This window comes from Crinia signifera, chromosome 2, assembly GCF_055691185.1.
Source record: "Crinia signifera chromosome 2, ASM5569118v1, whole genome shotgun sequence".
Classification (NCBI taxonomy): Eukaryota; Metazoa; Chordata; class Amphibia; order Anura; family Myobatrachidae; genus Crinia; species Crinia signifera.
This window is the reverse complement of record NC_139218.1, coordinates 305,865,358-306,153,715: the sequence shown is the minus strand read 5'-3', so window position 1 is coordinate 306,153,715 and position 288,358 is coordinate 305,865,358. Positions and strand designations below refer to the sequence as shown.

At 41.1% G+C, this 288,358-nt stretch overlaps 1 protein-coding gene across 6 annotated transcripts; it reads left to right on the top strand.

The window, feature by feature from the left end:
- Window positions 1-82,981: 82,981 nt before the first annotated feature.
- Window positions 82,982-248,640, top strand: PCDH17 (protocadherin 17). 6 transcript variants are annotated; one of them, XM_083168902.1, is made up of 6 exons: window positions 82,982-83,422; window positions 84,539-87,077; window positions 143,773-143,831; window positions 143,965-144,134; window positions 170,618-170,680; window positions 246,761-248,640. In XM_083168902.1, exons 2-6 carry the CDS (start codon window positions 84,600-84,602, stop codon window positions 247,441-247,443), a joined length of 3,453 nt encoding a protein of 1,150 aa, XP_083025028.1. In that variant the 5' UTR covers window positions 82,982-83,422; window positions 84,539-84,599; the 3' UTR covers window positions 247,444-248,640. The 6 variants fall into 6 exon arrangements, with proteins under 6 accessions (XP_083025028.1, XP_083025025.1, XP_083025024.1 ...); XM_083168899.1 differs by having other exon boundaries at window positions 143,962-144,134; XM_083168898.1 differs by lacking the exons at window positions 82,982-83,422; window positions 84,539-87,077 and adding exons at window positions 92,273-92,752; window positions 93,419-96,609 and having other exon boundaries at window positions 143,962-144,134.
- The last annotated feature ends 39,718 nt before the right edge of the window (window positions 248,641-288,358 follow it).

Below are 288,358 nucleotides of genomic sequence, written 5' to 3'. Positions count from 1 at the left end.
TTAAACTATAATATATTCGTTTTACTTATTTTGAATAGTCATGAAAGCTGTGTATCACTGAAGATGACTGAACTGTAGTTCTGCAAGTGAGTAACTTACTTCTTTATTCGTTTAGAAAAACACAGTACTTATAAATTAAGGATTTGATAGTGATCTTTACTAAATCATGAGGCTTTGAACAGTGTACTAATATGTGAAAAATGAAAAGTTACGTAAAGCTCACTAAATCCATAAAAAGATGAAAATCCTCCCTGCTACTATATAAGTGGTCTTATCTGCTATATGTAACACGGGAATCATCTTAATTCTGAACTGGATGTGGAGATGCAGCTCTACCAGCCATTTGTTATTCTGAACATGTTCGGTGGTCCCGTTCTCTACACTTACTGCAAAGTTCTCTACATTTATATAGTTACATAATAGTTAAGGCTGAATACAGACTTGCATCCATCGACTTCAACCTATGGTTATAGTGTATGATCTATTTGTTACATGCCTTTATATAAATTGTGTATTCTGATTTAATTTTAGACAGTTATGATTGTTGGTTGTATCCCTGGATGTTTTTATCCATTAAATTCTTATCCAACCTTATTTTAAATACTTTTAACGTGTTTGCCAACACCACCTCTCCAGGTAGAGAATTCCACATTTTAACTGCCCTGACCGTAAAAAAAGGTTTTTCTTTTAAGGGTACGAAATTTTCTTTCATCTAGTCTAAACACATGCCCACAAGTCCAAAAATGTTACCTGACATAAATAGCATAAAAAAATACTGTAATCCCAATTTGTCCAATCTGTCTTCATAGCTTAATTCCTCCAACCCTTTTATAGGCTTTGTTGCACTTACTGCGATGGTGGTAGGTCTGCCACTAATATGTAATAAAGCAAATAGAGAAATTCGTGGGGTTTGTCTAACATTCTAATTTATAGGTCTAAACGTTGAACCACAATATGGCTGCTTAAGTAAATGCAAATTAACAAGCATACCATTGCAGTTTGCACAGAGAACAGAAACCCGTGACAATTCCCATTGCCATATTATATTCAGTAAAACATCTGATGCCAATCATTATGTGAATAAATAGAATACATTAAGGGGGAAATTTACTAAGAATACGAATTTGATATATCGTATTTGTATTCTTAAAACGACTGAATATGACTGCATACGGCTGTTTCAGCCATATGCAAATTCCTGTTCCGGAGGGGAATTTACAAAGCAGTCAAATAGGACTGCTTTGTAAACCTCCGATGGCGTATTGATTCGTATTAGCGGCCATATATACAGCCGCTAATACGAATTTGTATAGGCAGTCTGCATGGATCAATGTGTAAAAATATATAAATAAATTAAAAAAGGGCACGGAGGTCCCCGCACCAGGCTAAAAGAGCCGAATGATACTATTGGCCGCCTGGCGGCCTATCAGGAGCTGGAATTCTCGGCAGGAATATTTTTTTTTTTTTTAAGAAGACCTGGACTAGGTCAGATAGAAGAGGATGTGATCTGCACCGGAGGACCATGGTGAGTAGGATTTTCTTCCACAGGTACCCTATTGTCTTCTTCGGATCCTGGACCATGGAGCCCCAGACCCTGGACCATGGAGCCCCGGACCCAGGAGCCCCGGACCTAGAGACCTACCTACAGTACAGGCTCAAGATAGGTAAGTATCTGTATAAAAGGGCTTTGGATATATTAAAGTTTTATTTTACATCTGTCAGTGTGTGTTATTTAACTATTTATATTACTGTGGAACTACAAGTGCCAGTGGGCCCTTTAATGCCCTGCATGCTGGCACTTGTGGTTCTTCAAGTCCCAGCATGCGGGGGAGGCTTGCTAGGACTCATAGTTCAATAGTTTTAGACAATAGTTTATTCTATCTTTTTACACTTAATCAGCCCGGTGACCATAGCCCACGCTCACCGCGGACAGCACCAGGCTTCAGCCTGGTCAGGGGGGATCCCTTTATTGGGGGGGTCCCCACTCCCCCAGCACCCCTGGCCAGGCTGACTGGTCGGTAGGGTTAATGTTTTGGCCATGGGACCTTATATAATAAGGGACCCCTATTTATTTTGTTCTCCGTATTTAGGGAACCAGCCCCGGCTCTCTCAGACTGGTGCTGGTTACGGCTGTGGGGGGGGGGGGGTTCTTTTTCAATTTTTTTTACACTGAAGCCTGCACGGATCTGACTAATCCGTGCAGGCTTCTGCCAAATGTGACAGGAAAATCAAGTGTATTTTCCTGGTGTATTTGCCTGGCCATTCGCGGCCGTTTTACGCTAATTAGCGGCAGTATTTTCAATATGGCCGCTTAGTAAATCAGGAATCGCCATTCTTTTAAATGGTGATTCCTGTCATATTCTATCGATGGTGTATTCATTCGTATTTGTAAATACGAATATCCCATCAATACGAATACAAAAATTCGTATTTTTGGCATAGTAAATGCCAAAAATACGAATACGCCAAAAAAAATCAAATTCATCTTAGAAAATTTCCCCCTAAATATGAGTATAAACTAATTTAATCCAATGGAAAAAAAAAAAACTATAGACTACTTTATCAGATATACGATACAGATATATTCGCATACACTGTTGCTTAAGTCACACTTAACAGCCCTTTTTGGAGAACTGGGCATCACCAAGCATCTTCATGCTCAAACTGCGTGTCTTATTTGCAGAAATAAAATAAATTGGAGTGAAAAAACTACATTGCTAATGTGCACTGATCAATTTGATGTGCAACATTTGTATTAGGGATGTCCAGGCTTGGTTTCCTAACTTCCAGTTTCTGAGGGAATTCAAGCCCTGTCTCAGGTTTTCCCACCAGGTTTAAAGTCCCTCCTGCAGTGATTCAGGCAGGTCCGGTGCAAGGCACTGGAGCGCCCCAGGTGGGGGGGTGTCGCTCCACTGGGGGGGAGGGGCGCTCCGTTGCTAACCTGCTTCGGGCGCTCCATCACTCCACGAGGTGGGGTGACGGGTGATGCAGTGCAAGCCGCCGCGATGCTCGACAGGAGAGGGTGGGGGAGCGCTGAGTAACTCCACAGGGCTGTGTGTGATGCGGCGGAGGGGGCTGCCGAGTCGCTCCAGGGGGGGGAGATGGGGGGAGAGTTGCCGCTCACCTTCATCCACGGGTACCTGCGCCTAACTGCCACCCTGGATTCAGGCACCATTTTAAACAGGAACTCTGGACAGAGCGCACAAACACTAGACTGTATATTGTGGGATCATCACACTTTCGCCTCTGGGCCTCTGTTATAAACTTATGCCACTGCACCCACCCTTATATTGTATTAACTGGACGTGCACAGTTTAATAAACCAATCATTTCAGTGACAATGTCTGCCATAACTGTGTCTGAAATAATTGAGTTGTTTGGACCCCACAAAAAAAGAGGGGCAAGATGAAATTGTCCTACATAAACAGGATGTGCACAGTTTATCAAACGATTTCAGCAACAGGCTCTGCCACAACTGTGGCTGAAATGATTGGTTCATTTGGACCGCCACCTAAAAAAGAGGTGCAAGATGGAAACACCAGAAAGTAGCATTAAGACTTTAATTAGGAGTGGATTTACTGCAGTAAGTAAGTGCACACAGCTTTGCGGATCTGACTTTGCCTCCATCCTGTGCATTTGAGTATAGGGGAAAGGTGTCTAATTTATTTTTTTCTGTCACATTCACATTTCAGAATACAGAATGGAGGACAAACAATAAAAGATCAGGAAACAATTCCTACTACTAGTGCTGAAGCTACTTGCACAAGTCATATCACCGATGTGCAAGTACGTCAACATTGTTTCCTCAGGCCGGTGCACAATGTCATAGATGGAATGCAACATCCAACAACCTAAACATAATAATATAACCTCATTTTAACTATCTAAAGAGAAACGCTAACCTGGCAACATGTTACTTACAAGACAAACTGGCAAGGAAAGGCCAAGGCCTTGATCTTTGTTCATGACTGGTGGTTCAGCTTCTCATGAAGATGGAATCCCTCCTCCCTCTCTAAAAATAAAAAAAATAAAGCTTGTTAAAGAACAAGCACTAACTGTGCATTCAGATATCACAAATCCCCAAGCAGAGTCCAGGTGTGTCCACAGTTTGCGATGTCTAGACCTGCCCCTACCAATACTCTACGGTAACTACACTTGGCTGGTGGGAAAATAATTTATTCTGTTTTGGAATTGTTGAGTTTGAGGTGGTGAGATGACATACAAGATGAAATGTCAGAAAGGCATTCAGAGACACGCAGCAATGCTGATGGTGACGATTCAGGGGGAGGATAGATAGATTTTGCTCATCTCTGCAGTTGTTGGGAGGAGTAGCGCCAGTCAACATGCTGACATTGAGATTAAGAATGTCACTGTAGAAGAACACCAGGATGAGGAGTATATTGTTGTAGTTGCCACTCGTTAGAATGTTGACATGGAGGATTCTCAGAATGTTGATGAGGATTTTGATGATGTGGATGTAAGTATGTTTTATTTATAGAGCGTATTTTCTCCAACAGGACTCAAGGCACTTTACAGACATGAAAACAATGCACACAATACATAGGATTTGGGTAGTACAGCAATAGGTACAGATGTTGCAGGCTACATCTTTGCAGAGGCTGGTGATTCCATCACCAGCCCCCACCAGCAGCCGGCTACTGCCAGGGGCACGCGCGCACGAGATGCTTGCGCACCCTGTGGCAATGGAGCCTGATGATAACAGAAAACCTTGAGAGTAAGCCAAATGAAGGATTGGTGCAGTGATTTTTAATAATAACTTTCACCAGTTGTGTATTCTCACTAACAAGGTACCAGATGAGGCAGCCATCTTAGGATTACCGTGAGTAGAATAGGTTACCTCTAGAAGAAATTAAACAAGTTAACATTGGGTGATTGCAGTGTAGAGTAAAGTAGAGAGGATGTGGTTTTTCAAATACGGCAACATTGGAAACAGTTGTTGCCCATGGGATGAAAAGGCCCAAAAATCAACCTCTTCTGTCTGGAATTATTTATTTAATTTCTAATAGAAATTTTCTATCCAAATTCAGACTATAACTGTCAAGCCATACAGTATGTAGCCTTTGTAAAGTCACAGTAAGGATGCATACCACCTAGAAACTTAGTAATATCCTCCCTTATACGTCACTTGCAGCACATGCATCAAAAGTCAAAAGTCATTGTCATATTCAGAAACTTTGCCTTATACTGTAATCAGTCCAGCAATACCTAGCTCCCTTTTTTCTGTTGTATTCATGTGTCGGCGATCCACACCACCAAAACCCTCATTGTCAATTGCCTCCTCAATTAGGATCGGAAGTAGTCCTGTAGGCAATGTCATAGGGCTGACTGACTCATAGGGCCTTATTTTGGTTCATTCTTTCTGACAAAATCCTTCTTAGATGGACAAAACCATGTGCACTGCAGGGGGGGCAGATGTAACATGTGCAGAGAGAATTAGATTTGGGTGAGTAATTTTGTTTCTGTGCAGGGAAAATACTGACTGCTTTATTTTTACACTGCAATATAGATCTCACTTTGAAGTAAAACCCCACCCAAATCTAATTCTCTCTGCACAAGTAACACCTGCCCCACCTGCAGTGCACATGGTTTTGCCCATCTAAGAAGGATTTTGTCAGAAAGAATGAACCAAAATAAGGCCCATAGTGACATGGTTTGCAAGGTTGAAAAAGACATCAGTCCATCAAGTTCAACCTATCCTTACAATTATACTATTTAGTTTTACAAGGAACAAAGTAAAAAGGATGACAGCAGTCAACCAGTTGCAATGCAGATTACTGGGGCCATAGTAAAACTATTTTTACTGTAATTAATAATGTAGAATAAATAAAAATCAGATGCAGAATGTCTACGCAACTGTGAATGAGTTTGCAATCACTCTGGTGGCCAAATAAATAACAATTGCAATAGCATTTGCGTACATACAGGAATTAGGCCATATATCCTAATGCTAGATACACACCAGAACGATCATGATTGTTATCCAGTTGAATGGATCTTTACAAATTCTAACTGTAGCAGGTAGGATCTCCAAAGCGACCAAACGACCAGAGTGGATGCGTATTGGATCAGAATCAGATCTTAAACATGCCAAAACATGCCCAATTTACATTTAATCAGTCGAGATTGCATCGAAATCGGGGGAATTCAAATCGTTCTGGTGTGTACCAAGCATAAGTTTTTTTTTAGTTGCCCAATAAATATTTTAGATTTAAAGTACAGAGTGAAAAAATAAACTCAGTTCTGACACCATATTACATGTTTCATGTACTGCTGAACTAGCAGGTACAATGCTATGACGCACAGGGCCCGGTTTAGACTTGCTTGTTTGCCTGCGAGTGTTCAGAGCCAGTTTTTTGTTCTATTAGTTTGTTTGTTTGTTTGTTTATTTTAGTGTGGAGGGTTTGAAATTACTGGTAAACTTAAATGTTTCCTTTACTCCTCCTTTGATACTTATTCAGGGTAGATTTTCATTTGATTTTAGCCAACTGATTGTAGAACAAAAATATTTAAACTTGAGTTGGTGTTCCTTATTTGCAACTCAATTGTAGTTAACAAACATCTGGAGAGCTCTTCATTATTTTAGACATGAATTTCCTTGTTTATTTGCAGCACATCCCACATTATCCAGAATTGATAATTGACTGGTATCAGACAATCTTTTCCTAGGGTTTTGAATTCTGAAATTGAATCTCTCTGAATTTCATATTATGTGTACTAACTATTGCTGCTACCAGGGATAAAGGTCTTTATCATAAACAAAAAAACTTAATTTATTCCTTCTAATTTTGTAGTATACTTGGCATCTATACATGACAGCTTGAAGTATGAGCAATGTGAATGTTTTGGAAATCTTCTATGGGAAAGAGTTATATCCTGGAGAGATACATTAGATATAGTTAAAGTGTCAACCAATCAGCTCCTTACCTTCATTTTTCAAATACAGACTGTAACATGAAATTTAAATCATTGGTACTTTAGGGTCTATGCAATAAGCCTAGGAGAGATATAAAGTGGACAGAGATAAAGTACTTGTCAGTCGGCTCTTGTCATTTTGCAGGTTGTGTTTAAAAAATGTGGTTTAGAGCTGGTTGGTTGGTACTTTGGCCCTTATTCAGATCTGATCTGGTCAGATGTAACAGGTGCAGAGAAAGTTACAGTAGATTTGTTTGAGTTATTTTGGTTCTGTGCAGGGTAAATACTGGCTGCATTTTTTTTACACTGCAATTTAGATTTTAGTTTCAACACACCCCACCCAAATGTAACTCTCTCTGCACATGTTATATCTGCCCCACCTGCAGTGCACATGGTGTTGCCCATTTTGAGAACAAATTTGTACTGCGATCAGATCTGAATAAGGAACTTTATGTATGGCCACTTTATCTCTAAGTCTTATTGTGCCTACACATGTAGCAATATGCATACAGATAGTGGTAGATGCTCATATTAGTTCAGTAAAACTTTTCAGGTGCATGCAAGTGAGGGGTTAATACTTAGTAAGTAACAAGACATTGGTTCCTCCGGCACACTGAATAGTTTCAGCAACCAATCTTGAACACTACATGATAATAGAATTCAGAGATATTGGTTACATATACCTGCGCAGGTGTATGACATGCCCCCAAGCCGCGTCAAGGCTTCTCTGTATATTGGGGGTCCCTAGCACTATATCTAGGTGCAGGGTGTAGCACCCCAAAAACTATCATAAGCTAGGAGGCCCAGCGCGGCATGCCAGTAAGATACTAAGTGTTAATAATTAGTGATAGGAAGCCGAAGCTATACATAAAGAGAGAGATAAATATAATGTAATTAAAATAAGAGAGAGATAGTGTTAGTGAGGGAAAAGTGTTAATAGAATGTAAGGGCATGCCGCACTAAAGCCACCCGGCCCATCCAGTCCAGGAGCACCGCACCCCACACCACCGTTACCCTAAATTGGGCCTACAATTAGTCAGCAAGGAGCCACATGATAATGGCTCCTTACTTGGTGTATCTGAACTAAGAGCTACCTACCTTGGAGCAACCCCAAACTACTCCATGTGGCATATCAGGACCTGCATCTCCGCCTAATACAAGCTCCTCTCTGCCTCTCACAACATACATACAGATAGTGGTAGATGCTCAAATTAGTTCAGTAAGACTTTTCAGGTGCATGCAAGGGAGGGGTTAATACTTAGTAAGTAACAAGACATTGGTTCCACCCGCACACTGAATAGTTTTAGCAACCAATCTAGAACACTACATGATAATAGAATTCAGAGATATTGGTTACATATACCTGCGCAGGTGTATGACATGCCCCCAAGCCGCGTCAAGGTCATGTAGCAATATACAGGCATTTTCAAAGCGATCTCATTAGCAGAAAATTCCCCTAGGGACCATAGTGATAGTGATACTTGGCCCCATGTGTTACTATTGACCTGCGACAAATATCCAGCATGTTGGATATTAATTGGCCTGACAGATCGCTCAGCACACAGCGCTACATGTATTGGACCCTTTAGTACATACCTTAACTCTCTTCACATTGGGCCTTATTTTGGTTCATTCTTTCTGACAAAATCCTTCTTAGATGGGCAAAACCATGTGCACTGCAGGTGGGGCAGATGTTACTTGTGCAGAGAGAATTAGATTTGGGTGGGGTTTTACTTTAAAGTGAGATCTATATTGCAGTGTAAAATAAAGCAGTCAGTATTTTCCCTGCACAGAAACAAAATTACTCACCCAAATCTAATTCTCTCTGCACATGTTACATCTGCCCCCCCTGCAGTGCACATGGTTTTGTCCATCTAAGAAGGATTTTGTCAGAAAGAATGAACCAAAATAAGGCCCTTTAACTCTCTTAAGACTTTGGTAAATATCCCACTAATAGGTAATTTTACTATCATATATCTTCATTTGCGTTTGCATTCTTTGCTGTAAAATGAATCTAAATATCTTACAACCACAAATAGACATGTGAAAAATAGACATGTGAAATATGGTATAACACAAAGAGACCATCGACCAAACTCAGTTGGTTTTGCTCGCAGAATCATAGAACACAATAATTTAATTTGTATTTGTATTTTCAATCATGGCCGTGACTTACACACAATGCTGTGAAAGGAGGAAATTCAAACCCACACACTTAACCATCATGGGGGCATAGGGAGCAAGTTCAGGGCCTTCAGCTAATAAAAGATATTTGACAAATAATAATATAGGTTTCTCACCAAAGATGATGTTTTTTTAAATATCAATACTTATAGAAAAAGTAGTATTAAAAAGGGTTCTACTTTTATTTTTTTATATTTTTTTTTTTTTTGGGGGGGGGGTTGATATTCTTGCATAAGATTTAAATTGAATATATTTACATTCTACATTACTTTTAATACCTTAGTTGGTCTTTTATTGTAATTGTCATGAAAAAAAAAATAAGTTAAACTACTGCCACAGTATCACAAATGATCACATGAATACAAGAGATTCATTTATCTTATATATAGGAGATGAACAGAGAGACCTTGTTCTGTTCTAAATATAGTAATAAACACCTATCTGTACTAAGTTCTGAATTTGCTTCTTGATCATTCTCTTCACTATCCACTTTGTACCTTTGCTTCTAAAGTCTCTACTGACCCTGAATTGCTTGTGGAACCAGATGTTACAATAGAAAAATCATTACTGCTATTATGTATTTCATGACATTAATAATCCTTTGCAAACAGTATTGTTTTTCTATTCATTTTTAAGCTCTAGTTGCCTTTTTTTTTGTATCAGCAACTATATTTTCCTGAAATAAAAGATGGATTATAATTAATTTAAAAAAAGTTTTGTAATCTAACTGTAAATCAATTAAATCCTAATATGTTATATATGCCAGAATCCTGCTGACTCACATTATTTCCACTGACATACAAAGTGTAATTGCATGAGTCATGTTAAAATAAAATTGTTGCTAAAGTACAGACTATGGCATAATGGGTTTCTTTTCTGTAAATTAGATGGATCACAATATACAAATGATTCTAATCTATGTACCATATATACTAGAGTATAAGCCTACTTTTTCAGAACATTTTTTATGCTGAAAAAGCCCCCCTCGGCTTATACTCGAGTGAGGGATTAACCTTTTGATCAAATTGGATGAGTGTCGATAATCTTTTTCGGTACTGTATCTCTATTTATATGGCGATACTATATGTATCTGTTTACCCAACATAACAGGAATTGATTCTAACATCACCTACAAACCTGATTTGCTCCAGAAGAATTGGTGTGACAAAATAAGCAACAGAAAAGACAGTGTATGCACTGTTTGAAATATAACATTTGGATAAATTAGATGCAATTTTGTATAAAGTAACAATAAGACTCCACCAACAACATGCTGCAGTTCCTATTACATGCTCGCAGGCTTCTATTCTTCAATTTCTTGATATTAAAAACACACTGGGGCACTTGTGGGAAGCAGGCAGAAAACCTCCTTTCCCATGAAACTACTTAAGTCCCTTGCCTACCTGTTCCCCACCAGTAGACAAGTAGAAGTGGTACCAACAGTTGTCCTTGTGTTTGGAAGAACAGAACTGTGCAGCTCAAACAAGGCATTTTTTCATCTACACATAAAAGTGGTGTCTTTCTGATTGGATTATAATTCAGTTAGGAGACTTCTGTACAATTCACATCATATGCCTATAACACCAGTGATTGTCTTCTGCCTACATCATATATACCCATTGTTCCCTTAGTGTAATATGTAAACACTGCTACTTAGGATGCCACCAGGTCTTTAACCTCAAACAGTAGACAGGAGATTTCTAGGATATTGCTGGAGCAGAAGGATTTAGGTTACATGGCAAAATTAACTTGAGTACTAATGTAAAGCACTATACTGTATATATGTTCAAGAAACTGGAAATGGTAGTTGCAAGGATATCTCAGTATAATATTGTGCAGACAGTGGATATGGACTTTAATTATGAATGTAGTGCAAATCAAGCACAAAGCAGCACAATTATTAACCACTGATGGTATTCCAATGAGGAGTGAATACACAGATCTGCATCACAGCCACAAATTATAAGAGCAGCAGTAATAATATAGTATGAAACATGTACATCACAGTTAAAGTCCCCAACTGAGAGACATATTACATTTTTACAGAAATTCAATATAGAATTAGAAGTGTCAATTAACCAGGGATTCAGAAAATCACAGGTGGAATTCACAGCCCTAATAAAGGCATAGATCTTACAGCATATAATAGGAACATCAGAGGCAATACTTAGCTGAGAAGTCACTCCAGGAAAACACAGCAAGAATTACAGGACCTGTTACTAGGAACAGGGACCAAGTGACAAATCTTCCATTAGGAAGCTATAACCAGTAAGGCTGTGTGGAGCTGCCTTTTAAATAGGAAACAGCAAATCAGCATCCAAAGATAGCTCAGCCTCCATATGAAGAATCTAATGCAGCCAAGCAACTGTACAAATACATTGCAGGGCCCTGGCTGTTAAGGAACAGCTGGGACCAGAAACTTTCTTGGCCACTTGGGGTACCAGCCAGTACCACAATTCTTAGCATTGGTGTGATGAAGTTTCCCGTTCACCAGCAACTGCCTGGACATGGTACAAAGATGAGCCAGGCGGAAGGCTCATAACAAAGTCTGACTTAAAATGAACCTAGTCATGAGGTCAGACCAAAATATAATATGATTCTCAGTTTCTACCCTTCAAGATGCCCATAGAGTTCACTAGATATCATCCAAAGAGGGGCCAGCTCAACTTTCCATACAGCAGAAATTCTTTTCAAGCCATCATGCCATCATTCTGATTAAAACCTATCTCATTCAAGATGCCATGAGTTTGCAAACTTCTTTGTTGATAAAGTCTGGAATCTACACAGTGTAAGTGTAGCAATCTAGCCAAATGTAACCCATATGTCTTCATGGGCCAGCTTTGATCTAATGGATGTAAAAAGCAATGCTGAAATTACCCAGATGTGTCCTAATAGCTGTGATCTGGACCCTGCCTCAATAAAGATTATATTAGAGTGTATGGACATAACTGGCCCTGTACTTGCACAAACAGTTAAATGGTCTTTGCAAATAGCTATTTTCCTGAATCTTTAAATGAAGCAATTTACAGACCTCTTCATCTGGGATTCTCTGCAGCATTCATATGGACTATACTCATCATGACAAGTGCCACTGCCATGTGGTGTTGCACAAGGTTTTATACCATCACCCTTGCTTTTTGCAATAAACATTCTTACACTGGGCAAAATGATTAGAAGTAATGGCCTGGTCTACCACTGCTATGCATATGATTAATCAACTGTACCTGTCCTTTGCTACAGGTACCCAATACCAACCCTAAAGTGCTGTCTATTTGCATTCCTAGAGTGGATGAGTGCCAATTGGCTGTGCCTGAACTTGATACAACAGAATTTCATATGACAGGTCACAGGTCAAGATTGCAGTATATACAAACCAATTAGACTTACACTTGAGGGTTATATGATAAAACACTGATAATGTGTGAATCTTGCCATTGTCTTGAATGGTGTCTTGGCAATTACATATTAGGTATCATTTACAGTCAAATCATCTTTCTTTCATCTGAGGAACATTGCCAGTATCAAACATTTAATTACATCTGAAGATCTGCAAAATGTCATACAAGCATTTGTGTTATCTTTATTACACTACGGCAATGCCAAAACAATTGCACTGATTGCAGTGGGTACAAAATGCAGCTCCCAGGCTGTTAACCATCCAGCCCTTTCCCAGACACATAACTCCCACTCTCTCTTCCCTCCTTTGGGTCTCTGTAAGATGGAAAATCTATTTCAAGATTGGCTAATTGACTTTCAAAGCCCTTCATACCCAGAGCCTAATTTCCTTGAAGCAGATTCTGCTCCTATAATCTCCCAGAACGTATATGGTAGTTGAGCTCTTAGGCAAGCAGCTCTGAATCTGTGGAACTTGCTTCCCTGCACATCTCAAGAGGTCCACACTCTAGAATCCTTAAATAAATAAAAAAAGATTTAAGACTTTCCTGTTTACTTAGCATGTCTTTAATGGTTATTTTATTAAATGCTTTTGTGTACTTCATTGTTTCTGTACTGGGTGTTAAGTGTATTAAGTCCGATTTGTGTAAAAACATAAATACAGTAAATAAAAGTATTAAAAATTGAAAAATGACAGGTAAGAACTGATTGGCTGGTTGTTTATCACTCTCCACTTAATCACTTTTGAAGCTTGATACATCTGGCCCATAGGAGAAGATAATATTGAAACAGGCCTCCTGTTAATTTCTATGGAGGAAGTCCACGAGTTCAACCATTACTGAAATTGTTGTACACCATTTAAAAAAAATGCAACAGATCATTGCTGAAATTGTTGCACATGCAGTACATTTATTTAGCCACTGTAAGAAGTATTAAAAAATGTATAATTAGTAATAATTGTGTAAGGTCCCTTTTCTAAGCTTAACCAGCCCTATTATTTGTGCCTAGGCTGGCATCAGAATAAGTATATGGGTTTCGGCCTCAGTTTTACAGTGTTTAACCACCATAAATTTACCAACCCTAGCCAGCTAACAGCAGAGCTGGTTCCCCCACAACAGTGGGGCCTGCAAATAAAACAATGGGTGCAGCCATGTTGTTTCCAAATCAGGTGAATGCACCTTCCAACCAGATACTGCTGTTAACTGTTGCTTAATCAGTGGTGTAACTATAGCGCCGCAGACCCCACGGTCACGGGGAGGCACTGAGAAAATATGGGCGCTGGGGGTCTGCGGGTCTCTGGCCGTGTCCGCAGATTTACTTATCTGCGGTCACGGCTCTCCTCCTGGCTCCTGCTATTGAAAACTGACCTTCAAAAAATGGCTGCCCCCATACAGCAGACAGTTTTTGAGGATGCTAGAGGAGGCGGCGGTATCTATGGATATATTTTGGTCAGAATAGCACCCTAGTTTGTTCCTATCTGACTTCAGTCACCCTGCATGATTACCTGTACTTAGCACTTCAGTTTCCAGCCTATGCCAGTGCTGGTGCCGGTAGCTGTCTGCCTTCAGTGCACCTACTGCCAGCATGTGCCAATGGTCCTGCTTACTGCTTGAGTCATGATGCTCCACTGCTCTCTGTACTATTATTGCAAGCAGGTGCCATTACTTCTGATATTAGCTTCATCCAACACTTCTGTTATTGAAGCATTCCAATGCTTATATTAGCATCCTGCAATGTCATTGTGTCTCATAACTTCTAGGTTTGTAATCTCACCTGCTCATTGCAGGTCTCTGATGCTGCTTCAATATTCATACAGTATATCAGAATTCATCATCTCAGCAAGCATACGCTGGAAACTATACCTACCTGTACTTCTGAGATAGACTACAGCCATCAGACCATTTGTGGCAATGATTTGTACTTTTGGTCTATTTCTTGCTTACTGAGGCCCATGTAGTGTTGCTGGTAGTTGATACAGCACTGGATGCTGAGGTGTGGAAGCTGGAGAGTGTCCTTAGATTAGGAACAACTGCTGGGACTATATAGAGACACTTACTGGAGCCAGCAGCTGCTTGATCTATGTACACATTTGTAGTATTGACACAGATCCGGAAAACATCAACTCCTCGAGTAAATATATGGTCACTCAGAATGGCTGCCACAACTGAGATACCGGAGACATGATTGGGGGCAGCTGATACAGCCTCCAAAAGTGTTCTGATGGGCCCTTATTTTCGCCAACCCTGCCTATTACTTCCATCAAAACTGCAGCTTTCTGTCAATCACTTGTGAATGTATCCTCACTGCTAGCATAATTGCTGTACTGTATGTGCACATAGCAGTAAAGCATGCACTGTTTTCTGACCCGAATGTCGACACAGCTGACATGGACACTAATATGTATCACCGCGTGCGCTCGCCATGCTTCGAGTACGCTTGGCACACTATTTTATTCTCCCACCATGCCCTAGTGGATGGTAGAGCATGAAATACTGCCTGTCGGCACTTGTCAGCACAAAAAAAAACAATGAAAAACCCCATTTCGACCTATTGACTGTCGACATTGGCCATGTTGACCTAATGCTTGTGTCGACCTAATGATGTGTCGACCTAGACCCATGTCGACCTAAACCCATGTTTACCTAGACCTAGGCAATCCTGGTATATACCTTTATTATACCCCTTGCACACCAATAATCAAAGTAAAAAAAATATGAAAAACTCAACAACCTTGTTATGTGTATACCTTTTGACCCTGTGTACCTATTGCATGTCGACCATTTGGGGTAGACCTATTGACCTTCTATCTAGACACTGTGTGCGAAATTTACAAAGGCTAATACGCCTAAATAAATTGTATTCGTATAGTAAAATACGATTTTTTTAGCAGTATACGTATTTTCAGGATTTACTAGCCTGAAAATACGTAAATTCGTATTCGTATATATGGCACATTCGTATTTGTATTTACAAACACGAATGTATACGCCATCAAAAAATACAAATAGGAATCACCATTCAAAAGAATGGTGATTCCTAATTTACTAAGTGGCCATATTAAAATACAGTCACTAATTAGCGGTAAATGGCCGTTAATTGCCAGCCAAATACGCCAGGAAAATACACTTACTTTTCCAGGTGTATTTGGCAGAAGCCTGCAAGGATCAGATCCATGCAGGCTTCACTGTGTTTAAAAACAATAAATAAATAAATAATAAAAAAAATCTGCATGGGTCCCCCCTCTCACACAGCCGTAACCAGCACCAGACTCAAAGAGCTGGTCCTGGTTGTAAAAAATCAGGAAACAATTTCACTAGGGTTTCACTGATTATTTACAACCAGCACCAGGGCCAGTCCTGGTTCCCAAAATATGGGAGACAAAAAGTGTAGGGGTCCACCACATTTTGAAAACTAGCCCCATGCCGAACTAGCCAGCAGGGTAATGATACAGCCGGGGGGAGACTATTTATACAAGCCAAAGCATTCATCCATACTGACCAGTCAGTCTGGGTAGGGGTCCTGTGGGACTGGGGACCCCCCCAATGAAGGGGTCGCCCCCTCCAGAACTTACCTGCGCAGGATGAAGCCTGTGCTGTTTCCGGCACCCCTGGGCTGTAGGTAAAATAAAACGTGGCAAAAAAACAAATAGAGAACGCGAACCACCGGACTGAGCGGGAGCCGCACGCTGTCTTTGTTTACATCGTGCTGCTGCGCCCAGAATAGCGCTATTGGCCAGCTTGCGGTGCCTAGCATCCAATCAGGAGCCACTAGGCCGCAAACCGGCCAATAGTGCTATTCAGGGGGTGGAGCCACATGATGTAAACAAAGACAGCATGCAGCTCCTGCTCAGTCCAGTAGACTCCTACTTGTTTTGTCCCAGGACCGGCCCTGGGGCATGGTGCTGGTTGTAAATAATGTATTAAACCCTAGTCAAATTGTTTCCTGATTTTTTACAACCAGGACGGGTCTTTGAACCTGGTGCTGGTTACGGCCACCGTTTTTTTTTAAATGTATTTATTTATTTATTCTTTTTTTTTTTTACACTGAAGCCGATACAAATTCATATTTGAAAATATGAATTTGTATTTAAGAATACGAATTTGTATTTTTTTTTTTTAATTGAGTCTTTATTTAAGTTTTTTGCAATACAAAATAAAACAATTATTAAACCCCAACATTACATCACAAACATATAATACATACATTACACATTGCATTCCATTGCATTTAGTTCTAAATCCAAGAACCATGGGGACCGAGGAGAAGGATCACAGGGACGGGGAGGAGACTAACCGGGTGACCGGGAAGACATCGGGGGGATGTGAGATATGGATCAACCGTCAGGAGGAGTGTATAATTATTCTATGGTCTGGATAGCCACACTTTACCCTGGGGTTTATTTATTATTTTTTTTTATTCTTTTGCCCCTTCAAAAATTACAAAAAATTTAAGCAAATAAATGTGCACCACTCTATTCAGTAATATGAACTCTACGTGAAAAAAAAAATATGTTTTTACCCAGCACCCCCCCCCCCTTATATCTATGTTTATTTATTTATTTAATACTTTTTTTTTTTTTTCCTCCTTTTACCCGCCCCCAATTTAGTGATTACTTCTAGGAATGATAATTTATCCTCCTGTAAATTTATACCATTTTGTTTGGTGCCACTGGTGCCAAATAGTGTGAAATTTAGTTATTTCCCCCCTCGAGGCATAGTAATATTTCTCGTGCTCATATAGTGTGTTTACTAAATTTATCCATTCTATTAATACTGGGCCAGTTTTGGCCATCCAATAACGTGCAATTATCAATTTGGCCGAAGCCGTGAGATTTATTAGAAGAGAGCGCTGCTCTCTAGACAAGTGTTCATCCTGCCAAATCCCTAAAATCATTTTTTTGGCCGTAAGGAAATCCCGTGGAGTCCCCATATCTACCAAGACCTGACGAATCCCCTCCCAAAATTGACCTACTAATTCACATGACCATATCAAATGCCAATAGGTGGCCCCCGACTCCCCACACTTCGGACACCTATCAGAGGCTGCTCCTGCCATTTTCAGTATCCCTACCGGAGTTATATATGTCCTGTGTAGCACATTAAATTGAACCTGTTGAATGCGAAAAGACTTTGTTGCCCACCTTGGCATTGCCAAAGCTTCCTGCCACTGTCTGTCTGTTAAGAATGGAAGGTCGTGAACCCATTTTTGCCTAAGCTGTGGTAGACCCTCATCCTGTTCGTTTAGGAGCAGGAACTTATTGATTTTTGATATCCGTTTTTTTAGGGTCAGATTTTTCAAGAAAAGTTTTACCGGAGTGTCCTGTATCCTTATCTCCCTCCCACTACCCCACTGTATTATGGCATTACGCAGCTGCAAATATCTGTAAAACATTGATCTAGGGAGTAAATACTCGCCTCTTAGTTGATCGAAAGATTTCAAGTTGTTATTTTGGTACAGTTGGCCCAGGGTATTTACCCCATAATGGGACCATAGTTTGCCGCCTTGTTGTTTGTACACTTCCTGAGCTGTCGGCAACAGGAGAAACGAAGTGTCAGGGTCCACCCCTTCAAAATTACCCAATTTTTCAACCATTTTCCATATTTTAATAGCCTGAATTATGATTCCTGGATATTTTTTCCGAACCTTGCCCAGCAGTAGTGTCTGGAGGGGAGTTATATGGGGGTCAATACATTTCAACAGTCTGTATAAATCTGGTGTATAGTCGTCTTTCTGTTTGTATTTTAATTTGTATTTAAAATACGAATGGATATGCCATTGAAAAATAAGAATCAGTCAAATACGACTGATTAGTAAATTTTCCTCCGGAATAGGAATTTGCATACGGCTAAAACAGCCGTATGCATTCGTATCCATTCGTATTAAGAATGCGAATATGATACAGGACAGGGATGCCCTCTTCCCCCCTCTCCTTTTCGCTGTTGCCCTGGAACCATTAGTGATTCGCACATCTCCGATTTACATGGGGATTCAGTTTGGGGGAGTGGAGATTCGAATTGCCTTATTTGCTGACGATATGAAGCTATTCGTCTCTGAACCATCCTCCTCTATCCTGGAACTTCTGAGCCTGACAGTCTCCTTTGGAGCCAAATCAGGCTATCGTGTCAATTTGTCAAAGTCAGAGATTCTGCATTTCCCCAGCATCGAAGCTCACAATAAATCATACCTGTCGTCTTTACCCTTTGCTGTATAACTGTATAATCTAACTACACTCCATCCATTTCTAAAATTGCTACTAAATTTGATAACTGGAAATCCCTTCCTCTGTCCTTACTCAGTAGGGTGGCTGTTGTTCAGAGTATTGTCATTCCTAAAATATTCTACCTCATGCAAATGCTCCCGCTGGGGTTAAGTAAAACCGACATACGTAAATTACATTCGATATTCTCCAAATTTCTTTGGAATGATAAAAAACCTAAAATAGCATTATCCAAATTGTTGATCCCCAAGAAATCCGGTGGTATTGGTTTTCCCGATTTAACTGCCTATGGTTACTCAGTTCTGATTCGAAGTGCTGTTGTTTGGCAATATGACAAGAGCTCATTCACATCCTTTCTCCCCAGGCGCACTCCTACACTCCTAACCCATTATGCATAACCCATTGTTTCGTGATATATATCAGGCATGGCTTGCTGTCCATAGGAAACTCAAACGTGATCATCTCTCCACTATACGTATCCCTTTGTGGGGCAACCAAACCTTTCCCCCCTCCATCACTAATATACAATTTTACAAGTGGCGTGACAAAGGCCTCACAGACTCATGGATTTTTCATGTGAACACCTCCTCCATCTGTGGGAACCTCCCACATCCTCCGATGGTCGCCGACCATCAAATGATGGACCGAGCGGTCAGCCAGCACCGAGTGCTCCAGACCGCTTGGACATTTTTCCATATGAAAGCAGATATATGGGCGGGCAGCTGACATCCGCCTATGTCAGTTGTCCGCCCCCCCCACATGTGCATCACGGCCGCATTACCATACATACGCCCAGCATTTTCATGGGAACGCCCATGAAAAACAGGGCGTACGCATATGGTAATGAGCCAAAACAGCCCTTCACGCCCCATTCCACCTCCTGCTCGGATGGTTCCGACCGATCATTTTCTGCACGGAATTCACACCGTGTTTCTACGTGCGAGGCGTTCATATATGCGCAGAAACGCCTCTGCACATGCGCAAACACCAAACATCGGCTGTCCAAACGCACATGCAGTTGTGCGACTCAATCAGAATAAGGGCCTTAGAGACAAATTTGATCTACCCCAATCAAATTTTTATATGTATCTACAAACTAGACATTACCTTACCTCCATCACCACACGCACTTCCACCATCTCTTCCCTTTCTATTTCATTCTCATGTATTTACTGTCCATGTGCAACAAAATGGTTTATCAACTTAAACACATTTACGTACCGCTAACTAATATTCCATCGGCTATTCACTGGGAGGGCCTTTACAAACAGTGGCTTACAGACTTACCATTATTACCATCATCAGACTCCCTAAGCTGTCATTATGAAAACACCATGAAAATCCTCCACTCCATGTATTTATAAGAAGTTCACATCCGTACCCTTCAAAGGGCATATATATCACCTGCCCAGTATGCCCACTTTAACCCTAACAATTAAGGTTCCTGTCCCAAATGTAACTGTGCCGTACGCTGAGGCATACATGCATTGCTTTTGGGAATGTGGTCATATAAAAAGGTTATGGAACAAACTTATTATGTATATCAACTCTACCCTCTAGGTAAATGTATGACCCATCCCAATTGCATGCATGTTCGCAAACTTTTTTGATTGGGACCTAGGCCCTACCCCCAGACTTCTCATTCCTTTGTAGACAATCATAGTCACAGTGGCACGCAAACTTATCCTATCTCACTGGCTAGCCAAAACTTCCCCCTCTATCATGGAGTTGAAGAGGAAAATATTGCAATTGTTTGATAGGAAGATCGCTACCATCGACATAGAGAAAGGGGTACTTACGTTTTACAAGAAATGGGGGCTTTTCATTAAAACCTTGGAAACTTCTGTGCATACCCAAATTTTTTAAATCTTTGATAATACTGAATGTTTTCTTCATGAGGAATTATTGCCTAATGCTACTGGACCACCTGCCTAGCAACCTTATTACTTATAACACACCTTTGACTATATATAGATTATGATATGCTGTGTTCTTTAGAAACCATACCCCTCCTCCTCTTCCCCCCTGATCCTCCATTTGTCTGTCTTGTCTTATAAAACTAACAGTCATAACATAGTTAATTATAAGTAATTGTTTTTTTGAACAAGCGTTGTATGATTTGCCATCGGAGATCAAGCTTCCTATGACATGAAAGCCGCTATCACTCACAATGCATTTTGTATTCTCCTTTTTTCCTCGAATTGTCGCTGCGCGACATAAATGTATCATTTCCGCTTTGTCATTTACCAACCTACAGTATGAGGAATGTACATTTGTTTGATTTTGTGCTCCTTGATGTACACCTCATGTTTTGGCCTGCCAACACTACACATAGGGCCATATGTACTAAGCTTGAAAAGTGATAAAATAGAGAGTGATATACCAGCAGCCAATCAGCTCCTCACTGCCGGTGTTTGAAAAATGAAAGGTAGGAGCTGATTGGTTGGTGGTTTATCATTCTCCATTTGATCACTTTTAAAGGCTTCGTACATCTCGCCCATAATGATTTGTTTATTGAAAATTGTAAAAACCAATTAAACAGATATTTAAAAGAAAAAGAATATGAATACGATTTTTCGTATTCGTATTCTTAGTAAATTTTGGCCTGTAGATTTCTGAAACGGAACCAACTATTCAGTATCAGAGATGTGACTTTAGCTGTACAGAATTGAATTTTAAACATGTATAATGTCTCAGATGATGAGTTGGTAAGCTGCGAACACCGAGAGAGAGAGCCCGCCCCACCGAAAATCCACCCCCCTCCCACACCCCACCGAGTCCCCTCACTAACATGCGAGGGGATGTGTACTGAAGACACATCCCCGCACATGCTGCCACTGCAGGAGATATCATTCGATGGTCATGGACCATCAAATGTTTTCTCCTGGCCACGCAAATAAAAGTCAGTGGAAACTAACTGTTATTTACCTTTGCTGAGAGGAAGACAGGGCAGGTGGCTGACTTCCTCTGACTTCTGCCCGTCACACACCTGCCTGCTAGCATCGCCATGGGAATGCCCAGCGTTTCCATGGGGATGCCCATGAAATGCTGGGTGTTCCCATAGGGTACATCCATCCACCAGTCCTGCCCCGATCTCTGCCAACTGCTCAGCGACTGTGCAAGTTGCCAAAGCCGATTGCAAAGGAAACCTGCACACGCACATAAGCTATTATGCACATGCGCAGAACAAAAACATCAGCTCTAAGACAGGCTTTTGAGTGAAATATACACTCAGTGCAAATCGAGTTACACAGTGAGAATGGTTGTTTGGCATTACTGCGGCAAGAGTGTATTCGATTACATCGCCAGGTTGTTGCTAAAGAAATGTTTCTATTTGTAATTCTCTTTTCCTTTTGCAAAATCATCTTTATATAATGTATATGTCTAGTGTCTGTGAGTCTCCGAGACACTGCCATCTGCTGGCTGAGAGTGAAACTACATCTCTTTCTCACACCAGCACAAACACAGAAAGTAGCAGACTAGCTTTCAAAGTTCTACACGCATAACCCTCTGAGGCACTTATGTGTTATATAGCTTCCCTTCTGGACTTGTAACTTGGTGGGACTGCTATGCTATTACTGGTGCCTGTCCTTGTGTTTCCCTCCTATATCCCTATAGATTGTAAGCTTGCAGCAGGGCCCTCCTACCTCCAAGTCTGTCTGTTGTTACCCAGATTGTTTTATCACTGTCATTGTAAAGCGCAATGGAATCTGCTGCGCTATATAAGAAACTGTTAATAAATAAATAAATAAATATGGAGTGGCATGAATGTATACATTTGTACACAGTTGCTTAATACTGCCTTTTCATAAAGGTGAAGTTGGTTAATAGCTTTTAAATGATGTGTTACACTGAAAGCTGTATTATTAAAGAATATACCAATTCAATTGATATGAAATAAAAAACCCATTGCTTTTAGATACACTAAAGAGTCTAATATTATACTCTGTATTCCTTATGCCTTAATATTGCATATGAGCTTGTTGCAGGTGACATCTAGTGAAGGAAAATTGTCTTTACAATGTGCATCTCTTTTCAGTAACTATTTGGAATGTGATAGCAATTCTAAAATGTTTTAACAGACTTTCTTTCACTTATATTTGCATTTGTAATGAATAATAATTCAGGGATTCAGGGTTTAAATTTATCAAGAGAGAGAGAGAGATTTTATAGGTATTAAAATATTTCCATTATCCTGCTGTTGTGTAGACTGCATTCCATCTGATTTTTCTCTTTATTATTTTTGCATACCTCCCAAAATCTCAGTTGGGGGGAATCGGGACTGTTGCGTGGCAGAAGTGCACGTGTGTCTGAAGGGGGGCGTGGCTTCTGATTAAGGGAGTATGGTCTCGCAAGGATGCAGTGGCAATGAGCCACGCCCCGATTCCTGTCACTATGGGGGCATGGCCATCGCTCTGTAGCAGGGTATAAAAGCAGACTGCACATGGAGGTCGGACCTCTAAATAGCTCTGCCTGCAGACACTTTCCCTTGGTCTATGGAGTGCCAGTATGTGTCATAGGGTCAAAACAACTAAGGTCAACATGCATTGGGTCGACCACTGAAGGTCGACATGGGCTTAGATCACAATCTCAGAAGGTCGACATGGGCTTAGGTCGACGGGGTAATTAGGTCGACATGGGCAAGGTCAACAGTCAAAAGGTCGACATGGACTTTTCTCATTTTTGTAACGAATGTCGATACTGGACACTTTATTGGTGCACAACTCATTGCACTCGGCATGCTTCGGGCACTTTGCCACGCTACGCTTGGCACACTATTTCATTCTCCCCCCACACCATAGTGGATGGGAGGGCATGAAATACTGCTGTCGGCTCAAAAAAAAAATCTACTGCCACAGCATTGTATTCAGCACTGTAATCTTAACGTGAAGGATTCGCCACTCAGTGGTTAAACTGTGTATTACATGGTGTGGGACAATGGGTACCATAATGTTACAACTTGTGATGTAGGAGCTTAAATAGAGCAATATCAGCAACAATGTATGAGGATACATCTGTAGTATAGAAACTTTGGGTGACATTTAATGAGATGCAAAAATGTGACTTTTCCGATATTTTCGCCAAAAACGTCAGAAATCGCACTTTTTCTCGAATTCGCATATTTAATGAGATGCGAAAAATGGCAAAAACCACTGATTTTGCAGCAAAATCGCACTTTCTGAAAGTGTGATTTTTACTTGTGTCGGAACTCGCATCCAGATGTTATCCCATTGAAAAGTATACCATTCCCATATTTAATGAGATGCGAATTCGGGAAAATGTGTCTAAAAATCGCCAAACATTTAGACCAGGTTCTGATATGGGAATTGGCCAGACCCCTGCACAGATCATTGAGATCTGTGCATTGTCCTGTCTTAAAAAATGTGTTAAAGTAATTTTTGGGGGAAAAAAATGGAGTGGACTTGGTTCCAAAAATACGGAGGACAAAAAGCAGAGCGGTCCCCAATATTTCTGAAACCAGCCCCGGACTCTTGGACCGGTCCTGGTTCCAAAAATACGGGGGACAAAAAATCTGGGGTCCCCCGTAGCGTCATGCCACAGCCAGGGGACACTTTTTATATAAGGTCCCCCGGCCGAAACATGAGCCGTGGCTGGTCAGCCTTGGACGGGGTACCTGGAGGAGTGGTGACCCCCCCAATATTGGTGTAAAAGTGAGGTGTGTGTATGTGTGTAAAAAAGTTATACTTTTCTGTGTGTGTGTCTGTTCATTTAACATTATTTTTACAGGTGGACTACAAGTCCCAGCAGGCCCATTAATGCCCTGCATGCTGAGACGTGTGGTTCTCCAAGTCCCAGCATGCGGGGGGGGGTCTGCTGGGACTTGTAGTTCTCCTGCATAAAGCAATGTTACGTATGTGAAATTTAACACTATCGGGCCGGCGTCCACATTCCACGGACGCCGGTGCCAGCCCCGGGTTTCAGCCCTTGACGGGTGAAGCCTGGGGGGGGACCCCTTTATTGGGGGGTCCCCACTCCTCCAGGTACCCCGTCCAAGGCTGACCAGCCACGGTGCTCATGTTTCGGCCAGGGGACCTTATATAAAAAGTGTCCCCTGGCTGTGGCATGACACCGCGGGCTGTTGGAACCCCGTGCTGGTTTCAAAATACGGGGGACCCCCAGATTATTTGTCACCCGTATTTTTGGAACCAGGACCGGTCCAAGAGTTCGAGGCTGGTTTCAGAAATACAGGGGACCCCTATGCTTTTTGTCCCCCTTATTTTTGGAACCAGGTCCAGCTCAATGAACCCAGGGCTAGTTATGCTCAGGAGGGGGGACCTCACGTGGTTTTTTAAAAAAAACCTTATAAACACAGAATCGCACATTACCTCAAATTCACACAATTTTATGCCTAAAAAAGCCATTATCGCACTTAATTGCATTTTTTTTTCCCGGAATACGCACCTCATTAAATATGCGAATTCACAGCAATTTTTTTTTTAAAGTGCGATAATGGGAGATTTTGAAAGTGCGAAAAATTCGCATTCTATTAAATGTCACCCCTTGTTTCATGCTTTGAAACCATGTTTCATGCAAAAATAAAATATATTTGTGTGTATTTTAGATGTTTAATGTGTTTATACAACATAAATGCAAGATACCTCAAGATACCGCATTCAAATACAAAATAAATATGGAATAATCCATTATCCAAAATGCTTCTGTGTCCGAGCATTTTGGATAAGGGATACTCAACCTGTATTGGGGGGGTTATTCTGGTTGATGCGCAAGGTTGCACATTCGCAGCCTTGCGAGTCTCCCAAAACCCACCTTGCGAATGGTTGGCTGGCACCATCAGTTCGCAAGGGTGACTCGCTTGCAGTGGTTTGAAAATGGATGTTACAAAGTAACATCCATTTGCAGGGCAGGGGGAACCTCCCACATCTTTTGATGGTCGCCAACCATCGAATGATGTGAAAGGTGCACGCATATAAAAGTGACTTTGAAGTCACTTACATATGCATAAATCTGGAAAGGAAATGGGCGGGCAGCTGACACCCGGTGATGTCAGCTGCCCGCAGCCCGCACCCGCATCATTGCCTCATTAGCATGAGAATGCCTAGCGAGAACCACAAGTACCAACATACGGGGCAATAAAGGACCCACTGGGACTTGTAGTCCCACAGTAGTACAAATAGTTAAATAAATACAAACACACACACTTACAATAAAACTTTATTACACATGGAGCCCATTCATCCAATACTCACCTATGTTGCCACAAAGCATCGGTCCCCTTGTCCAGTAGTATGCATGTGGGTACCTGTGGATAGAAAACATACTCACTTGACATCATCAGGGCTTCTTCAGGACCCCTGCACTGCTGAAGTGATGATCCATTGTTGTGTTTACTTTTGTTCCGGCATCGGGATTTCCCGGACCATTATTGGCTGGTGGGTGGGCTATGTAAATGGGCAGTCACTGATTGGCTGAGACCTCTCTTAGCCAATTGGCTGAGAGTGGTCTTAGCCAATCAGTGACTGCCCATGTATTTGTATGGTCTTTTTATTAAGTACTCTGCTCCCTCCCCTGCCCAGTCTTTTCTCCTGCCCAGCTCCCTGCTCCGCCCCCCTGCACCCACTAGCACACAGACAGCAGCAGCTTCCTCCCCTGCCTGGCTCTGTGCGCTGCCCCCCCTGCTGCCTCCGCCCAGCTCTGTGGTAATGGAATCCCCCCCCCTGTGCACTGCCATTCCCTGCACAGCTCCGGGCTGCACCTAAGATTTAGCAACTGTTATGTGCAGCCCATCCAACCTCCCTACTCTGATCGGGTCGGATGGGATTCTACATGTGCAATTTGGGCCAATTTCATGGCCTGATTCATCCGAATCAGATTAAATCATTCCCAAATCGCATAGTGTATGGGGGCAATTAGTCAGCTGCAGTCACTCTCTACACGCCAGCACAAACACAAGAGAGGCTTGCCGCTGGCTAGGCTGAGGAGCATCCAGGGATTGCTAGCTCCCTTCTGCTGACAAGGGGAGTTAGCAGTTTCACTGTTTGCACCCCCATGTTTATATCTGGGCTTGTTGAGGGTAATACAGGGGCTGCTGTGTAAAAAGGCACAGTAAAAGTATGATTTTTGTGTGTTTTTGTTTAAAGCCGTAAATACTGGCCAATACACAAAGGACCTGGTCAACATAGAAAAAATAGAAAAAAATCTAACCATTAGCATGTTGATGCATTTTCTTTCTGAGTTGGTTTATATAAATACACCAGTGTACATGTGGCCGCACTGTCACCGCGTGGTTACACAGGTGCTGTGTGCTCTGGTTCCATGCAGGGTATGAGTGGCGTGCCGCCATGTGTGTTTGTGCCAGGTTAGCTCTCTGACTGAATGCCGGCGTTGCGCAGCTGCGTACAATCCAGGACGGCTGAAATCTGTCGCCATCATGTTGGTTACCTCAACCTCTCCTGTGCGGCTCCGCCTCCCCTGTCATATTGCCTGACCTATCGCTGCACAGTTCACCTGTTAAGTACTGACTGGCCGGGTTAGACTGGCAGTCAGTACAATGATGTCGATCCCTCAGCATCATTGCTTCAGCCTGGCTCTGTAGCTATCCGCTACAATCGTGAGCGTTCTCCCTGTAGATTTCCTGCTGGTCGTTTACTGCTGCAAGTACCAAGGACTCCCCATCGCCAAAGAGGATCCAGCAAGGTCAGCCCTTCCAAGGGGTCTCACCTTGCTTTCATTCCCGACGGTTACTTCCACGGTCACCTCTGTAAGCAGCTACGACCATACTCAGCAAGGACAAGTCTTCATTTATTTCTTCATCCATTTACCTCCAATCTTCATTTGCTCATCCAAGCTTCTACCCAATCATCCAATTCTCAAACCAATCATCCAATTCTCAATCCAATCATCCAATCTTCAATCCAATCATCCAACCCTCAAACCAATCTTCCAATCTTCAACTCGATTATCCAATCTTCAATCCAATCATCCAACCCTCAACCCAATCATCCAATGTTCAACCCAATCATCCAATCTCTAACCCAATCATCCAATCCTCAATCCAACCATCAAATCTTCAATCCAACCATCCTATTGTCAATCCCATCATTCAATCTTTAACATAATCTTCCAATCTGCAACCTAATCGTCAATCTGCAATTATCCAATTCGATCCTTTTCCTTCCACTCTTCAAGCAAGAGTACAATATTCTTTCAAGTACCAAGCATCATCATATTCTGCAATAACATATTGGACTATTGACTTTATATTTTCATATCTGCCATATATCTTTTGTGCCATCAGTATCATTGTCTTGCAATACCGTTATTAAATCAAATTAATTTTTTATTATTTGTTTCACTCCATTCTGTCGTGAATGCAACCCCCATACGTTAAAGCACCCAGCCTACGTTACTCTGCAGCTGGTGCTTCTAAGAACGTGACAGCATATATATGCTTCTAATGGAAAGACTAAAACACAGGAACTCAAACTTGGTCCTCACACAGTGCATGTTCTGCAGGTCTCCTCACAGAATCACAAGTGAAATAATTAGCTCCACATTTGGCTCTTTTAAAATGTGTCGAGTAATGAATTCACCTGTGAACCTGCCGGGTGGTCTTGAAAATGTGAACTATGTGCGGTCCTGAGGACCAAGTTTAAGAACCCGTGGACTAAAATATATTATAATATAATATATTACTAATATATTTTCATGTAAACCAACCATTGTGTTTAAAGGGTTCTTTGTTGCAGATACTGAGTTAAATATATGTATAATTAATGTAACAAACTTTCCATATATGAATGATGAAATATTGCAGCTAGGTAGTTAAAATATTCAATTGATCAAGAGCTAACCTCAGTAAAAAGTATAGCAAAAAATTACAACAAACATAACTTATGGAGTGGCAAAGTGCACTTTTAAATATTAATCAATAAGTTTATCACAAATACTGTGGCTAATGCAGCTAGCATGTTAGCAGTAAAATCCTCCCACAAACAATCCATTAGTACAACATGACAGCGACTGTAAATCACTAAGTACAGACATAAACATATTACATAGTTCTGTATTTGTAACGCTTACTACTGCAAATACGTTTGCCAGGCATCTCCATGGCTCTATTTTGACATGGGTTAGAGCAGTGGTAGCCAACCCTAGCCCTCGAGAGCTACCAACAGTTCACATTTTCAAGACAACCTAGCTGCTGCACAGCTGCACTCATTAATCACTGACACATTTTAAAAGATACAGATGGAGCTAATTAGCTCACTTGTGATTCTGTGAGGAGACCTGCAAAACATGCACTGTTGGTAGCTCTCGAGGACTAGGGTTGGCTACCCCAGGGCTAGAGTAACCTTCTTTGGTATCTTCATATACATAAAGACAATCTTATATACTGTATAGTATTATAATCTCAAACTAATACAATAATGTGATTATAGTAAGTACATTATAGTAAGAAACCCTGCGCTTCAATAGGGTGAAGCTGAACTCCCAAAGGTAGTCAACACCTAATCACAGGGCCGGTGCCACCACTAGGCAGCTTTAAGCATTTGCCTAGGGCGCCGGCCACTGGAGAGCGGTACTGAGCAGCCGAGGAGACTAGGAAGTCAGAAGAAACCTGCAGCAGCTGGCAAGTACGGACATTGGGACACCCTGCAATCCAACCAAGCAGGGAGCAGCCTGCCCCCCCCCAACTCCCGTGGATTATGATCGCGAGTGGCGGTCGCCCCCCCAGCTAGTCAGTGGCAGGTGCCAGCTGCCCCCCCGCCCCGTGCTGGACAGCAGCAATCAGCTCCCCCCCTCACCCCATGGAGGGGGGCGGGCAGGCAGGCTGGTTGCCTGGGGCTCTCCCAGGGCTTGCACCGGCCCGGCATAATCAAAATATGATATACAGCGCACCCATTTGGGATAAATATATTACGAATATAAGACAGAAAACAAATACAATATGTCCAAAGGAAATCCTTTGGAAGAAGCCAAAAGTGTGGACACCTCAAAAACATAAGAAAATGTATAGTGCAAATCAGTGGGTCCTTATTGTCATCAATAATGTTAACTGATGCGAACTGATGTCAACTGATTGCTTGGTTTTCTGTTTAGACAGATGAGGGTTAATGACAGTCTCTTTCCAAAGCGATGTTATTTGGCTGTTTCTAGCACAAATGATATTTCTAATCCGTGCTTGGTGTATTTTAGAAACACTGTGCAAATCACACAGAATATGCTTACTAGCAACCTCACTGTTAGTCATTCAACCATGCATGTGTGCTATAGCAGATAGCAGATTTTGTTAGTCAAATAATGCAGACATAAGAGTGATATACTTATGCTCCGTGGCTGTGGGCTGCTTTTTTTGTTTGTAATCCACTTTGTGGGGAGATTGAATACCCCTGCCTTGAGCGGGTTCCCAGCTGGTCTGTGGCTTTTTTGCAGCTTTATCAGGAACTCCTTCGCTTCGGCTTCCGGGTCTCCCACGCAGTGGTGGCTCCAATGCAAACTAACAGGGACTCTGCTGATGACGCGTTTCCCTGCCTCACACTTTGTCAGCGGCTTCCTCAGAACCCTTTTTTGGCCTCCTCTGGGCCAGATAAAACAGCATCAACTTATGAAGGTATATACTGTGCTACCTCAATAATCTTCTAAAATCATTGTAGAATCACAAATTTCTTCAGTATATCCTCAAAGAGATAGAAGGTTGTTCCTCAGAGCGTAAAACTGCATCATTGATTTCAGTGGTTCCCAAACTCAGTCATCAAGTACCCTCATATTGAGGTTTCAAGTTCAGGGGGAAAAAAAGAGGATGGGGGAGGAAAGAGAGGGTTGTCACTGCAAAGTTAAACAGTTAGTATCTTGGAGATATAGAATATTGTATATTTGAACATAGCCAGGAGTTCTTATAATTTATCTCATCCGGGTTGCTTGTTAAAAATATGTATTATGGCTGTATTCCCATGCTGCCTCCACTTGGAGGGAGCTAGCAAGCTCTAGATGAAAAAGCCAGGATAAGGAGAAGTTTTTACCTGCTGTTTGGCAGTGTGGTAATGCACGGTAGCTCCCAATGGAGGGAACCTTGCAGACTCTATGATGGGAGCTTTAGATAATTCCTTGTGGGTCCCAACTTGGTCGGCAGTGTGGATATAGCCATACATAACCCTTTACCTCCGAACCGGATGTAGCTCCACTGGCTCTGAAGTCGGGCGCACTGTGTTTTAACCTTCTTCACTTTGGACGGATCCACTTGCCGACAGCAGGTACTTCACCACGGGTCTTTTAAAACAGCCGAGTCTTGCCCCAGTAGTTGTTACAGGTGGGTAACAGCCTCAGTTTTCATAGTAGGCATCAGTAAGCAAAAATGGCACTTGCAGACCACAATCTTTGGCGCGTTTCTCCGCTATAATGTAGAGCGTTTTCATCAGAAGATAAGACTTTTGTTTACGAAGACCTGACCAAAGACAGGACGGGCGGGTGACATCTTGTGATGTCAGTTGCCCGCCCATGCAGGCTTTACAATGTCTGCATTCGCATGCGGACACCCAGCGATTTTCTGGGGGCACACACCATTTTTATGGACACACCAAGGAAAAGTGCCCCTCTGTGCGAACGACTCAGTGACTGTGATAGTTGCCAAAGGCGTTCACACAGCAGCCCTGCACATGTGTATAGTCACTGATGCGCATGCGCAGAGCCGCACATCGGTCCTTGCAGAGAAATCACTGTGGACCGAGTGCCGCTGAATCAGGCCCCGAATACTTTAATCTGCTAAAGAGTTATCAACTGTTTGACACATGACATGTATTAAACCACACAGACAAATATTTTATGCATTATTTTTCACAATCTGTTTTTGTTCATAGATAAGATACTAGTTAGTCTACTGTCCATCTCCAATGATTACTCTCCCTAAATTTATCAAAGTCAACATGACAAATAAAGAATTCTGAACTTCTACTCCCATCCCTACTCTAAGAAGATGCTAGAAAATATTTTTATATTTATGCAGCAGTTCTTCAATGTTAAATCTAATTTATAACATAGGGACGAATAAAACCTGAATGCACAGGTCCAAATTTGTCGCTGTCCCCAATGATTTGGGAGTGCGCATGTGCATAGTTGCTCATCTGCGTGTGCACTCCCCCGAGTGAATACTCAGGGCAAGTGGCTGGCATCACATGATGTTAGCACCCGACCCCAATTCCCCAATCTCTGTGCAGGATAAAAGGAAGTAGAGGAAAGGGAGGAAAAATCATTTGATGGTGATCGACCATTGAATGATTTTTCCTCTGTGCGGCCGCATGAGCAGATGTAAAAGTGTACACATCCGCTCGTATCATGTCGCGGGCAATATACACAGCCTAGCGAGCAGGTCTGAATGACCCCAATATATCATTAAGAACCTGAATTCTCTTGGCAAAGATATTTATTATCAATGCGATTACAATGAAATTGTATTTCTGAAATGGAAACAGTTATTGTAATGGGTTGTAGAAATATATAATACATCTGTTCTTGAACATTCCAAAGATGACATTAACTACACTAAACATGTTATGATTTTTCCCATATATTCATATAAAGCATGATTATGTTATATTGATTCCATTTTATGAGACTAGTTTTAGATTTTCACATTTATACTGATGCCTTACTTAAACATTGATTATGGAAAGTATTGCTTTGATGCATTATATAGTATTTCAATGTAAGGATTACACATTGAACTTTGAATAACCTTTTTGTCCTTACTAGCCAGGGTATATAGTATGTGGATTTGGCACAGTTGATTTTCTTTCTGTGATAGCAGAAGTCTCAGAATAAACCAGAAAAAAAAACAGGTAGTTGAAGCATATAGTAAGCTATAGGAACCATTTGTTTGGTAACACACTGTGATTTCCTAGAAACCATTTAATATAATGCAAATTCAGCTTTTAGGAATATTTATAAAATAAAAATATTATTTATTATTATTATTATTATTATTATTATTATTATTATTATTATTATTATTATTATTATTATTATTATTATCATCATTATCATGATTCCTTACCCTTGTAACAAGTGACATTTCATTCAACTTGTTACAAGGGTAACAAAGGGTGTTTCATTCAACACTAACCTGCTTGTAACCATAGTATTGAGCAAGGGAAGAACTTCTGATACCTCAACAAGAAAACAAGTCAGTAAATGTGAAGATAAAAACCAATCACGTGACACAACACCGATGTACTTGCGTAAAAAAACAACAACACAATATTAGAAGACATTAACACGTTAGTAAAGCAAATAAACAACTATATACCACACTCCTTAAGATAGTGTTGTTTTTATATTCAGTATGATAGGTATGAAAATGGGCATTCTTTCCGGCGGGATGCAGTCAATTTACCGACAGATGTTGGAACTACAGGCATTATACCGACACCCATTGACCGACAGTCAAAATACAGAAACGGTCAATATACCAACATTCATTATACTGACATGTTCAATTGACCAACATTGTCAAAATACCGACATTTAACATGCCGAAAGTGAACATGTCGACATGAGTTTTCCAGAAATTTTTTCTCAAAAACAGACATTTTCATACTTTACCATCCAAGTGGACATAGAGGGCGATTATAATAGTACTGTATGCCGAGCACAGTGAGACACTGTGCCCGAAGCATGGCGAGCGCAGCGGTACACTTTGACGGTGTCTATGTCGACCTACATTGACATAGGCACAAAAAACCCATAGAAACACATGTTGACCTGTCCACATGTTAAAAATGTGGTATTTTGACCATGTCGGTCAGTTGAACATGTTGGTATAATGAATGTTAGTACTGTATATAAGGAAAGAAGACAAAAGAGAAGCCCTATGAAAGTGGGTCACTCGGTTCCATTAAATGAACTAAAAATGTATATTCTCTATTAAACATATATATAAAAAATACATAATTAATATAGAATATATGCATTTAAAACCCTTATTTTTATTATACCTGATTCTGATGTATGTGAATACAACTACAATTGCGATTCTTTAGGTTAATGGAAATGCTAATGTTAGTAAATAAAGCAAGCTCAATCACAATTGTACACAATTACAATCACAATTACTGGATACACAATTACAGAGAACAGTCTAAAGGCCCCCATACACTATGCGATTTGGGCACGATTTTGCCCGATTCAGATGAATCAGGCCGTAAAATTGGCCCAAATCGCATATGGAGACATGCCCTCCGACCCGATGCGTGGCCCCGTGCGCATCGGATCGGAGTCGGCAGGTCGGACGGGCTGCACATAAGATTTTCTAAATCTTATGTGCTGCCCGGAGCCGTGTGGGGACTGAAGCTGGCGGGGGGACCTACCAGAGCCGGGCGGAGGGATCAGGGGAGTGGCGCAGGTAGCCCGGCAGAGGAGGAGAAGAAGCTGCCGTCAGCGGGAGCAGTGGGGGCAGCGCAGAGTACCAGGGAGCCGGGCCAGGCAAGAGAGTGGCGCCGGGAGCAGAACACTTAAAAAAAAAAGCCCATACAAATGCATAGGAAGCCATTGATTGGCTGAGACCTCTCTCAGCTAATCGCTAATTGGCTGAGAGAGGTCTCAGCCAATCAATGGCTTCCTATGCGTTTGTATGGGCTTTTTTTTTTTTAAGTGTTTTGCTGCTTCCGAGTCCCGCCGCTGCCCGGCAGCGTCTTCTCCTGCCCGGCCCGGCTCCCTGGTACTCTGCGCTGCCCTCACTGCTCCCGCTGACGGCAGTGGCTTCTTACACGGCTCCCTGCACCCCAGGATCACCGGCGCCCCCCCCCCCTGCCCCTCACCGCCTGCCCCCTGCTCCTCACCGCCCGCAGCTCCACGTTACATGTGGTAAATCGCAAGCGATACGCACGCAGAGGAAGGTTTGCAGGGGGTAACACAGGGAATTAGGATGGTAGGGGTTTCACACACAGATAGGTAGGGGTGATATAGTTTCACACATATGCAAACAAAGGAGTAGGTGTTTACAGGGCTCTCTGGCACTTACCAAAAGCTGCAGCCTTAGTGTCAGTGGACCCTGGCACAGGATGAAGGGGGAGGGCAGCAAAAAAGGAATCCAAGCTGGACACAGAGTGGACCGATGCACTTCAGGATGGCACCGGCGTCACCTGGCGGGAGGCTCAGTGAACTCATCTCTGTGTGGAAGCAGGAGGAAGCACTGCAGGCCTAGCCATAGTTCAGCTTCCCCTGCTCATGGTCAGTGAGGAGGAGGTTTGCGCCGGCTCTGTTGGGCGGGGGAAGAGGATTGCTTCGCCTCATGGTTGGTGCCGACTCTGCTGGACGGGGGTAGTGGAAGGCTTCCCCTCAAGTTTGGTGCAGGGCTGCAGGTGCGGCTGCTGGAGGAGGTCGGCAATGGCTCTGCTGGGCGGGGGAAAGGATTGCTTCACCTCATGGTCGGTGTAAACTCTGCTGGACGGGGGTAGAGGATGGCTTCTCCTCAAGTTTAGTGCAGGGCAGCAGGCGCAGCTGTTGGCAGAGGGCAGTGCCAGCTGTACTGTGTGGGGGGGGGAGAGGCGAGGCGCTGAGGTTCCGAGCTGGCAACCCATAACCTCAGGTTTAGGGAGATGATCATGTCCATTGCTAAGAGGACTGCACAACAGCACTGTGGTGCTGTGGCTGATTGTGGCTGAGGTTCATGCCCTTTTCTGCCTTTCAGTGTAACTGGGTGCAGGGGGAGCTCCGGGCCCTAGTTACAGCTCTGGCCCCGTAGCAGATGCACCCCTTGCACCATCGGTAGTTACGCCACTGTTCACTAGATTCTCTTGTCCAAGTGTGTAAGTAGTACATAGTATGTAGATATTCTTACATTTGACAAGGTAGATGATAATGTAGATTTGTCATTTTTTTATTTTAAATTCTATTTTTAAAAAATAGTAGTCACTCAAGCAATACCCAGGCATTATTAAACTATTAATTAAAATACAATATACTGCACTGGTTTTAATAGGCCATGTTGGAAGGTATGCACAACCTAAAATACCCCTCTTCCCCTGGTTAAGTGCCACAGGCCCTGCCAAGCCTTAATCTGGCCCAGTCCCAGACAGAATTCAGCTCAGCAGGATGCTGCGATCAGTGTTTTGAACGCTAGCATCCTGGCCATCGGTCACGCATTTTTAATCCCTCGCACCACATGTGTTTTATTTATATCTGCAGTCTATTTTTAACATACAGCATTTACATTTACTTTACATAATACATTATTTATCTATAATGACTGATTCATGGTGAAAATCACACAGCTCCATTAACTGTAACTTATTAATATATTAGTGGTATTTAACAGGATTTACCTGTCCTTTAGTGTCACATTCCACTCTCCTGTGTTTCTGGGAGCCTAATGTTTGGGCAATGAGTTCCTGTAACAACAAATGGACATGCATATACACTGACATACTGCTTCAACCAGTAATGTAAGTTCGTCCCAGGCGCAAGATGAATGTTGGTGTCCCCCACTATATATAATGTAATATGCTATGGTGCCACTGACATCAGCATATAGTCATGATTTATAGAGGACACTCAGAGACAATCTGTTATCCAAAATGATTGTGTATTCAGAGCATGTTGTATAATTTTTTTGGGACAGGTCTTTAAGTGTATGGTCCTGAGGACGGGACAGCTCTCCTGAAAGTGTTAGATGACATGCTCTGAATACACGCCACTTTTGCATAAGGAAAATATATTGTAACAACTTCCCTGATGCCCTTTACAGAAATATAAAAAGAAATGGCTGGGGCTGGCCATTTTATTTACTAATATAAATATATTTATTTTTGCAGCCCCTTATTTAGCTGGGTACACATCTATACAATCCCTGTTTTCTTGCGAGCATTCGATCAACCAAACATGCAACCGACCATCCAAACACCTATACAATTTTATTTGCAACGTCTGATCTACTCCCGTCCAAACAATTGCAAGAAAAAGATTTTACCACTGTACACACTCTCTTGATTGTCATTGTCATTGCATTATTGTTAGCACCCCTCCTGCACAGGTACTTGTAGTGCCACGTAAAAAGTTATTAAGTCCGGCAAACCGCTCTGAAGAACGGTGTATCTGGCTGTCTACATGTAGTCAGCCGGTGGGGTGACTAGGGACAGACATACGGCAAATAGTAGGGGTGCGCGTCTACTTGTAGTCAGCTGGCAGGGTGACTAGGGACAGACATACAGCAAATAGCTGGGGTGTGCGTCTACATGTAGTCAGACGTACATCTGTCCCAAGTCACCCTGCTGGCTGACTACATGTAGACGCGCACCCTAGCCATTTGCCGTATGTCTGTCCCTAGTCACCCTGCCGGCTGACTACATGTAGACGCGCACCCCAGCTATTTGCCGTATGTCTGTCCCTGCCGGCTGACTACATTCTGTGCTGTAGGAAAGATCATGCAGCAAGTCAACGCCCACATGGGCGTTCCAGCTTTGGGAGTATAATCACAAGAACGGCCAGCATATCGATCGAACGTGCGTACAAACTGCACTTTTGTTCCGATATGGGCCCGTCCAGTCGGATGAATATTAAACAGCATTAAACCTTCTACCGACCGAGTATGGACGGACAAGACCGTTTTTGGCCGTTTATCGAACGCACAGCAGGAATCGGGACAGCTTACACACCTATACCAGAACAGAAGAACATCCCAACGATTGTATATATATGTGTACCCGGCTTTATATTTTTACTTGATTTTTGTGAGGGCCTTAAGATCTAAAATGAAAACACAAAAAGAAATGCGGACAGTGCGCATCGAATGCGGGCTGCAAAAATGTACACTATAATGCCCATTACACATAATGCCATACACCGTAATGCCAATTACACATAATGCCACACACCGTAATGCCCATTGGAGGAGGCTGATAACTGACTGGAGGCTGGGAGCAGTGAATATCTAATGAGCGGGGAACCGGAGCAGTCCATATTGAATGAGCGGGTCCCTGTCCATGAATATCTAATGAGCAGCGACCGGATCATTCAATTTGCACTGTGACGGGTCCGGCTCATTCGATATGCACTGCGCCAGGTGCCTGCTCATTAGATATGCACGAGCAGAGACCAGCTCACTGCTGCCTGAGAAGGACGCTGCTCATGCATATCTAATGAGCAGGGACCCAGTGCTACATACAATTAGTGATCCAGAACATCGGGGTGGGGGGGGGGCAATGGAGCCAGTACCCCCTGTAAGGCTGGTGCTCGGCGGGAGATGACTCCATTGCCTTCGGGAGTTCCGACACTGGTTGGCTCGCACAATCTCTGTCTAATGGGCAAAAACATGTGCACTGCAGGTGGGGTAGATGTAACATGTGCACAGAGAGTTACATTTGGGTGGGGTGTGTTCAAACTGAAATCTAAATTGCAGTGTAAAAATAAAGCAGCGAGTATTTAGTATTTACAACTCACCGAAATGTAACTCTCTGTGTACATGTTACATCAGCCCCACCTGCAGTACACATGGTTTTGTCCATTAAAGAAGGAATTTGCATTTGCTAAATAATCTGAATCACCCTCTATGTTTGAAAAATTATCTGATTGGTTGATACTGTAGCTCTCTAAGCATTTACATAAATCTCCCTGTGCCGCTTATGCCATCTATTGTTGGTACAGTAATTTCTTCATAAATAATGGTAATTCAACTTACAGCCATTTGCTAAACATTGAATCAATGTCACTACATCTTTTAGAATCAGAGTCTATAATATTATATTTTGCAGAGAAGTGGCAAAAACACACATAAAATGGTTTTAAAAGCTTATTTCGCACATAGGTTAATGATAAATAACAATAATTTCCCTTTTATTAGGAGGATTTAGCGAAAGTTAAATTATGCAGGATGTTGAAACAACTTTTTCTCCATTTGTCAGTGCACAGTGGAAGACCAATTAAGTAAACAAACAACTTTTTAATAGTTTGACAGGAGAAAGTGGAGACAGAGTGGAGCTAAATATGGCACTCTAATAAGCATTGTACAGCCTGTTAAATTACTATTTTTTTTATTAGTGTTATTCATCTTCAGAAAGATAAAACACTCATTCTAATCATAGGGACAGAACATAGTTTAATATTAATATTATTATCTAGGCTGTAAGCATGTTTGTGTCCTCACTTGTTTAGTAAGTATGTATTCAATTAGTTTATGATTCTTCACTCTTTAGGCAAGAAGGAAGAATCAATACTAACCCGATTTACTAGTAGCAATCTTATTATTTCAAGCCTGAAAGCAAATGTTAATTTGATTAAAGATGTATAAATATCTAACCAACTCCCCCTCCTTGCTGCACTGCATACCTATTTAGTAGACTTGAGAAGGTAAGTTTATAATGCAGAGGCTTAAAGTGTGATAGTACCATAAGGCACTTAAGGATATTGAGTATCTAACCAATGAGTCAGGAGCTGGGATTTAACTTCTGATCCTAAAATATCACAAAAAAAAGATTTTTTTCCTTTTATTTATTTAAGAAGTGGGTCAACAACCAAATTAATTACGTTCATTAAGGGGGCAATAAAGCATGTACTTGTTATACACCATGACAAGTACATGTTATAATGCCAATTAATCGATGTACTGTATGTATCATTTTAAGTCATGGTGAGCATGAAATATTATTATTACTACATTTTATTTATAAGGCTCCACAAGTGTTTCGCAGCGCGGTACACAGGGCATACAATAGAATAGTACAGAGAGACAAAACAACATTACAGTAAATAAATAACAAAAATCGAGTACAGGTAATAAAGAACATCAAAACTCAATACACACTACAGCTTAGATGTAAGTATTGAGGGAGTAATCAGCGTACTACTAGGGGCTGGTGGCCACAGATATCGATGAGCCTTTGCCAGCCGGAGAGTATGCGGGCAAAGATGGTCGCTCAGTAGGAGAGAGCTGTGTGTGAAATGTGAGGAGAAGAGGGCTTTGACAACAAGAGGGAAGAAGACCCTGCTCTGAAGAGCTAACAATCTAGTGGGAAGGGTGACAGACAGATGACATGATGTGCAAGCGGGCGGTGGCCTGATAGCAGCATGTAAGCAAAAGCAGAGACTGTCAAGGCATAAACTACTCATTTACTTTTATTTATATAATACAAACATATTATGTAGCACATTACTGAGAATGCTTAGTTATACAGTACATCAGCCTCTGACCCCGTGGAGCTTATACATCTATATTCCCTCCCTTATACACACAAATAGACAATAAAGTTACTTCAGAAGCCAAGTAACTGGTTTTGAATTGTGGAAGGAAACCAAAGTATCCAAAGAAAACTCATGCAAATACTGGAACAAACAAACAGTAGTAAATTTACTACAGCTTCTAAAAATAAAAGAGGTGATGTTGCACATGCAGATTTTTTCCATCATTTTCTAGGTTGCAATAGAGAAATGATAGAATCTCAAAATTCATTCTTCCTGTACCGTATTACATCTAATCTATCTGTTAAGGGCCATGAGTCCTATTGGAGAAAGAGCGCTACATAAATACAATTATTATTATTATTCCAAGGACATGAATACCTTTTCTTTGAATAAAACATTCAAGGCAAAACATCACAAAGATGGCACAAGATAAATGCCTTACAGTACATGCTCTACTAAGCTAATTTACTTACATATCAATAAACAGGGCAGTGTAAAATTCTATGTCACGGTTCCTCCCTTTTATTCAGGTGTACTAATGAAATGAGCATTCATCTGTAAAAGGAAACAAAATGGATATGTTCATGTTTTCTAATCTTGTTACAATGTATTTAAAACTGTATTAATACAAATGTGATTTATTATTTATTTGGAAAAAAACAAACCGTGAAAACATAATGCAGGTTGTCATTTTATCTTGCTAATTTACATTTCTGCAAAACTGAATCCACAGCAAAGTGTACTGTATGTATTTTCCCTGTTCATTACCGAATATGATATTACATATTGGGTGAAAATGCGTACTTATCTCTTCCTCTAAAACAGTGTATCCTGTTTCTAAACATGCCCCGAACAGCCAAATTGATTTTTCCAGGCGTCCTTTTTAACTCACACCAAAATGATATGTGTTCTTGCAATGCTGATCTAATAAGCAGAGGAGGAGTACCATGTTAGCAGCAGAAAATGCAATTTGTCAAGAGAAAACCAATAAATGGCTGTGTAAAGATGATACTTGTATTGACTGTATGATGTTATTAGATGAGAGGCTTCACAAACACTTCAGCCTCTTTTTCATGACAAAAAAAGCCAAACAGGAAAACCCCAGTACCACTCGTGACTATTCAGGCCAACGTGTAGGGAGTGTTGAAGAAATCGGTAAGTAAATCATAATGAGCATACAGTATACAGTATATTGAAGATGTACAAATGAAAATGATGCAAACATTTTTAAAGAAGTTTTCTTCCCTTACGTACCAAAAATAAATAAAATAACGTTACTGATCTGATGTTCTCATAATGAGCTCTGTACAAAAGTAATAAACTAAAAAAACTGTGTCAGTTGTGTGTGTGTGTGTGTGTGAGTGTGTGTGTGTATATGTATATACAGAATAATCATCATGTACACAATTCTGTATTGTGTACACTGTAGGATGAACATAGAGTATGTACAGTTTGTACCATAGGTGTGCGCACATTGAGTGTTAGGGGTGCACAGGCACCACCAAATGCTTTGCACACCCTTATGAACACCTCCCTGCCACTACCTTTTACCAAAGACTTTTGCTTTTTAGAACTGTATTCCATTAAAAGAAGCGCCCATCAATCAATTACGCGTGTTTTGCATTGTTATTTGTACTAGACTATTGTCATATCACTACATACTGTACCTGCATCATCCATATATGTTTTGACTTTATTTGCACGTACTGTTACACAGAGTAATTAGAAGATTAAGTCTGAAATAGGCAGAGGCGGATTTAGGTGTGAGGGCGCCCGTAGGCACAACAATAATGCCCCCCCCCCCCCTGCCTAATTGTATTATTTTTATTGATTATTTCTAAGCCCTCATTTGATAGAATAGAATAAGTAAGTAGGACAGATTACAGGGGCAGTATATGCATTCCCTATCCATGTACACTCTATACAAGATGGAATATGGAACAGTACAGTGGATATTGTGCAGTTACTGGTACATTTCAGGCTGACAGCAGCAACAGAAGCATCCAAGTGCCGCCCCCAAACATGTGCCGCCCCTAGGCACGTGCCTCACGGGAAATTCGGCACTGTAAATAGGCAGGATATAATGGTGTGTCTGAGAGACGTTTTATATTGGAGCGAGTGCCAATAGATGATGGTTCAGTAGACACTCCTGATTGTCAGTGTTAGACACACCCAATAGGTGGTGCTAGGCACACCCCTTTGACAGTGCACCCCCTAATAAAATGTGCTGCGCACACCTATGGTTTGTACCCATATTTGTCATTAGAAGTAGATGTGTAGGTACAGTATGTTTAGATGTTTCGATTTTCCATTATAGAGACTTATAATAACCACAACAGGGCTTCCAAGGTGAGTGTGTGCACATGACTTTGTGTCTACACTCACTTCCTCTCAGAAAAGTGACCAGGAAAAGATTACACATCCCATAAAAAATACACATACAGTATGTAAAATAACCAGTAAGAGACAAAACCAACTTTTCTAAACACACATTCTTCCACCTCATATTAAGTCCCCTGTTCTTCTTCCTGGCAGCTACTCCCTGGTCCCTCCGGTCTCATGCACTGATTGAGCACTCATATCCATTGGATAGGAGAAGCTGCTATAACTGATCATATTACAATCTAGTGCTAGTGTGGTAATGATTTGAGCCATTGACTGGGAGGATGGATGGTTTCCGGGCAAGTATGGTCTATTAATATCCTAGCTTAGATCTTTGGTTCAGACTGAATATACTGTATTTTTAGAGAATGTCTGAAACTTTTTGTCATAAACTACATTTAGCTTCGTTACTCCACAATGTAGCAGGCACTAGCAAGCAGTAATGCATCTTCTATATGTCCTGTGTTTCAAAACTCCAACCTACTATAGCTAAATAATTCTACAGTGATTCATTATAACAGTTTTCCAGTACTAAACACCTGGTAACTAATAACTCTTCCTTTGCAATACCACAAAATAAAATACTTTTGAATTTATATTGTGTTTTAATATATATTTAAACATTTTGCACACCATTTGTCTTGTAGAAGAATTAAGATTGCCCAAATAAAAATCAGAATGCTAGCACCATATTGGGGAACATTTGTAGCCTCCAGGAAGTTCTCTCATGGCATTGTGGGGCAGATGTATTAAGCTTTAACAAGAGATAAATGCCAGGGTGATAAAGAGAGATAAACGTCCAGCCAATCACCTGCTAACTGCCATGTTACAGGATGTGTTTGAAAAAAGTCAGTAAGGAGCTGATTGGCTGGATGTTTATCTCTCCTTAACACCCTTGCATTTATCTCTTGTTAAGGCTTAATACATCTGCCCCAATGTTACCAATTCAGTTTTAAGATCATTCATCGTTAATTTGGATCAACTAAAGATGTATAAAATATTGTTACTTTTTGAAAACTGAATAATTAAAAATATCAGGATTTTTTTAAAGGTATTGTACTGCATTGTACTATATCTTAACCTAAAGAATTTTCAAAAAATGGAGAGATAACTACTAAATAAATAATTAATGAAGAATCGCTCCATATACAGTCAGCGGTGTACTAATTTATTTTAATACATACCCTCTGGAGTCCAGATACAGCGGTAGAGGTGCTGTGGAAATCACAGGAAAACTGCTCGGCCATTTTTCTGGAGATCTGTGATTGTGCAGTAGGGTCTGCGCGCTCTAGTGGTCAGACCCTACTGTGCTCTGCTGCTCCTAGCGGTGAGCCTGTACAAGGAGGTTGCACATGGCCTCCTCTTCTCATAAAATGCCCTTGCATACAGGGGCTTAACTTTTAATTAATATTCATTCAAATTTATTTTCATTTTAAAACTGTATTTTACTTTCAGTATAAGGGGAAACAGTTTATGGGGCAAGAGGGGTAAGAAGTTGTATGGGCATGATAGTAAGAGAGGTAAGATATTGTATAAAACCCAATTGTTTGCATACATATCCAATGACGGGTCACCTGTGCCAGACCTGCTCTATGCATGAGTAGGAACCACACTACTGTACATGTGAGCAGAATGGGCCCTGCCTTGTCACATGCAGTCTGCAGACATTTAGGGGTAGGGTGGAGATGGTGCTTCCTTCAGCTTCACATAATGGTAGCATGTTGTCTGTATGTGTGCCAAGGCCAGGGTCTGTGTCTCCCAACACAGAATTCCTTGCCTGATCTATGAAGCTGTGAGTAACCTCAGGATTACGGACATGGCTGCTGATCTCATAAATGATCTAATGCTGCATTTTAGTATTGTCTTAGAATGGGTTGGGATCATTTGGTCTACAGCATGATGGTCGACAGTCAATAGGTCGACACCATAAGGTCGACATGGGAAAGGGTCGACTTTGGTCTAGGTCCACATGGGAAAAGGTTGACATGTTTCTAGGTGGAAAGGTCATTAGTTTGACAGGTCGTTAATTTGACAGGTCATTAGTTCGACAATGTTTAGGTCGACAGTCAAAAGGTTAACATGGGGTTTTTCATTGTTTTTTTTTACCTGAATGTCAACACAGTCGACATGGACACAGTTTAAAGTGCACCACATCCCCTCGCTGCGCTCGCGATGCGAGGGGACCGTGCCTCGCACATTTTATTCTCCCACCACGCCCTAGTGGATGGTAGGGCACTAAAAAAACCACATGTCGGCTGAAAAAAACAGTGAAAAACCCCATGTCAACCTTTTGACTGTCGACCTAGACAATGTCGAACTAATGACCTGTTGAACTAACAACCTGTCGAACTAATGACCTTTCGACCTAGAACCATGTCGACCTTTTCCTATGTCGACCTAGACACATGTCAACCTTTTCCTGTGTCAACCTAATGGTGTTGACCTAATGAGTGTCAACCATCATGCTGTAGACCATATGACCGCATCCCCTTAGAATATGTGATGCCTGCAGCTGGCATCTTTTTCCCTCAGACTCCTTCTGCATTAGCATCACTGCACTGCACTGTTCTGTCCAAAGTCTGAATCAGGCCTTTATGTCAGTACAATCATGTCAGGAATCAGGCCTTTATGTCAGTACAAGTAACACATGAGACAAATGTAATAGCCCGTATCTTGTGGGCAGTGGTGAGGTTTCAGTATTTTAACCTACTGTATATTCTTATATACTGTATTTACAGCAGCAATTGTCATGAAAGTACAGACCATCTTTATTTCAATCTTAACTTTTCAATGCGGTACCTTTTTGAAAAAACATTTTTTTTATTGAAGCAATGAATGTTCCAATAAGGAACAAATATAAAGCAACAGTTACAGACAGTCAGTTTTCTTTGGAAGCAGTACAGAGCTTCACTAATACCAGAGAAAATCATTTAAGGTACATTTGGGCAGATGTATTACGCTTAAAAAACTAATAAAATAGAGTGTGATAAACAACCAGCCGATCAGCTCCCAACTGTCATGTTACAAGCTGGGTTTGAAAAATGACAGATAGGAGCTGATTGGCTGGTTGCTCATCACTCTGCATTTTATCAGTTTTTGACGCTTGATACATTGGCCCATTGTACAGCACATGTTGAGAATATAGTAATTATGGGGGAAATTTACTAATATGAAAAACCTAGTTTTTCGTATTAGTATTTCCCCTACGACTGCATATGACTATTTCAGTCGTGTGCACAGTCGTGTTCCGGAGGGGAATTTACAAAACAGTCATATACGACGCCTCTCCTTGGAATGATTCCACTGGCCGCCTAGCGGCCAATCAGGAGCCAAGAAAGTCAGCTCCTGATTGGCCGCTAGGTGGCCAATGGAATTATTCCGAGGAGAGGCGCAGAGTATGAAATATCTCTGCATCTCTCCTCAGTGCGATGCGGACAGTGCGGGGACCTGCGACAGCTTGAAGATTACCTGGACTACGTCGGACCAAGACAAGACATCTTCAGCACAGGACCAGGTGAGTAGGATTTCCTTCCACAGCTCCAACATGGATTTCTTCGGACCCGAACACCACCATGGACCAGGAGGACGACACGGACCGCCGACATGGACCTGGAGGACGACACAGGACACCGGACACCAGGACAGAGGGCTACCTACGGGATCAAGATAGGTAAGTATCAGTATGTGTGTAATGGATGTATTAAACTTTTATTTTTTATTGTGTCAGTGTGTGTTTATTGTACTATTTCTATTACTGTGGAACTACAAGTGCCAGCGGGCCCTTTAATGCCCTGCAGGCTGGGACTTGTGGTTCTCCAAGTCCCAGCTTGCGGGGGAGGCTTGCTGGGACTCATAGTTCCAAAGTTTTAAACAATAGGTTTTCATCTATTCTTTTACACAGAATCAGCCCGGTGGCCACAGCACAGGGCCACCGGGGACAGCACCAGGCTTCAGCCTGGTCAGGTAAGTCCTGGAGGGGGGGACCCCTTTATTGGGGGGGTCCCCACTCCCCCAGGGCCCCTGGCCAGGCTGACTGGTCGGTAGGGTTAATGTTTTGGCCGCGGGACCTTATATAATAAGTGTCCCCCGGCTGTGACATTACCCTGCTGGCTGGTTTGGCCTGGGGCTGGTTCTTAAAATACTGGGGACCCCTACTCATTTTGTCCCCCGTATTTTGGGAACCAGCCCCGGACCTGGAGCCTGGGACTGGTTGTTAAAAATCAGGGAACCCCTATTTGTCGGGTTCCCTGATTTTTAATTACCGGCCCCGGCTCTTTCAGCCCGGTGCTGGTTACAGCTGTGGGGGGGACCCCACGCTGTTTTTTTTTTTATTATTTATTTTTCTTTTTTTTTTACACTAAAGCATGCATGGATCTGACTGATCCGTGCAGGCTTAAGCCAAATAAGACAGGATAATCAAGGTGTATTTTCCTGTCATATTTTCGTGCCTTTTTTACACCAATTAGCAGCCGTATTATCAATACGGCTGCATAGTAAATCAGGAACCACCATTCTTTTGAATGGTGATTCCTGTCGTATTCTATCGATGGTGTAGACATTCGTATTTGTAAATACAAATGTCCCATCATTAGGAATACGAATTGCTGTATTTTTGGGATAGTAAATCCCGAAAATACAAATGTGTAAAAAATAGGTGTATTTCTGCCTATGAATACACCTATTTTTTACGAATCCATATTAGTAAATTTCCCCCTATGTGTCATGAGGATGTACTGTATTATTCAAGGTAAAATTTTAATACAAAAATTAAAATGAAAAAGAAACAACTAATAACTAATAATAAGGTGCTTGCCCCCCCCTCCCCAACCAACCTATAATAAAGTCACAGGTCAAATGGGGGATCATTAAACTTATCAACGGAATGGGCACTTTTTTAGGAATTCTCCCACAAGGCATTCACATAACTAAGGGCAGCAGGAGGCTCTTGTTGGTAATGAGTGCATTGGCATTCAATACCAACATATTCACTACCTACTATATTTTGATCCCACCCGGTGGATTGAAGATTATCCCTTCCCAGTGTCATGGAGTTTTTTGTGATGTCCATTGCTCATCGCAATGATGTTGAATTGTACATATACCGCGGGATGGTCGTACAGTGCGCAGTTGCTCAGGCAGCATCGAACACAGGAGTAAATTATTAGCTTTACTTTTTACTTAATGCCAGGATGGGCATTTATTGGAAACTGTGTCCCACCTACTGTCAGTTAATAAATAGCCCTGAAATGAGATGGGGGAGATGATTCAAACCATGGGTAGAGATAAAGAACACATCAATCAACTTCGATATGTCATTTTTCAAACACAGATTGTAAAATTGGTCAGAAGCTGATTGGGTGGTTATCGCCAGAACACCCATGTGCGAGAACTTAAACTGTGGTCTTGTTGTGACCGCAATTTAAGTCACGAAAGGGGACAGCGTCGTGACACCATGGGATTGCAGGGACGGGATGTGGCAGTTCCTGGGAGCATACCAAAAAAGGCAGGCCTGTCCGAGAGGCTTCAGGGGGAGGACCATGGTGGCTGCGTGGCATCACACACAGCCTCTGCGACCTAAAACATGGCTGGCCTGTGTCTGGTTTATCAACTACTGTAGGCTGCGTAGACAGGGAGCTGCCGGTCATGTGCAAGCGCTTTGCTGTGTAGTGAAGACAATAGCGATGTGCAAGCAAAGTTTTGTGGGCACATTACGAGGTGGCCTTGCCCTGTCCCGGGCGCCCCCACAGACTACAGATGGAGGTTGTAGCAGAGCCGGATTAAGGGAGGAGGCCCCGGGGGTACGATACCCAGGGCCCCCTGGTCTCAGCCCCCCCCCTCCATGCCTGCTGTCAGGCTACAGACATTGGTACTTATATGTTAGTTGGGCGCCCACTATAGTTAGTATGCTAATACCCCCACTATCCATGTCGGCATGGAGTTGATTTTATTTAATGTGGCGAGCGCAGCGAGCCACCGAGCCCGAAGCGTGGCAAGCGTATGTGGAAAACTAAGCAAATAGCTTAGTTAGCGCCCAACTTACATATAAGTACCCAGACATTTGCATGCTTTTGTTTTATTTATTTATGGATTGCTGCAGAGATGGACACATCATTGTCTCTGTCTCTGGCTGGAGGAATAGTGGATAACTAGTTACCGACTGTGTGTGGGGGGGGCACAATAGATGTGAGGCGCTTTGCCAAGCTGCAGTGTGAATAGGGGGTAGTCAGCCTCCTTCTAGGTACAAGAAAAAACACAAGGGGGTACAATAGAAATTATTGAAAATATGTGCCAATGGTGGAAATGTATAAAAATTTTAATATTAAAAACATGAATCATAACATGTCAAGATATAAAAGTGGAAAAAAACTAAAAATGGAAAATTGGAACAATAAAAAAGAGGAGTATTGAAAAAAATAGTCCAGTTTATACGGTGCTGTATTTATGTAACCACTGATAGATGACTCCGTTCCTGAATTTGTCTCCTGGTAAGTAGCTAGGTGAAGGAAATGTCCAGTGTGTCCAGAGCTGCCCGCGGTAGGTATTTAGTTGTGGAGTTAGGTCCTGGATGTGCCCTTATTGTAGACCACAACTGGTGTCCAAGATGGTAAATGAAGAAAAGTTTCTGCGCTCCCCTGAACACGGTATTACCCTCTGGGGCCCGGATGAGTTCAGACACAAGCTTATCTATTTGAAGTGCGACTTGGAACTGAGATCTCCTGTAAACTGGCACCAAGCATAACTCTGCATTCGCTAACCTGCGCTAGGACCACCAGCGTACTACTAGCCAGGGCTGACCATCAGCGCAGTGTACTCCCTTGTGTTTTTTCTTGTCTCTGTCTCTGCTCTGGCCGGGGCCACTGTTCAGAGCTGCAGCGGCTCCTCACAGAGCTCAAACAGCAGAGCTCTCTGCATCAGTAAACAGATCAAACATGGAGGGAGCTACTGAGCATTTGCAGCAGCAGCAGCAGTAGATCCTCTTCCCGGCAGTGACTGATCTCCTCCTCTTCTCCTCCTCACTGGTTAGTGTTCCATTTGTAGGTGGTAGTGGTGGTGTTTGTGTGTGTGTGTGTGTGTGTGTGTGTGTGGGGGGGGGGGGGCAGTGTGCTATATGTATGTTTGTAGGCATGCTGCATTTATGTTTGTAGGTATGCTGCATGTGTGTATATGCTGGGTGTGTATGTGTTGTGTAGGCATGCTATTTTTATGTTTGTAGGTATGCTGTATGTATATGTATGCTGTATTTATGTATGTTGTCTGTGTTGTGTGTCTGTGTGTATATGTATGTGTGCATACCACCCAAATGTCCTGATTTTCGTGGGACAGTTCCATTTTTTCTGGAACTTTCCCTAGTCCCACCCAGGACTGGTAGTGTTGCCCAGGCAGCTGGGACTCTTGGGAGTCACCCTGTGCGTGATGCAATAGAGTCCACTACAGAATTCTGATCAAAGTCTGACAATTTTATATAGGGGCAATCATTTATCAGACAAAACCATGCCTTGCAAATGACTGCCACCTTTAAAAAAATGAAACACTATCAATCCGCCTCTGAGTTGCAGTTTTGCTAATTTTTGCAGAACTGCAACCAGCTCTGAATAACCCCAAGGTCTTATACTGTACCATTGTCCATTAGAGGCTTGGTTTTATTTAGCACACAAATATTAGGTAACTTTATTTATAGCTGTAATTAAGGGTGTCAATTTAATAAAATACATTAAATTTACTACATACCCACTGTAGACAATGTCATGCCCACTATCTGTGGCTGCACATCCTTTCCAGCTCTGGTCTCATCACCCTGATAGCAAATCATGTTTGACACTGAAAAAAGATTGTGAAAAGTTTGCACATCCAAAATCAGAGAAGATAGCTGCTTGAGACAAAGAAAAGACAACCCATGTTTCTATTTGACGTTTAGTAAGGCCCTAAATGACAGGGATACATGATTATCAGTATCTGAATGATTATGCATCTATTTTTGGGTGGAGTTGTTAATAAATCACAGTACAAAATAAAAAAGGTAGACACTTGAGGGGAAAGATGGGAGTTCTAATTTGTATGGGATGTTGCTATGGCAACCAATCAGATACTATCTATTATCTTTTAGAAGGTGCTTAATAAATAAGAAGTATATCCTGATTGGTTGCCTATAGCAACATCCCATGTGAAATAGAACTCCCACATCAGTAAATTTCCCCCTAGCAGTTTTCTTTTTAATCACAAAATATGATTATTTGTGTTTTTTTTAAAGAAATATTCTATTTCTATAGCCACTAGCATTGACAAACTTTGCACTTTTTGTTTGTAAGCACTAACATCATAAAAGCAATCAAATGCTATAGTACAAATCAATCAGTTAAAGTGATGTGTGTGTGCTGGTGTTAATTTGTTTAAGTGACTTTTATATTGTTCATTAAATTGGTAACGCTCAATCTATGCTTTTTCTGGAATTGAAATCAATGAATGAAATGATTTTCAGAAAAAAGTGTACGGATAGTGTATTCAACGTTCTGATTTAGTTTTCTATCTACACCACATATTTAAAATATACTCTATAGACTAAAAAAAAAGGATGGTTTTATATGTACATATTCAAATTGTCAGTTGTAATGTTGACACCACAAATTCAACAGTTACTACAGTATGTTGACATTGCCAATAAACATTGTCAATTTACAGCAGTTTTTTATATAAAGGTATGTTTTTTTTTCCATTTGAAACCTTCAGATTATTTTTCTGGGGTCTGAAATTACTGTTTTTAAAACTTTTTTATTGTATTTTTATGGTGGGCTGTGATTTGTACTGTACATTTGCACATACCATTCATGTATTTTATGGATTAAAACTGTATACTTATATTTTTTTGTAGCTGTGTGGCTATTTCCCCATTGTTTGGGGCTATGCCTCAATAAAAACTCCTTTTTAACTTTTAAACTATTGTGATTTACAACTTGCTTGGAAGAGCTTTTAAAAGATACAGAAAAATGGGATCAAAAGATACCTTGATGTGCCTGGTACATTATGTCTGAATTGTGAGTAGGGTACGCATACCATCTTTTTTTTTTGTAAACAGTTTTATTAATTGCAATTCATATCCAATAACAAACATTAGGAGATTTACAATTATGTCAGCACAAACAGTAATAAATACAAAATCTTAAACAATTATGAAACAGTGAAGTAACATCCAAGCATTGTTATTATTGTCCGTCGGTACATATGTATCATTAGGTGTGTGTATTTTCAAAAAGGTGGTACTCCATTTGCTATGGTTTCTAGATCATACCAGGTTGTCGATTGGAAGCTATTCCTTAATGCGTCTTTGGTGGATTGAGGAAGAGTTTTTATATAAGGCAACCATGTGTCTACAAATTTGCCAACCAATTTTTCTTTATTCGTTACAGCTTCCGTCCAGTCCATTTGAAATAGATACTGAAGTCTAGGAAATAATAGTGTGAGAGGAATCGGAGTCCTGTCGATCTATTGGGAAAGAATGGTTTTCTTCCCCGCTGCTGCAAATTTATTAAACAAGAGTCGTGTGTGCTTGGACAGGACTAGTTTATCCTTTCTATGATAAGTGTTCCAGAACACCCAGTCCTTAGACACCTGGAACTGTAGCCCGAGTTGGTTATTAATAACATTTTGTAGTTCTCCCCAAAATTTCCGGACTATAGGGCATTCCCATAGGCAATGTATCATACCCGCATCTGGAGCCTCACATTTAAAGCAATTTGATGTTGGAGAGTTACCTGTCAAAAACCTCAATCTAGGTGTGTAGTATGCCCTATGGAGGATTTTTTGGTGCATCTCCATATAGGTAATGGCCACCAATTGCTTATTCATATTTACATATGAGGATATGAGGATAGCATCTTGTCCACAGTTAAATGGGGGAAGTCACTTAACCACCTGACCAGACCCGTTGAGGATGTTTCTGTATTAAGTGTTTTGCGTAAATGACAATAAATATAAGATGTGGTGAAAGACCCTGTGTTGTTTTTAACTGCATAGTCTAATTTATTCTTTTTATCACAGTCACTCAAACCTACGCATACCATCTTATATCTTCTGGGAAAAGTTAAGAGGTTCATGTGCATCCATTACAAATCCACTATACATCCGAGTCCGATAAAGATACCTTGATGTGCTTGATGCTATATGTTCGAATTGTGAGTAAGGTATGCTTTTTTCACATACTCAGAATAAGCAGAGAAAACCTTATGAGTTTAAATTAACCAACCATGTTTGTGAGTTGGGATACGCCCGGCCATTTCAACATACCAGGAAGATTGAGTTTATATAAATAACAAAGAAACCTTGATGAGTATGAAAACACTTTAGAGAGTGTGATTTCGGGTACGCCCATTAGAGATCTCATTGGTAGGTGTTTGAAAAATCCTAAGAATTTAAAATTGTGTAAACCAAAATGTTTTTGCACATTTTTGTTATCAGTTATGTATTTTTCTCCTATATGGCATATTAAGTGGGACAAGAAACATGAGAAGAGAACACGGAGTTCAGAATCGCACAGTGTTTGATCATTAAAAAAAGGACGTATGGTATACTTCAGAACCTTGCATGCATGTAATCATATTAGCGCCAAAAGTTTTTATTATTGTGTATTTTATGTAGTGTTTCTTGGGAATGTGGTAAGGTTCCCATATAAAATCTCACATTGGGCAGCTGTTTTTGACGCCACCTGCTGGAGATCCACCAAGCAAAAACCAAAAAGCACACAGGAAACTTACAGTTTAATAAAAAGACTTACAGTTGAATACAATAGAGGACAAGTACAGGGTACATAAACAACTGCAAATAAGTATCAAGGAGGTAGAAAACCACAGGAATTGGTGCTATCAATAATGGTTTAACCCCTTACCGACGCAGCCTGTTTTTGCCTTCCTGACAGAGCCCTTTTTTTCAAATCTGACATGTATCACTTAAGTGGGGATAACTTTTTTTTGCTTTTACTTATCCCAGTGATTTTGAGATTGTTTTCTCGTGACACATTGTACTTCAAGTTAGTGGTAAATTTTGGTCGATACAGTCTGTGTTTTTTTGTGAAAAATACCAAAATGTCGTAAAAAAATTGAAAATTTTGCAATTTGCAAAATGTTAAATTTTCTGCTTGTGAGACAAATAATCATACCACTCAAAATAGTTAATAACTAACATAGACCATATGTATACTTTATGTTTCCATCATTATTTCAACCTCCTTTTAATTTTTTTGGACACTAGGAGGCTTAAAATATGAATAGCAAATTCTCCAATTTTTTAAGAAAATTTCAAACACTGATTTTTTTAGGGACCAGTTCAGTTCTGATGTGACTTTGAGGGACTTGTATGTGAAACACCCCCATAAATGATGCCATTTCAAAAACTGCACCCCTCACAGTATTCAAAACAGCATTTTGGAAGTTTGTTAACCCTTTAGGTGTTTCACAGGAATTAAAACAAAGTGTAGGTGAAATTTCAAAATTTCATTTTTTTTAGCAGATTTTCAATTTTAATACATTTTTCTAAGGAACACAGTAGATTTTACTAGAGAAATGTGACTAAAAATTGATTCCCCCAATTCTTTTGTTTTCATAAATATCCTATATGTGGCCCTAGTGTGCACGTTGACCAAACCACAGGCTTCATAATAGAAGGAGCACCTACTTGATTTTGGAGCCTCCTTTTTATGAGATTATTTTTTAGGCACCATGTAGGTTTCTAGGCACCATAAGATGCTAAAAGTTAGGAACCCCCCCACAAGTGACCCCATTTTGCAAACTACACCCCTCAGGGAATTCATCTAGGGGTATAGTGTACATTTCAAACCCCCAGGGGTTTCACCAATTTTGGTACAACTGGGTTGTGAAAATGAAAAATTACATTTTTTTACACAAAAATGCAGTTCTGGCTCAAAATTTTTCATTTTCACAAGGAATGAAGGAGACAAAGCACCCCAAAATCTGTGCCGCAATTTCTCCCGAGTACGGCAATGCCTCATATGTGACCAAAAAATACCATTTGGGTGCATGGCAGGACTCAGAAGGGAAGGAGTGATATTTGGATTTTGCAGCACAGATTCTAGTGGAATGAATGGTGGGTGCTATGTCGCATTAGCAAGACCCCCGAAGCACCAATACAGTGGAACCCCCCCACAAGTGACCCCATTTTGCAAACTACACCCCTCAGGGAATTCATCTAGGGGTATAGTGTACATTTCAAACCCCCAGGGGTTTCACCAATTGTGGTACAACTGGGCTGTGAAAATGAAAAATTACATTTTTTACACAAAAATGCAGTTCTGGCTCAAAATTTTTCATTTTCACAAGGAATGAAGGAGACAAAGCACCCCAAAATCTGTGCCCCAATTTTTCCCGAGTACGGCAATGCCTCATATGTGACCAAAAAATACCATTTGGGTGCATGGCAGGACTCAGAAGGGAAGGAGTGATATTTGGATTTTGCAGCACAGATTCTGGTGGAATGAATGGTGGGTGCTATGTCGCATTAGCAAGACCCCCGAAGCACCAATACAGTGGAACCCCCCACAAGTGACCCCATTTTGCAAACTACACCCCTCAGGGAATTCATCTAGGGGTATAGTGTACATTTCAAACCCCCAGGGGTTTCACCAATTGTGGTACAACTGGGCTGTGAAAATGAAAAATTACATTTTGTACACAAAAATGCAGTTCTGGCTCAACATTTTTCATTTTTACAAGGAATGAAGGAGACAAAGCACCCCAAAATCTGTGCCCCCATTTCTTCCGAGTACGGCAATGCCTCATATGTGACCAAAAAATACCATTTGGGTGCATGGCAGGACTCAGAAGGGAAGGAGTGATATTTGGATTTTGCAGCACACATTCTGGTGGAATGAATGGTGGGTGCTATGTCGCATTAGCAAGACCCCCGAAGCACCAATACAGTGGAACCCCCCCACAAGTGACCCCATTTTGCAAACTACACCCCTCAGGGAATTCATCTAGGGGTATAGTGTACATTTCAAACCCCCAGGGGTTTCACCAATTTTGGTACAACTGGGCTGTGAAAATGAAAAATTACATTTTTTTACACAAAAATGCAGTTCTGGCTCAAAATTTTTCATTTTCACAAGGAATGAAGGAGACAAAGCACCCCAAAATCTGTGCCCCAAATTCTCCCGAGTACGGCAATGCCTCATATGTGACCAAAAAATACCATTTGGGTGCATGGCAGGACTCAGAAGGGAAGGAGTGATATTTGGATTTTGCAGCACACATTCTGGTGGAATGAATGGTGGGTGCTATGTCGCATTAGCAAGACCCCTGAAGCACGGTGAAATGATGAACCTAATAATCCATAGATGTGTGGTATATTTTAAAGCACTCCTTCATACATAGGCCGGGTTTGTCGGGGCAAGTTTCACAGTGGAAAATAGTTTGCTTTCGTATTCCCTTTTTATAGCAAACTTTGCACCTTTTTTGTGTCCTGCCCTTTTTTCCAGTGGAGGGGATTTCGTTAGGAAAATGCTGCCCTGATACAATACGGGGGCCAGTACTAGAAGTACTGGGGCCAGTACTAGAAGTACTGGGGCCCTCTGCCTGCTGGTTCCCAAATATTAGGCCCTTTATGACTTCCTCTTGAAAGTGCATAAATGTCCCCGTCTGGCTGGTAGAACGAAATAGTACGTAAGCGTTATACAGTGCCATCTGGATGATATACACGGCCAGCTTCTTATACCATATTTTTGTTTTCCGCAGGGCACTGTACGGCTTCAGTACCTGATCTGAAAGATCCACTCCGCCCATGTACTTATTGTAATCTAGGATACAAATAGGTTTTGAGGTGTGGGTACTGGTACCTCGTACAGGGACGGAGGTGGTACTGTCTCCGGGAATTGTTGTCAGTATAAGGACATCCCTCTTGTCCTTATATTTGACCAACAACATATTTTCGGTGCATATTCCCCTGCTTTCACCCTTTCTCAGTAATTGGGCAATGTGCGTTTTTGGGAGGCCTCTTTGGTTCTTGCGCACAGTACCGCAAGCTGCTGTACCTCTTGAACCAAGGGCCTTAAACAGGGGGATGCTGGTGTAAAAGTTATCCACATAGAGGTGATAACCCTTATCCAGGAAGGGGTGCACTAAATCCCAGACAATCTTTCCACTAACACCTACGAGGGAGGGGGGGCATTCTGGCGGTTCAATTCTTGTGTCCTTCCCTTCATATACCCTAAACCTGTGGGTGAACCCTGAGGTACTTTCGCACAGCTTATACATTTTTATGCCATACCTTGCCCTCTTATTGGGAAGGTACTGGCGGAATTTAACCCTTCCTTTAAAATGTATAAGTGACTCGTCTACACAAATGAATTTTTGGGGGATGTACATCTCAGCAAATTTGGCGCTGAAATGATCAATGACCGGCCTGACTTTGAATAGCCGGTCAAAGGTGGGATCATCTCTGGGTGGGCACTGTGCATTATCGTTGTATTGCAAAAATTTAAGGATCGTCTCAAAACGAGTCCGGGTCATGGCCATACGATGAAGTGGGGTGCTGTACAGAACATCTGTACTCCAATATTGCCTAATTTCTGGCTTTTTAACTATGCCCATATGTAACACCAGACCCCAAAACGTCATCATCTCTACTGCATCTACAGGGGTCCACCTAGCAAATGATGACGTGGGGTTTTGGGCAATAAACTGCTGGGCATATAAATTACTTTGGTCCACCATTAAATTTATAAAATCATCAGAGAAAAAGACTTTGAAAAAGTCAATTTCTTTGAGGCCTGTAGTATCAAATTGGATTCCTGGGTTGGCCAAAAACTCAGGAACCTGGGGCTCAAAATTGTCTGGTGGTGGGGTCCATACGAGATCAATCATTGGGGGGGGGGGGTCTCAGCTGCTCTACGGGGGCGTCTTTGAGGGGGTCCCTCATCCCTAGAGGAGGAAGAGGAGCTTAAGGCGAATGCAAATTCATCGCTTGCATTACTGGCTGTGTCAGTGTCAGAGGCAATAAGGGCATATGCCTCCTCCGCTGAAAACAGTCTTTGCGATGATTGGGACATTTTTATTATTTTTGTGTAGGCGTATATAGTGTAGGGGGGGGTACAAACTTTATTTCAACACGGGGGGTATGTAGTGTGTATGTAGTGCTTTAACACGTGTAAGTTAAAAGAAAAAAAAAAAGCTCCTGCGCCAAAAATTGAGCACAGATGTTGGTCAGTAACGTCCGTCACTGATCAGCGCTCAGCGGGCACAGGACACCCACAAAAGCACCGTGGGTGTAAAAAAATTTTTTAAAAAAAGACTCCACAGCACCCTCCAAAAAAAAAAAATTAAAAAAAACTTCTGATGACTCAAAGACAACAGGAATTTGATCCAAAAAAAAAAAATTAGATCAAAAATGCTGATCAGTGATGTACGTCACTGATCAGCGCTCAGCGGGCACAGGACACCCACAAAATCACCGTGGGTGTAAAAAAAAAAAAAAAAATAAAAACCCACAGCACCCTCAAAAGAAAAAAAACTGCTGATCAGTGATGCAACACTGATTAGCAGTGAGGGGCAGCAGGCACACAGCTGTGGGTGCAACCTGACAGGGTATATATTAAAAAAAAAAACCTGCACCCCAAAAAAAAATGCTGATCAGTTAGTTTACACTGATCAGCAAAAAGGGGGGCAGCAGGGGGCAGCAGATACAAAATTATATCACACAATTATAAATCTCTGACACAATGACGCTGCTGCAGCAGCAGCAGCAGCACCAACAGCACAAGCACCAGGAAGTCACAGCAGGAGCTGGCAGCACGGATGCCACCAACGCTGATCAGGTCAGTATAGGCACAGATGGGCACGGAGACCGCTCTGCACGCTGTTCCTGACCGGAATGGCAGCTGCAGGGCTGTCTCCGTTATTTCATTTAAGGTGAAATGGCTGTGATTGGTCCGTCGGTCCGACGGACCAATCACAGCCTTTGGGGGCAGGTGGGGTGAGGTGGGGTGACCACCAGTGACACCCTTACACCCGGTGGTGATTGGTGCTGTACTTAACAGCACCAATCACCACCGATCCCTGTGTCACCGGCGAACGTTATTCGCCGGTACACAGAAAACGCTGTAATTGGCTGTTCACATTGAACAGCCAATCACAGCGATCGCCGATGGGTGGAGGCATCGCTGCCCCCCCTGGGCAATGAGGGAAGATGTCTGCTGTCAGGGACAGCAGACATCGTCCCTCTGTCACCGCGTCTATAGACGCGGTGACAGTTTAATGGCATGACGTACATTTATGCCATGTGTCGGGAAGTACATCCCGACCATGACGTAAATGTACGTCAAATGTCGGGAAGGGGTTAAGTAAGAGAAGGAAAAGCATCTAAAGCAAGGCTGGGCTACACCGGCCCTCCAGATGTTGATGAACTACACATCCCAGCATGCCTTGCATCAGTTTCAGCATGGCGACAGAGCAAAACGAATGCAAAGCATCCTGGGATGTGTAGTTCATCAACATCTGGAGGGTCGGTGTTGCTCAGCCCTGATCTAAAGGGAAGAGAGTCCTGCTGGTGAGAGCTTGTATTCAAAATGTAATTGTACAGTAGAGCAGGTGCGACTCCAGAAACAAATGATGGGAAGGGGGGGGGGGTGGACAGACATAAAAAGGGGGGTTCTTTTGGAAAGGTGAGCAAGTCCTCACAACAAGGGGTGGTAGGTGATGACAAATGTCTTGGGTGATGTTGTGGGCAGTAGTAGAGAAAATGTCTTTAGGGGGCTGCCCTTGTCACTCTGGGAGCATTACGCTCCATTCTATTCCAAACACACCTTACCTGTATGGTGATTTCACTGCAGGTGGAACCTCTGAAGAAATGGATCCTGGGTAGACAGCGTCTTCAGTCAGTATTCACTGTTCACGTAGGAGATCACCAGCCCATAAGGTGCCTGCTTGTTTAGGAATATAACCAATGTCATCATCAAACAAATGGTTCAACCAGACTTGCCCTGTGTTCACTCAAGCTTGCAAGCTACCCGGTATACGCATTGCCTGACACGTGCGTCACCTGGGGCTCTCACCACTAAAAAACTGCGTCAGTCGCCACTATCGCTCTACCCATGTGTCTCCCAGCCTCCCTCCCCTGTGTCTGCCAGCCTTTCCTGTCTTCCAGACCCCCTTCATGTCTCTCAGCATTCCCCTCATCTTCTTCCCCTAGCCTCCCAGTGAGTGCACACATACTCACTTACAGCACCTGCGGCTTTTGACCATGGACAGCCGGCCCTTGCCTTCTTTAACTTTGAGTTGAGAAGGATATAAGGAGGGGGATGAGCAGCAGCTTCCAACTTCAGCACACTGTGGACAGGCAGGCTGTTGGCTATTACAAGCTCCTCCCACAAGAGTAACATGGCAGGCTGTATGGAGAGCTTTGCTGGCCCAGGATTCATGGCACTGCCCAGCGTCAGAGTGTAAGCCATGGTGGGTTCTAATGCTCTCTGACTACTGCCCATAAAATTCAACTTAGTGACAGGGCGGGCATGTGCCTGGGTGACTCCCCACTGAATCCGCCACTGCAATAGATAATTTAACAATAAGTATCATAAATGTTCGTACCTCAGCAGAGAATAATGAAAAGGAAGTGTTCTGTGTTTTCCATGTACCACTCTTTGGAGTTCATTAGATTTAAAATGCAAGATTACATTACAGCAGCTGGCTATCATCTGATTATAGATTATATGCTATAAGACTATACTATCAGTAATCTATCCAAAATAAATGTCTGGAGCCATTGTTCTGATTATGTTTTGAAAAAGATATACGAATATGCAACACCTATTTGAGATAAAAATGTGCTTAATAAAAGACAGCCAATTATTTAGTGTGTGACATGTATAATTATAACCTCACAAATTCTGAAAAATTCTTTGTGGTTAATGAGTTGGAATTTGCTAAAGCATTTTGAAGCTTGTAAAAAAAAGTAATAACATTAGATTTGTTTTCAGTGAGCTTTCCAATGTTTTAGCCACTTATAAAGCTAGTCATAGTTTCTTTATTGTTTTACTTTACTTTTCTGAAATTAGTGCATCTTTATTAGTGCTGTATATTAACTAAATATTAATAAAAACCTCTAAACAAATGCATGCATATGCTGACAATGGCATTATAGTAATATACCTAACTAGTAAGCACACTTGAAGCAAATGCTTCGAAATCTAATCTGCTACCTTGTGATTGCCTCTGTGTTTGTGCATGTGTGAGAGAGAAAGAGATGTAGTTTCACTGTCTGCCAACATGATGGTAGTGTTTTGGAGATACACAATCAGACACTAGACATATATCTATAGATGATAAGGGTGCAAAATATTGATCATTAGATTATTAAATAGACACAGTGAATGGCTCTTAGGGGGAAATTTCTGTTGTGCTGCCGGGGCCATTGACCTCCACCTCCCTAGCACACTTCAGGGTGCAGGGAGGTGACATATTTTAAAAGATCCACAGGTGAAGCTAATTATTTCCCTAGCAAGTCTGTGTGGAGACCTGAAAAAGTGAACTTTTGGGGGAACTTTAGGACTGAGAATGAGAGACACTGTTCTAGATGGTGCTAAATAAATAAGAAGTAGAAACTTATGTTTTGCTTTGGGCAACATTCGATCTTCAATAGAACTTCCACAGAAAAGAGAAAAAAAAATCCTTGGTAAGCTATGGAAGGTGTGTAACACAGTGCGATTCTTGCATGTGATTATAACATTTTAGTTCAAATCGCACCTACTTCAAATCGCACCTACTTCAAATGGCACCGTGTTTATTTTGCCTTGCGATGTGATGCGTGTAGTGAATCGCATGCGATATGTACTTTACATATTTAAATGACATGTTGTAGTCTAGTCCAATCTTATGTAGTTCAAATAGCGCAGTGTATAAACTTGAGATCACATAGCACTGAAGTCTTAATTGCATAGCACACAATGCAGAACTCAAATCGCACATACAGTAGCACACATCTCACCGTGTGTGGGCACCATTACACATCCCTTTAAAATGTTTAACTGTACCACTAGGGAGCACCAAACCTCAATAGTAATACTAATAAAAGTATTGTAAATGTGCCTATACACTGAGCCTTTTCCCACGCACATCACATCACACAGCACAAAAAGTAAGTGCAGCCCATACGTTTTGTGCTACATCGCATCACTTCAAGCAAAAAATGCACGCTGCTGCTGCACATCGCATGCTTTTTGTACTAGATGCTATGCAATCTAGTACAAAAACGACAGCGCACATCGCTCCGTCTATGGGCACCTGTAGACACAGATTTGTTTAAAAAGTTATGTAATCTTCTCCATCCAAAAGCTATTGCTCATGCTCCTTCCTCCATTCACTGTACTGGATGTGATTGACACTGTAAAATGGAGTAGGGGCAGAGGGTTAGAATATTTCTCCCTCTCCTTTCCCTCTGCCACTCAAGTTCTAAATTAATGCACTGCTAAAACAGAAATCGCTGGAAGGAAAATAGGTGACCTGTGTCAATTTCTGCAGCCCTCAGGTGAGCTGAGTACCAGCAGTAAGAGGCCAGAAGTTGAGCTGAACATGTCATCTATGCCATTCCCTAGATTGTGCTGTGTTAAATTAGGTTCTCAGCTTCCTTAAAGAGTTAATGGCACGGTCTCCACTTGTGTTTTCTTTCTCTTTATTGGGGTTTATGCACAATCTCCAGGTGACTATTTTTAGTGCTGTCTGTAACCAGCTGATTGTTTATTTGACTAATGGATATTGTGCAGACGAGTTAAACAATGCCAATGTTTTACAGTTACAGCCGTAACATGAGATGAACAGTACATTCATTTGAAAGCAAATACTTTTATAATCAATTGTTCCTTGCTTATTTATAACACATTTACAAATACAAAATGATAAAGACATTTATATTTTCCATGTGGCATAACATAGAAATTAGTGTGTAATATTTGCTACATTTGGTAAATACATTTTTATAAGGAATACATACAGATGACCATTGGCCACGATAACACGAAGACGGTAATCCTGATAAGGATCCGGTATGTATACTTTCCTTACCCCTGCCCCCCCTTAACCCTAATGCTACTAACACCCTAACTCTACCCCTCCCTCCCACAAACTTGACCCTGACCCTCCACACTAGTTCCTAACCCTAGCCCCAACACCCTACTTCCTAAACTTAACCAACCGCAGGCAGCCTAATGCTAACCCCCACTTGTAGGTGCCCCAACCTAACTCCTGGCTCCCCCCAGTCTAAACCTACCCTTCCTAACCCTGCAGCTTAGCCCTAAGCCCCCCCCCCCCCCACTAGTGCCTTAACATAACCCCACCCCATCCTCAGCCACCCACTCCCACATTGTTATGATCAGGATGCCGCTGGGATACTGACCGCATCCCCTTATGATATACATCTCATCAGAACTGAAAACGTGCTGTTATACAGGGCAGTATGTGGGTTCATTCAGCTAGCTACAACCTGGTTGTTCACTTTTTGTTTCACCTAAATGTTTTTGTAATGGACAAGCACAAATAAGAAGAACCATCTGTATTTCCAGATCTGCAATCTGCAGTCTTTTCAGTCTGGAGAGGGAAAATGAGGGCTAGTGACTGTGGACAATTGCTAAGTACAGTAAGGAGGAGGCCTATCTCTTGTGTGTACTAGAAGGCTGCTGTAAACATAGTCAATGGTCATGTAATGACCATCATCAGTCCCACGGAACTGATTGTGACTGGCTCTTTGTGTATTGACCTATATAATTGATAGTGCTAATTAGTGTTGCAGCAATATTACATCTATTCATTGAAATCTATTTGCATTACATCCATTGAGACTGCTATAGGAAATATAATTCACATATAATTTTTAAAATAATAAAGATGCATGGAAGTGTTTGTACTTTATTTATATTTAATAGGATATAGTCTTAGAAATAATGTGAAATCATTCTTATTAGCGTATTTAACACTTTATTCCACTAGTATTATGTTGTGCACAAATGGACAAATATGAATTTAGTATTGACACTGAGTCAGGGTGAGATGTAGTACCAACCAATCAGCTCCTTACTGTCATTTTTCAAGCACCGTCTGCATCTGAGGGAGCACTGCATGCAATGACCTAGGGTCCGTTCTGCACATGTGCTGAACAGATTTTGTGCATATGCGGATTCCTCACTATTGGTTTGTACTTGGTTTGTATGCAAACCACCCTGTTTCTAGATTTTTTATCTCCATCTTTCTCATTATCTGTTAGGTGGAAATATGAGAAGGATGGACATTGGAAAGTGTTGTTTAACAACAACAATCGATGTTGCCAATTCGATGGAAGTACTTTTTCCATTAAACTGCAGGTATTTAAAGCTGTCAGTCATTGGATGCAACTTTCTGATTCCCATCTGATGGATAAGCTTCTATGCAGCTACAGACACCTAATAATTTGGTACAAATACAATGCTTTGGGGTCTGTGTAGGCAAAGTTGCTCACAGCTCCCCGTCAGCTGCAGCATGGTTGGCTTGGTGCAGTGCTATAGAGTGAATGCAGTACCTGGCACAGTTCTTCAAAACAGGAGCATGTTGCCCCTGTTTTGAAGACATGATTTGTCCAGGGGACTTCCTAGACCCTGGTTACTGGATCTTACAGCCAGCCTGAGTGAGCTTCAGCTTCCGCAGGCTTGCATGATGTCCATCATGGGTCCTCACTCATGCAAATAGGGGTTTTCTATCTCTTACAGACTCCCCCCTGCTACATTATAAATTTTAATCCATACAACCATAAATCGAGCTGAAATGAATTAAATCGCTGTGAAGTGCTGGTTCTAAAACTACCAATCAAAATGCAATAACAGGGACTGTTTAACAAAACAGGGTTGCTGACAGGGACTGCTTTACAAAACACTAGCACATTAATCACTGGATGGCTACATCCTGAGGCATGATCATATTTGCATTGTGAACCCTGACAATAAGTGAGTGTTGGCTATGTGATGTCAGCTAAAAGTAATGACATCCCACAGCCATCCAAAAGCGCCTTCTGCCTAATACTTTAGCACAGGATAAACTGGATAACCTGCAGTTGATTTTTGTTTTCCAGTTGGCTCGTTCAATTTCCTTCACACATGATCTATCAATATACATTAATGTCAAAGAACGTCATATGCTTATCATTGAAATACATTTATAGGTACTATGTATGTGTTGATTTACCATACCCTAATTGTTATATGAAAGAATAAAGTTGTTTTTTTTGTAAAAAAATTGAGGGTTATTTTTTTGCTAAATGCTTTACAAATCTGCCAGATTTTGCAGGAATAAGCCCATTATAACGGTGACAACGATAAGCAGCAAAAGCTTACATATTCTGCTGGGAGTAACCAAGCACATCAGGATGCACCCATGTGACTTGTTTTGTACCTGTATACAAAATGACTTTTTTCTTGGACTGTGGGCCTTATTCTGATTGACTCGGACAGGTACACATTCGTTCAGATTGCGTATTCCTGCTGAGTGCGCGTGCGTAAACTATGCAATGCGCATGTGCAACGGTGGCACTCCGCACTTGGAAGAACGATACACACAAAAAATGTCCACCGAACACTCTCGGACAATATGGGCATAATGTGGGCGTGCTGTTTCAAAGTGGGCAAAACTGGGTGTAAATCGGGGTGTAAACATGGGTGTGCTCGATAAGCGGTAGGCGTGCACTCGGACGGCTCACCGAGCGGCCGCCACCTAACACTCCCAAAATCTTCGGACCAAACAAGTAGCTTTCAGGTCTCGGAGGGCAGTGGTTCATGTGCACCACGTTCGGTGGGGCAATTAGTACGCACCTCCCCAAAATTACTTTTAGCTGAACACAATACTAACCTATACAATACTAGTCCTCTGGTCAATTTATTTTAATTACCCCATTCCTCTACTAAGATTTCATGCATTAACCCATTCAGTCATTGCATTCCGTACATGGAGGCCAAACATTTGTTTGAAAAGTTACATTAAATAAAGTAATATCTACGATTCATGCCATGTGTGTTCTTTTGCCCCATTACTACATGTACACCCTTAAAACATCAGTGTTAAATCACATTTAACAGTAGCCGACATGTGTCAACTCTCATACCTGTATGCTAAAATAACCCATATGTCATTATGCATCTATACGATCATGTACTCTAAGCTCACTGATGTGTTAACAAACATGATTGAACCCTGGTTTTGATTCAATTATTTTTGGCCTGTCCTGGCCATTTCTCCATTAACATCCATCAATGCTGTTTAGGGGCATTGATTCAAAATTGTTAAGATGCGTCTTGTACTTCACATGTCATGTTGCTAGGTCACAACAATCACACCCTCTCTACTATCTTATGCTGGGTGCTCAATTAATACCAAGAACACTCAGATTGGTTGCTCATAGCAACCTCACATGTGAAATACAACTCCCATCTTACACAATTTTCCTTAATGCACACATTCCTGAAACAAAAACACTGTAATATGAGTTCATCACAATATGGGTGTGGGGACCCACATTGCACATACATGTAGCTGCTAATCTGCAGATGTATCAATTCACAAACAACACAAAGCTCACTTTTTTTCCTGTTTATTTTCACAGGATAACCATTATGGCAAAGAAAAACATAAGTGAAATAAAAACACAGGCAGGACAAAATATAGCATCAGCAGAATCATCTATCACACAACAGGTGTTTTCCCAAGTGATTCACCACACCAGCACTGAGTGGGCATCAGCCAAATATCCTGGCAGTCAGGGTCAACAGGAAGAAACTAAGAAATAGCATTTCAAGAGAAGGTACCTGCAATTTCCTTACCCTTTGCACGGAATTGGATAGAGTTTGCAAACAAGAAGCTGGGCCACACAACAAAGAACAAAAGTAGGGACAAAATAACGGAGGAGAACAATAGGGATGGCACCACATTATTTTTTCCGGGCACTTTTGGCCTTGGTAGCCCTGTTGCTGTGCCCGCAGCTCTTCGGCCTCATTGGGCTGGGGGGTTTGGGGGGTCAGCTACTGCGGAAGGGGGTGATCTTGTTCCCCTTCTCCCAACATGGAGTGATGCTGGAGGAATAGCGGCAGAAACTGCAGAGAGTAGGGCCCTTGGTGGTGATAAGCTCTGCCACAAGCTCATTGTGGCGGAGGAGGATGTAATTTTGGAGGCTGAGCAGGTCATTTTGCCAGATGGCTTCTTCAGCAATGACCTGCTGACTGGCAGCCATCGCCTTCATGACCTCCTCGCTCCTATCCTGCCTCTCTGCCGCTGCCACTCTCTGCTGTAAAATGGCCTGAAGCAGCTGCCCCCCAAGATTTATTTCAGCCTGCGTGGGACCATGTTGGATACTGGGTGGTTGCGTGGGTGAAGATCCTTCAAGTGATGGAATGGCTGGGGATGGTGGAGGTCCATCTTGGTCTAAAAATATAGGAGAAAAGAACAAATTTTAGACACATGCATAGATTAAAACAATACAACGCCACGTTTAACATTTACATCCTAGTTCAGCAGCAAACACCTCCACCGGGAGCTCGCTGTCCATATTGGCTACTCCTTGGATCTCCTCCATTGTGACACAATCCTGTGCCTGGAGATCCAGGGAGCTCAGCTCCAGATGTTTGGGCATTCTGCCAGTCCCGGTGGCCTGGCTGTGCCTCCACCGTCCTGCCAGCTTTTTCTTGAGGGTACTTTTGAAATCATGCCATCTAAAAAATACAAATGACCACTAATACATAATCTACTAATTGATATCATTTTGACAACATCATTTGCATTCAATGTAAACCATGCACATAGCATGTAACCATTTAATATGGTGTATTCATGGCGTTTACTTATGACATCCGATACAAATACACATAATTGTTGACATGTTTAACCTCAAAAAAGCTATATGTTTCCTCCCATACTTAGAATCAAAGGACATTAAGATGTGATACAGGCCATGGGCTCTTATTTGGTATGATGTAAAATACACTTAACAGGTCCTGTTGGTATGGGCAACCAATCACATCCTGCCTACTATATTGTAGAGGGTGCAACATAAATAAGAAGGTCACTCACATTGCCACTAGCAACATCACATGTGAAGTGTATTTTGCATCTTACTCTATTTGTAACCAGACACATACAGTATAACCAGCATTGACCAACCTATTTGTTGGTGTTTAGTAAAAACAAGGGATGCTTCATTTATCCTGTATAGCTTACTAAACATCCCATATCCAGAATGTTGTGATGGACACTACAATGCTCAGTACTGTAGCAGCATGCATGTGCACCATCACACCCCTCTTTTCTGTGTTGCACACACCTCAACATTTACCTACAGTACTGATTTTTGACACAAAGAAATACATAACTACAAACACACACATGCCTTCGCTTCCCCCAATCCATATCATGATATTGTGGTGCCACCTTATTGATCTCCTCCGTTATTTCTTACCACATTTTTTCCTTCATTGTGGGCGTCAACCTCTTGTTTGTCAACTCTATCCCCTCCCGTGCTCGGGGTACAAAAATTGCAAGTTCCTCCTCTTGAAACGCCTTATTCTTATTTTTCTTTGTTCCTGTTGTCGTCTGACTGCCTGGATTAGTTTCTGATGCACTGGCAGTGCTGGCATGGCTTCTGGCTTGGGAAGGCACCTGCTGCGATCCTGATGATTCTGCTGATGCCATAGATTGTTCTGTGTGTGAGGTGCTGCTTAGGTTTTCATCCGTCCAGCCCTGATTGGGCCTCTGCCAAATGCAGTGTTATTATGTGTATGTATTTGTTAGTGTTGGTGCTATATTTGTGGACTAATTAGAAATTCCATCCAAGATTTTCGTTCAAACAACAGCAGAGCACCTCAAATTACCTAATATCAGGACAAACACAAGTAAGGGGCCTAAATATATATAAGGGATGGCTGCAGCGGCGTAGCTTTGTTTGGGGTGCCCCCCCACTGTTAATGGGGGGCGCCCCCCTCCCCGCCCGTCTGTCCGGCGTCCCCGTGCCCCCGTGCCCCCTCCCCTCATTGCCGCATGCTTACCTGTCCGCGCGTCCCGGCTCCCCTCCTGGCTTCAATAAATTCTATGCAGACGGACCACGATCAAATGGCCCACGACCGCGGGGGCTGTGGTGCTATAGTTACACCACTGGATGGCTGCAATATAGTTATGGGCCAGTGTCTTCAGTGTGTTCTCTTGCAAGGTAAGTTTCGATATGATGTCTGTCTCAAAGTTTCTAATTGTTTCTGCATGCTTCTGTATGTGTTTAAAAGGGGTTTTCAGACAATTCCAACCTCATTCTAACATGTAGGCAGGAGACATGCGCATATGTGTCTGCATCTATTTGCTAAATATGACCATATACATACATGCATAGAGTAAATGATTTGCGACACAATCTCCAAAAATGTCACCACACACTTTGTTATTTGAACTATTATCAATAAAATTAATACCAAATAAAAATGTTTGCAACCAATCAGTGAACAGCATAACTTATATATGTACCTGCAATTATGTGCTGCGCCATTGCCAATATGACTTGTACTAGGGCTGCACCCTTTGCCCCAAGGGAGCTGCTGGTGCTGGTCGAAGTGATGGACCAGCGCCTTGGACATCAGCAATCTGGATAAGCGCATTTATAAAGAGGAATGGAGAGGCCTTCAATCCTCTTTATAAATGTGTGTTGCCATCACATTTGTCAGCTTATTGTTCATGACAATGTTACCCCAATTTGGCTATAAATCAAAACACTCTAAAATTAAAATATTTTCATTCCCAACAGAAACCAATAGCACCGGGAGGCAGTGGCCCAGACCCTACTAGAGCTGCAGATGAATCTGCTGGGCCGGCTCCGCGACCTACTGTCCTAATTGTTTTTTTAATAATTTATTTTATTTTCACATGTTGTTAAGTAAAAGTTTCATAATATTTAAAATGTGTCTGTGTTTTTTTAAATACGTTCAGTCACACCATTTTTGTGGGCAGCTATACATAGGTACACGTGCACATGTCTAATGTTATTTATATATGTTGTTTAAAGTCAAGGGTAAGGAATAAATGTTGTGTGCATGTGTGGGTTTTAGCCTTAAATAGCACATATTGTAAATGCATGAATGTTAGTTATTGGTGTAGTAACACATCACACATATCATGAGGGTAGCGAGACATGTAAATAAATAGGGACATAATAATTCAAACAACATTATTATATGCATGCAGAAAAACACCAAAATAAATGTCACAATAAAACATTGGGGGACACATAGGGCGGTATTCAATGATGATTTTGGCGATGTGCAGCGAATCCTGTTTTTCGCCACTGGTCGCCGCGTTCCGGAGCCTCGCCGGCTCCAGTATTCAACGAGTCAGGGGCTCGCTGCCCCTGACCGGCGAATTTTAACTCCTGCGGCGATGCCGCAGGGAGCCTGAGGACGGCGGCAGGCAGGTAGATGGAAGTCTCCCTGCCTGCCCCAGAACGTTTGTGGGGAGGAGGTGGGCTCCCCGGGTGCCAGGCAGCACAGGCTGCCCCCCGGGGGTGCCAGCAGGGGACCGGGTATATTCACTACACCCGATCATGCATATGTAATGATCGGGTGCAGTGAATATATGAATATCTAATGAGCGGCTCGGCTCCGGCCCCCTGCTGGCTGGTCTGTTTAAAAATAATATATATATAATTTTTATTTAATTAAATATATATTCATGTGCTTACAGCACATGAATAAAAATAGCATGCCCCTCCTCAGAATAAAATTCCTGATTTTTTGCCACCAAATGTAAAAAACAAAACACTTTATTTTAAAAGTTCACATTCCACTTCACCATCAAAAGATAGCGATTGCTACTCTGTGAATCATGGCGAAAAAAACCTTGAAATGTATTCGCCATCTGGTCATTGAATAGGGTGATTCACCGTTTTAGTCAAAAATTTGCCTTACAGCACAAAATCGCCATAAAAACCTGGCGAATCAGCCTCATTGAATACCACCCATAGATTATGAGGAAGTGAGGAAAGTGTCCCATTAGGAACACAAGAAATATACATATCATGAGGGTTAAGTTGTAGTTCAATCAAGAAATTCAATTAAATTTATATAAAGCAATCAAACAATCAAACACTTAAGATAATTGGATAATTAATAGAAGGTAACTTCAAAGCAAATAATTGCTGAACCATATATGTGAAGCACACGCCACCGTCATCCAGCGTAGGCTTTCTCTTTCGATCGGAGAAACACGCTGTTTGTCCTTGGTCGCGGAAAGACCATGTGAAGTTGATGAGTTCCATCCGTACACGGTCGTGTTGATGCAGAACCACCACTCCCTCTTATGTGGTAGTCCGTCCGAACGGATTTGGTGGCCCTGTAGGCGTGTTTTCGCTCGCCATATGGATGTGTGGTGCGTTCGGTCCTATCCGAACGAACGCACATCCGAACGAGTGAACCAGAATAAAGGCCTGGTTCACTAGGTAATTTTGAGCTAACAGTACTGTAACTTACTTTTCCCGTTTTTGAGCTACTTTGAGCTCAAAATCTCTTAATGTGTACGGGTGGGCGATGTTTTATGCGCACTCCCACAACATCACCAGCCGCTGCCAGCCATTGCCTGTTTTACAAGAGTAGTGACCCACTTTCCATAGTCTCCTACTATGGAAAGTGGTTCACCCCTGTGAAAATCTCAACTCCGGGTGAAAATCGCTCAGTGTGTATGCACTGAGAAATTTATCGGCCATCGATTTTCAGAACATTGTTCATAGGCAAAAATGCCCAGCATGTGAGCACCTTTAGAGGAGTGTGTACATTTTTGGTTTCAAGTCTCTTTCATACCATTTTTGGTTAAGTAAAATCACTTAGCACACATCGCTACATGTGTATGGGCTCTTTATGGGCAATCTAGACACCAGGAAATCACCTACCCTAAATAGCTTAGCAAAAATGCTTAGCACACATCTCAACGTGAGTATGCTCCTATAGAATAGGATTAAATGTTAATTTATGTCCATGTTTTCTAGAGCATGTTTGAATGTTTCTGCATGTATTCTGGACCTGTTTACATTGATGAATGGTTCTCTGAAAGCTTTAGGGATCCCTAATTCTAGGAATAAATAACCTAGGAAAAATACAGAATAGCAGACTTCTAGCACAATAAAATGTTTGTGCTATTTATGTTCCTAATAAGGGGATTTAAATCTGCCATCTGATAGAGATGGTATATACTGTCTGACAGAGTTTATGATAACCTGTCTGTATTCAATACTTTCAATATTTTATTACCTTCATATTTATATTGCCAGAATGTGAGTGCCAGAATTTGCAGTGTACAGTACAATCAATATAAATTATATTTAGTACCTGCCAGAATCTGTATGCAACTGTATATTCTGATCATAATAAAGATACAAATTATACTCGGGATCTACATCTACTGTGTCTCTCTCTCCTTCTCTCTCTCTCTCTCTCTCTCTCTCTCTCTCTCTCTGTCTGTCTGTCTGTCTGTATTTAGTTATTGTGCCATTATAGTTTACATCAGTCAGGTCTATTCATTTATTTTAGTCTATGCGTGATGAAGCACAGTGAAATATGATATATTTGTTCCTACCTCCTGACCTCAATCAACAGCAAGCAGTCAGATTTGTATTTTTGAGATTCAGAAATTACAAGTGCTACCTGATTTGAACTGTCTGGAGTGGAAAGATTGGAGAGAGGGAGGGAGTTCAGGGTAAATGAAGGTGATATATATGTGCAAATGATATTCTGTACATGATGAGCATACATGACTACACACTCGAGAGATCAAAGTGTCACTTTTCAGCTTGGGTCTGCTACAGCTGCCAGCATCACCCTGCTGCACATATTGTACATGTCGGCAATTATTTGAAAGGTATGCGCTTTAATACTGTACAGTGGTGGATATAAGCTTGTTGTGGCCTTGTTAAAAATTGCCATGAAGATCAGACATTTGTAATTAAGTCATACACATATAAATAAGAGCTTTACATAGGTTGTTTGAGTGAGCAGTGAAGAAGAATCAGAATCACTTTATTGGCCATGTATACTTTCGTATACTAGGAATTTTTGTGGATACAGTGCAGCTTCAAGCATGGTACAAGAGGGATGACAGGACATTCATACATTGCATCAGTTGCGCATACAAAAGACAATTCACATGTTAGGATTTGCAAGTTTAGACAGAGCAGTTAGGTGTTAGCAGTATCTTAGAGTACATTGTTCAATAGTTGAATAGCTATCGAAGAAGCTTTTTGCGGTTCTTGATGACTTGGCAGGGATGGACCTGAAGCATCTACCTGATCGGAGAGTCCCAATAATCTCCTCTGCTGTCCTCACCACTCTTTGCAGGCTTCATTTGTCAGATTAATTGGCCCTTTCATACCAGATTGTAATAGACTCCCCTTCTTTAGCCCTTTAAGTACCAAGTGAATTTGCCTTCATACAGTAGGTGAGAAAATTGGCAAGCAAACCTTTTTATTCATCATAATAACCTGTAATGTTTGCTTTATATCGGAAATATATATATTTTTTCTGTTACGCAACATTTTTTATTTGAATTTATATAACAAATGTGAGCGACGCCGGCATTTTTAGCATATATTTTACACATCTCTCACCGAGATGGGGCACTCAAAGGGTTAATATGCGTAAATACATACGTTATAGACAATAAACAAAATGCTCATGTTCCATGGGATACAAAATAAACAGGAAAGGGTTAAAAATTCATAGAGCAGCCCAACTGAATAACAAAGGAAATCGTTTAAAGTTACACACACACACAAAAAAAGTAGAGACCACTTTTAAACTTTTAAACTGGGCTTTTTTTTCTTCATATCTTTAGATTATCATCAGCAGGAGAGGAAGGGCCAGCAGGAAGTTCCAGTACGGATAGTTATAAATTCAGCTTCTGGGTTAAGAAGACAATGTGGAAAACATCCTGTTCCTGCTCCTTCTTTTGTTGAGATAGACCTGTGTTTACATTTGACATAAATATCTCCGACGATCTTCACACTTACCACAAATTGCTGTGTTATGCAGTCATCTTCACAAATACATCAAATAAAATTCATCTTTCGCTACAGCACACACAATCATAAGTGTCTTCAAACATCAACACTGCTATCTTAAAACAGCAGGGTTCAAAATAAATATGCCATATGCTGCAATGCCTGTATGGCTTCCATTACACGCAAAGTGGCAACTAAATAAAGAAAATTCAGTATAGCAGAGCCTGACAGCAAAATGGATCCACATTTTTCCTGTCTGCTGTACCTGCTGCAGAAGAAACTCTCCTCTTGCTGTTCAAACTGCAGTAATATACCTGTGTTAATAAATAGAGACTCTACTGGAAATGTACTCATATATAAAAGCTTGAATATCTTAAGGCAATTGAGATAAGACGGCAGAGAAAGTTCACTTTTAACCATGCTATCCTTTAGTCCAGTCCACACATGTTCACAAACATATTTACATAGCTGCTAACATTTCCATGGACCTCAAAACAGGGATAGCGCGTGCTGCATGGGTGTGCCCAAACTAAATTAAACAAAAGTGCATGTTATTCGCTTCACAACACAAAGTAGAACCCCTTAAACATGTTATGCCACACACTAGAGCCCCTCAATCACATTACACCACACAGTTATACCCCTTATACATTATGCGGTACTTGTGTATTATCACGGCGCCCCCGATTTCCATAGCAGGGCATTGTATGATGAAAAATTGCGTTGCATCGCATCGCATGCCATATGATCGCATGCGATGCGATGCGACGCGATTTCACCCGATTTTTAATTGTATATGCACCCAGATGCCTTATTACCATGTTAAATGCCCCCCAGACCCGATTTTTAATTGTATACCCACCTTCATGGGTCATTAGTATGTGAAATGCCCCCCATTGTTAACGCCACACCACTATGAACGCCAACCCGAAGGTGGCGAGCGCAGCGAGCCCGCGAGGGGCGGCGGTACGCGTCCTCCGACCTTTTCATACCCTCACTATCCACGTCGGCGTGGAGTTGATTTTATAAAGTGTGGCGAGCGCAGCGAGCCACCGAGCCCGAAGCGTGGCGAGCGCAACGAGCCCCGCGAGGGGACACGTATACCTGTGAAGTAATGCACGGCCCCTCGCGGGGCTCGCTGCGGAGGACTGTATACTCAGCCCGGAAAAAAGGCTGAAATAGGGTCCATCGCATGCAATCGCATTCCTTAATTAGTGGTATGCGATACGAGGGGCGCCGTGATAATACACAAGTACCCATTATGCTACATACAGTAGTAGTAGTAGTAGTAGTAGTAGTAGTAGTAGTAGTAGTAGTAGTAGCAGTAGTAGAAATAGTAGTACCCCTTAGACATTATGCAAATACTGAGTAACTGAGGCTGTGTAACCCAAGCAGTGAGGAAATTTGACATTCTGCGTGTCTGTGTGCATCTGCGTGTGTGTATGTTGCTTATGTGCCATCTTTAAAAAAAAATCAGCACACCTTATTATGCAAATAAAATTTAAACAGGTTTATTAAACCATGTGTGGTATAGCTCAAAGATAATGCCTAGGTTGACAGTCATCATGTTAAAAGCAGATACTGTAGTTACCACACACAAGGTTAACACAATCAAAAGGTCAACACATAAAAGGGCAACATGATTTTTTCCTTTTTTGTGCCAATGTTGACACCAGTGCACGTGGACCCCCAATTAATGTACTGCGTCCCCTGCGAGGGTAAGTTATTACTGGTTGTGGTTTTATATTGCCAAACATATTTGATCTATTAAAAAACAAAAAAAAAAAACAATGAATACCCAGGAAACTAATCGGTAATGGAGACTTTATCCAAATATACAAAATGAGTAAGCCCATTCGAAGCAAATGCTTCGAAAGCTAGTCTGTCACCTTGTGATTGCCTCTGTGTTTCTGCATGTGTAAGAGAGAAAGAGATGTTGTTTCACTCGCTGCCAACAGATGACAGTGTTTCAGAGACACACAAACAGACACTAGTGGTTACATGTAATAGGATGAGATTTTAAGTATGGTTCTGAAATCGCACAGCATCACATTTTTTGAAACTGCTAATGTTTTGAAAAATCGCAAAAGTAATGTAATGCCAATTGCAGTGTGAAAAAAATGTGATGTCATGCGATTTAGTGTGAATTTTAAAAATGGTGTGGGGTCCCCCGTAGCATAACCAGCCCCGGGCTCAAAGAACCAGGATTTCTAAAACCAGCACCAGGCTCTAGGGCCAGTGTAAAACCAGCACCAGTCTCAAGGACCGGTCCTGGTTCCCAAACTATAGTGTGAGTAGGGTTCCCATGGATTTTGGCAACCAGCACCGGGCCCAAACAGCGAACAGGGTAATGCTAACTCCACAGCCAGGGGAAGCTTTTCATGCAAGTTTCCCCGCCCAAAGCATTCATCTCTGTTGCTGTTCAGCCCAGGCAGGGTCCCTGGAGGAGTGGGGACCCCCTCAAAAAATGTGTTCCGCTTTCCAGAGTTAACTCTGAATAGGCTGAAGCCCAGGGCTTTCCCCAGTGCCCCTGAGTGGTGGGCATTGGGCTGATTGTAGTGTGAAAATAGACATAACTATTCTACATTGTTGTGGAACTACAAGTCCCAGCAAGCATGCACCACATGCAAAAAAACACATACAGGTTGAGTATCCCGTATCCAAAATGCTCGGGACCAGGAGAATTTTGGATAACGGATTATTCCGTATTTCGGAATATTTTAATATTTCAATGATGTATTTTGAAGTATCTTGCATTTATGCTGTATAAACACATAATAAACACACAAATATATTGTATTACCACATAAAATACACACAAACATATTTTAATTGTTCAAAAAACAAGGTTTCAAAACGTGAAACAAAATGTGTGTACTATCTCAGCACTGAATTTGAATGCCAAGCAATCATTGTCTTGCACATATATAGTGCCAGTTACATATCATGTCCCCAGTGATGCTGTTACATATGTCCCCAGTGAGCTTTTAGCAAAAAAAAATTTTTTTTTTTCACTTTCTGGAATGTCCGTATTTCGGAATAATTCGGATAACGGATATTCGGATACGGGATACTCGACCTGTATAAGAAAAGTACAGTTTCATTGCATGCTACAATGACACACATGACATTTTTTTATTTTTTTTATGTTACTTTTAAACATTTTTGTGGACAGAACCATGCACAGTTCTCATTGAGCTTTGCATGGTTCAGTCAAATTCGTAAGTCAGAACCTGGTCTATTTGTTTTGCGATTTTTGGTAACATTTACCAAAAATCGCACCCCTATTACATTTGCAAATTGTATACATTATAATGGGAAAACATCTGGATGCGAAGTGAAGTGTGAGAAAAAATCGACAGGTCAAAATGTGCGATTTTTACCGCAATTAGCATCCTATATACATGTGGAATTTTCTAAAAATGTGCAAATTCTGACGTTTATTGACTAAATATCGCAAGAGTCGAAATATCTCATCCTATTACATGCCACCCTAGATATATATAGATGATAAGAAGCCTTGTTCTATGCGGTTGGTTTAAAACAAAAATGCCCATGTAAAGCAAGCTGGACACAATTTAGAATTGTACGCCAATGCAACTAATGTTAGAAATTGCAGCCACTGTCCAGTTATGAAAAGAGTTGCCCAATGCCCACTGGAGCCATCACAACGAATTCACAACAGGGGTTATACTAAATGAATTGGTCCCCCGCGTTTTCGCCTATGGGTATGAGCCTATGGGAATTCATCCAAGGACGCGGGTGCAGGGGACGGGCAGCTGACATCAGTGGATGTATGTCAGCTGCCTGCCCTGTCCTCGCACAGGTTGCCTGCAGGTCTGAGACACCATAGAGGTGTCTCAGATCTTCGAGCGTTGAAGAAATCATTCGATGGTTGCAGACCATCTAATGATTTCTCCCCCACACCCATAGCTGCGAATGGATGCCTGTGGGGGTTCGAGCTGGGGGGTGGGGCGACCGTGCGTGTGACGGCCAGCATCTGGGGGACTCGCAAGGATGCGAAATCCACAGCCTTGCAAGTCAACCAGAATAAGGACCAATAAGCTTGAACAACATACCATGTACATGTCAGATACATGTCCTGAAAATGACTATGCCTGCATTTTTGTCGCCACTCACATTACTTCCAACAAAAGGTCACTTGTTCCTGTCACATTGGGATTATACCCTCACTGTGAGTGCGATCATAAAGGCACTATGGGCCTGATTCTGATTAGATTGGTCCCTGGAATATTTGCACCTGGAAACAATGTTTGGGTTCTGTGCATGTGTATATTCTCATACGCGCATGTGCAGGGCTGCTGTATGGATGCCTTTGATGTGGCATTTGCAAAGGGGTAGGGGCAGGATGGGAGCAGGCAGAGGGTGTTCGCTGTGGGAACATCCAGCGTTTCCTGTGCTTACCCACCAAAACGGTGGTGGGCTGCTGCCTGCTGGTGGTGGGCTGCTGCAATTACAGGATGTCAGCCGCTGCCTTGTTCTCCGACTCAAACAGGGGAAAAATCATTCAATGGTCGTCGACCCTTGAATGATTTCGCCATTGTACGCTCCCCTTTGAAAAACATCCAAATTTGGATGCTAATAAAGTGTACAGTGCTCATTCTTTATAATATCAGCTTAAAACAAGGAGGACATTCTACAAAGATGGAACACAGCTCAGGGGCTGTGATTATTACTGCAAAAAGTCACAGCAGCCTCTACATCTACTGGTAGTTTATTAGCATCCGCTTTATCACTTTCTCAAGCTTAGTACTTACTTAGTACATTTGACCAACAGTGAAAATGGCAAAAACTTTTAAAATGTCGACATGCATTATACCAACATGGTCAAAATGTCAACACAATCAAAATGTCAACATTTATTTATGTCAACTAGTGACCAGGTTACTTCTTCGTTATTTTTACTTATCCCAGTAAGGCAGCACCTGTTACGTCCACCCTTGGTCTCTGCATCTCTCTGTCCACTGTTTTGCATTCTCTCTCATATACAGCATTCTCTCTCACATACAGCCTGCAGCAGTGTGGCCATGTTTGTCTCTGTGTCACCAGGCCACTTCTTCCGGAGTAACGCATAACCAGCATCGCCAACTCTTCCTGCCATTAGCCAGAATGCTGTATGCAGCCCGATCGCTCCTCTTTGCTGATGTTTCTTCTTTTTTGAGCTGTAAGTCAATGGCCGGTCTGCAGGTCATAGTGTGAGTCCAGAGCAGTGGAGTGGGGACAAAACCTCCCCAGCCCAGCTCCACCTTACAATGCTCGCACCCCTTACAACTTTACGCCAACCCTACCCAATGCTTTCCCCACATTTTGAAAAGATACCGTGCTCATTTTTATTTGACATAAAATAGGGAGTTCTGGGCTTTAAACTCCTTCACCACATCTGTTTACTTTTTAAAAAGGTGCACAAACAGAGTTTGCATACAATCATCTGCATTCTCCAGTGTTTATAAATGTTTTACTATCGAAACAAATAAGGATCCTTTTATATTTTATGCTCTGTAAGTTTTTAACCATAATACAATGTACACATTTTTGTCCTGGAGTCTGGACCCCTGGCATTTACTCTCCATTGGCTACGGATACAAGAGAATACGAGTGCTATTGTCTCCCAGGCATTGTCAAAAAAGATGATAAATGAAACTATGCAGTTGTGCAAGTTATATAGTTGAAGGTTATCTTATTATCTTCTTTATCAGAAATTAATAGGCATAAATAGGTGAAAAATATACATTAGGTACTGTACTTTTCTTTCCCTCTCCCTTCCAACCTTGACACATAAAACTATACATTACTGCATTACTGAAAGCAATTTGTTTAGTAGACATTAACAATATATATATACATATATATATATATATATATATATATATATATTTTACATAGGGGGAGGGGCCCTAAACTGCACACCCTGGACATATGAGGTGCTACCTGCTGAGACTTGTAGTGCAGCAAGCAGGAGGAGGAGTTTGCAGGTGCACACTAAATATATATGCTAGACCTTTTAATATCTTGCTATATTGCAATTGAGGTTATTAGCATAGTAATGGCCATTAGTATGGGCTTGTCCACCGAATCCAGGTTACCTCAATAGGACAAGTCCCTAACACTACTCTGGAACAGGTCCAGGGCACAGGGCTCCCCAGGCCAGCCCAGCAGAACCACCCCATGGCATCACATTAGTGTGAAATTAAAGTGATAGTAAAAGGGATAGGGGAAATTATATGTAATAGGACTTACCTAGGTAAGAAGTAATAATAAATGTGAAGGGTGCTACATATATATTAAACAAACTAAAGGGGTGATTGAAAGTATACGATATGATGCCATGGAGCAGCCCAGCAACAGCAGCTCAAAGAGCCCTGAGCCCCAAACACGGTCCCACAGACTAACACTCAGCATATATGTATAGTAGGACTTACCCTCATCGTGCCAAGCTGAGGTGTGCAGTCTTGAATGTTGGGACTCCAACCTAATTAAAATCAATCTGGGACAGGTGGGTGGGGTGCTAGTTAAGGAGGAAGGCGTCTCTAGTTCCTTCCAGTGTGTATGAATACACAATATATAGTACATAGGGGGAGGGGCCCTACACTGCACACTCTGGACATATGAGGTGCTACCTGCTGAGACTTGTAGTGCAGCAAGCAGGAGGAGGAGTTTGCAGGTGCACACTAAATATATAGGTTATTTTATTATCTTCTTTATCAGAAATGAATAGGCATAAATAGGTGAAAAATATACATTAGGTACTGTACTTTTCTTTCCCTCTCCCTTCCAACCTTGACACATAAAACTATACATTACTGCATTACTGAAAGCAATTTGTTTAGTAGACATTAACAATATATATATATATATATATATATATATATAGAGAGAGAGAGAGAGAGAGAGAGAGAGAGAGAGAGAGAGAGAGAGAGAGAGTCCAGTGGGGGGGGCGGCACTCCAAAGGAAATAATCACGCAGTCAGGCAGTCATAAGTAGAAGAAACGTGTATTCTAGCGCCAAGCGCTTTCGGGGAATCACCCCGTCCTCAGGGCATCAATACACAGGAGAGAAGCACCTCGTCACAATACTCACCCCCCTAAATACCCCATCTCTTACCTCAGGCGTCTCCCCCACGCCGGGCGTCACCGCCTCCATCCACGAGAGTCCCGGGGCACCCACTTCCACGAAACTTCATATGTATATATATATACACGTCTACAGAACTTTGCCTTATTCAGAAATAAATGTCAACAATGCAAGGTATGTCACCTTCAAAGTAGCCCAAACCATGGCTTGCGTAAGCTTTTCCTGAACGGCAACAGTTGATAATGGTCATTTTATTTCTCTTGCAAACAATTACTTACCTCATCCTTGCACTCTGCCCTTACTTATAAGTATGCTTGAAGGTTGCATAGAATAGGGAAAGTCTGCTGACAGTAACAGGCTTTATATGACATTAATATTAATACAGTTTTTATATTATCTATCGATAGATTGCTTGGTCCATCGACCAAGCTATTGATATGCAGACATTATAAAGGAGTGGCGGTCCCTTCTTCTCTTACCAGCACTCTGTCAGAGTCAACTGCACACACATGCACCACACAGGGGCCAAGCGTGTCTCGTTCAGTGGTCACACACAGCGGTGTGGCCAGATCCTGCAGAATAGGATCCAGCCACTGCTGACCAATTTTCAGGGGAAACACAGCCCCACCGTGTGAACACACACATTGTAATGTAAGTGTCCATGCCGCAGTAGGACCCCGCTGCTAATGTGTCGGTGGCCACATTTGTTTTTAAAACAGTCTGTAACTTGAAAGCTAGGAGCTGATTGGCTGCTGCGTTACCACCTTCAACTCTATCACTACATCAGGCTTATTCTTGTAACTCCATGTTGAACTATATGGGGCATGCACACGGAATGATATCCTTTTGATCTTGTTCAGTGACGTCACCCCCACCCCCCCTGCAGAACATGCAGTCATTCAGGATATAGTCAGATTTCACTGCATGTTCAGACGACAGGGGGGTCGTTAACAACGCGTAGGAGCACACATCGTATACGATATAGTACGTTCAAAGTAGACAACATTCACGAAAATGTTGTTAGTGATATTATCGTGCATATTGCATAAAACTATCGGTACTTGTGTATTATAACGGCGCCCATCGCTTCGCATCGCATACCACTAAATAAGGTATGCGATGGTATGCGATGGCATGCGATTTTCTCCTCAAAACGGAAAAATGTACAATTAAATATTGCATCACATCGCATGCCAGCAAATGGCATGCGATGAGATCGCATGCGATTTTTAATTGTACAAGCACCCTGATCGGTGCATACAATGTTAAATGCCCCCAGAATGTTAAATGCCCCCCCCATTGTCAATGCGACCCCCACTATGAACGCTAACCCGAAGTGTGGCGAGTGCAGCGGTACGCGTCCTCCGACCTTTTCATACCCCCACTATCCACGTCGGCGTGGAGTTGATTTTAGATAGTGTTGCGATCGTAGTGAGCCACCGAGCCCGAAGCGTGGCGAGCACAGCGAGCCCTGCGAGGGGACGTGGTATACATGTGAAGTTATCCGCTGAGCTCACCACGCTTCGGGCTCAGTGGCTCGCTGCGCTCGCCACACTATCTAAAATCAACTCCACGCCAACGTGGATAGTGGGGGTATGAAAAGGTCGGAGTGTGCGTACCGCCGCCCCTCGCGGGCTCGCTGCGCTCGCCACGCTTCGGGTTGGCGTTGATAGTGGGGGTGGCGTTGACAATGGGGGTGCGTTTAACATTGAAAGCACTCATCAGGGTGCTTGTACAATGAAAAATTGGATTGCATCGCATCGCATGCATCGCATGCGGTTATATCACATGCGATGCAATGTATGCGATGTACTAAGATGTACATCGTGGGCTCCGTGATAATACACAAGTACCAAACTATCTGATATTTTTAACAAATCTTTAGGAGCAGATATTACGAGTGATATTTTATCATACTGTCAAATGTTATATAGTATTTCAGCTAATCAGCTCAGGTCATGTGTTGATAAATGACAGGAGCTATCATTTATATCATAACAGATATCAAGAATATTATTCACTGTTAAATCTTTTTGCATATTTTTTATGCACTATTCAGCAGCATCCCTACATAGAATGTATTGTATTTAATAATATGTGCTTGTAACTTTGCACCATCAATTTACATAATTAAACTACATGAGAGCTACAGCAGTATATTTGATATATAAAAAGCTATATGACCTTCTGTAAGCCTGCTTCCCATTTATCTCCTGTGTTTATATGTTTATCTGCCTTAACCCATGCTAATCTGAATTTAATTCAGTGCTTAAAAATATGCACTGTATTTGTTCTGTAGAGAAGTTGTTGCATTGATTTTCCTCAAGCTTAAAGTCAGTGCCATGGGGTTGCTACTCCCAGTCAGTCAGTGTGCTACAAGACACACTGTGGAAATGAGAGGCAGCATTTTACAAGCAGCATCCCTTCTCACATTGTTACTGTCTCAGACCTAACTGATCTAATCAATGACACAAAGCATTGACATTCTAAAGACGCCCATCCAGCCATCCCTTCCCCTGCTATTGGAGAAGACAACATATGGGCGGGTGGATGATGCGATCACTGATTGGCTGGCAAGCGAACAGTGTCAATGTTTAAGCATCAGCGTGAGGTGAATAGAGTCAGTCAGTAAGGAGGCACGGGGAGCTGAGCTTGTGTGCCAGGCAATGCAGGATCTAAAGGGTTAAAGCTACTAATCAGCTGTTGCATTGCACAAACTCTACTTTATTTCGGATGGATGTATTGTTACTGTATTGTTCCTGCCTAAGGACTGTCTGGGGAGAGAATCTGCTGTGTTCCCAGCTGCAATGAGCCAGCACAGGAAAAGGCAAAGGCTTGTACCCAGCTTACTCAGATCTCTGCTGCTTTTTTAGTATAAGGATGAACTGGGCACTTTGGAACTGATTGGGAGCTATCCATGGTACATTGGTGCTTTGGGAAATATATTGCATTTGTCTGCTACAATTGCTGGGTGCACAGGCTGTGGATAAAGCAGCAGCAGTGTACAACCCATGTATAGCTGTGTGATTTAGGTCCAGGGACGCTGCTCTCTGAAAGGTTAGTCCAATTTATCATTATTTTTATTTAAAAAACAAAACAAAAACCATTGTGTTTGTCACTGTCAGCATTGCCTAAATCCCAATAGAGAGCCCTGGGACATTTGTGCTGTTTTTCTAATAGTAAGTGTGATTTATTTCACAATCTGACTCATGCAGTTATTAAACATCTGCATTCTGCATGTGTCATTCAGATATTAAGGGACAACAAATCCTTGTATGCATGCAATCTTCTAGCCAATTACTTTCCTTAAAGGGATGACTTGTAATCAGGCTTTAAAAAGAAAAAGAGATCACTAATGCATCAACAAACATAATTGTTGTATATGTTTTAAATCTGTTATGTTCATTTCAGTGGAGTTGATGTCATTTGCATTGCTGTTATCCTGTTCATATTTCAGTTTGCATTTACTGATTCTTTTTTTTACCATCCCTGTGAACGCAGCAACTGCCTCTTCCTATAAAGTGTGTTTTTCCCGTTTTCCATTTGTGCATCCAGCCATGCTTTGCCTGTTGATTTGATCTACTGTAGGGAATGAGAACTGAAAATTAACTGAATACTACTGCTTGTAAGCCAGTGCAGTTACATGAATTCTTGGAAATAAAGCTAGTACTAAGAAAAAGACTGAATGCAAAGGTGAACATAATACATGTGAACTAGATCCCACTGTTGTATATGTGCTTTTAAATAGATACAGTAATTGCCCTGTGCTACGTGATAAATTCGTTTTCCTTCTGGATTCAACATGTTGCTGTCTCCACACTATATAGAGTTGAATCTCAGCTTGCAGTCGCTGAAATGATGTGAGTCTAGAATACATTTTTAAACAAATGATATTTATTGCACGTGAGTTGTGCATTATTACATTACAAAAAGGTTTCAAATGGATTGTGATGATAACTGTGTGATAACATTATGAAAATAAGCATATGTTCCATTCATGCTGTTATTTATTGGGCTATAGGGATTTAGTATTTCACGAGAAATGGATAGCTTAGGTGAGATTGTGAAGAACTGTCTTTCCAGAAAAACACAATCAATGATTTAACCCCGCCAGCCTCTTCTGCCATGGTCCATTTGCTGCTTATCTAACTGTAGGTGTTTTTAAATCAACAGGTTTAAGGAACTGAGAAGAGGAGAGAGAAGCAAAGAAGATCCTTCGCACACACGTTTGGGGATGTACCTTTCAGTTTTATTGTTATTTTTTTTGTGGGCTCCTGCCCTGACTTTAAAAAACTTGAATTTTTCTGTACCAGAGGAGGCAATTGCTGGAACCATTGTTGGTAATCTAGGTAACGATGTAAAGCTTGGCATCGCAGAGAGGGGCAAGAAATCGAACTTCAGAGTACTAGAGAATTCTGCACCAAACTTGATTGATGTAGAACAAGAAAGTGGACTGGTATTTACTAAGCAACGGATTGACCGGGAGACCTTATGCCGGAAAAATTTAAAATGTCAAGTGTCCTTGGAGGTGTTTGCAAACGATAAAGAAATATATATGATAAAAGTGGATATCACAGACATTAATGACAATTCACCATTTTTTCCATCAGAGCAACTTGACATTGATATTTCAGAAAATGCCTTCCCAGGGACAAGATTCCCACTCACCAGTGCCCATGATCCAGATGCCGGGGAGTACAGCTTAAAGACCTATGTTATCAATCATAATAGCTTGTTTTCCTTAGATGTAAAGTCCAGAGGTGATGGAACAAAATTCCCAGAGCTTGTTATAGAAAAACCACTGGACAGAGAAGAACAAAGCCATCATAACTTAATATTGACTGCTTTGGATGGTGGAAACCCTCCCAGGTCTGCCACCGTGCAAATTAATGTTAAAGTTATAGATTCCAATGACAACAGTCCAGTTTTTGAGGCACCTTCATATATGGTGGAGATCCCAGAAAACTCAATACTGGGTAGAGTTGTAATTGATCTCAATGCTACAGATGCAGATGAAGGCTCTAATGGCGAAGTCATTTACTCTTTCAGTGGTTATGCACCAGAAAGAGTTCGGGAACTTTTCTCAATTGACCCCAACACAGGTGTGATCCAAGTTAAGGGTAACCTGGATTATGAGGAAAACAACCTGATTGAAATCGATGTGCAGGCACGTGACCAAGGCCCAAACCCAATCCCTGCGCATTGCAAAGTTACTGTCAAAGTTATTGACAAAAATGACAATGCCCCATCTATTGGCTTTGTGTCGGTTCGCCAGGGAGCAATCAGTGAGGCGGCACTCCCTGGAACTGTCATTGCCTTAGTTAGGGTCACGGATAAGGACTCTGGGAAAAATGGACAGTTGCAGTGCCGGGTTCTGGGCAATGTGCCTTTCAAATTAGAAGAGAACTATGATAATTTCTACACTGTTGTAACAGACAGACCCCTTGACCGTGAGACACAGGATGAATACAATGTGACTATAATTGCCAGAGATAATGGGAACCCATCTTTAAACTCTTCAAAATCGTTCACTGTTAAAATTTTAGATGAAAATGACAATCCACCCACTTTTAATAAAGGAATGCATGTATTGCAAGTATCTGAGAATAACATTCCAGGAGAATATTTAGGTTCTGTTGTAGCACATGACCCAGACCTTGGACACAATGGCACTGTGTCTTATTCAATATTACAATCCTATATTGGGGATGTGTCGATTTACACCTTTGTGTCTGTTAATCCCACTAATGGTGCAGTTTATGCTCTTAGATCCTTCAATTATGAGCAAACTAAATATTTTGAATTTAAGCTCCTTGCAAAGGATTCGGGCTCTCCTCATCTAGAAAGTAATGTTACTGTGAGAGTCACTGTCCTCGATGTTAATGACAATGCACCAGTCATATCTCTACCTATTTTACAAAATGACACTGCAGAAATCCATGTTCCCCGAAACGTAGGCGTGGGGTATGTAGTGAGCACAGTTAGAGCAATGGACAATGATTTTGGAGAAAGTGGACGACTGACTTATGAAATCGCATATGGAAATGAAGATCACCTCTTTGAGATTGATCCTGTGACCGGGGAAATAAAAACCCTCAATCCATATTGGGAAGAAGTGTCACCAATTGTAGAACTTGTGATTAAAGTGACTGATAATGGAAAACCAGCACTTTCAGCTGTTGCTAAAATCATTATCAAATCTTCTACTGGATCTCTTCCAGAGGGGGAACCTAGAGTCAATGGAAAACAACACCAATGGGATATGTCCTTGCCTCTTATTGTTACATTAAGCACAATATCTATAATACTTTTGGCTGCCATGATCACAATCGCTGTCAAGTGTAAAAGGGAGAACAAGGAAATCAGAACTTATAACTGTAGAATTGCAGAGTACAGTCATCCCCAGCTCGGTAAAAGCAAGAAGAAAAAGATAAACAAGAATGACATTATGTTAGTTCAGAGTGAAGTGGAGGAAAGAAACGCTATGAATGTCATGAACGTGGTAAGCAGTCCTTCACTTGCCACATCACCAATGTATTTTGATTACCAGACCAGGCTCCCTCTCAGTTCCCCTCGTTCAGAAGTAATGTACCTCAAGCCTACATCTAACAATCTGACTGTTCCTCAAGGCCATGTTGGCTGCCACAACAGTTTTACTGGACCAGTGAGCAACACAACTGAGACTACGTCTAATCGGATGTCTATAATTCAGGTAGGGTCACCACCCATGTATATCGCCAGGGGAAATAATATGTCATTATTTTCTGTCCTATATACTGCTATTGTTTTGAGTTAATAGCACAATATATGCTTAGTTTATTGTGTGTGTGTTTTTTTTTTTGTGTAACAAGATTTGCTTGTTTGTTTATTCCTTGCAGCCAGTCACTGAAGCCTGGTATCTGGAAACATTTTAGTTTGTTTTTTTGCAGACATTATACAATGAAAGTTTAGTTTGTTGTAAGCATTTTAAGTTACAAGATCGTAACACCGTAAATAAATAACAGCTTTAACAGTATACAGTATACTGTATGTTTTGGATGTTCCAGTTTATAACTGTAGCCTGTTCCAATTTGTTCATGTACATAGTGGTTCCCTCACTGTAACAGGCAGTATGTGCATCGTGATTCTTTAGTACTAAAAATACATGTCTAACAGAAGATGGAATATCTCCTGTATTATTAGCATAATCAGGACTTGGTTGAGCAGTACAGTATCCTGCAGGTTCTTAGAGCATTCAAACATTTACAATACTTCCTACTCAACATATAGAAAATCACAAGGATTATACATAAACATCAACATTTTGTTTATATATATATATATATATATATATATATATATATATATATATGGCCCTTGAGTGTGACTTCCCCTCTGATTAGGTATATACACAAACACACACACACACACACACACACACGTATATTGCTTGAGTGCACCATAGAAAGCTTATATTGAATACTGCGGTGTAGGATAACATGTCAATGTGAGCTACAACATGCATCACAATATTAACCTCTAAATATCTGCTTTAAACTGTAGTGTAATTGAGATTTGGTATACGTGCAAGTAATCATTTAGACTCTTTTGTGTAGTACAGTAGATTTAAGTATGCAACAAGTGCGATTTTTATTTTTTTTGTAGTGACAGGTAATGTATGTTTTGATTTTGTTGCTATGCTAGTTCAATCACAGCATATATCAGCGTACATCTGTATACATAAAATAGTCAACCCGACTACTTGAGAAAAGGTTCTTTCTGTAACAGGTAGCTTTTCCCATAACTTTGCAAAAATCACCCTGAATGTCTTAATTATATATAGAATATGATCCATCTCATACTAGTATTGAGAAAAACATTAAAAAAGGATATATGCTAAATAAATATATGTGTGTAGGTATCCCTTGAGCTAGAACAGAAAATCCATTTTTGCTAGGAAATATAAAAGTGACAGGTTAATTTTGTGGTAGGACACAAACATACAGCAGCATAATGTGTGTGTGTGTGTGTGTGTGTGTGTGTGTGTGTGTCAGATCTCAGAAACATGTCCAGTGCCTTTCAAAATACAGTCAGATTAGGGATCTACCACTAATTATGCTTCTGGTGGCAAATTGTTGGCTATGCATTAATTTGCTTCTAGATATTGGATTTGTGACATATTGCTGGTATTGATCCTAATCTGAAGAGTTACAACTTGGCAATGCACTACTTTGATGTACTTCCCTCTACTCTATGTGTAAACATGGTAACTCAATGTATTTAGCTGTATTCTGTCTCTACCAGACCAAATAGCATTTCAGACCTGGTGGTCATGGTGAATGGTTTTTATATACAGGACTATCCAAAATGGCCATTATTACTGAGGACTTTTTTTTTTGCTTTATTGTGTAGTAAAATCGCTTGGTGATTTGTACATATTTAGACAAAAATGAAAAAAGAAGATACATGATTTGTTTATTTAGCATGAAAAACGATATATATTGTAACAAATACTGTATAGTCATGTCACATTTCCAACTGTATTGTGGTGCTAAACAATGAAACTAATACAACATACTGTATATTTAACACATTTAAAGCAGTAGTGAATGTGATGTAACTAGATCATTTATTTTATGATAGCAAGTTAATTATAAAAATAGGTATAAGTAATATGTTTAGTACAATCTGTATTAAAGGGGAAAACTCACTGCAATAGTCAGCTATTCTAAAGAAGCACCTTTACCTGCTTTAGGATTCAGAACAAAAAGTTTACCTAACAAAAAGTTCTTGTTTCATGCACCAGAGGAGGTTGATATACAGTACTTTGAGTTTGTGGCTGATATGCAGTCTTTCTCCTGACACATGTTGGACCTATCAGTAAATCCAATCCTAATGGATACATTTTTTTTCTAAAAACCACATTTTATGTCATTTTCATTGTAGCTTTACTTTGCTGCATATTACATTTCTCGATTACTACATTTCATCACAAACATGAACATGCTGTTTTTGAATTCTGATATGTTATATTCAAACCATTTATTTATCAACAAAAAATAACGTAGGGTCCAACATGCTCTGTGTCTATATTGATTTGCAATTAAATAAAAGGACTTGTTAAGAGGAAGCATCTTTAAAGCTGCTGTCCAATAACTTTCACAGATTCACAGTCCGGACACAGAATGTATAGAATTTAGTGTTGGTACCTATTATGTTGCAGTTTTTTCTATACTTCTCAGTAATGTATCCTATCACTGAATCTTATAAATTAAACGTCTTCACTAACACTTTGTTTGACTGGCTACAAACATTCATATTAATTCAACAAGTTCTAACAATTGAATACCTTTTTGGCTATTCAAGCTATATATATGTTATATTGCATATTGTATTCTAAATACAGTATGTTCATCTTTCCCAGGTTTTTAGTTTTTTATAGAGTGTTTGTGTTTCTTCTGCTGTTGGTACAATATTTCAGTTGGAGCAACAGTTTTCAGTTTATTGTCATAAAATACACATATTGTCACAATGCACATGCAGATGTGTCAATAACTCGCTATTCTAACATCTATTATTTGCAATTTTCTAATACTGACAAATTTCAAATAAAAAATTCCATATGCAGCAGTCCCGTAACAATAAACTCATTTGTGTAACATTATTTTATGTGCTCTACATATTTTATGTGTCCATACATACACATTAGTAACATTATATCACACACTTATATAAAAATAGCTTAAAAGAAAACTGAGGTCTAGTATGAAGCGACCAATAGGATTTTAGCTGTCATTTTTCTAGTACACTTTAGAACTTAAAAAAAGTTAAACATCTGATTGGCCAATGAGTTTAATGGATAATCTGCTGTTCAGTGAAACTCTGCAGAGTGAGTTTCAACTTTTAACACTATTGCCCCCATCTAGCACAGAAACAGTGCTTTCTTGTCCAAAATGTGAGCACAACATTTATGTAGGTTTGTTACTAATTCTATATTGAACATATGCACAGCTGAGAAATTTAAAAAAAACCACAATAAAAAATATTTAATTTCAACTAATATACTATAACTGCTTTGGTTAATATTTACTAATTATAGCAGTGCTTTATCTTATTCATGTGACATTTGATTATTACAAGTAATGTATAGTGTGATGGGCTATTTGTTTTTCTTTGCTTGTATTACAATATTAAAGAGTCTTGTCATGTTTATTATTGTATACAAAATGCCACTTGGGGCTGGTCAATACCATCATGGGATTTCTGGGGGTTACTTGACTTATTTACAGCACTAGTGTTTATTGTTTTAATGAATTTTGTACAATAGGGGATATGTACTATGTCTTGGAGAGTGAAAAGTTGGGAGAGCTAAAGTAACAGCTAATCAGCTACTAACTGCTGTGTTACAGGCTGTGTTTGAAAAATTACCAGAGCTGATTGGTTGGCAGTTTATCCCTCTCCACTTTATCACTCTCCGAGGCTTAGTACATCTGCCCCTGTCGCAATGTTTTGTACAGTCGCTCCCAATGACTGTTTGGTCTTATAACATCGTGATAATCAGCCACAATTTACAAAGTGGAACTGGATCCATATACTATCAAATATAAAACTAAGTTTATTTTGACGTTCCATACGGTTTGATGGAAATGATGTCTACATCTATGTGTGTGTTATACACATTCAAGAAATTAAGGTATTTGGGATATATAATGTTGATGAGAATAAATTGCTCCATGTATACGTTTCTAAAGATTTTCAAAATGTTGACCAAATATGTCTAAACTCTTCTTGCCCACAAAGTAATACATATATTTTCCAGTAGTATTCCTTAAAATAATTTGTTATTCTCTCTGCAGAAAAATGTCGCTTGTTATAGTTCTATTGAAATAGAAAATTTGTCATTATTATTATATTTCTTTTTTTTTAACATTAATACAATATTCTTGATATTAAATTATACCATAATGAATGTAAAGATATTCTCAATCAACCTGTTATATCCTTCAGCAACTTGTGCTATGAAACAAGAATGCTGTTTAAAACAATCACTGCATCAATAACAGTGGTTAGAACCGGAGTCAGATTTGGTCATGGTACATTAGTCTTTAAGAGGTAAATTAATTGCTTACTCTTATAACCCTAGAATCCCAAACCTTCCAGCATGAAGCTAGGTTTGATTACAAACATATATGAATCTCATTGTCAGATGGGGTTTGTAAAGTATTCATCTGCAGTGCATCACAGCCCCCTTAAGATTTCAAAAGGTTAAACAGTTAATGCACCTTGGAATTGAAATTGATCTAACCCTGCTAAGGGCACATGTGCAATTGCTTTTGATGAAAGACAGATTAAGATCTAAAAGGTAGAATATATTGTAGGCATTTTTTGTTTGTTTGATAAATAAGCATGTGAATAACTTATCATAACAGCATAATGGGTATTTCTCATCAAGAAATGTAAAATATCTAAACATTATTTGGGAGACGAGAGAAACAGATCAACTCTAGTAATTCACACTATTATCCATAGACCAATAAATCATATGCCATGTATCATATTTTTGTCTTGATATTTATTCAGCTTCAGTTGTTTTGAAGCATCGCATTATATTTTATGAGCTTAATTTGCAACGCTGTGTGCTTCCTAGTATTGTGTTTCATTATATTGTGACACAGCATGACTTTCTAGTAATGTTTGCAAGGTACAAGATATATAAGATGATATCACCTAGATACCTAGTTGAAAAAAAAAATCCTTATGGCACAATGAGTACTACTAGCTAACTGTTGAAATATTAAATAAGTGCATTGTTATGGAAAAGTCAGTAGGTGGCAGTAATAAGCTGATTTTTACTCTTAGGATTTCTTTCAAAAATGGAAAAAAAAAAACAGAGAGGGAGAAAGAGAGGGAGACAAGAAAGAGAGAGACGAGAAATTAAGTCAGTCAAAGAGAAGGACTGAGAGTGAAGGTTGGCGTATGGCAAATGGAGGATCAGAGGATTTAAGACACCTCTAAACTGTTGAATTTTAGCAACGTACATTATGTTGCTTAGCTTTTGGTGTATCTCCTTCCAACAAGCCTAATGTATCGTAGTGCAGATTTTTCTGAATGCTGTGAATGAGCGATTGAAGTACCAGCAGAGGCACATACAAAGGCTGCTGCAGATTGCAGAAATAGCAGCGTTCTGTGTAGGATTTAGGGGAAAATAGCAGATGGGGAAAAAATCAACACAAATCCATGCCTTTGGGAAGAATTCTGCTTTTCCTGCTCAAAATCTGATGCATTATTTTACTTACAAGATCAGTGGCATTTGCATGCATAACAGCTGAAGAGAATAATTAATAACGCGGGACTGGTTGGATCACAGTGTTTTTATATTCACTGCATCTCTCTTGCAAGGACGCTGGAGTAAGTAACACAGATTCAAGCTTTTTTCTAGCAAAACAGCAAAAAAATATACATATGCTCTTTAAATCCTTTCCGTTAATGTTTTGTATAGCAAAAAAAGACAGAATCTTAGCTAAGATGTATAAAACTGTGAACTAATTGTATTGAAAGCAAAACATAGTATGTTATTGGAAGCCAATCTGCTAGTTGCATTGTATCTCCACTGCATAGTATCTCCACATTATAACTTATTTGTGATGCTTTTATTATAATAGCATCTATTATTTTTCTGTTGCAAATGAAAGTCTTATTTATGAGACGTTTAATGCTCTTCATCCGGTGTAAGCAGTAGTCACTGCGGCTCTAGACTTAATGTGGAGGCAATTGGGAATTTGCAGCTAGTGGTTGCTAATGTCCTTCATTCAAAATATCAACTGCAGAATATTCCTAAATGTAAAAATTATGATTTTATTTTAATTTGGTTTTTCTAGCTTATTTAATTGTGTGTTGAAGACTGCAGGGAGGAAGCGATGAGACAGCATCCATCAGCAAAAAAAACAAAAGAGGAAGAGTTAAGGACAATCTAGCTATGAATTCAGTAACTGTTCTCTATACAACTGTGATTTTTTTTTTTACCGTCTTATAATCTGTGCATCCAGCCATGCTTTGCCTGTTGATTTGTTCCAGACTGCAGAATGAAAACTGGAATTTAACTGAATACAATTGTCAGTTGTAAGCTGATGTGGCTACTGGCCTTGCAGAACAAAAAAGCCCAAGTGTGAAATGACTGAAACCAAGCTGTGATTGTAATACTTTGCAACTGATGATCAACTTTGATGGGTCCTTGCATTTTGGATTTTATCCAGATAGTCTGCAAATCCCAACGTTATTTAATATTCATGAATTTCTGCTTGCAAATAGAGATAATGTGAAGCATAATAAAAATTGACTTTTTTATATAAAAGGACAGCTGGCAATCAACTGACATTACATTTTTAAGCACATGAGCCGTTCTCGAATAGCAAGTCTTCATTTATCTTTTTTTTTATATTTTGAAACAGCTTTCCAAATCCAAATGTTCAATATTGTTTGCAAGTAACCTATTTGTGTCCAATGCTACAAGACGAGCAATTTTTCCTTCTTAGTACTCACAACGCATCAGAAATGAATGTGTAGATTACATCTGTCTAATCTTCTTTTGTAGTGAGTTATCAGATTGAAACTATCCAAGATAGGAAAACTTGATTTTCTTGGAAATTGAAATCAATCTCCTAATACTGTCATAACTGCCCTGATGTGTCAGCTCACTGGGAGCTTATCTTCTGTATTGGTTTATCATTCAACTGGGACTTTAGTGACAAAACAATTAGTGAACTGATAAACAGCCACTCTTTGGGATGTACCGCTTCGTCTTTTTTTACTTTTTCTATTGGGTTTCTGTTCAGGCTCTAAAAACTTTAAATTATTCAATTTCAGAAGAAGGGGGGTCAAGAAATGCAATTGGCAATATTAATGATGCACAGCTGGAATTGCCAGAAAGAGGGAAAAAAGCGAATTTTAGAGTGTTGGAAAATTCTGCTCCCCACTTGCTCGATGTTGACCAGAATAGTGGACTATTGTACACTAAGCAACGGATTGACCGGGAGACTCTGTGCAAAAACAGTCCTAAATGTGTACTTTCACTTGAAGTCTTTGCAAACGACAAAGAAATATGTATGATCAAGGTAGAAATACTTGACATAAATGACAACTCCCCCAAGTTTCCATCTGAACAGATTGATATTGAAATTTCAGAAAATGCCTACCCGGGAACTAGATTTCCGTTAACAACAGCACAAGATCCTGATTTGGGAAATAATGGCTTGAAAACATATAAGATGAGGGGTGATTATGGCTTGTTTTCCTTGGATATAAAATCCAGAGGTGATGGTACAAAAGTTCCTGAGTTAGTTATCCAGAAAGGTCTGGACAGGGAAGAACAATCCCATCACTCACTCATTTTAACTGCCTTTGATGGAGGTATCCCTCCAAGATCCGCAACTCTGCAAATAAACATTAAAGTTATTGATGCCAATGACAATAGTCCTGTCTTTGAGGCCAAAACGTATACAGTTGAAATAGCTGAGAATTCGCCCATAGGCAAAATGATCATTGATCTCAATGCTACAGATGCAGATGAAGGCTCTAATGCTGATATTTTGTATTCATTCAGTGGCTATGCATCTGATCATGTATGGGAGCTCTTTTCAATTGATTCTAAAACTGGTGTGATACAAGTAAAGGGTAATATTGATTATGAAGAGATTGAAATGCTTGAAATTGATGTGCAAGCAGAAGATCAAGGCCCTAATCCAATACCTGTGCACTGCAAAGTGACAGTTCTAGTTGCGGACATAAATGACAACTTTCCTTCAATTAGCTTTGTGTCAGTAAGGCAAGGAGCAATTAGCGAGGCCTCTCCTCCTGGTACCGTTATTGCCTTAGTTCGAGTTACAGACAAGGACTCTGGAAAAAATGGGCAATTCCAGTGTTGGGTTTTGGGTAATGTTCCATTCAAACTGGAGGATAATTATGACAACTTTTTCACTGTTGTAACAAGTAGACCTCTTGATCGTGAAATACAAGATGAATACAACATAACTATTATTGCTAGAGACAATGGCAACCCATCTCTCGATTCCACAAATTCTTTCTCTGTGAAGATTTTGGATGAAAATGACAATCCTCCAAGCTTCTCCAAGGCCATGTATGCATTGCAAGTATCCGCAAATAATATCCCAGGGGAGTACCTGGGTTCAGTTCTAGCACAAGATCCAGACCTGGGGCAAAATGGCACTGTGTCCTACTCAATCTTCCTAACATATATTGAAGGTGTATCAATCTACACTTATGTCTCCATCAACCCTCGTAATGGAGCAATTTATGCCTTGAGGACTTTCTATTATGAATTGACAAAATATTTTGAATTTAAAGTGATCGCAAAAGATTTAGGCTCTCCACATTTAGAAAGCAACACTACAGTGAGGGTGTCTGTATTGGATGTTAATAATAATGCACCAGTCATTATTTTACCAAGCTTGCAGAATGATACTGCTGAGATCTATGTGCCCAGAAATGTGGTAATGGGATACGTTATAAGTACTGTAAGAGCTATGGACATTGATTTTGGAGAAAGCGGGCGAATGACATATGAAATCATTCAAGAAAGTAAGGAGCACCTTTTTGAAATAGATCCAGTGAATGGAGAAATCAAACTTCTCAATCCACATTGGGAAGATGTTGCTCCAGTAGTAGAACTGATAATTAAAGTAACTGATAATGGAAAACCATCACTTTCAACTGTAGCTAAGCTCATTATAAAGGCAAATGCAGAATGTTTAGGTTGTTATGAAGATGAAGGTAATGTAATTGGAGAACAACGAGACTGGGACATCTATTTACCTGTGCTGGTTGCCCTAAGTGCAATTTCTATAATTCTTTTTGCTGCAATGGTCACAATAGTTGTTAAGTGTAAAAAGGAGAACAAAGAAGTTGGACCGTACAATAACAGGACAGCATACGCCACTCAGTCTAAACTGGGGAAAATGAAAAAGAAGAAACTAAACAAAAATGACATTATGTTGGTTCAGAGTGAATTGGAGGAGAAAAATGCAATGAATGTTGTGAGCTGCCCATTACTAGTCACCTCTCCAATGTATTTTGATTGTCAATCCAGACTTCCTCTCAGTTCTTCTCATTCAGAAGTGTTGTATCTAACTCCCACTTCCAACATTAAGACTGAGCCTCAAGAGAACGTAGGAAGTCAAAGTCAAAATAATGATACAGGACAAGTAAAGACAACAGCTGAGAATACCTCTACTTGGATACCATTAACTAAGGTAATAATAATGGTATTTAACTACCTCTCATTACTAATATGGCCACTAATTTGTCTTTAGGCTCACTTTGTCATCCCAATCAACTAATATGGGTTTGCCATCATTCTTTTGATCTCCTAGAAGGCATGCTCTATCTGTTTTATTTACCTTGTATACACATAGGATGTTAATATGAAATTCCAAAAAGGAGTGAAGTGTAAGCTTTTCTAAATGCAATATTTTGCAGGAGGGTTTTGTTTGTTTTCAGTTAGCCATGTTTTAAATCAAAGGGAAAAATATATTTCACATTTTGAAATTCAGCCTCTTGCTTTGTGTGAATGTATATTATTATATTGCCATATTGTACATACAGATGTACAGTGCCGGTGCAAGGCGCCGGAGCGCCCCAGGCGGGGGGGCGCCCCGGCGCTCACCCGCTCTATGGGTGGGGAGGAATACGGCCACCATGCTGCTCCTGGGGGGGGTGATGCGTGATGCCGCCGGCGGCGCGCTGACCTGGGGGGGAGAGGGATACGGCCGCTGTGCTACTCACCCTTCAGGAGGAGCTCAGGTGATGGTCTAGCTCAGCGGGCGGGAGGGAGAGCTGGAGGTCTGGCTTAGCGGGCAGGAGGGAGGGCTCGCTGCGCTGTGTGCAGTTCAGTCCCGGTGCATGTTAACTGACATTTTCCTCCACCCGCATCGTGTACAGTCGCTCAGCCGGGCAGTGCTGAGCACTTGGCTCACCCTCAGACGCTGCCCGGCTGAGCCGCTGTACGCGGTGCGGGTGGAGGAAAATGTCAGTTAACATGCACCGGGACTGAACACAGTGCAGCAAGCCCTCCTTCCTGCCCGCTATTCCAGACCTCCAGCTCTTCCTCCTGCCCTGCTCCCAACTACCGCCCCCCAGTGGCCGGCGCCCTAGGCAAATGCCTAACACTGCCTAGTGGTGGCGCCGGCCCTGCAAATGTAACTGCGCTTTCCATTGCCGGACTGCCACCGCTCGCTCCAGTTTATCGTGCTATATATGCCCCCGCATTTTGGAATGGCCTCGCTGCAATATTGCGTCTCATTGCATTTCTATGATGCGCAGGAGTGAATAAGATGGACACGCATGGCGACGGGATCATGCCAATTACAATGGGAGTCGCACGTGGCAATTGGCATGAGCGAGGCTTTATCTGTATAGCAATATGTAAAGTTAATTATATTTTTGATGAACATTTTTCTGTGTTTATAAATCACATTATTAAAAATCCAGCAATTTCTAATAAATGCTCAATTCACTTCTTAAAAATATAGTGGCAGTAACCATTTTATTTGTTACTGCATCACCTGTAGTGCATGGCTTTGCATTGCATTCCCAAAAAGTGATTGCTGTCGGAACTATTCCAAAATTAGAGATAAGAGATATGTTTGGGTATTGAAAATACTACTGTATTTGGATTGGGCATGAAATCCCCGCAATCTGGAGAATGACAGCAGGATGCCGATGGCCAGAATCCCGTTAAGTATTTTCTTCATACAGCTAATGCTAATTTTAACCCTAACCAACCCCTTTCTCAGCCTAACCCTAACCTCCCCAGCCATAGCGGCCTAATCTTCTTTCTAGTGTCTAACCCCAACCTCAATACATACCTCCGAGATGTATTGTTGAGATTTTGTCTTTCGGGATCCAGCTGTTGGTCCATTGGATGTTTAAAAAAGTGGTACTTTTTTCTCAATTTTGTACTTTTGTTTCAAGGGAATTTGTATAATGTAGCAAAAAAAAGTAGATCTATGCATGGTGGGGGTTGCACAGTTATCCGTTAGACATTGTGTAGGTCAACAGTCACTAGGTAGACCACTATTGGTCAACATTGATTAGGTTAACACCTAAAAATGGTCAATATGCACTGAGTCGTCATTGACAAAAGGTCAACATAAGCAAAAGGTCTCCAAGGAATGGTCGAAACATGAAAAGGTCGACACAAATTTTTCATGATTTTTTGTACTGACTTCAATGGAAATGGCGACGGGGTTTTAACAGCATGGATGGCTTTTCCTCATGGAAAAAAAGCCATCTAGCTGTCAAACCCCATCGCCGCATTTAATGTTTTAAGGAAATCATCGCAGTGAGAGGACGGCAAGGATTCCCTTAAACATCGAGGTTCCCCGCAAATGCAGTGAGTCCACCGTATTTTGTGGAGAGCTTCCCCGTTTTAACGGCTTCACTCACCATTTCCATCTCACTTCAGGGAACAGGCAAGGGTGGAAGACAGGAGGCGTTGAATACCCTGTCGGCGAGTTATTGGCACTGCTCTCCTTCTTAACTCGCCGTCAAGGGATTGAATACTGCCCTTAGACTGTAATAGTGTGCCGAATGCATCGAGGCACTGTGCCCGAAGCATGGCAAGCACAGGGGTACACTTATATGGTGTCCATGTCAACATAGACAATAAGAACCATAAAAAATTGTGTCCACCATTCCCAGTTTTGACCATTTCCACATTGACCTTTTTTGTGTTGGTCTTTTGTCACTGTGAACCTAGTGCATATAAACCATTTTTATGTGTCAACTTAATCAATGTCAAACATTAGTGGTCGACCTAGTGACTGTCAACCTAGGCATTGTCTACCATTTATCCCAGAACCCTTACACAGACTAAAGTATATACTTGTCTCTCAATTTCCTGGGTGCCATGCTATGGGCATGTTGTGAGATTATCGCATGTCACATAAGTGTGTTGCATGCTAAACACATTCATATGCAAGCTTGCTCACCAGGGTTAGGGCTGATAACTACCATGTGCATAATAGACACGACAAAATTTCAGAAAAGAACTCTAAAGTGGTTGCAGCAGTATGTGACTCAGGCCCATAGTGTACTGGGAGAGATGATCATATGTTTAACGATCATTATTCGTCTGGACCTGCTTTGTTCATTATCGGGGTGGAGCAGGTCCAGAAAACACCTACTATGTTATATTTTGATTTGCCAAAAAGAGAAAGAGTTGATTTACCTGCCCTATGACATTCTCCCTCTTGTAGTGGTAGCCTCTATCAGTGTGGTTGCATATGTTCTGCACATGTGCCGGTCATTTTCCCCTAAGGATGCCTGCTGCGTTACTGATGAAAATTTTTTATTAATAAAAAAATTATTTTCGGAATCGACTAACAGGGACAGTGCTATGCATGCTGCAATGGCAGCTGTCAAAATGTATATCTTCATCTGTCAGCAGTGGTGTCTGGGGGGAAGGGGTACTATTTATCAGGGCCTAGGTCTAAGGAAGGGGCCCTGTGGGGCCCCCATTACCTGGCAGCATCAATTCTTCTCAACAAAACACATGCTGCTGTCTCTTGGGCTGCACTGTAGCCAGGGAGGGGAATAAAGTGCTATTTTTCTGTATTTTATTTTAAGAGTGCATGGCCACGCCTCCCATGATTAGGCCACACCCTGAAACATACCTGGGCCCAGCCAGGCTCTCTACTGCCCTGGCTGGCAGAACAGTCAGTGTCACTGTCCATTCATGCATTTACTGGAACATTGGCTCCCTATCTTGAATATAGAAAAGCGGCTCCTTCATTTTGCACTAAATTATGTAATGGGGAAAAGTGGTGACTGCGGTGCATAATGTGCCCAGTTACGGGGAAACCCCATATCATCCCATCATGCATCAACCCCTAGTTATTTAAGAGTATGTATGTGGACACATCTCTATAGTCGCTTATTGTCTTAGGCATGGTTAAAGATACACTAATCACACAGAAATCAAAAGGAAACATGGGCGGATACAAAGCCAACAATGAAAATAGACACCACTAGTTGAAATGATAGTAATGCCAGCTGTTACATCTGTGGTCATTTCCCTATTAATCTTTAAATAGCACAATGTTACTATGCAAGTGTACTGCTTAGCAATGGTAAATCAAGATGTATCACTTTCCTAAAACAGATACTGTACTGTACATAAAGATGTCTGCTTTTAAAAAATGGTAGAGGCAGATATCATGCTTTGCAGAGATGTTTTACTTTTATTAATATACAGTAGTCTAATGTCAAATACTGATTCATTTTAAAAATGAAGGTTTGAGACGTTCCCAAGATATGAATGAAACACATTTTTAAAGTAATTCCATAGACTACAGAGGAATTTTTTTTGTGTGAAGGGTCATTAAATCATGTAACATTAAAGTTAATTAGTTAAATGAGTTAATAAGAAATCAAAGTTAAAATGTGTACTGTATGTGTACCTTCCTCTTACTTATAACGAAAAATGTAAATCAATATTACATACTTATGTGAAAGCTGTGTTTAGCTATTATAATGTATACAGGGGCTGATTCAGGATCGCTCACAGCGATAGGAAATCGTCCCCAGCCCTGATGGTCGGGGTTTGCAAATACGCATTTCTGCTCATGTGCAAACCACCACATCAAATGGCTTCAGCGCATTACACACTCACTGGGCCAATCGCTGCGGGGAGGGAGGGCCGAGGGTGGACAGGGATGTGTTCGCTTTACACTTCCCCTCGCATGTAACCGAGTGGTGGCGGCAGGGGCAGGGCGTTTGGGCGGCAGTGTATGGACGTAAAGCGACCGCTGCTTAGCAAGCGGTGTTGAATTAGGGCCATTGTTCACTCCAGTGTTTTACAACAGGCTTACTTAAAGTACTGGTGATACTTTTATATAAGAAACTGCATTTTTGACGAATAAACCTTAATTTGAAACACTTATAAAAAGTATCATTTTATAACACCTGTTTGCCCCATGAAAATGCTGGGTGTTCCCATGGGTATGCGGGCGGGAAGAAGTCTGGATAACAGGACGTCAGCCACCCGCTCTGTCTTCTTCCCTGCACCCGCAAATATAAGTCAGTCTCCGCTGACTTATATTTGCGAAGCCAGGGAAAATCTTTCAGTGGTCTACGATTTGTCTTCGAGGCGGCATCACAAGGACTCATTAAGATGCCAACTTTGCAGGTTACCGAGTCAACTAGAATCACCCCATATACTTTATACATTATTTAGTTAGTAAAAGTTGCTGGAATACAGTTATAAAATTAATTAGTTACAACTGCTTCCATAAAGAAGTGCAGTAAGATACTGACCAACGGCAATGTCTCCTGTAGTCACTGTATTAGCAAAGCTGTGAATGGCAGCACAAGTAGAGGTATAGTGCTACACCACACCTTCTCCAGCAATCAGTGAGCCTGGACCATTTTAATATGTGGCAACTGCCCTGGGCCATACTCACCTAGTCTCCCAGAATGGCCAGGAGGCTCCCGAAAATTGGGCAACCCTCTGGAAGGACAGGCAAGTTATGTTGTTTGGGCGGCTGATGGTGTGGTTCTGGCTGAATTGTGTCATTGTAGCCATGCCCCCTGAAGAGAGCAGTGCAGAAGTCAGCAACTGAGCCCTGTGCTCACAATGACAGGTGAAGTCATGGACGCTACTTAATGTTGTTACTGTAAATTGAGTTTGGTGTATTTTGTAGACAGTCACCATGTTGACTTTCATAATGTTGAACTGGTAACTTATTGAGAGCTAACCATGTCAACACGTTCAGCAGGTCCATATTAACAAAATTACTAAATCATTTTTGAAACTTTGTTGTTCTTACAGTATTGTTAAAATCAGTATGCATAATTTCACTACAGGGGTGAAATTGCACCTTTACATCACGGAGACGGAGATGCTATCAAAAAACATGCAAGATATGGTTTTTACATATACCACTCCCAAAGTGACCGGAGCTTGGACTTGTTTTGACTCCTAACCCCAAAGTGTGGGATTGACTAGAAACTAATTGATTACTATGGGCAGAGCCTTAACTAGGGTTGTATGACCCATGCTTTTGCACTCAGCACAGGGCACCATCACTGCTCCATGGTCCCTGCATCTGGCTAGCAGGATGCCTGGAATGAACACTGAAGCCAGAATTGGTGGTGAAGTGCTACAAAGAACATCTTTTAGACACTCCAGACATGAGCGATACCTCAGGCAATGGTGTTCTTCAAGGCAGCTTCCTCAGCATTACATCATGATGCTACTTGCTTAGGGGGTGTGACCAGCACAGGGTGCTATAATGCCCTGCTAACAGTGCTGGCTGTTGTTCAATGTCTCCACTTTATCTCTCTGAAAGGTAGATACATTTCCCCTGTAGTGTCCGCAGTTAGTTATAGGCAACCACACAACCTCCTCCCAGTTGTCAAAGTCAGTTGGTTTCTGGTGCTGTTAATGCAGGTTATGCTGTTTCACCTGAAATAATAGCACCAGAAACCAACAGTATAGTGAACCCTGCAGTTTGTGGCTGAAAACCGCTGGTGTGTTTGCTGGTTTTTAAGTCATATAAATATCTTTTGTTTTGCTGCATGTAGGTCAATTGGTTCAGTTCCATTTGCCACCGCATTCTCAATAATACCTTCTCCAAACCTGCACATAGGAATGGCCATCGACCATCAATGATTCTAAATCATCAATGGTATATGGCTGACATCGAACACTTGCCATCGATGTGGGAGAACCAGATGGTTTCCATACATCAATGGCACGATGTTTCTATTTTTTTTTCTCAAGGTGCCGGGACACTGGCTACAATTAGAAAGCTACGCCCCACATTCTGATTGGCCTATGGGCCATTCAGTCAAAGAGAATGGATTGCTATTGAAGGTTACCCATCACATAGTTTGTAACTATAGATGGCTGGTTGCAGAATCACCTTTGATGGCAACCATTGATGGCAACTGCATCGATTGCCAGCCCTACCTGCACACTGATGAGCCAAAGGATTTTCACTGCACATGCACCATTTTCCTCCACCCCTTGCTTGGTACAAGGTCAACACTCATTGTCCAAAAGGAGTTTCACAGCACCATGCCATGACAAGGGGGGATGATGGGCAACCCAGAATCAGATACAGTAACAGTGTATTCTATAAAACATAACCACAATATCTAAAATAAGGAACTCCATATTAAAACAAGCTTACAATTTACAAAAAAATATATATTTTTCCAAATATGGCATACTTGAAGGTGGCACATATTTCTAGATAACAATAGAACATTATGCACATTTATTAACCTTGTTAAAGTATTCTTAACTTGGATAGAATATGATATTACCAGGGCAGTGAAATATGAAGAGCATAAAAAAGCATTTGATTAGAATAGTGTGCTAATTAATTTTACACTGCAGCAGCTTCTATTATAAAAGCTCTTTTTTCTTATAAATGTATTCATTAGTTTTTTTTTTTTTTTAATGCAGCCATAAAAAAGGATTCAGGCTATAATGCTACATGCAAAAAGTTGGCGAAAAATATCTTAGGGTGGGTACACACTACACCAATATCGCACAATGTGTGGTCTCCGGCCAAATTGGATCAACGTACTGTGCCTATTAGGCGGTGTGTTCCCAAATGTGCACTCCCATGGGTCACATGCGATATGTTCTAGTTGTACCTGAATCTTGGACGTGTGTATGTACAGCATGAGGCAGTGTCCAATTGTACATTGAATCAGTCGGGAATGCATTATCCGGATGTGCACCTGGCCTGAATTTGAATATAAAGATTGATGCTTTCTTTGTATATTATTGCAAGTTTGCAAGTTTCAGGTACATTTAACATAAATAAATTATTATAAATACCCTACCCTGAAATAATTGATATAGATGTATTTATGCTATATATATGTAGAAATAATAAAATGTATCAATATATACAGGGCCGGTGCAAGGCATCTCTGCGCCCCAGGCGGGGGGGGGGTGCGCTGAGATGCCTTTCACCGCTTGGCACCCGCGGATGCGGCAATCCTCAGGCTCCAGGGGGGTGCAGGAGCCATCTGCCAATTACAGCTAACAATTTAAGGTCCCAAGTGCAAATGGTTTTGTCCATTACAGAGAGAATTTGCTTTTGCGAGTGAACCAGAATAATACTGTATATATTGATTATGAAATCTAATGTTGCCACTTGTAACAATTAGCAGTTCATAGCAACCATAAAAAAAAATGCTAACACAATGTCCTTAAATATATGAAGGCTGCTAGACTAAATCACCACTTGTAAGAATTGCTTGAAAAAATCGGTACTTGTGTATTATCACGGCACCCTCTACTCCATTTGCGTAGAGGGCTATTCACGGTAGTGAAATCGCATTGCATCGCATTGCATGCGACGCGATTTTCCTATCTAATGTATTCACTGCTCTGTGTCAGTGAATCCATTAAAAAGATAGGATGCGATAAAAAATCGCATTGCATCGTATCGCATGCCATTATTGTATGGCATGCGATGCAATGAGATATCGGTTCTGATGGAACCTACAATAATGCCAGTTATTGGTAAAATTACATATAATGTCATTTATTTTAACCCCCACCCCCCACTATTCATGTCATCCCAAAGCATGGCGAGCGCAGCGTGCCCCGCGAGGGGTGGCGGTACGCGTCCAACCCACCTTTTCATACCCCACTATCCAAGTCACGTGTGTGTGGCGAGCGCAGCGCGCCACCGAGCCCGAAGCGTGGCGAGCCCCGCGAGGGGACATGTAATACATGTAACATAATACACATGCGCTCACCACACTACGGGATCGGTGGCTCGCTGCGCTCGCCACACTATGAAAATTCAACTCCACACGACGTGGATAGTGGGGGTATGAAAAGGTCGTTTGAACGCGTACCGCCGCCCCTCGCAGGGCTCGCTGCGCTCTCCACGCTTCGCGATCATGTCGATACTGGGGGGAGGGGGCATTAATAAATGACATTATATGTCATTCAATGCTATAGTACATTAAATGCCATTATTAGTGTCAAAATCGCATCGCATGCCATACCATAACGGCATGCAATGCGATGCGATTTCACTACGTTTGCGTACGTAGTAAATTCGGGCGCCGTGATAATACACAAGTACCGAAAAATCTAAAAAATAAATCATCATTCTTTGTTTTCTCAGGAAATCACCACAATGTTCATAGAATTTTTAAAAAAAGGAATATATCACATGCTGTAATATTGTTTCAACACATGTATTCAAATGAAAATGGTTTCCCTCTCACAATAAAAACAACCTGCTTTGAAGCATACTGTAACTAGTAACACAAAAGCTGGAAACAAGTTACAGTACTCATCTCCAGCCATCCAATGTGAATTTTAACACACAGTACAAGCGGGAATTCAATTAGGTATTGGTGGGTTTTGCCCAGTGAATCTGCCCGACACTGCCCACCGATGACAGCTGCAAATCAGGCTACCTTTGCCAACATTGAAACCATGCGGCAGGAGTCCACCTCTTGCAGCTTGGGCTGATGTTCACACAGCAGAGTGATTATCAACAGAATGCACATGTGCTGTGCTCACAATGCCACTGCGATCTCACCCGCAATGAGGAGTCAATGTGAAATCTTCAAGATTTCATAAGTGACAGAAACTAACCATTTGGAGGTGTTAACATGAAGTGGTTAGAAAATCGCAAACATGTCATGGCCGTTTTTGGGCCTAGAAAATTGTAATTGCGTACGATCATGATTTAGGCTGCCAGTATCTATCTATATATCTACTGCAATTCCTCCTACATTTACCCTGGTGAAATATGTCAGTACCCCCCTGAAAAATGGGTGATTTCTGGGGATATCTCACAAATATTTCTTGAGAAATAGGACCTACAAAAATTTGATTTTAGAAAATTGCAAATAAATGATAAATAATTGATAAATATTGCCTGTTATACCTTCATTTAAACAGTTTGTTTCTGACAGATCAGAAGAAACATGCAACTTCTGAATATTCTGACTTAATTGCAGTTGTTTGAAAATCCCACCGGATCTCTAAACGGGATCAGTATGAAGTCCCGGCGGTCGGAATCCCAACGGTCAAAATACCGACACCGGAATCCCGATCGCCACAATGCCGACAAGGAGGGGCGTGGATACCCCCCCCCCCCCCCCAGTGCGGGCTCGCCACGCAGCAGGCCCGGTGCCGGCACACTTTTATTCTCCCTTTATGGGAGTCGTGGACACCCACAGAGGGACAAAGTGCCGGCATTGCGGCGGTCGGGATTACGGCATCAGTATTTTGACCGTTGGGATTCCGACTGCCGGGATTTTGACCGCATCCCCTCTAAACCAATGACCTTCAAATTATAACAAAGCACTATGTTACTCTATGTTAATATAAAAATGCACATAAAAGTACTCAATATTACTAGTTAAATGTGGTGTGCATTATTAGAGTACCATACTGAAACAGTACTTGTTTTAAAAAGCATATCTTTTCTGAAAAACTCAACTGTGCTGTTGAATAAAACATGTATAATCCCAAGCCTGAAAGATGCTTTATTCAACAGTTATTGATTAGTCAAGCTACAGTTTTTCAGGGTCACTGGGGCAGTGTTGGATTCAAGGGATCACATCTATTTTATGTTGACTGAGCAAGTTTTCTGTGTAGTACTACTTGTGCCTATGTGTTTTAGTGAGCTAGGGCCAAGTGAGTTGCAGTATAAATAGTGCATATTTCCTTTTATTTAGAGCAGTGCAATTTGTATGATCATTTGTCTAATACCTCAAACATAATTTTTAATTGCCTGCAAATATTTGGCGAGATTATTATTATTATTATTATTATTATTATTATTATTATTATTATTATTATTATGTGCAAATATAGGGCCTGATTCACAAAAACAAGTTATTGAATGGGCAAACCTCATGTGCACTGAACTTGGGGCAAATGTTACATGAGCAGAGAGAGTATGATTTGGGTAAGATTTTGGTGGTTATTCTGATTGATTCACAAATTTGTTGCAGGGCCTGCGAATGGATGATACACAGTAACATCCTTTCGCAGCCTAGTGGGATCCACTCACATCACTCGATGGTTGGCGACTATCGAATGATGAAGAAGGTGCACGCATATAAAAGTGACTCTCAAGTCACTTACATAGGTGTGGACACTCTGGAGGAAGTGTGCGGGCAGCTGACATCCGGTGAGTTCAGTGTTCTCGTGGGTCTTCAAACTGCGGCCCTCCAGATGTTGTGAAACTACAAATCTCAGCATGCCTTGCCACAGTTTTAACACTCCCTTATAGCAAAACTGTGGCAAGCCATGCTGGGATTTGTAGTTTCACAACATGTGGAGGGCCACAGTTTGAAGACCCATGCCATATGCAAATGGCCCACCCCACGCCCCTCCACGCCTCCCTCCCTGACACTTGGGTGTGCCCGGCAAACACCCTGGTCCCCTTGGCTGCACGCACCTGGTGTATGCACATGCTCAGAAATTACCCTGTGCATGCGCATCTGCCCACCAATGGAGCCCCTGTGAATATTCTGGTCCGTGCGAATGGACCAGAATAAGGCCCCTTGTTTCTGTGCAGGGTATATACTGGTTGCTCTATTCTTACACTGCAATTTACATTTCAGTTTTAACACATCTCACCCAAATCTAACTCTCTCTGCACCTGTACATTTGCCTCACCTACAGTGCACATGTTTTTGCCCATTTCAGAAATAATTTGCTTCTGCATTCTGTGCTGAATCAGACCCATAATTCACAGCACTTACCATAACACAAATAACACAATAATAATGCACTGCTTAATGAACAAGTATGAACAGAAACTTTTCTCATAAATTTCTAGTCTATAGGAAAAATAAAAGCTTGATTCACGAGATTAATGAAAGCAAGACTCCCGGGAAGTGTGAACATTTGATTGTTATCAGAGATTCAGGGGCTTATACATGCAGAGATAGAAAGCGGTAGCCTGAGAGGTTAGAAAAGCCTTGCTGTCCGCTACTCACGATGCACCATTTCTGCCCCTAGAATTCTGTTCAGCAATTAATTGTTTGGTAGTAGTCCCATGTGCAGTGCACAGTAGGAGTAGTTGCTCTTGTCTATATATTACTAGGAAACAGCAATATTTGTATCTGACTGTGATTTAAAATTACTTATGTTGGTTTTCCTGCTCTTCTAGTATCCAGTAGTTATATAGCGGACTCCATCCACCGTAATTTTTGATGATTTTGCTCCCCAGGATGCTGTGCAAACAGAATTCTGGAATGTACAGTATGTTCCAATAAAAAAAAAAAAAAACTACAGGGGGGAACTAAGTACCCATCTGAGGATTATTATTGTATACTGATCTCAGCAAATGATCAACTACAATAGGGAGAGTGATAATCATGTAACACCAGTGGTGTCTCTAGAAGTGGGGCTGCAGCACAGTTCAAAATTCAGATAATTGAAATAACCAACTGCCAATCCAAACTGACTCACTAACAGTGGGTGTGGCTCCCCTGGTTGAATTTTGATCTGTGCTGCAGCCCCACCTCTGGAGCCGCCACTGGGTACCACCGTGGTCATTCCTTAATGGGTGCACACGGGCCCCTAGATCTAGTGGGACACACACCGCATGCACTACACCTTTGTTTTATTACTTACCTTTCGGTAGTCCCTCAGCTTCCATGCGCAGTAGTAACATTTTTCTTCAGAACATTGCGTCCTTTGATCTCAGTATATACACATGGGGTTGAGATAGTTTAGTGGAAGATCTTCTGTGTTTTTGCTCTGCATATGCTACACCATAATTCCAGAAACTCAGGATTAAAGATGGGTGGGATTGTGGTCTGAGCATACAGATAGCAGAGTACCAAGAACTTGTGACTTCATACAGGAAGCAAGAGTATGAAGGACTTGGTGGTTGCACACAGGTAGTAGTGTGTCAGGACCTCCAGATGGCACTCAGGTACCACTGTCAAGGAAATTTCACAAGTTAGTAAGGGTATCAGGGACTCAGTATTACACACAAATATTGCAGCTGGATGTAGTTCAACTCTTCCTAACATGCAGGGGTACCACCACATTTTTTTGGGGGGAGGAGCAAATTATAAATAAAAATTTGCACCCTTAAATCCCTGAATGTCACCCCACCAGGGGCACCTAGTCTTACACGCCACACCACCTACCTAATGACAGAGATATTTAGCTGTATATTTGTCTATCTTCTCATCTATTTTTCTACAGATCAGATGGGTCGCACATACTGCCGCATCGCGATTGTGACTAGCTGTGCCCACATGCGACCTGTTTGCAGGAGCATACACAACCATTTAATCCTATGGATTATGATACAGACATTACAGGGTACATTTTCAACTCAACCCAAGTGACAATGGGTCAAGGTTATGGTGGAGCACAAAGTGGAGATAAAGGTTAAATGGGGAAAAGTTGAGGAATATGTGAAGTGGAAGTTGAGAAGGCACAATGCTGGTTCCAGAGTAGGGGCCAGCACACAGTAGCTAGCCACACACTGTAGGGGATGACTCTGGGTGAATGGGGCGGAAAGCCCTTGAGGCAGACAGAGAAAAGCTAAGGGGAGGGAAGAGATGGAGAAACCTGAGAAGGATATTATATCCCTCCTGACAGTGCCCATATTAACTGTAGATGGCAACCTCTTTGTACCCCTCGACCTGGTACTTTTACTGGCACCTCTGAAATATTTGTTGGGAAGGCAAGCCATTCCCTTGGCCTTCCTGTTCCAGTGCCAATGCTAACAAGGTATCTGGAACATAGAAAATAAGGAAAAGGAATTAATCATCAGAAGTCCAGTTTTTAAACTTTATAAGCTCTGGCCATAACTGCAAAAAAAGCCAGAGTTAAATATCAACACAGTTCATTAACCATTAGAAATGCATCAGCACTGTTCAAGTCCTCCATTGTGGAATATTACAAATCCATGATGCAGCAGCTCATATGGATGGCATTTGATATTGCACCTTCAAAGTCCACCACGTCACTGGCTGTTTCAACCACTGGATATAAAGGTGCAGTTCTATTCAATACAAAGCACATTTGATTTTGTATTGAATATAATTGCACCTTAAAATCAAAGCTACATAGAATCATACATTCTAAGCAAGCCTCTTGGTTTTTATTTACAGTAAAACACTTTAAATTTGAAAGTTTTTTGTGAACTTTCAAAACGATGTACTAAAATATGTCGCTGCAACATAAATATACATTTCTACTGATCTTAACGATCTTTACATAATGTTAGAAAAATAATTTGAAAAGCTTAGTTTCTGAGATTGAGGCATGCTATTACTTGTATTGAGACATGTATCTCTCTAAAGCCCATGCCATATGGTTGCAAAACTAAGTAGTTATGCTAACGTAATATGTGATCCTCTTACATGCTGTGAGTTTGCACAGATAATGTTGAGTTAAGTGATTACGGGTCATGTTTCCATGTTTAAAGCACATTGACTACAAAATATTTATTTGCTAAACAAACAGGAATACATTGCTGCAAAGTATGGCATGTACTATGTGTACCAACATTTGTGTTTTTGATTATTAACATCTGCTTAAATAATGACTTTTCAGTTGTAACATATAATTTCCTTCTATGGAAATAATTGTTTTACCACTATTCTCTTTAACTCCGTACCACTGTTATTTACAGCATACTGTATATTACTTAGCAATTTAGATTAGGTGACACATGCAGCATCTAATATCAGCTTTTTATGTGTTATAATATGGCTGAACCATAACTACGAATTGAAATTGCAAAGCAGAAGTGACTGGGAATTGTTTATATAGGGCACTCTCCACTTTTGATTGGACACTGGAGTCATGTGAGTTGTAGGTTCTATTTGACTGTCTGCAATAGTGTCAGCTGGACTCAATCAAGATGACTGTGTCCATATAGCAGGAACATCATACTAAAGTAGAACAAACAGGGACATCCTGAGATTACTGGACAGGAGAGACATGCCAGCCAGTGAATCTGCAGCGGAGACTAGTAAAATGCACAGAGAACCTATAGTGTGCCACACATATCCTCCAGGTAGAGTAACGGATAATATTATTCCTGCATGGATTCCTGAATATTTAACATCAATATTAAAAAAATATTTTTATATACCTTACAATAAAATAAAGAATATTGGGTACTTGTGCACTAGCACGGCGCCCACGATATTTGGTCGCACAACATATAATCACATCGCATCGCATGGCATACAGCCGATGCACTGCGATGCGAATTAAAGTTGTATAAGCCCCCTATACGATGTTTAATTGTATAAGCACCCTAATGGGGGCTTACAATGTTAAATGCACCCCCACTATGAACGTGAACCTGAAGCGTGGCGAGCGCAGCGAGCCCGCGAGGGGCGGCGTTACGCGTCCTACGATCTTTTCATACCCCCACTATCCACGTCGGTGTGGAGTAGATTATATATAGTGTGGCCAGCGCAGCGAGCCCCGCAAGGAGATGCGTATTACTTTACATGTATTCCGCGTCCCCCCCCCGAAGCGTGGCGAGCGGACGCCTATTACTTTACATGTATTCCGCGTGCGCTCGCCACGCTTCGGGCTATAAAATCAACTCCGCTCCGACGTGGATAGTGGGGGTATGAAAAGGTCGTAGGATGCGTACCGCCGCCCCTCGGGGGCTCGCTGTGCTCGCCATGCTTCGGGTTCACGTTCATAGTGGGGGTGGCGTGGGGGTGCATTTAACATTGTAAGCCCCCATTAGGGTGCTTATACAATTTTAAATTGCATACCATTGTAACATCGCATCGCATACCTTATGGTCTGCGATGCGATGGGCGCCGTGCTAGTATATATTTTAAGTTCATAAGAAATTCTAAAACTAAATGCTAATAACCTTTGTATTAATTAGTTTTAGATTTCTGACTTACATTTATACAGTGCTATACTGTATATATATATATATATATATATATATATATATATATATATATATATATATATATAAATATGCATTGATATCGCTTTTTGATGTAGAACATATACTATGCTTTCAATGCTTTAGAATTTCTGGTTTACTAAAGAAGTATTTATTGATATATTATAATTATGAAACAAACCTATCTCAGGGTTACATTTTGGCAACACAGTGCTCTCTAACGGCAGACTGTTTTTAAGGATGCCAGAGGGTGGGGTGTGCTTATGCTGTAATCAAAATTGCAGTGTAAATATATAGCTGATTATTGTGGGCTGTATGAAAAAAGCTACTGCAATATTTATCCAGCACAGAAAATATATAAAATGTATCTACTCCCCTTGCATGGCAACATGGTTGTTCTAGACACAAATTTACTTTTTTGCTTTACTTACAAATCTGAATCAGGCCCTTAAAAGATAAGTGGTATTTGCAAAGCCTGATCACTTTACTATTGTAAGACTAAAGAAAAAGAGGAGATCCATGTGTTTTTGTCACCCCCCCCACAAACAAAATATAATAAATTACACACACACACAGAGTTGTCCATTCCACCTATAAAATGTACTAAATAAGGTGGTCATCTCACATTCACTACATATGATTGCAATGGATGGCATAATAATGCTTAGGTGTAGGGCACCAGCATAACTGATACATCCATGTATTTTTCATTCCATCCACTAGTGCACCAGTTGAGGCAGCCATCTTGGGTGCTCTTCAAAGGTTATGCAGGGAAAATGGCTGGGCAGGGGCAGTGAGTGTAATGAGGTTGGCCTCTCAACATAACAGGAGGGCAGCTTGCAGATGGTAAAATGACAGCTGCCACTAAGTCCCGTTGCTCTCCCCCTCAGGTCCCAGCTCACATGCAGTTCATTACACTGCAGTTTGGTCCATGCCACTTTCACCTGGGTCTACGTGTACACACCCTTGAACACCAAACAGTACCAGGAGTCACTGCATCTCTAGCGCCAATGACATTCAGGCAGAGTGGCCCCAGGTATCCTAAAATGGTGCAGCTGGCAGGAATGAGAGGCCACGATATGCAGTACATACAGAGCCCTGTGTGCCCATCTTGGCATTCTCTCACATCCAGTGCACGGGGTGAATGCCCCAAATCCCCTCCCCCTTCTTTCCTCTTATTTGCATCCCCGGCTTAACTTAAAATAAGACATTTTTCACAGTGTTATTGCCTATCCTTTTTTCCTCATTCATACAAACAGGATAGAGGCAATTAAAAATGTAACTTGGCGCAATGACATTAATAGACCAGAAACACAGACATTATAGTAAAATGGCAACTACACCTGCAATCACTGTATTTGCACATCATGGTTGAGTTACTTTAAGGACAAATTAGTCTAATTAAACTAATGTTCCAGAGAATGTTTTTAATTACAGAATCTTATTTTGGAAAGATTGATGTCACATATGTTCAGTGCTACAGATACACAAACAATTGGTATCTTTGTTTTTGTTAAATGATGCGTGCTTTACCAATAGTACCTTCCCTTTATTTCATTTGACACTGAACTATTGATTATATATTCAATAGAAAAAGATCAATTGGTGATAAAAAATAAAGAAACTAGAAACAAAAATATAGTTTTGTGATTCTGAAGCTGCATTTTGCCATACCCGAAACATGTAGGGTGCACTCTGTCAAGGTTACTTAATGGAAGTTAAGCATCACCAGATCATTTCAGTTAAGGTATTTCCATGTACCCATACAAACATCTCAAACAGGGCCTTAGAGAGCTTTTCCAGGACAGGGTAAGATGTTATGTCCCAATAATGAATGTGTGACCACGCCCCCTAACAATGAAGAATAAACTACTGTTTATGTGCCACAAATGGATGGGGCATGGGGGCGCTTTGCGTACTTCAGCTAGGGTCAGGTCCAGGTGGGGGGGACATGGCTTGGGCACGTGATTAGCATGTGCAAGGCTGGGGAGAGACTACTGCTTACTGACAGGGCTTTATTGGCCTAGGCAATTTACCCCCCCCCCCCCACACACACACACACACACACACAAACACACCCCATTAATCTCAGGATGGCATTAACAAAAAAAGAGTTTACTGGTAATTTATTTTTTCCAGTAGGGTTCTTTTGAATGTAGCTGTTGTCTCACCACCCATAAAGTACAGTAAATATTATATTTAAAGATAAAGAACAATAGCATATATAACATATACCAGTCACCAAGATTCCTAATGAAGGTTCTTGATGAAGGTTGTAATAGACCGAAACGTTGAAACTGCATATACCCTTGTAAGGGTATTATTTCTACAAAGACCGAGAGTGCCGCATCACAGCTACATATAGATATATATATACACAGTGTGTGTGTGTGTAAATATATATATATATATAAGTATATAAACATGTTGAAGAGGCACTCACCAGGGCTTTATGTCAAGCAGTATTTAATCAGGCATCCAAAGTATTAACAACGTTTCGGTCCCTTTCAGGAGCTTCTTCAGGTAATCTCATAGCACAAAAAGCATAGAACCAGTGGGATCAGGCTGCTGATCTCACTGGTTCTATGCTTGTTGTGCTATGAAATTACCTGAAGAAGGTCCTTAAAGGGACCGAAACGTTGTTAATACTTTGGATGCCTGAATAAATACTGCTTGACATAAAGCCCTGGTGAGTGCCTCTTCAACATGTTTATATAATTGGATTCTCCCTCTTTGGAGTTATCAAGGTTGACACCCCAGTATTTTGCATATTTTGCACATATTGTTGGATTTGAGTGCGACTGTATATTGGATATATATGTGTGTGTGTGTGTGTGTGTGTGTGTAAAATTGTATTGAATATGTTGTCTAAGCACTGAGATAATAATAATAATAATAATAATAATAATAATAATAATAATAATAATAGTAAACACTGTAGGCCTTGAGCTAGAAAGATATACTTGTAAAACTTTGTCCTATAATTCCAAACTTTGTATTGACACTTTATTAATACACCTTAATTTATTCACCAGACATAGCTAAATGCATGACTCCAATTGAAATATGTAATAGTTTGTTAAACAAATGTAAATCTCATGGCCAGCAGTAAAATCCACATTCATTTTTTATCCAGCATGTTACTAGATGCTTTCTCTCCGTATCATGTTACAATGATGTCACCACTTCACTCCTTATAGTGCTTTTAAAAGTGCTAAATCTGCTAACATTTACAATAGCACTAAAAAAGATTTTGCAATGTTCAGTTGCTATTATTTGGGTCAGATCAGGATATTACAGTCCATAAAACAGAGTAAATGCCTCTCAGCATTTTAATATAGCTGCCATTCATATGTGAATTTGTCCCTTGATGATAACATTTAATAAATACTATCTCCTTCTTCATCTCTTCTTATTTCCCTCTTAGGTGTAAAGGTTTTGTAGAAATGTGGCACCTATAAATACAGTACTATTGTTTTTTCATATATACCAGAGCTGTATTAGGAGAACTGATATTAGTTTACAATATGACTGTCTAGCACAATGCCTGCTTACACTGTCACATTTATGGAAATATTTTATCTGTTAAAATAAATGAACAACATTTATGGTACAATTTTTCTAACCGCTTTGTTATAAAATGTGTTTCCAATGCTTATGACTGCTAAAACTAGTGTCGTCCTTATATTACTTACGCATACAGTATAATAGATGTGATTAATGGTCTCAGTTATAGACCAGATTATAAGGTGTGCCCAAAGAAAAAGGAGACTTTTGCTGTAGCCATGATGTATCTAGTCGCAGTGGGTTAATGAGTTTGCCGATAGATGGCGTGGCATTTTTTTTCCAGTTGCGCATGTGTAGTGATTGGCTTCACTTCGGTTGCTTCATTCTTCAGTTTCTTATATAGCGCACACCTATTCCGCAGCGCTTTACAGAGAATATTTTGAACATCAGTCCCTGCCCCTGTGGAGCTTACAATCTATATTCCCTACCACATATACACGTACACAGACATTCTAGGGTTAATTTTGTTGGGAGCCATATAGCCTACCAGTATATGTTTGGATTGTGGAAGGAAACAGGCGTACCCGGAGTAAACCCACGCAAGCACGGGGAGAATATACAAACCCAGCACAGTTAGGGCCATGGTGGTTATTGTACCCATGCCCTCAGTGCTGTGAGGCAGTAATGCTAACCATTACGCCATCCATACTGCCCCAATGTTGCACTAATTTGATACACATGGGATATCTCAATACCAGAAATAGAGAATATAATAATAAAGTTTCAGGTGAGATACAAAAACAAAGAAAAAAGTAAATTATGTCAGTGATAGATTGCTGCTTAATTTAATTAATTTTCTTTCTTTCAATATACAGATGTAGCGGGATTCATCTTTGCAGGTGATGGCGATGGCGTCGCCATCCCCTGCCCCGCCGCCATCTGTATGCCGGAAGGGGACGCGCGCGCACGAGGTTCGCGCGCGTCCCCTTCCAACGGTGCTGCCCTCGGTCCCGCAGTGCCTCGGGTGCCCTCGGTCCCTCGGCTGCCCTCGGTCCCGCAGTGCCTCGGGTCCCCCCCAGCCCCCTCGAGCGGGAGGCAGACAGTATTGTGTCCGCCTCACCGCCCCGCCGCCCGGATACTGAGACGCGCGTGCGTCAGCAACAACGAGCCCAGATTCATCTGTACGATAAAAAATCAGGTGCTTTGGGGGTTATTCAGACCTGCTCATTGCGGGCCGAATTTGTTCTCCTGGCCAATAGTGGGACCATGCGCATGTGCAAGCCCCCTGTGCAAATGAATATCGCGATTATCACACCTGCAGAGGCGTTCGTTCTGTAAGGGAAGGGTACATGCAGGGGGCTGGAGCAGGGAAACACCTTGTTTTTTCTGGGTGATTCCATAAAAAACACTGGATGTTCCCCCACAGAACGCAGGCGTGTTGATGCCATCTTATAGTGGGTGGCTGAATTCACATGATGTCAGCGCCCACCCCAAATTCTGCCATCTCCGGCCAAGGTAAAAGTCAGTTCAGACTGACTTTAATCTGCAAATTGGAAAAAACAAATTGATGGTCAGCAATTATAACATGATTGTTCGCCAATGTGGCCTCATGGAAGGGGATGTGTAAGCGTACACATCCCGGATTCGTGTGGCCTTTGGTTGGACGGCATTTGAGCCATATTCTCTAAGCTTCAAAAGTGATAAAATAGAGAGTGATAAACAGCCAACCAATCAGCTCCTGCCTGACATTTTTCAAACACAGTCTGTGACATGGCAGGTAGGAGCTGATTGGCTGGCTTTTTATAACTCTCCATTTTATCACTTTTGAAGTTTAGAGAATCTAGCCCTCTACCTGTTCACTAGGCTGTGATCATACGCAGCCTAGAGAACAGGTCTGAATCAGGCCCTTTGTGCTCACTAACTCCACACTATCCTCATAAACACAGTTGCAAATGCAAACAGAGAAGGCAGTAGTGCAACACTTTTGAAGAAGACCACTGTATATCAATTTCATTCACACATTCACACTCCCATAGGCACAGCTTGCTACACACTGTGTACCTCCTATCCATGCAGATGCATTCAGGGGTCTCTCATCACTAGCTGAACATGTTTTGGATACATAGGTCCTTCTTCAGATGCATAGTGATGAGTGTCCCAAAACCCTTAGATTTGCTTACTCTTCATTTTCCTGCACTTCTGCAGACCAGAAGTGCATTATTGGTGAAAATAGGACAAAATGGCTGCAGTTCAAAGATTTCCACATGCCCAGTGGAAAGTGCTCTCTGATCTTTCTGATTATAAGTTGTACAAAACAGAGCTGCTAAAGCTTAAATATGAAATGTTCCTCTTTTAAAATGGCACTTGAATGCATGTGGAAGGATTTAACCCTTTGAGTGCCAAGTTAATTTGTCAAAATATGTGTGAAAATTGCCAAGCAAATATTTTTATTCATCATAATTACCTGTAATGTTTACCTTATATACTGTTGGAAATGATGAGCCAAATGTAATAGGGTGAGAGTTTCAGAATATGAGAGATTTTGGGAGAGGTTTCCCATTTTTTTAAAGCCGCAATCAATTACATGGCAAAATCCACCTGTTTTTTTCAGTGTAAATGATTGCCGCTTTAAAAAAAAAGGGAGACCACTCCATACACACACAAACACACACACACACACACACACACACAATGGCATTTGAATATCAAAGTGCCCCTTGTAGAAGGTTCATAATATGATTTGAATGATTAGAATACGTTTATATTTGCATTTTCCTGCAGACAAAAATAAAATACTTGTAAAATTAGAATTAATAACCAACAAACCAATCATAACAAGCAGGATAATGAACGAAAAATTGAAGGCACATATATTTGTAATTAAATGTACCATTGTGACTTAATTACATTGTTTAATTAAAATGGAAGCAATCATTAAAGGCAAAATGTAAAGTTTCCTTTTTTCTGCGTTTATCAGCTGAAAGCAGCTTTTAGAGTACTTGACAGCATGTGCAATAAAATCAAAAACAAGCGTGCAAAGATTTATTTTTTATAGCTACACATTGCTTTATTGTACATTGCTGAACTATTTGTAACAATATTGCTGTTTTAGCAATTTGAGGTTAGGTACTGTACATTTAAAATATGCTTGAAACTGACATTTTCCTTCCTTTGCCTAATACTATGTGTTTATTTTAAGTAGACATTGTTATTGAAACACAGTTCTGATCGATGTCTTTCCATAAAATATTTTCCCCCAGATCGTTGCTGATTGCTTAGCAACCACTTATGAATAAAATCTCTGTAAAAACTATTCAATAACATTGAATTAAATTATGCCAAAGTGTATAACAATTTATTTTTTTAATAATGGCGAAGTGCTGTCGTTTATTTATGTTGGTGAAAACTTTCTATATAAGAATGTTGCATTTTATGGAATTTAAATGTGTTACATAGGCTTTTTATAAATTGCTCAGCAAGCTGTTTCAACTCTGCATCTCAATGCACAAGTACTGTGTTAAAGCACTCAATTATCACAATTTATTATACATCAGTGAATTCATTGTATGAATAATAGGTTTTCAGAGGACAGGGCTGAATATGGGTTTTAGATACCAGTCTATTTAGATAATCCTAATGGTTGAAAACATGATACCATATGCAGATGTGGAAATCAGAATAACAATTGTGCTTTGGTGATCAAGAAGAAGATTAAATAGATCAAATAACAGAGAACTGTATTATACGTTCTCTGCTGAATTCCCAGAGATTACAATGGAGGAATTGACAGTTCTAGGAAACCAGTTATAAAGCAATAACATTACTTAAACCAATCTAAAAGATGTCCCTTTAAAGCAATATACAGTATGTCACATGTATCTTAAGTTACATTGAATAATAAATACTGAACAGGGTCAGACTTGCACAAAGTGTACAACGGGAAACCCTGGTGGGCCCCATTACCTGGGATCCCACCCCATACTGTAAAGGTGCCCACACACTAGAACGATATTTTGGCCGATTGGCTGATTTCCTTTAAATCGGCCGATATATCGTCCGTGTTTAACAATAATCGGTCGAAAATCGTCCGATTTCAGACCGATGCGCGCTCCCGTGGATCTTTTGCTAAATCTTCTGATCTTACATGCTGCATGAAAGATCAGAAGATTTAACAAAAGATTCATAGGAATGCACACGGGATCTTAAGAAAAATATTTGGTAAAGATGTGCACTTGCCTGAAAACTTGGTACTTATGTATTATCTGGGCTCCCATGTTAAATGCACCCCATTTTTTCATACCTCTACTATCCAACTACGCATGGAGTTGATTTTATATAGTGTGGCGAGCGCAGCGAGCCACCGTGCCCGAAGCGTGGCGAGCGCAGCGAGCCCCGCGAGGGGACGCGGTCTCATAAGAAAAATGGGAGCCCAGATATTACATAAGTACCGAAAACTTTTGTCCAGGACAGGCAAAAGATTTGAAGGCTAATTTATGCGCACATCTTATGATCGCAGATCTTTCTAGTGTGTTTCTAGTGCAGGGCTGGGCAACACCGGCCCTCCAGATGTTGATGAACTACACATCCCAGCATGCCTTGCATCAGTTTCAGCATGGCCACATAGCAAAACTAATGCATAGCATCCTGGGATGTGTAGTTCACTAACATCTGGAGGGCCGGTGTTGCCCAGCCCTGTTCTAGTGTGTGGGCACCTTAAGGATAAGGTTTCAGATCGTGTGCTTGAATAATTATATATATATATATATATATTTATATATATATATATATATATATATATATATATATATATATATAAATGGTGATGAAGATGGAATAAAGCATCAAAAATGTGGATACATTCATCTATTTTTTACTTATATTATCTGTGCTATACAAACACTACCCCATTTTGGGATAATAACGAAGAACACCAGGGACATTACAGACGCTTACACGTGAATGCTATGTTGTGTTACGTTATACTGCACAGGATGATGGTGTATTTTCTTCAGTGCATTGCTGTTAGCTGACACCCTTAAGTATGGGCCCCCACCTTTGCATTCTCCTGGCCCTAATACTGAATGTCCAAATATTATTAATTTGATACTTTTCAGAGCAAAATCCTATTGACTTAAGCTAGCCATACGTTTACATGATAGCATACGATCCGATTAGTTTCACAGTTTCCCCGGAAGCTCCATGGCAGTCCCTGACTCCCAATTTGGTGCATTTTGACACACAGGGCCTGATGTACCAAGCTTCAAAAAGTGATAAAATGGAGAGTGACAGCCAGCCTGTAACATGGCAGTTAGGAGCTGATTGCCTGGCTGTTTATCACTCTCCATGTTATCACTTTTTGACACTTGATGCATCTGGTCCACGATGTGCTAATCATGTACTTATGATCTAAACACAATCTCGAAAGATCCTAAGTGCAGCAAATAAGATCATAGAATCCATCATACGGCCAGCGGGCCTACTCATCGTACCAAACCACCTCACAATGTGCACTAAAACACAAACAATGCCACGCGCATGCAATTAATATAGCTCTGGTGTATGGCCAGCATTAAAGCCACTGTCTGGGAATACAGTGTCAATCCTTTCTCTCCATTTATGCCCCTTACAAAATGGAAATGTCCTACTGTATGCACAGTAGACGATGAATTTGTACCTGTTCTGCTAAATAGGACAATCCATGTACAGATGTGTAAGCATTGACAGGTATTGTCTTTCACAGCCTTCTGTTAAGTTACAAAGAACAATCCTTGTTTCTGATTATTTATGTATCTCCAGTGTGCTGGTTCAAAAACAGCCCCCACTGACACACTTGAAAATATTTATTGAAGCAAAAGCTAGAGAACAAAAAAATAAAGTAAATCCATATATGATTCTGATTATTAGCTTTAAGAGCTTCTCAATGTCTATTACAAAGTGAATTTATAGTTTTTTTTATTTACTTTCCTAGTTCAAGTTCCTAGTTTGTCCACCACTCACTTATCAATCTTCTCAAATCTATGTGTTTCTCTATATTCTCCCTCTCTCTATGGTATGTTTGCTGCTCTACAGTTTTATCAAACTCTTTTCTCTGTCTAGTGCATCAAAAATGTGTTGATCAATGTACCTTTTTTGTCTTAGTTCAGTAGTGTAGGGTAGGGGTTCTCAGATTGTTTTACTCTGGGACCTTGTCAGACAATAAAAATTATCACAGGACCCCAGCAATTTACCACAGAATGGCCACCACATGTGTTGTCAGCAGTAGCATTGCAGAGGCAAAAAAAATGGCGACCGCTAACGAGACAGAGAGGCATTGGTTAATGGGGGATGGAAGAGGGTAACAGGGGGATGGAAAAGGGAGACAATGCTTATATACCCCTTGAGTTTTCCCCTGTACACCCCCCTACCTCCACAGACCTTTTATGCATCCCTGCTGCTGCATTTTGGAAACACCCCCTCTGGTGACCCCCACCCCTATGCTGCACTTAATTACAAGAGGTTCTTCACAGATTCAGATCCTGCTAATTGAGAGCTGGTTTCTAGGAGTCTGATTGTGGTCTGCCCATTCTATCTGTAAGTTTATTACAGCTCAGAAGCCCAGAAACATGGAATGCCCTCACTGCCAGTTGTGTGCCCCCTGTGGATATCTGCATATACTGTAGATAAGGGATACTGGAGTGCAGCCTACTATTGGCAGCTACTGCTGGGTGGGACCGGAGAGGCTGGAGGTGGAGCTGTCTGATGACTCTTCTGATCTCTAAGCCAGTGTTCTAAGGAGATCTTAGATCTAATGAGATGTAAAGGATCACTGGCTGAGAAATCAGAGGAGTAATTAGTCTGACAGCAACATGGAGTTGTGACCCCATGCTTAGATGGTTAGGACTCACTTTGATATCGGGACCCACAGTTTGAAAACCACTGGTGTAGGGTACAGATGGGTCCATAATGCAGTGGGTATAGATAGGTCATCAAAATAATGTAGGGTATAGAGTGGTTAGTACTGTGGGCTAGTACATAGAGGGTTCAGTAATGTAATGGAGGGTATAGAGGGGTCAGTAATATAGTTTAGGTTATAGATGGGTTAGTAATATAGTGTAATGTATAGGGGCTTCAGTAAATTAGTGTAGGGTATAAAAGGGGCAGTAATGTTGTGTATTAGCATTAAGTGAAGTGTATACAGTGGATGAGTTAGCACTGTAGTTTAGTATATAGACAGGTCAGTACTGTAGTGGCTTGTATAGGATCAGTACTTTTTTGGGTACTTATGTATTATCTGGGCTCCCATGTTAAATGCACCCCATTTTTTCATACCTTTACTATCCAACTACGCATGGAGTCGATTTTATTTAGTGTGGCGAGCGCAGCGAGCCACCGTGCCCGAAGCGTGGCGAGTGCAGCGAGCCCCGCGAGGGGACACGGTCTCTTAAGAAAAACGGGAGCTCAGATATTACATAAGTACCCTTTTTTGCATTATATAAAGGAGTCAGTAATATATTGCAGGGTCAGTAGTATAGTGTATAGTATAGAGGGTCAGTATTGTAGGGTAGGTTATAGAGGGGTTAGCAATGTAGCAGTCGGTATACATTGATATGTAATGTAGTAGCAGATATACGGAGGGCCATAATATATTATAGGCCAACTAACAATGTAGTAGGAAGACTCGTGCAATTGTGATCCATGAGGCTTTAAATAAATCGTCAAAAGTTAGCAAAAGTTTGTGTCCAAGACAGGAACTTAATGAACAGCAGGTCAGCATGTGCATACATTGGGACATTTGCCTTCTCCCCCAATAGCTGCACTGTCATGCTAAGATAGGAGAAAAAGGCTAGATGTACTATAAATGGCAGCTGAGAGCTTTGTAATGAACAATCTGATTGCCAACATAGACATCTAATTATGTTCCAGAATGCAAAAATAATGATACAGTATGGATAATCTCAAGTGCCAATGGGACTCATCATAGATCAGTTGCTCTTTGGTTAAGCGAGCATCATGGCGGCAAGATAGTACTCAGAGGGAGGATCAATTGTCCAATAAGTAAATGTGGAAGCATTAATGATGGATGTAGTTAATGATTGGATGGCACATTAATTAGGAAAGGCTAATAATGATGCAGAAATTACTTTATTAATGATGATTGTTGCAGGAGTTAATAGTAGACGGAAATGGATAGTGATGATGCAGGATGGAAGGCTTGTCTTCAGCACTAGCATTCTCCCAGGTCTCTTATCAGCTACAATAAAAGATTCTCCCTGCTAATTTAGCGAGGTCATGTACTTCTGCTATTCTCCTTTATCTGACACTATCTCATGATGGTGATAGTAGGAGCAATTGATAATAACTATTTTTATTTTTATTTTTTCATGTATAATTTTTATATTTCTGTTTATTTTTTTTAGAAGTGGAATATAGTCCCTTACTCAGGACCAAGACCATATCATAGCCATTTGCATCTTTATAATGGGTGCAAAGTGTGCACATGGGCCCCTTCATCCAGGTGGGCCCACACCTATCACCCTGTACCCATTTCTTCAATACTTTGCCTTCCGAAGGCCCATGTTGGCAGCTGCGCAAATCACTGGGAAAAATAGCACAATGGGCACCTCTCTGGTATTTGCACATACGCAGTAGGGAAATCATTGGGGAAATGGACACTTGTGCATGTTCATTAGATTCTGGCTCCTAGTGGCCCTTGTGCTCAGCCATAAGGTGCCCATATACTAGTGCAGTTTGAGCACTTTTCACCTGATTCCCTCGGAATGGTCTGATAAATTGGATAAACAGTGTAAATTCACAGGTGTTTTACCTCCGATTCCAGTCCTGTGCGCACCGGATCGAAGCCAGAGATCGCTATGGCTGCACTAAGGATTTGTCAGATCCCGCAGCCCTTGCTGGGGTTGCATGCAATATGTTCTATGCAAAATGACTGCATCCGATATATTATTTTATTTATTTATTAACAGTTTCTTACTGTATATAGCGCACACATATTCCGCAGCGCTGTACAGAGAATATTTGAACACCCAGTGGAGCTTACAATCTATATTCCCTACAACATGTACACACACACACACACAGACATTCTAGGGTTAATTTTGTTGGGAGCCAATTAGCCTACCTGTATATTTTTATGATTGTGGGAGGAAACCCACGCAAGTACAGGGAGAATATACAAACTGTGCACAGTTAGAGCCATGGTGGCAATCGAACCCATGACCTCAGCGCTGTGAGGCAGTAATGCTAACCATTACAGTGTCCATATTGCCCATGTGATCCTTCCACCTCGGAAGCTGCCTGGTGGCTCAATGGTTATCCCTAGTGTTTGGGCACCCTTAGTGTAGTACTGCACTGCCAGCTAAATAGCAGTGGCGTGACTAGAAATGTACCCCCCCCCTGCCAAACAAATTATGGCACCCCCCCTTTCCATTTTCCAGCGTTACCCTGAAATGTTTCTAAAACCCACCATAAATACACACAGGACATACATGCACACATCACATACACGCATATCACATACATACATATATACATACATACACACATACAGTAATTACACACATACCATACAGACACACAGGACATACACGCGCACATACCATACAGACACCTAGGACATACACGCGCACATACCAAACAGACACACAGGACATGTACGCGCACATGCCATACAGACACACAGGACATACACACGCACATACCATACACACACACAGGACATACACGCGCACATACCATACACACACAGGACATACATACGCACATACCATACACATACACACCAACGACATACACGCACACACACACATGGCATACAGGCACAGATACAATACATACACACACACACACACTGCATATTTATACACATAAAGTATGCATACATACACACATACATAGAATACATGCACACACAGCATACTTACAAAACACCAATACTAAAGCAAATAACCCCCACATACAGGGGGCACCCAGTTTCCACATACCCAGTCTTCCCCCTTCCCACTGCAGCTACCATGACATCATAGTTCTCAGTGGGCCAACATACATTAATGTTGCCCACACTCTTTACCCCCCTGCCCACACACCTGGTTCCGGGAACTACTGGAGAGTCAGCCTGTCACACGTTCTGAGAGCTTCCTGTTAGCCGAGGAGCTGTGCACAGCAGCTCCACCTTCAGGCAGCTCAGCATTACATACACAGCTTCCTCCCTACAGAGCTTACACATGAGTCAGGACAGCCTTCGGCTCCAGAGTGTGCCACGACCCTGCTGCGCCCTGGTGGCACCAGCTCCCCCCACAACCGCTCGGGCTGCCTACCCTTAGTTACACCACTAAAGAGGAGGATCCCAGACAGAGACTGCACATGGGCACCCTCCTCTGTTAAGACACTCCTGCTTGTGCCACTAGTTACTGCCCAGTTTTGCTATTTAGCTAAATATAGCTAGTTTCTCAGTACAGCAAATAATGGTGCTAGGAAGTTTTATATTGCTGCGATAAGTGTGTTACACAATGAGTCCCACTGTAATCTTTTTATTTGATTCTTGGTGATAAGATAGAACAGTGCATCACTTTTTATGTTATAAACATACTAGTTACCAGCCCATCAGACTGACAGAGCAACATAACAGTAAACAGGAAAAGATGAGAAAATCTCTCTCAAGTGCAACTTGCTGTAACAGTTCGTCTAAACGCTGAAATAGTATCACCATATGTCAATGCAAAAATTCAAAATACTAACAGGTAAAGATAGAACTTATAGCGCTACACCATATATATATGAAAATACAAGGATAAATAGATCAAGGACTCCCCTTATCTTTTTGATGTCAGAGTCCATCTTCACAATGGCTCTTATGAAGTAATTTACATAATCTCCCCACCATACTCAGGGGCTGGCTGGTAACTTTCAGCCTGGGGGGAAACACAAAGAAGTGGTCCTGGGGTTGGGGTTGTTATATATATAAAAAAAAAAAAAGACTGGGGTCTTTCCAGAAGACGAAGGCCAGAAACTGGTATGATCTTGGGAAAACCAGGATGTATAGCATCCCTTCCAAGACTGATGAAGACTACATGGGGAAAGGGGACAGTGGTAGAAACTGTGGGGTAGAGAAGATAATGACATAGCTTGCAGAAGACAAGGAGATAGAGACTGAGACAGTAGGGGAATGGGAGACAAAGAGATACAATGCATGAGACAGGGAGACAGTGAGAGAGAGCGCAGAAGACAAAAAGACAGCGAGAGAGACTGCAGGGGAACAGGGAGACAGCGAGAGAGATCGGAAGGGGAAAGGGACACATCAGGAGCGACCGAATGGGAAAGTGAGACAGCTGGAGAGATCGCAAGGGAAAGGGAGACTGCGGGAGAGACCTGAGTAGACGGGGGGAGAGTGAGACCACAAAGGACAGAGAGAGAGAGTGTGACCAGAAAAACATGGAGATAGAGATCGCAGGGGAAAGAAATATAGAGAGCCCGCAGGGGGCACAAAGAGAACAAGAGAGACCGCAGGGTTACAGAGAGAGCGAGAGAATCATAGGGGACAGAGAGAGAGACCATAGGGGACATGGCGAAAGTGAGAGAGACTGCAGGTGACAGAAATATAGGGAGACCACAGGGGGCACGAAGAGAGCAAGAGAAACCGCAGGGTTATTGAGAGAGCGAGAGAATAGTAGGGGAAAGAGAGAGAGACCACAGGGGACATGGAGAAAGCGAAAGAGATTGCAGACGATACGGATATAGAGAGACCACAGTGGATATGGGGAGTGAGAGAAACTACAGGGGACAAGGAGAGAGAATGTGCAGGGACAGGGAGATAGTGAGAGAGACTGTAGGGGACATGGAGAGAGATTGCAGTAGACAGGGAAATAGAGAGACCACAGGGGACAGGAACAGAGACTGCAGGTGACAGGGAGATAGACCACAGGGGACAGGGGTACCTCTGTGTTGTGCTCCACAGCTGAGAGGCTTAGTGCCAGGCCTAGCCTTCTCCTTTGCCGTTCCAGTAGCGGCAGGGACCAGGGAAGAAGGAGAACCGTGAAGAGAAAGAGAGTTTGTTGGGGGTGGGGCTACTGCAGACCAAGGAGATGGGAGAAAAGGAAACTTGATCATCATCCAGTGGTGATGGGGCCTGAGGGGGACCTATCAAGGGAATGCTGTCCCTGCAGCACATTCTGTACCCCATTTATGGTGGCCAGATCCGGATCTGTTGGCAGCCACCTGCTTCTCATGCTGGTTGTGCACTGTGCAGCAGCCTGACACTGACAGATGGGAGACAAGCACAAGAGCCTTCCCTGCTTTCAGGTGGCCCTATTGCTGCATAAATGCACTGGCATGGGGGGCAGATGGCACCCCGCCCCATTGCCAGCCCTCCCCTGCTCACACTGGGCCAGATGAACTAAGCTCCAAAAGTGATAAAATGGAGAGTGATAAACAGCTAGCTAATCAGCTGCTACCTGCCATGTCACAGGCTGTGTTTGAAAAATGTCAGGCAGGAGCTGATTGGCTGGCTGTTTATCACTCCCCATATTATCACTTTTGGAGCTTAGTGCATCTGGCCCATTATTCATTACATAAAACAAAAATAAATACAACAATGTTAAAGTATGTCCAGATACATAAAATCAGAATCCATCCTAGTGTGTTTTGATAGTAAGATGGAGATACATGATCAATTGTAGATCCCTTCACTCTTTCCTTAAGTAAAGTAGAAAATAGTTTATTATACTCACAAGAGTTAAAAGATCAAACAGGCATATCATCTTTTAGATAGAGGGTTATGATATAGGTCATACCCAACTCACAGTATAGAAAACAGCCATGTGTTATAAATAACAGAGAAAAAAAAATAACAGAGAAAAAAAAAATAACAGAGAAAAAAAAAAAGATTACAGTATGCCCTTCATAAAAATTCCGCAGATGAAGCGGACCATGGGAAGTTGGTAAAATAATAACCTGTTAAGATGAGGTCCGAATATTCTCATCACCCAGAGTCTCGATAGTCAGACTCCCTACTGTGGTGTAAATGATATAGATGAAGGCTCTGTTGATATTTTCAAGGTGTGCAGAGTTGTTCACTAAGGGCCTTATTCTAGTTCACTCTTTCTGACAAAATCCTTCTTAGATGGACAAAACCATGTGCACTGCAGGTGGGGCAGATGTTACTTGTGCAGAGATAATTAGATTGATTTGGGTGGGGTTTTACTTCAAAGTGAGATCTATATTGCAGAGTAAAAATAAAGCAGTCAGTATTTTCCCTGCACAGAAACAAAATAACTCACCCAAATTGAATTCTCTCTGCACATTTTACATCTGCCCCCCCCCCCCCCCTGCAGTGCACATTTTACATCTGCCCCCCTGCAACCGCTACACAGGGGTGCAACTAGGGGGGAGGGGTGCGACTAGCCTGCTGGAGGGGGGGGGCAGCTTCGGTGGGTCTGAGGGGTCTCTGCGGCGCTGTGTATTAAGTTGGTGGGGTCCCTGCAGTGACTTGGAGATTTCACCTCCATCCGGGGAGGGGGGGATGACACCTGCTCCAAACTGCCACCCTCCAGTGGCTGGCGCCCTAGGCAAATGCCTAAAGCTGCCTAGTGGTGGCGCCATCCCTGATGGGCACTTTATGTGTGCCTTGAGGACCCAAGTTGGGAATGCTAGTTGTAGCTTTTTCCATTTATGCCACTTATTTCTCCATTGTACTACTTTATTCTCAGTTTTTAATCTTAGTTCTCTTGTAGTGTACTGTATTAAGGGCAAGATGAACTAAGCCTTGAAAAGTGATAAATCACCAACCAATCAGCTCCCAAATGTAATTGCGCAGGCGCATCTCATGCAATGGCAGTTAGGGGCTGATTGGCTGGGTGTTAATCACTTTTCAAGCTTAGTACATCTGGCTGTAAAAGTTTAAGATTAGTATTGTGGGTTAACTTAACAGCAAAGTCTGTGTCATGCTAATGACAGATATTTGTATATTTGTTGTAATTTGGTGATAGCTGTATGTGGCCATATTAGTAAATAAAGGGTTTGGAAAATGTGAACCCTTTCTACATAAAAGCTCAGTCTCAGAGTCTAATATGTTTCCACTGTAGTAACATTTACTAGCTGAAATAAGATGCTAGGTTTTCCAGACCTTTGCCTTCGACAGCAGTCCATGTGTTGATCCATCTTTAATGAAGACTCTATGCTATATCTAGTTTATAGTCTATTTGCCCAGGGCTGTTGCTCTATATTCTCTAGGGCCAAACACCAGCTGCAGGCTAGTTCATACAATGCAACTTGAATTATCCAGTAACACCTTTTTTGTTTTTTTTCACAGTCCATAACCTAGAATTGTCATGTGCTCTCAGCTGTTTCAGTGTAATCAGTACATTTGCAGGACTTTCTAAAAATGTGCACATTATTATCAAGCATTTTGTTGATATTTTAATACTGCACTGGCTTCACTGTGATTGGGAGTGACTTCCTATTAGAAGTCCGACCTGCCAGTCACTCAAGCCATTTCCATTGGGCGTTGTTCTTTGGGCTGCCTTAGAATCCGGGAGCCACCACTGGTGAGCACATAGAACACATAATTATGTATATACATGTATCATGACAATATTATCGTATTTCAGTTTAAGAAAATATAAGAGACAATTAGTTTATCACTTCTTCAATAAACTGCTTTCTTTTCAGCCTGAGATTTAATAAGCCACACATAATAGGATATTACATATCATTCCAGTTGGCTAAATCTTGTAAACATGATCACTGATTAGTAGTTTGAAGGTATTGCCAGCAGGGTGGGGGATGCAGATAAAAGGTGCACTAAAGCGTTTCAAATTCAATCATTAAGTTTCAGTGCACCCATCTGCTCACAGGAAATATAATTGAGAATTCAATTCATTGACCTTTAGGTGTCATTTTATTCTGTTTTGTTAAAAACTCTTACTTTTCTGCTGATTAATGTTAAAGTTCGAAGAGATAATATTCCAGCGTGTTTAAAGAACTTTATTTTTTTTTGCATAATACTTCATGTGCAGTACATCCAAATTGAATAATGTATTCAATGTTAAGGTGCCCTTCTAGTCACCTTACATGTTTTTCTTTCTTTATTATTGATTTTGTGAATCTACATCTTAAGCTGTTATGTACTGTACATGCAAATCATTATTCCTCAGGGTCTATCGTGTTTATATCTTGCCAAAGTCCTACCTGTAAAGTTGTGTACAACGGTGCGATAGGCGCTATGACCGATTTTGGTCCGCTTGAAGTACATGGAGCCGATTCTGGCAACATGCACTTTCGATTTTGACTACAGATGGAGCCGTGCTCATCTGTAGCGCCGGTGCCTTGAGGTGACCCATCTCGGCGCGGTGCTCACTGGGATAGTCTATATTTGTTTGCATAGTCTATTATATCGGTAGATGCCAACACCGCGGGTCCTTCCATTGGTTTCGGATGCAGGGGATTTTGGCTAACTATAGTAGCTATACAAATTTAACTATATAGTCAAAATTGTAAGCCAGTTCATACAGTGTGTACACACCTTTAGACATGAAGAGTTGCCTTGGGAAAATGCATTGTGTATGGCAGCCATAGGGCACTGGCTAGATGGGGCAGAACTTCCATACTAATTTTTACTAGGTGATAGGGAAACATTAAAGGTGGTATTATATATTTTGTTTACTCCACTTAAAGAATAAGGTCTGTGTCATCAGAATGTTATTGCATATTGTTTAAATATATTGTTTTGTTTTTTTAAAGAGAGCAGACGGCAATGAAACAAAACATTATATAATATAAATGCCAATAATAATCTCAGAATAAGCTCTGGTGAAGAATGGTACACTTTTGGAACGCACATTAGAGAATTTTGTATTAAACAATTCCACTGTATTAGAATTTTGACACACAGCCAGCCATGTTTTGCTTGGCAAGGACGTTATATCACACAGGTGGAACACTTCTTACACGTCCCCCTGTGTTTTGCCACTGCATGACATACAGATAAATTGACATTTTAAATTGCAATCTACTAATATTAAATGAACAATGTGTTTTGATAAGCTAGTGTGATATAATGCTGCCATACTGGTGGAATGCTGTTTTATCACGTTGAGTGCATACAACAGAAATACATTAGTTTGACAAGTATTATTTCAGCATGTTAGATCAGAAATTTCTGAAAATCAAAAGTAATGGTCCAAAAAATATATATATTATGGAGGTATTTATCAAAGCATACAGAGAGACACAATTGTGAGTATTGTGATAAAGTATACACCAATCAGCTCCTAACTTAATTTTCAAACACAGCCTGTAAAATTTAAGTTAGAAGCGGACTGGATAATACTTTATCTCTCACAATTTAATATCTTTTTGCAATAAATACTCACCCTTATATCCAATTCAAAATAGAGCACTGCATTGGCAGCAGAACTCCATTAACATAATTTTTGATCTGCATTATTGACAAGGAACCACCGTTAATATGATCCAATGTATTAGCTTAACAAGAAAACTGGAACAGGGTGACCCGTTGAAACAGCTTTTAATGCATTTTGTTGGCAGTATACAGTATCAGTGAAATGAGGGTTGATCTAAAGAAAATGATGGAAATATATTACACATGCAATTGTGTGTGTGATATGTCATGCCAATAATTACCTCCCAATTATGCTGAAATGGATAATAAAATAAACGTGGTGTATACATTTTTTGTTTAACGTGTAATTTTTCTAATGTGATCACTTTGCCAATTTACAGTATCTCGGTGTAAACATTTTTACTACATAATATTTGTGAACATATAAATGTGCTTACCAAGAAGAAATTCTGGATAGTAAGAAATCACTGACTCTAAGGGCCATAGGGCTAGATGTATTAAGCTTCAAAAGGGATAGAATTGAGAGTGATAAACAACCAGCCAATCAGCTCCTACCTGTTATTTTTCAAACCCAGCCTGTAACATGACAGGTAGGAGCTGATTGGCTGGCTGTTTATCACTCTCCATTTTATCACTTTTTATAGCTTGATAGATCTGGCCATTCTGGTTCAATCCTTTTGGCAAATTCCTTCTTAGATGGACAAAAACATGCGCACTGCAGGGGGGGGGGGCAGACGTAAAATGTGCAGAGATAATTAGATTTGGGTGGGGTATTACTTCAAAGTGAGATCTATATTGCGGTGTAAAAATAAAGCAGTCAGTATTTTCTCTGCACAGAAACAAAATTACTCACCCAAATCTAAGTCTCTCTGCACATTTTACATCTGCCCCCCTGCAGGGCACATGGTTTTGTCCATCTAAGAAGGGATTTGCCAGAAGGAGTGAACCAGAATAAGGGCCAGATCTATCAAGCTATAAAAAGTGACACAACGGAGAAATGTGCAGGCTCTGATTTACTCTGATTTACTCTGATTTCAAAGCAGGATCTTATTGACTATCAACTGTCAACAACTGTCATGTGATTATGGATAGCCAATAAGATAGCCAATAAGATCCTACTTTGAAATCAGAGTAAATCAAAGTAAATCAGAGCCTGCACATCTGTACACATATATATATATATATATATATATATATATATATTCATTTTGATAGGAGATTCAATGATATTGGGAGGGGGTTAGAGGTGGTTTAGCACTACAGTAGGGCTAAACATGCCCAATAAGGGTGGAGTTTAGGCAATTTCTACAAGACAATGGTTATCTTTCTGTTTGCCTTCTGTGTACTTCCTTTAAGCCCATTATGTTGCTATTTTAAAGCTCATTGTGGTCTCTATGGACACTGGCCCTTATTCAGATCTGATCGCAGTACAAATTTGTTCTCAAAATGGGCAAAACCATGTGCACTGCAGGTGGGGCAGATGTAACATGTGCAGAGAGAGTTTAATTTGGGTGGGGTGTGTTGTAACTGAAATCTAAATTGCAGTGTAAAAATAATGCCGCAAGTATTTACCCTGCACAGAAACAAAATAACTCACACAAATCTAACTCTCTCTATACATGTTACATCTGCTCCACCTGCAGTGCACATGGTTTTGCCCATTTTGAGAACAAATTTGTACTGCGATCAGATCTGAATAAGGGCCACTATAAAGACCTTGATAAAAAGTACAGTACAGTAAACAAATGTAGAACTATAAAACTTTTTTCAGTTATATATATACAAGATAGCATGCACAAGCCAAGCCTAATACATTAATACAATAGTGTAAATCTTCTTTAGCCATAATATAATGCACAGTACAACATTTACTGCTACTCTTTTTCATTATTGTGAGTCCTATATTTCTCAGTGGGTTTTCAGAAATTGGGTTCTGCTATTTCCTGTCTCTTTTTAAATTCCAAAATGAGCTACTGTAAATATGAAAAGGCTATTGTAATTCTTTCCTCATCTTTGCTATGTATGTTGTGCATGCTTGAAGCATTCTTGAAAACATAAAGGGCATAGAAATGTATAATGAATTCTGTATTGTATGGAAATTGCTCATTTAAGACACAATCCTTGAATCATACAGTATATTTAACTTTACGGAATAGATAAATATAAAATAGCATTTAATGTGATATTTTGTAAACACACTATTGAACTTTTTAATAAACAGAAGAATCTTTATATATATATATATAGATATATATATATCTATATATATATATATATATTTATATATAGATAGATAGATAGATAGATATCTATATATATATATAGATATATAGATATATCTATATATATATATAGTAGATTCGAGGAACCGCACTCCATCCATTTCTTGCAGACAACGTTGCGGTGCTCCGCTCTAAAGGAAACAGTGTCCCAAATATAGCAATTTTTGTGGAAGCAGGCACTCACCATAGACACCAGAGTAGTTGAGACAAGGATTTATTTCATAGTAATGGTCCATTACTATGAAATAAATCCTTGTCTCAACTACTCTGGTGTCTATGGTGAGTGCCTGCTTCCACAAAAATTGCTATATATATATATATATATATAGATATCTATCTATCTATCTATCTATATATATATATATATATATATATATATATATATATATATATATATATATATATTAGAGATGTGCAGGCTCTGATTTACTCTGATTTCAAAGCAGGATCTTATTGGCTATCAGCTGTCAACAACTGTCATGTGATTTGGGATAGCCAATAAGAACCGCCATTGTACCTGTATATATTTGCCAACCCTGTCTGGGTTTGCGCTTATTGCACATTCAAGCAAGGGAGTGCCGGCTATTCGACTATATATATAAATATATATATATATATATATATATATATATATATATATATAGTATGTACGGCTGGCACTCCTCTCCTTTTAAAATCTTTCAGGGACAGGTGCCATCAGCAGGGGTACAGCATGCGCTTGTCCCAGATACAAACAGGGGGTGGCAGCGGCACTCAGGATTAAGATAAGTCCTGAGTGCCGCTGCCACCCCCTGTTTATATATATATTTATTTATTTATTTATTTACAGTTTCTTATATAGCGCAGCAGATTCCGTTGCGCTTTACAATAGTAGACAGTGATAAGACAAACTGGGTAACAACAGACAGACTTGGAGGTAGGAGGGCCCTGCTGCAAGCTTACAATCTATAGGGATATAGGGGGGAAACATAAGGACAGGCACCAGTAATAGCATAGCAGTTACAAGTCCAGAAGGGAAGCTATATAATACATAAGTGCCTCGGAGGGTTATGCATGTAGAACTTAAATATGATAGGCTTGCCTGAAGAGGTGAGTTTTCAGGGAACACTTGAAAGTTTGGAGACTGGTGGAGAGTCTTAATGTGCGTGGAAGACACAATGGTTTTATAGATATAGACATCCAGATGGCAGCACTCACCCAAAAGAAACATTCACAGGCAGTGTTTCAACGTTTCAAACTTTTTAATCACGGTTCTTCATCAGGATGTACAAATAACAATAAATACAAAGCCGTATTTATACATGCCCAGGTGAAATCCACACCAATAGTGTCAGGCTAGGATTGGCGCCACTGAACTTGCACACAACAAGCTTGTCACCGCGTCAGCAGTGGAGGCCCGACAGAGCGCCCAACCCCGCCCCCGTTTCCATGGTGACACACCTAAACACAGTACCGGGCACCAATACTGAATAAGCGGGAGACCAGTGACGGTTTACAGTGTCAGCGCACCGCGTGTGTCCCGCTGCATCATCACGCTGAGCCCTGCTGCCATCCTCAGTCCATCCCAGCCGCATCAGGTTACCAAGGTAACTGTGTGTAAATAAACAGACATAAGAATCGTCAGCACGCAGGCTGACACAGTAAGAAAACCTCCACAATACAGATCAATTAGTGTCCCACATAGCATTACCAGGGAGAAGAAACAATATTAAACACATAAAAATAACATATAAAGAAAAAACGTGTAGAATAATGTCGACACATATAAGTGTCGACATATAAATAATGACCAGAGAAAACATGAAAAAATGTCAGCATCAAAAATAAAATAATCAAAAACAAGGCTATGAATGAAAGAGATGCATAAAAATAGCATACAAGATATCGAGAATACTGGAGTCAGCAATCAGAATATATTATGAACGTTCACTGAATGTTTACCAAAGTACAACTGAGGTGCATTTTACAAAAAACAGTGTACTGTAAGCCTCTGAATTCATTGAGGCCTCTAGGGGCCAATGTGCCCAGCCGTTGAATCCATTGAGCCTCACACTGAAACAATTTTAATGATCTATTCCCTCTACGTATAGACTCAGGAATGTGATCGATGATCATAAAGCGTAACATAGGAATCGTGTGATGTGCCTCTACACATATATACATATACGCATTTGTTGCGGCCCGGCACTCCCTTAATCTGGACAACCACCTGGTTCAGTGGATAGAACAGGAAAGAAGCATGCAGCGGCACTCAATTGGATTTTTCAAAACGTGTATTAATCACAAAGCCTGAAAACCAACGTTTCGGGGCTGGCACGCCCCTTTGTCAAGGTCTCACCCAAACCTTGACAAAAGGGAGTGCCAGCCCCGAAACATTGGTTTTCAAGCTTTGTGATTAATACACGTTTTGAAAAATCCAATTGAGTGCCGCTGCATGCTTCTTTCCTGTTCTGTCCACTGAACCAGGTGGTTGTCCAGATTATATATATGGAAAAAAAAGAATGGAGGAGGCACACTTGTAAGCAATATGTAATAAACACTTTATTCAAATATAAAAGTTCACATACATAGGGGTATTAAAAGATGCTCAATTCAGTCACCAGCATCCGAATGTTATTAGATACAAGAATCCCGGTTCAGCGGTTTTAGCAGCATACAACGGCACAGCAAGATTTCTCCGTGACTCAGGAAGCAGACCAGCCAGTTCACCATCACTCTGGACAAGCCCTCTTGAGGGAATCAGTACATCTGTCAGACCAGACTTAGGTCTACAGTCATTAGGTCGACCCCGGAAGGTCGACTGTCCCCAAGGTCAACAGGGTTTTAGGTCGACAGTCATTAGGTCGGCATGAGTTTTTCACTGTTTTTTTACCCAAATGTCGACACAGTCGACATGGACACAGTTGGAGTTGAACCGCAGCCCCTCGCATCGCTCGCTTTGCTCGCAATGCTTCGGGCACGGTGCCTCGCTGCGCTTGGCACACTATTTTATTCTCCCACCATGCCCTAGTGGATGGTAGGGCATGAAATACCGCGTGTCGGCACATGTTGGCTCAAAAAACAGTGAAAAACGCATGTCGACCTAATGACCTTAAGTCATGTCGACCTTGAGCCATGTCGACCTTTAACCCTGTCGACCTTGGGGACAGTCGACCTTCCGGGGTCGACCTAATGACTGTCGACCTCTGGTCTGACAGATGACCGTTTCCCCTCTTGACAAGAGTGACGGTGACAAGAGGGCTTGTCCAGAGTGACTCTGAACCGGCTGGTCTGCTTCTTGAGTCGCGGAGAATTCTTGCTGTGCCACTAAAACCGCTGAACCATGATTCCTTTGTCTAATAACATTTGAACACAGGTGACTGAATTGAGCATCTTTTAATACCCTTGTGTATGTGAGCTTTTATATTGAAGTAAAGTGTTTTTTACATATTGTATACAAGTACGCCTCCTCCATTATTATTTTTTTCACATGTGCACTGAATTGGAGTTTGGAGAGAGCCTTCTTTTGGAGACGTGGCTGCGCTACATAAAAGGGACCTTGTACATGGGGTAGACCGCATTTATGTAAAGTGGACAGAGCGCACATCAGTCTTTGTTTTTAATATACTGTGGAGAGAGAGAGAGAGAGATGTTATATTCCGTAGAGATGTGTGCAGACTCACATTTGTTTTGTTTATACAGTTAATCAACATTGTGTTTTGGTTTGACAAACAGATTCAGTAACTTCCATATAGTATTATTACCATCAATAGCAATCATTACCAGTCAATTTTGTGCACCATATACTCTTCTGAATGAAATGGCACCTGAAATTATGAAGGAGGAATTTACATGCAACACAAATAGAGATCTGGGGCCAAATGTAATACGGTGAGAGTTTCAGAAAGTGAGAGATTTTGGGAGAGTTTTCCCATGTTTTTTAAAGCAGCAATCAATTACACTGCAAAACCAGGTTGATTTTACCATGTAATTGATTGCTGCTTTAAAAAAACATGGGAAAACTCTCCCAAAATCTCTCACTTTCTGAAACTCTCACTCTACATTTGGCCCCATGGTTTTTAAATCCCAGTTCTGAATTTGAGGATTGGAAAAACCTGACTGTTCTACAGAGATCAACAAAATTCGGTACTTGTGAGTTATCTGGGCTGCCGATTTTTTGATTGTATGCCTTAAGTTAAGGCATACAATCAGATGCGATGCGATGCGATATCGCATCGCATCGCATCGCATGCGATCATCGGATGCGATGACCCGATTTTTCCATAGGAATCAATGTTAAAATGGACTGAGTCCATTTTAACATGGAATTCAATGGGAAAAAGGGTTCCTTTTCATACCCCTACTATCCAAGTGGGCATGGAGTTGGATATAAACCTGTGGCGAGCGTAGCGAGCCACCGAGCCCGAAGCGTGGCGAGCGAAGCGAGCCCCGCGAGGGGCCGGTATTCTGTGTCCCCTCGCGGGGCTCGCTACGCTCGCCACGCTTCGGGCTCGGTGGCTCGCTACGCTCGACACAGGTTTATATCCAACTCCATGCCCACTTGGATAGTAGGGGTATGAAAAGGACAATTTTTTCCCATTGAATTCCATGTTAAAATGGACTCAGTCCATTTTAACATTGATTCCTATGGAAAAATCGGGTCATCGCATCGCATCGCATCGCATCGCATCCGATGGTCGCATGCGATGCGATGCGATGTGCCCGATCCGACCCGATTTAGAAATCGGCAGCCCGGATAACTCACAAGTACCCAAAATTCAGGTGTGTCTGGTTTCCAACAAAAACCACTCATATCTAATATTCTGTACATAACCGTATCACTCTATAGTTCTACTCAGTATGTTTTGCTGAGTTTACATATTATTATGCAGTATCTAAGGTCTTCCCTCTGCCAAATAATGACATTTTGGTACTTCTTTACTTTCACGGCGCCACTAGATAGGACAGATAGGATACTAGATAGGATACAATTTTGTATGCGATTTGACATAAGATATCGCATAAGATATAGGATTAGATTTAGTATCCATTTCATTACCCCACTATCCACTAGGGCGTGGAGTTGATTTTATATAGCGTGGCGAGCGCAGCGAGCCACCGAGCCCGAAGCGTGGCGAGCGCAGCGAGCCCCGCGAGGGGACACGGAATGTATTTTATGGAATTGCATGCAAATGGCATGCAATATTGGGGACTTGCTTTGAAACAACATCCGTGTCCCCTCGCGGGGCTCGCTGCGCTCGCCACGCTTCGGGCTCGGTGGCTCGCTGCGCTCGCCACGCTATATAAAATCAACTCCACGCCCTAGTGGATAGTGGGGTAATGAAATGGATACTAAATCTTTTCCTATATCTTATGCGATATCTTATGTCAAATCGCATACAAAATCGTATCCTATCTAGTATCCTATCTGTCCTATCTAGTGGCGCCGTGAAAGTAAAGAAGTACCGACATTTTTTGTCAGGATTCACTCTTTAGATGTTGGAATGTGAGATTTGTTCCAAATATATAAGAAATAATGCATCTAATGGTGTGTACACACGGTGAGATTCCCTTGCTATTCAACTTAAGATTCGATTGCTATGCAATCTTTGCTAACTCTGTACTATTTACATACAATTCATGTTTTATACATTCGATTTGCACTATATAGTCATTGCTGCCCTTTCTATCTGGGTTTCGATTTGTGCTGTCCCGGGAGCGCACATCGGAATTGCAAGGTAAAAAACCTGTGCGATCTGCATATGATCTGCATGTGATTTTGACTATATAGTCAAAATCTAATGTCACATCTCACTGTGTGTACACAGCATAACTTATGCTTGTTCTATAAAACATCCATCCAATCTGATTCAATTGTAACAAGATCCAAAGCAATTGTTTGGTTTAGTGTTTCTTGCAGGGCTGGCGCCACCACTAGGCAGCTTTAGGCATTTGCCTAGTGCGCCGGCCACTGGAGGGCAGTAGTTGTGAGCAGGGACCCCAGATGGAGGTGAGCGGCGGTCATTACCCCCCCTTCCCCCAGTGACTTGTCAGCATCACCAGTGCCCCCCCCCCCCCCGGAGCATCACCATGAAAATGTGGAGCGATGCAGCGGCCGCATCGCACTCTCCCCCCCACCCTGGAGCAGCGTGCCAGCCGCATCGCACCCCCCCGGAGCAGCACGGCGACCGTATCTCCCCATGGAGCAATGCGCGTCCTCCCTCCTCCTATGGAGCAGGTAAGTGCCGGGGCGCATTACTGTGGCCATACCCCCCCATGAGCAACGCAGCGACCACATCACGCACCCCCCATCCCCCCAAGCAACGCGGCGGCCACATTGCACATTCCATGCTGCAAAATACCATACATTTAAATGTTGGTCATGTGTACAGTACAATAAGGAAATGCTGGGTGTTTCAGAGAACATGTGCTCAAGAAATCAATAAGTAATACACAGGGCTATTTTTTAGTAGGCTCCAGCAGGAACTGAGGCCCTTCTTCTAGTTCACTCTTTCTGACAAAATATTTCTTATGCTGTGTACACACTGGGGCGATAGGGGCTATAATCGCTGGGAATAAGGTCGCAGGCGACCATATTGCCAGTGATTGGAGTGCGCACCAGCGATAAATCGCCGGGTGCGCGCTCCCGTTTTCTGCCCCATTGTAATCGCTGGTCGCAGGAGCTTGCTCCTGCGACCAGCTAGTTACCTCTGCGGCTCCCCCAGCAGAGGTTCCTTTTCATCAGCGACCATCTCTGGTCAATATATTGCTGAGCAATATATCTCCCCCGTGTGTATGGGGCTTAAGATGGACAAAACCATGTGCACTGCAGGTGAGGCAGGTGTAAAACCCCACCCAAATCTAATTATCTCTGCACAAGTAACACCTGCCTCACCTGCAGTGCACATGGTTTTGTCCATCTAAGAAATATTTTGTCAGAAAGATTGCACTAGAATAAGGGCCTCAGTTCCTGCTGGAGCCTGCTGAAAAATAGCCCTGGTAATACATTGCTTATAGCTGTGCAGGTCTTAGAGATCAGTTTGAAGGTTAAGATCCTTTTTTGTTACTGTTTAAAATGTATTATGCAAAAATTATACCTTCATGTTTTATTAAACATTTATTCAAGGTAAACTGACAACAATCCTTATGTATCTAATACAATATATTTTTCTTTTTTATATCATTCTTCTTTTTATTCATGTTGTATGCCACTATAGCAGCTGAAACAACACCAGTAAACTCCGCCACACACACACTACCACCAACACCACCACCACAACAGTCCCACGTCTTGTGGGACTGTCTAGATTTCTATTGTGTCAATTAATGGTACACTTCTAAAATAAATTTCCAGTTGTGATCATTGAAAGATGTAATACAGGCCATGACTGTCCAAGGTGCAGGATGCCGGACACATTTGGACAGTTTCTAAAGTGGCAGTCATTTGCAAGGCAAAACCTATGCCTTGTAAATAATTGTCCTAAATGTCCTATTTACCCCAGCGTCCTGCACCTTCAGCAGACTTGCACTGTATTATATCTCAATATCAGTTTTTCATACTTTTGATGGAAAAATTAGCAGCTGACATTATGATTTCATTTATATGGAAAATTCCTTATGGAATTCAGCATGTAAAACAAAATGTACATGTACTCTATGTTGGATCGATAAAAAAAAACACATTATATTTAGCAGCAAATCCATATTCAGTTTATTAAATGCCGTGAGCTAGTGCTGGCTACTGTTCTCAACAGAGTGTATTCACACCTGACCTCAGGCTACCACAATTGATATACGGTACCTTTGACAGGAGTATATCTGTCTATGTGCAGGTCTGTATCATTTAAGTCAAATGTACTCAGCCAATGTTGGGCAGCGCTTTCCTTTCTTATCCCGCTTTTCCATTCATAAGCAGACACAAGGGTCAAACACGCAAATCTATACATGCGTAAAACCAGTTTTTATGCCTTTGCAATCTGACATACATCCAGTATAGCATCAGCCCCATTGTGTATACTGATATAAAAGCTTTTTTCCAAAACCATTTTTCCGTTAAATTTATAGTTAGGTGAGTTTTACTGTATATAGCAGATGAATGAAAACAAAAATACGTAAGCCCATTTGAAAGTGTTTCTAGAAACAATTAAATAAATAAAAGTGAGTATCATCAACTGTGAAAATATAATATAAAGGATTCCAGTATACAGTGCCATGCTTCTAACAAATTCTTCAGTCTTACAAATGACATCATTAGGTCTTCGTTATTGAAAACCATTTTAATAACGCAAGGCCACCAGCAAGATTAAAGAGAATTAACTCCTAGAAAAAGAGGGTAATTTTTAAGATCAGCCATTTATGTAAACACTCGCTGTGCAACATTAAACATTACCTTAGGCTTTATGCTTCATTAATTAAGTGCTTTCTCAGTGGTACTTAAGTGTTTTCTTTAAAAAAAAAAAAACTGTTGATGGTGCATCGCGGCATGATATAATATACGGAGCAGTCAAGAATGTCAATATGTCATCTGCTACAGATACAGACTGTGTTCATGTACAGTGTTGATGCGTTTCCTCATTCCCCATCATGCTATATTGTGTGTCAGTATTCTATTGTTTGTGCCTTTTGAAGCTGGGATGATTTCTACAAAGAAAATGCCGATTGTAATTGGCAGAAGCCCATATATTTTGTATCCAGTGAATAACATTAGATCAGTAATAGAACCATTAAATAGCTTTATTTTGTCACTTGGCAACTATAATCATTAATATTATTGTTTTCATGCCATGGCGTTACACAGCAACAACTATTAATATGGATGAGATTTAATTATGTAGATTAAATTATACATACATAAAGAGCTCATTTTTGAGCAAAGAAAGGAAAATGCCCACAAGAGATTGTGCGTAGAGTCTTATCGTAGAGTCTATCTTTTCATTTTAATGTTATTTGGTTGGTTTCCTAAAATCATATTACATAATGACAGTGCCAGAATATTTGGTGATTGTATCATTTTATTAATAAAATTGACTAGTTCTAAATAATAATTATTTTTTATAGAAAAATCATGTATTTTCTTTCCGTTGCCACAAATATTTAATCATCATAGCCATACACCCTATACAGTACTTTGTGGGACACATTTGAATGTTTATTTTAGCAGGCAATGATTGGATGTATTTATTTTAGATTTTCAGAATTCTTGATTTTGTTCCAGTATTTAATTAAAATCGACAATGTATCAAATTAGGGAATATCTGAATTGTTAATAATCTGTGTGCCATAGAGCCCCAGATCTTGGCAGACTGTTTGTCCTGTGTGTAATCACATATATGTGTATATTTGTTTATATATTTGCTTTATTCTTTTTCACAGACAGACAATTTCCCTGCAGAGTCCAATTACATTGGAAGCAGACAACAGTTTGTACAAAGGTAAGATGTTTAGAATACTCTTAACTCTATATATGACCATTGACAGTACATTCTACGGTAGCAGATCACATTTACTCATTGTGGGACACTTAAAATGATTTTCATTTTTCTTTTTTATATAATAAATCAGTAGCTCAACCTTCAAAGACCCAGAAAGAGCAAGCCTAAGAGACAGTGGTCATGGAGACAGTGATCAAGCTGACAGTGATCAAGACACTAACAAAGGTTCCTGCTGTGACATGTCTGTTAGAGAGGCCCTTAAGATGAAAACCACTTCAGCTAAATGTCAGCCACTGGAGCAAGGTGAGTAACTTATGTATTGTAATGCTAAGTAAAGGGTTAACTATCCTCCTACACAATATATCTGTTTCCAACTAAATGTCAACTACTGTACCTGAGCAAGGTGACTAACCTCTCCATTGTAATACTAAGGGGTTAAAGCATTTATTCTGCTGCATATCGTATTACAACTAAATTGTGACAGCTGGAGCAAGGTCAGTTCATCATTTTAATAGCAAAGCAAGGGTTTGCCTTTCTGTTCCTGATGCAGCAGCTGCAATGCTGCCGTCGCATTATTTATGCAAATGACTATAAGCATGCTTTTTAGAATATAGTAGGTAAACACGATTGTATGAACTGGCTGTTTAGACCTTTACATTTAGAATATTGCCATTTAAAAAAAAAATATGTACAGTATTTAACACCTTTCAGCCTTCATTTTGCAATCTCTGTAAACAAATTTGTTACCATGCTCATTATTATTCAGATATGATTAAAATATAAGTACTTTGCAATGTGATAAACTGATGATATACTAATGAAAAACATTAATGTTTGTTAACAGAAAATAGTATTGCTATTTTATGGCTCCCCCAAGGCTGCCCTTAAGTGGTTTGGTAAAGTAATCCTATTTATTTTATAGTGGTCATGGCTATAAGGGACTTCCACATGATCCCAATCTGGTGAACTGGGGTGTAGAATGATCAGGTCAGGGTATCTGCCAAATTTGACACACTTTTCTTTAGTCTTGGGAGCATGTTGACTCTCAACAATGGCAGTAGCCATTTTTATCTTGAAGATGAGGTTTAACATAGATAAAGGAAACACACGTAAGCATGGGTAGAATATACAAACTCTACACCACAGGTCCATAATGGGAACTGAACCCATGACCTTAGTGCTGTGAGGCATTAATGCTAACATTGACCCCATCCGTGCTGCCCGAATCACACCGTGTTTCTTCGTGCTTGCGATGCTCGATTCTGCTTAGTTCACATGCGCTTTGAACTAGATGTCATGTGATCTAGTACAAAATGCACCTTGCACAAATAGCACTGTGTATGGGCAGCTTAAGAGGAGATATGATTACTATATACTGTACATATACATTAAGGGTCAATATAGAGAACTTTCAGGGGAACATTTTACTCCAACACTGTACACAGGATATGTGGTCTTCCCCTAAGTTTAGAGGAGAGGAAGTTTCACAACCAACAAAGGAAGGACTTCTTTACAGTAAGGGTGGGAAATATATGGTATACAGTACAGGAAAGGTTATGACGCCAGACTCAACTGATATGTTTCAGAAAGTGTTAGACACATTTATAGTGGAAGGGAGTATCCAGGGTTACAACTGTTAATGAAATGTGTAGTAGTGATCCCAAAGAGAAATAGGACTGCCATATTGGGTCACCAGGGATTTCTGAATTAAAATAGATTGGTAGGCGCTTCATCTTTCACAAATATAAGATAAGGATCATAGGAGATTCAATGTAGGTTGAACTTGATGGACTAGTGTCTTTTTTTAACCTCATCAACTATTTAACTATGTAAGTACTGTATATATCACTGCTTAGTAGCACCACATAAGAAGACATAAGGATTATTATAAATTTAAATAAAACTGCTCACAAGTCATATTACTAAAAAATAAAAAGAGGTGATGTGGCCCATAGCAACCAATCAGATTCAGTCTATCGTTTTCTGCAATAGAGAAATGGCAGACAGAATCTGATGGGTTGCTATGTGCAACATTCATTTTAAGAAGCTTTAGTACAATTTAGCCCTCGGTATGGGGCAAAGAATAACATGAAATCGTAATAAAATCAGTTTGGAATAAACCAGATTTCTATAGGCAGAAATGACAGCCGGCTGATGACTGCCTTTGGCTAAACAGATTAACTAGGTTCACATGTGGTGCACTTGCTGAGCATGAGCACTAAATGACCATATATCCATATTGACCAGGGCAGTTAGTGACTCATGAAAGTGACATAATCGTCTGGTGTGGGATCAGCTTTTGGAATGATTACTTTAATAGAGCACACACTGCTTGTGTACGGAACTGCATGACACTATCTGCAAGTTAATTCATTGTCCAAAGCCTACTGTATGCCTGAATGTCATACTGAACATTTTGTTCAGGGTTTATAAAATTTGATTCTTTTTTATAAGGTAAAAACCTCTATAACAGAATAAGTCAACATTATTTATTTATTATATAGTTTCTTATATAGCGCACATATATTCCGCAGCACTTTACAGAGAATATTTGAACATTCACATCAGTCCCTGCCCCAGTGGAGCTTACAGTCTATATTCACTACCACATGTACACACACACATGCACACTCATTCATTCTAGGGTTCATTTTTGTTTGGAGCCAATTAACCTACCAGTATAATTCTGGAATGTGGGAGGAAACCAGAGTACCTAGAGGAAACCCACGCAAGTACGGCGAGAATATACAAACTCGGCACAGTTAGGGCTATGGTGGGAATCGAACCCATGACCTCAGTGCTGTGAGTCAGTAATGATAACCATTACACCACCTGTATTGCCTCAACATATATTGTTAAATTACAAAAGCATACACATTATTTCTCTAATTCAGATCAGAATTAGTGTTCCTGTAATATTCCAGTGAATGAGATTTCTCTATTGCAGTGTTTGTTTTAGCAAATAATGTGTGTGTAAGGAAACAGAGCTCGGTTAGCCAGCAGCTTGCAGTACTCAATATATTTTCTGCAGAAATTTCAAATGGAACTTCAGTACCCTTGAGTAGTTAATGAAATGTTGAAAAACATAAATTAAACAAAATCAATACACAAGCAAACAGTCCGCCATGATTGTGACTCAAGAGTATTCAATTGCCCAAGGTGTATTTGGAAATATATATAGATCCAAAGTTACTAGATTTACATTTCTATCCTTTTTAGTCTACCCTGAGACATCACCCTTTGTACTCGATATGTTGGTAACTGTGGAAAGGAAGGGTATTTTATATGCCTACTACATTATGCATGAATAGACTTGTACTGTTTGTATTATATTTGTTTTCTATTTACTAAAAAATAGCTGCAGTGACAGTTCATCTTGGTTTATAGATTTAATTATTTAATGTCATATCTGCAGTAACAGTTGATTTGTGTTTATAGATTACATTATTTTATGTCATGATCTATTTTCTCCAAAAATGCTAATTGCTTATTTTATAGACCAGATCAATGTTTTTAGGGGTAAGTAATTAACGAGCAGTCACATCAGTAATCATCTTTACGGTTGTCTTTAGCAAAATATGTACATGACAAGATTACATTTAGTGCCATAGTCTACCATAGCTACCCTAGTATTTGAATTTACTATGCATTAAGAAAATAATTATTATACTATTATGGATGAACAAAATAGACTGATATAATAAACTAAAATACTAAATAAATTTACTTACCAGGCAAAAGTATCTGGTAGAGAGAAAAAGGGTGGGCTGAAGAAATTTTGCTTCTCTTCCCCACCTACTATATGCAAGCGGGTGTCATTAAAAGTACACCCACTAGGTGAGCACAGTACATCTACCTTCTCTAACCCAAAAGTATCTGGTACACTTAAAGATTCAGAATGATAACAAAGGTATTTCAGAAGGCATACAAGTAGAAGATGGGAAATGTACAATCGCTGTGAGATAAATATGCTCGAGACTCGGCACTACACAATGACACCCGCTTATATAGTAAGTGGGGAAGTGAAGCAGAATTTCTTAAATGACATTTATGTACAGATTTATTTACCTTTGACCTACACTATAATATAATTTGCCTTTCTCCTTAATAGGAAAGTTAGAAAGAGGAAGAAGAAACCACTTAGATAAATAGACTGCACAACACGGCACATAACACAAGACACTTTAGAAAGAATAATAGGACATTGAGTAATGATTAGAAGTTTAATATAAATTAATAAAGAGTTCTGAGAAACCCCTTAGATAAACATGAAAGAATAGACATTCACTAAGGTAATCAGCGGAGGTCAAGGATGTGGCGCAGAGGACCGGGGGAAAAATAAAATGCATATGTTAAATATATGATACAATGGACGACTAAAGCATAATAATATAACTGTTAAAGTTTCCTCCTTTTTTATGTATGAATATGAAATTTATAAATAAAAATTGAATAAAAAAAAAAGAAGGCATACATAAATAAGTAAAGTAGGGCAAATGAAAAGATTAGGCACCGTTCAATGTAATTCATTATTAATTTGTAAGACTTCAACACTTCCCATTAGCACTTAAAGCAGACCATATGAAGCCAGTGCCAGAGCTCAAAAAATAATCTGATCCTTCAAATCTCCAGAGCTGGGTACACACATTCCCTACCTTGGTTTATTGGGATAAAGGCACCAGATTAGCCAAGCAGTTTACCTAGTGTGACCCCCTGTTAGAGGTGGCTGCAGCAGACTAGGGAGTGAAGTGAGGCTATGTCACATGGATCCTCTGTGGGATTGGTATGTTGGCTGTGCAACACATAAGATACAAAGTATTGCAGGTGCATTATAAGCCATTTACTGGCTGATGCTTCTGCATCGGTACTGCATATACTGTTGGATTCAGTTGGTGGAGCAAAACACATGACCCCTGTTTATTAAATTATAATACACTCACTACAAACTGCATGTGCATCAGCAATACGCTAGCTACCAGGAGGAGACTGCTGGCTGTTAGTCAGCTTGTCAGCCCTCCCCTGGTTTCCCCTTTCAGCAGCTGCAGCAGGTATATGACATCTGGGCCATAGTGCAGGGACAGAGAAAGCAGATGGGGGGATATTCCGCTGCCGGGGCTAAAGGTCTTGTCACTGTCAGAAGTGATTGAGTGGGCAGCTTGTGAGCTGTACTCACCACCTGGGGACAGATCCCTGCACAGATCTGGCAATGCAGAGCTAATGGAGCAGGGATTTGAGGATGGCAGAAGAGGCATGAAGGGTGCAGGGACACTAGGGCTGTTCAGGTGGCTATTGCAAGAGTGTGAATGCAGCAGTGTGTGTGTGTGGGTTCAGGCAGAAATTGAACAGCATCGGGTCTGTGCTCCTATCCCAGTGTCTTACCCTTTTCCAGCTTAGTGTCCTCACCTTTACCAGTGTCTTCCATCTTGCCTGCACAGTGTTTACCTTCCTTACTTCCCCAACCAACCCAATGTGCCCATCTCTAGTTATGGACAATCTTTATTGTGAGAAGAAATGTCAGGACACAGTGCAAAACCTCTGGAACAACCCCTCCCATTGAATATTCACATACTGGGATTAAGTTTAAGAAACATAGTTTGGCCAATAAACAAATTCGGTTTTAGGGGAAATTCTTTAAAAGGCTCAATAATGGGTTAAATAATGTATGATAGGTGTGTAGAGGTATTTTATTGAAGGCAGAGGGGGTTCCAATTTGCAGTTGATAGCTATAGCGTTTATTTGAACTTTTACAAAGAAACAAAACAGTATTAAAACACTTGCTGGCTATTAATTTTCCCCAATTTAATCAAAAGTGTAAAAATCAGCCATTTGAAACCTTCGAAAAATATCCAACACTTTCCTTATGGCCACTTACAGCAGTCTATATGGGCCTGCTATCTCAGCATTTCTTTGGATGTACATGATTGTTTCCCCACTTCTGATACACTTCTCCCAGATCATTTTATTTATAAAAGTCATACAACCTCACCATGGCCATGGGCCTTATTCTAGTTCATTCTTTCTGACAAAATCCTTCTTAGATGGACAAAACCATGTGCACAGAAGGTGGGCAGATATTAAATGTGCAGAGAGAGTTAGATTTGGGTGAGTTATTTTGTTTCTGTGCAGGGAAAATACTGACTGCTTTATTTTTACACTCCAATATAGATCTCACTTTGAAGTAAAACCCCACCCAAATTTAATTCTCTCTGCACAAGTAACATCTGCCCCACCTGCAGTGCACATGGTTTTGTCCATCTAAGAAGGATTTTGTGAGAAAGAGTGAACTAGAATATGGCCCCATGGACTGAGATGTATTTGAGTTTCATGATATAATTTTGCTTTCACAAGTTCACATCTAATTGAATTGATCCCCACGTAATCTACAACGTACTACAAACAGGTTTTACACTGTTGTAAAACTGTTTCATTATACAATATGGACTTAATTGTTACATTTTAGTTGCACTACTGAATTACCTATGTTTTGCTGTATTACTTTTTGATTTTAAGTAGGACCCACATTGTAGTAAATGTTTTTTGCATGTTTGACAGATTTGTCTTATAGCTGATATTAAGATGCTGGCCTACCTGCAAACATCAAAATCAGCTCCAGACAGGGGCGAATGAAGGGGTCATTCCGTCCCTAGGTACAACATTAATGGTCGCCTCTCATCACATCACTGCACTCCTTTATCTTGAGGCCCCCATGACTGCCACAATATACCTCACCAATTACAAAATAACAAAAAGGTTGTAATGACAAATATATAGATATAACCTGGTCTCAACTGGCCATTGGCCTTGCAGGGCATCTTATGTAAGTTAGCGTGCTATGCCGCCCCCATTACCCCAGCCCCCCTTCTCCTCCCAGCCCCCCTTCTCCTCCCAGCAAGTGTCACATCTACGCATGTGCCTCACATGCCTAGCAGGAATTCCACCACTGTTAACAAAGAAACCAGCACTGTCATAATGTAACACTGCAAATTTTGCTAAGCATGTTACTAAATTCCCTATGGGAATCAATCCTAAGGAAAATATGTAAAGAATCAATTAACCCCTTTGCCGCTGACAGTGTTTCAGCTTTGTGCTAAGGTAATGTTTATTGCAAAAATTTTAATTGTTTATAAAATAAACCAAGTGCATACATGGCGGGCTCAGCACCATTAATGCAGATTACCACCAGTAGTAGAAATGTTATGCTTGCTGTTTTCAAAAAATATCATTAATCCAACACATTTACTTAATTTTTATTTTATTTAATATTTTGTTAGCTCACTCTCCTATATGCCACCAATATTTTGTTTATTGCTTCCTTTTAAAAATGGTGGCAAGCTCTAAATCAGGTCAGTCAGCGATTTTCATGTGTCTAGGCATTAACACAAATCTAAAAATTGGGATGTGATAGAGCAGCGGTGGCAAAACCTGTCCTCAAGAGCTACCAAAAGTTAATGTTTTTCAGGCAACCTGTTGATCTATAGTAATAATGAATGCAGCATGTTTCAAAATGTGACCGTTAGTAATGACTACAGCTGTGCACCAGCTAGGGGATTTGGTAAACTTGGCCTATTTTAGATTTGAAGGACTGGTTTGGCCTCTCCTGTGGTAGAATTTTGGGAGAAGAGTATTGTTCTCAGCAATATATTTGTAATTAGATGCATTTTTTACCTTATTTCACTTTGATTGTGAAAAGTAGGGCCCAACGAGAACAAAATATTTGTGAAAATATGAATTTTATTGGTGTCATTATCTCAACTTGGAAAGAAATAACAGGTTTTTTTTGTGAGCAGTACAAAAATAGTGTTTTTTTTAACAAAATTGCTGAAGTCTGAAACTGGTTTCCTCTTCTTACTAGATTTTGAAAAGTATATTTTTGTTTTTTTTACCAAATTTCGAGCTAAAATCACTGGTTAGCAAAGGAGAGTCAGCGTTAGACTGGGATTATAAAATAAATAACTTCAGTGAATTAACTTCAGTGATGGCATTGGCACTGATCAGTGCATGTGTCCTATCACTTAAAAATATAATTTTGAGATAAAAATAAAGTGAAAAATGCACTTTGTTGCCAGGGGATTTATACTAGTAAGCAAATGCTTTGAAAGGTAGTAGATGTAGTTTCACTTGCTGCCAACAGATTGCAATGTTTCAGAGCCACACGAACACTAGACATATATATAAATGACATCGCTACCAGGAATCCATAACTTCCAGGTAGCCATATACGTTACCCAGTAGGACATCTAGCATCTATTAATTTGTCCAGTAGGTCCTAGTGTTCATTCTAGCACCCGCCATATTTGAAAAACCATGCAGTTCCTCTTCCCTGCAAGGGGTGTCGCTGTCTGCTGTGGTGTTTCTAGCAGTGTGGTCTATATATCAGCACTGATATGCAAACCAGACCTGTGCTAGAAACACAACAGCAGACAGCGACACCTCAGGCAGGGAACATGCACTGCATGTGTTTTTAAGTATGGCGGGTGCTAGAATGAACACTAGGTCCTCTAACATCTGCCTCCTCCAAGGCGGCAGACATATTTGAAGGGACATTTTTAGCAGATTCCATACAGTCAGCCAGACCTATTGCAATCTGCAGAGACCATGCACCCCACAGCGCCGGATCCCCCAACTCCCCCAACCCACCTCTTACACCACTGTGTAAAGGTAGTTATGTTTCATTGTTGCTGGCATTCAGCTATCTTTTGTTCTTGCTTCAGGAGTCATTAGATCCACATGTTTGCGAATCCTGTAGGATTTCTTTCATAATCATCAGTTCTTTAAGCTTTAGCAATGCACAGCCTTAAAGTATTGACACTAAGGTGTGGGTTTTATTTTATGAAATAGTAATGTGACTCATTCCTTGAGCTGTATATTGACAATATCTTATCTGCATATGAGGTGAGTACTACAATGTATTCATTCCACGAGTGTTTTATTTCAGTGACTCACGCTGCGTGAGAGGATGTCATGTTTATTGTTTTATATCTTATGTCTCCATCTTTAATAATTCATGGATTCTACATTTGCATAGTCAATAATACATTATCTAGGGAATATTAATGGAGAATAGCTATTGTGGTTGTCTAAAATATTAGTTTAATAAAGCCACTGTAACATCACACATATTCTTGTCCAAAAGGCTAAGGCCATCGTTGTGGTCTATATGGAAAAATAACCATTACCATACAGTAAATGTGACCATTTATTATATACTCCCACTAGAAGAGATTATGGAACAATGACCTCACCTGCATGGGGATGACGATGACACAAGCATATACATTTGAATACAGTATGGCCCACATCAGTATGTTGCAAATTTAGTCATCGATTTGAAAGCACATTCATTTTTCAGTAATCATTCCAAATTCTGTGATATTATGTGATATAATAGCAAGTGCTATACACATGCAGTCATGAACTCCAAACAAAGGGCCTGATTCAGACCTGATCCCATGGCTGCAAATTCGCAGGCCCGAAGATTATCAATAGACTGCACATTGGTACGGCACCTAATATGCTGTTCTGCTATAAAATCTTGTTTTTTTATTTTAATTCCTGCCCGTTCACAGGGTGATTGACAGGAAGCCGGTGTTTGGGTGGAGGGGGGGGGGGGGTGGGTAACCGGTTGTTTGCTGAGAGTGTCAGGGAAAACTCAGGCGTACGGAGACATTTTAGAGTAAGTCGTGTGATGTCTACTCCGGGCCCGAACAGCCTGTTTCTAATGCAGCCAATAAGTCCTGGGCTGCTCACAGACTGCACATAGTAGAAAAAATCATTTGATGGTGAGCGTCTTGTGAATGGATTTGCAGCCATTCATAGGCCTGCGATATTTCCGCAAGCCATGCTAAGCAATTTACAGGCTTGCACTGAGTGGGATTTCCATCCGTAAATTAGCAGCTGTGCAGTCAGTTCTGAATCAGGCCCAAAGATCCAAATAAACCATTTTGGGCCTTATAACAGATAAGATAAATGTATAAGTTAAAGGCTCTCTAAGCATGTTGTCCTTTATGGTTTTTGAATAAAGATAATTACAGATGACTGCATATTGTGCTTATTCTACTGTGCAGTGTTATATGGAAGAATTATGAAAGGTTACTGCAAAACTCACTATTCAGTAGGTGGACATTTTTAAATGTCTGTCCCAAATATATACATGAAACTAGTGTTAATGATAGACAGGGCTAGACACTATTAGGGGTTAATTTACTAAGATTGTATTGGCATTTGTGGGTGAGTTTCGCCTTAAAAAAGAACTTATCAAAACATGTCTGAATCTGCAAATAGAAGTCAATATACCATCGAACCAAGTTGCAAGCTCTGTATGTTCTTTTTTAAGTTAAGTATTTTTTTCATTTTTGCAAAACCGTAAATACAAAATGAAATCAAAAAGTAGAACATGGGCCTTATTCAGACTTGATCGCAAAGCACATTTTTTTCTCAAATGGACAAAATCAAGTCGCAATGCAGATAAGGCAAAAGTAAAATGTGCAGAGTAGTGATGCCAGTCCTGGGGTATTTTTTCAATCCTGGGATTCAGGATTGAAAATCACCTATTCCTGGGATTTCCAAGATACACGTGATTGAGTTCATTAACATAATGACAACGTTTAATCCCCCCTCTCTCCCCCAAATCATTTCCACTTACTGTACCTGGGTGGAAGTGACAGATCTAGGTGGCAGTGAGAGCCCAGCGATGGTGCGGTGGTCATGAGCCCAGCGGTGGTAAAATGGTCTGGTGGCGACCTTGCTGATGCAGCAGTCATGAGTAAGGTGGCAGAGGGGCGCACATCAGCAGGAGGGCTGCACAGCTCACACTGTCGCAGAGCCACGTGCTGACGGGCGGCATCTGAACAGGTTCACAACACTGTCTGGCATTAAATTTGCGCATACACAGGCCAATCCTGGAATTCCAGGATTGGAAGCTCCAATCCTGGGATTCAAACGCTGGCTTTTTTGGGGTCGAAGTCCTAGCCAATCCTAATCCTAGGATTGGCCACCCTAACGCAGAGAGAGCTAGATTTGTGTATGTTATTTCTGTGCAGGGTAAATACTACTTCTGCTTTATTTTTACACTGCAATTTATATTTCTGTTTGAACACATCCCACCCAAATATAACATGTTATATTTGCCCCACCTGCAGTGCAACATGGGTTTGTCCATTTTAGAAAAAAGCGTGTTTTGCTATCAAGTATAAATTAGACCCCAATGAACAAAATAAAAATGCATAATAACATTGTTGCAAATGGGACAGAATGTTGAAAACAAACATAAGGCTCAAATATTATACAAGAAATTTGAACAACAAATAGTAGTTGGTAAAAACAACCTACAGTATAAACAAAACTTAAAATTTAAGAACTGTGGATTACAGTGGAGGCCATTGACATCCCAAACCATAATATACTATTATAAAGACTACGTGACATTATAGAGAGCATGACACAGAATATGAATCAACATTGCTATAACCATAAGGTAGGCTGGGCATGAGTTATATACTGTAAACTAAGCACCATCCAGCAGGAACTGCCCAAGAGCCATCAAACACTCTCAAAAAGTGTATCCAGGTAACTTTTTGTAAATAGTTCACAATTAAGTAATGGCACCATTACATATTTAGAATGTATACACCTGTGCCAGAGTCGACCCAACGATCCAGCTTGACGGGTTATACATACAGTACAATAGATCTCTTTGGTGGGATATAGTATTATCAACATAGACCATCCACATCCTGGCAAAACATACATTTGACAAGGTGCATAAGTTGGTAATGTATTTCCTAGTATACATACTGTATCAAACATATCCTTGGCAGGGCCGGTGCAAGCCCTGTCAGCGCCCCAGGTGAGCAGTCCGCTGCCCGCCCCGCCTCACCCGCTCCGTCACCCCCCCCCTGCCTCACCCGTTCCGACACCCCCTCACCCTTGCCGAGGGATTGGATTGCTGCTGTCCAGCAGGGGGGGGGAGGGCAGCGGGCTCCGGGCGCTGACTACTGTGCTCCAGGGGGGGAAGCAGCAGGTTGCTGCTGTTCAGCACGGGGGGAGGGCAGCGGACGCCGGGAGCTAACTACCCCACTCAAGGGGGGGAAGCAGCAGGTTGCTGCTGTTCAGCACGGGGGAGGGCAGCGGGCGCCGGGAGCTAACTACCGCGCTCAAGGGGGGAAAGCAGCAGGTTGCTGCTGTTCAGCACGGGGGGGGGGCAGCGGGCGCCGGGAGCTAACTACCGTGCTCCAGGGAAGGAAGCAGCAGGTTGCTGCTGTTCAGCATGGGGGTAGGGCAGCGCCGGGCACTGACTGCGGGTAGGCTCCAGTCAGGGGTGGGGACGGGGGTTGTTGTACTCACCTGCTTCATTGAATTGGCTGGGTGTCCCGTACTGCTGCAGCTTGTCAGCTTTCTTCTGACTTCCTGGTCTCCTCTGCGGCTCACTACCTCCCTCCAGTGGCCGGCGCCCTAGGCAAATGCCTAAACCTGCCTAGTGGTGGCACCGGCCCTGATCCTTGGCTGGAATACCCAAAATACATACTGCTGGAGTCAAGGCGGATGCAGTTACAGTATATTAATGTTGACAATCCTTCCAATCACCCAACTCCAAAAATGAGACACCCGCAGGGAGTACTATAGGAGGTGCCAAAAATCACAATGGGATTTCACACTTTTAGGACAACAGCAAAATCTTTACCACCAAATCAAAGAAGTCAATCAGGATATGTCTTATGCACTATAAAGAAAGTAATTGTAATTGTTGGTATGTAATAGTTACTGTATACTCTCTCATGAAACCAATATCTTTCTCCTATTTATGTCTAATACAAGGTAGGTTAGATGAATGATGATCGAACATAATAATGGTAAATACATACAGTATACATTATAGTTCTATATGCACTAAAAGAAAAAAAAAATTTTTTTTAACTTAGAATCTCAGCAATGGCGGTGCACGCGCAAACTGAGTGATCAAAGCATGTCTACACTGCAGATATCTATAGAAAACCATAGGGGGTAGATTAAATGCAGAACTCAACTACACAATTTACTTTAACACAACATCATCATATATTTGTCTCATAATGAATGTTCCTCTACTACCCCAAACTGCTATAACCTCTACGTAGGCAAGTACTGTATTTTCAATAGAACAGAATACTATACCAAAATTTAGTAAGAATCATCTTAGTTAATTAAAATGTGTGAGTCCACTGGTATCGGCAGTCTTCGTGTAAAATACAAATTAATTATTTATTTATTAAATAAAACACATAGACAGTAAAAGTTAAATACATTTTAACACTCACACCATAATCATCTTGTCCCTGGTGCAGTTCAATGAACATTTTACTATGTAATGGTTACTAGTCTGCGGTAATTCAGACTAAAATAAGTGGAGAAGATCAGATTCAGTGTCTGCTTCCACTACACAGCTTCTATCTACAGTATCTGTTTATTATATATATATATATATATATATATATATATATATATATAATGCATGCTGTGGCCGGCACTCAGCTCCTGATAATGAATACTTGCCCGGTTCCTTTCGGAAAAGGTGCAGGTCCCCCTGCGCCGAATGTATATAGCATCTGGCCGTGGCACTCAGGACTTAAACAAGGACAAACCACTCGTAGCCAAACAACTTAGTGTTGACGTTTCAGCCCCTCCGGGCTTTTATCAAAACAGCTTACATGTGGAGAAGATAAGATTCAGTGTCCACTTCCACTACACAGCTTCTATCTACAGTATATGTTTATCATATATATATATATATATATATATATATATATATATATAGTTGCTGGATCCGGCACTCCGTGTAGTGTGACAACTGCCCCAGTGCCCTCCGAATGAGGATAACATGTAGACATTTGCAGTGCTGGCGGCACCCAGTAGGGGACTTGGTACAAATGAATGAAGCTGACACCGCAAACAGCTAGGGGTGCTAACAGTTTCGGATTTACTCTGATGAAGGATTAATAAAATCCAAAACTGTTAGCACCCATAGCTGTTTGCGGTGTCAGCTTCATTCATTTGCACCAATTCCCCTACTGAGTGCTACCAGCACTGCAAGTGTCTATATATATATATATATATATATATATATATATATATATATATATATATTTTTTTTTTTTTTTTTTTTTGTATAAACTGTATTAAAGCATTACACAAGCATGTGGTCAGGTAAATTCCCTTGAGAATGCACAACAATAGGTTTCTGAATGTTGAGTTAGTAATTCAGAAGAAAAAGCTCATCTATCAGCATATCTCAGATTCCTTGGTACTGATGTTTCTTTTCTTTTTTTAGTTAGGAAAGTGCAGGATTGTGATGTGTGGAATGCTTAAAATACAGCAATGTAATTTATATTGTATGTTTGGAGGGATGACCTTGCAAAAGACCTTCCTTTGCAAGTAATAAATGCCAGAAAGATTATTATTTTCTGACCTTTTATTATAGTGGTTCTCTGTTTATAATTGGACATTGATCAGTATAAATATGTTGTGGCCTTTTATAGAAGGCATTTTACAGTAGAACAACCCTTTTAAAATTTAAGCAGCAGCTTATTCTGTATCTTGCATATCAAAACTTTACTGAAAGCAAGGGGTAAAAATGAAAATCATCACTGAATTGGATTGGAAAACATTATAGCTTTTACTGGGCCACACAAAATAAATAAACCACTTTATTTGGTGGGGGTATTTATCAAAGCTTGGTAATAGATAAAATTGTGAGAGATAAAGTACCAACTAGTGGCATCTCCAAAGGTGCAGCACAGTCCAAAGTTAAATAGGGGTGTCAATCAACTGTCACCCCATATCATACTTGATTATCTGCCATCAAATTCTATGTTTCTATGACTACACTCGCAGAATGACTAGGAGGCTATCAAAAATCATGTGGTGTTCCCAGCCTACTGGGAGAGTGGGCAAGTTCTGCAGTGAGTCACCACTTGCCTGCACCGCAATGCAGCCACACACTGCCTTCCTGCAGTACTGAATGGGGGGCTGATGACGCAATTCGAGGTAAATTGCGTCATTGTGGAACTGCCCCAGTCTGAGCCTGTTAGCTCAGTATTGTGTAGCGGGGGAGGATCCGCAATGATGCGATTTTTGCAGCCACAGCCCTGCTCTGCCTCTATCCAGCATCACCTCCCTCTGCCATGTTCCCTGTATGCTGAACCACACGTCCCCTGCCCAAAGTTGGGCTGGCTACCTCCTACCAGAGGGACCACCCCAAATATCCTTAAGTATGCCACAACTGCTGTCAAACATTGACAGTTAGGACCCTATTTGAATTTTGAAGACCCACCTGGAGAGCCATCACTGGTAACAACCAATTACTTCTGATTCTGATTAGCTCCTAAATATAATTCTTCAAATAAAGACTGTAAAATATAAAGTAGAAGCTGATTGGTTAGTATTTTTTTCTCTCAATGTTTTATATCTCTCTGAGCTAAATACCCTTCTTAATCACGATTTGTCTACCGTGAACGAGAAAGAGTGTATTTTAATCGTAATTCTGTGTAGTCCCACTCAGTGGGAAAGTAATTATTTTAAAAGCATCGGATAGCTTCATTACAGGGAATTTAGGTCTGATTTAAATGAATTGGGCCACTTCAAACACATAAAAATAGCCCCCATCATCTTATGCTTGCTTTGCAACCTTTGTATTTTTATATTACTAGAACTTCCGGATCTGCAGAGACAGGATCATATCTGTTAAATGGTATGCCTAGTAAATCTGAGCCACTGGCTCCTTACTTGCAAGAAACAATAAATTATCTGGCAGACTATAACTGTCATCCTGTACAGCTCACCTTTTAGTGCTCGATACAAGGACAAACACAGAAACAATATAGTGTAGGAATCAGCCAGACAACCACTAGTTCTTTTTAAAGTAATTTCATGTTTTTTTTTCTTCAAAACAAAATACTAAAATGTACAAGAAAACTCAATGTGAAATAAGAAAGTTAAATAAGCAATGCATTAGAATTTTTAAATTTAGATATTCTGCTTAATAAATCAAAATCCAACATGGATAGTGGGGGTCGGAGGACGCGAAACGCCACCCCTCGCGGGCTCGCTGCGCTCGCCACGCTTCGGGTTGGCGTTGATAGTGGGGGTGGCGTTGACAATGTAGGTGCATTTAACATTGTACTTGTACAATTAAAAATCGAATCACATCGCATGCCGCTATATTGCATGCAATGCGATAAGATGCACTTCGATCAAAATTGGGGGCGCCATGCTAGGAAACAAGTACCTTATAATTATTTCCTAGTCATTATACTTTGTATGTATATATATATATATATATATATATATATATATATATATATATATATATATATAAGAAAAGAGCCACCACTCTGCTGCTTAATACCAATATTTGCACCACGTGCCCTCCTCTGCTTCAGACAGGCACATACAGTATGTAGGAAATGATAGGCGGCACTTGGGTGACTTGGAAGAAATAAAGACCACACACCACAGGTTAACAGTTTCTTATATAGCGCACACATATTCCGCAGCACTTTACAGAGAGAATATTTGAACATTCACATCAGTCCCTGCCCCAGTGGAGCATACAATCTATATTCCCTACCACATATACACGCACACACAGACATTCTAAGGTTAATTTGTTGGGAGCCAATTAGCCTGCCAGTATATTTTTGGAATGTGGGAGGAAATGAAAGTACCCGGAGGAAACCCACGCAAGTATGTGGGGAGAATATACAAACTCTGCACAGTTAGGGTCATGGTGGGCTTCGTACCGATGACCTCAGTGCAGTAATGCTAACCATTACAACATCCGTACTGCCCTGTACATGCATATATATATATATATATTTCCAGCCCGAGGTTGCTGATGGGCTTTCCACGGTAGATAGAGGCTGCACTCAAAGGTCTTTTAGAAAAACTTTATGAAGATATTAGTGCATATATACAGGACGACGTTTCAAGGCCGACATTGGCCTTTTCTTCAGGTCATATACAGTGCATATAGGAGTAATAGATAAATTGGTGAAGCCCATCAGCAACCCCGGGCTGGAAATATAGCTAACCTGGGAAGGCACCTGGGCAGTGAATTGGTCTTCCAATGACAAAGCACAAATTATGGTATTGTATGTTGTGATATGAAATATTCATCAGATATTCAATGATTCCCTTAAGCTTACAGTACTTATTGAATTAAGCTCCTTTTTACCAGATTGCTCATTTTATATTGAACATTGGGCATCACAACTCCTTTAAGTGGAGATATTGGCTATCTAGTTATATAGTAATATACAACTGACATGGTTCAATACAAGCTATTTTTAAAAACCATTAAATCAAGTCTTAATTTTGTTTGTGCACATGGAGTAAAGTAATCAACTGCTTGGGGTAACATAGCAGCCAGTTATACCTCTAACCTAGGGTGGCCAATCCCGGGATCGGGATCGGCGGGATTCCGGGATTTGGCCCCCAAAACGCCGGGATTTCAATCCCGGGATTGGAGTTTCCAATCCCGGGATTTTCGGGATTAGACTGCGCATGCGCAGTCTAATGCCGGGCAGCGTCTGAGCACTTGCTCAGCCGCTGCCCGGATACTCCCATACCCGGCAGAGCAACCCTGCGCAGCGTGACCTCTCAGCGTGACGAGAGGTCACGCTGCGCAGGCAGGCAGAGATGAAGCCGCCCGTCCACCTAGCCAGCCCACCCAGCAAGCAAGCAACTCCGCATTATGAAGTCGCCCGCCCGCCCACCTAGCCAGCCAGCCGACCCAGCAACCCGGCTCCCGAAGTAGAATGCTGCCCACCCGGTATCCTGGCTCCCACCCTGCCGCCAGCCGGATTAAGCTGCCCACCCGGCATCCCGGCTCCCACCCATCAACCCGGCCGCCGGCCGCCCCTGCAAATGTAAGTAAATGCGGGGCGGCCAGGGCGTTTTTTTATTAGGAAAGACAATCCCGGGATCCCGGGAATCCCGGGATTGAGCATTTTTCAATCCCGAATCCCGGGCCGGGATTGAAAAAATGCCCCGGGATTGGCTTCCCTACTCTAACCTGTGTGTTCTACAAACACAACAGTTAAAATTGTTATCTATTGAAATTCACCCTATTAATCAGTAATACTGTTCTTTTCCATTCAGTACTGCAGGATTGATATATAAATGTTTAACAATATAATTTCTAATTTGCTCACCTTAGAACTGAGAATAGGTATGTGATAGCAATTAGAAGACACTATGTAGGATCTCAGAGATTAAATGTCTTAGATCGGGATTGCTATTAGTTACATGTAATAATGACTGATATTTGAGGCTTGCCTGAAATCACTCATTACCGTAAATTTCTATCTGCAAATGTTCTCAAAACGCAAATCTCCTGATTTACTGTAACACATTGAACCATAAGCGTGACACTTTCTTTCACTGAGATGCTGCATAAATTCTTAATCCGAGGCATCAATATCTTACATGAGGTGTTATCTTGTCATGCTATGCAGTTCAAGGAGCTGATATATCAAGCAAAACTAAGTAGAAACTATAATTGATGAATCATCACCACTGAGATTCTCACAGCGAAATTTCTTTCTGCAACTTCGGGAAAACAACAGCGTTCAACCTAAAATATATCTAACCACATTTCTAAACACAGCTGTAAGTTGGAAATCAAATGTTTTGGCTTTAGCAGCATATGTGGAGAACAATTGAATTGCACTTTAATGTAACCTTTCAGATTTAAATGTTTGACATTTCAAAACAAAATGTTGCATTGTAAAACTTTCAAGTTATAGCACAAATTCTTCAATAACAATACTGTGTGTAATACTGCTAATGATAGCAGACAATTCCGATAATAATTCTGGTGTGTCCTTTCTCACATGACCTTTATACCACCGAGAAACCTCATTTAATTATATCTATTGAGTGTACATAAAAACAGTTTATATAGCATCCCACTGAATCCCCCTGGAAATAAGTTTGAAAGAATAAAGATTGGTTCATCCTTTTCAAGTGTTTCTCAATTTATTGGCTAAAAAGAAGCAACCAATAATTGAGAACACAGAGGCATCATTTAAAAGGTTTACTAGAAGTCACATCTCATTTTTAACACAAGTTTCATCGACTATTCTTTGTTAAGGCTACAAAATCCAGTAAAGCAGTTGTTTAGCTTTACAATGCTTTTCTACTGCAATGTGGTAATAAAACCAGCAGAAAGACTATTCAATAAGTCAAAGTGCATTTTCTCTCGTTATCTAAGGCTAATAGTTGTTGCGTTAGATAGTACTTTTAAATTGTAATGACAAAGAGGGCACTAAGAGATAATTTCCTTAAGATGCAGAATATCTTCTAAAGTGAAATAAACAAGTATATTAGACTCATGGGAATTTTAAAAACAGTTTATTTATTTATCTGTCATTTGCTAGCATTGTTCTCACGTATATTGGCTTAATACGGCCTAAGATTCATAAAATTCTACAACAGAGTTTAAATGACAACTAAATTTGAAACCAATATTTTCCTAATGACTCTTATTATTACATAAAGATAGTATATCTATATACTGTGCTTTCCCCTCCCCCCTCTATCATTTGTGGTATATACTGTATAAAAAGATGACCACTGACTTTTGTATTTTGGTTTTGATTTTGGATATGTATTGCCTTTGTGTTAAGGCTCTGGATATGTCAAAACTGCTCTCACATGTTTTGGTTTTGGATCTAGATTTTTTTCTCCAAAAAATGACCGAAAACTGCTAAAATCACATGATGTGTGTCCTATTTTGTTCATACAGTATTATTGACCTCAATAACATTCATGTACAGTAATTTACAGTCAATTGTTACCACCTCACAGCTCACAATATTGTTTTTATCCATTTTAGGCCAAAAGAGTGCAGCTAGCTGGCTGGTTATTAAGTGACAGAGCAGCTTCACAAACACATAGCAGTTTATAGCACATCTCCAAAAATAATAGTGATAAAAGATGGAACTATCCACCATTATGTTGCCAGTTAAAAAGGACATGCACAGTTTAACAAACCAACCATTTCAACAACAGGGGCATCCACATTAATGACTGAAGTGCTTGGTTTTTTTGAGCCCCCACAATCCAATTTTTTGTAAGGACTACCTCCAAGTCACCATGTTAGGGACTTGTATTGAAGCTAAAACATCCAATGCTGGAAGTTAGTGTATGGCCTCATTCTAGAATCCAAGCAAGGTAGGAAAACTTGAGCCTTCATTCAGCATACCACTTGTTTGGGCGGCCTTGGTTTTCTGAGAAGCAGACCTGCTTTTCTCTAATTATTAGTCAACTCTTCTTTCCCATCTAATATTGTAATGCAAAGTGAAATAACAGTACTCCATTGTCCACAAATTGCAAATAATGAATACTTAATATAGAGTATTTCTTAGCATTTCCTCCTGTGATCTAGAAATCTAGAAATATTTAGTGAAATAGTAATAGCCTATTTTTCCTTCACAAGGAAGCAATAAATGTCTAGTAAAATAGTGATACATGCCCATCACTCCTCCCTTATCCAATCCAGACAGAGAGGTGTGGTTTTTTTTTTCATTCTACTTCCATTGCTATACAGATGGGAGTAGAACTATATGTATGTATTTCAACTAAAATATGACATCATGGCCCACTAGGATTGAGGACTACCATTTAATTCGTTCAGTAAATAAAAAAAATATATTTTTTATTTATTTTTTATATAATTTTTTTTATTGTTGAAGCATCACTTCACAGCAAATAGTTAAATTGTGACATATAAAAAGAAACAGAGTGAGTAATTATCGCAATTACACAAAAAATTGTATATGCATTAAGTTGGGTCTCGTTGGTTCTTGTATCGTCAGATATGGTATACTTAATAGTCATGACACAAAAAATATTTTGTTATATTTGTGAAAACCCCTCAAGAAGCCCATACATCATAAATCACATTAAATTATTCACAGGTTCTGTATTTTTTCCCCCTTTTTAACAATTCTAAAAACCCAAATCAACTAATCAAATAATTTATTTTAACCAAAAAAATCAGGTCTGCAAATAATGAAAGTGTCAATTTAACAATATAATATAATAATGGTTTGCAAAATGACCGTACAAAAGCAATCTACAACCCCAATTGGTTGATGAGAGTTAACATGTTGGACAACCTGATTTACTAATTTTGATCACCTTTTGGTCAGAATCGGCAAATAGTGAACCCAATATATTTGTATTTTTTTACGCAATTATCTGCAAAAAGCAGAGGTCCCCCAATTCATTGCTGATGTTTGGAAAAGAGAGCATTTGCATGTTTGTTAATAAATAAAAGTTAAGTGATGAAAATAAAATATATTTGTGACTTATCAGTATTCAGCTAGTAAGATATTCACAGCTATGGTCACCAAAGAATACTTAAGTCCTTGTAGAAAACCATAAAAAGGTGCTCAGAAATATGTAAGCACTCGATTAAATTGTCTTTCTTGTGTTTTGATTGCTCTGTTAGCTTAAATAGGTTTTCTACAGTGAAAAAAAAACAATATAGCATAGGAAACTCTCACTGTGACAATACACATGTATTCATCTGTCAAGCTTAAAAATGAAAGAGGAATGTTTGAATGCAGTACATGTACAGTTGTATAGCAATTGTTATTTTTCTGTGGAATGAATAATGTTACCGTAAAATGAATAGGCTGGTTCCCTTCCTAGGTGGAAATTGTGAATATAGTGGAAAGTATGTATTGCCTGTACACTGCAAGAACAGTGTACATCTTTGTTGCAAATATGCAATTAAATTAAGTTACACACACACAAATTAATAAAGTATTCACATTTAAGGTTACATTTATCACCTAGGAGTGACCAGGCCCTTACCCGCATGAACCATTCTGTAAATACATTTTTTTTCTTTTTAGATGAAAAGTAGTTCTTTTTCATGATGTAAATGTAGTTTGAGGACAAGTAGGAGGACCGATCAGAAGCTATTATACCAGTCCATGTACAGTATATTCTGGTCTATTAGTTGACACAAACAATTAAATGTTTATCCTTTGTAAACAGGAATGAAAACATTTATTGCACTTTTTCTGTCAACTAATTAATGTGGACGAGAACTGGCATAGTTTATAAGAACTGTTGCTGAGTAGTTTAGATGTTCTTTTATGTTAAGAAATTGACATTATTATTAGCATTATTATACAATAAAAAGTCCAAACAAGAAGAATAATCATCATGTACTGTACAGTATTTCCTGATTTGTTTGTTTGTTATGTTTTTTAAGTTGCTATTATTATTTTTTCTTGTAAACCCCGCTCCCCCAAGTGTTCAACATGTTAGAACTAATATATTATTATAAATTTTTATTACTGTATATGTCATTTATATGGCACCACACAGCGTCCATATGTCTCTAACATAAGAGCACTTTAATAAAATGATACAGCCAAATTCAGGGTTATGTGAGGGGAAGGGTAGAGTAAATTATTTCTTACAAAAAAAAGGAAATGAGGAGGTATAGGAAATAAATCAGCTGGGACAAGATCGGAGCTGCTGTGGGGAATAGAGGACAAAAGAACAGAGGTGCACTGGTGAAAGGGGTAGTGCTACAAAAATGAAATGAGGGAAGAGCGTCCTGCCCATGAAATTGTATGACCCAAGATTCGCAGGTGTAACCCGGAAGGTAAACTGGGAAAGAGAGTACATGGGAGGTCAGATGGATAGAATTATAATTTATTAGCAGGAATAATATACTTTTTTGAAGAGATGAGTCTTAAAGGTTCTGTTCAATGTGTAAACACTGCAAAAGTAGTCTGGAATGGTAAGAGGTTTATGTATAGAGCACAAGGGCAGCAAAGGAGTAATCTTGTTCTATGAGAGTGAGCAAGGAGACCAGAGTTGAGGTGAGGCAGGTGGTCAGTGGATGAGCAGGTAGGGTTAGAGGGAGTGAGAGCAGAGTTTCAAGAAGTGGGGAGGAATAGAGTTATTCTGTGCTTTTGTATTAAGGTAGACAGAGCCTGTGAAATAACGGTACTTGTGTAATATCTGGGTGCCCGATTTTGACATCGGGTCCGAAAAATCGGTCACATCGCATTGCATGCGATGCGACCGATTCGACCTGATTTTTACATTGGATCCAATGTAAAATGGTCCGTGAGACCCGATTTTACATTGGAACCAATATTAAATGCCCCACAGACCCCATTTTAATAGTATACCCACCCTGATGGGTAATTACTATGTGACATGCCCCCCCATTGTTAACGCCACGCTACGATCAACGTCAACCCGAAGCGTGGCGAGCACAGCCAGCCTGCAAGGGGCGGCGGTACGCGTCCTCCGACCTTTTTCTTACCCCCACTATCCACGTCGGCGTGGAGTTGATTTTATACGAGCATAAAGCGTGGCAAACCCCACGAGAGGACGCGGAATACATGTTAATTAATCTGCATCCGCTCGCCACGCTTTGGGCTCATATTCCGCGTCCCCTCGCGGGGCGCGCTGTGCTCGACTCGCTGAGCTCACCACACTAATTGAAATCAACTCCACGCCGACGTGGATAGTGGGGGTATGAAAAAGATCGGAGGATGCGTACCGCCACCCCTCACGGGCTCGCTGTGCTTGCCACGCTTCGGGTTGGCATTGATCGTGGGGTAGCGTTAACAATGGGGGGACATTTGACCTAATAATTAACCATCAGGGTGGATATACTATACAATGAAAAATCGGGTCTGGGGGGCATTTAACATTGGATCCAATGTTAAATCGGGTCTGAGGTACAATTTAACATTGGGTCCAATGGCAAAATCGGGTCGGTCGCGTCGCATCGCATGCCATTATAATGGCATGCGATGCGACCAATTTTTTAATTGTACAGGAACGTCTTAAAAACCCCGAAAATCGAGTCCCATCGGTTCCCATCACATGCCTTAAGTTAAGGCATGCGATTAAAAAATTGGGCGCCCCGATATCATACAAGTACCGAAATAACAAATAGGAAATTATTCGTTTTTTTTTACTATTACATTTTTAAATTTTTTTTAGATAGATACATACAGATGTGCCTCCACTTTGCTATGTTACTATGTGGGTAGGCATAGCATGTGCCACTATTCGCTAATGTGTGTGCACCATGCAATACTATGGATCGTGTTCGTGTGTGTGTGTGTACACAGTGCCACCCACACCTGCGTGTGGCATGTGTAAGATGAGATGGGACATATATATAGATAAATAGATACAAATGTATCCTGCTACGGCTTTGCTGCACATGCATATCATGCAACTCCCATTAGCATGAATGCGTCTTCCAGCTACTATTCACTTCAATGCAGAGCAGGAGCTTACACTATGGGGGAAATTTACTAAAGGAAATTTGTAAAAAATAGGTGTATTTGTATCCAGAAATACACTTATTTTTGACATTTACTATCCCGAAAATACGGCAATTCGTATTTGTATTGATAGCACATCAATACGAATACGAATTGCTGTCTTTTCGGGATAGTAAATGTCAAAAATAAGTGTATTTCTGGATACAAATACACCTATTTTTTTTACAAATTTCCTTTAGTAAATTTCCCCCATAGTGTATGTCCTGCTATGCTGTGAGTTGTTTGTGCATGGCAGCCACAAAAAAAGGAACTCATACAGTATGTAGATAGACAGACAGACAGACTAGGCACACAAAACAACTGATTGCAAAGGGTAGTCCCATGCTTAGAGCATTGTAAAGTACATTCTAACAAATAATAAGAGGGAATCTCTGATGAGACATTTTTTTTGGAGAATTCTTGAAGGAGCCATGCTGTGAGAGCTGTGGGAAATATAACAGATTTAAATAGGCCTTTGAGGGGTGTATGAAAATAATTTATGGAAACAGAGGAACGGGCATGTCTGTATTGTATATGATTTGAAATAAAAGATGGCCTTATATTTCCTTTTCTCTTTTTAGCTTGTTGCTCTTGTTAAAATGCTAGACTTCTAAATATACTAAACAAAGCCTTGTGAAATGTGCGTACAAAATGCATTTTCCTAGCATGTATTTTGACTGCGGGGTATTTTGGCAGGGGTATTAACATGGCGTAAACTTTTAATGACTGCAATCCTAGAGAAATTGCAACGTGTGCCTATTTTGTTCTTTATCGATCCCACTTATCTGTCAGTGATTATAATATGTATCACAACTGAGAAATGTATCACCTATTTTATTATCTTTACTGATAACTCTATAGCTAATGGACCTTTTAACAATAGTAATTATGAAATGTTTAATTGTTTGTTTGTTTTGAGGGGGTAAAGATAAATCTAAACTAGTATTAATACAAATACTACTGTTTCCTCCTCTATTTGACCCTTTAAGTGCCAACATCTGTTCGAGAGATGTTCAAATATTCGCTAAAAAAGCCAGCGTCGCTCACATTTGTTATATAATTTCTAATTATAAATGTTGTGGAAAAAATATAGGTAAATATAAGGTAAACATTACAGGTCAATATGATGAATAAAAATGTTTGCTTGCCAATTTTTTACACCTATTTTGACAAATTCACTTGGCGCTCAAAGGTTGAATTTTTACTTTTGCATCTGCTTTGTGCTTTGTGGCTGTTTTGTGAACTTTCTATAAATATCTGCCCACAGGGTCCTAATAGGAACATAGATTACATTATAGAAATGTATAACAGAAAGGCATTGGTCCATTGCAGAGACAACTGTCTGACTTGGCAGAGCTAGTGCACACGTGGGTTCATGCATGTGCAAGTTTATGAATTGATGTCTCCATACTATGGGACAGTAAGTCAGATTGGGGCTGGAAGGTAAGCAGGAAATATCTATGATATGGCCCTGAAGCTTAATCTAAATCACAGTAGAAATTAAGTCATGATGAATATACTCTTTAGTCAGAGCCCTATTTTTGCATGGGCTTCATGGCAGTGTCAGCCCCTCCCTCCCCAGGATCTGCTGCCATGGTCAGTAACCAGGTTCCCATGGGGGCTATGAGAGCTGACCATTTGGGTTACACACTCTTTCCTTCGTCCTTCCCAAACATCTCCTAATAGCCGCAGCCAGCAGATAAGGCAGCACTTGCCTGCCCTGCAATCAACAAAGTGATTGCATTTTTGATCACGCGAGGATAATAATTTTTGTGAGATAAATGTGCAGTGAGGCAGTAAAGGTAACCATTACACCATATGTACTGCCCTATAAAGACCACTTAGTACAGTTCAAATTAAACTCTAGTTTAGATTGGGATTCCAGGTGCCCCTCCCTTGCCCTTGCTTGCTTTTTTCTAAGTAGGTAGCAATACTAAAAGGTATTGATTCTGACTTTCCCACTGCGGTGTCCGTGTCTGTGTCTTTTGCCAGTTGCATGCATGTGACTTTTGGGAAATGCTGTGGATGGCCTCCCGTTCTGCACCACAGGAGGTTTCTGTCCTCCCTGTGCTTGCCTTAGGAAGAGGCCCATTGCATTGCTTTGCCTAGGGTCTACAATGCTGTTAATATGGCCGTGCCCTTAGCTTCTAAAATATGCTGTTAAAAACATCAAAAAAGGTTTTCCATGCACAAGATGACACAAAGCATATCTCAAGCGAAGTGACAACTATTGATGTGTTTTTTATAGTTATAAATACACCCTAAATGTATTTATAAAATGTATATATTGAAATGGGTTAAACAGGTTTGGATTTCTATCATATCCACACTAATATATAACATGATGACAGCATTTCCTTAATTTAATCAAAGCAATGAAGATGTGTAATGAATAGTTTGCAAACCATAAGCATTCTGTTTTTTCACTTTCAGATCCCTGCTGCAAAACTCTGGATCGGTGTAATGCAAAGTCTGTATGCAAGACTGCATGCACAGGTAAGATCCTTTCCAAATATTTTATAGTGTTTTTATATATGTTTTGTTCTACTGGCTCACACACACGTATATTAAGATACAATCACCATTTGGTTATATACAAAATATTTTTGTAATGTAGCATAAAATATATTTGTCAACTCCCCGAAATAGCAGCAATCTCCCTGATTGCACCTTACCCCCATTATGTAGCTGTTGTACAGTATACAGTATTTGGTGCAAAAAAATCTGAGCTATAAACAATCAATGGGATTATTTCCCTGCATTGGTTATATGTAGAGATGTACGCGGACCCCATGTTTTAGTTTTGGTTCTAATTCATCATTGTGTTTTGGCAAAATCACCATCAAGTGTATTCGTTTGAGTTTTGGTTTAGTTCAAAATAGTATAATAAAATTCATAATCCTCAATAAGAAAATCAATAAAAGCAGCTAAAATCATGTAATTTTATTCATTACAAAACCCGAAATTTGGATTTTAAGTCCTCATTCCAAACTGCTGGAAGATCCAAATGCAAGTTTTAATCTCCACGGGGCATCCATTCTGGGTTTTAGTTTGGTTCAGAATGATTCATAAATTTGGGTGGATTCAGATTTCTGAAGTACATCTCTAGTCATAAGGCACAATGGAAAAGATGTACGTAACAGTGAAAAGAGTGGAGAAGTGTGCCATTGGAGAAGTTGCCCATTGCAATCAGTCACCTGCGGCCTAAGAATTTTATAGACTGCAATGATACATATTACTTTAAAGCTGATTTTTTGCCATGGGCAACTTATCCACTGGCACCCATCACTTTTTTCACTGCTTTTTTATTCCATTGGGATACCTGCGTGAAATGGTGATCCTTCTGCTGGTTGTACACTATAAGATTATCTGTCCAATCATTCTAGTTGGAATGAAAATCTTGTAATGTATTGGAGCAATTGACAATTGACCAAGTGCACCAAACCAATTGACAACAGAAACAAATGGACTTTCAGACATATTGGTTAAATCCATTTGGTTTAACCAATTTATCCAAACAACAATTTTTTTCCAGTTTTCAGGCTTTAAGAAGCAAATGGTCAATTGTCTTTTATTCCCATACATTACCAGATTTTAGATTCAACCAGAAAGATTGAAAAATAATCTTATAGTATGTATCCAATTATTATTCTTGCTTACTTTTAGTTCCAGTGAGCTGGACATATGTTTAACTTATATTTACAGTATATTAGTATATATTTCTGAAGAAAGATGATGTTTCTGATGTGTTTATCCATAAGGATAAATACCAAGGAATAGACCACAACTGGCTTGCTATGTAACCCTTTATAAATAAATGTGAATGAATATTCTAGTCAAAATGTGTTTGTTTTAAATGACTTCCTCTTTAGAGAGGTCCATGTGAATAGAACTGAAAAAGAAAGTAAAGTAATTAAAAATAAAAATCATCCAATGGATACCAAAAGAATTTGGTGCATATTAATCTCCATTCCAAGTCCCTCCATGGTTGATAAAAGAGTAGTCACAGGAATAATTGTGAAAAGGCTGGTTAGCACGTCAAAGTAGTAGTATTAGTAGGATGGATATCATCATACCACCTCCCATCGTGATGATGCTCTTTGCATATGTACTAAAATATTCAATGAGCAACATAATGATACCAGTTCCCACAGAGCAATGCTGGGAGAGATCCATGTGAGAACCCTCAACCAGCGCATGGAGAGAAGCCCATAGGTGTCTGCAATGCAGCCCCGCTGGAGAGGACATTAGTGCATTCGGATATGCAATACAAACTCAGAAAACTGGGTTTTTACCCCATTTGCTCTTTAGTACATCCTCCCCCAATATAAAGTGTATTTATATAAACAATACATCTGCAGAATCCTGAAACTTTCAGTTCAGACTTTAAGCCCACTGAGAGGAGTTGCACTTTGCAGTTCACGTTTTTCCAGGTCCCCCAACAGGTGCACTCATTACTTATTGACCAATTTTAAAATAGCCACAGGTGGAGCTAATTTTTTCACTTGATTCTGTGAGGAGACCTGCAGAACATGCACTTTGTGGGGTCCTGAGTTTGAGATCCAATGACTTAAGAATGCCATACATCAGAAAGTCTTGTGTCCATCACGATTGTGTCCAACTTTCCCTTCAACTCCCCATCAGTGCTTGGTTGTTTTTGGAGACACAATGCACTCACAATCCGTCATACAATCTGTTGTACAATCCAGCTACACTGCCAATACACCTAAACTGCCTGAAAACTGCCACTCAAATGATTCCGATTGTTTGACCAGTCAAACGATCGAGAGCATGTGCTTAAAAGCACATGCAATTGGCTCCCAATCCCAACTGATCAACTGATGCAGCATGTCTGATCAGAGGACCAATCCTCCAATCCACGGGACCATGTATTGCACGATTGTGTGCACACGATGTGCACACAATCTGCATACAATCCCTCATACAACCAGCTGAGATTGTACGATTGGGTGAACTATCTTTCTGATTAGACTGTTAAAAGCCAGACACTCCGGACCCTGACTTACAGGGGCTACTCTCCCTTGTGGATGACCCCCAAAGAGGGAGAATAAAACCTGTGGGGAGCACAGTGACTTTGAGAACCTGTGGTCTAGTTCATCCAACACCCATATGCTGACTAGTATTTTAAAAAGGCCAGCCAGCATGTAAATTATGGCCTGTGTCACCACACTGCTTTATAGCAAAGCTCTATGTAAGTAAGAAGTACTGATGTGGTGCAAAACAATATCAAGGGAGAGACCAGTGCTATGCTTGATGTACTGTTAATGACCTGAGTAGACTATCTCTTTTGACTGAATCAGGAGAAGTGTGAGGAGAATCCTTTGCAGTGCTAGCTCTTGACTATTTTTGTGCTAAACAAAAGAGTATCTCTGGCAGAGCTGGAAGGTCCTCTTTAGGTAAGACTACTGTAACACTTCAAAATGTAATACATTACTACTAATTTAATCTATTTTTAATCAAACCAGCTCTGACCGAACGACACATTTTAAAATTCATTTATCGGTATGCAGTTATGAAACTTATAATACATTTAAGTTCTCCCAAATTAACTGTACATTTAACTCTGTCATAATGGCAAATTCATTTAGTGAATATAGCAATCATTTTGGAGCTCTTTCCATAAAATTGAGATAGATTACTTTTTGAGTGCATGAACATACAGGTCATCTTTGAAACTGGAATTGCGTAGCCAATATTCTGGTGTCCAGGCGGCCCTATTTATCTAGTGAAAATGGTTGTTTCCATTTTGTTAAATCACTTTTTAGTATCAGGGCACTTTTACTGAGCACACTCAATATCAGAGTTAGTATAAGAGATAAGTAACACAAGAGACCACAGTTCCCACTGGAGACTGCAGTCTGTGTCAAAATATAAAGCTACTATAGATACCATGATTTGTTTTGTCCCTAAAGGGAGAGAATTCCTGCAGGGCGATCCTCCGTACCCTCCCTGCAACCTACATGCTTCTCCTATCTATTCCTCTGGCAAAAAAAACAGGGCCATTCATGGGGTAATAAATAGACCAATCAGTATTGAAAAGAATTGCAGCAGCACATTCCCTTTTAGCAAAAACATGGCAATTAGCTTCGATAGATCTAGCACAAGTTACATAATTAAGGAAAATGGAGTTTTGTACATTTTCACAATGATAGTAAATAACTGTCAATCACGATGTCTTTGAAGAGTGTTGTCATGAGTTTAAAACATACAGTAGTTTGATAAATATCTCTGTTCACATTCTTCTATCTTAGTGCAAAATAGTATGCTATTTTGTCATTTCAGTTCTTTGTGTAAAGGGTGAATAATTCTTCTGATCAGTCAGAGTTCACACAGTGCATCCTACACATGTACTCTACTTGCTGATGTATCAGATGAAAAATAGTCCTTATTATGATTATTAAATAAGAACAAAACCAAGTGGGCTGGTTGTCTAATGTATATTTAGTGTTTGACTAATGATCACTACATGATACATTTGAAAAGATTAAAAGGGAAAGAACAATAATTATCGAACAACATTGAAAATAAGTAGGCCTGGAGGAAAATTAAAATGTAGTTAATTTTACATTAACAGCAAACTCATGTGAACATTTTACAAGGGTGAAATGTATTATTATAAACAGATTAGATTCTAATCCAGTCTGAATATTAATTGTAAAACATATACAGTACAAAAGAAGAGAACTGGTGCCCTACACAGGTCCAATGTTTCCTACTGTGCCCATTCCCCCACATCCACCATCATAGTGTCTCGCTGCTCTGTTATACACTGGAGCAAAAGCAATGCTCTGTTGAGTGGTTGCAGACAATTGATTATACTGCATAGTCAATAAGGTTATTTACCATCATATGGTTTTATAATTTTCAAAGGCTGTCAAATACATGCTGTATTGTGCCGATCACCAGCATATGCAGCATGTACATTTCATTGTTCACAAAAGGGATTTTTCTTCATACTCAAAGGTGAATATTCATCAATCCTTAATATAACACCTTGTCCTCCAATTATTAACATCATTCAGCATCAGTCCCTTCATCAGCAAATGCCATTCACCCATTTACTTTCCTGCTCATGCAGGCTACCCTGCTATTCCAGACACAAGTTGATCAACCGAACCGTGTGCTCACACCTCTGTATCACAGAGGAATAGGTCAGTTTCCTTTCCTGTTTATTTTGCAAAGAACCATGATATGACTAATTGAACATAAATACTTTTACCATATGTGTTTAATATGCCCTTCGACGAGAGCACCGGGTAATAGAAATATCGGGTCTTCCCAAGTCTTGTGCAAGTTTTGGTTGAGTTATTCGGGAGACTAATGACAATTTCCTTATTATATAATAACAAATTGGATTAAGAACCTATAAAGATAGTGGTTGTATATATTTTTATGTGAGATCTTCTACTTGGTCACACAATAGATGCATACCCTAGAGGGGCATGGCCACACCTCCTCTCCTATACTTTCAATACCTATGTGTGTGTGTGTGAGTGGAACATAATCACTTTACCTGCCCTGCCCCGCTGGTCATCTCCTGCTGCGCTTCATTGTCCCTGCTGCCCTGCACAGTGCACTGCAGTGCACACTCCAGACCGCATACATAACGTTACAGTCTAACCCCGAGCAGTAGGAGGCGGGCCAGCCGTGTCCCCCCTTGGGGCATCTCAGGAGTTGTAGTCTTGTTTGGCAGCTCCCCATCAAGCTACCTGGGGATTAGCGGCCTCCTCGACTAAATCTGAGATGTGAAGGAAGGAGGTGCCTGTCAAGCGCTGCGGCTGAAGGCTAGAAAACTGGTCCAATCGGTACAGGGGAATTTATCCGGTACAGGCTGTTAGAAAATGGTACTGTACCGTGTAAATCGGTACAGTTTGAGGGTATGTAGATTAAATTATATTGTTTGTGTTTAGCTTTACCTATGGTTTGTATATGTATACACACATCAATTAAAGATTATATTGGGTATATTGTACATGTTTGCCGAGCTCCAGGTTGGCTTTTCAGTGGTGAACATGAAGTGTAATTGGATGAACCCATAGAAACAAAGACAGTTTTTGACTGTTTAGCATTCATTTTTAGTGCTACTATTGTATTGTTCTGGCAGTTCAAGAGTGAGATGTATCAAGAAGTGAAGAGAGTGAAGAAGTGGACCAGTGAGAAATTGCCCATGGTACCCATTCAACTGTGAAGTAGCATTTATCAAGTTCTATAAAATGATAGCAGCTGATTTATGGTTTATATAGGCCAATTCTTTACTTATCCACTTTTTTTATTGCTTGATATTTCTCCCCCTAAGAGATTACGGGGGTATTCAATCTCGACCGCTATTTCTGGCGGGGTAAATAGTGGCGGCCACTTATTTAATGCTGCTGTTTCCGACAGAATTGAAGGCAGATTCCGAAAAAACAGATCTGACTTTAAAACAAGTCAGACTGTTTTGTCGGAAACACCCATGGGTTTTTTAAATTTGCTGCCTATCCTACCTATCAACACATCTCTATCTACTTTGAGACTAAATATATTTGATTGTGTTTATGCTGGTTTGTACATAGCTTAGTATTCTAAGATGCTGTGATCATAAGGTTTTGGATAAATTATAGTATTTTGGTGTTTTTTAATGTGGGCTGCAAGCAAGACAGTGCCTCATTCTGCATCACAAGTAATAGTAACATGGTGTGGGTTGTGCTATTGAAAGTCATTACAAAAATGGATTCAACTAGTGTCCATAAATAGCTAATACTGGATGATATAAACAGTACAGATAAATATAGTTTTGATAATTGCTTTTTCATACATTACATTTGCACGCTGTTCAGAAGAAAGCATTTTAATGTGCTCAAATAGCATAAAAGCATTTTTAGGGATACCCTATTAACAGCAGTGATTCACTGCTGCTAATAAATAGGTTTAGCTGTGCTATCCTATAAGCCCAGATGCTGGAGTCCCTTTTCCAGATACCCACTGTTATTATGCTTCACGTGCCTTAGTTATGAGAAGTACTTCCTGATAAGCAACTGCGGAAACATGTGATAATACACGTGGTCTCGCACCTGATTCTGATTCCATGTCTTTTTTTTTGGGACAATAAAATGAGCTGCTAATTGGATGCCATGATAATGAACATGTTAAAATGAACATTATCTGACTACTTTTTGGACCAGATGGTGGGTTTAAGGGAGAAGTGTGGATAATGTGACTGAGTACTGATTCAGGACCTGATAATGTGCATCAAAACCTTCAATGTCTCATCCAGGGGAGGCTCCAGATGGGGTTGGGGGGGCAGCACAGTTCAAAATTCAACTGCCTTCAACTACATTTCCAAACTGTCATTCCCCTATTTAAATTTTGGGTACTTGTGTACTTGTGTAGTTTCACGGCGGCAGTTACGTAGTTAATGTCCCTGTCATAATCAGCGTAGTGCAGCCGGCGTAGTCAGCTTCCCTGTCAGAATCAGCATAGTGTTCCCACGGCTCGTTTAAGTAGTTAGCGTAGTCAATAGAGCGTATTCCTGTGACCGCTTAAGTAGTTAGCGTAGTGAGTCAAGCATCCCTGTCAGTATCAGCTTTGGCTGACCAGCCACGGTGCTCATGTTTCGGCCGGGGGACCTTATGTAAAAAGAGTCCCCCGGCTGTGGCATGACACCGCGGGCTGTTGGAGCCCGGTGCTGGTTTCAAAATACGGAGGACCCCCAGATTTTTTGTCCCCCAGATTTTTGGAACCAGGACCGGTCTAAGAGTCTGGGGCTGGTTTCAGAAATACGGGGGACCCCTATGCTTTTTGTCCCCCGTATTTTTGAAACCAGGTCCGGCTCAATGAGCCAGGGGCTAGTTATGCTCAGGAGGGGGGACCTCACGCCGTTTTTTTTATAAACACAAAATCGCACATTACCTCAAATTCGCACATTTTCATGCCTAAAAATCGCCCATTATCGCACTTTTCTTTCCGTAATGTGCACCTCATTAAATATGCGAATTCACTGCAAAAAAATGGGATTTCAAAAAGTGTGATAATGGGCAATTTTGAAAGTGCGAAAAAATTGCATCCTATTAAATGTCACCCATAATGCCACAAGTTTCTCTGTTAACAATATTCGGTCTGTACAATATATAGAAAATCATGTATAGAAATATTGAAGGGAATGTGTGAGTGTAACCATACATAAAACAGTGGTTGGTTTGGGAGGATGCAGTAGTAACAAGAGAACTTTAGTGCACAGCTCCAGGAATCTCTTGTTTCCATGGCAACCTTAACATTGAACAACAGTTTTGTATATATGGTTGCTCGTACACAATTGTTTTCAGAATATGGCCAGATATTAAAAAGTAAATGCCATGAGCAGTGATATTTGAAATATTTGTATTGCTACAGCTTAGGACTAAATGGGTTTGCAACCTGAAGTCATTTTTAAAACATTTAACTTCTCCATCAAAAATGCACCACAGTTTATCTAATTTCACACCATAAAAATAGCTTGCACATGTGTGACTCAAATTCAACAGAAATATGAATCCTTCTAAATAGACCTCTCTTGAACTAACACAAAGTGAAAAATCTATGAGAGATAAAAAGGTACTTGTGTAGTTTGACGGCGCCAGCATGTCACTGTGCGTCTGAGTCCCCTTGCGGGGCTCGCTTCGGTCGCCCACGCTGCGGGCTCAGTGGCTCGCTACGCTCACCACACTATCTGAAATCAACTCCATGCCAACGTGGATAGTGGGGGTATGAACTATCCACGTTGGCATGGAGTTAAGTTACTTTATTTTAGATAGTTTGCTGAGCGTAGAACCCTGGCGCCGTGAAACTACACAAGTACCGATAAAAATAATAATATAGCATATACATTATTTAAATATGCTTGAAGACTACATGTTATCACTTTCAGTACTCAAAATTAAATATTGGCTAAGATTGTCTAGGACTGCCCATAGATGAACTGGGAACCCTCCCCTTAAAGCTGTGTACACATGGGGGCGATGTCAGCACATATTGCTGGCAATATGGTCGCTGAGTGACCATATTGCCAGTGATTTCATGTGATGTGGGAGATAAATTGCTGGGAGCACACTCCGGCGGCCAGCACTTCATGATCGCTGGTCGCAGGAGCATGCTCCTCCGATTATGGCTAAAAATTGCTGGTCGCTGGTGCACAATGCACTGTGCACCAGCGACCAGCGATTTCTAGTCAAAATAAGGTAGAGATAGAATGAGACAGAATAGCTTGCAATTTTTAGCCAAAATCGCTGGTTACTGATGAAAACGATACACTGAGCAATATATTGCTGAGCGATTTTAAGCCAAAATCGCTCAGCGACCAAATCGCACCGTGTGTTCACAGCTTTAGGCAGACATGACCAAACTGTGGCCCTCCAGCTGTTGTAAAGCTACACGTCCCAGCATGCCTTGCCATAGTTTTAGCATTTTCTAATAGCAAAACTATGGCAAGGCATGATGGGACTTGTAGTTTCATAGTTCATAGTTTGGCCATGCCTGCATTAAAAATAGACTGTATTCATCCTCTGGCTGGATGGTCTGCAGTCACAATGCAAGTGGTCAGAATATTGACTTGCACAATGTCAACAGCAGAGGGCAACAGTGTTAAAGTCGACAAGGGTAAAATCCGGGGTCCTCAAACTATTTTGCTCTGGAACCCCATCAGACAATAAAAATAATTACGGGACCCCAGAAAGTTACTGCAGAAGATCACATAACATGTGTAGTCATCAGAGAGCACCTGCATGGCAGCATTGTGGAGGCATAAAATGATGGGAGGAGTCTAAAATAAACAATTCAACAGATTTTTGAATAGTTGTGACCCCATACTGAGAAGGTCGGGACCCACTTGGGGGTCAGGACCCACAGTTTAAGAACCGCTGGTCTAGATCATTAATGTGGAAACCCTTACTGCACTTTCTACTAATTCACAAAAATATAAAATGAACATTGTGAAGGACTTGCAAATGTGAGTGTAGACTGGATGATAACCAACAGTAAACTTAAAAATAGGCTATGTTCTGTAATGGCAGTGTCATACCCCCACTTTAAAATTCCCACTTTGACTACTGTTTTTAAACTGTAATCTGAATTGCAATTTAAAAATAAAGATGTCTAACATTTGTGGGCTACTGTACATGCAAAAGCAGATGGTATTTACCCAACATAGAAAATATAATTGTACTTGCTCCCCTTGCATGGCAACATGGGTTGTTTCTGACATAAAGGGTGAAATTTAATAGGATGAGAGATTCAGAAAGTGAGAGATTTGGTTAGAAACCTCCAGGTTTTTTTTAAAGTGGCAATCATTTACACTGCAAAACCAGTTTGATTTTGAAGTGTAAATGATTGCTGCTTTAAAAAAAAACTGGAGATTTCTTACCAAATCTCTCACTTTCTGAAGCTCTCATCCTATTATATTCCACCCACAGTTACTTGCTTTTTTGCTTTCTGTTCAAACATAAATCAGGCTCATTATTCCATACTTTCTAAATGACTACAGTATATTTTCTAATCTTACAAAAATCAGTTCATGCTGTGAGTCGATCCCTGTGCTTCAAGTGACATTTTTATTGAATAAAAACTATAAATCATGAGGCCGTAGCCAAATAGAAATCTGCATAGTCAGTCAAAGCAAAATGCTATCACTACTAATAATTTTCTAGGACACTAAATGATGATGGTGTAGGCTAATCTAATAAGTCTTACATTATCCTTTAATGCTTTAAATCTGTGCCTAAAGCTATGTGAGCCATTATAAAATTGCCGCTCTGTTTACAGCACACTGTATAATACTGAATTTAGCAGATATCACAGTTGAATCCTAATTATCAAAACAAATTGTTTACCACCTGATTAAACTGGTAAATGTTAGTCAATATCTGTCCTTCTGCACTGTACGTCTGACCAGTGACTGCTTCCTGCAGTGTATATTATTAATGGGAGTTAATGTTGCTGTTGTGCATGTAGGCCAATGAAAACCAATGATTATGTCTCCAAAACGGGATTGGAAATGTTATCTTGGAAATTAAAACATTATCTGTGCTGGGGAGGTACTTTATTTTTATTAGAAAATATTTTGTGTGTGTGTGTGTGTGTGTGTTGTGTGTGTGTTGTGTAAATAAATCACTAGAACTGTTGTTACATGAAAGATATTCTTAGCCATGATGGAAAGCATGAACAACAACAGAAGACATCTACCACTGCCTGTAATGGACTATCACTTGAGCAAATTTGGTGTAAAAAATCACACACTCATCACACACATATATATATATATATATATATATATATATATATATATATATATATATATATATATATATATATATATATATACCCAGGTCTGCTGATCTTCTTGACCCCTTTACCTATCAGTGTCCTTTTGTCTGTCACCCAAACTCAGCTTATGCTACTGTGTACTGGGCTGCATTGCAATTCTGCTTGATGAAGGGATGAGGTGAACCTTTCACAGAACATCATTGATTGGCTGCTGTGTGCACCTATAGGGACACATCTTCTTGTAACTTTGCACTGCACGGAGGCTACTTTGGATGAGCAGGGAGGGTGGTGTGATCACCCTGATTGTGCACCCTCTTGATCAGCTCCTGGCTGTGTACCATACTGCATCTCTTGGCAATCCTACAAATGACATTTTTAGGCTTTTTTCATAAGGAGGGAAGCCCAATCCCAGAATCCATGCCTACCCTGCTCTCTTCCTGCACTATATCACACGTATGTCAGGAGTATTTACATTAAAAAAAAGCTGTAGTCACACATACACACAAGTGCTAGGCGAGATCATAAACTCGATTGAGGTTTTTACCAGTTCCATTTTAGATATTAACAATATAAATACTCATCTAATAAAAAAATATACAGAGCAAATAGATCTGGCTTTTAAATTTGGTCATATGTATTTACATTACTAATTTAATTGATTAGTGCTACAGTAGTGTGGTGACATACCTCCCAACATGACCCTCTCCAGGAGGGACACAATGCTCTTTTATTGTACTTCCCTCATAAGTTAGGCTCACCATCGTGTTAAAACACCTTTCTGATCTAATGCTGCATCTTAGGATGCAACAGCGGACCATAGAAGACAGCAGGAAGCCTTAGGATGCAACAGCGGACCATAGAAGACAGCAGGAAGCATATTTTTACACTAGAAGCCTCCTGTAGCTTTATCAGATTTTTGCAGAGCAGTTGCATCCAAAGACACAGCTGCTGCGTATCCGGCATCTATTTTTAAATCGGCCTAATGCATGATGCTATTCAATCAATTTTGAGCTTTAACCATGCACAGGTGTCTCATATCACTTCAAATTATATTTTAAAAAAAAATGACAAAATGTTAGCAATATATGTCTCTGTGCTACTAGAACAAATTATTCTACAGTTCTTTATTGGCACAGATTTTTTCAATATGTGTCATAGTAACACTCAAGCAAGATAAAGCAATATACTTTTCACCCTTTGATAAATCCACTCCCGTATCTGCAGAAGTGGACACACTGTATTGGTATGGCAGTGTCTGACAACACAATCAGTTGTTAAACCCAAATTCATGTTGCATGCTGACTTGCACGTAGCATATACAAGTGCATTTCACTGGGAAGGGACCCCCACCACCATTGAAAGAATAATGGTAATGGACAGTCTATTTAATGAACGATAATTTAATTCTAGAGCTTTAGCCAACAGTTATTGCTGCCATATGATCTCAGTAATATGAAACTAGTCTATTTTTACATTAACAGATCAATCAATGTCTGCTTCATCTCTAAACACTAAGAAGGAAGACATTAGTAACATATGTAACTCATATTTCATTATGAGTGTGATGAAAAGTAGGAGTACTACATGATAGCGGTGAATCAACACAGGTTTCTAATTGATTTTCTTAGTGTGAAAATCTATTTTCATCGTAATCTTTAGTCTTAAAAAATACACAAAGGTTCTGGTAGACAGCTACAACAGGACTAAATGCAGTAAGAACTCAATTATAATCAAGTACTTGGATCAACAAGCACATTACTAAGAAGGCAAAGAGGGATACAGTAAGTTATTTCAGGCCAGGGCATTTTAGTGAAGTCCTGTTGACTAGGCAGTAGCCATGATCATACCTATTTTCTTTTAAATAAGTAGATCCTTAGTTGCTTTCTATAGATAGTATCACATACATTTTTTTTATAGTTTTGCGCATAGTTACGTATTTTGCTTTCATTTTTAGTTTCATCAAATTTTTATGGTCTTTGTTTTACAATTGTTTTGATTCCGAATTTGGGTGTAAAATCTGAATATTAAGTTTTGAATATTTGGGAGTGCAGCGCTCTACTAGGGATGTAAAACGATTAGGGTGACGTGGTATATTACCAAACCGGAATCCTGGATACTGTCCGTTCCTTTGTTACTTCGTGTGATTCACATGAAAGAAACAAAGAAAATACAACATGTGTAGTAGTCCACAAAATATATATATAAGTCCAGTCAATATAGAGGGGAATCCTGGAGATAGATCAATGCGATGGGTTCCTCTATACCCCTTGTGTGATAGTAGACTGGGGGGTTTTTCTCCTTTTATGGGGTCACCTCGTGCTGGAATCTATAAATCGCTTACACTTTTCTTACATAAAAAGGGTTCGCACCCCGTATATAAAGGTTTCTTTATCTTTATGTGATCAACGAATGATGCTTACTTATCGCTTACATGTATCAAGATGCCGGAACTCTCATCAAGGTTTCTTTATATAAAAAACATCTCCAAATCCATTTTGAATAAAAAAACTTTGTCTCTTTTTATTATAAAACAATAATAAAACCTTGAAAAAGACTTCTCACAAGTCGAAACGCGTTGGTGGGGTGCCACTGAAATTCCTGTTTATGTGAATGACCGAGCTGCCCCCCATACCAGTATAACCGTGAGTGTGCTTCCCGGGTTTCCATCTGGCCACTGTTGTGTTTACTGGTTTTTGGAGTCCATCTGGCACCGGTTTTTTATTATTGTTTTATAATAAAAAGAGACAAAGTTTTTTTATTCAAAATGGATTTGGAGATGTTTTTTATATAAAGAAACCTTGATGAGAGTTCCGGCATCTTGATACATGTAAGCGATAAGTAAGCATCATTCGTTGATCACATAAAGATAAAGAAACCTTTATATACAGGGTGCGAACCCTTTTTATGTAAGAAAAGTGTAAGCGATTTATAGATTCCAGCACGAGGTGACCCCATAAAAGGAGAAAAACCCCCCAGTCTACTATCACACAAGGGGTATAGAGGAACCCATCGCATTGATCTATCTCCAGGATTCCCCTCTATATTGACTGGACTTATATATATATTTTGTGGACTACTACACATGTTGTATTTTCTTTGTTTCTTTCATGTGAATCACACGAAGTAACAAAGGAACGGACAGTATCCAGGATTCCGGTTTGGTAATATACCACGTCACCCTAATCGTTTTACATCCCTAGTAGAGCGCTGCACTCCCAAATATTGTTTTTTGTATTATATGTGTACCAGTTTTTGATAACACTGGTAGAGGAGATCAGCTGCACTTTTATTTGCGCAACAGAAATTCGAATACTTTTGTTTTGTACATTAAGTTTTGAATGTCTTGAAAAATCATATAATTTTTGCCATTCAAAACCTGAAATTGCTGGTAGTGCAGCAGCAAAAATCAATGGGCACCATTGGCCTAATTCAGACCCATTAGCAAAACTGCAATTTTTGCAGATGGACAAAACCATGTTGCACCGCAGGTGAGGCAAATGTAACATGTGCTGAGAGTTAGATTTGGGTGACGTGTGTTCACTGAAATCTAAATTGCAGTGTAAGAATAATGCAGCCAGTATTGACCCTGCGCAGAAAAAAATATCTCCCCAAATCTAACTCTCTATGCACATGTTATGATATATCTGCCCCACCTGCAGTGCAGCATGGTTTTGTCCATCTGCAAAACATTGCAGCCTTGCTAACAGGTCTGAATCAGGCTCCATGTTACTGGAGACCTACGCATGCGCAGTAGACTCTTGCACAATGCCATAGTCTACTGCACTGCCAGACGTGGGGGGGTCCACCTTTCTTAAGGTGCCGTTGGTGCTATGGGTGGGATATATTAACATACATCGCCACCCCTCACCACACCCCCGCTGCGCTGCTAGCACATATGTACTAACATATGCAGCTAGCATCGGGTGTGGATCATATTATCGACCCGATTTAGGTCGACAGTCATTAGGTCGACACCGTTGGGTCAACGGGTAACTGAGCCGACATGGGTGAAGGCCGAAAGGTGTCTAGGTGACATGGGACAAGGTCGACATGGGTTTAGGTCGACAAATGGGTTAGGTCGACAGGTCGCGAAGTCGACATGATTTTTTTCACAGTTTTTTTACCCGAATGTCGACACAGTCAACATGGACACAGTTGGAAGTCAACCGCAGCCCTTCGCATGGCTCGCTACGCTCGCAATGCTTTGGGCACGGTGCCTTGCTGCGCTCGGCACACTATTTTATTCTCCCACCACACCCTAGTGGATGGTAGGGCATGAAATATTGCCTGTCGGCTCAAAAAACAGTGAAAAATCCCATGTCGACATTGCGACCTGTTGACCTAACCCATGTCAATCTAATGCATTTGTCGACCTAAAACCATGTCGACTTTGTACCATGTTGACCTAGACACCTGTCGACCGTCATCCATGTCGACCTAGAACCCTGTCAACCTTGTTGCCTGTCGACCCAACGGTGTCGACCTAATGACTGTTAACCTAAGTCACGTCACCTCCTGGGCTCTGAGGTGGTCCCCGGCATCTCCTACAACCCCCTGCAGCCGGAAGGACATCCCCCACTGTGACATGCTGCTGGGGGAGGAGGAGTAGCACAGAGGATGGAGAGGGAGGTCTGCATCTGCGGCGACGGGTGGCTATAGATAAGCATGTTAATAGCAATCTTCATAACATTTGATTTCACATCCGCTAGTGAATCCCATTTAAACCATATCAAAATTGTAGGTTTTATTCAGTGTATGCATAGTAAGATTTACAAATATCTTTTTGAATATAGTACACACATAACTCGATTTATTAAACTACTTTATTATTTATGTTATAATATTATTTTTACTCTTTTTTTATTTGTTTAATGTCATTGTGGTGCTACAAAAGACTTTTCTTTAGCTTTTTCGATACTACGCTGATTATATGTATTGAACCACTAACTGATGTTTCTGTATTGAATTAAGAGGCTTGAAAATATGGTCTAATTTTACATAACTCTTCAGATCAACATAATAAATAATTGGTCAAATGTCAGGAGAGAATTAAATTAAAAGTGTGTTTAGTCCCAGCAGATGAGTCTGTTTAGCCTTAGATTATTCCCAAATGAAAATACAGATCCTTGAGATGTTTAGATGCTGCACAGAAGAGGTTATTTAAAGCATAATGCACAGGGGATAGTTCACAGCATCACACACAGAATGCAGTAGCTACTTGTTCAAGGATTCTGCACATATGTGTCAGGCATATTCAGCCCGCGTGTCACCATACTGAATTCATACTGGTTTTGATTAAATAACCTGTTTTTGAATTGAAGATACTGTCATTTTACACCCTGTTTGCTTCAGTATCCTAGCAGTAATTTACAAGCTAGCAGGATTACTTTCAAGGCAACCAATTTTCCAGACATATATCAAAAGCTGCAGAGCTAACAAACACCCTGATCTGTGTCAGCTGTAAAAATCGTCCATCATAGCTTCCCCAGGTAGTGGCCCTGCATTTTATTATCCTATCCTTGCAGAGAGTTATCTGTTTCATCAATAAATATGTTTTGGTGGAAGTAAATATTTATTGAAATAGGGTACTAAATATTATGGAAGATATAAACTATTGTGGTGTATATATCCTTAATGGAGAATCTGGAGACAGACTGGAGGCGAAATTTCCTTTGCACCCGTTTTTCAATAGCAACATGTTAATCATGTAAAGCTTCCTACATATATCTGTTTTTAATAATGTAACCTAAGAAGAAACAGCAATGCTGCTCTGCGGTTATATAGACACGGGCAGACTGCTGTGATATTAGGGGATGCAGCTGTCACAGCACCTGCAGCAGAGCTGCAGAGACAGGGTCTCACCTCCTCTAGTGTTTCAGGTGTGACCGTTGTCATAGTAACCATAAGGAAGACTGAGATTGATTGAAAAGTATACCGTTAACTATTAGTTACTACATTGGAGGGAGCTTCAGTAAACAGGGGGAAGGGTACTAATTGTCTACATCAAGCACATACAGTTAAGAGGTCTTACCAAATATTGCTGTGAAGCTCACAAATGTGTAAATCTCTGAAACGCGATTTATTATTGTTTGCAGTTAACGTTCTGTTATTCTTATATTACAAATATATCAATGAGTAGTGATATATGATGAAGTATCATAGCATTAAACAACTTCTGTGTTGTTGTTTTTTTTTTTTTTTTGAGTAAACCGAGTTACTATTGAAAGCAATTAGGGACAAGTAGCATTGCACATGACCAGCCAACACATTTATACAGTCAATTAACCACTTAACTAACACAGTATGTGTCCACAATCCATTTCTTTAAAATTCTTTTAATTTTCCAAAGCTTTGAATGTATTTTTTTAAACATATTTAAATATTTTATATATAAAAAAAATACCTAGGGGTTGTTTATAGTCTATAGGCCCCATTAGAAAATTACTTTCCCCTCCCAAGTGATAACAGTCCCATTCCTCGTGTATTGGCATACTCACTTGCCTGATTATTTTTTTATAATAATCATAACCCACCTTCCCCCACCTAAAGATATTCCGATTATCTCTCCATCCCCTGTGCCCTAGCACAGGGAAAGGAGATTGCAGATTGCCGCAGGTTGTGGGACCAATCACCAGAGACCCCTTCCTCAGCTACTCTCAGCATACTTTATGCGATGATCATCATATTTGCGCTGGTGGGGACCCGAGTACTGATCACAGCATTGTGGAGAATGATTTTGGGAATGACAGTCATAGACTAAAGCATCACTCCTGAGGACCAGAGAAGGAGGAGGAGATTCGATCTGCACCTGAATAGATTTCCTCCATAGGAATGTTGTGCAGGATGGCACAGGCACATGGGATTTGGTCATGTCAGTTAAAGGTCAGTTGACTGCTGTTATAGCCCATGGGGCAATGCCAGGTAAGTGGCTAAAATTGGCCAATTATGCTTGCACCTCCATATTCTTTGTAACACGCAGATACAGGTTTTTTTTTTTTTAAACAAATGTATTAAAAGAGCCATTAGACAGATGAGGACCTCTTATTAGCTCTACTCCCAGTACTTATCATTGAGATCTTCTGTTATTTGTCAATATTCTGACGGTTGTGATCCTGACTGCCACGACCCTTACCACCTCCTCTTAAATCATGTGGTCTTGTCTCTTACGCATTAATACACTTAAAATTTGGTACCTTGCTCTCATTGGTGAGCTACAGTAACAGTACATGTGCTGATTTGCTTACATTAGTGCAAGGGTTATTACTAAACATCAAGTAATTAACTTAACACAGAAATTACAATAATAAATCATAATTACCACTGCTTCTAGAATGCCTGTAATGTTCCTCAATTCAGGAGGTTTCTTCCAGACTCAGGATGAGAACTGTTCTACAAGCTACTCAATTCTCTAGTCATTTGCATTTGAATCACATTTATTTATTATTTATTTATTTACAGTTTCTTATAGAGCGCGGCAGATTCCGTTGCACTTTACAATAGTAGACAGTGATAAAACAAACTGGGTAACAACAGACAGACTTGGAGGTAGGAGGGCCCTGCTGCAAGCTTACAGTCTATAGGGATATACATTCTCATGACATCACATACTTGCACCCGGGATTCTCCCAAAGGGTGTTTTTAAAAGTCTGCAAATATGTACAAAATCAAATGGGAAGTTTAGAAGAAGAACATTTCTTTGCACTAATTTGTAGAGATTGCATTGGAGGGTCAGGAATCATCTTTATTTACAATGAGAATACAACTTTCTCTACCAGATCCTCCACACACAGTTGATGCTTACCCCTCCTGCTCTAAGGCATATAACAACATTACAAGCTTCTACTGTGTAGAAGTGCAGCCACTGACATCCTGCCACAGACCTTCTTAAGGTGCCCATAGACGTTCCGTTCCCGGTCCGTCCGTTCTGTACTATGAGATGCGCGCTCCCGCGCATCTCATCGTACGGTACAAAAAGTATGTGCTGCACATACTTTTTGTACTAGCTTTACATCGTATTGCATCGCATTGCATGCAAAATGCATGCACAAGGCATGTGATGCGATACGATGAGTACTAATTAAGTACCGAACGGATCCGACGAATGGACCGTGTATGGGTACCTTTATTTGTATTTTTTCTTCAGTCCTTCAATGTAAATCTGCAGCCTAGTACTTTGGGTGTGCGACACACATTAAGATGTAAACTTGCAGTCACTCCTATAAAGATTGTCTCCCATTTAAGATTCTTCATATAGAAGAAACGATGCACTATGGCTGTCCTGATTTAGAATTTTCTTATGCGATGTTATTGCGGACAGATTTCAGTCTAACCAGCGATGTGCCCTCAATAGAAAAACAACATCAGGAGTTATTGGTAGTGTAATCTTTGCAATTCTGTGCCATCCATGTTTTTTTTTTTTTCTATGAATGGTTTCTGCATGGACAGTAGAGACTTGCCCTATGCTCATGTTAGTGACAGAATAAGTTTTCCATGTACATGCGTAGTACAGTGACTGGTACTAACTAGCCTTCAACCCCGGCACATTTGCTGCTGCATGTAAGTGAGCTGGAGCCAGGGGTGGGGTTTGATTACTAATGGTTAATTGAACTCAGCAAATCAAGTCCCCGAGGGCCAGCCCCATCCCAGTACATACACGTACTGTGTTGTTGCATGTGTTTAAGCCAGACTGCTTGGTGATAGCCTAGTAGCTCTGCATTGCAGCTGCAACAGAGCACTCTGTCTGCAGGGCAAAAGAAAAAAGATAACCATTGTATCCATGGCAACTACTGATGGTGGGAAATCATCTTGGTCTCTGCCATCAAAGCCAAAACCATTAATCATAAGTATTGATTGCATCCTTAATCTAACCATAATTTATCTATAGCTGAATTGTGGATCATGGAATCCTTCAGCTTCAAGAGATATTTAATAAAGTATGCTTATCTTATTTAAATGCTTTAGTATAAGAACTGTCTGTTTCAACTTTAATATGTCTGCAAAAAAAGATTTTCTATTCCTTTCAATAAAGGAGCATGGCAAATACAAGTTATACTAGATTTATGTTGCCTCCATAAGGTGTGGGGTTTTCAGGGCAACAATTAGCCAGTCATATATGATCACTTAAAGGGGTATTCAATCTTGGGTCCCTTTCTCGGTCTGCTCGATTTGCAGATGGGATTCAATGTCCCGTGAGAAGGGGGCGTGGCTGCGAGCTGCAGCCGGGAATCGGCGAGCTGCAGCCAGGAGCTCCTCATTTCCCAGCCGTTCTCGGCAGAATGAGCCCGACTGCTTGGGAAGTCCGTCTGGCTTATTCTGCTGAGATCCCCTGTTCAATGCTGTCGGGGAAGATAGGGCCCCGCAGCCACCTCCCCCATCTGGAGATGGCTGCTGGAGATTGAATAGCCCCCTTAGTGTGTTTATTCATCTTGCTAACAGAAAAATTCTGTTAATAGGAGAATGCTATATTCCCAGCAGATAGCAATCTAGTCCACATGGAAGATCAGAGTGATCATTGTTTATATTTGAACATTTTCAGCAGGTGTCTATATCAGTTCGAGACACTACATAAAAAGTTCTTCTCAAACATTTCACATAAAACAAGACAAAAAAATATGAAAGAACAACTGTGGGTATCAGTGCTGAGATATGTTTAGCTTTTAATAGTTGTTGGGAAGAAAAAGCAGAAAACAGATGTCGCAGTCAGAAAAAAAAGAGCACGCACAGTTTTCTCACTGAATTTTTAGTCTTTTGATTCTTAGCTTTACACGTCTGATGTGTTAATTTTTATTGTCTTACAATTAATGTTCTATTCTTAAGGGATTTAATTATTGTAGTTTACAACATCTGGGCTTGTTGGCTACTGCTCTCCCTGTGAAATATGTGACATTAACTGTGATATATATTTTTAAAGCCAGTAACATTGCAAAATATATTTACTTTAGAGCTAGCAGTTTAAACTGTCCAGAGCACATGAGACAAGAAAGACTATTATTTTAATGACTGGAGTTGTGTAGGATAGATGCATATTCATTATATGATTTAACGTGTATATGCCTTTTGGTGGAGACATAGATTTTTTTGGGTTCAACCAATATTCTTGAGAATGGGGCCATTCAATTCACTAAGAACACATGACATGTCCTTCACCTTTGGAGACTTCACCTCTGCCTCACTTTCATGAATCGGGCAGAAGGAGCACCCATAGCACAATACAAATAAGGTAAATGTGAATATTAATGTACTTTATTGTATGTTTGCTGTTGCTATACTGTAGTACTGTCATGTCAATTACTTTGGCTGTTTTTCTGCTGTTTGGCTGATCTTTGTGCACCCCACACCCCTCACTATAGCTACTCACTATGAAATACAACATTATCTGATCTTTGTGTCCAGTAGTTGCCAAGTATGGGTATATATCTATTGTGTGCTTTGTATAATTGTATTTTATCCCATTTATGGTTGTGATTTGTAAGAAATTTTAACTTGAGTGGAGCCCTGTGTGCTGAATAGATCATAGTAGAGATGTCTAGTATATGCTCTAGATACTTTAGTTCTCCTAGACCCAATTTAGGGCTATCACTTACCAGCATTTGTGATTCTATTTAAGCAATATTTTGCTACAGCATACTGTATGTCTATTGCCTCTATAGGCCTGTGTAAGTAGGCCTGTAAAATGCATGGAAAGCCTTACCATCTCTATGTGGGTTAAAGAAAACAGAGTAAGAAAATCATCTGTTACATTATCACTAATAATAGTTTGGCACATGTTTGCGGGCGGCACTTGGATGCCTGTGATAGTACTGTTAGCCCAAAATGTACCAATAACTGCAAAATATCCACTGTACTGTACTATATTCCATCTTAAATAGAGTGTTAATGGATCCCTCCCTGGAGGGAGAATAAATTAGTGTGCCGAGCGTAGCGAGGCACCGGTCCCGCTGCGTGGCGAGCGCAGCGAGCCCGCAAGGGGGGGGAGATCCACGTCCCCCCCTTGTCGGCATTTCGGCTGTCGGGATTCCGGCATCGGGATTCTGAAAGCCGGGATCCCGACCGCCGGGATTCAATACTGAATCCCCCTGTAACCTGTTCTACTTAGTAAATATGTATTCATAATAAAAGAACATGTCTTTTTATAAATCAATTATATTGGCTATTATCAAATGAGGGCTTATAAGAAATCAATAAAAATAATACAATTAGGCGGGGTGGGTGGGGGGGAGTGCGAACATTATTGTTGTGCCTAGGGGCGCTCTCATCCCTTAATCCGCCCCTGACGATTTGTAGAATCTTTTAGAGATGTGCAGGCTCTGATTTACTCTGATTTACTCTGATACTCCCACTATCCACGTCGGCGTGGAGTTGAGAAAAGAAAGTGTGGCGAGCCCGAAGCGTGGCGAGTGTAGCGAGCCCCACGAGGGGACGCGGAATACTTAACATGTATTCCGCGTCCCCTCGCCACGATTCGGGCTCGTATTCCGCGGCCCCTAGCGGGGCTCGCTGCGCTCGCCACGCTTCGGGCTTGCTGCGCTCGCCACACTTTCTATTCTCGACTCCACGCCGACGTGGATAGGGGGGGTATGAAAAGGTCGGAGGATGCGTACCGCCGCCCCTCACGGGCTCGCTGCGCTCGCCACGATTTGGGTTGACATTGGGGGGGGGCCATTTCACACTTCAGGGTGGCTATTTGGGGTCTGTGGGCCATTTAACATTGTTCCCTATGTAAAATCGGGTCAATTGGGCCATTTAACATTGTTAAATCGGTAATCGCGTCGATCGCATGCGATTTTTTGGCCGCATGCGATGCGACCGACACGATTTACATTTTACCATGCATTTCTATGTAAAATCGCGGACATCGCATTGGTCGCATCGCATGCCATTATAATGGCATGCGATGTACATGCGATGCCCGCGATGGGCGCCGTTCTAGGAAACAAGTACCATTTATTGTAATTGCAATTTATTGTAATTTTTTCATCATTGTACACTAAACAAAAGAAATTACCTCATTGTAAGTTATAATGTAATGAAAATCTCTTCTCTGAGGTGTAACTGAATTATATGTAGTTGTGATTGTCGATAAATCAGAGATAAAACCAACTTTTTATTTCAAAGGTCCTTACTGTGAGTCATGTGAGAATGTGTCCTGATTTTCTTGTATACCGTATTTATCGGCGTATAACACGCATCTTCATTTTAAGAGGGAAATTTCAGGAAAAAAATAAGGGTAGCTCAGAACTTTTTTTTTATTAATATTATTACAACGCCAATCATAAGTAGTGAGGCATTTCCCAAACGTCAGTATTTCTTTGCTCCCCCCCCCCCAGCAGATTTATTTTGCCATTCTGGTCTCCTTTAAATCTGTGCACACTGCTGCACAACATCTATGTAATACACTAGCACTTTGTTAAATATATATATATATTATAGAAATAATTTTAGAATATTTTCAGCACATACAGTAAACTTGTACCTGACGGGTACAAGTTCTCCTACCTCAGACAGCGAACTCTCCAATGCAGAGCGTTGCCGTGGTTACGCTCCGATGGCCGCGAGAATTAGACGTGAGGAAGGCACGGCTTGCCGTTGCCTACTGATTGCCTCACAGGCTCACACTCCACATGCTGATACTGATCCACGCTGCTATCGGCAGTGTATATGGTAAAAACATGGCTTCTTAACATTATATCGGCGTATAACACGCATACATCATTTGCCCCCTATTTTCAGGGGGGAAAAAGTGCGTGTTATACGCCGATAAATACGGTATTTTAAAATATTTTCAGTCAGTTCATAAAGCAGCAGTTGGCTTTTCTACTGAAATCCACAGATCATCATTCATATTTTTTGGTTCTAGAAATAAAACCCAATTCCCAGACACTTGATAACTAATGCATTGTACAGTAATAAACAATGGAGACATTTATAAAGTGCAAAAGCTAATTTTGACTTCCTGGGCTCATTATACTGTAGGCCCAGATTTCCACCAAGGCACATAAGATTACAGAGTAAGATGGTGTTGTGTGACGTAGAGCTGCAATATACCTTAGTAAGGAGAAGAGATTGGACAGGTAAAGGCTTTTATACTAAGGTAAAGATTATGTGCCCCAGTGAGCCTCATTATACAGAACATTGCTAACTCAAGACTGCATTTTGCAGAACTTTAGTATTGCAATGCAATAAATGAGTGAAGTGGTCTAATTTTTCGAATTTTCCCATTTTCATTCCTCAAAATAACAACAATTCAGGTCTGTTCATCTTGTTGTATACTTATAATGAGGCCTGTTTTGTGCCTCCATCATTCTCTTTGGTAAAGATGTATATTTATGATTTATGGCACTTTCCAAACAAGGGAATGAAAAATTGCGAATCTCCAGCAAGTTGCTGAAGAGTAGAAACACTATGAATATACCTTTTCTGTCATGAAGGAGCTTCTGGTACTGCACTGCTGTGAGCAGAAGAGAAGAGTGGGACATCAGGAATTTGAAGAGCAGGCCAAGCTTATGTCACATTTCTGATGCCTAATGCACAGATCAAGGATAATGCAAATCTGTGTAACCTTAAGTCTGTCTCACAACATTGTTATTGTGTCTACTGTATATTTCCTGTCAATGTTTCTGTCAGTTCTGGCAGTGCTTCTGTATCACCTGTGTCTTACCTGTCTTCTAGTACTTTCAGTGCATCTGTGATGTATTTCCTTCTCACACCTTGTCTTGCTGTCATTGAAACCACATCCTCGACCTGGATTATTGCCGGGTTGACTTATCAACCTGGATCTAGGTACGGTGTTAAAGCATCATTTCAAATTTACCTGGTCCAGCAACCCGACATTCCTTTCTGTGCAATGTGAAAGGGTACCCTGGGTCAATCGACCCAGGTCCAGTTCACACTATGGAGGAGGTAGTGGTTGGAGACAGCATCAGCACTAAGCGTTGCCTCCTCCCATATTAACATGCTGCTGAACCGCACTGCCCCATCTGACATGGGGTCAAGCAACAGAAATGCTGCGTCACTCCTCAGATGGAGCCGTGTCCAAACCCCAGGTGTGACCCAGCATTTGTGATGTGAAAGGGGTACGACATTGCACCTTAGTCCTGTCTATGTATTGTCAAGTCCAGGAGACCCTACACAACCCAGAGAGCCCAAGCATAGATGTGTATAATTTTGATGGTGATAGCACCTTTTTAAGTTTACATTATGGTGGTAATTCAGTTTAGATCATACATCCTGACACAATGTAGTGTGCATTGGGCTGCATGCATATACAGTATGCACAATGTGGGTACAAGGTTAAATGCATGATGTACGATGACACAAAGCAAATCGACTACATTGTCTTTAAATAATATATATTTGAATCAGCAGTGTAACTAGAAATTTTGCGTGCCTCTGCCATAAAAGTACTGGCACCGTCTCCAGACAATGATCATAATTAATTTACCTATATGCTTGTTACATCTGAAATCTAAAGTATGTCTGGTACCAAGAATTTTGGGTATGGGGAATCCTATACAAAAAGTGTTTTAGGCATATTGCAGCGGATTTCCTTTTCTTAAGCATACCAAAATAGCATCTTACCCTTGTCCACAATGTGTTGCCTGCACATTTTTGCTGACAGTAACATTGTCTACAGAATCAATGCATTCCTTTTATTGAGACCCGTTTTCCGCCTCCATGTTATCATTTGACATATTTCTAGTCAAACGAGGTGACAGGGTTCTTTCTTTAATCTTAGTGATGTTTTCAAATGCTTTTATTCTGTTATATACTGTACAATTGCACTGATCCAGTAGATAATGTAACATGGAAATTCAGATTTCAGTGCAGAAAATAGAAGTTGCAGTATAGTTCGAACCATAATCTCACATTTTCTACCAGGGGGTAGCTTGACCTATATTAGATAAAAATCAACAGCAAATACAAATACAACTTATTCACCCTTGAAATACCACAAAACATGTCTGTGGGCTTGTGATAGCTTCCTGATTCCTGATAGTTTACAGGTTGCATGGAAGTGACAACATCAAACTGCATCCATTTGCCTAGAAATACATACAACGTAAGAAACATCATATGGCAACATTCTATGTTGTTTATTTATATTTGCTGTGCTTGAAAATGGTGCAATAAAAGTGTTGGCCCATTTGACGCTGGTTTAATGTTTTTATTTGTGCCGCTGATAAATTGTGCCATTGCTGGGTAGTTCATCCACATTTTGCATAGTACATTCCCCCCCCCCCTTTTCTTTCTGTTGTACCAGTCCTGCCAGTGGTTCAAATCCTGTACCCAAGACTAGTAAAGCATCTGGCACAATATTTATATGCCCCTTTCTAATGATAAAATGTAAAAAGTATTATCATCTATTTGAATCAAAGGGACAATCACAAGGCATTGTTTTGGCTTGTAAGTATTTGCCACTCTAAAAAAGTCAGAGTTCGAATGGCATTCCACACAACCGATAAGCATGGACGGCATTACATGCTGTCCTTTGCCTGTTTTATCATTCACTACTAGTTTGTTTTTGGACTAATGGACAAAACCAGAGCACAGAGTAATATACCAACTACAGATTGATACAATGCTTGGAAGGTAAGTTCCAGTGCTTTGAAGCGATGTGAGGCAGCAATGCTGATCAATGAGGCTATATCACAAAAGTGAAAAAGATTAGGTAACCAGGTTACCTGTGGGAGGCGCAGAGGTGTGAGTGGCTATGTCAAGCTGCAGTACAGTGGTGGGGGGTGTCACCTCCCGAAAAATGCAAGAAAAGGAAAGGACTGCGCTGATATCCAAGATATTGTAAAGAATTAAATGGTTAAACAGTTAAAGTACCACTGAGTAGGTTTTATTCTTATAAGGTATAAAGAAAATATTGTAAGCTACACAATAATAAAAGTCTAGATTAGACTATTAAAATAGGTGACACCTTGAAAAAGCTCCCCAGTGGAGTGAAACGCTTTGGTGGATATATGTGACTGATTCCAAGTATCCAGTCCAGAGATACCGCAGATATCACTTCCGTCTTGAACCTCCGGAAATCCTAACATTGTGGGTTTACTGATGTCTATTAAACTTACTTAAACGGTATTTAAAACGGTAATCTACTGCAATGTGAAGGCTCAGACCCGTTTTAAATACCGTTTCAAAATACCGGTTTTTAAAAGTTTAGGCAGTGTGAAAGTTGTATAAGGCAAGTACATGGTAAACAAAGATTGTAAATCTTTTAGATTTATTTATTAGCTTTATAATCACTTATTTATTAATAACATGCAAATATAAAACAAATACTAGTGCTCAATATTCTAAAAGTTAGGTAAATGAAAGCTAAAGTTTTGCATATCATCATATAAATCATTATTTTTTTATGAATTTTATTACAAATAAATATTTAAAAAAATCTTGCAGTTTGCTATTTTATTTTCTCTATACAGTATATGCTTGTTTTTATATTTTACTTGTTTTTTTCTTTTTTTAAATGCATCGAGCTAGAAACACTATTTCTGTGTTTTTCTGTTTGACATGTGGAGATTGATTTAATGCCATGCTTGATGTTGCTTCATGGAGAGTAGAGCAGCTTCCGAGCTATTTTATACATGAAGAAAGACATGAAAGATGAAATCTTATGCAAAGAAGCACAAATGATCATTGCATGATCAAACATAAATGATTGCCTCCTGCTTTCTTTTCTGTTTGAAAGATCGATGCATCAAGGTAACGGAAAGAGTACATTCACTTATGCCAATTTTCTATTCTCAGAACAAAAAATACCTTGGGTCATTTATTTTTCCCTTTTGTATGCTTGGAAATTGCCGAAATAGCAGTTTTCCATTAAAAAGAGTCTAAAGGTGCGTACACACGGGGGCGATTTTGTATAATATCGACCATAAGCGACCATATTGCCCACGATGGGAGTGTGCACCGGCGATATAACGCCGGGTGCGCGCTCCCGTTTTTACTACTGTAGTGATCGCTGGTCGCAGGAACATGCTCCTGCGACCAGCTGATTACCACTGCCGGGCTCCCCTGGCAGTTTCTTTTTCATCAGCGACCATCTCTGGTCGCTGATGAAAAGGAGAAACTGAGCAATATATTGCTCAGCCATATATGGCTGAGCAATATATCTCCCCCATGTGTATGGGGCTTTAGATACTGTATCTAATAACAAGTTAGGTTTCAATAAATAATTACGTATGTTAACATGTTTTTTTTTTTAATATTAGCACATGCATTTCCTTTTTTTCTTTAAGGAAGCAAGTAACCAGTTTGTGGTGCAAATTGTTGAGTATGAATTAAAGGCCCTCATTCAAGTTGGCTCGGTAAGCTTCAAACAGACGCCGCCTGGCAAAAACACCCCCCCTCCCACACCAATTCTCCTCGAAAACATCCAAAGGGATGTGTACAAGAACACATCTCCTTGCATGAACCGCTAGTAAGAGAAATCATTTGATGGTTGCCCACCACCTAATGATTTGTCCTGTGTTTGCAAATAACAGTCAGTCTCAACTGACTTTTATTCGCGAGTGCAAGGTCATGTTTCATCAGCCGCATGCCCCCGGCTGGTATCGGCCCACCTGCTTTCCCATGAGAAAATGGTCCATCGCTGTCACCACCCCTGTCCACATCCAGTCCACCCTTCCCACTGCAAATGGTCCGGCAAGTGTGTAACTCGCTGCGGCCATTCACTGTCAGGATTTTCACAAGTGCATAAATGCACTTGCGCAAAGCCCAACCATCGGGGCAGTGGCCGAATTCGGATCACTGCAAGTGATCCTGAATTGCCCCATTATACTGTCTGTCATTTCACCATTTCCTAGTGTCCAGAAAATAGTTGTCCCTTCTGTGTACAGTTTAATCGAGCAGAAAAAAATATGTTGCTGTCTAAAACAAATCTTTCATTTAACAATTAACACATTTTCAAACAAATTCTAAGTAGCAAACATCTGTAGTTAATGTAGAGGATAATATGTGTGACATTGTGGAAAGGTGACTAATACAGTACATAGGCAGGAATTCTCGGGATCTCATATTCTGTTCATGAAAACATAATCTGAAAGGCCTTAGAAGTGCATTCATTATTTTCTTGTTATTCATGAATCATGGAACGGAGAACATTTTTGTGCCTACAAAAATAACTTTAAGATGCACTCATGTGTAAATGAAAGAGGAATTATTTTATAAGGCAATACCATTTTTCATAATTATAAGAAGCTTAAATCTGGCAGGAAACGCTTCCTTATGATTACCAATCATTATGACATACGGCTTCAATTTGCACCTCATGCAGTGAAAAGTTGTGATCCACTGGTTTGAGCTTGATGACAGAATTTATATTCTGGTTTTCAGCCCATGATTAATATTTTAGGGTCTGTAAGGCAAAATTTATTCAAGGTGCCTCAGACTGAGTAACAACATTTCATTAATTTTGTATATAAAAACCTTGTATATTTCTTGTATCTTTTATAGTATTCAAGAAATGTTCGATATTGAAGGATGTAGTCTTGTAGGAAGAACGAGAACCTGCTGATTGTAGTCAATACTTCATTGCCATATGTCAGATATGCTATTTAAAGCAACAATCCCACGAAAGGTGTTTTTTTTTCTTTTCTCCAAATTTTACCATGTCATGCTATGAGAAGAGGGTGCAACAATTTTCATTGGTTTGTTTCCTCAGATTGCTGTTATTGGTATACTATAGAGCTAAATATTTCCCATTATCATATGACTGTCATGGCAACCACAGTCACATGGTAGTTCAGTTTACTCATGGACTATGAACTATTTCTCCACAAAAAACTACCTACACTCCCTTACCATCATGTTAAACCACATATACAGAAAACAAAACTAAAAATTCACAAATGCATTCCAGCCAAAAGTCTATGAGGAGGACTGGTATACCATATGTTTCTATTGCCCAAAAATATTTAAAAAATCAGATATGGATTTGTAGACAACTGATAAAAAAACATTAAAACCAGGCTTAGCATTTAAATTCCATGCCAGTATGATTTATATAAATTATAATAGTAACCATTTTTTAAATAGAAAAACACGGAAGTACTCTACCCAGGTTATTGTTCATATGCATATGCAAATTAATACATTTGTAATATTTAAAAATAAATAATTTTATACCAAAAAAATTATATTTAATAATAAGGGTTGGATCTTTATATTTTTGTTTTTTTCCCTGTGTTTTATTCTCATTTACAGTAATTTTTTGCCTCCAATTCGTTGTTGCAATTGTTTCATAGTTTGGCATCCTGGTGCTTGGGATGCTGGCGGTCAGGAGACAGACAGCGGCATTCCAATGCACAAGTATTTTAACCCTCCCCCTATCTCTCCCTTTCAGCAGCCTAAACCTACTGTAATTGCCGCCATCCCAAACACTATGATGCTGAATGCATCCCATTTCATGTCCTCCCTGTAATCCACATCCAGAATGAAACACATTCTGTACGAGGTAAACTTACAAAAGCTTCTAAATTTGAAAAGGAGGTGTTGCCCACATAAACCAATCAGATTGTATTTATCACTAGCAAGCCCACTCAAAGCTAATGTAGTAATCACTAGCAAGCCCACTCAAAGCTAGTAGATGTAGTTTCAATTTCTGACAACAGATGGCAGTGTAAGCCCTCTCAAAAAAAAAAGCTTCCAATGTCCAAAATGTCTCCGCTGGCGAGCGCTGGCTGAGGGAGACTCCATTAGACTGGGATGAGCGAGCATCTCACATGCATGCACGCACGTCCCACTCCCTCGGCGGCTGGGCGGCAGGGAAGGGTTAGGGAGGGTGGGTTGGGGGGGCAGCAGTGACCGATGGGGACTGGCGGCGAAGCGGTGGGGACCGACGGTGAGCTCTGTCGGAAAGGGGCGTGCAAGCATATTGTGCGCTCACGCCCCCTTTTGACGGATGGCAGAGCCTGGTGGCTGGTGGAGACTGGCTATTCTATGGCCAGCCCCCGCAAGCATGGCAGCGGCTCCATCTGTACTTAAAGTATAATGAAATACTGTTAGATAATTAAAAGAACATGATCATGAAGAGCTTATTCCTTTCAATGTAGCACATTGTCGTGTAAAGGTTTTGTAGCATAAATGTTAGTATCTAGCACAATGGGACTACCTGTGACATGATGAGGGTTGGCAACCTCCAGTAAATTTAAGGACAGCCCATAACAAAGTGAAATTATAACTCTATAAAGTATTACACTTCTGTCACTGTATGTACACTTGTGAAGGCATAAGCAAACATATTTTGATGTTATTTAGGGCTGTACAACCTTTAATATCACTGAACCCCATTTTTGTCATAGAGACATGTTTTTTTCTTCTTACATTTGTACAAATTTGTGTCTGTAAAAGTAATTCACTAATTTATTGTTTTATCGGTTTCACTCAGCAGAAGATCAGCATAGAATAGTAGATAAAGAGGCATACTTATCACATAGTTGCCTACTTTCTTAATTTTGTGTTAGGTAATTTCAAGTATAGAAGTTTCCACTATCTATCAATAAAGATATTTGCATTTATGTACATATTTTTAATATTATTCTCTTTTAGTTACAGCTTTACCTAAGAAGGTTTTATCTGCATAACTACAGTTAGAGAATAAATACGGAGCTGTCAGATAATTAATGCTTATAATCTTGCAGCCAGCTATCCAACATTTTCTTGGTGTATACAGCCCAAGCGACAGATTTGGAAAAGCACATTGTAATGTAGATAAACTCGCATGTAACAGAACTCAATCATACTGGAATTTTCAGAATTTGGACCATTGATGCTTTAAGTATGAAAAAAAAGGTGACAGATTGTTCCCGTCGTACAAATAATGTCTGAGACACTGGGCGGTATTCTATGCCACCGCCGAGGGGGTTTCTGCAGCGAAGGTGGCTTGTTTTTGGCAAGGATCGCCGAAAACAAGCCATCCTCGCTGTCTAACCCCCTGCTGGCCACTTGCCCTATTCTATGTTCCAGGGGAATCCTCGCCGTCAGAGAACAGCGCAGATTCCCCCGAGCGGTGTGGGTCACCGCTAATGCAGAGAGCCCGCTGCATATAGCAGCGACCCTCGCCATTTTGATAGCTGCATTCGCCATTTCCACCTCACTGGAAAAACCCAGTGAGGTGTAAACAGTGAGTGCAGGGGCTCAGTTAAATACTGACCCGCAAGCTGTGACGGCGAGCAATAGGCATTGTACGCCATCACAGCTCACCATGGGGCATTGAATATACCCCACTGAAGGAATATCCTATTGTTTCCAAAACAATGCCTACAGATGCAGACTTACAAATGTAAAACAAGAATTGTTTTCTTTTATGCATAAACAGTGTATATGAACTCTAAAGCCTCATACACATGGGACGACCCGGCTTTTTGTGCTGAGCAACATGCTGCAGCACGAACGCTTATCATATAGTGGGACACCGATGCCATGTGCTCAGTGTTCGTATTTTTATAATATTCAAAGCCCCACAATCTGGTTGGTACTTTGGGACTGATTCAGACCTGTTAGCAAAGCTGCATATTTTGCAAATGGAAAAAACCTTGTGCACTACAGGTGAGGCAGATGTAACATGTGTAGAGAGTTAGTTTTGGGGGAGTTATTTTGTTTCTGTGCAGGGTAAATACTGGCTGCGTTATTCTTACATGCAATTAAAATTTCAGTTTAAGCACACCTCACCCAAATCTAACCCTCTGCACATGTTACATCTGCCCTACTGGGCAGTGCAGAATTCTTTTGTCTATCTGCAAAAATTGCAGCCTTGCTAACAGGTCTGAATCAGGCCCTTATCTTTCTCAACTTTCTCTCCAAGGGTTGTTACATGTTTCCCTAATCATTTTAATATTTAATATCTACCATAGTAGCTAAAAAACAGGCAACATGCATAGACATAAATCTTATGCATGCATATTCCCAAACTTCAGGGAGCACTGGTAAGATGAATAAAAATGATACCATAAAACAACCCAATACAATGCAATACAATGCAACCAAATACCTTTTATAATGTATTATTTATACTAAGGATGATAATGCAGATATTGGTGGATCAATTTTATATTAAATTTTGTAAATTGCCGCCCATGTCCAAACATATACATACACAATAAATTAAACCAATTTACTTCAACAATCACAATATTTCCTGCTGACCCTCATACCAAATACTCAGTTCCTGAACTTCCATGCAACAAATGAATGAATTGGTGATGTTTAAAACACTCTCATTATGAAATTAAGTGACCCCCAGATCATATATATATGATATATATATAGAGAGAGAGAGAGAAGGAAGGTCCGGCACTCCCAGTGACACTCTCTCTCTCTGCGATCGGTGCCTTCACTGCAGGTCAATGCTGTGATATCAAACGAAGGTGCGGCACTCACGATCAGTCATGCAAATAAGTAGTACGCTGCCACAAAGGTTCGATCAACGTTTCAAAACTTTAATGTTTTGTCATCAGGATAAAGATAACATGTAACACTGACCTTAATATAGCAGAGCATACACACCACGTGAATATATATATATATATATATATATATAAATGCAGTCTTGCCCGGCACAGCCTCCTGTTATGTTGCTTTGTGGGTGCCCGCACTTAGTAGATCATATAGAATACAGTGTGGGGTGCGGCACTTCCAAAAATACGCAAGTCAATACGGTTACTGCATTTATTAGCAGTCAGCAACGTTTCAACGCTCTAACGGCGTTGTCATCAGGCTATATACAAACATGAATATAGCCTGATGACAACGCCGTTAGAGCGTTGAAACGTTGCTGACTGCTAATAAATGCAGTAACCGTATTGACTTGCGTATTTTTGGAAGTGCCGCACCCCACACTGTATTCTATATATATATATATATATATATATATATATATATATATATATATATATATATATAAATGTGTGTGTGTGTGTGTGTCTAGTGTCTGATTGTGTCTCCAAAACACTGCCATCTCTTGGCAACGAGTGAAACTACAGCTCTATCTCTCTCACTCATGCACAAACATAGAAGCAATGACAAGGCAGCAGACTAGCTTTCTAAGCATTTGCCTCAAGCAGGCTTACTAGTAACTGTAATAATCCAGTTTATAATAGATGGACAAGAAGGCAGGGCCATCTTAATGTATGGTCACAAAGGGCAGCTGCCCAAGCCCGCCACCCCCCCCCCCCAATTCCATGGGCTTTCGAGCTGGGGAAGATTGGGTTGTGAGCATTTGCCTCATGAACTTCTTAGTAGGCATTGGGGAATGTTGTCTAGTCTCATTCTCCATGGCATGTAGAAATACATATAAAGGCACACAATCCTTCCATCTAATGACCTATGAATATGGTTTAAACAGTTTATACAGTATGTATTTTTTTTTACCTTTATGATCATATTTGGATACATTTCTTAATACAAAGAAGTTGAAAATGATCTGAAAAGAGTTTTTGATGGAATATTAAAAAAATTTCCCTACAACTGTACAGCATAAAAAAAACCTGTATTTCTTATGCAGATACAGTATTAGTCACACACAGAATATAAGATGACCGCATGTCATTTTAATCAGCAAAAGCTCATTGTGCATACTATTTGAACAATTTTCCACTGTTATTGAAAATGTAACACAGAAAGACTCTTAGTGAGTCACACACTAGGGGTGCCTATCCCGGGGCATTTTTTCAATCCCAGAAATCAGGATTTAAAAATGCCTAATCCCGACCAGGGATTGAGTTTGTCAATATAATGACAAACTTTAACCCCCCTCTGTCCCCCCCAAACCAGCGTCACTTACAGTACCTGGGCGGTGGTGTTTAGGAGACCCAGTGGCGGTGTCCGGGAGGCCCAGTGGTCGTGTCCGGGAGGCTCAGTGGCGGGTGTCTGGGAGGCCCAGTGGTGAGTGTCCGGGAAGCCCAGCAGGGGCCCGGGCAGAGTTGAGGCGGTCTGGTGCCTGGTAGGCGTGGAGCAGCAGGCACGCTGCACAGTGTGACTTCTGCCATCAGGTCACGTTGTGCACAGCAGTACAGCAGCGCGCCAGGATAAGGAGCAGCCGGGCAGTGTCTGAGCTGGTCTCTCAGCGCTGCCCGGCATCAGATTTGGGCATGTGCAGGGCAATCCTGGGATTTGAAGCTCCAATCCCAGGATTCAAATCTGTTTTTACAGCTGGATCTTTCTGATCCTGGGATTAACCACCCTACACAGAGCTCACACATTATGTGTCAGGCTACTTGTAGTGGAAGGAGGATAAACGTACAATATGTGAAAAAACGAGTGTGTATATATATATATATACTAGCTGACCCGCCCGGCGTTGCCCGGGAAAACCTTGGGGTTTCTTTATTTCCAAAATTCCTGAAAAATGTCATCTTACAGTATTCTGTGGCAAAGACCTAAGATTGAAATTTGTTATAGATTCCACCATAATGTTAGAATGTGTTTGCATTGATACTCAATGATGGCAATGAAATCAGGTGTGGTGTTGTTGTTTGAAACACAACGCTCCTGAGTTGAAAACTTGTATGTGTTGATGAATTCCACATCCACTCCTGAGATTTAGCACCCACATCCACATCCACTCCTGAGATTTAGCACCTACCTTCTGAGGGTCAGAAATCGGTACAAAATCAGAAAGGGACATGTCCACACCTCAATTTCTATACTTTCAATGGTACAGTTTCTAGGGTGTGTAATTACAGGCGCTGAGTGTGTGGGGTCCGGGGTGGGTGTTACTTACCACGCCATAATTAATTAAAAATTCACTGCTCCCTGCCACTGCCACTCCCCTCACCGAACCTGCCTGCAGCAGTCTCTGAGGTCTGAGGATCTGTAAAGCACATGCACCGAGCATCTCTACCAAACAGTGGGGCAGCCCCTGAGTGTGGGAGCAGGTCCGCGGGCCTGGCCACATGATGTCATGATGCGACGCACACTATCCGCAACACTGTAATGCACCACTGGGAATGGGTGCAATGGGCCAAATTCTTCCCTACACCCGCCGGGCCAATCCACTGATCCAGCCATCACAATCATCAATGGATGCATTGATAAGGTTTGGAGTTTAAGAAGTTGAAGAATAAGACTGAGAAAAAGAATTGCCATGTTACAAAGTGTACAATTTGTTCACTAAATCGTGAAAAAAATGTAAGTGTACATAGAATTACAATCAAGAAATGAAAGTAGGATTAAAAAATAAGTTCTGATTTAAACTGATAATTGGTTGTATGGGGTGGGTTGTGAAACAAATCTATAGGTGAGGGTATGGATATTGTGGGCATAATTGGTGTTTGTTACACCTACAGGGGGCCCTCAATTGATGGGATTTTCACTACAGTGTCACGGTCACAGTGTCACCATAGGGGGATTCCCAATTGGGGTCCAGGTGGTCTTTTAGGGACCCTTTACAATCCTGTAGGTCTTTTCTTCTTGAGCTTAGAGTCTCCCTTAATGATAGTCAATCACTGAGGGAGACCGTAGGCTCCAAGAGAAGAGACCAACGGGATTGTAAAGGGGTCCCTAAAAGACCACCTGAACCCCAATTGGAAATCCCCCTACGGTGACACTGTAGTGAGAATTTCTCATCAACTGGGGACCCCCTGTAGGTGTACCAAACACCAATTATGCCCACAATATCCATACCCCCTCCACCTATAGATTTGTTTCGCAACCCACCGCCATCCAAATAATTATCAGTTTGAATCAGAATGAATTTTTTTATCCTACTTTCATTTCTTGATTGTACTGCACTTCTATGTACACATATTTTTTTCACGATTTATTGAGTAACTTGTACACTATAACGTGACAAATCTTCATCTCAGTCTTATTCTTCAACTTCTTACACTCATAACATTTAAACAAATGCATGCAGCGCTCATGCCCATCAACCAAACATTATCTATGAACCAAGAGTCTGGGAAACCCTTAAGGCAGAGCTGTGCCTGATATCCAACTGACTAACAGGGTGAGTGCAGTGTACCCACTTTGTATTGATCAATGGGTGCATTGGCCAGGACAAAGATTTCTCAGTGCAACTGGCTGGGGAGCGCAGTGACAGGCTGGAGGACTGGAGAGACGGATATGGGGAACAAAGTAGAAACGGTACATTAGGTACAGTTTTTATTTGCCGGTACAGACGGTTAAATAAACGGCAAATTATTTTTTATGTGTTCTGTGTGTTTGTGTGTGTTGTACTGTTTTTGTGTGTGTTGTAGTGTATGTGGTTGTGTGTGTTGTATTGTATGTATCTGTCCAATGCGTAAGTGTGTGAGGTGTGCTACGTATATACAGTATGTGTTTGTTGTGTCTTTGTGTATCTGTGCAATGTTTAAGTGTGTGTTTTGTGTGTGTCGTACTGTTTTTTGGGTGTGTGTGGTGAATGTGGGTGTGTGTTGTGCTGTTAGAGGTATGTTATGTGTGTGTGTTGTGTGTATCTGCCCTAGGTGTAAGTGCGCAAGGTGTGCTATGTATAAATCTGTGTGTGTGTAGTGAGCTGTGTGTATCTGTGCAATGTTTAAGTGTGTGTTTTGTGTATTGTACTGTTTTTGGGTGTGCGTTGTAGTGAATGTGGGTGTGTGTTTTACTGTGAGTGTTGTGTGTATCTGCCGAATGTGTAAGTTTGTGATGTGTGCTACGTATATATGTGTGTGTAGTGTGCTTTGCGTATCCTGGCAATGTTTAAGTGTGTGTGTGTTCTGTGTGTTTGTTGTACTGTTTTTGGGTGTGTGTTGTAGTGTGTATGGATTTGTATTGTACTGCATGTGGTGTGTTGTGTGTGTATCTGTCCAATGTGTAAGTGTGTGAGGTGCTCTACGTATAAATGTGTGTGTTGTGTGCTATGTGTGCGTATGTGGTGTTATGTTACTGTGTGTGTGTGTGTGTGTGTGCGCGTGTACAATGTGTATGTGTGTGTGTTGTGTGGTCTATGTATATCCTCAATTATTTCCTAATTGTTTAAAGCCTTCACCATAATGTTAGAATGTGTCATTCATACTCAATGACAGCAATGAAATCAGGTGTGGAGTTGTTCCTTTGCAAACGGTTTCCCAGATCATCGATCTTTTCCCCAGAACATCAATGAAGGTAAATTACAACTTGGTGTTTTTTTAAATTTCTAAGTGAAATTTCCCAAAAACGGCTTCGAGGTGCACACCACCGAGTCCAGAGGTATCTTGTTGCTGAATTTGGTGTCTCTGAGTGCCACGGTGTGTCCGCAATGCGACGGACACGCACACACACACGCACACACACACGCACACAGATTCTTCAACTTATTATATAGATAAATATATATATATATATATACAGAAGTAGAGTTCAAGGTGATCTTGAAAACGGTTAAGTAAAAACCGAAACGTCGGTACATAATTATATGGAGAGTACAAAGAAAAGATGACCCTGCTTGCTTGTACTTTTAGTCTAGATTTTATGTTAGTAAGTACCTTTTAGTATGCACATACTAGAGCACATATTTTTCCCTATTTCCAATATTAAATATACAAAGTGACTGCTTCACTATATTTGTGGATGACTGTGTCAAGCTCATTTAAGCCTTTTATTGAAGCACACAAAACGTTACCTAGTAGTCCAGGAACATTCCCCATGTGTGCTTTTTAATAGTTTAAAAAATATAAAAATGTTATTCTGTTTGAAAAGAGCTCCTAATGATTTAATAAGCCACTGTTTTATTTGGTATTTTAATGACTTTTCCAAGCATAATTCCATTTTGCCTTTGTTGTTTTGCTTCAGTGAATTCTATTTTTACAGTTTTCTGTCCAATTTCCCTTTAGGTTTTTTTCACCCACGGGGTATTCTATTGGCTGCCAATACTTTCCTCACACCATGCTGTTAATATTAGTCTTAGCATTCTATCCAGTGAGTCAGCTGGGTACTGAAACATTCCCTGAAGGTGTGCAGGTGCATTAAATAGCTGGAATTGCTGGAAGAAGATGCAAGCACCCAGCTGCCTTTGAATTTATTTGATTTGGTGTAAACCAGTCGATTCTGTCGCCTGTGTGCAGCTGTAGCATATTCAATCCAAATAATATAATAGATGATAGTTCTAGTTTATTTTTCAACCGTCTTTAATGGCAATTTGATATAAAAATTAAGATTTGTCATTTTGTTAAGTCTGTAATCACTGTTTGAAGGCGCTGGTAAATGCAATGCTTCCCTGTAGTGAATTCTGACATCTTATTAGACCTTATAATTTATCACTTCTTATTTGTTTTTAAAAACAAATAACCATTGTAAGCATTCATACACAGACCATTAACGATGGCCCCAACAATAAATACAATCATACTTTGTAACCTTTCTCATTATATAAGCACTGAAACATGATGTTAATATTACGGATTCAGCGTGTACTCTAAAAAGCTTGGTAAATGAGATTTAATGCTGATAGTTAAAGAAAATAATAATAAAGGTTAATGGCCCAGTAAACACATGTTTTCAATGTTGCTTGCAGTGTTCCCAAACATTACAGCACCATAGAATGAATTGGTTTTATGGGTGTATATACTTCCCATATCAGAAACTCCTAAATTAAAACATGACCAACTTGGAACAAGATGTTTAGGGATATAGATGCATCCACTTCGTACACAGGTCCACATTGAAGTGAGCATGGCCAATTCTAAACTGCTAGGCGGTCCCAATCACCTCTTCTCTTCTAGTTAAAAAAGAATCCATCAAATTGAAAGGCATCAAACAGCGGGTCAAAGCCCTCCACTGGATCTGGACAAAGGTCATATAATCACAAAAACAAAGTCTTCCAATCAGTACTCTCCTAAATTAGGACAGTTGGAAGGAAAGTGTGTGTGCTTATTATGTACACATGACAGTGTTCTGCAAGTAGACTCGGAGAACACACTTTGCATGCTCTATTAAAAGTAAGGACAAAAAAACAAGGTTATGCCTATACACGACTAAGCCATTTTTCAGTGTCAGTGATTTTGATCCTTTTACCTAAAGCTATAATTGTATTTTTATTTTTTTTAAACATTCGAAAATTATATTTTAACAAAAGCTTCCATAATAATGGTAGGATTAACAAATGACTGGGGTGTCGCCAGCAAAAGCTAGCGATACCCCATAAAAGACTCTTCGCAACCTTCGCCGCCTCACACTGACCCCCACAACGCCCGCGTAAGCCCCCTCACCTGATGTCCATGCAGCCTCCTGCTGTGCTGCCCGAACCCAGCAGTGACCTAATCCTCCCTAGGACCTTCCAGGTGCCGTCTGAGCAGTAGTCTGCAGGGCACAGCAGGAAGGGTAGAGTCGCAGGGACCTGCTCACCCCCCGCCGGTTGCTTCACAAAGGGCAGCTCTTATCACAACAGCTGCCCTTTGCGATACTAATTGCATATGTTATTATTCTACTATTTACTTGTCCATCTCTGGATCCCTGTACTCTCCATCCCCCTTCTCACATCATGATACAGTCTGTGTCTTCACTAACATAATCACTTGAGTGGACAAGTCTCTGTCTCTCATCACATAAAGGTGTAATTATCAAATGGAAAAGAGCCCTACATATTTTTAGTTGTGAAAATTAAATCCCAAGTATTGACTGTACAAAACATCTAGCTAAGTAACGCTTGAATATATGCCCCGAGACTGTTGCATTGAAGCAGTTAAGCTAGATGCTAGATGCACACCCTACAATGGTACAACTCAAAGCCACCATAAACACTGAATAATCAACTGCATGAAACACCTCTGCGTTGGACATGTATTCAACCAATGGGATGTGCGGCACATCTACTGTGATGATTCACTGAATGACAGCCTGGAACAACAGATTGTGGGTACACACTATACGATACGTCAGAACGATATACTGCATTGGATGATAGCTATATCATGGGCTATATGCCCACAAGATTTATAGCTCCTGACCCATATTACTGAGGTATCCATGTTTTGCTAAACTTAATCTGAAATATATTATTGAAAAGAATTTGATTTACTATAATAGGTGACAATCCCTATTGTTTATTTGTAATAAATACTGTACTCTGGATAGTGTAAAATAGTCTTGTTTCTTGTGATCAGTCTGATGATCTGATTGGTTATTGGATACTTATTTCTCTGCCTAATTCACAAAAAAAGATTTTTTTTTTTCCACTTATTTTGTCATGAATGTCAACAACAGTAAGCACATTATCTGTGTCTTGATTAAATACGGATAACATACTAATTAGTAGAGTAAAATGTTTGCTAATCCTGTATTTCTGCTTTTATTTTTTTTTAACTTACAATACAACCCCTGTTCATCTGATAACATAAATGAAGACATTATCATCGCAACCACATCTATTGTTTTGACTATAATAAAGCCATTTGATGTGCACTTCTATTAAAGAGTAGTTTATGTAATTGTCACAAATTGCCTCTCATTGCAGCTCTCGTGGCACTTTGTATGACAGTATCACCTTTAACAATTTACTAAAGATTGATGTGAAAAAAAGAAAACCTATGATTTACACAGTATTGCTTTGCTGAAATACTGTTGTATTATAGTGGTCAACTGTAAATGCGTAGGATAGAAAGCGTGTGCTGGGGGTGACAATTTTATTAGGTGCCAGGTTTGTTTGACATTGCTATCGCTCTACCCCCTATCACTACATGGATAGCTGGAAGGAGCCATATGTCAGGGTATATACAAAAGAACCCTTTCCAAACCGGTAAACAGAAAAAAAAAACATAACTCATGACAGGTTGAGTACAAAATCCCAGCAGTCAAAAGTCCAACAGAAGAATTCCAATGGTCAGAATCCCATCACTTCCTGGTAAGTATTTTTACCTTCAACCCTAACATCCCCTTCTGCAACCATATCCCTTATATTGCTGTCCCGCAGTTTAACCTTAACTATCCGGGTTGGGGTCATTGGGTCTACAGCAAGTTGGTCGACAAGCATTATGTCGACACTGTTAGGTCGACATGGGAAAATGTCGACATGGTTCTAGGTCAACATGGGTGAAAACCCCCATGTTGACCTTTTGACTCTCGACCTAGACCCTGTCGACCTAATGCTTGTGTCGACCTATTGACCTGTCGACCTAAACCCATGTCAACCTAGACCCATGTTGACCTTGAACCATGTCAACCTAGAACCATGTTGACCTAACGGTGTCGACCCAATGCTTGTCGATCAACTTGATGTAGACCCAATGACCGTATCCCAACTATCCATACCCAAAGCCCATCTCTACCCCACACATACACACACACACACACACACACAGACAAACCCTAACCCTCTCCTTAGTGTCTAACCCAAACCCAAGTACTTACCTCCAGGTTGTGTCATAGTTCTGACCATTGGGATCCTGCTCTCTTTCTTCTAACTGCCAAGATTTTGATTGCATCATCTCATGGCAGGTCTCCATTATTTATTATTATTCTTTCAACATGTCCCAAAACCAAATGTCTGACAACAACATAGGCATTTCCATGGAGATTGATGCCTGTAATTGCTGGGAATAGTGTCCTTTTTTAAATACATTATGGTAAATAATAATATCTATCCCATCTGTATATGATATTATATTTTCTTTTATGAAACACTGGCAATAACCAATAAGAGCAGCATTGAAAATATTACTGCAGTGCTTGCTAATTAAGGTTTCTCATGTAGAAACATTGGAGCCAAATCATTTGTGACAACAGGGTGAATACATAGACAAAACAAAAGAAAAATAATCCTATCCCTGTGTTGTTGGGCTTAATAAATAACTAACATCTAAATTCATTAGCAATCAAAACTCTCTTTGTCAAACTTTAACAAATCTATTCAGCACTTGTAATAACTGAGTAAAAAAAATTAAAATAAAAGAATTATGAAAAATAACTTGCTGGCTCGCATGAGTTGTCATGGGGAATCTCAGTCTTTTTGTTATTATATTACAGTATATATATATATATATATATATATATTACAGTATATATTATCATACTCGCTAGACTGCCACTGTTGTTCTGGACTCATTTGCATATTTACATACTGTACAAACTGCACAAGCCGGCAGTTCTGTAGGCACAATCGAAATCCAGGAGGTACCTATACTACTAATTTCCTCCCCTCTCCTTTATCTCGCATCCTCCCCTCATCATTCACTTCTGTCCAACCACAAGCCCACCACTCTACCCTGCTCCTTCGCTCCTCTCCCTGGCATCAACCCTCAGCTCCATCAGCATCACATTGTATTGTGTCTGTGCCCAATTCCGGCAGTTTTCCTTTCTAGCTCAGGAGCCAGCATGATCACTTTACCCCCAATGTATACCTGCCTTCCAAATTAATCTTATCTCAATGCTATAGTAAACCTGATAATCTCTCCCACAAATTCACACCTCCATCCTGTGCCCTCTGAAATGTCAGATCTGTTTGTAACAAACTGGTTCCCACCTTTGACCTTTTTAATTTCTGATGTTCACTCTCCAAATCCATAAAAGTGGTCTGCAATGGTTATCAGCACTGCTATAGGACTGCAAACTACCAGTATGCATCATAATCTTTTAAGCGAAGCTTCACCAAGCTTGGACCCCGATAGGCAATGCCTTTTAAGTTTTTTTTTTCTATAGAAGCCTTTAAGAAGATGTGTGGCACGACTAAAGCCACAGTAGAATAGGACATATCTGCACATTTTTTAATAATTCATTTTATACAGTTATAGTTTGGTGTTATATATCATTTTAGTTATCACATGCTTTCAACCACTTACATGTACACATTTACAGATCAACTTAAATGCATAAACTATTACAGAGAATGTGATTTTGAGTAAGAGGTATCATTATTGTATGTTGCATAATTTCTTGATCATATTGACAAGGTGCGCTTCGTACCTGATACTTTTCCTGTCACATTTTCTTTTTATGATCTGTCATGTTTTGTTCTTGATAGTGATGTGTCCAAAGATGAAAACAATATTTATTATTAGCATGGCTTATTTTCTTTTTGCACTAGTGACTTTTCTGCTGTTTTGGTGTGATAAAAGCAATTTTAAGAATCATTGTCAGGTGAATGACTCAATCATGTTGCCACTAACTCAGCCCACTAATGCAGCACCATATCTCCTGGTTACCCCCTTCCGGAACAGCTAAAAGGTCAGCAAGTATGGTTTGCACTTAACGATGAAAAAGGGTCTAAGGGCCCGATTCTGTCCCATTTGCAGGGCTGCGAATATGCAGCCCTGCGGATTATGGAATGACTAAGCATGCTTCTTAGGGGGTATACAATCCCGGATCAAGGCTGTAGATCCCTCCCGACAGCCGTGATCCAGACCTGTTTACGTTTTGCCCGACAGCAAATCAGCAGGCGAGATTCAATGTCCTGCCTGCCGATCGGTGAAAAGTGGGTGTGTCCACTTGAATGGCCATGGTTTGTCGATCTGTGGCTGGGATCAAAAAAGTCAGGCTTGTTCTGCCGTGATCCCTCTTCAATGTTGTCGGTAAAGACAGCATCAAATCCCGACGCTATTTCCCTGTCTGGAAAAGCAATGCATACCCCCTTAATGCGCAAGCCGTCCGCCTGCAATCAGAGCCAGTGACAACATATTGGCTAGTGATTAAAAAAATTATTTTATTACAGGATGGCCTTCCGCATGCATGCTACGATCTGTACACATGTGCAGTCAATCAAATTTGCAGCCCAACAATCAGGTTCGAATAACCTCCCTAATTGAAGAGCAGGATTGAAGGCTGCCTAGGTCTGGGAATGATACAGTGCCTGCTTTGAGAAGCTGAGGGATGTGATCAGTTGTTTGTGGGTGTGGCCAGTGCATTATAGCCATGTACATGCCCTGCACTATAACCCTAATGTCTTCCTAAATCTATAAAATAGAAAAATTGTATCACTTAGAATTGAATAGAATTGCAGCTGTAAAAGCTGGTCACCATTTTGCTGTCAAAATAATGGGCCTATATTTATGGCATGAAGCCATAGTCCCATCTGCTTCATATGTGGACTGTCCGGCATCTCAGGCATCTGCAGTGTTGTTATCTATATGCCTTTCATGATGAAATGCAACCAAAACTGTTTATTATCACACTTATAATTGAGCTCTGCATGTGGTAAACTCATCTTTTGTATTATTACGTGAACTGAAAGCATCTCAAATTCAAAATGTAAGATTGCTCCAAGAGTTTGTCACAGCTGAGGTTTTGTTTTACAATTAACACAGTCAAAAAGACTGTTTTCTTTTCGTTGAGTGCATGAGCCTTTAATGGTCAATTTCTTTGTTGTGTCTATTGTCAAAAATAAAGGAAATTGACAGATGGTGAAAATGAAATGTGGAATACAGATTTTCCATAACAATTATAGCAAGTAGCAGTGGCACTACAGGAACAACAACTGAAAAACATTAGATGACAAGTGGCATTAATAAATAAAGGGGCTTTATTATATTAGGCTCCTAATTGTCTGAAATGTCATGCTTTTGGACTTAATTATCGCTTTCAGGAAGGGACAAGGAATACAATACAGAATCACTTTTGATATTTGACTATATACCGGTTTGTGTAATAAATAAAGCATCTATCACAGTAGGGTATGCTTTTTAAAATGCTACACAAAAATATTTACAGTATGTGGCTATATCTAACTTACCACCACAAAGCAATGTCTAAATCTCCAGTATTTATTATGGGCAGTTTATTACCATCATAATTACAGCTACTCCAGCATTTCCTGGCATCTCTTTATTTTGTCATAACTCATTTTTCGAAAGCCCTCTACACATGGGGCGATTTCTGCCATAATCTCCCAGGATATGGTCGCTGAGCGACCCTATCACCTTGTGTACGGGGTGACTGTCACCAGTCCTGAGGTGATCGCTGGTTGGAGAAACATGCTCCTGCGATCAGCTGTTTCCCCAGCAGAGAGTCTCATTTTTATCAGCGACCATCTCTGGTTGCTGATGAAAATGGGACACTGAGCAATATATTGCTGAGCAATATATTGTTCAGCGATCTTATTGCTCCATGTGTATGGAGCTTTGTTGTATTTAAGAAACCTGTTCTTAGAATCCCTTGCCAGAAGAAGGTATTTCTGATATATTGCAGATAAGAGAACTCCATTGCTAGTTACTTATACTGCTTTCACACTGCAAAACCTGCTTTGACCTGTTTTTTTAAACGTTTCCTTAAATGGGTCAGAGCAAGTTTTACCCCTTTCACATTGCATGTTTTAAATGGTAAAAAACGGTAATACTAAATCCAGTAATATACCACCCTTCCACTGGTACTTGCCAGGACACCTGCTGTGTAGGTAGCGGGGTCCATGCTGTGTAGGCAGTGGGGTCCATGCTGGGGAGGAAGCGGGGTCCATGCTGGGGAGGAAGCGGGGTCCATGCTGGGGAGGAAGCGGGGTCCATGCTGGGGAGGAAGCGGGCAGTGTGCAGCTGGGGAGGAAGCAGGGTCTGTCTGCCGAATGGGCAGCGTGCGGCAGGGTCCGATCACCGAATGGGAAGTCAGCAGCGGGGTCCCTGCGGCGGATGGAAACTAGTGGCAATACGTACAGGGACCCCGCCACTGACTTCCCATTCGCTGAGCGGACCCCATCGCACACTGCCCATTTGCCAGACAGACCCCACTTCCTCCCCAGCTGCACACTACCCGCTACCTCCCCAGCATGACCTAGCATGGACCCCGCTGCCTCCCCAGCATGGACCCCGCTGCATCCCCAGCATGGTCCCCGCTGCCTCCCCAGCATGGTCCCCGCTGCCTCCCCAGCATGAGCCCTGCTGCCTCCCCAGCAGGGACCCCACTGCCTCCACAGCATGGACCCCGCTGCCTACACAGCATGGATCCCCGCACGCTGGCAAGTACCAGGGGAGGGGGAAGCACTGGCAAGAGGGGAACACCGGTGTGGGATCCAATATACCGGTTCAGACCCTGCACAAATAAGGGGTCTGAACTGTGTAGGATCCTTCTTTTTACCCGTTTTAAATTACTGGTTTTCTTGAATCGGTAATTAAAAACTGGTGCTTTCACACTGCAGCTTTAACTGTTTTAAAAGGCTAAAAAATCGGCAAATACCATTTTAGACCTGCAGTGTGAAAGGGGTATTAAGTTTCTGAGCTGCTTGTATCATAACTTTGGGTAAAATGTTCACTTATTTTACAGCCAAGATGTACTTTGTTTATAAACCCGTTCTGGACTGTTTTATTTATTCATAACCTTAGAACAAATCCTGTGTATGGAGCACATCTTTCACAGCAATGTCTTCCATTGAGAAAGTTTTCCAGATCCCTAAAAGTGATCAAATCTAATCTGCAAGGTGCTCCCTTGTACTTAGAATATTTTAGCAATAGCCTCTCTACCAGAAGCACTTGTTCACTATGCAGTCGTACATAGGGATAATTGCAGTCTATAATCTCTCTGATATACTGTAGTAGACACCCACATTTCTGTCACGGATATCCAATCCTAATGTCAACAAATTAATGAAGACACCAGAATGTTGAAAGGCATCAGGCTGATATCCTCAAACTGTTGACAGCTTTAAAATATCAACATCTGATTTTTCTCGATGTGAACTTTTGCAATGCCAACTGACAAGGTTAGGGGGGATTTATGGTTAGGTACTAGGGGGCCTTTAGGGTTTGGGGACATGTGGAGATTATGGTTAGGTACTACATAGATATTTAGGGACAGAGATTATAGTTAGGGATAGGGGTAAATATTCTCTGGATTGACGATCCTTAGAAGCCTGCATTGGAACTGATCTTCACATGGTCAGTCACATAATCCTAACATGATGAGACAACCCAGGGAAACTCCACTGTCTGGAGAAGGTAATGCTGTGTATGTACTTGCCAAGGCCAGCAGTTTGGGCTTTACTTGTGTTCTGGGCTTTACTTTACTTACTCTACACTTTGACCGAGTAAGCCATTCATTGTGAGATATCCACTGCCCATTGTCCCTTTGCTGTGCAATATTTACCCACCTAATCATTGCATTTTCTCTGACCTTCAATCTTATAGTGTCAATTATTTTCACATTTCTATTCTACTTACTGGATCATATACTCATCCAGGTTGTTTATTTTAGCCTCTACCTGAAATGTCCTACTACTAACAAGCAGTGCATTTATTTATCAATATGTACTATAATTTAGCAAATTAATGTAATTTCAGTTGTAAACTTTTTTATCCATTAAAATAACAAAATGTATAGTATTCTAACAGTCCCTGGATAAACTACAGTACCTAATTGCGGTAATAACTCATATGGATTACCCATTACCATCTATATTAAGCTTGTGTATGACTTTATTATGTTTAATGTACAGTTATATTATGTTGGTCTGTTTACCCTGTCTTTTACTTTTAATGTAGACCTGTCTAAATTCTGTCATAAAGTCTGTTCATTTCATGTACTGCATCTATTTTTGTTTGTTCACATATATCAATGTTATGTTATGACTGAACACATAAAAATAGAAAATACCATCCCTAAGTGCCAAAAAGCTTAAAAAAAAGAAATTCTATCAACATAAATGAACATAAACATGACTATGTGCTGGCATTTAAAGGTCATAAAGTAAGTAATTTTGCAGTATCAGTAGGCTCACTTATGTTCTACTTTAATATTGCTTTTGTCATAAACATTGCAGTATATCATACACCATACATACCGTAAACAAGATGTAAAGTAATAAAGATAATGTGCTCCCTCATACAAAGCAGTTACCAGCTAGATTGCTTTTAAATAGTGTATCTTTTACATACATTGTACAGCAATCAATAGTTTGTAATCTTGGTGTATATTACAATGTTGCTTCATATTTTAATAGTTCCTTAATGTTTGATGGTAATTTTTAACTAGAGGAATATTAAGCGTAATCAGGAGGTCATTGGGATTTAATATTTAACCAGTTATGTCTGCAAATGCAAACAGATCAATTAAAGTTATCTGCCACTTTAGCATCAATACATCTGAAAGGTTTAAAATACCACTTTATATTAAATGATATATATGGGCAGCACGGACGGTGTAATGGTTAGCATTACTGCCTCACAGCAATGAGGTCATGGATTAAAATTCCCACCATGGTCCTACCTGTGTGAAGTGGGTATATTCTCCCCGTGCTTGCGTGGGTTTCCTCTGGATGCTCTGATTTCATCCCACAATCTACAAATATACTAGTACAGATGGAACGGCTCTCAGCCAGCGCCGGGGTTCGCCAGAATGCCCCTGCTGGCGAGATGGCACGCCATCTGACTGGGAAGCACAAGCGTCCCACATGCACGCGCTTCCCAGTTTCCGTGGCAGCAGGGAACGTGAACCCTGCCCATCTCCACTTCAGGGAGAAGGGCAAGGTTGGGGGTGGGGTGCATGGAAGTGGGGGCTATCGTCGGGGACCGGCGGCGAAGCAGCGAGGACTGGCGAGAAGCTCAGTTGAAGGGGACGCACGAGCATCTCGTGCGTGCGTGTCCTGTTCCGGCGGCTGGCGTTTGGCGATCTGACCGTCAGACCCCCGCTAGACGGCAGGCGCTCAATCTATACGTTAATTGGTTCCCAATAATTGAACCCTAGAATGTCTGTCTGTGCGTTTCCATGTGGCAGGGAATATAGGCCCTTATTCAGAATCGTGCGGTACGGCCCGCGTGCGGCCGTACCGCCGATGTTTTTTGTCTGCACATGCGCAGAGGTCATTCTGCGCATGTGCAGCCCCCTTCGCCGCAGACGGATTTCGTCCGCCGCAAAGGGGGCGTATAGGGGCGTGAGGGGCTTCAGCCCCTCATTTCCCTATGTGTACGCCCCGCGTTTCATGGGCGTTCCCATGCAAACGCGGGGCGTGTGCATGGTAATGAGGGCATGACGCCCTCATTACCATGACATGGGGGCGGAAAGCTGACGTCGCCGGATGTCAGCTTTCAGCCCCCTTACAAGCTCCCACACGGACGATTGTCCGTGTGGTCTGAGCTTGCGGGAGCTGCCGCGGCGTGCGGGCCTGCCTTCGATGGTCGTCGACCATCGAAGGCAGGGGGCAGCTCCCACCATGGTGGAGGCGTAGCCTCCACCATTTTTGTGCGGATCGCCAGCCGTCCGTGTATGGACGGCCGTGGCGATCCGTCCGGTGGGCGGCCCTTGGTTTGTGCGGTCGGAGCCCCGTGTGCGGCTCTGACCGCACCAACCAGAATAAGGGCCTTAGATTGGAAGCTCCACTGGGGCAGGGACTGATGACAATGTTCAAATATTCTCTGTAAAGTTCTGTAAAATATGTGTGCGCTATATAAGAAACTGTTAATAAATAAATAATAAATATACTGTAGCATGATTGATGTTTATATAATGCCAAATTCACCCAGCTTATTTTTCATTCCCAATAATTATTATTTGAAGTATTGTCCTAAGCCATTGTTTTCTGCTCAACACATTTTTATTTCTAAAAGTATATAATGCAAAATGTTCTACTTGGAGCTGTTAATATTCTGCTCCAGTACAGAGATGGAGTTTGACAGAGAAGCCTCAAGGCAAAATCTTATCTTACATATAAATGGGGATTCCCAGGAGAGTTTATACTGCTATCAACAACTTTAAAAGTAGTAATGTTAAAGGACAATTATCACTTCATCACAAGTTACATTAATTCGATTTAGCATAATTAAAATAGTATATTATGTCACCATTTGGAAATTGAAAATTTTTAATGTATGAAATAATGTGTTTATTGTACTCCTTTTTTCTAACAATGTGAAAAGTAGATATCCTCTTCCTTATTAAAGTGCAAGAGAGCTCTGGATTAATCCTCAGCCCAGTACAGAATGATACAGAGCACTTGTGGCATGAAGGTCTTTGATATATTTATTTTATTATTTATTACCAGTTATTTATATAGCACTCACATACAGCACTCCAGAATTAGAGTGAATATTTAGCCATTCATTCCCTGCCCCAGTGGAGTTTACAATCCATATTCCCTAACACATACAAGGGTTATTTTTTTTTTTTGGAAGCCAATTAACCTACCAGTATATTTTTGGATTGTACCCTTGCAGGTACAGGAGAATATGGAAACTCCTCTCCCCCCTGGAGTGCACATGGTTTTGTCCATTTGAGAAGGAATTTGCCTTTGCAAGTGAACCAGAATAATGGCCTTAGGACTGTAGTGGGAATCAGGCCTGTGACTTCAGTTTCTTGATGCAGTAATGCTAACCAATACCACATCCATGCTGCCTATTATACAAATTCTCAGCTATTTGAACAGGTCACTCACAATGGATGTGCATTAGAAGTAATCTGTAAAATACCCAGATAATGTACAGCAACTTGTCATGTTTTATAGCATTATAATGGAAAGGTAACAATATACAGTTGATATTTATAAAACGAGAGAGATGCATATTGCTAATGCTATCTTTCAGATCTAACTCTAAAAACTCTTAAGAAAACTCATAACCAAAAATCACATGGATTGAGGTCTGGTGACCAAGCTGTCTTTTTTCACATTCAGTCATTCTGGCCACCCTCATCACTGGACTAAGAGCCTTTTGGATACATGTTTGTTTTTAAATCAGGTGATGACAAAATTATTAATTAATTAATAGTTTTCAATATATTGCTAGCACATCCTCTAAAATACCAGTTGTCCAAAATGTTCTTCGATACAAGTGTAGAGGTTTTTCTAAATAAGGAATATTTACATTCTATTTAATTTTCAAGAGATCTTTTAATATTTCCAGGCCTTGATCTGCATACAGGTGTACAGAGTAAAGACAAGTAAAATGGTTCTGGCATTGTATACCCTTTTTAAAATGGTCAATATCTGCACAGTAGGTATTGTAGATATTGCGTTCTAGACTGGTGAACCATAAATATACAGGTTGGATTGCATAAGCGATCCAACCAGTATTACTCCCCATGTTTGGGTTCTGCGCATGCACACGATACGTCCAGCGATCACAAGCAGAGGCATTTGTGGGAATGGCGGAGATGGCATTTTTGGAAATGGGGGCTTGTTGCCCTCATTTTTCAGCAGTAGCAGGGCCAAGGACTACGCACATGAGGTGCAGTTTCCTTGGATTCACAGGCTAATCTGTGACTGCAAGACTGATTAAGGTTAGACTTACTCAGGGCGCAGTTGCAGAGGGACACCACCACCAATAGATGCTATCTTGTACTCCGGTTGCATTGCAGTTTGATGTGATTGCAATGCAGGCAGGGGGTCGTATGTACAGGTTGAGTATCCCGTATCCAAAATGCTCGGGACCAGGAGAATTTTGGATAACGGATTATTCCGTATTTCGGAATATTTTAATATTTCAATGATGTATTTTGAAGTATCTTGCATGTATGCTGTATAAACACATAATATACACACAAATATATTTTATTACCACATAAAATACACACAAATATATTTTAATTGGTCAAAAAACAAGGTTTCAAAACATGAAACAAAATGTGTGTACTATCTCAGCACTGAATTTGAATGCCAAGCAATCATTTTCTTGCACATATATAGTGCCAGTTACATATCATGTCCCCAGTGATGCTGTTACAAATGTCCCCAGTGAGTTTTTAGCAAAAAAAATTTTTTTTTTCACTTTCTGGAATGTCCGTATTTCGGAATAATTCGGATAACGGATACTCGGATACGGGATACTCGACCTGTACTACATTTGCATTACTTTAGGAGTGCATATTAGAAGCTGCAGCTGGCAGTTTAAAGTTTAATAAATTGTTTCATTGTCTCATTATTTTATATGAGTATAAATATATATATATATATATATACATACATACAGCCTTTTTCTCAGCAGTGTTTGACTATTAGGGTTCATAGTCATGAGCACTGAAAAACAACACTAGTTAGCTACCTTTAACAGAGGAATAGATGTTCTTCCAGCACTCTGAAGCACACACAAAAGCTAATGCAGCAGCTGTTGGCAGCTGCCCATCTACAAATGTGTGCAAATGGCCTGCAAACACTTTCCTTTATGTTCATTCATTAAACAGAGGAACTGAGGCACCCACTTTTAGTGCCCATGCGAGCTGTAAAACCATTGGTGCATCCTTAAAAACCACCATCATTGGCACCGTCATAATTTACACCAGCCCTCTTGCACCAGTTTTTCTGTCTGACAACAGTCTCTTATGCTTGCAGCTGTGCGTTTGTGAATTCAACTGTTTGCATTGACAAAACCACAACACTCCCCAAATACACCCTGTGTGTGTGCTGAGCTGGGGAGAGAGGCTGTGTTGCAGCAGCAGCCTGTCCTCTCTCACTAACTGCTTGGCACCTTGCAACACGGGACGTGGGTGCAGGACCAGGCCCCTCCATCAAACCGGGGCTAGGTAATAAGTACCCGATCTACCCCCTCTCTATGCCACTGACTAGTAGCCACCTCCTAGTCACCACCCATCAATGCTCATCACTTTTATTTATTTATTTACAGTTTCTTATATAGTGCAGCAGTTTCCGTTGCGCTACCAATCTATAGGGACATAGGAGGGAAACACAAACATCCAACAAGATTAACCCACTGCGACTAGATACAACATGGCTATTGTTTAAAACTTTGAGTGACTTGCAAATTGATAATTTATCACTGAATAATTAGGTGCAGCAGGATCTTTAAATGAGTTGATTGCTTTGTATGTAAGCATATGAATAAACATCAGCATTTCCATGGAGCTCATTGTATTCATGTGTTTTTATTCTACAGTGTACTGTATGAACAACCATGTAGCATGGCAGTTGACACAAATCAAATACTTTACAAAAGTTTATACAGGGATCATATGCTTACATTCATGGGCAGATTAAGAATCTAAAGTGACCCTGGGAACAAAAAGTGGGCTGCTTACACACCCACATCCCCTAACAAACCCATATCACCTGCCTAGCACCCTCTACTGTCTAATACACCCACACCACCAGCCTTCCACTCTCTAAAGGTGGCCATACACACACAGATGTATCTGCAGATCTGTCTGGTTGGAACAAAAACATATTTATGGATGAGAGCAAATGACAGTTGACCATTTGCTGGGAAATGCTGGAAAACTGTCAAACTGTCACTCATCCATAACCATGTTTTTGTTCCAACCAGCCAGATCTGAAGATAAATCTTACTAGTGTATGGGCACCTTTACTCTTAATATAATCACACTACCAGTCTTCCACCCTGTACCCCCTAACATACAAACACCACTAGCCTGCCACACTCTACCTTCTCACATCCCTAGGCAGCCCCACTAGATATCTTCCATGTTGCACCTATTCCCAATCCACCTCTGCTTATATTCATTTTGCAATGACTGCATGGTATACAGTCATTTGGTCAATCCTATTAAGGTGGAAATGCATTGGGTCTACGTCTGAAGGTGGACAAGCCCTCAGTCGACACCTGAAATAGTTCAACATGGGTAAGGTCGACAGTGTCGGAATGTCGACATATATATTAGGTCGCCAATGAGCAGGTCAATAGTCAAAAGGTCAACATGAGTTTAAAATTAAAATTCATGCCTTACCATCCACTATGGCATGATGGGAGAATAAAACCGTGTGCTGAGTGCAGCAAGTCACTGTGCACAAAGCATGGTGAGCACAGCGATCCATGGGAGGGGGACTGTGTTAACATTTGGGACAAAAAAAGTGAAAAACTCAAAATACCGCCTGTCGGCACATGTCAGCTTAAAAACAGTGAAAACGTGCATGTTGACCGCAATTTGGTCAACCAAATGAATGTGTAGATAGCCTTACAAGAATTATTGAGCATTATGTATATTAAAAATAAATATACCCATAAAAACATTATTTTCCACTTACACATTTAGAAAATTATTTCATAGAAAAAAAAAAATCATATGTTGTTAATATCCACACCAAAGAGATTCAGCACTGCACCAGAACAATTATGGGTGTTTAACAGAGGCAGATATTTATTCAGTAGTAACTCTGGAAACATACCCAAGGCATTAGTTTTACAAATACATCTAGTTCCCTTGGTGGTAGAAAATGTAAAGCTTTGGGGAGTGAATCTTTTTATGTTTCACATTTTGACTCTGAAACAACAAATTAACTGTCTTGGATCTATCTTCCTGCCGAGCAGCAAAGAAAAAAAACATTGTTCAATAAAAGCTACTCATTCTTATCCCTTTGTTCAATTTGGATACAGTATTGTGAATAGAAAGAATCAAGAACCACCGTTAAAAAAGGAAGTTAGGAAATAATTGTAAAATAAAACAACCTTCTAACAACAGAAAACCATGACTATGCTGTCTTAAGTCTACTGGTTTTCAAAACTTTATTCCCATTTTTTTGTATTCAGCTAAATGTTCTAGTTCTAGAACATTTAAATCATTCATTGAAATATAGCTCCCAGGTGCTTACGTTAACCTTTTCTGATTTATATATTCATTATGCTTAAGGTTGTAATGTCAGTAGTAGTTACTCCCACCATTGTTGGAGTATGCATAGAAACTTACTAAGAGAAAGTGATGTTACTGCCCTTTAATGCCCATGAGAATTTATTATATTAAAACAGATGATATGGCAATAAAATAAGTGCAAAAAAACAAAATCAGTTTGGTAACCTTGAACCTGTACTGCTGCCAGGTCACTGTAATGATTATATTCAATGTAGACTTTGGAGCAGAAAATTATTTAGAATGATTTTATCCAAGAGAAGATTTTATAGGTATGTTTTTTTTAATAACAATGGCAGGCAAACATGAAATGTATCCTATATTAAGTCTTAACGTGTGGAGGTTCATTTTGTTTTACTGCCAATCAGTATGCTAATGCAAGCAATTTAAAGTGTTGACAAACGGAATTAAATACAATAAATAGACCCGCCGATACTGTGCATATTTCAGATGTCTCAGTGTAATAACTGCAAACAAGTACAGAGAACAATTTATTTACTCCCGATTTATTTATGTCAAATCAATAGTAATTAAATGGGTACCTGCAATCAGAAGCGCTGCTCTTGTTTATAGTTCCCATCAGAAGTGTCACATAACCCCTAATGTTTACAACAAGGTAGAAAAGCCATTAGTTTCATCTGTTTTAGAAATCCACTGATAAATGCCCTGTTCACTCCTGAACATTTTTCAATGAGGCAATTTTCTTGTTCACATCAGAAACACAGCACCTTCATATAAATGTTTATACAGTGTACTTGAAGGTGGGGGAGAGGGAGTGTGAGATTGTGGGGACATTATACACATTATATACACTGACAAGGTACTAGATGAACTACCCACTGACAAATATTGATCGATGACAAAGGGCAGATTGTACAGTTCCAATATGCTGATGCTAAGAATCATAAATGACTCTTCAGTTGTCATGTAGTATGATAGAAAAGATGTAAAGTACTCATTCATCCTACAATGTTGGCTTACTGACCAATACCACTATGCCTGCTCAACTTATTTATGTATCTTTCTTCTTCTTCCTCTTCTTCTTTTTCTTCTTATTATATGTATACTGTGTAACAGTAGACTTTTTCTTATTTCTTTGTAACCTTGTATGATATTTATTTAGATTATTTTGGAACATGTATAGTCAGAGAGACAGGTGTACTGTCTTATGCTGTGTACACACGGGTGAGATATATTGCTCAGCCATATATTGCTGAGCAATATATGGCTGAGCAATATATTGCTCAGTTTCTACTTTACATCAGCGACCAGAGATGGTCGCTGATGAAAAAGAAACTGCCGGGGGGAGCCCGGCAGTGGTAATCAGCTGGTCGCAGGAACATGTTCCTGCGACCAGCGATCACCACAGGGGCAAAAACGGGAGCGCGCACCCGGCGATATATCGCCGGTGCACACTCCCATTGCGGGCAATATGGTCGCTCAGCGACCATATTTCCCGCGATTTTGCACAAAATCGCCCCTGTGTGTACGCACCTTGATTATTAAGGTATCCAACAACGCTACTTTAGAGACTTTGAATGATCTTATAATATCTAGGTATAAAACAACTAGAACACAATTGCAATCTTTGTGCCAATTAACTTGCAAACCACTGTAGGCTTTTTAGAAAAACAAAACTATATGTCTATTGTAAAGTATCTGTTTTCATACTAAATTAAGCTGTTTATGAAGATTGTGAATCTTAATTTGAGAATGGGGCATGTTTTTCTTCTTCTTCTTCTTCTTCTTCTTCTTATTATTATTATTATTATTATTATTTGCCTTTATGTATAGAAGTACTGTACCTGTTTCCCTACATGTCTGCTTTTTCTAATGTACACTGCAGATCAACACGTAGAAGTGTGAATCATTATCTTTCCATACATACCATAAATAATAATTGCATAGAATACTGTATACTGTAAATAGTAATTACATATAGCAATTATAAATGCAGTATCATATACTGTGCTTTGTATGAATCATAACAATGAATGCACAAGAGTCCAAATTACTTGGTTTATGCTTCCACCTTTTAAACCATAACTAAATGGTGAACTCATTACGCCAGCTTAAAGGTGTTAATTATTTACAATTAACACCTAAGCTGGTAATACTGATTAAACTACTAAGTAGAAAACAGACACACAGCACCTTTCCCCCTTTCTTTTGAAAGTCATGTAATGTGCATTGCAAATGGTTACTAATCCTAATACATAAGTATATGTGTGCTTATTTCAGGAACATATTAGAATTTAAAGTATGGAAGATAATCTGTAATTATGCCGTTTTTTTTCTGTATCAGCTTCTTCCTGTACAGTCTATTGAAAGACATCTCATGAAACCTATTGGTACCTCATACCCTCCAACATGACCCATTCCATTAGATACAAAATGCTCTGCTTCTGGACTTCTTCCTTAATTTAGGATTGCCTTCACATTTGCTGGAACACTGTTGACATCACTGAACTAGTTCAACACAGGTGACTGCAATTATCAATTAAGAGGGAAGTCCAGAAACAGTGCATTTTGTACCTAATGGAATGGGTCATGTTGGAGGGTATGGTACCTGAAAGTGCCAATAACAGAGGACAATAATTTGCTTTTACCTGCTTAGAATATGAAATGCAAACGTGTGACTATTACTTCTAAAATACATAAATATAATTACAAACCCCTGTTTCAGATAAATATTTTTTGGTGAACTCCATAGATATAGGTATAACTCTATTATTAGTAGATTAGATTAGTAGATAGTAGAAGAAAAAACACATACTTGCCTACCTGACCCTCTCGATGCGGGAGAAAATGCTCTGTTCCTGTGCTTCCCTGGTAATGTATGATTGCCATCACCTGTGTGAAACACCTTTACCTAGCTCCCCACAGGTGATGCCAATCATACATTACCAGGGAAGTCCAGGAACAGAGAATTTTCTCCCGCGTGGAGAGGGTCAGGTAGGCGAGTATGAAAAAGCACCATGTTATAGCAGTTAAAAAAAAATCTAGTCAAAATATATTATATGGGGTCAGACCAAATTTTTAGTGAAGATACGTGCTGCTTGGTCCCTGCCTTCTGAACCAGCTCTCTGACCTCCACTGCCAGCTAAGTCCCAGCACTTACATAATGTAGCTGGCAGGTGCTGGGATCGGCACATGCACAATAGCAGTGATATTACTGTGCATACGCAACCCCCCGGCTCTATGGACTGCACTGGCTGCAGCCCATAGAGGCTGGCTTGGACTGAGGGAGTGGCTCCCTACAGGAAGCTAGCTCTTTGCTAATTGCAGCAAAGTCTGGCTGTACATCAAATGACATGACCCATTGACTTCTCTGTGTAGGGAATCGTAATGGATTCACTCACAAATGTCCCATGAGCAGACACAGGAAAAAATGCTAACATGAACTATAGCATGCCATATATGGGCTATACTCACAAATTTCTGTTAGATATTGTTACATATATATAACCTTTGGAAAGGTGTAAGCCATTTTTTACATATGCAATATTGTTTAAATGCAATGTTTCAACATCATTACATGGACACTTGGTGGTGTGATGTATCAGCCAAGGGGGTTTTCGATAAGCTTCATTTACAGACCCACTCGCACACATGGATATGAGTTTTGTATACCAAATTATTCAGCACAGTCTCCTGGTTTGTCATAGTCATATCATGTTGCAACTAAACTGAAAAAAGATGCTTAACACTAGGTTCCTAGGGACGTGGTGGCTCACTCGTTCTATGTATCTCAATCTGCATAATAAAATGAAGATAGATGTTTGAGAACACTTCTGTGTATATATGTATGTATATATATATAAATATATATATATATATATATATATGTGGGTGGGTGGGTGTTTAGTAGTAGTAGTTAATGTATGCTTATTATATGTACTTGAATTTAGTTGTTTTCTATAATATTTGGGCAAATGTATTTTTAACAGACATCTGTTCCATCATAAATGTTTTATTTAAATTTTATCTAGTGTGGTTGATAAATTAGATATATCCGTCTAATTTTATTTGTAATGCATTTAGCCATAAGTGTGCTCATTATGACAGAAAGCCTTGTCCATTATCCAAACCCATCTGCCAAATAATTTTTCACTGTAGATTTGCCGGCTGTTTGACTTCACGCTGCTGTGAAAGAATGTTGAATATAATAACCTTGACTTCAGATTGTTGTTTGTCATTTTGGCAAACTTATTTGTTGCATTTCAAAATAATACATTATGTGAAGGTTAGCATATTGATTTGTCCCTAAAAAAAAAAAAAATACTTGCATTTCCTATTGCCATTCTTGACTCACCAATATGTTTTTGTAGTGTATGGCACATACAAAATGTAGACCGAATTAGAAAGATCATATTTTAAGATTCATAAACATGTCCCCATATCATACCAAAATGCTGTATGTACTACTGATTCTGTTTGCCTTCAGAAAGCAAATAAGATTTCAATATTAAACGGGCAAATCAATTAACCATAATAATGTTTTTATTTGGGATCAGCTGAAATCCCAAATAAACACCCTTTTTTTACAGCAACCATTATAAAAACACATACAGTAGGTATAGAACTTATCCCGGATCCTAACTGTTTTCATACAAAAATGGGACAATTTTCATGAAGACCATTTTCTGTGGAATTTCTTTTCAGGCATAATTGAATTATGTTTTATTTCTAATAAAAACTGGAAATTATACAGAAGAAAAATAAATGTTAGCCACACAAACTCATTAGAATGCCATATTATTTGCAGTTAGTGAAGGGCTGGTGCAAACAGCCAATGCTGGTGATGGTGACAATGATGAGGATAATTATGGTCTCAAGGATTAGATGGCTGCCCATGATGATTTAGGTGCGGCAGCCATTTTAGATGCACAACATGGAATTACACTGGGCTGAATGAGCAATGCTTGGAAATGAACCTTTTCAGGTCCAACGTCTAGTCAGGTTTAACAGCCCTAGGTAGATCCAATGGTGAGCCACTTTTAAATAAGAACATTAACATTGTTCAACATTCAATGTAGACCATTTTTTAATAAAAAAAATAATTAAACATTTAAACCAGACTGTTTGAATTGCAAAAAATTGGTCTGCAAATGTTTAAGACACTTAATGGTAAAGAAAGAAATAATAAATTAGGTTAATCAGAACCATTAATTTTTCATTCTACACAGAACACCAGCCAAGTTGGGTGCACTACATTGGTTAAAATGTGCAAATAAGTACTGTGTGGAAGTGAAGATATATAAGAATAAAATGAACAGTGAACTATCAGGATAACCACTGCAACAGTTGTGTTGCTTATCCTTCCTTGACTATATCAGGTTAGGCAGCCATCTAGGGCACGCTAGGTAAAACAATGTAACATACAGTGGGGACTTTTGAAAAAAAAAAAAAAACAGGTAAGGTGGGGTCTATGTTGCAGCAGTAAAGAGAGACAGTAGATGGCAATATCAGCAATGGACATTTAGAAATATAACATAATTGAAATACTATACTTGCCGACATTTGGTTTATCCTCTCCTGGAGAAGCCCGGAGAGGAAACTTTCAGCAGTGCTTCTGGGGTAGGGGGCCAGTGTTTGATGTAATTAAAGCCCTGCCCCCACCCTTAGAAATAAAGGTATTTGCAGGTGTACTTTTAGGGGGCGGGCTAAAATGATGTGATTCGTATATTTTTAGCCTACTCCCTCCGCATAAACCCGTGAATGCCAGTATTTAACCGGCTGGGTAAGAAAATGCTGGGGGAGAATGCAGGGGCTGGGGGAGAATGCAGGGGGCACAGGGGAATGCAGGAGGGTTGCCCACCCTTCTGGGAGGTTGGGAGGGCAACCCACATTTCAGGAGCCTCACAACCTTTTTGGTATGGTAGGCAAGTATAATTTAAACATGTAAATGATAGTTCAAGAATAATATGTTGCAAACAACAGATTGAACAAATGGCAAAAAGCAGAATGCTCAATCATGTGATCATAACCAGTGGGCAGCCTAATGGTGAGTCAAATGAGTAATATGTTTACAGTAAGTAGTCCAAATTTATATCAAACTCTAGTTTTTTAAACTTCATGCTTTAAATTGCAGGCTAAGCCTGTGTGTTCAGGCCTTTCAGATGATGTATGTAGAAGAATACTGGATCTGCTTGTACAGGGGGAAGGAATATTTGAACAATGTATTCATCAAGCTAAGGTTGAGAAATATTACAAGGTTATATTAGCAAGAAATAAAAAATAAATAAATAAATCTATAGTTGTGGTGTGGAAAGTAAAGGAGGTCTAATAGTAAATGTTTCGTGGTTTTTAAAAGTGAGAGCTAGTTAGAAACACACATAAATGTATAGTTGCCTACCCTCATGCAAGAGGCTCCTGTCAGTTGCCTTGTATTGTACTTCTATTTTTCAAGATTCTTCAGATTCAGCCAGGAGTACCAATAAGTAGTTTCTTTGCAAGACCAGGGGTCTCTGCTGATGACTTTCAATATCCCCCCTTTTGGGAACCCCTGACAGCAGGGACTGGCTGGAAACTTTCAGCCTGGGGAGAAACACCATCACCATTGTTTAACCACCCTACGCTCTCCCCTCTAATATGCAGCAAGGATTAAACAATCATTCCCCCACACACACACACACACAGTGGGACAGCGCGCGCCGAAGGTGGGTTGCAAAATTTTACACTGTAATGCCCATTACATATAAAACCACACACCGTAATGCCAATTAAACATAATGCCACACACCGTAATGCCAATTAAACAATGCCCATTACACATAATGCCAACACCGCAATGCCCATTACACATATTGCCACACACCGTAATGCCCATTACACATAATGCCAACAACGTAATGCCCATTACACATAATTCCACACACCATAATGTCCATTAAACATATATTTGCCTGCTTTAACCCGTGGAGTACCGCTTTTTGTTCATTACCAATATATATATATGGGATGCAGTTAAAATCCCGGCGGTCGGGATCCCGGCGTTCAGAATCCCGACGCCGGAATCCCGACCGCTGAAATCCCGACACATTCTCCCTCCTGGGGTGTCCACGACACCCCTGGAGGGAGAATAAATTAGTGTGCCGAGAGTAGCGAGGCACCGGGCCCGCTGCGTGGCGAGCGCAGCGAGCCTGCAAGGGGGGGGGCGATCCACGTCCCCCCCTTGTCGGCATTTCGGCTGTCGGGATTCCGGCGTCGGGATCTGAACGCCGGGATCCCGACCGCCGGGATTCAATACTGAATCCATATATATATATATATATATATATATATATATATATATATATATATATACACACAAACACATATATATATATATATATATATATATATATATGTATATACACACACACACATATATATGCACACCAGAATATCTATATTTATAAGTCCAGGTAGAAAAATGTACTTACAGTACAGGCAGTTTTTTTAGCAGGGTCAGCTCGAGCTCAAACTCAATGAGCTCCTCCAGGGCCCCCTCACTACATGCAGCATCCATGATCCGTTTCCAGGCTTCCCCTGCCAGGAACAGTTCCTGGTACTTCAGACCTGGTGCAGGGCCACATCGCGCTCCCGCCCACGTCCTCTGCCATTTCTACACAGCCTGGGACCAGGTGAACTGTACCTGCACCCCCTCCCCTCTCATCAGCCCTGGGTAAATGCTTGTTGCCTAGGGGTTCTATTTAAGCAGCACGCTAGCACTACCTGAAGCCGCATTTCCGGGTAGCGCTGGCTGCGCTGTCATACTCTGACAGACACTAGAGGTACAGCAGTACCTCTAGTGTCTGTCGCTTATAAGGCGGCGGCCATTTTTGAAGGGGCCGTCGCCATACATGGAGTCCTGTGTGCGGCAGGACCCAGAGATGGCTGCGGCAGCAGGGCTGTGCAAGATACACACAGCCAGCCCAGGCTACATTTCGGCCCAGGGGGCATGGGGCACCCTGCCCTCTGGCCCAGCCCGCCCCTGTCTGACAGGAGAGAGGTGGCAGCACATCCTTACATATCCTTATCTGTGATGGTGTGCACTCACCCATAGCATGCTACTTATGCTGTAGTGTAATGGGGCCCACACATGTTGCAATTTTTGCCTATATGCTTAATATCTAAGCAATCTAGTAAAATCTAGTTAGATCGCTTAGAATTTAAGCACAAATCCCTGTTTGTGTAGGGCCCATAGCGATAGCAACATGCGGCTCCGCTTAGGAAAGAAATTACACATGGTCAAATTGCATTTGAAATTTGTCACGTGTGCATCACATTAATCATGTATATTGTGCGGAGTGAGAAGATAAGAAATATCACAGAAAATACTGTATATATTGAAGTTCTCATCCAAATCTGTCCAGCAGAAGACTCTAAACATGCTCCTCATGCCCATGGTTGGCCCATCATACACCTCTCTGTGGTCAGCTCCTGGATCTGACCACATTTTTTCTTAAACCCCATGTCCTTTACCAGTGGCGGGCGGTGGGGTGAGGCAGGTGAGGCACAGCCTTTCCTGTCATACTAGCGCATATGTTGGCGTTTTGAATTGATAAAGTATGTCAAAAATACAAATAATTTATAAAAAAAAATCTTATTTTTATTATTCTAATCATTTTTATAGTCAAAACGCTGGAGTAAAAAGTCTATGGCAGGTGAGGCAGTGCCTCACCTGGCTACCTTTTCTGCACATCTCTTATTGAAACTCAGTGTATACTGCTGCACATGTGTATAATGCTGGCATGTACCCCATGGCTCATATATTGTGTGCATATCTGGCTCTGGTACTTGCCAGGGACTCTTTAGCCATTTACCTCACCGCACGTCCATGCCCTCTATGTCATGTAACTTTGCCATTTCTTGCTTCCCTGACCTACTTTGTGTAGTAGCCGAACCTCTTTTCGGACCCCCGGGACCTCACGAGGGTCCAGATTGTGGGTCTTAGTGGCCGTGAATCCAATCTGGACCCAAGCCTGCAATCCTGCATTAGTTTCATCCAAATCGGTCCAACAGTGTCCAAATGCATAACGGACAAGCAAACAAATAACAGATAACAAATACAGTATGTAAGAGATGTTAATAGCAAGCATTTAAGCCTATACACACCCATATGTGGAGCTAGACATGCCCTTTAAGCCCATTGACAGCATGCATCACACAGTACATATTGTGTTTATTTACCTGATTTTAGTTTTCAAAAGTAGGCAAGTTAATATAAGTTAAATTAATGATATGGTATTACAGAATTGAAGTCAGTAAATCAAGTGTTTCAAGAATGAAATGGAAAGCGGATCTTTGCCACCAAATAGAAGGGACACTGCAAACATAAACAACACCCTTAGCTGACAAACTATCGATCGGTAAAAGTGTTATGTTCCAAATAAAACAAGAAATGATTTACAAACATAAACATCAGCTGTTGGTAATTATTCAAGCAGTGCTTCGCAGTTGTCTTAGAACTGATAAAATACCAATGAAAAAGTAACTACTTAAAATGAAGTAAACATTTTTAAAACAAGTTATTGATGTGAAGGGTGGTCATATTAATATGAATAAAATATGAATCCATGTATATATTCTCATAATAAATAAAAATACAGAAAACGATATAATGTGCCTATTAATGTATGTGCAGGATGGCACCAGTAAAGTATGTGTACTTATACATGGTGGGGAGGGGGATGTAGTAGACAAACCAGATGGATGTATTTTTCAATAAAAATAGCATTTTGTATTTACTGGTATGTAAAATATAAAAGCTCAATGCAAAATAACTGGAAATAGTTTTGTGTTGAGGAGCTGAAGGGATACTGTAGTGGTATAAATTACCAAAGGCTGAAGGGCAATTGTGTAAAACACTGTTCTATATGTTATTTGGCCTTACAAATCTAGATGTTTGGTGGTAAATGCTAAACTGGAAGACTATTCTGGGCAGAGTGGTCATAAAATCTAATAGAGTATATCCTGCCATCACCTTATCATTCTATGCACCCAGAGTGTAGCCATTTTTTTTTTATTTACATTGATTCGCATTTCACACTTCCGTGTCTGGTTTCTTTTTTTTTGTTTCTGCTTTGGGGAAAATGTGTTGGTTTGATTTTTTTTTACTACTGTGCAGATGTACTCATCCAAAAACAATAGTTAATGATGAAATTATCTTATTATTATTATTATTATTATTATTATTATTATTATTAGCAATATTTCCAGCCCAAACCATTTATTGCCATTTTCTATGAATTGTAAAATCTTTATATTTGATCTATTATTTAATTTCCTTTAACATAAACACATGTTATTTAATAAGCATGGATTTAAATGTAATAATTATTTCTTAAATGGTCTCTCCAATTATTATACTGTATGTATGGGCCAGATGTAATGTTGCCTGAGTTGGCGGCCATGCAGGATACCATCCAAACTTGCAATTTTTTTTAAAAGGGCAATCAGAGTTCAGCTGGCATCTGGCATGGCCACCGAATTTAGGAGACATTACTGTACATTTGGCCCAAAATGTTTGCCAACAATAAAATAGATACTTTATGCCTTATTCTGGTTACACACTATATAGTAATTAGGCTGATCAGCCAGCACTTTTTTGATTGGCCCAACAATTGTATAGCACATTGTCAGACCAATTAGCTGGTAAATGGCTACAAAAGCACCTGCATCTGTGGGATCGGTAGGTCAGAATTTGATGTCCTGCTTGATATTCTCATTCCTTGATCCTTTTCGAAGAAATCATGAACTGAGCTAAAAAATGTGCTCAGTATGTACCAGTGCACACTGATCTGATAATCGTTTTGTCGGATCAGAGAGTTTATTGGATCTGCAGAATTTTTATAACCAGCATATCTTCACTCTGCGCTTTTCAGATGCAACTATTTCTACAATTCCCATCCCTACAGAATTGTAATGGTGCTTCTCTCATAATCAGCCCTGCCTGAACTAAATGCTCTGTACTGCTCTACGGGTTGTTTGATTTCCGACCACTTCAAATTTGGAGAAATATAGACAAACTGCCGTTGAACATATTCAGACCCTATTCAAAATAACCTTAAAATAAGCGTAATTCTCTAAGGAGTTCCGTATGAATCAGGGGGTTGTACATTACTTTCCCTACATGGAGTTTTTTCTCAATTCAATGCTCAAAGCACCCTAACGGTCCAGAGTTTAAGGATATACATCCTTAACAACAGGGACTTAGCGCCTGACTCAGGGTGGTTTACAAAGCAGATTTGGTTTGCTAATGGACAAAACCATGTGCGCTGCAGGTGAGGCTGATGTTAAATCTGCACCCATTGCTTCAGCGAGTCAGCTCTTGACCAATCCAGGATTCTAGAGAGGAGACATGCATGGTAATAGCTGTGAATTTTGGGTAGACAGAGTTCACCTCTATATGTTGTCCTGTACATCAGGTCCAGTTTCAACCGAGGTCTCCTCCCACCCCACACAAAAACTCTGATTAGGGTCTGGATATCTAACCATCGTTGGGGTATCTAAATGGCTCATTTAAATTTAAATATAAGTCATATGTTTCTCAATTGTAGCGTTACACCTACACTGTAACGCCATACTCATAGGTGTTCATTTTTACAATCACCCTGAAATTCTTTTTCAAAAGTAGGCAAGTATAAGTAAACCATGTCTCCTTATGCAACCAATAAAATGTTCTCTTAAAATATTGCTGTGTACGTATATGTACACTCAGAGGTTGATAACGAAAAGAAAAACAAATGGCAAAGATATCAATCCACAAAATATCAGCAGCAACTAAAAAGTAATGTATTCTGTATAGAGATAAACTCACTTAAATTGTAACTGGAAACGGATGTACAAGATGTACGGTAATTCATTATGAAAATTGTGACTTTCCAAGTCTGCAAGAGACAGAATAATATAATGGCTCTATCAGTGATACCATCTGGATAAAGCAATTGTTGCTGCAATTTTAGCTCCTGAGAATTGCCTTCTACTGTATCATAGCTACAGTTACTATATTGTTTACAATCTGTAAGAAGATATAGGAGAAAATGGGAAAAAGTATCTGTTTTGCAGGAAGACTACGCATCCTGTCATCAAAACCCAATTAAGCATTTGTACTTTGTTCGCCGACAAGAAAAGATATTGTTGTGACAAACATTTTAAAGTAGCACTATTTTCTTAACACATACCATCTGTGGCTGTTCGATGTATGCTGATGTTTTACGTTACAAAACCAGTCATAAGAAGCCTCCACATGCTTTGTTAACCTAGCCATATCTATCAGACGGCAGTTGTAACATTACAAAAAAAAAATAATTTAAAAGGTGTCATTCATTTGCATTGTATTTATCTCTGTAATTGAATTTTATTCAAATAAACCAAGCCGTATATATTTTAGATTGGTATAAACTTTAAAGGGATGATTATATAGAAATAAAAACATATATAGATGTAAAGAATAAAAGGGTCTTGTTTGCAAAAGTTTGTACTTGTTCAGCTCGTAAAAGGTTATAGGGAACACAGGCTAGGATTTTATCATGTAGTACTGCTGAGCCTGATCTGTGATCTTTTATTTGTGTTCATTGATGTGTGATTTAAGCTAGTTTAAGAGATCTCTGATGGAAAAGTATATAGGCTTAGAGGGATGCATCAGATTGCGGAAAGAAAAACTCTGCAACTCACATTAAAGAAAACAAAAAAAAAACAGTCAAAGGAAAAAGGCCTATACAGAGGAAATGTAATTTTATACCATGTACTGTATGTCATAAAGAGGAGCCCTGAATCAGATGGAGCATTCTGAAATTTTAGTATTTATTATGAACCCCTCAGTGGCTATAACATTGTTTGTTTTGTTTGCTATTCCTAAACTCAGAAACTTGGTCTGGTTATCATTCTAGTACAAGTTTATTTTTGTAGCCCCACTCAAGGGGGTTGATCCAATTAACACACACCGGTATGTGAAGGGGTGAGTTGCAACTGCAACAGAATACAAACACCGGAAACTGTAGGGCATGCATGTCTAAACTATAGCCCTCCAGCTGTTGTGAAACTTATCCTTATGGTGGGGAGAAAATCATGTTTGATAGGATTACCCCTAAATGTGCAAAGGTTCTGACCTATGTATAAAATACAATTGGTAAAAGAAAATTCTAATTCTATAATAGAAGATTACATTCTGAGTAAGAAGGTGGAGAAATATCGTTACTGTGGATTTATTAAACTCCCAAATCATTTATAACTGCTGATACAGGGCCTGATTCAGACCTCCTCACTGTGTGTGCTGAGTGTTCGGAGTCCAGCGAGCAGGTAACCGCTGCCCTGCTGAAGGAACGCCCAACACCTGCACTTCCCTGCCCCTCTGCATGGCTGTGCACACAGGGGGAAAACCATTCACCATCGAATGACTATTCCCCTGCTCAAAGTACTGAGTGAGCCAGGACTCACTCGATGCTGCCAAGGCCGTGGGGGGCCGTGATGATGTCAGCAGCCCTCCCTCCTGACAGCGGGGGAATGCCCAGAAAATTCTGGCAGCTCACCCCCAAAATGCTGGTGGCTCACCCCCAAATGCCTGCAGGATGTCAGTGACCCTGCAAGCAGCGAGCAAAGGCTAGCCTTCACTTGCTTCATTCAGGAGGATGGTTCACGTATGCAAGGCAAAACATGTGCATGCACGGTCGTTTGATATTTGGACAGGCTGCGATTATGCATGCCCCCATTTTGAAGAACGGTGCTAGGTACCGCTCCCTCTCTTCTCCTCAAACACTGTAGCATGTCAATCAAGTTGTGGTTGACAAGACTGTGACTGTGAGAGACATTGCAAGACATCAAAAGACCCTTTCTGTAATGTGTTGCTGTTATTGAGGAGGGGATATACTTCTGTCAGTGGGATGGTGATGTGCTGCTGTTAGGTGGGGATGTGTTGTGGTCAATGAGGTTGTGATGTGCTGCTTTATTGTCAGTAGTGTATCTTCAAAATATGTTATTGTTTATGCCGGGCATGCATGGTGCAATGAATTACCTGTCATACTGGCAGACATTTTATCTTACCCTACAGATAACCAGAACATACACTGTGAGAGCATAAAAGGTCCAATGCGACCGACCAGACAGATAGAACAGGTTGAAATGGAGGAACATGGTGGACGATCTGTCATGTCTGAATTCTTGATATGTTTGGATCGGTCGGCTGCAGGGTTGTTTAATTGGACTGCAGCTACAATGATCTGGACTACCTACTGATATTGGGCAGTTTCTTGCCCTCAAGAAACTTCTCACCCATTAGGGCTGCTACCAGAAATAGTCCAGGCTGTTTTCAAACCCAATCTGCCCATGTATACTGTAGATCCCTAAAATGTTTTCTGTTGGTGTGAATCTGAAAGTATTTTCAGCTAGTATTGACAGAACCCTTAATCAGCTATGGCACATACATTCTACTGGCTATGGCAATGAAGGTACACAGTCTTCATCAAATGTTCAACACATTTTGTGTGCACAGCCTTTGAATCATTTCTTTTTCATATACATTGTAAAAACAAATGTCAAGATAAGTACATTTTGTCACATACATTCTAAACTATTTTATTACTTTTGTTCAGCACCACCAGTTATATAAACCATCAGATATCTGTGGTGGTAGCTTTATATTTAAATAGCTCTGATAGTAAATAATGCTTCCAATCTCAGAACATAGACTAGTGAAGTCTACATTAGAGAGCTTAAGCTTTCTATGGGGACTATGAAAGCGGCCTACATACAATATGCGTCCTTCATTGTATAGTCTGTCATTTATGAGTCACAGTGCAAAGAAGCACTTAAAAACCCTCAGTAAGCTAGCTCGGACCTAGGTGCAATGGAAGGGTGGTTTCCAAGTTCTAAAAGCCTTAGCTTTTTGGCACCAATAGCTACAGTAAAACCAATATTACAGTATATATGGTACCTGTAGGCTACATTTTTCCCCAAAGAATTACATTTAAAATTATCTGCCAACTGCTCACCTGAAATGTCCCTAGTTTTTAACTTCCCTTTTGTTAATGTTGAATGTAATTGTAACAATGCAACCTATGTGCTTGATAATTTTTTATTTATTAAATAGCAGTATTTAAAATGTATAAAGAAGTGTAGTATAATCAATGAACTTGCATTATTAGGGTTGTAGACAAAAAGAGTTACTCACAAACTCACATATAGCAGTAGTTGGATTTTTTGTGCCTGTTAGGAAACTACAGTAACTTTTCTACTGTTTACTAATATTACCCACTAGGTTGTGTGGATTAAAGGTTAAAAGGTGACATTATAGGCATAATAAGGTCATGTGTAAGGCGTCCATCAGTAACAGTGTATACCTCCACACTAATGAAATGTGCCCTCTATAAATTTAAAGTGTGTTCTGTTATTTGTGATGGAATAACAAAGTAGACAGGAGGTGTAATAAGAATCAGTAATGCTTAACGTGTCATTTTCGTTTTCAAGTTTTTCTGCCATCTGTGACCTAGTGATAACCTGCATGCTTGTTATGCATAAATTCCATTATTCTTGCATAGTTTACTGTTCCCATGGAGTTACTATACAACAGTGATTTTCCTTAGAATGTGTCTCATCAATTAACATACAAATGAGTGTAAAAAGAAAACATTTTATGTAACTTGTCATTGTGAAGTGTTTCTCACACATAAGCAAAAATATTTATATATACTGTAATACATATATATATATATATATATATATATATTTCTATACACATAAATACAGTATGTATCTCTATCTAATTTATATATATATATATATATATATATATATATATACACACACACACATACAGTACAGTGGTAGAAGTATGAATAAGTGAACGTTCGTTACGTATAGTGTACAACACCATATGCCACTTTTGTACATTATGCACTACAGTATTAGAACCCCTTATACTATCGAGTGCCAATTTTTACATTATGCCACAACGAATGAGTTAAAATTGACATCATGCCACACAGAATGAGCCTATTTTCACATTATGCCACACGGAATGAGTCAAAATTCAGGGACTTATTGTCACTGACAGCAGGGAAAAAGTGACAGTAGGGACTGTGAGTGACAGCAGCAACACAGGGACAGTGAGTGACAGCAGCAACACAGGGACAATGAGTGACAACAGCGACACAGAGAGAGTGACAGTGGGGTCACTGGTTGGAGTGACAGCAGGGGCAAAGGGAGAGTGACAGCAGGTAAATCAGAGAGAGTGAGAGCAGGGACACAGAGAGAGTGACAAAATTCAGAGATATAGGAACAGTGACAGCAGGGCAGTGAGTGTCAGCAGTGACATAGGGAATCTGTGGGAACCTAACTCACCCTGCCATGGCTTCCACTAGTAGGTACAGCTACAAATGCAACATTTCAGAAAGGGAATTCTGTCTTCAGGATGATTAAGATCTGCTAGACGATGACATGTGTGTGTGGGGGGGGGAGGCTGGAGGGGATCTCTGAATGTGATGTCTGCCTAGGGGGGAGGGGGGACTGTGCCACAGTAGCTACTTATAGTATGGAGATGCATGGCACTCCAACATTTATAGAAAAACACCCAACACCCAAAAGAGCAAGCTATTCCAGAAACTTTGTCAATTTCTATTCTTTATGCCAAATAAACACATTATTGTTTTTCTACAGGTTGATTAGGGGATCCCAACAGTCAGGGTGCTAACCCTGACAATTAAGGGGTACATTTACTAAAGCTCCTAACAATGAAAATTGGTGATTGGCCATACCAACCATTCAGATACTGTCCATATTTTCTATTTTACATCCTACATAATGATAGACATAATCTGATTGGTTGATATGGGCACCTTTTTTTGTATTTTTAGAAGCTTTAGTAAAGTTACCCCAAATACATACCTATGGGATTGTGACCATTGGGATTCCACAGGTGGTATTGTGAGCACAGTGGGGATTCTGTTGCCAGGATTGTGGCCTTCAGCATAGCCACTGTCAACTACATCCCTTTTCTACAAATGTTGGAGTGCCATCCATCTTTTTTTCTTACACATGTCCAGGGGTTTTATTAAGATCAAGGAACACTGCAGTGATGTTTCAAAGAATATTCTTTTCCTTACTTAAGGTATATTTTTGCTACAGTATAACATCCCTTCCAAGTCCCAAATAAATTAACATACTGTACAGTAAGATAAAATATTATATTCTACAGACATTTTCAAAAGAGAAATATATTTTTAAAGTGAATGCAATTGCTGTACCTGACAGTATTAACACAACATTGATCAGGATGAGGACACATATCAGGTATCCAATAAGTTTGACAAAGAAAACATCTTCCCTGTGTGATGGCAACAAAGAGTAATCTAGTGATGATGTTTATAGATTTTCCGTGTTCTTGCACATTATATAACTGTCTATTACCGTGTCTTTCTCAAGAATCCTACTTTTTAAAAATTCCCTCTGAAAATGACTAAGAGAAGTAAATAATTACACATAACTTGCAAAGATTGCTTTTTAAATAAGACTTTTACACGCCTTTGTGGAAAGCTTACAGTTTATAAATTGTAAGCTCGGGCATCTTACAATTGCAGACTCCGTTAATGATTTAGGTGTTTCACCTTTCAGTAGATGTAAAATAGAGTTGGACACAGCTTTTCAAATGATAGCATAATGAGTTTTTTGATTTATAGCATATAGCTGACTTTCAAATACCAATTTAGCTGGAGCCAAGCTTTCAGCGCTATTGATGATGTTCTACAAAACATATGTTCTAATTAATAATGTGGCACAAGGTGTGGTTGTGGACAGCTTCACAATGACTAGTTCTTTATTCGGAATGAAAAATAGATTTGAGCATCTTGTCTTGAATGATTATTGCAAATACATAATGAAGCAAATCTGATTTTCCCTGAGCAATTCAACAAAACCTTGCTGCAGCTATTTATTTAATTGTGATAAATAAATGATGATTTTATAGCGGGTGCAATGGGATTTAAACTGTATAAAATGTTAACAAGGTAGATTGTGAAACCGCAAAGCATTATTCACCCGAAGCTCAGCAATCCAGTGTTTAATGTCCCATTCATTTATTTTTACTAAAGACATTACTGTTGTTTCTATAGTAATTTTCATGCAGAATACAGAAATTATTGAATAAAAAAAACTGCTGTACTGTATACAGCAGTATATCATTTATTAAGGTTTATGTGAAAAATGCAATCGTTCCTACATTGTTTATTTTGTTGTGATATGCATGAAGACTTCTCTTTGACATTTTTGATATAAATACGTGTTTCGTATTATATTTCTGTCGAATGTGGGACATAATACACGGTTTATTTATTTACTTATTTATTTATAAAGGATTATTGAATAATCCTGTTTGCTCGTGTAGATAAGGAATCCAGGTCACAATATGCTGTTTATTCAAATGTGCCACATTCATTAAATCATTGTACAAATAGAGCCGTCATTATCAAAACATGTAGTTTACTTGCTCATCAATTATCACCAAATAATTTTTTATATATATATATATATATATATATATATATATATATATATATATATATATATATATATTACACCTTTTCCATTGAAATAAATATGTTTTCATTTTAGGACAAATGTAGTTTGATGCAGCACGGGTTGTGAACTAAAAACTGTAAAAAAATTATTACTAACTAAGTCATTGTCTGATTTGTATTTAGTTTTAAAGAAATATTTAGTATACTGCCCCACATATTATTGCATGTGTAGCTAAGGGCCTTATTCAGACCTGTTTGCTAGGCTGCGTATGTCCGTGCATTTGCATTCGAGTCGATGTGTATGCGTACACATCCCATTGAATGCAGACGCACAAGTGAAAAATCATTCAATGGTTTCCGATCATCAATGATTTTTTCCCATTCGCAAATAAAAATTATTTCCGACGGAGGTGGCTGAAAAAGGGGGTTGCTGCATTTGCAGGGGAAAGCTCAGCATTTTCATGAGGACGCCCATAAAATACTGGGCATTCGCCTTCTGCCAGCCCCTGCCACCCCCATCCCTCCCATGCTTGTGTGAACACCTCGGCGAGTGAGATATTCGTGCATCCGAAGACCCGAACCATCGGAAACAAGAACAAATTCGGCCCTGACTGATCAAACCTGAATCAGGCCCTCATGTGTATTTATGTACAATTCCCATATTTCTAATTTATTTTCTGAAATCAATTTTTTCCCGTTTGACCTAATACTCATTGATATCTAAACATTTCAGACAGTCAAACAAATAGCTAAGGATCAACGCAGTGCAACAATATCTTGACCTTTATTATAATCTAAAACTGCCATAATAGACACTGCGTATTTGTAATAGGCACTGCATATTATTTGTGATGGCTGATTTCATGGGAACAGATTTTATTTTTGTTACATAAAATAATTGAGTTGCCAAAGAAGATGCCAGCAGTATGACTCAACGAGGCCTACAATTTTCTGTTTACAATAAAACATCATTATCATGTATAAAATGCTAATGTATGTTGCACCCTCAAGTGGTTGTCTTATTTACTGTAGTGGAATTATGCAAATGTCTTGATTAAACTCTCTATCAGCTGATTACATATAAACACATAAGTAATAAGCATTAATGTAAACAATGACACAGGCACATATACAGTATTGCCAGGGAAAGGGTCAGCTTTTATTTCTAACACATATATATATATAATGGCAATCGAAAACTAAAGCAATGAAATATTAACTATTTGTGAGCCAATTTGTTCTCACAATAACAACTAAACAACAACTAAATCAAATTGAGGATGGGACAACTGCCAGCTTATCCTCACAAAGCAACTCAAAAGGGGGACCAGCTGCCAGCCCTTTTAGGGATGTCTATCAGGAAGGTGGCCAACTGCTCACCCAAGCATCCAAAATCTCTAACCAATGACAGGTGGTGCCACTGACCCTGTAGGATAATAACCTCTCACACTGGCAGGCAATGCACCTCAGGGCACAAACTCTTTATAAAAAAGGGATTATTCCAATAGGAACCACAGATGACACCATGCACCAAAAAAAAATCAAGCTTACCTGAGACCTCTAATTAAATCCTGAATGAATAAATACATCTTCTCTTTACCTTTTTTGTGAATATTTTCATCCCTTACTCATTAAGATGAAACCCATCAGAACTATATAAATGTCCATTCTGAAACCATATTCAGTAGATGGATAAGGGATCACAAAACCACCAGAAGACACAACATTCCTGCCTATACCACATTATATAAATGTCCTGACAATGGCTGCAATTTAAAAAAAGTCTTTAAAATCCTTTACATTTTAAAAGATGCATACAATTATGTTTAAAACCATTTACAGTACTGTAGCTTAGTTACCAGTGCAAATTATCTATACTTTAATAGCAAAAGGACAACTTTGAGGAGTGACTTACAGTAAATCTACAGTATGTTGTCATTGTCTTTCAACTGCTGGGTGACCTGGACATGTGTCCTGCTGCTTGGTCTGGAAACTATGACAGACCCGCTTGGTGATTTGGGAACTGTAACAGTTATTTGCAGCCACCCAGTATTCAGGGATTTTTCAAATTTTAATTAAGTGAAATGGGGTAAAATGCTCCACCCAGCAAACTTTTGAACCATTTGAAACTGGGCACATCAGTTTGTTAGTTATACTGTTATACTGTTAGTTACAGTATACTGTACTAGAAAGTCCATACAGTATATTAAAGATTTTCATTATGAAATTGGTTATTTTTACATAATACAACTGTTTGCTATTAAACATATTTAAACACATAAAAATTCATAAAAATGCTTTTTCATTTCAAATATTGTTTTAGTCTATTTAATGCTTTTTCCCTCAATTTGAAAAACTGTATGCAGGTAAATATCTTGACATTTTAAAGACACATGTTTTTTGTTTTCTTTTACAGAGCAAGAGGAGTGTGTTAATTGTACAGAGGAATGCAGAGTACTCGGCCATTCTGACAGGTGTTGGATGCCACAATTTACCGCAGCAAACCAAGTTGAAAATGCTGATTACCGCACAAATCTTTTTGTTCCAACTGTTGAAGCTCACGTTGAAACTGAGACTTATGAAACTGTGAACCCCACTGGAAAAAAGACTTTTTGTACATTTGGGAAAGACAAAAGAGAGCACACCATTCTCATTGCCAATGTTAAACCATATTTAAAAGCCAAGCGTGCCCTGAGTCCTCTGCTGCAAGAGGGTCCCTCTGCATCTAGCAGTCCAACCAAGACATGCATTGAGCCTTGTGCCTCAACTAAGGGACCATTGAATGGCTGTGAAATAAAATCAGGAATGTTGGCAGAAACAACCAATCAATACCTGTCCTCTGATAGTCAGTACATATCACCTAGTAAGCAGACAAAGGACCCACAGTATATTGCATCAGACCTAATGGCTCATGTGTTTGCCGATGTGCACTCCAGAATTAGCCGAGACTCAAGTGAAATGGACGCTGTCTTAGACCACCTGGAGCATTCCAATCGTGATATGGGCCGAGAGTCAGTAGATGCTGAGGAAGTTGTGAGAGAAATTGATAAGCTTTTACAAGACTGTCGAGGAAGCGAACCTGTCGCTGTAAGAAAGTGAAAAGGACAGAAAGGCTATTGTTGCCTTATTTCAAAGTAAAATACAGTTTTCCCTTAGAACAGCACATTTGCAGGGGAGACGGGAGATGGATGTTGCTTTGTGGCTATAAGTGAACATTTAAAGTGCCCCCAAAATCTTGTCACTGTTTTTATGTTACTCAGATTACACTGGATTTATTTTGGCAAAATTTATCTTGGACACACTCAAGAAAAAAAATGTTTTAGTGAAATTTGACAATCTGTTATATAAGGATACAGAACTGGAACTACTTTTGGAGTTGTGCAACTTCCTACTGTAGTTGTTGTGACTTTTCATTTGCTGAGGAAAAAAACCCATTGATTAACAGGGTTAACTAATTGTGGATTTTAAACAACCATCACTAGCTTCTAATTAAAGTCCTAACTAATTTTGCTGTAGTCCTAGTTGCACCAAACATCAACACCCATTTGTGGTAACCATTTCTATATAAATGAACAACATTCCAAAACATTTTCAGTACAACATGTCAATGTCATGTAGTGTATTCCATACCACACATAGTATTATATCAAAATTATATAGTCGATTTATTGTGTCCTGCACTAGCATAACTTAATTCACTTTATGTAAAATGAAAAGTGTTGAAAAATAAGAATTTTAGTGTCCTACAAAAAAATATATATATACACACAGATATTTACATATCTAGAAAATTATGTTTTTAAACCTCTATGAAAGGGGTTCTTAAAAATCTTTTGCCATTTAAGGGTAAAATGCATATTTAATAACACCACTGAAAAGTTTTTTTTTATTAATTTGTGGACACTAAAATTTGCTCAGGAAAGTAAAATGTCCTATTCATTAAAGAAAATATCACATCGCCATTTAAATGTGCAAATGTAAGAAAATTTAAATGTGTTTACATCAAAATTACATATTTTTATGATTTATTTGCAATTTTTAGTGCATATGAGCCAAATTGTTGAGTGTATAAGAGCTATATTGTGTATTTTATTAAATTAATATATAGTTGTGTTGCAAAAAAAAAAAAAAAAAAGAATAATAATTTGGGCTTATATTGTAAATGGCAAGTGTTGCCTCAGTAGTTGTCGAACTCTATGAGTTTTTGTTTTCTTGTTCCCTCCTCTCTAGTGGAGTATGGGAATCAGCGACTCAGAGCTCAGTCTCTTGTTACATGTATAGTCTTAAAATTGCAGTAGTACATAATCTGTTCCAAATGCGTTCAAGTGGACTGTCGGAGCAAAGAACAAGAAACAACCGTCTTCTTTAACAGTGCCATTGTAAAAGATTACATATTAGTCCATATGAGGAAACCAAAAAATAAAAGAAAAGAATATATATATATATATATATATATATATATATATATATTCCAGTTTGTTTGGCACTCTGGAGGATTGGAGAAATGCCAGGGTGCCTTCTTAAAGGTGCATGCAGTATATTTACCTCCTCGCCCTGTTGGACCTAGTAAGGAGAAGCGGCACTCCACGGACAGAAAAACACATTTTTCTTATTTATGTCATTGAAGAAAAAGAGTAGTACACATAGTCAACGTTTCAAGACCTTTCGGTCTTTTCTTCAAGACTTGTACTGTGAGTGCAAGGTGGTGCTGTGCTCATGAAAAAAGCACACAAGCACAGCACAACCTTGCAATCACAGTATAAGTCTTGAAGAAAAGACCGAAAGGTCTTGAAACGTTGACTATGTGTACTACTCTTTTTCTTCAATGAAATAAATAAGAAACATGCTTCTCCTTACTAGGTCCAACAGGGCCAGGAGGTAAATATACTATATATATATATATATATATATATATATATATATATATATATATATATACAGATATCCACTCAGTCCCCTAAACAGGTCTTTTCATCTGGTCTCTGTAGTATCGATTACATGGTTTTTGCGCCTGATGAGACCTGATGAAAAGACCACTCTTGGTCTTGAAACGTTGTCGCACTTTCCTGTACTAATGCTGTACTTTAATATAACTATGATTTGAACACAAGTCCGATGAGTGCTGCCTCTATTTTGTACAAGAAACCTGTTTAGGGGACTGAGGGGTAGATTTATGAAGCAGTGATAACGGAGGAGAAGTGATACAGTGCCTGGTAATTTATCACCGGACATTCAGCTCCTATTTAAACCCAGCCTGTAACGTAACAGTCAGAAGCTGATTGGCCAGTGATAAAGTACCAGGCACTTTATCACTTCTCCCCCTTATCACTGCTTCATAAATCTACCCCTGAGTGGATATCTGTATATATTCTTCAATTGGAAGGCACCACTGCATACATGATTCATCTGGAGTGCCAAACATTGTTCGCAAGAGTATATATATATATTTATATATATATATATATATATATATATATATATATACTGTATATACCAACAAAAAATATATAAGGCCTTAGTAATCATTGTATCCTCTAAAACTGGCACCAATTGTGGTTCATATCAATAGCACCAATTTTGAATCATATTAACAAACATACAAATACATTCTGAATAACAAGTTTTCAGCTGTATTCACACATGAGAAAGCAAATTCTTATTTAATAAAGAGTCTTTGATGCAAAATTTATGTTTAACTATTTTGCGTTTAAATATTTTTTTTACTTAATAGGATGCCACAAGACTTATAAATCACCAATATTTATAGTAATGGGATTGGAAAGTACCCCCCACATTATATACTTTACTAAAGAGAGCCATCAGCTGCTGTGATGCTGCTCAATATTCGCCACAACCACACAACGTGAATAAACTCCAAAGATGTCATGTTTATTAAGCAGTGCACATTTTACATGGCATCTGAAAGACCTGGCCATAAAGCTTCGTTGGCTTTCTGTGCTGCCTTATGGAAAGAAAACACATTTAGCAAATATGTTCTTCAAAGATATATTGTATAACAACAGAAAACTTCGTATACTTGTGTCCAGAAACATTTTTAAAAGGTATTATTTTATTAAGTGCATGTCTTTTTAATACATCTTTATAAAATAAAATAAAAAACAAAGGCATAAAAATAAAGAAAAATGCATAAATATGATATGCACAGATACATGTTGAGCTCAGCGAACATTGCTGCCCCCTGCATAGATTATGTACACTGTATAAAACATCACTCCTGTGCAAGAAAACAGAATGTTAAATTTGAACAAGAAAGTGTCACAACGACCATACAAACTTGCTGACAGGTTTAACCTGGCATTACCATAGTTTCATGTCAATTTGAACCATTTCTTTGTACTAATTAAAAGTCAAAACATGTACTTGTGGGTCTGTGATTTGAGAATACCATGTCTTTTCATTCCTCCAGGAAATGTCTTGTGACAGCGGTTCATTGTCAGTTGCCTACTGGCTGCATTGCATTGTTAATTGTATCTCATTTTTGTGCTACAAAGAGTGCCGTAAACAACTGACTGTGTACAAATGCTGCACTGCTCTACATATTTTGGACAATTTATGTACCTAAATGTGTTGTCTCTGTGTTCTGCAATGTTCCAATGCGCCAGGAGGGTAAAGCTTGATTTTGTTTGATAGCTGAAACTCCACAGTAAAATTAAATTCATTTCTCGCCTCTACATAATTCTTTCAGTAGGCAATGGTAGTTAATAGAATTAGCTACAGTATTTTTTTAATGCTTAATAAGCTGGTTTGAGAAAATATAAAAGTCAAATGGATTTCATACACTGAACTGTGTCTCTACTGAGCTATGAAATAATCAGTTGTCTAGCTTTTCAACACAATTACACTGAGCAGTTAGACACACTAAAGAAAGACCATGTCATGTTTACAACTCATATTTGTATTTTTTGACATTGTATGTTTATATTTTATCTGACTGGAAACTAAAATGTAATGGTATTTTGGAATTTGTTTGTGGTTTGCTTCAAATGGGTATAACATCGCTTTACTTATAAATGGCTATAGCAAATCGGATCAAATAATTCTAATAACAGAGACTTACATAAACAAACTATTAAAATCAAAGTTTAACTGAAAGGTTAGTGATTTTTTGTTAACTTTCAATTCAATTCATCACGGGCATTTTGTTTAAATGACCTTACAAAATATTAATCTTATCATTTCAAAGTACTACTATTCATTTATGTTGGTTTGGTAATTTTGACCGTTTTATTGCGACATCGAGGCTAAACATATCACCTCTGTACATTATCCACTCACTTCAGTAGAAACTGAGATATTTATCTAATTGGAGCAGTGTGTGCCAGATGCTGCAAAAATACTACTCCATCTGCATGGCCATTGTATCCATGGAGACTGGGTACATAGGGACATAACCAAATCAAGGAGGCACCTCCTCCAAAACAATATAGGACCTGTCAACGCAGGTTGTAATAGTTGTCATTTGTCCTTCTCAGAAGCTAACCTAGGCCTTCAACGGGCACCTCCAACAGGCCACCACACGGTAATTAGTACCCACTTCCCCCTCTTGGCTTTTATGTCCATTTGTAATAACACTCACTAACTGTATATTCCATTGCAGAAATTACATTTTGTAGCTTCTGAATATTACTACTGAATTTCATAGTATATATATATATTGTGCAAATACATATAGACATGTAGCATTAACAGTGTATGCCTTAGCTATGATATTCAGCCATTATCATACAGTAATGACATACAGGACTGGTATACACATTCTTGGTGTAGCTATTAGGGCATGCTTCAGGCATCTTTAGCACTATGGAGGGCATTAGGCTAACTTTCCATGCAAATAGGCTTTAGTGGTAAAATGCTTCAGAGAGTAAAACATAGGTACATGAACACAACCCTTCACATGCGGCCGAAGGGGAGAGAAATCATTTGATGGCCGATAACCTTAGAATGATTTTTCTCTCCTTCGGAAATGAGTCAGTCTAAACTCACTTTTATTTCTAATAGCTGAATAAGGGGCGTCAGCCATCCGCCCTGAGCAGGCAATGCCACGCCTGCATTCCCGGGGGAATGCCCAGCATTCTTATAGAAAGCTAGGCGTTCCCCTGTTTGCCCCCATCCGCCCCCTCTGGAGCGAATGGCCCGGCATTGTGAAACTCTCCAAAGCCGTTTGTTCCGGGGGTTTGCACATGCACATAAATGCAATCCCCAAACATCGATAAAGGGTCCGATTTAGGCCCAACTATGAATGGGTCTTAATAGGCCCTATGAATGCTGTAGTTCAAGCTTAAATTCCAGGCTATAAAACAGTGCTCACATTTAAATGAAACACACATTTTAAACTTGCTACATTAGCTATTTGTCTAAAATAAGCATCTCAGCCATGACAGCCTCATACTCGGTCACCCCTTCCTTGTAGCAACTGGCAAGATAGTATAACACTGCAATCTCAATTTGACAGCAGCATATAATGAATTCACTAAGTAATAATGTCTCTATAGAAATGAGTTGGATAACAAAGAGGGTAGAGTTCATAGTTATCTTTACAAGAACACTGTACAATATAAAAAACTGTACAATGCAGTTATTTCACTTTAAGGGGTCAATTCAATTAGGGTTGCCATTGCAATGGTGTAGAAATGCTGGCAACTGCAGCTATACACACGTCACAACTCAATCTCTTTTTGGACTCATTCATTTTTACCCCTATGGGGCTGTCAATGATAAACAGAAATGTGCTATTCCACAAGTGCTGCACATACCCGCACTTACGCTACACATACTCACACTTACGCTGCACATACCCGCACTTATGCTACACATACCCGCACTTACACTACACATACTCACACTTACGCTGCACATACCCGCACTTATGCTACACATACCCGCACTTACGCTGCACATACCTGCACTTACGCTACACATACCCGCACTTACGCTGCACATACCCGCACTTACACTACACATACTCACACTTACACTACACATACCCGCACTTACGCTGCACATACCCGCACTTACGCTACACATACTCACACTTACGCTGCACATACCCGCACTTACGCTACACATACTCACACTTACGCTACACATACCCGCACTTACGCTGCACATACCCGCACTTACGCTGCACATACCTGCACTTACGCTACACATAACCGCACTTACGCTGCACATACCCGCACTTACGCTGCACATACCCGCACTTACGCTACACAAACTCACACTTACGCTGCACATACCCGCACTTACGCTGCACATACCCGCACTTACGCTACACATACTCACACTTACGCTGCACATACCCGCACTTACGACAGCGACTAATTCACACCTAACTAAATTGATTGTAAATGGCTTCCGGGAAGACTTTCCACTTTTAAGCAACAGTAAAATATGACAACTTTCCTTGTAGCTATCTTGGAAAATTGAGGAAATCTGTTTACATATCTTGTATCACATATAGGAGGTATTCAATTGGCTACATTAAATTACCACAGCTAATTGATTTGCCGGAGGCTAGTAACTCCAGCACAGTTCAGGGATTGTGCTTCGCTTTCCTCAGGCACATGAAGCATAATCCCCTATAGGCAGCCATCTGAGCCATTATAACAAATGGGATCTGAAAACTTATTCCAGATCCCATGTGTTATTGCCTGAAAATGGGACATTTTTCTCCTGAAAATTGGCTTTAATTAGATAGTCCGATAGTGAACTTCGGTCAAAAATCAGGATATCAGCCTGTGATTTGGGAGAAAAATGATCTGGGCTAATTGAATACAATCTATAACCTTCATAGTATAGGACTCTATAAATATGTTTTATCCCTTTGGAAGCAAATGTGTAGTATGATATAACTATGAAATCTTTTATTAGTTTAAATTCTAAGTAAGCACTTCAGTTTCAATAGTATGCAATTTTGCAACAAATGATGACTGCTTTACAATTTACATCTTGATGATACCCTGAAACAGGGGTGTATTTAAGACTCTGTCCGCCCCTAAGCACCACTTTTTTTGCCTCCCCCCTTCCACAGAGAAAAAAGAGGGAGAGAGGTTAGCTGCCACTGCCTGCCTGTCATGGGCCTAGCTGGAAATCCGTCCCTGCCATGAAATCCTTTCTATTAGTGTAATCTTGCTATTTATAAAATAATATTGCATTGAAAGTAAGTTTACATATTACTGGTCATATTATTTTACAATTATCAGATGGCAGATAATGGACAAAGTATTTGTGTAAAAAAAAAAAGAAGGGGGCGTGGCCTGGCAGCCATAGAGAGCAGTCGCACCATCCCAGGGCTCTCAACAAACCAACCTCTCCCGCCCGCTCCTAACTACTACTTGCAAAACCCTGTACCTGGGGAGATATCCTTGGGGTCCCGGACCCCCTTGCCGGGCTCTGTGGGAGGCTGCGGAGTCGGGGCGACTGCGTGCAGCCGCCTGCGGATTGCGGCCTACCCGCGGCCTAGAAGCCGGGACCTAAAGTACAGCCCCAGTCCGGAAATCGGGCTCCGCAGCGTGCGCGCACGCCGGACGTGCCTGCGGTGGCTCCGGGCCCTCAGCGGGGAAGTGCGCACTCCCTTGGATCCCTCCTGGACCCTGTCATCTACGGGTGAGTGGCACAGACTCCCCCAAAACTTTATATTTACTTCCCTGCTCACTGCCTCGGTGGCGGCGGCCATCTTGGAGGAGGCAGGGACGCTTCTCCTGCTGCCTCCCCTCTCTCTAACGCGGCGGGGGCTGGAGGCTGCATGAGAGGGAGCAGGTATACTGATAATAGTCTGACTGTCCACAGCTGAGCCCTACTGCACCTCAATACTCTCCCAGGCCACAGCACGACAGGAGTGACAGCTACACTGTTCTCCCCTGTGATACAGCAGGAGCGGCGGCCATCTTTTTGGTTAGAATCCCCCAACCATATGCTCCCCCCCTAATAACGGCCACCTACAGGCACTTCCTACAACCTACCCACCTTAAACCTTACCCTGCAAAACTCCTTACACCCCTGTCATACCTGAGGGGTGTGCACTGTTGCCCCAGACCTGTACACAAACTAAGAGGAGGCACTCTAATACTTACAGTGTGGAGGTTGGTGGGCCCTAACGGCAAATAACTGGGTTCTCTACCCGCATCACTTACATCTAAACCGCTCCATCTCTCCTGGGGTGGCACGTTTCCCTGACCTATTCTCCGCAAGCTGCCAAGGATACTGGACAATATCCAGCCCTCACCTGCCAACTGAGACGCTGAATTACACCCAATAACAAACAACCCCTCTGCTCCTAAGCCCCAGAGGCAAAGATAGTCTCTTTAAAGCGACAGCCCACAAAAGGCTACCCCTTTACAACCGCTCCCACTCCTCTGCCTGGGATCACCGGGGACATAGGGCACCCCTCTCAATTGCCTACACCCTATAGCCCCGAAGGCTCCAATATCCAAACTCCTGCCCTCTGTCCCCCCTTGTGGGCACCCTGATCAGAGGCCTTTCACCCCTCACCCCATGCACCCTCTCTCTCCTTGAAAGCTCCTGCCCTCTATCCCCACCTGTGGATCCCCTAAGATCCTGTATCTAGCATACTGAAAGGGAAAAGTTCCATCTACAAGCCCCTACTAACCCCCCCACATAGCTTTCATCTGGGCATCCGCCCCGGATTGTTACCTGTCTAACCAATACAGCATAAATGCCTGCCTAAATTTGCTCCAGGTCCGGAGTCTCACCTCCGCTATCCAGAGTCAACAGGAGTGCTTTACCTATAAACAGTAGCTTTGGCTGCAGCTTCGTTCTTCCATCCCCCATCCAGCCAGCCGCAACCTCCTCATCATGCCTAAAGGTCACCGCAAACAAGACAACCCGGAACCCTCCCAGACTCTCAGCAGATTTGCTTTCTCTGTGGAGAAACCACAAAAAAAAACCTTAAGCTCAACCCAGAACAACTCCGATTCAGACGAATCTGACAACTCCCCGTTGACAAGAGGTGACCTTCGCTCCCTACTCCGAGAGAGAGTTATCTACTAGTTTTATTCACACCTGAATTTTATTTAGCACATTGCCTCAAGTTGCTTAACTAATATAATAATATTATCTGATTTGTAACGATGATAGTCAGGTCAACATAGCTATCAATGTTCAATGTTGATACTGCGGTAAATCTGTTAGTCATACCCTTTAGTTCAGTTTTGTTGAGATGTACCCCTGTTATGCTTGTACTAACCACAATTGTGTTAGACTCCGGACCTATCCTGGTCTCACCAAGACCCAACCAGTACCATGCCCTGGGTAACCCCAGGCCACGACCCCCCCTTGGGGCCTCCAGCCCCAGACCGGCCCAGGTCGCACCCCGACCTCTCCTTTTTTCCCTTTGGCCGGCACCTCAGACCGGAACTAGCCCCTCCTGGTCTTCCACCTCCCTGTACTCCCATGGCTGTTGCCAACTTTTTTTTTGAACCCCACCCTCCACTCCTTCCCCCAAAGGGTAGAATTGTTTTAACTCTATTACCTAGAAAAGCAAGCTGTAGGACCATAACCTCCTCCCTGGGACTCAACCTGTGTCATGTAATTAACTTATGCCCGATTTGCCTGGATATCTCATTTAACCCACACAATGACCCTTAGAATCTACTCCCACAACGTCAAGGGCTTGAACAGCCCCACTAAGAGAACTAAGTTGTTCCTAACACTCAAGAACACTAAAAGTGACCTGGTGTTCCTCCAGGAAACCCACTTTAAAAATCCCTCCCACCCCGAACTGAAGTCTAAACTATTTCTCCTCACATTTCATGCATGCGATGCCAACCAAAAAAAAAGAGGGGTATCTATCCTCTTCGCCTCCCACCTCACGTTTGCACCAGAAAACATTTATGCTGATAAGGAAGGTAGATGGCTCATCCTGGTCGGGAAGCTAAACCAAACCCTGTGTACCCTGGTCAACATATATGCCCCAAACCAACACCAGGCCCGTTTCTTCAATAAAATCAATTCTCTCTTAGATAATTATGCCAAAGGCTCCGTCATAATGGCGGGCAACTTCAACGAGGTGTTGGATGGTAAGCTAGATCGCTCCTCAACTTCTTCCCCCTCACCGAGCTCTCCCACACCTGGTTCAAGGTCCCTACTATCACTTCTTAAGAAACACCTACTATATGACTCATTCAGGCTCATAGACCCCTCTGCCAGGGACTACACTTACTTCTCACCAGCCCACAATACTTACTCGAGAATTGACATGATTCTCCTTAGCAACACCCTCTCGTCTAGCATTATAGCAGCAGATATACACCCCATGATCTGGTCAGACCATAACCCGATCTCAGCTGACCTAGTCACAATTGCCACCCGCCCCCCTTCTTCACCCTGGCGTCTGAATGACTCGCTCCTACACAACCCCACGTATGTTAATCAAATTAAGGACCGCCTTGAAGAATACTTCCAACTCAACTCCTCCCCAGAAACAACCCCGCAAATTCTCTGGGAAGCACACAAAGCGGTTATCAACATCGCCTCCAGACACAAAAAGACACTAGAACAACAACTGAACACACTTACGACTAAACTCCACTCTATAGAAATACAACACAAACTCACCCCAACACCTCACCTAGCAGAACAACTAGCTGAAGCTAAACAGGAGGTGTCCACCTTCATGTCGGAGCGCACAGCGAAAGCCCTCCAAAAGCTGAACCAATTATTTTATGAGAAAGGAGACAAGGCAGATAAGATCCTAGCAGCTAGACTCAAAGCCAAAAATTCGCGAAACAACATACTAGCTATCAGAAATAGGGCTGGAGTCCTATCGTACTCCGCAGACTCAATTAGCAACGAATTTGAAAAATACTATTCCAATCTCTACAATATCCACAGCAATAGCTCAACCAGCACCCCACCAGACACCACAATTGAAGACTTTCTAAGAAAAGCCAACCTCCCATCCCTCCCAGACCACCTATCCACACAGCTATGCCGAGATATCTCGGAGGATGAAATCATGCACGCCCTGAAATCTTTTAAAGTATCGAAGGCCCCAGGACCAGATGGCTTTTCGGCCGTCTATTACAAAAAGTTCTCCCACATACTCTTGCCCCACCTCAAACCATTATTTAATGCAGCCCTACACGGTTCCCACTTCCCCCCATCAATGCTTGAAGCCAGAATAATCTTAATTCACAAAGAAGGAAAGGACCCACACGATTGTTCAAGTTATAGACCTATTTCTCTCCTTAATATAGATATTAAAATCTATGCTAAAATTCTGGCCAATCGCCTTAACACAGTCTTGGCTTCCCTGATACACTACGACCAAGTTGGGTTTATCCCGGGTAGACAAGCAAGGGATAATACCAGGCGCACAATAGACATCATACAAATCCTGAACCATAGAAAAACCCCTTCTCTGATATTAGCTCTTGACGCCGAAAAGGCATTCGACCGCATCTCATGGTCTTTTCTATTTAAATCCCTGCAAGCTTTTGGCATAAAAGATGAATTTTTATCAGCAATCTCAGCCCTATATTCCTCCCCAACAGCGAGAGTTATGACAAATGGTATTCTTTCTAACCCATTCTCCTTATCTAATGGTACTCGCCAGGGTTGCCCCCTATCCCCTCTTGTTTTTGCATTGGTGATCGAGTCCCTGGCCTCTAGGATTAGAAACTCGCCCGACATCAGAGGGGTAGGAATAGGGTCGCTCGAACCAAAACTCTCGCTGTTCGCGGACGACGTCTTATTAACCATCACCCAACCCCAAACATCCCTACCCGCATTATTTGAGCTCATAGAGGAATATGGTCATTTATCTGGATACAAAATCAACTACACCAAATCCGAAGCCTTATCTCTCCACATTCCTCACGACCTCAAAGCCTCCCTCGCCTCCACTTTCCACTTTAAGTGGCAACCCCGAAAAATTAAATATCTAGGCATCTACATTACCTCCAGTTACAACTCTCTTTACGCCGAAAACTACCCCCGACTAATAGACAAACTCACCAAAGACCTCCACACTTGGAAATCACTTATTATCTCATGGCTGGGAAGAATAATAGCGGTCAAAATGTCAGTGCTTCCCCAGCTGCTATACCTTTTCCAAACCCTCCCAGTAAAAGTCCCTGACAGAGTACTACGCACGGTCCAGTCCTCCATCACCAAATTTATCTGGAACGACAAACCGCCCAGATTAGCTCTTAGCACCCTTAGACTTCCCTGGGCAAAAGGGGGCAGAGGCCTACCGGATATTAGATGTTACTACTTAGCCAGCCAGCTAAGGCAAGTGGTGGCGTCTTTCGCGCCAAGGGGCAGCCTGGCATGGATAGATCTCGAATCCTCAGCACTGGGGATCAGTTCCCTTTCCTCGATTTGGCCTATGCCTAATAAGCCCAATACATCCAAACTCAGTACCCTTGTCGCTTTCCCCTCTCTCAAATTCCATATAACTTTATGGAAACACTCTAACTCTAAATTTAGCTTCACTTCTAATTCCTCTCCTCTTACCCCTATATGGGATAATCCTGACTTCCCCCTGGGTTGCTCCCCCAACAATTTTAAGTCCTGGAAGAGTGCAGGTATCAAATACACCGCAGACCTACTGATTGAGGGTCAGCTAGCCTCTCTTGATGGTATTAAAAATAAATTCCCCTCTCTAACCCCCCATTTTTTTGAATATTTCCAAATTCGCCACTTTATCAATTCACACATATGCACCACTACCCTGCAACCTTACACCACATTGGAACGGGTTTGCCTGGAGAACCCCCTGCAACGTGGCATAATCTCACAAGTATACCCACTCTTGATAGACTCACTCGCTCCCTCTTCCCCTCACCATGAAGTAGAATGGGAACGCGACCTACAGTATGTTACTGTCTACATCCTTGCTGGCGGGTCGCCAGAACGTACGCGCTGGCGACCCGCCAGCAGCCTCGCCAGCGAGGAGATTGAGACGCACGTGCGTCTCACGCGCACGCGCGTCTCAGTCTCCGTCGCTAGCGCGACGAAAACCCTGTCCGTCTCCGCCTCAGGGAGACGGACAGGGTTAGGGGGGGTGCGGGCAGGCGGCGGGGACCCCGTTTACCGCCGGCAAGACGGCGGGGACCCGGGGGAACGGATCGAAGCGCCGTCGGAAGGGGACGCGCGCGCCGCTCGTGCGCGCGCGTCCCCTTCTCACCATCGCTATGGCGCTGGCGGGGGATGGCGGCTGGCGACGCCAGCGCCATCCCCTGCAAAGATGGGACCTGACCCATCTGTAGGACCCCCCCCTGACCAAACAAGCTGGGAGGAAATTAGGAAAGCATCGCCAAGAGCTCAATTTCCACTCGCATTAAGGAGACCTCGTACAAACTATATTACAGATGGTACTTCACCCCGGCTAAACTCTCCAAAATCTTTCATCAAGCCAACCCTAACTGCTGGAGAGGATGCGGTATGAAAGGTACCCTCCTCCACATATGGTGGGAATGCCCTATAATAGTTTCTTACTGGGAAGAAGTCTTGAGACTGATAAATTCACTAACCGGTATACCCTTCCCGCTAGATCCCTGGACATGTCTTTTGGCCCGACCTCTGCAAAATTTAGACCCCAATATGAGCAAACTCCTCTCCCACATTTTAGTAGCAGCTAAATCCTTAATAGCTAAAAATTGGAAGTCCCCAGCCTCACCCTCTATGAATGCTCTCCACAACCAAATCAACTTTATCGCCAACATGGAAAAAATATCCTACTACTTACACGATTGCCCTCAGAAATTTGACCGTATTTGGCACCCCTGGCTCTCAGCTAGCTCTTCGCCCTCTAATTGCACTCACAATGTAGCGGTTAGCCCACACTCTCATCTTAGTTCCCCAAGCATGCGCCCCCACACCTAATACCCCCCCTTGCATACCTAGTGCACCTCCCTTCTCTAATGATATACTAAAAAGTCCCGCAGGAGACCTCTCTGTATCCCATCTCAAGGTAATCCTACAGTCACCACCTGCAAAACATCATGAGCTGACTCTCTGCAAGTGTTCACCCACTGCCCTACCACCCTCACCCCCCCCAACCCCCCTCTCTTCCCCCCATTTACTTTTGTGTTTTGTTCCCCCCCCCTCAGCTATGATACAAGGTTACTTACAGTTCTTGTTTTGTCTTTATCTCTATATGATTGTTCTACATATATTGCCGACTGCATGTATTGACCTCATGACACTGCCTGCCATGTGGCAGATTCAACTGTTGTAACCTCAAAATGTTCAAATAAAAAAAAAGAAAAAAAAAAAAAAGGAAGGCAATGAACCTAGTAAAGAAGACACTCTACTATATTTTTATCTTACAAGTGTTATATTTACATCTTGACAACACTTCAGAAGAATTTGCAACAATTTAAGGCTCCATATTTATTTTAAATTTTGGTCAGGAGCAGGGCCGGATAAGGCCTTTGGGGGGCCCGGGGTCACCAGTTGGTTAAATAAGTGGGTACATTAGTGCCCACCCGCGATGCTAACGACGCGATCAATTATCGCGTCGGTCGCGATGTCGCTAGCATCGCGGGTGGACAACAATGTACCCGCGACGACCGCGATGACCGCGATTGATCAATCATCGCGGTCATCGCGATGTCGCTCGCATCGAGGGCACACAATAATGTACCCGCGATGACCGCGATGACCGCGATTTCTGGCTGTGGTAAAAAGACAAGTTGAAAAAAGGAAAAAAGTGTGAAAAATACAAAAATACATTAAAATTACACCTAACACTTAAATGTCATAGATAACAATCAAACCGCACACCTGTTGCGGTGATTGTACAGTAAAAACGCGCAGATATCGCGGTGATTGCGGGCACATGGCGGCTGGTTGCATCACGGGTGACCACGGCCGTCATGTGCCTGCAATCACCGCGATAGTTGCGACATAGAAATCCACCCCCACTATCCACGCGCACCCGAAGCATGGCGAGCGCATCGAGCCCCGCGAGGGGCGGCGGTACGCGTCCTCCGACCTTTTCATGCCCTACTATCCACGTCGGCGTGGAGTTGAGAATAGAATAGTGTGGCGAGCGCAGCGAGCCACCGAGCCCGAAGCGTGGCGAGCGTAGCGAGCCCCGCGAGGGGACGCGGATACCTTCACAGTTATACGCGTCCCCTCGCGGGCTTCACAGGTGTCCGTGGCGAAAAGCGGACACCTGTGAAGCCCGCGAGGGGACGCGTTTACCTGTGAAGGTATCCGCGTCCCCTCGCGGGGCTCGCTGCGCTCGCCACGCTTCGGGCTCGGTGGCTCGCTGCGCTCGCCACACTATTATATTCTCAACTCCACGCCGACGTGGATAGTAGGGCATGAAAAGGTCGGAGGACGTGTACCGCCGCCCCTCGCGGGGCTCGCTGCGCTCGCCACGCTTCGGGTGCGCGTGGATAGTGGAGGTGGTACCCTGGGAAAAAAAGGCATTTGGGTTACATTTACAAATTAATTAGAAGAACAATTTAAGCACGACTTACCTTATTCGGGAGATAATGGTTCGAAATTGGTCTTTGGGGTTCAACAATTCCACCGATTACAGCAACTTCAATTCCCCAAAAAAATAAAAAAAAACATCATTAATCAAAATCCAATGACATAGAAATCCACTGATTATCAGTTTGGATGACATATGTTGCTATGGCTTTTTACACATAGCAACCACCGTTTCTATGTTAATTCACAGTGTAAAATGCTGGTTGCTATGTGCAAGCGTGCATAGCAACACTTGTCACAAACATAATATATGCAGGTGACGTATGTTGCTATGCGCTATTTCGCATAGCAACCAGTGTTATCCACTGTAATTTTAACAGACTTACATTGGTTGCTATGTGCAATACCATATAGCAACATAAGTCACTCACTGATAATATGGTGACGTACATTGCCATGTGCTAGTGCACATCGCAAGCGCTGTTAAAAACGGTGGTTGCTATGTGTAAAAAGCCATAGCAACATATGTCACCGACGGATAATCAGTCGGTGACATATGTTGCTATGGCTTTTTACACATAGCAACCACCGTTTCTATGTTAATTCACAGTGTAAAATGCTGGTTGCTATGTGCAAGCGTGCATAGCAACACTTGTCACAAACATAATATATGCAGGTGACGTATGTTGCTATGCGCTATTTCGCATAGCAACCAGTGTTATCCACTGTAATTTTAACAGACTTACATTGGTTGCTATGTGCAATACCATATAGCAACATAAGTCACTCACTGATAATATGGTGACGTACATTGCCATGTGCTAGTGCACATCGCAAGCGCTGTTAAAAACGGTGGTTGCTATGTGTAAAAAGCCATAGCAACATATGTCACCGACGGATAATCAGTCGGTGACATATGTTGCTATGGCTTTTTACACATAGCAACCACCGTTTCTATGTTAATTCACAGTGTAAAATGCTGGTTGCTATGTGCAAGCGTGCATAGCAACACTTGTCACAAACATAATATATGCAGGTGACGTATGTTGCTATGCGCTATTTCGCATAGCAACCAGTGTTATCCACTGTAATTTTAACAGACTTACATTGGTTGCTATGTGCAATACCATATAGCAACATAAGTCACTCACTGATAATATGGTGACGTACATTGCCATGTGCTAGTGCACATCGCAAGCGCTGTTAAAAACGGTGGTTGCTATGTGTAAAAAGCCATAGCAACATATGTCACCGACGGATAATCAGTCGGTGACATATGTTGCTATGGCTTTTTACACATAGAAACCACCGTTTCTATGTTAATTCACAGTGTAAAATGCTGGTTGCTATGTGCAAGCGTGCATAGCAACACTTGTCACAAACATAATATATGCAGGTGACGTATGTTGCTATGCGCTATTTCGCATAGCAACCAGTGTTATCCACTGTAATTTTAACAGACTTACATTGGTTGCTATGTGCAATACCATATAGCAACATAAGTCACTCACTGATAATATGGTGACGTACATTGCCATGTGCTAGTGCACATCGCAAGCGCTGTTAAAAACGGTGGTTGCTATGTGTAAAAAGCCATAGCAACATATGTCACCGACGGATAATCAGTCGGTGACATATGTTGCTATGGCTTTTTACACATAGCAACCACCGTTTCTATGTTAATTCACAGTGTAAAATGCTGGTTGCTATGTGCAAGCGTGCATAGCAACACTTGTCACAAACATAATATATGCAGGTGACGTATGTTGCTATGCGCTATTTCGCATAGCAACCAGTGTTATCCACTGTAATTTTAACAGACTTACATTGGTTGCTATGTGCAATACCATATAGCAACATAAGTCACTCACTGATAATATGGGATGCGGTCATTTTATCGAATGACATTAGTTCGAATGTCATTTGGTCGACCCCACTATGTCGAATGTGTGAAAAGGTTGACATGGGTTTATGTCGACTGCCATTAGGTCGACTGGGCTTAGGTGGAATTGCTCTTTTTGGGTTTTTTTGGTGCTGACATGTGCCGACAGGCGGTGGTTCATGCCCTACCATCCACTAGGGCGTGGTTGAGTGTCCGATTCACTATGTGAACAGTGTCCATGTCAACACTGTTGACATTTCGGCCCAAAAAAACCCAAAAAGAGCAATTCGACCTAACCCCAGTCGACCTAATGGCAGTCGACATAGTCGGTAGGTCGACATAAACCCATGTCAACCTTTTCACACATTCAACCTACTGGGGTCGACCAAATGACATTAGTTCCAATGATCCACACCCCTCCAACTGCCACTGGGACCCCCTTCTAGCCTTCTTCCACAGAAGCCATCTGCCCCCTCCCACCCCCTCCCCTCTCCCCCCCTCCCCCCCTCCCTCTCCCCCCCCCTCCCCCCCTCCCTCTCCCCCCCTGTCCCCCTGTCCCCCCCTGTCCCCCTCTCCCCCCCCAAAATTTATCCAAAAACGCCACAGGCCACTTACATGTGCTCAGGGGCAGGGTGTGGAAGCTAATGCGCGCTCTGTACTGAGTGAAATGCATGCTGGGACACTTCCTGCCTTCCCTACATGCATTTTTTCAGTTTGAGTGACATTACTCTATGAAATCGCGGGCATCGCGGGCATCGCGGTAATCGCGGGCATTGAGGTGTACAATGCACAGCTCAATACCCGCGATGCCCGCGATGACCGCGATTTCAATGTTACTTTACTAGTGCTAAAAGTGCATGAAATCGCGGTCATCGCGGGCATCCCAGGCATTGTGGTGTACATTACACAGCTCAATGCCCGAGATGCCCGCGATGACCGCGATTTCAATGTTAACTGGCCTAAAATGATGATGGAATCACATTTCTGTGAACCTCTGTCACACAGAAACAGTGTGAGAGGTGACAGCAGGTGTAATTTCGAGGGGGGCAATAATTACAGGACAATAATTACAGGGCCACTATAAGGCAAGGGGTGATATACTAAAATGAGATTGCTGTGATCCTCTGTCACACATAAGCAGTGTGAGAGGTGTCAGCAAATGATTTGGGCCAAATGTACATTTAGCAAAAAATTACAGGGACCCAATACAGCTAGGGGTGATTCATGAACTATTACAGGGACCCAATACGGCTAAGGGGGTGATATATGATTAATTACAGGGACAAAATATGGCTAAGGGGTGCAACATTATGGGTGAACACTGCTTAAGATGCCAGGGAATCTAACTACTTTTTTGGGGGTGACAGCAGGAAATGGGCCTAATTCAGGTGTGTGTGCAAATTCACTCATACATGCAAAATCACTCAACTGACTCAGTAAAGACAAGTTTGAATAAAAGGCAGTAATTTACTTGAATAAAAAATAGATAACATTGAAATGCAAACAAACAGTAGCATAAAAAAACAGCTTTACAAGTTTAAAGTCCATAGTTTTTCAGTCATCTTTCTCTAACAATGTTAAGGCGTGTAAAATACGCTCAAAAGTTTGGTTCATACCTATGCTCTTTCTCCACATAAATTCTTGTAGATACCCTTCCAGCAAATGTCTGGCAGTACCCCGGTGGCGTTTATTGCGCCATTTCGCCGCCCCCCACATGCGCTCAATGTTCTGGGTGTGCACCCCTGTTGTGGGGTCCACAAAGTTAAACCTATGATTAACTTGAGCGTGCTGGAAGCCTGCCACCTCCAGCTGTTCTGTATTATAGGCCCTCCAGCAATCGCTGTATATGGTGGACCCCGGCTCCACATGCTCCACAATGGCAGCCAATAAAGTGGGGGCGTCCCGGGTGGCCACTTTTGTGGCAAAGCACTGCCCAGTTTCCCGGCAGATGCCCCCAAACACCCACTGCTGGGCTAGCACACGGCCGACATGGGACTTGCGGCGGACAAACAGAGTCTCGTCGACCTCGACTATTTTGTCGGGCCCTCCAATGCGGCGCTGGGGCTGAGCCATCAAGTCCATGAGGCACGCCTCCCTCATGTACTTATTGTACAGTACCGTTGTCTTGGGGGAGATGCCAAGGTGCCGCTCACAGTAGTCGCCGGAAGTCAACTCCTCGGACCAGTTGAAGATGAACCGGATGATGTTCACAAACGACATCCGGCACCCAGGAATGAAGAGGCCAGCGCGGAGACTGATCTTCTGGCGGCAGGCTCTCACGTGGCAGCGCCACATCACCTCCTTCTCGCTGAGCTTCATGGCATGCCCATTGCCGCAGGTAGCTTCCTTGGGCAACAGGTGATGCTCCTGGAGGAATCGGATAGCCTCTGCCTCCGTCTGAGGCAGGGAGTACATGTTCACTCCAGATCCAGATGCCATGGCCATGACAGGAACAGCAGAAACAGCAGAAGGCCGAATTAGCAGCAGGGCCTCAGTCACCAATAGAAACAGCAGCACAGTCTCTGTAATCACGGTAACTCAGCAGCAGAATGAACAGCAGCAGCAACACTGGAATCAGCAGCAGGCTCTCAGGAATCAGTAATAATCAATCAAAACGCAAATCTCTCTCTCTCAAACCACAGCTCCTCTCTCAACCAACAAATTTCCCCACAAAATCAAGGTCTTTTAAACTGTCACAGGGGGGCGGTCTGAGGCAGTGGGATGTACCCTTTGTTGTTATTGTCCTATAAACATCTGTCACTATGCAGACACAGGGGGTTGGCCTCAGACAGGAGGATGGTGTCAACATGAGTAACTAGGCAGACGGACCTAGGGCAGATGTAGCTAGGCAGACTAAGGGCCATTCCACCTATTACAGATGTTACCATGCAGAATTAGGGTCATTAAAGGGTCATTTGAACCCATTACAGATGTGAGTGTGGCTGGAAATCGCAAAATCGCGGTCATCGCGGTGATCGCGGGCATCTTGTGCACAAAATAACACCCGCGATGCCTCAATCACCGCGATTTTACAATGGGGCCGACGAAAAAGTTGAGGAATCACTACCATCGCGGTGATCGCGGGCATCGCGGGCATCTTGACCACCAAAATAACACCCGCGATGCCTCAATCACCGCGATTTTACATGCTGCCGATTAGAAAGTTGAGGCATCGCGGTCATCGCGGTGATCTTGGGCCGCAAATAGTACCCGCGATGCCTCAATCACCGCGATGAGCGCAATTTTACACCCGACAATCGCGATGAACATCGTGGGCGCCCTTCTAGGTAAAGAGTACCACTACAACTAACCAGCTTCTAACTAGGGCCATGCACCGGGCACTTTTCATGTTTCGTGTTTTGGGTCTGTATCTCCTGCCATGTTTTGAGTCTGGATCTGTTCCCAAACACCAACCTTTTCGTGTTTCGTGTTTTGGACCTGTATTTTTTTAAACCATAAAAACTGCTAAACTCATAGCAATTTTTTTGCTCCTACGCTATTATTAACCTCAATAACATAAATTTCCATTCATTTCCAGTCTATCCTGAACACCTCACACCTGTTGATTTTAGGCCAAAAGGTTTCAAAAAGGTAGCTGGATGACTATGCTAAGCGACACAAGTGGGCAGCACAAACACTGGACTGATACGGCACACTTAGTAGCCCCCTTGGACTGATAGGGCACACTTAGCAGCACCTCTGGACTGACACGACACACTTAGCATCAACTGATACAGCATACCTAGCAACACCCCTGGACTGATACAGCACAGATAGAATCACGAAAAAAGGAAAATACCAGTGGGCGCCTTATGCACACAAATATGACAATTTATTGAATAGACATATCATATAAAAATTAAAACTAATTGGACACAGAATATACACAAAAAATTATTATAATATAAACCGAGGTATGCTGAATGTCGTGATCCTCAATTGAAAAAGCTGCCGTAGCGCGGCGAAACGCGTCTTGAATAGGAGCCCTGTTGCCGCCATTGAGACAGTGGACCTGGAGGAACTTCTCATTTATTGAGCTCCACGACATTCAGCATACCTCGGCCCCTGTCACCATCTCATAAGCGCAACAGTGTAGTGTCACCGAAGACGACACACAGACACCACACCATCTCGCGGCACACGGCTGTCACGTTCCCAGCAGAGCGCACGAGACCCCCATCCAAAGCAGTCTCCGCCCGCCACAGTGTCCAGCGGCTTGCACTTGGCTCGCTGGCCGGTGCAGCTGCTCTGTTACCATCTGACACTGTCAGGGGTGGGGCGCATTGGCGCATTCACTCTCCCAAACTGGGATCTGCTGAAGACACCTTACCTGCAAGAAAGATTTGTGGCTGTCGTCTCCATCGACACAAAAAAGGGCTGACTGCATCGACTCTTCAATTTTGGTCTATTGCTACAAAGCCCTTTAAACCCCTGTTGTGGATTACAAAAACCCTGTTGGGAGATCCTACAGTATTCATTTACTCCCACAGAGCGCTGGTATTTTTACCTCCTAAATCGGGACATTAGTATCAGACTCCATATGCGCATATGAGAGAAAAAAACCTACCGGGACTTGGTAAATATATACCATATTGAATCAGCATTTACTATTGCACATGTTTTTTTAACCTTTTTATGCTTATATTATAATAATTTTTTGTGTATATTCTGTGTCCAATTAGTTTAAATTTTTATATGATATGTCTATTCAATAAATTGTCATATTTGTGTGCATAAGGCGCCCACTGGTATTTTCCTTCTTTCTTTTAACCTTTTGGGGGCGGCAACCCCCTCCCAGAGGGCAGCCATTTGCACACAGCACCCAAGCACTGGCCCATAGCGCTCAAAATATATTGTTTTCTGTTTACAGATAGAATCACCACTGGACTGATACAGCACATTTAGCTTCACCCCTGGACTGATATTGCACACTTGGCAGCACCACATGAATTATACGGCAGACTTGGCTTATGCCAAGAATTATACGGCAGCCTTGGCTTACACCAAGAATTATACAGCAGACAGGACTCGCCCCAGGAAATATTCAGCACATATAATGGCACCCCTGACTTAATACAGCACACAAGGCGGCACACATGGAATTATTCAGCACAGATAGTGGAATGCCTGGACTGATTCGGCACACATGGAGTCACACATGGAGGCACACATGGAATATTATGGCACACATGTAAGCATTCCTGCATTTTTATTCTTTTAATGAAAATAGCATCTCCCCAGGAAGTTTACGGCTGATTTAGCACCCCTGGAATTATATGACACACTTGGCTCACCCCAGAAATGATATGACACACTTGGCTCACCCCAGAAATTATATGACACACTTGGCTCACCCCAGAAATTATATGACATACAGTACTTGGCTGACTCCACGAATTATACAGCACACTTGGATCACCCCTGGACTTATATGACACACTTACCAGCCCTTGCAGCCCTTTTTCTTTTAATTAAAAAAATTGTCAGCTCCCCATGGCTGATACGGCAGACTTAGCAGCACCCCATAAATTATACAGCATACTTGGCTCACCCGGGACATATACAGCACCCCTGGAATTATATGGCAAACTTAAAAGCCCTTGCAGGAAAAAAAATCTGGCCTATACACAGGGGCGTAACTATAACCGTGCGGTCCCCATAGCAAGATTCTGAAAGGGCCCCCCTCCCCAGCCACCACTGTCATGTGTGAGAGAGGGAAAGGGTGTAGGGGAGAGAAAGGGGAATAGACAGGAAGGAAAATAAATGGAGAGACATATTGAGAAAGAAGGTGTCAGGTATAGAGAGAGAGAGAGAGAGAGAGAGACAGACAGACAGACTGTGAGTCGGAGAGAGAGGGAAAGTGTGGGAAAAGAGGATGGGAGAAGAAAGATATACTGTATAAAGAGAGGTGAGATGGTGGGGGAGTGATAAAGTGTTGAGAGAAAGAGAGGGGGAAGGGGGAAGAGAGAGTAGGGCAAAGAGGAGCTAGAGAGAGAACAGGGGGAGAGAAATAGTGGAGAGATAGAGGGAGTCGGGGGAGTGAGAGTATACCTCACAACTTTGCACTCCACAGAGTTGGGACCCGTCGCGCTGCTCCTGTTCAGTGGAGCAGGCTGTGGCGTGTCTCCTGTGCCCTGCCGTTCTCAGCTATGTCAGCGCAGGGTCTTCTGTATCCTGCATTCAGCAGCGGTGCGTCTCCTGCGGACAGTTCTAAGCCATTGGCGCTGGATCTCCTGTGCCCCGCGGTCCTCAGCCATCAGCATTGAGTCTCCTGTTCTAGCCGTCACCGCGTAGTCTCTCTTCAATGTCCTGCAGAAATCAGCCCCAGGTGTTCTGTCCGCTGTAGTTAGCAGCGTGGCCAGCGCCCGGTTTCCTGTGTGCTGCAGTCGGCAGCGTCTGCCTCCTGCTTCTACCGCCGCTGAAGGGGGGCAGGTGACAGCGGCATGGAACAGCGGCACAGCCGCTGCCTGCACTGCAGTATGTAATTTTTTTTAAAAACACCTGAAAAAAAAGGGTGCAGGCCAGGGGAATGCCAGCTGTCCATGGGGCCCCCCAAGTGGCCGGGCCCCATAGCAGCGGCATCCCCTGCACCCACTGTAGTTACGCCACTGCCTATACAGCACTACCACTTTACTGAACTTATTCAGCATTATCACTGGAGTTTAACTGCAGTATTACTGGACTTATGCAGTAGTACCAAAGAACTTTATCGGCAGTATTATTGTACTTATGCAGCAGTACCAATGGACTTTATCTGCAGTATTATTGGATTTATGCAGCAGTACCAATGGACTTTAACCGGAATCAGAAGCAGAATCAGCTTTATTGTCCAGGTATACTTGCGTATACTAGGAATTTGTTTTCGGTTTGCTGTGCAGCAGCCAGGTGGGTAACAAGTAAACAGCACACAGTACAAACAATAAACAATATAAACAGGTGGGGGAACATGTGGACTTATGCAGCAGTATCACTGGACTTTATCGGCAGTATAACTGGACTTATGCAGCAGTAACAATGGACTTTGACGGCAGTGCCACTGGACCGGACTTATGCAGCAGTATCACTGGATTGGACTTATGCAGCAGTATCACTGGACTGGACTTATGTAACAGTATGACTGGACTTTAACTGCAGTATTACTGGACATATGCAGCAGTACCAATGGACTTTAATGTGAGTGCCATTGGACTGGACTTATGCAGCAGTATCACTGGACTTTAACGGTAGTATTACTGGACTTATGCAGCAGTACCAATGGACTTTAATGTCAGTGCCAATGGACTGGTCTTATGCAGCAGTATCACTGGACTTATGCAGCAGTACCAATTGACTTTAACAGCAGTGCCACTGGACTGGACTTATGCAGCAGTATCACTGGACTGGACTTATGCAGCAGTACTAATTGACTTTAATGGCAGTACCACTGGACTGGATTTATGCAGCAGTGCCACTGGACTTTATTCACAGTACAAATAGACTTTAACAGCAGTACCATGGACTTTGATGGTAGTACCACTGGACTGGACTTATGCAGCAGTATCGCTGGACTGGACTTATGCAGCAGCACTATCAATGTACTGGACTATACAGCACTATCACTGGACTGGACTATACAGCAATATCACTGGACATGACTATACAACACTTTCACCCGGACTGGACTATATACAGCACTATCATACGATATGATAATAAAAATCAGTGACACAGCAGGAAAATCGCTCCTGACATTAAATGAGAAAATAGTATATATAATTGATTCTTTTTTAAGAAAATGAAGAATGCAAGAATGTAGATTTCACTTATGATAGACAAAGAATAGAGCCACAAAATAAACAAATACATTTCTTTCCTTAACAGTATATACATTACACACTTTACCTATTAGGTACCTACTGGGATTCAGATGCCTATACTGCAGAGATTCATTCATTTCTTCAATGTTACATTTCAAACACAAATTAGTTTTTCCCCTTCCTTGCTATTGGTCAGCTTGATGCTTACTGTAGGTGAGAGATCAGATCAGATCAGATAAGGTGGCAAATGTGACAACTGTAACCAGAATAATCAGCACCTTTGTTTCTTAAACCAAGCCTTTCACGATCCTCACCTGTCCAATGTCTATTTCAGACTGCCTGAATTCCTGGTCCCATCTGACCCGACTTTAATAAACTTTGCTTGTTATATAGTTTTGTACTTATGCTTCCGACTTACTGGATTTTCTCACATCTTCTGATTCCTCTGCAAATCCTTATATTGTTTTGTTATCCACCTTTATGACTCAACATATACAATATACGTGTTAGTTACAGTATCCGGTGCTTAAAAAATAATTCTGACTAAAACAAACAAAAAAATGTTTTCCATGGAGTTTATTAAGAAAAAGTAAAGCATATAGCTCTTATTATCTTTTATTGAGCATTACCAAAATGGGCATACTATCTCCTGAAAGCTTCAGCCATCCAGCCCTATAATCATCTCTCTCCCATTTGCCTAAAACAGGCAGAGTACTGCTAATGCCTTTCTGAAATTGAAAGTTCTCAATGGAAAACATCACTGATGTTTAGTAAAAGACCAGTTTTAGTTATACAGAGGATTTCAGCAATGGAGCTATACGGATAAATGTATACAACACAGAAACAGGATAGCAGGTGCACCATACAACCATTAATATTTTAATTTATTATATAAAATATATGAGGTTTTTGGCATAGTATTGTCCAATAATATGAGCCTGCCCACCACTTGTCAAGGTTACCTAATCGGATAGGTCCCTAACATTACAGGGGTTCATTAGTTAAAACAAAGGTATTTTATACTTTTTAATACAAACCTAGTTCTAAAGACTATAAAATACAAGCCCTTGGATCTAAGGTTACTTTTCAATGACTTTTGAACAAATACCCAGAATTTCTGGTGGATTTACTGCAAAGTCACTAGTCATTTACTGACATTACTAGACAGACTCTAGATGGAATGGATTTAAAAAGGACCGCTCCACCAACTCTAAAGGTTAAATATAACACAAAATATATAGGGGGGAAATAACTAAGAAATACGAATACAGCCAATGCCGGATGCGAATCCATATGACCGGCATTGGACAGATTCTAGGAAAAATACAACTCAGAAATAGGGCAGATTTACCAATCTGCCTTATTTAAGGGATTCGTATTACCTGATGTTGTAGACAGACGTATTTTTTTTTTTCAAATTTGTATTTGGCTCCTCTGGCGTGGATTGGTCCTCTTGATTACAAGCAGGCATCCATGGAAGGTAAAGTAAAATTCTGACCCGAGCCGAGAAGAGGAGAATGTAATGTTGTTTACATTCTCCGCTCCTCTCCAGAAATGTATGATTGGCTGCCTAGTGGCCAATCAGGAGCTGAGTTTTGTGAAACTCAGCCCCTGATTGGCCACCAGGTAGCCAATCATACATTTTGGGGGAGAAGGGGAGAATGTAAACAACATTCTTCACTACTTTCAGAACAATGGCTTTGGGTAGTGGTGGTTTTTATTTTTTTCATTTTACATGCCGTGGACGCCTACTTGGAATGAAGAGGATGTGATCCACGCCAGAGCAGCTGGTGAGTATAATTCCCTTCCGCAGGAACCAATATGGATTTTCTACTGGAGAAGGTGACCGATCCTTCAGTTCAAGGTAGGTAAATATAAGTATGTATGGGCTCTGGATGGCATAACGTTGTACTTTTCAAGTGTATGTGTGTTTGTTAAACTATTGCCATTGTTGTAGCACTACAAATACCAGCGGGCCCTTTATTGCCCCGCATACTGGGACTTCGTACTTTGTGTACTGAGCTTGCTATTATTGAAAGTCCGAGTGTGTGCCACGATATCACTCTCTGCATACTTTCCCTGCGTGCAGCACCCCGGAGTGCCTTCCTCGAATCTGTCTGTATATATATATATATATATATATAATGTATTTGTAAAAAGATGCACTCACCGGACTTCTCTTTTCATGCTTTGTGGATTTAATATACATACCACAGCAAAAGTTCACGTAACAGTGGGTGGATGGTCAACGTTTCGGCCTAATGTAAGGCCTTTATCAAGACCCCCTCTCTTGTCTCCACCAGTGTGCACACTGGTGGAGACAGGAGAGGGGGTCTTGATAAAGGCCTTACATAAGGCCCCATACACACCAGAAAGATCAGGATCGTCTAACGATCGTCTAACGATTTTGTGTGCACTTTCCTGCGGCGCTCTCCCGTGGCCTTTTAACGATGTGCTAACGATCGTGTTCTATGTTCCATACGATTTACTAACGATGTACTCACGATACGACATCGCACATGATGGTCGTACGACAGTCGGATGTGCGGATCGTGAGTGCACTGGTCACGGTCGTTTTTGGAATGTAAATAAAGGGCCGGGCTACCAGAGGGGAGACAAGGGGGGGACAAAAGAACACAGAATTATGGGCTGGGCTAGCAGAGGAGGGTAACAAGACTAGGAGCCATTTTGCAGGACCTCATTTCTGCTTTGTGACTAGTGAGGCTTGGTGTATACCTGCAGAACGCTGCACATTGCTTTTTTTGTCTGCTTTGTTTTTGCATTCCTGCAGAACGCTGCACATTGCTGTGTGTTTTTTTCCCCCATTTTGCTTTTTTGAATTATGGATTCGTTCCAGCAAGATTTCCTGCTTTCCTACGTTGTGCTCAGGGTGAGGAGGATGAGGGCCCAGCGTAGGAAGGCTCGATCCTGCTGGACCAAGCAGTGGCTCCTGGGACGACAAGCGCGGTCTCATATGCCCCTGCTGATGGAGATTCGCGAGAATAATCCCCAGGATTATCGCAATTTCCTTCGCATGGACGATGAGACCTTCCAGGAGCTGCTGCGTCTGGTCACCCCCCACATCCAGAAGCAGGATACCAAGTACCGGATGGCTATCCCTGCTGAGGACCGGCTGGTGGTAACCCTCAGGTTTCTGGCTACAGGACGATCGCTGGCGGACCTCAAGTTTGGATCCATTATCTCCCCGCAAGCGTTGGGACTCATCATCCCGGAGACCTGTAAAGCCATCGTGAAGGTCCTGCAGCATCAGTATTGCAAGGTAAGGAAAAATATACCACACACTTGTAGTGAAAAGATAACCTTTTTTATTTAAATAATGTAACTGTGAGTTTCACAAATACTGATAATTTTTTTTTTTTTTACAGTATAAATATAAAAATTGCCAAAAAAGTTATGCAAATATCAAAAATATAAAGCAAATGTATTGTCTTTGTTCGGACATGAGGTAGATCTCAGTATGACACATGGTGCTTGTGCAGATAATGCATGTCCCCTCCACCTCACGTGATGCATAGTGCAGATGCAATAGTCCTGGCACCATTGATATGCACTATGTGCCACGTGGCCATGTCCTTTGTCTGTACCACAAGTACCATGTGTCATACAGCACATTGAGTACACATAATTTTTAAAAGTGCTTTGTGTTGATTTAAATATTGTTATCCTAAATGCTTATATAGTAATGTTGTTTATTTAAATATTGCAAGAACATTATATTAATTGACTGGAATGCAGCAAGGGGGCAGTATGGCAGACGACGCATGTAGCGCGGACAACAAAAGCACCCTCATGCATCCATGGCGCATAGTGCAGAAGTAGTGGTCCCGGCCCCATTGCTCTGCACTCTGCACCACTGTAGCATGAAGGTCCTTTCATTGTCTGCACAACATGCACCATGTGCCATACTGCTCCAAGCATGGACCTATAGAAAGAACACACATAGCATATAAAACATAGGCAAATTGCCCTAAAAATAACAAGGCATTTCAAATGCTTCATTGCCGTGCGGCAAGGGACAGTATGGCAGACGACGCATGTAGCGCGGACAACAAAAGCACCCTCATGCATCCATGGCGCATAGTGCAGAAGTAGTGGTCCCGGCCCCATTGCTCTGCACTCTGCGCCACTGTAGCATGAAGGTCCTTTCATTGTCTGCACAACATGCACCATGTGCCATACTGCTCCAAGCATGGACCTATCGAAAGAACACACATAGCATATAAAACATAGGCAAAGTGCCCTAAAAATAACAAGGCATTTCAAATGCTTCATTGCCGTGCGGCAAGGGACAGTATGGCAGACGACGCATGTAGCGCGGACAACAAAAGCACCCTCATGCATCCATGGCGCATAGTGCAGAAGTAGTGGTCCCGGCCCCATTGCTCTGCACTCTGCGCCACTGTAGCATGAAGGTCCTTTCATTGTCTGCACAACATGCACCATGTGCCATACTGCTCCAAGCATGGACCTATAGAAAGAACACACATAGCATATAAAACATAGGCAAAGTGCCATAACTACTAAAATTATTTTAACTTAAAACCAAACCAGTGCCTCATTGCCTTGCAGTATGGAGCAGTAGAGAGACGGCGCTTGTAGCGCAGATAAAGAAAGGGACTCATGATTACCTGTTGCATACTGCATATACAATGGTCCCGGCCCCATTGTTCTACAAGTATGCAACAAGTCAGCATGGCCATTATCTCCGCCACAAGCACCGTGTTACATACTACTCCATGCCAACTGCGAAATAATTCTATGGGATGCGGTCATAAATCTTGCAAAACCGGTGTATCATCCAGGTTCGTGCTGTCTCCCAACAATGTTGTATACATGTGACTGTACCGGGGTGGGGTCTGAGGTTGGGTACAGGATTGTCTAATGGGCGGGGTGTTTAAAGGCAATGATGCAATGGCTGGTGAGGGTACGGCAGGCATCTGTTGCAGCGTCTGGTGCAATGGAAGAAGCCCCATCAGTGTGGTTTTGATTGACAGGCGGCCCTGTCGGCCCATAAACAGGAGTTCGCTTGTGACGCGTTCGAACGCCATCTGTTGGTCCGGATGTAGCTTCCGTAAGCCATCAGCCATGTACTTTCCAAAGGTGTCAAACTCATCAGATGGCCTACGCAGCACCTCTTCGGCTCGAACCAGAATATCATCGGGTTCTTGTTCAGGAACTGCCTTGGTTCTGCGTTTTTTCTTTTTGCCAAATAGTTGAGGCGGGGTGGGGGTTTCCGGAACTCCATAGATTGTTCCCGATGAGTCTTGTGGCTCTGGGGTTGGATTAGGGGTTGAGGTGTGGACCACCTCTATCTCTGTACTTGTTGTCTGTGGAAAAGAAAACAACAACAATTAGTTAACATCACCTTCTCTTTTTTTCAGTTCCCCAACACCGTTCAGGAGTGGCAAAACATCGCTGCTGAATTTGATGAGGCGTGGAACTTTCCTAATTGTGGAGGAGCCATCGATGGGAAACACGTCCGGATCAATCAGCCACCCCACAGCGGTTCGTACTACTTCAACTACAAGGGGTACTTCAGTATTGTGCTGATGGCTGTGGTCAATGCGAACTACGAGTTCCTCTTTGTGGATGTCGGCAGGAATGGTCGGGCCTCAGATGGTGGAACTTTGAAGGACACCAAGTTCTACCACAGGCTCGCCTCCAACACCATGCACTTGCCCACAGCTCAACAAACCAAGCATGGGCTGAACTTTGTATTTGTTGCGGACGAGGCATTTGGGCTTCATGAACACATCATGAAGCCCTATGCCAAGCGTGTACTGGACCACGACAAACGGGTGTTCAACTACAGGCTCTCCAGGGCACGCCGGCTTGTGGAAAGTGCATTCGGGATAATGGCCAGCAGATTCCGCATTTTCCACACAGCCATCAACCTCCGGCTGGATAAAATTGACTGGGCCGTCATGGCGTGCTGCGTCCTGCACAATTTACTTCGCCGCAAAGAAAGGGCACATCGCCCGGCAGGACCAGCACCGCCGGAGGACCCAGATGATCCCAGGGAGGTTGCCCCAATTGTGTCCCTGGAGATGCCGGCCCAGCAGTACCGGGGGACAGCACGAGCAAAACAGGTCAGGGACCAATATAAGGCATATTTCAATGGTGTTGGTGCTGTCCCCTGGCAGGAAGACCACATTTAAAATCTTTTTGGATAAAGGAACAAAAAAATGATTGAAAGAAAGAAATGGGGCAAAGGGGTGATATACACATTGGACCAGTACTTACTGATAACGGCTGGAAACTTTCATCCATGGCCGCTGTCACGTCATCCGCCTCGCCTTCCACCATCATGCAGAGCCCTCGCCTTGGCACCTCCTGGCTGAGTGTGAAGGTCAGCAAGTGGTAATACCACAGCGACGTCTCATACACCTCTCCTGCACCAGCACCGGACCTTTTGGAAGACTGTATTTTTTTATGTTCCTTAAGAAACACAGTCCGCAAATTCTGGATCTTTTTACGGACCCATTCCGTATCAGCCTCTGGGTTGTAGCTCTTGCTAAATTCAAGGAGATCTTGCAGTGCTTGAGCTCTTTTGATTTTATTACTATGGTCTTTCGACTTTGTCTTCCAGAGGCATTCAAGTTCGCGGTATTTCTCTATGAATGCCTCCACAAACTCCTGTTCTTTGACCAGTGCCTGGGACATTCCTGGCAAAAAAAAAAAAAGTTGACAATAGTCTATGTACATATTTTTCAAATGTCAATAGTTTGGTTAATATAAATAGTAGTTAAAATTATATGTTTCATTAAACTGTATATAATTAATAAAAATAAATGTTTTGTTTTTATACATTTAAGAAATTTTAATAAATCATATTTCTATACATTTATCATCTTTACATTACATTTAGTGGTGGTGGCATAATATTTGGTAGGTAGGCCGCAGGGGAAGATTGGCAGCTGGGCTGGCATAATACATCTGGCCACCTTTATTGGTGGGCAGCGGGGACCCAGGTGGGGTGTTGAGGTCAGAGGTGGCCTGGTATGGGCAGCGGGGACCCAGGTGGGGTGTTGAGGTCAGAGGTGGCCTGGTATGGGCAGCGTGGACCCAGGTGGGGTGTTGAGGTCAGAGGTGGCCTGGTATGGGCAGCGGGGACCCAGGTGGGGAGTTGAGGTCAGCGGTGGCCTGGTATGGGCAGCGGGGACCCAGGTGGGGAGTTGAGGTCAGCGGTGGCCTGGTATGGGCAGCGGGGACCCAGGTGGGGTGTTGAGGTCAGAGGTGGCCTGGTATGGGCAGCGGGGACCCAGGTGGGGTGTTGAGGTCAGCGGTGGCCTGGTATGGGCAGCGGGGACCCAGGTGGGGTGTTGAGGTCAGAGGTGGCCTGGTATGGGCAGCGGGGACCCAGGTGGGGTGTTGAGGTCAGAGGTGGCCTGGTATGGGCAGCGGGGACCCAGGTGGGGTGTTGAGGTCAGCGGTGGCCTGGTATGGGCAGCGGGGACCCAGGTGGGGTGTTGAGGTCAGAGGTGGCCTGGTATGGGCAGCGGGGACCCAGGTGGGGTGTTGAGGTCAGCGGTGGCCTGGTATGGGCAGCGGGGACCCAGGTGGGGAGTTGAGGTCAGCGGTGGCCTGGTATGGGCAGCGGGGACCCAGGTGGGGTGTTGAGGTCAGCGGTGGCCTGCTTACCTGCTGTCAGGTGCGCGCAGTAGAAGACGCCGTGTGCTCCTTCGCTGCTGCATCCACGGGGCAATATGGCTGCGGTAGGAGTGTCCAGGAACTCGCGCGAAAACACGGATCGGATGGATGGTCGCGACGACGGAAGCACACTCAATGTGCTAACGATGTGCATATGATCAACACACAATCTGCGGGCGGATCGGCTGATTCTGCTGCAGGAGGCAAAACCGCCAATGCGACATACGAGCTGACGGGAGCGCGCATCCAATCGTTAACGACCACAATCGTGAGTAAAAAACAAACGATAGTGATAAGATTCATGCACAACCGTCGTTACGAACGACGAATTGTACCCTAATCTTGCATGAATCTTTCAGGTGTGTATGGGGCCTAAGGCCGAAACGTTGACCATCCACCCACTGTTATGTGAACTTTTGCTGTGGTATGTATATTAAATCCACAAATCATGAAAAGAGAAGTCCGGTGAGTGCGTCTTTTTACAAATACATTGGATGTGTGGGAACACCCGTTTGGGTATACCCTCTGGATTGAGACACCCCGGCAGGTGAAGTTGCGGAGGAGTGTGCTGCCCTAATCTTGACAAATATATATATATATATATATATAGATAGATAGATAGATAGATAGATAGATAGATAGATAGATAGAAAGCAGGAAGGGCCGTCACTCAGGACTGAGGTGAGCTGCTATTGCCAATAACTCGTACCGGTGCCAGCTAACAGAAGGCAGCAGCGTGGTACTGCCCACAGCATATAACCAGGAAATGAATGGGCACTCAGGGACTCCAATGATGCTGGTGAAAACAGGGACCAAAATTTATTCCATCAGTGGTCTCACAAGCGTCAACGTTTCGGGGGCCGGACCCCCGTCGTCAGGACAAAATGCAGACAAGGTATAGTACCTATAGTGGCATTTTCATCAGGCTAATAACATACAGAAATATACATCTTACCTTTATAGCTAAAAGCTGGCACGTTATCGCTGGTGCGACGGCGCTGGACGCGTGATGTCATCTCTCCGACGTCACGCGTCCAAAGCCGTCGCACGGGTGCGTGGTCCCGCCAGCGATAATGCCACTATAGGCATTGAAACGTTGCCTTTGAGCCAATAAATTTGCACTTATTTTGGTGAATGGTGTGCCACATTCTATCTACAAGTTTGTCTACATTTCTATGCGGGCACCCATGAAGTAATCCAGTGGAGGAGGCTGTGCCGGACAATTGGGATTGTTGTTTTATATATATATATATATATATATATATATTTGCTGGAAGCATAATAATTAAGCTAAATTATAGCTTTAACTTAAGCGTGCCAGATGTTTCAACTTTTTTCTTCATACAATACATGCCACATAGATATCTTGGTACTCTTTACCTAGAACGGCGCCCACGATGTCCATCGCGGTCATCGGGGGTAAAAATCGCATGCACTAAAAAAACGGGTGCGACGCGATGCCTGCGATTTTCCCATAGGGATCAATGTTAAAAGTGTGATTGGACGCGATTTTAGTGTTAAATGCCTCAATGCCCGCGATTTTTCCATAGGAAACAATGTTAAATGGGCCACAGAGCCCTTATAGTCCCCCTGAAGTCTTAAATGGCCCCCACAATTTTTAACGCCACCCCACGATCAACGTGAACCCGAAGCGTTGGCGAGCGCAGCGAGCCCGCGAGGGGCGGCGGTACGCGTCCTCCGACCTTTTCATACCCCCACTATCCACGTCGGCGTGGAGTTGAGAATAGAATAGTGTGGCGAGCGCAGCGAGCCACCGAGCCCGAAGCGAGCCTGAAGCGTGGCGAGCGCAGCGCGCCCCGCGCCCCGCGAGGGGACGCGGATACCTGTGAAGCCTGCGAAGGGACGCGTTTACCTGTGAAGGTATCCGTGTCCCCTCGCGGGGCTCGCTGCGCTCGCCACGCTTCGGGCTCGGTGGCTCGCTGTGCTCGTCACACTATTCTATTCTCAACTCCACGCCGACGTGGATAGTGGGGGTATGAAAAGGTCGGAGGACGCGTACCGCCGCCCCTCGCGGGCTCGCTGCGCTCGCCACGCTTCGGGTTGACGTTGATCGTGGGGTGGCGTTAACAATTGTGGGGGCCATTTCTGACTTTAGGGTGACTATTTGGGCTCTGTGGCCCATTTAACATTGTTTCCTATAGAAAAATCGCGGCCATTGAGCCATTGAACACTAAAATAGCATCCAATCACACTTTTAACATTGATCCCTATGGGAAATCGCGGCCATCGCGGGCATCGCATCGCACCCATTTTTTAGTGCATGCGATGGTCGCGATGGGCGCCGTTCTAGGTAAAGAGTACCGATATCTTTGTGCAAGAAAGTAATTAAGTATTTACATGAAATAAAATCAAGCATTTCTTTTGTATATTTAGTTCTGCACATATTTTAAGCATAAAAGTGAGAATACTGCATGGTGTGTACTAAAATTATATCTTTTATCACAAAAGGGGGCTTTGGATATAACAAGCATGTGTGTACAGTAGCAGCAGAAGTAAAACTGAATACAAAGTTACCTCTTTCTAAAGGCAATGCTTGTGAATACTGATGTACTGTAGGTTACAGTTTGGATAGAGTTTTCACAAATGAGGGACAACCATATTTCAATTGTGTATATTAACTGCTCCGAAAGCACATTTTACTATGGCAAAATATACTTTACTTTTTATTGAAAGCTCTTTCTGAAAAATTAAATGTGCCCATCGTCTATGTACTCAGAGCTAAGTCAAGCAAGAAGTTCCTGCCTAACTCAAAAGACTTTAATGAGAAGACTGCATAAGTTTACCTAGTGAGAGACATCAGATAAGCAATGTGTTACATGACTGAACCTGGCAAGATTGACTGCTGGGAGTTAATGCTTAAAATAAAAGGCTAGTTATGAACACACAGACCTGCTACTTATGAAATGGGATGTCAATCAATGTTGCAAACTGCATACATGTGTGAAAAAATTGTGATTTGTTTTCTTAATTCCTAAAAAAAAAGAAAATAAGAATCCAAATACTTGTGTTGAAGTCTCGCTGTTGTGATAATATACTCTCTTTATATATTGTTTTTGGAAATCAACATGTAATGTTATAAGGTACAGATACTAGTAAAATAAAAATGTATCTTAAAATATTCAATAAATGTTTGGTACTTGAGCATATAAACATACAGTATGCTGCAACATGTTTTAGACCAGATACAGCATGGCAGAAGGATTGAAGCAATTGGGATACATATGCCGCCATCCATATACCTGTATGCGTTTGTATATCTGTAACTGTTTAACTGTACCTAATCTGGCTGTTGCACACAATCCAAGTCAAATTCCTAGTATATGCAAGTATATATGGCCAATAAAATTGATTAAGTAAGTATATTTATCTTTCCTCCCCTACCCTTCCTCCCTACAGCCAATCCCTAACCCATAACCATAACTCCCCCCACCACTAGTAGCTAAACTTAACCCCCTTATCTGGCCTAACCCACTCCACATATTTACATTTGGAATCCCAGCAGTTGGGATTCCACCCTGGCATCTTCTGGCACTGGTCTCCTGGCAGTAGTCTGATGCATTCCAAGCAATATTCTCTAGTGTGTGTGAGTAAATTAACACTGAATTTCAAAGTGAGTTATCAAGAGATAATGAAATGGATTTAACAACTTAAACTAGCAGTGGCTAAACAGAATAATGATCATAATTATTATGATGTAGTAACTTAAGTTTAAGATGCGCTATTCAGGTAGGTTGTTTTTTATAGCATACAACCAAAAAGCTAATAAACAAGAATGGGAAAAATTAAATATGGAAGACAAACTGGTGTAAAATAATAATAATGTATGAAGTATGCAGTATTATCATTAAATTTATGTAACATACAGAAACTGAATTAATGATTTAATGTAAACCGAAGGATATTTGTGATGAGCAAATTTATAATAAATATGATTTTCAAAAATAAGAACATACAATATAGTATCAAATAAATGGAATGCTGCAGAGAGTAGCACAATTATGGTCAATGGTTGTGGACATATAAGCACCTGTAGCGGGCTGTGGAATTAGGGGGGCATGCGGGCTGTTGTTTCTGGCAGTTTTAGAAATAAAGGAGTGCAGCAGTAGCTGAGCTCTGACTTGTTTTGCGCTGCATAGTAAAGACCTGGTGTATTGTAATATGGCTCCTCTCTTCATTCTTACATTAGCTCAGGTCTCTGCCCCCTGTCACTTGAGGGAGGTCCCCTCTAGCTGTGCAAACTCCAGGTATAACATGGGAAGTGTATTGCCTACAATTTGTTTCTCAGGTAGTCTGCCCAGTAAAATTCCCCTGTCACCCAGCACAGGGTAGCGGCCAATAAGTTGTGCTGTAACTTTCTGGGACATCAGTGCAGCATGACTTTCGGACATTACAGACTGGAGGGCAGAGCAAATTCCTCCAACAGTATAAAAGGAAGGGGCATTGCTGTCTGAACATACTATAATCAGCGAAGGGTGCGAGTTGCCGCTCAGGTGCCGTTTTGACGCTGAAAACGGCACCAGAATGAAGCCTCGCATCCTTCACAGGGTCGAATTCACTTAAATCTTTTAAGTAAATTCAGTTCGCCATAAAGTGCACCCGGGGTCGTGATGATTCGCGAATGGGAATCATCCGCACCTAATAGGATCGACCTCTATATATATTACTATTTGTACTATGTAAAATATGGGCACAATTGCTTGACATAATATCTATGGTAGGCTTTACTGGTAAATATAAAAGTTGCTTTGGCATAAAATTTATTGTGGTCACTACTATTTTGCATGAGCTGAATCGGTTTCAAATTCTCCATGTTATTCTGAAATGTCAAATGGGATATTGGGTAAAGGGATATTGGGTAAAGGTTACTTTTTAACTAGGGATTGTTTGTGTTCAATTGAAACTTAAAATGTTTTGTATATAGATCAGTCTGATGAGGCCAGTGAAGAATAACAGCACAGATGGTATATAGGAGTTTCTTGACACATGATTGGGAAGTAATTATCACAAAGGAGAAAGATCAGAGTGCAAGATCTGAGACAGACAAAGAAGTTTCATAGATTAAGCTTGTTCTATACAGTAGATACGAATAAATATGTATAATGTATCCTGGAGAAAATAACAGATAAAATCACTACTATTTATGGCATTACTATTATTGTTAGTAATGAAAGTCACTGGATATTGTTAATTATGCATTAATATTAATATTAATACTGTAAATGATAATGTCCCTGTATATACAGATGGAGCCGCTTTCTGTCAATCTGGAACGGATGTGCGCGCCCCATTCTGTCAATCAGCGGGGATGTGCATGGCACATTGCATTGCATGCCGGGAGCTACTTTAATGAGAGTGGCTCCATCTGTACTAATATTTTAGCAGTGTCAGTAGTGAGGCAAGGTTTATTTATATCAGTGGTTCTCAAACTCGGTCCTCAGGACCCTACACAGTTAACATTTTCACAGTTACCCGACAGGTGTACAGGTGCACTCATTACTGACTGATTCACAGGTGGAGTTAATTATTTCACGTGTGATTCTGTGAGGAGACCTGCAAAACATGCACTGCGTGGGGTCCCGAGGACCGACTTTAAGAACCTGTGATTTATATTGTTGAATAACATATTTTCTAATAAAGGGAACAATGGTCAAAACAGTGATCTCTGACAATGATCTTGCATTCACTTACACTACACGATTTGGGCCCTATTTCACCCGATTACGGCAGATGGGGCTGAGAAATAGGGTGAAATCAGCCCAAATTGTGTAGTCTATGACATCTGATCTGATCCGACGATCCCGTGCAGATCTGATTGGACTTGGAGGTCAGATGGTATGTACAAAGATAAATCTTATGTGCAGCCATCAACATTACATCATGGGTACTAAGCAGAGGGAGAATAGAAACAATCCTATTCAAAAGACTGGGCAGCCACTGATTTGCTGAGAGCTCTCTCAGTCAATCAGCGGTCGCATGAAAAGGAGGCTCTAACAGCCAATTAGCAACTACCCTGTCTTTTGAATAGGTTTTTTTCAATTCTCCCGCCTCTCACCTGAAGCTCCCCTGGTTAAATGTGCTAAATCGCATCCGATTTATCACATGTAAAAAAAATGGGGATACGGCGGTATTGTCGACAGCACTTAGGTCGACAGTCATTAGGTCGACATCATTGGGTCGACAGGTGGGAAGGTCGACAGGGTTCTAGGTCGACATGGGTCAAGGGCGACAGGTGTCTAGGTCGACATGGGACAATGACGACATAGGTTTAGGATGACATATGCGTTAGGTCAACGGGTCATTAGGTCGACATGAGTTTTTATCACAGTTTTTTGAGCCGACAGGTGGCATTTCATGCCCTACCATCAATTAGGGCATGGTGTGAGAACAAAATAGTGTGCCCGAAGCATTGCGAGCAAAGTGAGCGATGCAAGGGGCTGCGGTTGACTTCCAACTGTGTCCATGTTGACCGTGTCAACATTCGGGTCCAAAAACAGTGGAAAAACCCATGTCAACATAACAAACTGTCGACCTAACCCATGTGGACCTAATGCATATGTCGACCTAAACCCATGTTGACATTGTCCCATGTCGACCTAGACTCCTGTCGACCTTGACCCATGTCGACCCAGAACCCTGTCAACCTTCCCACCTGTCGACCCAACGGGGTCGACCTAATGACTGTCAACTTAACTGTGGTCGATAAAAAACAACCCAAACCTTAAATATGGCACTTCAAGTGCCAATTCTTATTGAGCTCTCCCAGGGAGCTAACCGGTGACCTCGGAGCTCAGGAGGATTCAAAGGAGGAGACAGTGATATCACTGAACTTTATACCAGATGAAGCAAGCATTAAGAAGAAGAAACACTCATTAATAAACTGCATTAGTTATACCACCCCACCCAGTAGTTGCTTGAGTATATTTTTGGAGTGTGGGAAGAACCAAGAGGAAATGCAAAAACATGGAAAGAACGTACAAACTCCACACCACAATCAAAATTGGTTCCATATGAGACAGCAAAGCAAACCGTGCACTAAGCTAGTTGCCGTCCACATTATTGTGAATGAATACTGAGTCTGAACCTTATGTACCAAGCTCTAAAAAGGTAAGCTTTTGGAGCTTGGTCCCAAAGGTTACCAACATCTGCCTCTGATGTTGTTAGTCGCTTTATGCCTATGAAGGCATTGTCAGAGGTGAAGCCAGGGCCGGCGCCACCACTAGGCAGAACTAGGCATTTGCCTAGGGCGCCGGCCGCTGGAGGGCGGTAGTGAGCCGCCGAGGTACCCGGGAGCAGGGAGCAGGTAAGTCTGCGATTCTTCATTCTTCCTCCCCCCGCTCCCCGCTCCCATCCCGCCCGTGGCATGAATGCTACTCCCCCCCGCTCCCCTCTCCTATCCCGGCCGTGTTATAAAAACACGCTGCTCGCGCCGCCCGCTCCCATCCGGCCCGTGGCATGAATGCTACTCCCCCCCGCGCCGCCCGCTCCCCTCTCCTCTCTCCTATCCCGGCCGTGTTATAAAAACACGCTGCTCGCGCCGCCCGCTCCCATCCGGCCCGTGGCATGAGATTTCTGTGCAGCACCACCTGCGCTCCGGGGGGGGGGTATCGCCGTATCGCAGTATCGCCCCCCCCCCCCGGCAGGCGGGCGGGCGGCGCGCGTTTTTTTTGCCTGGGGCGGGCGGGGGGCTTGCACCGGCCCTGGGTGAAGCCTATTATGATTTCTCTCCTGTCTTTGTCCAGCACTGAGGAGATGCACATGGTGCAGTGTCAGTCAATGCGCAGGAGTCTTGCTAAAATATGACAGACTCCGCCAATGTGTCAAGAAGTATTTCACAGGGACAGCGCTTTATTGAAAGCATTGTCCTAAACATATGGCTCCAGTTCAGGTTTTCAGACCTGCACAGCCACAGGTGGGAGCTGGGCTAATTGCAGGAGAAGGGAAAGAGATCTAAACCTTGTTTTTTGTGGTGAACATTGTGCTGATGCCTGATAGGGGCCAGTAAGTAGACATAAGTGTTGTAGCACCAGGGACTAGGACTAGCAGTGCCCGGGGGCACTGAGGCACCATGCGCAAGGAGCGCTGCTTGGACAAATACCCTTTATTGTTGTTTGTATGAAATTTATGTTGCTGTAAAGTGGAGTTGTGGCATGTACAGTATATCATTAAATACGTGCCCAAATACTGACTGCTGTGTCCTGTCTGAATGGCGAAC

Coding starts and splice junctions, on each gene's coding strand:
- PCDH17 (XM_083168898.1), top strand. CDS start 94,129: ATGTACCGCTTCGTCTTTTTTTACTTTTTCTATTGGGTTTCTGTTCAG. Junction 143,832..143,961: donor AGACAACAGTTTGTACAAAG/GTAAGATGTTTA, acceptor ATAATAAATCAG/TAGCTCAACCTTCAAAGACC. Junction 170,681..246,760: donor ATGCAAGACTGCATGCACAG/GTAAGATCCTTT, acceptor TTTCTTTTACAG/AGCAAGAGGAGTGTGTTAAT.